The 211,466-nt window shown below is 39.8% G+C and overlaps 14 protein-coding genes and 1 pseudogene across 19 annotated transcripts; 5 read left to right on the top strand and 10 right to left on the bottom strand.

Annotated features, from left to right (window-relative positions):
- Nucleotides 1-4,020: 4,020 nt before the first annotated feature.
- LOC119893786 (mucin-2-like) lies at nucleotides 4,021-34,800 on the bottom strand. The gene is given in 50 exon segments (XM_038706121.1): nucleotides 4,021-4,367; nucleotides 4,502-4,625; nucleotides 4,709-4,748; nucleotides 4,883-5,011; nucleotides 5,146-5,244; nucleotides 5,370-5,492; nucleotides 5,599-5,639; nucleotides 5,733-5,837; nucleotides 5,947-6,124; nucleotides 6,222-6,253; nucleotides 8,024-8,124; nucleotides 11,326-11,395; nucleotides 11,541-11,716; nucleotides 11,869-12,061; nucleotides 12,151-12,334; nucleotides 12,517-12,764; nucleotides 12,848-13,022; nucleotides 14,864-15,169; nucleotides 16,328-17,200; nucleotides 17,258-18,266; nucleotides 18,302-21,313; nucleotides 21,316-21,689; nucleotides 21,692-22,494; nucleotides 22,651-22,719; nucleotides 22,722-22,778; nucleotides 24,923-25,079; nucleotides 25,183-25,325; nucleotides 25,328-25,426; nucleotides 25,715-25,944; nucleotides 26,027-26,133; nucleotides 26,304-26,442; nucleotides 26,568-26,719; nucleotides 28,760-28,863; nucleotides 28,960-29,012; nucleotides 29,163-29,418; nucleotides 29,551-29,677; nucleotides 29,763-29,857; nucleotides 29,997-30,161; nucleotides 30,651-30,788; nucleotides 30,895-30,964; nucleotides 31,397-31,510; nucleotides 31,618-31,768; nucleotides 31,858-31,972; nucleotides 32,078-32,203; nucleotides 32,782-32,998; nucleotides 33,098-33,231; nucleotides 33,343-33,433; nucleotides 33,938-34,052; nucleotides 34,174-34,429; nucleotides 34,702-34,800. Coding segments are annotated over 50 exon segments (12,159 nt in total). The 5' UTR covers nucleotides 34,775-34,800; the 3' UTR covers nucleotides 4,021-4,156.
- Nucleotides 34,801-37,068: 2,268 nt separating this feature from the next.
- Nucleotides 37,069-47,719, bottom strand: LOC119893879 (annotated as a pseudogene).
- A 376-nt stretch (nucleotides 47,720-48,095) lies between these two features.
- Nucleotides 48,096-49,272, bottom strand: LOC119893905 (cell wall protein DAN4-like). The gene has a single exon (XM_038706312.1). It carries the CDS (start codon nucleotides 49,189-49,191, stop codon nucleotides 48,271-48,273), a length of 921 nt encoding a protein of 306 aa, XP_038562240.1. The 5' UTR covers nucleotides 49,192-49,272; the 3' UTR covers nucleotides 48,096-48,270.
- A 38-nt stretch (nucleotides 49,273-49,310) lies between these two features.
- Nucleotides 49,311-50,725, bottom strand: LOC119893784 (mucin-2-like; the record flags this gene model as incomplete). The annotated part of the gene is made up of 2 exons (XM_038706119.1): nucleotides 50,462-50,725; nucleotides 49,311-50,402 (listed from the first exon to the last, which is right to left on the bottom strand). Coding segments are annotated over exons 1-2 (1,155 nt in total), but the record flags the coding sequence as incomplete, so codon positions are not given.
- A 393-nt stretch (nucleotides 50,726-51,118) lies between these two features.
- Nucleotides 51,119-52,603, bottom strand: LOC119893783 (mucin-2-like). The gene is made up of 2 exons (XM_038706118.1): nucleotides 51,557-52,603; nucleotides 51,119-51,201 (listed from the first exon to the last, which is right to left on the bottom strand). Exons 1-2 carry the CDS (start codon nucleotides 52,593-52,595, stop codon nucleotides 51,119-51,121), a joined length of 1,122 nt encoding a protein of 373 aa, XP_038562046.1. The 5' UTR covers nucleotides 52,596-52,603.
- Nucleotides 52,604-53,294: 691 nt separating this feature from the next.
- On the bottom strand, nucleotides 53,295-55,408 carry LOC119893782 (mucin-2-like; the record flags this gene model as incomplete). The annotated part of the gene is made up of 3 exons (XM_038706117.1): nucleotides 55,399-55,408; nucleotides 53,565-54,756; nucleotides 53,295-53,505 (listed from the first exon to the last, which is right to left on the bottom strand). Coding segments are annotated over exons 1-3 (1,413 nt in total), but the record flags the coding sequence as incomplete, so codon positions are not given.
- Nucleotides 55,409-56,064: 656 nt separating this feature from the next.
- LOC119893781 (mucin-2-like) lies at nucleotides 56,065-96,878 on the bottom strand. Its single transcript, XM_038706116.1, is given in 35 exon segments — nucleotides 56,065-57,620; nucleotides 57,845-57,973; nucleotides 58,481-58,637; nucleotides 58,740-58,985; nucleotides 59,345-59,524; nucleotides 59,654-59,764; nucleotides 59,933-60,071; nucleotides 60,176-60,327; nucleotides 61,099-61,546; nucleotides 61,901-62,003; nucleotides 62,861-62,913; nucleotides 63,064-63,319; nucleotides 63,451-63,519; nucleotides 63,522-63,576; nucleotides 63,662-63,756; nucleotides 63,896-64,060; nucleotides 64,454-64,591; nucleotides 64,704-64,773; nucleotides 64,865-64,978; nucleotides 65,086-65,236; nucleotides 65,327-65,441; nucleotides 65,546-65,671; nucleotides 70,169-70,385; nucleotides 70,485-70,618; nucleotides 70,741-70,831; nucleotides 71,240-71,354; nucleotides 71,469-71,644; nucleotides 71,646-71,725; nucleotides 71,989-72,034; nucleotides 72,036-72,084; nucleotides 94,645-94,833; nucleotides 94,956-95,079; nucleotides 96,413-96,590; nucleotides 96,682-96,713; nucleotides 96,794-96,878. Coding segments are annotated over 35 exon segments (6,144 nt in total).
- Nucleotides 96,799-112,147, bottom strand: LOC119893780 (mucin-2-like). The gene is made up of 37 exons (XM_038706114.1): nucleotides 112,053-112,147; nucleotides 111,625-111,880; nucleotides 111,412-111,526; nucleotides 110,997-111,087; nucleotides 110,770-110,903; nucleotides 110,463-110,679; nucleotides 109,649-109,774; nucleotides 109,411-109,525; nucleotides 109,159-109,309; nucleotides 108,959-109,072; nucleotides 108,809-108,878; nucleotides 108,556-108,693; nucleotides 107,905-108,069; nucleotides 107,690-107,784; nucleotides 107,481-107,607; nucleotides 107,097-107,352; nucleotides 106,893-106,945; nucleotides 106,700-106,803; nucleotides 106,330-106,481; nucleotides 106,049-106,187; nucleotides 105,269-105,379; nucleotides 104,960-105,139; nucleotides 104,376-104,621; nucleotides 104,128-104,284; nucleotides 103,455-103,583; nucleotides 103,062-103,330; nucleotides 101,173-102,950; nucleotides 101,104-101,111; nucleotides 99,213-99,494; nucleotides 98,941-99,113; nucleotides 98,622-98,796; nucleotides 98,289-98,536; nucleotides 97,933-98,122; nucleotides 97,636-97,840; nucleotides 97,344-97,518; nucleotides 97,105-97,174; nucleotides 96,799-96,894 (listed from the first exon to the last, which is right to left on the bottom strand). Exons 1-37 carry the CDS (start codon nucleotides 112,126-112,128, stop codon nucleotides 96,881-96,883), a joined length of 7,104 nt encoding a protein of 2,367 aa, XP_038562042.1. The 5' UTR covers nucleotides 112,129-112,147; the 3' UTR covers nucleotides 96,799-96,880.
- Nucleotides 112,148-120,119: 7,972 nt separating this feature from the next.
- On the top strand, nucleotides 120,120-126,428 carry saal1 (serum amyloid A-like 1). 2 transcript variants are annotated; one of them, XM_038706293.1, is made up of 13 exons: nucleotides 120,120-120,275; nucleotides 121,008-121,207; nucleotides 121,588-121,689; nucleotides 121,931-122,014; nucleotides 122,154-122,233; nucleotides 122,326-122,385; nucleotides 122,469-122,584; nucleotides 122,957-123,125; nucleotides 123,698-123,780; nucleotides 123,915-124,100; nucleotides 124,707-124,864; nucleotides 125,026-125,118; nucleotides 126,036-126,428. In XM_038706293.1, exons 1-13 carry the CDS (start codon nucleotides 120,272-120,274, stop codon nucleotides 126,366-126,368), a joined length of 1,668 nt encoding a protein of 555 aa, XP_038562221.1. In that variant the 5' UTR covers nucleotides 120,120-120,271; the 3' UTR covers nucleotides 126,369-126,428. The 2 variants fall into 2 exon arrangements, with proteins under 2 accessions (XP_038562221.1, XP_038562222.1); XM_038706294.1 differs by lacking the exon at nucleotides 120,120-120,275 and adding an exon at nucleotides 120,357-120,803.
- A 10,434-nt stretch (nucleotides 126,429-136,862) lies between these two features.
- Nucleotides 136,863-142,812, top strand: LOC119893900 (tryptophan 5-hydroxylase 1-like). Its single transcript, XM_038706304.1, is given in 12 exon segments — nucleotides 136,863-137,028; nucleotides 139,175-139,256; nucleotides 139,259-139,308; nucleotides 139,502-139,685; nucleotides 140,002-140,102; nucleotides 140,193-140,260; nucleotides 140,350-140,546; nucleotides 140,683-140,818; nucleotides 140,911-141,037; nucleotides 141,155-141,250; nucleotides 141,569-141,702; nucleotides 141,848-142,812. Coding segments are annotated over 12 exon segments (1,440 nt in total). The 5' UTR covers nucleotides 136,863-136,938; the 3' UTR covers nucleotides 142,023-142,812.
- A 1,748-nt stretch (nucleotides 142,813-144,560) lies between these two features.
- Nucleotides 144,561-153,908, top strand: sergef (secretion regulating guanine nucleotide exchange factor). Of its 2 annotated transcripts, XM_038706305.1 has the most exons (11): nucleotides 144,562-144,657; nucleotides 144,927-145,065; nucleotides 145,682-145,834; nucleotides 146,877-146,971; nucleotides 147,155-147,215; nucleotides 147,294-147,407; nucleotides 147,518-147,580; nucleotides 148,385-148,543; nucleotides 148,641-148,807; nucleotides 150,284-150,320; nucleotides 152,773-153,908. In XM_038706305.1, exons 1-11 carry the CDS (start codon nucleotides 144,616-144,618, stop codon nucleotides 152,964-152,966), a joined length of 1,224 nt encoding a protein of 407 aa, XP_038562233.1. In that variant the 5' UTR covers nucleotides 144,562-144,615; the 3' UTR covers nucleotides 152,967-153,908. The 2 variants fall into 2 exon arrangements, with proteins under 2 accessions (XP_038562234.1, XP_038562233.1); XM_038706306.1 differs by lacking the exons at nucleotides 150,284-150,320; nucleotides 152,773-153,908 and adding an exon at nucleotides 148,984-150,218 and having other exon boundaries at nucleotides 144,561-144,657.
- Nucleotides 153,900-166,189, bottom strand: kcnc1b (potassium voltage-gated channel, Shaw-related subfamily, member 1b). 2 transcript variants are annotated; one of them, XM_038706289.1, is made up of 4 exons: nucleotides 164,382-166,189; nucleotides 159,826-160,741; nucleotides 159,054-159,227; nucleotides 153,900-155,459 (listed from the first exon to the last, which is right to left on the bottom strand). In XM_038706289.1, the coding sequence occupies exons 1-4, from the start codon at nucleotides 164,943-164,945 to the stop codon at nucleotides 155,350-155,352; spliced, it is 1,764 nt and encodes a 587-aa protein (XP_038562217.1). In that variant the 5' UTR covers nucleotides 164,946-166,189; the 3' UTR covers nucleotides 153,900-155,349. The 2 variants fall into 2 exon arrangements, with proteins under 2 accessions (XP_038562217.1, XP_038562216.1); XM_038706288.1 differs by lacking the exon at nucleotides 153,900-155,459 and adding an exon at nucleotides 156,125-158,005.
- Nucleotides 166,190-166,874: 685 nt separating this feature from the next.
- Nucleotides 166,875-175,638, top strand: LOC119893908 (CD81 antigen-like). Its single transcript, XM_038706315.1, has 8 exons — nucleotides 166,875-167,027; nucleotides 168,715-168,829; nucleotides 172,632-172,729; nucleotides 172,845-172,919; nucleotides 173,065-173,178; nucleotides 173,306-173,404; nucleotides 174,450-174,533; nucleotides 174,701-175,638. Exons 1-8 carry the CDS (start codon nucleotides 166,962-166,964, stop codon nucleotides 174,764-174,766), a joined length of 717 nt encoding a protein of 238 aa, XP_038562243.1. The 5' UTR covers nucleotides 166,875-166,961; the 3' UTR covers nucleotides 174,767-175,638.
- Nucleotides 175,639-178,717: 3,079 nt separating this feature from the next.
- pkp3a (plakophilin 3a) lies at nucleotides 178,718-198,607 on the top strand. 3 transcript variants are annotated; one of them, XM_038706273.1, is made up of 14 exons: nucleotides 178,718-178,798; nucleotides 182,930-183,107; nucleotides 187,968-188,059; nucleotides 188,775-189,562; nucleotides 190,758-190,881; nucleotides 191,524-191,728; nucleotides 192,876-193,050; nucleotides 193,522-193,639; nucleotides 193,741-193,905; nucleotides 194,009-194,191; nucleotides 194,290-194,443; nucleotides 195,728-195,923; nucleotides 196,107-196,194; nucleotides 197,415-198,607. In XM_038706273.1, exons 1-14 carry the CDS (start codon nucleotides 178,796-178,798, stop codon nucleotides 197,454-197,456), a joined length of 2,511 nt encoding a protein of 836 aa, XP_038562201.1. In that variant the 5' UTR covers nucleotides 178,718-178,795; the 3' UTR covers nucleotides 197,457-198,607. The 3 variants fall into 3 exon arrangements, with proteins under 3 accessions (XP_038562201.1, XP_038562199.1, XP_038562200.1); XM_038706271.1 differs by lacking the exon at nucleotides 178,718-178,798 and having other exon boundaries at nucleotides 182,757-183,107; XM_038706272.1 differs by lacking the exon at nucleotides 178,718-178,798 and having other exon boundaries at nucleotides 182,885-183,107; nucleotides 196,110-196,194.
- A 244-nt stretch (nucleotides 198,608-198,851) lies between these two features.
- sigirr (single immunoglobulin and toll-interleukin 1 receptor (TIR) domain) lies at nucleotides 198,852-206,178 on the bottom strand. Its single transcript, XM_038706297.1, has 10 exons — nucleotides 206,109-206,178; nucleotides 204,771-205,049; nucleotides 204,278-204,485; nucleotides 204,067-204,191; nucleotides 203,301-203,441; nucleotides 203,066-203,209; nucleotides 202,568-202,670; nucleotides 202,219-202,369; nucleotides 201,013-201,190; nucleotides 198,852-199,646 (listed from the first exon to the last, which is right to left on the bottom strand). The coding sequence occupies exons 1-10, from the start codon at nucleotides 206,176-206,178 to the stop codon at nucleotides 199,474-199,476; spliced, it is 1,572 nt and encodes a 523-aa protein (XP_038562225.1). The 3' UTR covers nucleotides 198,852-199,473.
- Nucleotides 206,179-211,466: the final 5,288 nt, after the last annotated feature.

Here is a 211,466-nt window from a genome sequence, read left to right as displayed (position 1 = left end):
AACTACAACAAACAGGGAAAACAGACTGAAGCTGGGAGTCAACTGTAAAGTCTACTCCACCTCCAGGGGACCGACCACTGTCAGTATCCACAGCAGATGTGAGGAGAGTCCTGCTGAGAGTGAATATGAGTAAATCAGCTGGGCTTGATAATATCCTGGGCTGTGTGCTAAAGACCTCTGCCAATCAGCTAGTTGTTATTACTGACATTTTCAACATCTCACTGTCTCAAAAGGGGATTCCCACCTGCTTCAAGATAGCCACCATTGTTCCTGTAATTAAAAAGTCTGCAGTGTCTAGTCTGAATGACTACCGCCCTGTGGCACTCACCCCCCTTTTGATGAAGTGCTTTGAGAAAATGTTTCTTCAGCACATAAAAAACAACATCCCAGCCAGCCTGGACCCTCACCAGTTTCAATTCAGTTCAGTTAAATTTTATTTATATAGCACCAAATCACAACAACAGTTATCTCACAGCGCTGTTCATAAAAGAGCAGGTCTAGACCGTACTCTATGATGCTATTTACAGAAACCCCACAATTCCCACCAAGAGCAAGCACTAGACGACAGAAGCAAGGAAAAACGTCCTTTTAAGAGGCAGAAACCTCGAGCAGAACCATGGCTCAGGGTGGGTGGCCATCTGCCTTGACCGATTGGGGGTGAAGGAGAGAGAGGGAGAGAGAGAGAGAGAAGACAAGAGAGAGAGAGGGAGAGGGCGAGAGAGGAACAGAGAGAAAAAGAGAGGGATGGAAGGAGAGAGGGGAGGGAGGCAGCCTACACAATATACACACAGAGGTACAGACAGTAAAGGTGATGTTGCTATAAACTAAATGAAAAATGGTACAGATATTTATAGTAGTGTTAATGGTAACAATCGTAATGTTAATGATAATAACAATAATAATAATAGGACTAGTAACAATAGTTGTTGTAGCAGAGGGTGTCGAGCAGGAACACAGGGCAGCAGGTGACCCGCAGCCACAGATCCAGACTCCACAGCTCCAGAGCCAGAAAACCTGCAGGAAGAGAGGAGGAGAGAGGAGAGGGACGAGAAAGCACAAGACTACCGGAAAGGGGAGAAGTTGTGTTAACCCTGCATTCTGGGAGCGCAGTGCTCTGGTGGGGTAGTAAGGTACTATGAGCTCTTTAAGATAAGATGGTGCCTGACCATTAAGAGCTTTGTAGGTAAGAAGAATGATTTTAAATTCTATTCTGGATTTTACTGGAAGCCAATGCAAAGAAGTTAAAACACGAGAAATATGATCTCTCTTCCTGGTTCCTGTCAGGACACGTGCTGCAGCATTCTGGATCAGCTGAAGAGTCTTAATGGACTTTTTACCTGGCAGCCCATCAAGGGAAACTATATCTTTAGATAATGTGTCACAGAGGTGCTTAGGCCCCAGAACAATAACTTCAGTTTTATCTGAGTTTAACATTAGAAAATTACAGGTCATCTAGGTTTTAACATCCTGAAGGCACATTTGAAGTTTAGCTAACTGATGAGTTTCATCTGGCTTGATCGATAGATATAACTGAGTATCATCTGCATAACAATGAAAGCTTATGGAATATTTCCTGATAACATTGCCTAAAGGATATATAAAGTGAAGAGGATTGGTCTGAGGACAGATCCTTGTGGAACTCCATGACTAACTTTGGCATGCATGGAGGACTCATCGTTAACATGTACAGACTGAAATCGATCTGATAAATAGGACTTAAACCAGCTTAGAGCGGTTCCTTTAATGCCAGTGAAATGTTCCAGTCTCTGCAATAGGATCTGATGGTCAATGGTATCAAATGCAGCTCTAAGATCTAATAAAACTAGTACAGAGACAAGTCCTTTGTCTGATGCAATAAGGAGGTCATTAGTAATTTTCACCAGTGCTCTCTCTGTGCTATGATGAGCTCTAAATCCTGACTGAAAATCCTCAAATAAACTATTGCTCTGTACAAAGTCACACAGCTGTTTAGTGACTGCTTTCTCCAGAACCTTAGAGAGAAATGGAAGGTTAGATATAGGTCTATAGTTGGCTAAAACATCCGGATCAAGTTTGGGCTTTTTCAGAAGAGGTTTAATTACAGCTACTTTAAAGTACTGTGGTACATAGCCTGTTGATAAAGATAGATTAATCATATCTAGTATAGAACTGCTGACTAAGGATAAAACATCTTTAAGCAACCTAGTCGGGATGGGGTCTAAGAGGCAGGTTGATGGTTTAGATGAAGAAATTATTGAAGTTAGTTGGTAAAGATTGAGGTTTGGTTTCCTATAAGTTTTAAGACTATCTTGCCAAATTAAACGAGAATTTTCCAGTTTGGTAGAACGCCAATTCCTCTCAAGTTTCCGCGATATTTGCTTTAATTTGCGAGTTTCAGTATTATACCATGGAGCTAACCGTCTTTGTTTTATTATTTTCTTTTTTAGAGGGGCTACAGAGTCGTGTGTCATTCGCAGCGAGCCTGCAGCACTATCAACAAGATGATCGATTTGGGAGCGACGAGTCCTATACATAGGAGTCCTCTGTTACTTTGTGACTTGATAATGAATTTAGAGCTGATGGAATCGTATCCTTAAATTTAGCTACAGCACTATCAGACAGATATCTTGTATAGAAATTTTTGCCCAATGGCGTGTAGTTCAGCAATACAAACTCAGAAGTTATCAAACAGTGGTCGGACTAAGAGGGATTCTATGGGAACACTATTAAATGTTCAATTTCAATACCATACACCAAAACAAGGTCGAGGGTGTGGTTAAAACAGTGAGTCGGTTCGTGAACACTCTGAGAGAAGCCAATGGAATCTAACAGAGAGATAAACGCAGTACTGAAGCTGTCATTCTCAACGTCCACATGAATATTAAAATCCCCTACAATAATAACTTTGTCCGTTTTAAGGACTAAAGTTGACAAAAACTCTGCAAATTCACATAAGAATTCAGAGCAGGTGCTCGGTACACTATAATGAAAAGAATTGGTTGCAGTGATTTCCAACTTGGGTGCGAAAGACCAAGAACAAGGCTTTCAAATGGGTTATAATTTAGTTTAGATTTTTAATTTAGGTTTAGAGCTAGAGTCGAAGACAGCTGCAACTCCACATCCTCAGCCAGTGCCTCGAGGAATGTGAGTATTAATATGACTGGGAGGGGTGGATTCATTTAGGCTAACATATTCTCCATCACCCAGCCAGGTTTCAGTAAGACAAAATAAATCAATATCATAATCTGATATTAGTTCATTTACTAGTACACCTTTAGAAGAGAGAGATCTGATGTTTAAGAGTCCACATTTAATTTTCCTATTAGTTTGCACTATTGCTCTTGTGGTTTTAATTTTTATGAGGTTTTTATGTATAGCCTTTTTTAATAATTTCAATGGTCGGGGTGCAAACACAGTCACTATAGGATTTTCACTAAGTAACTCCTGAAATGGAGGAGCAGAGAAGTGTGTTAGACTGCGACTCTGCCTCCTGGTCTCCAGTTTGCTTTCAGAACCAACAGATCCAAAGAGGATGCCATCTCCACTGCCCCCCACTCAGCCCCTGAGAGAAACAACACCTACATCAGAATGCTGTTTGCGGATTTCAACTTCACTCTAGTGCTCAACACCGGAGGCCCCTCAGTGCTGTGTGCTCATTCCCCTTCTGTTCACACTGTACACCCACAACTGCATCTATTACTGTATTTCACTATGTGCATTATTCACTGTATACTACACTATGGAAGAGTCCGGATTAATTAGATAAATTATGTAATATCTTAACTTGTCCTATTCATTAAATACAAAATACTAGCACACTTTTGCATTGTGAGTAATAACAGAATAAAGAAAATGTATCCTTTTGCTTACATTGGTACATTGGTTCTATATGTTATCTTGTCAAAAAAATTATTAATAATCTGCACTGTTATTATTTATAATTATAACTATCAATTATAACAAAAGTAATATCACTAAAAACCCAAATGCTACAATACAAATTAAAATTGCAAAAACAAGACAATAGAAAAAATGAGACGTTGCATCTTTTTATTTGATCAATGGATATAATACTCTCTCTACAATGGCAATTATTTTGAAAGAGATAAATGATTGTGAAGACAATATGGGATTAAAATTTTTCATCATGGATACATTAATATGATGACATATTTTATTACACCAGTGTGAAGCGTCGCCTCCTGCGAGCAGGTTGTCCAGCAGCTGTGGTGCAGTCTGTGGGGCTACAGCTACAACCCTCCACATGGATGTATGTGTAGGGAACCACATCTCCATTCAGGCAGTGCAAGTCAATGGTGCGATTGCTGAAGAGTGTCTCCTTACAGCAGGAACAAGAATGCTGCAGAGTCGCTGCTTTTTCAGAGTACCTGAAGAAAGCAAAGGCAGGATTGATTAATACACTCAAAATCTGCAGAAACTATACCTACATTTTTAAAATGACCAAATTTAATAGGTTTGTGATATTCCAGAGGAATGAGAAATATTATAATATCATGGTTACTTGGTGAAAGTGTTGCAGGATCCTTCACAATAGGTCATATTTACTTCCTGGTATGACTGACAGTTCCCGAACATAATCTGAGTTGATTGTAATTGTAATTTGCAGGCCCTCTCCCTCTCCACACCTTTTCAAAAGAGACATACAATTTATTTTATTGTTTTCATTTAAGTACCTTCTATTTAAAAGTAAAGAAAATGTCATACTCACAAATTTTACAACAGCCATTTGCTGCAGTCTGAATTGTGTCCTAAGAAGGAAAATAAACAACATATCAAACTATTTTCAAAAGGGATGATGTTGTTTGCTTTCAGAAAATGATTTGGTAACATCAACAGCATTTATTTAGTCAATGGAGAATAATTTATTGAAAGTGATACTTACAGGTTGGCAGTTGCTTTGCTTGAATGGCGGGCAGACAATGTGTGATCTGGTCGTTGTTAAAGTCTCACCACTTTTATCACATGTGTAGTGCTCACACTTATTCTCAGGTGGTGACCAGGTTTGACCTTGCTGGAGAGCAGTGAGATGGAAGTACAGACAAACAAACACACACAAGCCAGAATCCACACAGATATCAAAATACTGAGGTACTTTAACCTATTAAACATGAACATGTGGAGTCATAGCCAACAGATCCAACTTACCATCAAGAGTTGCTTGGTACCATTAACGTTGACGACACATTGTGTCTGTACACACTTTCCACAGCATTCATCTGAATCAGTTCGCACATATTCATATCCCTGAAAGAAAGAGGGGAGGATTTAGTTACAAAGTCCATTTTTACAAATTCACGCTCCAAGTAAACACATTCTGAGAATAACAAGTTGCATTTTATGTTATGTGAATATGAGTACATCTTGCTCACCTTTTCACATTTTTGTTCACAATGCTGAAACTCACAAACTATTTTGAATAGTTTAGAATTTGAGTCCACCATATTGGTACAGGTGCAACTCTGACATGGAGGACCAGGAACGGAAGAATCAGGCTAGGAAATGCAAAGAGGAAATGTTCATGTTTGTATTTTAGCCATTCAGAAGGGCAGCATCAGTCATAAAATCATAAAGATAAGTGCAATCCCTTTTCTTGTTTACCTGGTATTCATTTTCTTCGTGGACACAAACTCTTTTAGGCTCTAGAAAAGAGCAAGACAATGGAAACTGTGTTAAAAGTATCACTGCCATCAATAGGTTTTATACAACTTCAAACTGTGAATAAATGAGCTCACCACATGTATGTTCTGGACAGCATTTCCCTTCAGGAACACTGACAACTAAAGTAAATCCAACCGGACAGTCCATTCTGGTGACTGGGCAACTGTTATATTGACATTCTGTAGAGATAATTAAACAGTAATTATTCAGAGTAATCTTCAGGAATCACCATCAGTAGTAATCTGAAAATTTTAAAACACAAATGTGCATTGAGGTAATGTGTCTTACGGCAAACATAGATAGAACAGCAGGGGTCTATGGGATCCGGTTGTTGGACAATGACGAACCCTGGACCAGTGCAGTTTATTAGAGGTGGTGGTGGGCACACCTTAGGCTTGCAAGACACAGTCTTGGTGGACTCCTCACAGATGCAGTTTTGGCATTTGTACTCAAACATCTCATTAAACTGAAGAAAAAAACAGAGTAGTGTCATCAGTGTCTCTTGCAAGTAATACAACAATGGTTAGGATTTTAACTGAACATGAGAAGAAGACTTGGCTGACCTTACGAGGAATGCCCTCAGGATCAAGACATCCTGTTGGAACACAGTTATTAGCAATTCAGGGCTTTATGACTGACATTATGTTGACCAATCTGCTGGCTGATTGATGTGGTACACTCGCTTTACAAAAGCCACCATAACTTCAGTGGCCTCGTCAAAGTGAAGATTTTCACTGACTGATAACAGTTGGTTATCACGCCATCAGATTGATGAATGTAGTCTGTGTAAGTGGGTATTTTTTATATGCAATACCAAAATTGGTTATGATGAAGGCTCATTTTCTGAGAGAAAAAACACCAACAACACACAACTCTTGACAGACCCACAGAATTGATGTTTAAGTGCTGACTTTGTTTAAAGGTTATTAAATCAAATATGCAATGATGTTTTATATTTAATCAGACAGAATAAACAATTTAATGAAAATCTGAAAACATTCTCTTGTTTGTGGCAAGAAAACATAAGCATGCAGAGAGTTTGGTTGGATGAAAATGAAGATGAAAATAACTTCATGGAGTAAATTATTTGTTGGAGCTGCTGACAACAGCACAGGCCAGTGCAAACACACGCAAATGTGAAATTGTGTTGAAAAGTCTTTTTAGAGGTCTAGATCATGTTTTAATGTGTAGGATATTTTACAGAAGGTGTGCAAAAAGCAGAACGGTTAACAATAGCACTATTATGTGGGTTTAAAAATTAGATCCCACCATAGTAATGGCTGCTGCATTATATTACATCAATAAGATAGACAGAAGGTGTTATGAGTTGTAGTTCCAGTCCTGTGCCTCGGTTATGTTTTAGTATTTACTTCTTGTTCCTCGTCTGCATTATTTTAGTTTAGTCTGCTCTGTATTCTGTGTCTTAGCTCCTCGTTCTGTGTCTCGGTTTATGTCTTAGTTTTTTGGGTTCTGTCCTGTGTCCAGTATCAGTTATATAGTCTGTTGTGTTTTGGGGTTCACTCATGTCCGTCTCTGTCTGTCACTCATGTCTGTCTTCTTGATGCCTTAGTTTCCAGTTCAGTGTTTTACTTCGCTTCGGTCTGTTTTCCTTGTTGGTGTTAGTTCAGTGGGGATGTGTCTGCTTGTGTCTTTATTCATTTATATTTATTTCTCTGATCTGTTATGTGTTCAGTAACTTGTGTCATGTCTATTCCCTCCAGTATCCCTCTGCCTGACTGTCTCTCTGTTCTCCCCTCTGCTCTCTCTCTGCCTGCCTCGTTAGCCTCATGTCTGTCACCTGTGTTGCTCCCGCCCTGCTCGTTATCCCTGGTATATATGTGTGGTCTTTCTGTTCAGCCCTTGTCTGGTCATTGTTCATGTTACCCCCCAGTCTGTCGTGTGTATACTCTCTATCTTCCTGTAACCAGCCTTGCTTGTCTTGTCACCCTGTCCCTCTGGATTTTGGATTTCTGTTAGGAACTACCTTTGTTTTGGACTCTATCAGCCACTCAGTCAGTAAGGGTGCTCGCCTTCTGTTTGTTCTAATAAATCACCTCGGTTCACCGCTCCTCCTCTGCCTTGCGTCCTGCATTTGGGTCCTCCAACCAGCTCAACCCTGCCTCACCCACACCAAACCGTAACAGAAGGGGAGGAGTAGTTTGCAGTAGCAGTCATTTGTCTGAAGCTTTTGTTCAAAGTGATTCATTCCCCCCCTATACACCACGCAATTTGGAGTCTTGCTCAAGGACACTTCAGCGTGTATGCAAGAGGAACCAAGGCTGTAACCACCAATTCTATAAGTTATTCTCTACCAACTTATTCTATACTCTGTAGATTGATCTGAACTTAAACACACTACACTTACCACAATTTTCAACACATTTGTCAGAGTATTTGCTGAATAGTGTCATTCCATCAGGACAAAAGCAACCCTCAGTAGTGAAGTTCTTGGTGAGTTTGTCAGGACTGGAATATGTAGTCATCAAGAAAGAACATTAATGTTTCTCCTTTCACATCTCAAAAACAGTTAATTCATAACAATAACAATAATATGTGAACATCCATTGCAGTGGACAGCATAAATCACACATGTGAAAACAACAGCAAAAAAACATAACATAATAACATAAAACATCTATAAGTTTAAAAGCAACACCAAGAGTGTGTGCTCTAGCTCTGAACGTTGCAAATTGTATTTTTGGCTGAAACCTTTGCTACCTGGCTGCCATCCTAACTTGTATCACCTCTGGACAACAACCATTCACACTGACCTGCCAGCCTGTTCAATCTACATTGCCCTTACTAGATTCAAGCCTGACTTACCAGCTACACTCTGGCCTGCCTTGCTTTTTTGCCTGCCTCCACTTATCTGCCTGCTACCATTTTCTAAGACTGCATTTGTAATAAATTACATTAACCGCCCCTGGTCTGTTTCCAGTCTGCTTCTGGGTTCCAAACTAGTTTTTGACAGAATTAAATTGGTGTCTGCATAACATGACCTAATTGCTGCATACATTGTGAAAACAAAATGCAAGTTCCATAACTAATCTTTGAGGTATACAGCATGTTATCTGTACAGTAGGAGCAGTGAATACATTAATTGAAAGATACAATTTTCGGTTTGACAGATATAAAGAGAATCAGTCCAGAACTATTATGGAAATACTCACCCACTATTTTAGCTCGTTCAGTAGGATAGCATGATCAATAGTGTTTAAAGCAGCACTTGTGTCAAACATCATCAATACAGAGTCATTATTAAGTGCTTAGTTCACTTTAGAAGAGCTGCTTCAAGTTTCAAGTTGTGTGATTGATGTGTTTTAAGGGTAATTCTGAGATTGTCCTGAAGTTTTTAAACCTGACAGATAAAGGCCAGGGGTCTCATTTATAAACAGTACAAAACAGGGCTGGAAGCTTGTCTAAGCCACTTCCCAAGCAAAGGTTGTGATCTATAAAAAACAAACTTGAGGGAAAATGTGCATCCCATAAGTAAACTCTGAACCATGCCTAAGCACATATAGAGGAGAAATGAGAAACGGCGACTCACGTGGCCGAAGGATGAAACAGTTTGGAATGAATTGGCCTACTACTGTGTAAAATATATCGAAATATTACCTCTGAGTAGTATAGGCTTAAAGCCTTTCCAAATAATCATACACTCCTTTGATTGATTTTCCCTGAAGTGGGATAATTTGTGACGCAAAACAAAAACCATGACTGAGGATAATAAACACAAACGGAGATATTTGTTTCTGCAAAAGAACACCTCAAATATGTTGGACAGTTTAATCAGGAATCATATTAATTAATAGGCCTACTTGCATGCATTGAAATTTATTCTCATAAATAAGTTTCATGTATTCTTATCACATGTTCGTTTCCTTATCGAGCCAAACGATGTGCGCCAGCGTGTGGATGTGATGCGCTGCTTGTAAAAACACATTATGGAAAAATAACACTAGGCTATTTTATTGTCATTTACAACAAGTCACAGGCTATTTCGTTAAGTGAGTGGAGTGTTTGTATAGCCTAAATAAATGTTTAAACACAGGTGGAATGCATTTGGTTTACTCTCTTTTCTTGACACACCTGACCGCGACACCAACACCTGTCGCTCTGTGTCCTGCTGTCTCTGTCCCACTCGCTCAGAGACACTTTGCTCTGTTTGACTGTCTCTCTGCTCCAGGATGCTTCATTCCCTCTAAAGCGACGTGATCTGCACTTTTTCAGAATTGCTGAAGGGAACATTAGAGTGAAATCGTTTTGATATTTCTGTCTGATCGCAACTGTTTTCAGTTTCGGTTTTCTTCCTCTGATGAAGAGCAGTGCTTTTGTCTCATTTAGTAGGCTACAAGTCAAATTATTTATTTATAAGGGCCTAACTGTTTTTTAAAAAATGGGCCAAGGATTGACCCATAAAGCATAGGCCTAAACTGGGCAGGCCCAATCACATCTCTTACAACACCCCCCCTGCTCAGCTGTTTCTTGTGTTGTGGGCCAAAAAAATAACAATTAGCCAAACGCGCGAAAACAACCGATATATAGTATATAATCTAAAAAACAAACAAGCTACTGATTACTGCATTACATTGTACTATATTTTTATATTCTGAATTATCACCTGCCACCTAAATTTTGTCCTTGTCCTTTATAAAATAAAGACATTTCCATCATAAATTGGTGCAGAAAATGTCTCCAGAATTCAGGAAATTAAGTGTTTAATGCTCAAAATCTTTCGTTAATTAAGCTAATTTAGCATTGAGGTGAAAAGGTGCCATATGCACATTTAAGAAGACTTTTGGGTACTTCGGGTATGCCTGCATGAATATAGACTCAGCTGGGATTAAACTGTATCAGAAAGATTGATCTACAGGAGAAACATATCTGACAGCAATACAGAATGCCTGACAGCCTTCCTGCATTATATTACAGTATATTCTTCTTATTTTTAATTGTCACCTCAGACATTTCCTCAATAAATTGGTGCAAAGAAATCACAGTGCAGAAAATTCAGTGTTAAAGCCCAAATCTTTCAGGGGGAGGACCCCCAGATCCCCCAATTTAATATTATCTGTGTTAATTATTATCAGTAGTAATTATAAAGTTCATAATAAATGTAGGCTATACATATATACATATATAATTTACTGTTGCTTTATAGAAGTACTTTGGGTAGGCGGCAATGGGGGGTGGGGGGGTTGAAACATGAAAGATTTCTGTGCTGGGCTAAGCCCCCAATGTTTCAAGAGCCTGGAAACGGCCCTGTTCAAGACCTATTAATATTAATGAGGGGCGTTTCACTGACCATTTATTGGCAACTATGGGCGTTTGAAGGGTCGGACATGGCGCTCCTTCACATGCGGCAAATTTCAAGTTGATTGTGATTTATAAAGGTAACTTGCTTACAAGTGTTACGCACGGTTTTATAAGTCTGAATATTTTTTGGCATATGCCATTTTTGGTTTTTGGGCGCATGTACATTTTTGTGAGGATTCTATTCACAGTTTTATAAATGAGACCCCAGGTCCAGCAAAGAAAACTGTTAAAATATGGCATAAACTAAACTAATACACTGTGTTCTTCAATAATTACTATTATCTAGTATGATATGTATGTATGATAAGAACACAAAAAAACTTAATAGGCTTCCTTTTCATTAAAACTTACTTGTCTTCACAGGTTCGCTGTTCTTCAGGACCACATGGCTTGTAAACTTTGCTTGATGGGCAGGCAATGGCTATTAGCAAAGAAAATATCTCAACATAGTTGTTAGAATCCCTTTACATACCGCTTACAAACTGTATATGACAAAATGTAAGTAGTAACCTTTCCAATACTAAAAGGAAAAATTATTTAACTTAAAATAATGACAGGTTGCTTACCACACAGTGTGGTGTGATTCCTCCAATGAATGCAAACCCCAGCCTGAGCACAGGCAGCAGCATAAGTCTGCAAACTTGAGCACTCCACATTTGGATTGGAAACATAGCAGCTATCAAAAACACAACCTTGGTAGAAATTGTCAGGAGAGACAAAGCTATGGCACTCTGCAAAGACACTGTGAAAAAATGAACATAAAACAAATATCTTAAATTTAGTTGAGGTTCAAAACACAAAACTTCCAAAATTATCAATTAATGTATTTTACTTGCTTTTAATAAAGTTATGGGGTTAAATGTGAACTACTACAATCGATTAGAGAACCTCTACCTGCTCTTCAGCAGTTCACACATAGAGTTTGGATTGCTCAGGCATGGACCGGGTGGCGGACGTGGCGATACAGGTGGGCAGTTAGGTTGAGAAATGTTTATTGCAACCCAATGGTCGGCCATCAAGGCACAACTTTTCTCCAGCCTGCCTCCAGGTAACATGCAGTCATCAGCCTGGTTGTTATTGCATGTTCCTGACAGTAGAATCACAACACAGTTAATATTGGAGTGTAAACACAAGAAAATGATTTAATAGGGCAACTGTGAAGAGAGATGTTCTTACCACAATGTCCCTGTGTGTTTCTGCCAAAAAATTTAAAGGGAAGGGCAACACTAAAGCCAGTTATTCCAAAACGAATTACCACTTTTATGTCAGGGATCTCCAACACCAGGTTAATGCCAGAATTTGAGATTTCAACATGTTCTAGTGAATAAGGTAGTTTCAGAGGTGCGTCATCTTTGAGCACCTACAGGGAAAATATAAATATACAATATATCAATATAATATTTTAAAACAACCTGTCTATATTACAATTATTCCATGGAAATGTGGCCTATACATTGACAGTAATAATCTACTCTAGTTTATGGCGTGCATTTAAAAAAATATATTTGATGATGATGAGGATTTCACACAGTCTTGTTTTACCTCCAACTTTGGTGCTCCAATGACGTTATGATTCTTCAGTTTGAAAAAATGTGATCCATAAAATACAATTATAGATCGAGGACAAGAAACATTGTCAGTGAGAGCACAAAAGACATTGTCAATATAAATCTTCAAGTTATATTTTGGTGAAATCTCTTCCATCAAGACATAAGTACAGTTTCCTTGATAAGTGTAGTAAAGTCCATCAAATGTGATGTAATGAGGATCTCCCCAGCCTTCACATACACCTGTACACAAACAAAAAGCTGTAAGTTCTACAAGTCAGTGATTATACGTTGTGAAGCATTCTTTTAAATACAAAAACACTTACAGTCACAAGCATAATGTTGGCAGCAGTGGTACTCATCGTACACAAGAACTGGTTTATTTCCATTGGTACAAGTGATCTTCTCCATGGGTGGACACTCAAGAGAAAATGTGTCAATCCTGTTGTTCTCAATGCATCTGGCCATGATACAGTTGTAAAGATGAAATGTCTCATTTTGCTGATGTAAAAAGAAAAATGGGAGATACGTTTTTTTGCACAAAATACTACCTGTTATATTTATGACAGCTCATCCAATCCTATCCAATCCAACATTATTTATAAAGCACATTTAAAAACAACCAGGTTGACCAAAGTGCTGCACGTTGAAATGAACAAATAAATTAATCAATAATAAAACAATAAACAAATATGACAACATACAAAATAGCAACATACAACTCCCAAACTGGGTTAAAAGCCAAGGAGCAAAGGTACGTTTTTGGTTGTGATTTAAAAACTGGAAGGCTGGTGGCTAGCGTTGTAGTCAAGACCGCCCAGACCAAAACCAAGTCGAGACCAAGACTGAGGGAGGGTGAGACCGAGTCAAGACCAAGAACAGTTCCCCACATTACAACTCTAAAATGTGGAACGAGATCATAGTTACTTCTCAAATTGATCTGAAAGATCCACATTCTCATTAAAACCCCCACATCCAAACATTAAGAATAACATAATTCAACATAAGCATCTTTATTCAACACTCCTTTCCATGCTTACTATCGCGGGTGGGGGTCAAAGTCGTTTACGGGAACAGAACATTTTTAATTAGCACCCAATAACTAAACTAATTAGTTATTGATTGCATTTGAAGCAATACATTTTACATCCAATCAAAGTAAGGATGTTAACAAATAGATCAGACAATGCAAAAACTATTTATTGATATTCCCAAAGTTATGGTCTTGACTGGTGTTGAAATAAAATTCTGAGTCCTCAAAGTCCGAGACTGAGACAAGACCGAGTACAAATGTGGTTGAGTCCGAAATGAGACCAAGACCATCAAAAAGTGGTCTTAAGACCGGTCTTGAGTACTACAACACAGACTTAACTGACGTCACCTAAGCGATTGAGTCCAAGAGGCTGTAAGGTCTCAAAATGCTATAAATAGCACTTTCCCACATTATCACATTAGCTTGACAACACTTTTTATTTTATGTTTTTGCCTGATTTTAAGTCTTGCAGGCTCTTGCCCTACATAGTGGAGGAGAGGTAAATAATCAATGCACTATTGTTAGTCAAAACAGCATCATTAAGCAAAAACTAAATAAAGTGTACAATGAGATGATTGCATTCCTCTGACTTCTGACTCCTATGAACCAAATATAAAAAGATTTTACAAATCATCCTGCAGATAAGAGGTAGAGTGCATTGCTTGATGACAGGGAAGTGAAACGTCAAATAAAAAGGCGCATGATCAGAGACATTGTACATTTCTACGTTAAAAATAGCCTCACAGCATAACAAAACAAGGTGTAATATATGTAAATGCTCTGTACTTGTATAGCGCCTTTCTAGTCTTTTCGACCACTCAAAGCGCTTTTACACTACATCTGCATTCACCTTAACTTTCACACTCACTCATACACTGGCGGAATAATTCGGGGTTCAGTATCGTGCCCAAGGACACTTTGACATGCAACCAGGGGGAGCCAGGGATTGAACCTCCAACCTTCCGATTAATGGCCAACCCGCGCTACCTCCTGAGCCACAGCCACCCCATATATGATGGTACACCTGTGTCGGATCAGATACAAACTGTGTGCGGTTCAAAGGATCGATAAAATTTAAAAAATCAATTGGTAGCGGATTTGTCGGACAACATACATGGATAATTATATCTCCTTCGATTAAATCCAATCATATTTCGGCATGATTTCAGACAGGAAAAAAGAAAAGTAACAGATGAAGTCCTTGTTTTTAGGAGGTCGATTTTTAACTGCACAGAGTACCAGCTGAGATTGACCCAGTTCAAACATATGTTTGTATGTATTGTATGTGCCTGATATGTCAGTGTCTTACCACTTTATTCCAGTTAGGGCAATTGGGCGAAGGAGTAGTGGTTGGGGTAGATGCAGATGTAGTTGTAGTTGTAGTTTGCCCTTGTGTTGTAGTTGGAGGTTCAGTTGGACCTTTTGTGGTTGTAGTTGGCACTGTGGTTGTAGTGGGAGGTTCAGTTGTAGCTTCTGTGGTTATAGTTGGCACTGTGGTTGTAGTTTGTGTGGTTGTAGTTGGCCCTGGTGTTGTAGTTGGAGGTTCAGTTGGACCTTTTGTGGTTGTAGTTGGCACTGTGGTTGTAGTGGGAGGTTCAGTTGTAGCTTCTGTGGTTGTAGTTGGCACTGTGGTTGTAGTTTGTGTGGTTGTAGTTGGCCCTGGTGTTGTAGTGGGAGGTTCAGTTGTTGTTTGTGTGGTTGTAGTTGGCACTGGTGTTGTAGTTGGAGGTTCAGTTGTAGCTTCTGTGGTTGTAGTTGGCACTGTGGTTGTAGTGGGAGGTTCAGTTGTTGTTTGTGTGGTTGTAGTTGGCACTGGTGTTGTAGTGGGAGGTTCCGTTGGACCTTTTGTGGTTGTAGTTGGCACTGTGGTTGTAGTTGGAGGTTCAGTTGTAGTTTGTGTGGTTGTAGTTGGCCCTGGTGTTGTAGTTGGAGGTTCAGTTGTAGATTGTGTGGTTGTAGTTGGCACTGGGGTTGTAGCTGGCACTGGGGTTGTAATAATACATATCTCTACCTCACAACATACTCTAATCTTATAGTTGAAGCATTTCCGTGGAGGTCTGACCTGATCCTCTTTTCGACATATCAGACCATATCCAACATCACAGGTAACAACTTGGCCAGTTTCACTCACAAAGTCATTGAAGTCTTTGTTAGGAGAAATTGTTGCTCTACAATCAATTTCTCTGGGTTTTCTGCATATTTGTAGACCACTATCTGTGATGTTCTTGTATGTTTCCCAGTCACTGTTGTCCTTTTGAGGGTTATGCACATCATACCAGTCTGACCACTCACAGGTTGTAATACACGGAGTAGTGGTAGGAGTTTTAGCTTCTGTGGTTGTAGTTGGCACTGGGGTTGTTGTGGGAGGTTCAGTTGTAGTTTGTGTGGTTGTAGTTGGCACTGGGGTTGTAGTTGGAGGTTCAGTTGTAGTTTGTGTGGTTGTAGTTGGCCCTGGTGTTGTGGTTGGAGGTTCAGTTGGACCTGTTGTGGTTGTAGTTGGCCCTGGTGTTGTAGTTGGAGGTACAATTGGAACTTTTGTGGTTGTAGTTGGCCCTGGTGTTGTAGTTGGAGGTTCAGTTGGAACTTTTGTGGTTGTAGTTGGCACTGTGGTTGTAGTGGGAGGTTCAGTTGTAGCTTCTGTGGTTGTAGTTGGCACTGGTGTTGTAGTTGGAGGTTCAGTTGTAGCTTCTGTGGTTGTAGTTGGCACTGTGATTGTAGTTTGTGTGGTTGTAGTTGGCCCTGGTGTTGTAGTGGGAGGTTCAGTTGTAGATTGTGTGGTTGTAGTTGGCACTGGTGTTGTAGTTGGAGGTTCAGTTGTAGCTTCTGTGGTTGTAGTTGGCCCTGGTGTTGTAGTTGGAGGTTCATTTGGACCTTTTGTGGTTGTAGTTGGCACTGGTGTTGTAGTGGGAGGTTCCGTTGGACCTTTTGTGGTTGTAGTTGGCACTGTGGTTGTAGTTGGAGGTTCAGTTGTAGTTTGTGTGGTTGTAGTTGGCCCTGGTGTTGTAGTTGGAGGTTCAGTTGTAGATTGTGTGGTTGTAGTTGGCACTGGGGTTGTAATAATACATATCTCTACCTCACAACATACTCTGATCTTATAGTTGAAGCATTTCCGTGGAGGTCTGACCTGATCCTCTTTTCGACATATCAGACCATATCCAACATCACAGGTAACAACTTGGCCAGTTTCACTCACAAAGTCATTGAAGTCTTTGTGAGGAGAAATTGTTGCTCTACAATCAATTTCTCTGGGTTTTCTGCATATTTGTAGACCACTATCTGTGATGTTCTTGTATGTTTCCCAGTCACTGTTGTCCTTTTGAGGGTTATGCACATCATACCAGTCTGACCACTCACAGGTTGTAATACACGGAGTAGTGGTAGGAGTTTTAGCTTCTGTGGTTGTAGTTGGCACTGGGGTTGTTGTGGGAGGTTCAGTTGTAGTTTGTGTGGTTGTAGTTGGCACTGGGGTTGTGGTTGGAGGTTGTGTGGTTGTAGTTGGCCCTGGTGTTGTAGTGGGAGGTTCAGTTATTGTTTGTGTGGTTGTAGTTGGCACTGGTGTTGTAGTTGGAGGTTCAGTTGTAGCTTCTGTGGTTGTAGTTGGCACTGTGATTGTAGTTTGTGTGGTTGTAGTTGGCCCTGGTGTTGTAGTGGGAGGTTCAGTTGTTGTTTGTGTGGTTGTAGTTGGCACTGGTGTTGTAGTTGGAGGTTCAGTTGTAGCTTCTGTGGTTGTAGTTGGCACTGTGGTTGTAGTTTGTGTGGTTGTAGTTGGCCCTGGTGTTGTAGTTGGAGGTTCAGTTGTAGATTGTGTGGTTGTAGTTGGCACTGGGGTTGTAATAATACATATCTCTACCTCACAACATACTCTGATCTTATAGTTGAAGCATTTCCGTGGAGGTCTGACCTGATCCTCTTTTTGACATATCAGACCATATCCAACATCACAGGTAACAACTTGGCCAGTTTCACTCACAAAGTCATTGAAGTCTTTGTTAGGAGAAATTGTTGCTCTACAATCAATTTCTCTGGGTTTTCTGCATATTTGTAGACCACTATCTGTGATGTTCTTGTATGTTTCCCAGTCACTGTTGTCCTTTTGAGGGTTATGCACATCATACCAGTCTGACCACTCACAGGTTGTAATACACGGAGTAGTGGTAGGAGTTTTAGCTTCTGTGGTTGTAGTTGGCACTGGGGTTGTTGTGGGAGGTTCAGTTGTAGTTTGTGTGGTTGTAGTTGGCACTGGGGTTGTAGTTGGAGGTTCAGTTGTAGTTTGTGTGGTTGTAGTTGGCCCTGGTGTTGTGGTTGGAGGTTCAGTTGGACCTGTTGTGGTTGTAGTTGGCCCTGGTGTTGTAGTTGGAGGTACAATTGGAACTTTTGTGGTTGTAGTTGGCCCTGGTGTTGTGGTTGGAGGTTCAGTTGGACCTGTTGTGGTTGTAGTTGGCCCTGGTGTTGTAGTTGGAGGTACAATTGGAACTTTTGTGGTTGTAGTTGGCCCTGGTGTTGTAGTTGGAGGTTCAGTTGGAACTTTTGTGGTTGTAGTTGGCACTGTGGTTGTAGTGGGAGGTTCAGTTGTAGCTTCTGTGGTTGTAGTTGGCACTGGTGTTGTAGTTGGAGGTTCAGTTGTAGCTTCTGTGGTTGTAGTTGGCACTGTGATTGTAGTTTGTGTGGTTGTAGTTGGCCCTGGTGTTGTAGTGGGAGGTTCAGTTGTTGTTTGTTGGTTGTAGTTGGCACTGTGGTTGTAGTTTGTGTGGTTGTAGTTGGCCCTGGTGTTGTAGTTGGAGGTTCAGTTGTAGATTGTGTGGTTGTAGTTGGCACTGGGGTTGTAATAATACATATCTCTACCTCACAACATACTCTGATCTTATAGTTGAAGCATTTCCGTGGAGGTCTGACCTGATCCTCTTTTCGACATATCAGACCATATCCAACATCACAGGTAACAACTTGGCCAGTTTCACTCACAAAGTCATTGAAGTCTTTGTGAGGAGAAATTGTTGCTCTACAATCAATTTCTCTGGGTTTTCTGCATATTTGTAGACCACTATCTGTGATGTTCTTGTATGTTTCCCAGTCACTGTTGTCCTTTTGAGGGTTATGCACATCATACCAGTCTGACCACTCACAGGTTGTAATACACGGAGTAGTGGTAGGAGTTTTAGCTTCTGTGGTTGTAGTTGGCACTGGGGTTGTTGTGGGAGGTTCAGTTGTAGTTTGTGTGGTTGTAGTTGGCCCTGGTGTTGTGGTTGGAGGTTGTGTGGTTGTAGTTGGCCCTGGTGTTGTAGTGGGAGGTTCAGTTGTTGTTTGTGTGGTTGTAGTTGGCACTGGTGTTGTAGTTGGAGGTTCAGTTGTAGCTTCTGTGGTTGTAGTTGGCACGGTGATTGTAGTTTGTGTGGTTGTAGTTGGCCCTGGTGTTGTAGTGGGAGGTTCAGTTGTTGTTTGTGTGGTTGTAGTTGGCACTGGTGTTGTAGTTGGAGGTTCAGTTGTAGCTTCTGTGGTTGTAGTTGGCACTGTGGTTGTAGTTTGTGTGGTTGTAGTTGGCCCTGGTGTTGTAGTTGGAGGTTCAGTTGTAGATTGTGTGGTTGTAGTTGGCACTGGGGTTGTAATAATACATATCTCTACCTCACAACATACTCTGATCTTATAGTTGAAGCATTTCCGTGGAGGTCTGACCTGATCCTCTTTTTGACATATCAGACCATATCCAACATCACAGGTAACAACTTGGCCAGTTTCACTCACAAAGTCATTGAAGTCTTTGTTAGGAGAAATTGTTGCTCTACAATCAATTTCTCTGGGTTTTCTGCATATTTGTAGACCACTATCTGTGATGTTCTTGTATGTTTCCCAGTCACTGTTGTCCTTTTGAGGGTTATGCACATCATACCAGTCTGACCACTCACAGGTTGTAATACACGGAGTAGTGGTAGGAGTTTTAGCTTCTGTGGTTGTAGTTGGCACTGGGGTTGTTGTGGGAGGTTCAGTTGTAGTTTGTGTGGTTGTAGTTGGCACTGGGGTTGTAGTTGGAGGTTCAGTTGTAGTTTGTGTGGTTGTAGTTGGCCCTGGTGTTGTGGTTGGAGGTTCAGTTGGACCTGTTGTGGTTGTAGTTGGCCCTGGTGTTGTAGTTGGAGGTACAATTGGAACTTTTGTGGTTGTAGTTGGCCCTGGTGTTGTAGTTGGAGGTTCAGTTGGAACTTTTGTGGTTGTAGTTGGCACTGTGGTTGTAGTGGGAGGTTCAGTTGTAGCTTCTGTGGTTGTAGTTGGCACTGGTGTTGTAGTTGGAGGTTCAGTTGTAGCTTCTGTGGTTGTAGTTGGCACTGTGATTGTAGTTTGTGTGGTTGTAGTTGGCCCTGGTGTTGTAGTGGGAGGTTCAGTTGTTGTTTGTGTGGTTGTAGTTGGCACTGGTGTTGTAGTTGGAGGTTCAGTTGTAGCTTCTGTGGTTGTAGTTGGCACTGTGGTTGTAGTTTGTGTGGTTGTAGTTGGCCCTGGTGTTGTAGTTGGAGGTTCAGTTGTAGATTGTGTGGTTGTAGTTGGCACTGGGGTTGTAATAATACATATCTCTACCTCACAACATACTCTGATCTTATAGTTGAAGCATTTCCGTGGAGGTCTGACCTGATCCTCTTTTTGACATATCAGACCATATCCAACATCACAGGTAACAACTTGGCCAGTTTCACTCACAAAGTCATTGAAGTCTTTGTTAGGAGAAATTGTTGCTCTACAATCAATTTCTCTGGGTTTTCTGCATATTTGTAGACCACTATCTGTGATGTTCTTGTATGTTTCCCAGTCACTGTTGTCCTTTTGAGGGTTATGCACATCATACCAGTCTGACCACTCACAGGTTGTAATACACGGAGTAGTGGTAGGAGTTTTAGCTTCTGTGGTTGTAGTTGGCACTGGGGTTGTTGTGGGAGGTTCAGTTGTAGTTTGTGTGGTTGTAGTTGGCACTGGGGTTGTAGTTGGAGGTTCAGTTGTAGTTTGTGTGGTTGTAGTTGGCCCTGGTGTTGTGGTTGGAGGTTCAGTTGGACCTGTTGTGGTTGTAGTTGGCCCTGGTGTTGTAGTTGGAGGTACAATTGGAACTTTTGTGGTTGTAGTTGGCCCTGGTGTTGTAGTTGGAGGTTCAGTTGGAACTTTTGTGGTTGTAGTTGGCACTGTGGTTGTAGTGGGAGGTTCAGTTGTAGCTTCTGTGGTTGTAGTTGGCACTGGTGTTGTAGTTGGAGGTTCAGTTGTAGCTTCTGTGGTTGTAGTTGGCACTGTGATTGTAGTTTGTGTGGTTGTAGTTGGCCCTGGTGTTGTAGTGGGAGGTTCAGTTGTTGTTTGTGTGGTTGTAGTTGGCACTGGTGTTGTAGTTGGAGGTTCAGTTGTAGCTTCTGTGGTTGTAGTTGGCACTGTGGTTGTAGTTTGTGTGGTTGTAGTTGGCCCTGGTGTTGTAGTTGGAGGTTCAGTTGTAGATTGTGTGGTTGTAGTTGGCACTGGGGTTGTAATAATACATATCTCTACCTCACAACATACTCTGATCTTATAGTTGAAGCATTTCCGTGGAGGTCTGACCTGATCCTCTTTTCGACATATCAGACCATATCCAACATCACAGGTAACAACTTGGCCAGTTTCACTCACAAAGTCATTGAAGTCTTTGTTAGGAGAAATTGTTGCTCTACAATCAATTTCTCTGGGTTTTCTGCATATTTGTAGACCACTATCTGTGATGTTCTTGTATGTTTCCCAGTCACTGTTGTCCTTTTGAGGGTTATGCACATCATACCAGTCTGACCACTCACAGGTTGTAATACACGAGTAGTGGTAGGAGTTTTAGCTTCTGTGGTTGTAGTTGGCACTGGGGTTGTTGTGGGAGGTTGTGTGGTTGTAGTTGGCCCTGGTGTTGTAGTGGGAGGTTCAGTTGTTGTTTGTGTGGTTGTAGTTGGCACTGGTGTTGTAGTTGGAGGTTCAGTTGTAGCTTCTGTGGTTGTAGTTGGCACTGTGATTGTAGTTTGTGTGGTTGTAGTTGGCCCTGGTGTTGTAGTGGGAGGTTCCGTTGGACCTTTTGTGGTTGTAGTTGGCACTGTGGTTGTAGTTGGAGGTTCAGTTGTAGTTTGTGTGGTTGTAGTTGGCCCTGGTGTTGTAGTTGGAGGTTCAGTGTAGATTGTGTGGTTGTAGTTGGCACTGTGGTTGTAGTTGGCACTGGGGTTGTAGTAATACATATCTCTACCTCACAACATACTCTGATCTTATAGTTGAAGCATTTCCGTGGAGGTCTGACCTGATCCTCTTTTCGACATATCAGACCATATCCAACATCACAGGTAACAACTTGGCCAGTTTCACTCACAAAGTCATTGAAGTCTTTGTTAGGAGAAATTGTTGCTCTACAATCAATTTCTCTGGGTTTTCTGCATATTTGTAGACCACTATCTGTGATGTTCTTGTATGTTTCCCAGTCACTGTTGTCCTTTTGAGGGTTATGCACATCATACCAGTCTGACCACTCACAGGTTGTAATACACGGAGTAGTGGTAGGAGTTTTAGCTTCTGTGGTTGTAGTTGGCATTGGGGTTGTAGTTGTAGTTTCAGTTGTAGTTTGTGTGGTTGTAGTTGGCCCTGGTGTTGTGGTTGGAGGTACAGTTGGAACTTTTGTGGTTGTAGTTGGCCCTGGTGTTGTAGTTGGAGGTTCAGTTGGACCTTCTGTGGTTGTAGTTGGCACTGGTGTTGTAGTGGGAGGTTCCGTTGGACCTTTTGTGGTTGTAGTTGGCACTGTGGTTGTAGTTTGAGATTCAGTTGTAGTTTGTGTGGTTGTAGTTGGCACTGGGGTTGTAGTTGGAGGTGCAGGTGTGCAGATTTCGTTAGTACCATTGTAAAAGCAACCTGGACATTCCTCCACACACATCTGGGTCTCCTCATTAAATATGGGCTTATCTTCTGGGCATACAGGGTAACAGCCTGCAAAAATCACAGAAGCTGAAGCTTGCCAGGTACTCTTTTCCAGAATCTATTTTCTTAATTTCTTCAAAGTTAAATAGAATCACTTCAACATTTACTATTTTAACAAGCTCATGAATGAGAGGTAAGGTGAGACATTGTGAGTTAACCTCTTACCTTCCAGGTGGGGTAAAGGGTTGCTACAAATTCCTTGTGGATTCAAGCAGGTCTTGTAGCAGGTGTGTGGCAAGGGTTGTAGTGCCATTTGCATTCACCTGGGCTGTTGTAGTAGTCACAAAAGACAGCTAAAAGAAAAGACACAATGGATGTTATGTTTTAAATAAAGGAAATGTTGATTTAAAACAGTAGATTCATCTCTGTCACTGAGAACTCAAACTTCAAACTCCACCTGGTTTATTCTTCCATTATATTTATTTTAGGCCTGAGGATGCACATCGTTATCACAAATGGCCAAAAACAATAAAAGATGATGATTAAAATAAAAATAACCTATTCAGTTATATTTAACTAGACATATCATTGCATTGTTTAAAAAGATACTTTTAACCAAGAATGCATTGCCCATAAAGTCTCTGTTATATATGTCAGCTTTAATTAGATTTAGTGTCCATTCACATATTAAATATATAATAAAAAATACACAGAGCAGAATAGTAGATGTCATTTTTGTAATGAAAGAACAGATTTACAGTGGGTACGGAAAGTATTCAGACCCCTTTAAATTTTTCACTCTTTGTTTCATTGCAGCCATTTTCCAAAAATCAAAAAAGTTCATTTTATTTCTCAGTAATGTACACTCAGCACCCCATCTTGACAGAAAATTTATTGCAAATTTATTAAAAAAGAAAAACTGAAATATCACATGGTCATAAGTATTCAGACCCTTTGCTCAGTATTTAGTAGAAGCACCCTTTTGATCTAATACAGCCATGAGTCGTTTTGGGAAAGATGCAACAAGTTTTTCACATCTGGATTTGGGTATCCTCTGACATTCCTCCTTGCAGATCCTCTCCAGTTCTGTCAGGTTGGATGGTAAACGTTAGTGGACAGCCATTTTCAGGTCTCTCCAGAGATGCTCAATTGGGTTTAAGTCAGGGCTCTGGCTGGGCCATTCAAGAACAGCCACGGAGTTGTTGTGAAGCCACTACTTCGTTATTTTAGCGGTGTGCTTAGGGTCATTGTCTTTTTGGAAGGGAAACCTTCGGCCCAGTCTGAGGTCCAGAGCAGAAAAGGTTTTCGTCCAGGATATCCCTGTACTTGGCCGCATTCATCTTTCCCTCAATTGCAACCAGTCATCCTGTCCCTGCAGCTGAAAAACACCCCCACAGCATGATGCTGCCACCACCATGCTTCACTGTTGAGACTGTATTGGACAGGTGATGAGCAGTGCCTGGTTTTCTCCACACATACCGCTTAGAATTAAGGCCAAAAAGTTCTATCTTGGTCTCATCAGACCAGAGGATCTTATTTATCACCATCTTGGAGTCCTTCAGGTGTTTTTTAGCAAACTCCATGCGGGCTTTCATGTGTCTTGCACTGAGGAGAGGCTTCTGTCGGGCCACTCTGCCATAAAGCCCCGACTGGTGGATTGCTGCAGTGATGGTTGACTTACTACAACTTTCTCCCATCTCCCGACTGCATCTCTGGAGCTCAGCCACAGTGACCTTTGGGTTCTTCTTTACCTCTCTCACCAAGGCTCTTCTCCCCCGATAGCTCAGTTTGGCCGGACGGCCAGCTCTAGGAAGGGTTCTGGTCGTCCCAAACGTCTTCCATTTGAGGATTATGGAGGCCACTGTGCTCTTAGGAACCTTAAGTGCAGCAGAAATTTTTTTGTAACCTTGGCCAGATCTGTGCCTTGCCACAATTCTGTCTCTGAGCTCTTCAGGCAGTTCCTTTGACCTCATGATTCTCATTTGCTCTGACATGCACTGTGAGCTGTAAGGTCTTATATAGACAGGTGTGTGGCTTTCCTAATCAAGTCCAATCAGTATAATCAAACACAGCTGGACTCAAATGAAGGTGTAGAACCATCTCAAGGATGATCAGAAGAAATAGACAGCACCTGAGTTAAATATGAGTGTCACGGCAAAGGGTCTGAATACTTATGACCATGTGATATTTCAGTTTTTCTTTTTTAATAAATTTGCAAAAATTTCTACATTTCTGTTTTTTTCTGTCAAGATGGGGTGCTGAGTGTACATTACTGAGAAATAAAATGAACTTTTTTGATTTTTGGAAAATGGCTGCAATGAAATAAAGAGTGAAAATTTAAAGGGGTCTGAATACTTTCCGTACCCACTGTATATAGATAGAGATATAGATATAGAGATAGAGATAGAGATAGAGATAGATAGATAGATAGATAGATAAAGATATAGAGATAGAGATAGATAGATATAGATATATATAAAGAGAGATAGATACTTACGACAGATTTCTGGAGTTCTCCATGCAACACAGACACCAGCCTCATTACAAGCTTGAGCATAAGCTGCAACTGCTGTGCAGAAACACTCACAGTCTCCTCCAGAGTCGCAGGCACATGAGTCTGTCACACAGTTTTCATAAAATGGATGGGGATCTACCTGTTTGGTTATCAAAATATTTGATGGATAAAAAAAAATCTGTTAAATGTTTTCAATCATGTAACTTTAAATCTTCATAAATTGGAAAGAAATATGTCATTACCTTATTGTGGCAGTCTTTGAAAGTACCATCCTTTTCAATCATAATGTTGCACATAACTCTTGCCCAGTGATGTCTATTAGGTCTTGCTCCACAAGGGTCAACATTCATTTTCAGATCTGGGCAGCTGCTTGAAACTTTCCACTGTTTGCAAACTCTAACGCATTGCTCACTGTCAGCTGACCCTGGGTGGTGAAGTCATTCTGTCCATCACCATCAAAATCTCCACACAGACCACATACCTCTCCTGTATGGCCGAACAAAAGGAATCAGTGGCCTCTTTAATAAGGACAAAATTCCATATCAATACAAGAAACAAATGTTATGAATAAGTCTCTCAAGGCCTTTTCAGCAATGTGTACATCTTTTACATCAATGCCGTTGTTGTCCCAAACTTTTTAAGTGAAGAAAATGATCAGCAAAGACAGATAAACTACAGATGAGAAAAAGATGGTCCATCATATCAAAACTCTTACTCAATCATCTTCACAGAAATTTCAATCATCATCACTGCAACAATGACTGTAACTCACACTGTGCTTTGGTTCCAGGAGGATGCGAACAGTTGTTTTGCGATCCCACATCACTGTCAGACCAATGGCAGATTCTATAACCAGATACAACCCAACCCTCCTTATTTTGTACTGAATCTGAGGGCCATCTCCAAGGTCCTCTTCCTTATAGTGACCCTTTGATAGTTTGACTTCCATTCGCTGCAATGTTAAAGAGATTTTGTTGCTTTCATTGTGATTGTAAAAACTGCAGCTTGACATATGACATAATTTACTGAATTATGTTCAAGATTTTAGGTAGAGAATACGTATCAGGTGCTGGTATTAGGTTTTACCCAAGTTGGATTCGAACAGTTTTGGAGCATGTGGTGCCTGTAGATCCACAGGGTACATTTTCTGTGATAACACCAAAGTTGTCCTGCACTGTTTTAGTCCCACAGTTCTTAAAAAAGATAGATTCATTAAACAACGTGCATGTTTGCTTCTTGGTAGACAGACCACTGCTCACGATTGAGTAAAATATTAAGTGTACATTATAGGGAGTAGAGAAAGAGTGAACAAGGGGTGTCAAGCACAGCCTGCCATATGGAAGATTTTGACATGCTTTGTTACCTTAACAGCAACATAGTCACAATGTCCTTGAAACTCATATGTTCGCTGATCAAATGTTTTGTAGTGACCACTCCCATAAATAATGCAAGTTCCTGGACATTTTTTCTCTGTGCACTCCCAGTTTCCACTTTTGCAGGTACTAGATGTATCAGAAATTGTTAAAAAATAATAGTGATACAAATAATGCAATTACGTAAAACATGCAGGCAAATATGATATTTGTTTACACTGTTACATTATACATCTGATTAAATAAGTTCATACCAGCTGTTGCATTGGTTAGGGATTTTTGTTCCAGGGGCATAAAGATGCCCATAATGCTGACATGGACATTGATGGACTTTTACACAGGAGCCTTTTCCATCATCAATAAGGCCACCTGGACACTGACAGCCAGATTTACACTCTGTGGAGTCCTGGGAAAATGGAAAGATCACAGTGATAGAAAACATTACTACTACTACTACTCAAAGCTCTTGCTCTAACTTTATTTAATTTTATTTTCAATACTTGTTCATGATGAAGTTGTAGAACATGCTGTTTCTATTTTCTGTTGTTTTTGTATCTTTTGTTCAGTTAGGACTTAAATCAGTTTAGTTAAGCTATATGTCGGTATGTGTCACAGCTTGACGACAACCAGGCAGAGAATGCTGCCCCTATTTCTTTCTCATATTGGGTACAAGCAAGGGCTCCGCCAACAGACATACCAGTGGAATGACAATGAGGACAACAGGGAAAGAAGAGGGGGAGTAAAGGCATGGGAGAAGCCGGAAAGAAAGTGGAGATTTAAACCTTGCTTTCCATCGGTAGTAATGGAGAACAAGAGATCGCTGGCAAACAAGATGGACGAAACACCTAAGCTCCTGCTGAAAGACTCCCTGGATACCTTGCAGTTTGCGTACCAGGCCCAAATCAGCATGGACAGTGCCATCATCTACAGTTCTTTGTCAGGCAGTCTGAGGACAAACACCTACAGCTCAACTTTTGCAAGACAAAGGAGTTGTTAATGGACTTCAGATGGAACAGGAAGCCCTCAAATCCCTTTAAAATCCAGTGGCAAGGAATAGAGGTGATGGATTACTACAAATTCCTGGGAGTACACAACAATGTGGACTGGTTGGATAACACAGAGGCTTTCTACAGGAAAGGACAGAGAAGACTTTTAGGAGTATCAGTTCTTCAATGTGTGCACCAGGCTACTACAAGTCTATACTAACCAACTCACTGTTCTTTGCAGTGGTGTGTTGGGGTGGTGGCAACACTGTCTAACCGAAACAGTTTAAAAAGCAAATGCATTTGCACCAATCTGTGTGCTCATTGGAGTGTTGATCTTAAATTGAGGTGTGGTCAGGTAAATTGTTGTCGCATTGCTAACTTGAGGTAGCAGTAAACCATTGAGCCATTGACCAAAAAACCCCCAAACATCATAAAGTCAATAGCAAATCATTTCACTGTTTTTTGATTTTATAGTAGGGGCGCATTATTCCAATAGTAACATGCTTTTAGGAGAGATGCTGTGCGGATTTACGTACAAGGCACAGCAGTGTAACTTCACTGATTATTAAAATCTCCTGTCACGTTGACAGGATCTAATGTTAATTGATGTTCTGTGTTCTTCCACACATCCAAAAGGTCACACACACAGTCCAGGTTCGTACAGTGAAACTGTTTGGAGTAAAGCAGCCTTCTTCCTGTTCAATTGTGAGCGCCATCAGAGCATCTAAATTATTTCAGAAGCTAGAAGTTGAATCTTATTTCCTATGGAGAGTTTCCTCTGTCCTGTTATGTCAAGTTTATAACCGCAGTTCTGTTGTTTCACTGCTTAAATGCCCCACAGCATTTGCCGTGACTTCACTGCAGACAGGAAAACGTTTAAACAGCAGCCTCTCAAATCATGAAAGTAAATTGTTAAAGAAAACACTCATACATTAATACAACGCATAATAAAGAACCTGAAAAAGAGAGATGTGACCCACGACCGGTTCATCATAGTTAATAATAATGCTGGGCAGTGAGGCTCCAGATGTTTCATACAGGAGACAAAGTGCAGTGTATTTCAGACACTTCACTGATAAACCAGCTGCAGAGTAACATTACGCTTCATGATCAGAGATAGTGTTTATTTCACATCCACACTTCTGTCCATATCCATCCTCTGCTGTGAATCTGAAGTGCAATCAATCAATTAATGTTTTTATAATACACCATTCTTTTGCCATTATAATGGCAACTGCACCTGGCTTTTAAAGGAAATGGGAGATGACACACCCATGACTAATTCACAGACTAAGTACAACCATTTTGAACCATGCGCCTGGTGCAATGACAATTGCACCGTGCGCATCAGGCCGTGCACTTATCGTAACATCCTGTTCACCATTAAATTCAGGAAATAACATTAGATCAGGTTATTTGAGAATAATATGTCAATTTAGACAGCAGCAAAAATTACTCACACAATCACTGTTGTCCAGATTTAAACAAGTTTGAGCACATTGCAGTCCAAGCTCTCCTGCGCCCGCAGTGGAGCAGTTGAAGAATACTTTTGGAAAAGGGCATGCTGTAAAAATAGACAAAGACAGACACACCAATTTAATATGATACAATATATGTAAATTGAAAACCTCAGTATAGAAAAATAAAATAAAAAGCATACTTGCTGAACGGACTCTTAGAGAATGGCAATGAAGTATTCCATTGGTGCACATACTAGAAATAGACCCAAAGAAATCAGATGCAACACAAAAATACAATTTAGTTTCTGTTAATCTCACATACAACACACACTACAATCATGCTAAAACCTTAGTCTAGAAAAACTGATATGAAGTCAAATGAAAGTGCAAACAGCTGACTCACCATTGGTCATCTTTCATGCTGATGGACTTTCCTGCCTGGATGTAGACTTCATTATAGTAGCAGGGGCATTTTGCCATGGGGACGCACAAGTCGTCTTCATTTAGGTAGAGACCCTCAGGGCAGGAGCAGCCATCCACAGGCAAGAAGTCAGAAGTGCAGCTTTGTTGCTTTTCGCCCAACGATCTGCAAGTCATCTGGCATCTCTGATTTTTGTAAGAGAAGATCTGAGATGCTGGACAGCTCCTTGTGTATTTATCTGTTTGTGCACAATGTGAAGTAGATTACTTCATAGTTTTATGTCTAACTGATGAAAGGGAAGATGTTTTCATCAAACTCCAGAAATCATCACTCAACTTTACCAAAACATAACAAAGAAATAAATACTTACCGCAAACATTCTGTCTCCAGTCTGTCAGGAACACTCCCTTTGATGCACAAGCTCTTGTGTAGGAGGAGAAGACGGCACAGAGGCAGGCCTCACTCTTCTCACAGTTACAGCTAGCATAAGTACATCGCTGCAGATGAGAGCAAACACGTTTACAAAATTACACTCATCAAAATGTAATTCAGTGAAAGAGAAATAGAAAGGTTTTGCTGTACCTTGTAGTACATCTCAGGATCCATCACTGAATGGCACTGTGCAAAGGTACTGTTTGGACTTAGTAGCAAGGCGCACCAGTGTTTGGCGTAATTCTCTAAAAGTGGAGAACAGTTAACTTTAAAATTTTTAATGAGTTCAAATGTGTTGCACTGTTCAATGGGTGTAAATATAACATTACATTACAGAAAAACAGTTTCAAGCAGAGAATAATAGTCAAAGAAATACACATTTACCATTTTCCACACTGAGGGCACAGGGGTCATCAAGTCTTTCCTCTCTGTCTCGGCACATGAAGTTAGCCTTCCAGGAGTTACTAAATGTTGCTGCTGTTCCCTCCACAATCCCCTGTGGAGTCTTCATGTCATCAGACAGGACCATGTTGTAGTTCCCACATAAACCTAAGGACACCAAATATTTTCATGGTCAAATGTGTTTTCAGTTTGGCGCTTCTTGGCCAACAAATATCGACTATATATGACTATGCTGTGATCCGCATTGTATTGTCATAAACTATTGATTTTATTGTAGTTTTGAGCATGTTTTTACAGTTAGACCCCAATTATAGTTGTGTTTTGTTGTCTTTACTGAACTAATAAATCAAGTAAGAATTGGGGTCATTCTGTCAGTGACTTCTGTCCAATTGAACTTTTTTTTGCCACCAGTGGAGTCACCCCTGCTGGCCAAATTGGCTTCACTACTCAGACCCCTCTCACTTGTTTAAAACAAACAAAAATAAAACATCATAATTACTCTAACCTCCTTATCAGATAGACTGTATAATTTAACACCTACAGTAGGTAATAACTTAATATACAGTATACATATTATCTTCTGACATAGGTTTTGATGATGCCAATATTTCGTTTTAAGACAAATGTAAAACTTACCGCGTGTCTTTGCTCTGTAGCCTGGTTCCAGGCTGACATAGACTTGCATGACGGGCACATGCTGGACCTGAATTTGCAACCCAAAGCTGGTCTGGAGCAAGATGTGAAAGGATGAAGCATGAAATATGTTGATGTCACCTTTGAATAAAGAGAAATACAAAAACACATAATTTGCTGATGTCGTAGCATAAATGAAAGAAGACAATAATATGTATAATTCAGAGTTTCTTATTGTGTGACCTACCTGAGTGGTGTGGCAAAGTGATAGTCTGCATATTCTGCTTTACTGTGCCATCGGAAGTGAACGTTAATACCTGAATAAAAATAGACTCAATCATTGGAGTGTTGAATCAGTTTGAATTAAAAAATGACTTGTCTTCTAAAAAGGGGCGACTGTGTTTAGATTAACGGGTTGCCCGTTAATCAGAAGGTTGGCGGTTCAATCCCTGGCTCCTCCAGGCTGCATGTCGAAGTATCCTTGGGCAAGATACTGAATCCCAAATTGCCTCTGGTGGCTGTTCTGCCAGTGTATGTGTGTGAATGTTAGTTTCTGTTTGATCACTTAGTATTTGACATGACACTTAGTATTTGACAAAAAGACATGATTAAGGAGTCCAAATACATTCAGTGAATGAATGTGTGTGAATGCAGATGTAGTGTAAAAGCGCTTTGAGTGGTCGAAAAGACTAGAAAGGCGCTATACAAGAATGGAGCATTTACATTTAAACTGACTTGACTTAACTTACGTTGTTTCTGTCATTGTTCAGCAGGAATTTAAGGTTCTTAAGACAAGTGTCAGACTCTAGGTGTCTACATGGCACCAACTGGGCCCGGATGGTAAAATTTGGACTTGCATCATCCTGAAATACACATAGTATGAGCAGATTTAAATACCTAGCAAAATATTTAATCATCAGCAGATTATATATGTGTCACATTTAATAGAAGAAAGCAATGACTCAGTTACCTTGCTTTCCACTTTGGCTAGGGTGTAGAAACAGTCTCCATGGAAAGTGTAAGTTTTCCCATCAAATGTAGTTACATGTGAACCCTCTTCAACTGCACATGTAGCAGGAGTCTGAAGGCTCTCACAAGCCCATCTACCCTCAAAACATGTACTGAAACAACCCAAATAATTTGAGTTTACAAAAGACATGATTAAGGAATCCAAATACATTTTGTTTACATTATTAAACGTGTAACATACCAATTTTTCCCGACCTGTTGATAAACCTCACCAGGGTTATAGATTTTGTCGTGCTTGCACTGACATTCAGATTGAGCAATGCACCCTCGCATGGAAATATCATCAAACACAGTTCCTGAGATAAACACATGTGACATGAGCAAGACAAAGTGCATATAACAGTAATAAAACAGGAAACAATGTAGTAAGAAACATGTGTGTACATGTAAACCCCACTAACCATTAGGACAGAAGCAGCCGTCCATTTTGTGGTCCTCACACAGTGAACTTGATTCCAGATGTGTGCATGTAACCATACAAGGGGAACCACTCTCTTCATAAACCATGTTGAATGGGCACTGTTTAGCTGGGAAGATACGGTTCAATTAAAATCAACAGAGGGACAAGAAGATATGCTACACAAAAAAGACTGAGAAAACTAAGACCAATAATGAATGTATCCAGTTAACAACTGCGTGTAGCCATAGCCTAATATCACCTATATATGTTTTGTAATTCTACTGCTGTCCAAAGAAATGCTAGATTAAGTAACATCGGTGTTATCCTTAATATAACATATACATATATGTACGTATTTTACGTCCATACTTATTTAATGCTGTACTTTGCTGAGTATTACCAATATGACGGATAAGGTTCATCAATTTGACAGCAAAATAAAGTTTTAATGTTTGTTTATTAGTTTGCAATAAAATATTTTGAATATATTTTGAATTATATCTTAACTCTTATTTCTTATCCTAGAATTGCATGAGAAACTTACTTTTAATACTGTAACTTGTAACTTCTATGTAGAATACATTTGTAATGATTGGTTTTCAATTGTAATTGTACTACATCTTTACACCAGTAAGTGTACTTCCTGATTTGTAAAATTTTAGCATGATAGCAGTACTTCTACTTCAGTAAAAATGTAAACGTTACCACAGAACTGAGGTGTTCTCCAGTTGGGAGGCTGCCCTCCTGCATGGGAACACTGCCGAGACAACTCCGAAAGTGTGCTGCAGATGCAGAAGTTATTTGTACTGTTGTTGCAGCCACACATGTCCTGCACACAGGCCTCTATGTAAGGTTCAGGGTTAATCAGTTTGGTGCAGGAGCTCCAGGACTCTGAACGAAGCATTCGTTCACAGGTGGTTTGCTAAAAGGTAAAAAGAGATGGGTAATAGAGACAAAGTTACTGTGTTGAAAATGCTACAAAATATCACTATTGCTAAAATTAGTTGGATAATAAACTCACAAACTCCTTGCATGAAACTGGCACAGTAAAAGTCTCCTTTGGCTCATTTTCCTTTTCATAAGGGTCTTCACAATCGTCATCTGGATGATGGACTTTCTGATTGTTGCCAAACTCAATGGGACTCATTTTGCGACCTGCAGTTGATTGTAATTACAGTGTGAAATGTCAAAGATACAACTGATGACTTATTGTAAAATAGTTTCCTAATGCTTTAAATACATTTATGTTTTCATTGAATAACAAACCATTAAGAATGAACTCATTGAAGACAGAAACACCATTGAAGTCTCCACATAGTCCACAGGTACGATTGACATAGTCATGATCGAGTTCCACCTACAACAGACATGACAAAGGGTTAAAACATTTTTCTCATACTGACTGTATTGTTATTTAATCATAAAATACCAAACAATTTAATTTCACACTGTCATAAAGTGACCTACTGAAGCTTCTGAAATCTGCAAGTAAGATATTACAGTGTATCATGAGTGAGAAAATCTTATTTTATAATCAGGTTTCATTGCAGAACCTCAGCTCACCCTACAGCACTCTATTGTCCTTGTTGCACTTCTTTCTCCATCCAGATCCATGCAGATTTGGTTTTATTTGTCTAGGTTTTGAAATACCCCATTTAGTTTTCATAAGGACTATTTATTGAGTGGATAGTAGTTCAAATTAATAATTGCTTTTGAATGTTTTAAATGTAATTTTGCAGTGAGTGCCACAGATCCCTCCAGCAATAATATTCTAAATCTATTGTTTAAGAGAGCAATGTGTTTACATGTTATATCTTGATTTGTTCTAATAGACAGCAGTATTGAAAGTTAAAACTTTTACCATGACTGCATCATCACCATTCCACATGACAGTGATGCCAACTTTGGATTGGAGCTTGATGTAAACCGCAATGTTTTCCACTTGTACCCCTGCCTCGTTGTAGGGCATTTTGACACTGGGAAAGAGAGAATGTTGTCTTAATTATAATGCAGAAATATAAAAAAGACTGAATTGTAGTTGTTTTCAGACATTTTTCCATTTTGGGGACAAAAAACATCTCTGCTGTTTTTACTTACGGCACGCTGTTCACAGTGACCTGGCTCTTAGTGAGGTGGAATAAAAGGTCATTGATGGTGACCACCACATAACTGACTGTAGGATTTCCATCATTCTCTTCCCTCTTCATGTGTACTGAGAACTCATGGTAGGACTCGTGGCAGTCTGAGGCCAGGTTGTATTCACACATACCAGGGAACTGGTACACATCACCATCAAATGTCTTGAAGTGCTCTCTTCCCCAAGTGCTGCAGATGCTGCTGACATGGTTGTGAACTGGAAAAATGAAAAAAGAAATGTTAGCAGCATTATTTTTACTGTTTTGAAAATAAAATATGTATTAAATGATACATGTCTTATTGCAATGAGATACATCTTCCAGGCTACACCTCCTTAGCATTCTTTAGAAGTGAAAAGTTTGAGCATAATAAATTACAGACAGTGGTGTACATTATACATGCATATGTGGTATGTGGCATAAAAATTTATTTATCATTTATCCAATCCTGAAAACTGTTCCACAGAATCTACAATATTTAGAGACTTACCCTGCCTGGCGGTGATATTAATGACACTGGCAGACAAAGTAAGGAAACACAACCACACAAATCTCCCCTTCATTGTTGCCACTGAGGGCTTTTGATCTTTTGACATGAAAGAAGGTAACAGTCAGTCTGTACCGGACAGCCCTTTATATTGAGGTTGCTCATCTTTTTTTGCTCCCACCCTCTTTGATCTTTGCCAGGATATGGTAAACACAGTTTTTCTTCATCTTCCATATCACATGATTAAACAAAGAGTTCTACAACACCCTTCCAGAGAAATTGATGTTGTTTGTTTTGCACTTTAAATGGTAAATGGACTGTACTTCTACAACCCTATTTCCAAACAAGTTGGCACATTGTGTAAAATGTAAATACATACACAATGTGATGATGGGCAAAACATTGAAACCCCATATTTATTGAAAACTGATGAATTATATTGTTTTTTGATGAATTTGATGCCAGCAACATGTTTCAGAAAAGTTGGGTAATGTTTATCACTCTGTTGCATCACCTCTTCTTTTTACAACACAAAGAGTCTGGGAACTGAGGAGTCCAACTGCTGTAATCTTGAAAGTGGAATGTTTTCCTATTTTTGCTTGATGTAGGATTTCAGCTGCAATAGTTCAAGGTCTCATTGGTCGTATTTTATGTTTCATAATGTGACAAGTCAACAACTGCAAGCAGTCCAGTAGCACCCAGCTATTGTAATACCTGCAGAATGTGGTTTGGCATTGTCTAGCTGAAATATGACTGCTGAAAAAGACGTCATCTACTTGGCAGCATATGTTGCTACAAAACCTGATGTCATTCAGTTAATGGTGCCTTCAAAAATGTGCCGTGTCCACTAATGCACCCCATACCATCACAGATATTGGCTTTTCAAACTGTGCGCTCATAACAAGCCGGATTGTCTTTCTCCCCTTTAGCCCGAGGACGCTGTGTACATGACTTCCAAACAGAATTTCAAATTTTGCGTTTGTTTGACCATGGTGCTTCACCTCAGTCCATCTTAAATGAGTCCAGGCCCCCAGAAGGTGGTGTTTCTGGATCTAGTTTATATACGGTTTTCTCTCTTGGTAGAGTTTCAACTTGCATTTATGTGTGTTAAGTGTTCCTAAGCCCATGTAATTTTTTTTCTGGTCGGACTTCCAGGATTATCTGTTGGTATTTTATTTCTAGTTTTCAAAGAATGATTAAATGCCCAACTTTGGCACCTAGGGTTCTTAATTCCGGTATTAACAGTTTAAAAATAAATCATTCTATGTTTTTGACCCTGGCCCTTACTTGTACAAAATACTTACTGTACAGAGGATATAGGACATGTTTTTCTCTTTCCTTTGTTTTCCTTTTTTGTTTTGGTTCATTGTTTTAATTATTCATTAATCATTTTTTTGTACCCATGAAGACATTTCTGCAGTTAGTTTATCATTTGATTTCTCAAAGATATGAGATTGTGTTTACCCTTTGTGTCAAAAGAAGGGAATGTGAAAAATAATTTTAAAAAAAACAATTATATTTTAGGGCGGTGCGGTGGTTAGCACTGTCGCCTCACAGCAAGAAGGTTGTGGGTTTGAACCTTAGTCGTCCCCGGCTTTTCTGTATGGCGTTTGCATGTTCTCCCCATGTCTGCATGGGCTCTCTCCAGGTGCTCTGGTTTCCTCCCACCGTCCAAAGACATGCGGACTAGGTTGATTGGTGACCCTAAATTGTTCTTAGGTGTGAGTTTTTGATATTTTAGATTGTTATACTATTAGAACTCATTTTATTGCAGTCAGTGTAGCGTAATCATGCAACGAGCATGGATGATAAAAATATTACTGTAACGTTGCAGTGGAAGTTTACATGAGTTTCCAGTATTTTGTGTGAAGCTCATGAGTTCGAGCACATGTATGGGCACATACCTGGTTGCAATCTAAAAACCACACCACAAGCGGCCGTTGAAAACTACATTATGCCCCTTTAAATGTCAGCCCTACCCTAAAAGGTCTTTGTATTTTAGAAAAATGATAATTCATGCCATTTAAGGCTGGGTACACCCTGGACAGGTCGCCAGTCCATCACAGGGCCACACATAGATAGACAACCACTCACAACCACACCTAAGGACACTTTTGGAGACACCACTTAACTCCACACAGAAAGGCCGGGGCAACCGGGGTTTGAACACACAACCTTCTTGAGGCGACTTTTGTAAGTCCACAAAAGATCTATCTTTTGGGTCTGTGTGAAATTGATAATAAAAATTCTTGTTAGTTTTGAAAATTGATAATCATGATTACAAATTTAAACAGTGAGCAAACAAAAGCTGGATTGGACAAACAACACAATAGATGAGATGGGACATAAACAGAGTTGCAATTTTTTTATTTGATCAACAGATAAATACTCTTTCTACAATGACAATTATTTTGTAGGAGATGCAATAATTGTGAAAACAATATGGGATTAAACTTCTACATCCCACATCCACTAATGTGATGACATATTTTTATTACACTAGTGTGAAGCGTCGCCTCCTGCGAGCAGGTTGTCCAGCAGCTGTGGTGCAGTCTGTGGGGCTACAGCTACACTCCTCCACATGGATGTATGTGTAGGGAACCACATCTCCATTCAGGCAGTGCAAGTCAATGGTGCGATTGCTGGAGCGTGTCTCCTTACAGCAGGAGCAAGAATGCTGCAGAGTCGCTGCTTTTTCAGAGTACCTGAAGAAAGCAGAGGCAGGATTGATTAATAAACTCAAAATCTGCAGAAACATATACCAAAAACATTTTTAATAGGTTTGTGATATTCCAGAGGAATGAGAAATATTAATAATATCATGGTTACTTGGTGAAAGTGTTGCAGGATCCTTCACAATAGGTCATATTTACTTCCTGGTATGACTGACAGTTCCCAAACATAATCTCAGTTTCCATGGATTGTAATTTGCAGGCTTTCTCCCTCTCCACACCTTTTTAAAAGAGACATACAATTGTTTTCATTTAAGTACCTTCTATTTAAAAGTAAAGAAAATGTCATACTCACAAATTTTACAACAGCCATTTGCTACAGTCTGTATTGTGTCCTAAGGAAAAAAATAAACAACATTTCAAACTATTTTCAAAAGGGATGATGTCGTTTGCTTTCAGAAAATGATTTGCTATACCATCTACAGCATTTATTAAGTCAATGCAGAATAATTTATTGAAAGTGATACTTACAGGTTGGCAGTTTCTCTGCTCAAATGGCGGGCAGACAATGTGTGATCTGGTCATTGTTAAAGTCTCACCACTCTTAACACATGTGTAGTGCTCACACTTATTCTCAGGTGGTGACCAGATTTGTCCTTGCTGGAGAGCAGTGAGATGGAAGTACAGACAAACATACACGTATGCACACACAGATATAAACAAACTGAGGTCCTGTAATCTATTAAACATGAACATCTGGAGTGATAGCCAACAGAGATGATCCAACTTACCATCAAGAGTTGCTTGGTACCATTAACATTGACGACACACTGTGTCTGTACACACTTTCCACAGCATTTGTCCGAATCAGTTCGCACATATTCATATCCCTGAAAGAAAGGGGGGAGGATTTAGTTGCCATGTCCATTTTTACAAATTCGTCCTCTCAGTAAACATATTCTGAGAAAAACAAACAATGTGTATATGGGAATAATGTGATCTTGCTCACCTTTTCACAATTTTTATCACATTGCTGAAACTCACAAACTATTTTGAATAGTTTAGAACTTGGGTCCACCTCATTGGTACAGGTGCAACTCTGACATGTAGCAACAGGAACCGAAGAACGAGGCTAGGAAATGCAAAGAGAAAATGTTCATGTTTGTATTTTAGTCATTCAGAAGGGCAGCAGCAGTCATAAAATCATAAAATGAATGTGTTGATGTTCTCAGTACAATCCATTTTCTTGTTTACCTGGTATTCACTTCCTTCGTGGACACAAACTCCTTTAGGCTCTAGAAAAGAGCAAGACAATGGAAACTGTGTTAAACGTGTCTCCGCCGTCAATAGGTTTTATACAACTTCAAACTGTGAATAAATGAGCTCACCAAATGTATGTTCTGGACAGCATTTCCCTTCAGGAACACTGACAACTGAAGTAAATCCAACCTGACAGTTCATGCTGGTGACTGGGCACGTGTTGCTGTGACATTCTGTGGAGATGATTAACAGTAATTATTCAGAGTAATCTTCAAGAATCACCATCAGCAGTAATTTGAAAATTTTAACCCTCAAATGTGCATTGAGGTAATGTGTCTTACGGCAAACATAGGTAGAACAGCAGGGGTCTATGGGATCCGGTTGTTGGACAATAACGAACCCTGGACCAGTGCAGTTTATTAGAGGTGGTGGTGGGCACACCTTAGGCTTGCAAGACACAGTCTTGGTGGACTCCTCACAGATGCAGTTTAGGCATTTGTACCCAAACATCTCATTCAACTGAATAAAAAACAGAGTAGTGACATCAGTGTCTCTTGCAAGTAATATAACAATGGTTAGGATTTTAACTGAACATGAGAAGAAGACTTGGCTGACCTTACGAGGAATGCCCTCAGGATCAAGACATCCTGTTGGAACACAGTTATTAGCAATTTAGGGCTTTATGACTGACATTATGTTGACCAATCTGCTGGCTGAGTGCACTCTCTACAAAAGCCACCATAACTTCAGTGGCCTTGTCAAAGTGAAGATTTTCACTGACTGATAACAGTTGGTTATCACGCCATCAGACTGATGAAAGTAGTCTGTGTAAGTGGGTATTTGTTATTCACAAAACCAAAATTGGTTATGATAAACGCTCACCTTCTCTGAGAGAAAAAACAATTCAAACACCACACAACTCTGGACAAACCCACAGAATGGATGTTTAAGTGCTGACTTTGTTTTTCAGAATTTGTTGGGTTTTAAAGGTTATTAAATCAAATCTGCAATGATCTTTTATATTGTATACAGATGGAATAGACGGGGAGTAGTAGTTTGTAGTAGCAGTCATTTGTCTGACGCTTTGTTTAAAGTGACTTACTTTCCCCCCATACACATACACCACAAGCAATTTTGAGTTGAATGTCTTGCTCAAGGATACTTTGACGTGCATACAAGAGGAACCAAGGATGTAACCACCAGTTCTATTAACCGGGCATCTTTACTAATTTATTCTATACTCTATAGATTAATCTGAAGTTAAACACACCCCACTTACCACAATTTTCAACACATTTGTCAGAGTATTTGCTGAAGAGTGTCATTCCATCAGGACAAAAGCAGCCCTCAGTAATGAACTTCTTGGTGAGTTTGTCAGGACTGTAATATTTAAGAAATACATTAATGTTTTTCCTTTCAGATACCAAAAATTTATTAATGTTATTTAATGATAATAACATGCCAACATCAATTGCACGGGACAGCATAAAAGATAATCACACACACACACACACACAAAAAAAACATAGTTACATATAAATCATTACAGACCTCTACTATGAAAATAAGTAAGTATATAGCTCAAGCTCTGAACTTGAATTATGTTTTTGGCTAAAACTTTTGCTGCCTGCCTGCCTTGCTAACTTGCATCACCTCTGGACAACAACCATTTACATGGACCTTCCAGCCTGCTCACTCTACATTGCCTTCACTGGATTCAAGCCGTAGTTACCAGCTACACTCTCTGGCCTGCCTCCACTCGTTTTCTGAGACTGCATTTGTTATAAATTATCTTAACCCCACCCCTTCTGGGTTCCAACCTAGTTTTCGACAGAATTAAATTGGTGTCTGCACAATATGACCTGCTGCATACAAAGTGAGAACAAAACTGGTCTCAGAACTGATCTTTGACGTATACAGCATGTCATCTCTACAGTAGGAGAAGGAAAAAAATTAATTGAAAGATAATATTTTCTGTTTGACGGATAGGAAGAGAACCAATCCAGTTCTATTATGGAAATACTCTAAATACCACTATTTTAGCTCGTTCACTAGCATAGGATGATCAATGGTGTTTAAAGCAGCACTAATGTCAAGCAGCACCAATACATATTATTATGTCCTTAGTAAACTTTAGAAGAGCTGTTTCAGAGTTGAAGTTGTGTGATTAATGTGTTTTAAGGGTAATTCTGAGACTGTTCTGAAGGTTTTTAAACTGACAGACAAAGGCCAGGTCCTATTAGCACTGACTGAATAGATTTGATTTTTAAATTGGGACACATATGGAACACAGAAACTGTTAAAATATGGTGCTAACTTAACTAATACACTGTTTTCTTTAATAATTACTATCCTATTATCCAGTATGATATGTATGTTTGATATGAACACAAAAAGACTTAATAGGCTTCCTTTTCATTAAAACTTACTTGTCTTCACAGGTTCGCTGTTCTGCAGGACCACATGGCTTGTAAACTTTGTTTGATGGGCAGTCACTGGCTGTTGGTAAAGAAAATATCTCAATATAATTGTTGAATTTATTTACATACCACTTACAAACTGTATGTGACAAAGTGTAAAGTAACCTTTGCAATGTGTACTAAAAAGAAAAGAATTTAACTTAAAATAATGAGTGGTTGCTTACCACACAGTGTGGTGTGATTCCTCCACTGAAGGCAAACCCCAGCCTGAGCACAGGCAGCAGCATAAGTCTGCAAACTTGAGCATTCCACATTTGGGTTGGAAACATAGCAGCTATCAAAAACACAGCCTTGGTAGAAATTGTCAGGAGAGACAAAGCGATGGCACTCTGCAAAGACACTGTGAAAAAATTAACATGTCAATTAATGTATTTTCATTGCTTACATTAAAGTTACGGGGATGAATGTGCACTACAACAATCGATTAGAGAACATGTACCTGCTCTTCAGCAGCTTACACATGGAGTCTGGCTTTCTCTGGCATGGACTGGATGACGGAGACGGCGGTACAGATGGGCAGTTGGGTTGGGAAATGTTTATTGCAACCCAATAGTTGGCCATCTCTGCACAGCTTTTCACAAACCTGCCTCCAGGCAACATGCAGTCATCAGTCTGGTTGTTATTGCATGTTCCTGTCAGTAGAATCACAACACAGTTAATATTGGAGTGTAAACTCAAGAAAATTATTTAATATGGCAACTGGAGAGAGAGAAATGTTCTTACCACAATGTCCCTGTGTGTTTCTGCCAAAAAATTGAAAGGGAAGGGCAACACTAAAGCCAGTTATTCCAAAACGAATTACCACTTTTATGTCAGGGATCTCCAACACCAGGTTAATGCCAGAATTCAAAATTGTAACACCTTGTTGTGAATAAGGTAGTTTCAGAGGTGCTTCATCTTTGAGCACCTACAGGGAAAATAAATATACAATATATCAATATAATACTTTAAAACAACTTGTTTATATTACAATTATTCCATGGAAATGTGGCCTATACATTGACAGTAATAATCTACTCTAGTTTATGGCGTGCATTTAAAAAAATATATTTGATGATGATGAGGATTTCACACAGTCTTGTTTTACCTCCAACTCTGGTGCTCCAATGACGTTATGATTCTTCAGTTTGAAAAAATGTGATCCATAAAATACAATTATAGATCGAGGACAAGAAACATTGTCAGTTAGAGCACAAAAGACATTGTCAATATAATCTTCAAGTTATATTTTGGTGAAATCTCTTCCATCAAGACATAAGTACAGTTTCCTTGATAAGTGTAGTAAAGTCCATCAAATGTGATGTAATGAGGATCTCCCCAGCCTGTACATACACCTGTACACAAACAAAAAGCTGTAAGTTCTATAGTGATCATACTTTTTGAAGCATTCTTTTAAATACAGAAAAACTTACAGTCACAAGCGTAATGTTGGCAGCAGTGGTACTCATCGTACACAAGAACTGGTTTATTTTTATTGGCACAAGTGATGTTCGCCATGGGTGGACATTCAAGAGGAATTATATCAATCCTGTTGTTCCCAATGCATCTGGCCATGGTGCAGTTGTCCAGACGAAATGTCTCATTTTGCTGATTTAAAAAGAAAAATGGGTGATATGTCTCTTGCACAAAACACTACCTGTTATATATATGACAGAACATCCAGTCCAATCCAATCCAATCCAACATTATTATAAAGCACATTTAAAAACAACCAGGTAGACCAAAGGGGCCTGACATGAAGAGGCAATTCTGATTCAAATCTTATTCTGATTCTGATTCTGAATTCATACCATTGTCTTGGGGCTGCAACTGAGAAAGCCCAATCCCCCCTGTTCTTGTGCCATGTTTTAGGGATAACAAAGAGAAACTGGTCAACAGACCTCAATGACCTTGAAGGAGCATACAGCTTCAATAGATCAACGATATAGGCTGGAGCTGGGCCATGAAGGGTTTTTAAAAAACAAGAAAAAAAGACAGAGTCATAAAATTGATCCTAAAATTAACTGTGAGGCATTGAAGAGAGTCAAGAACAGGGGAGATGTGGTGTTGCTGACAAATTTCAGTAAGGAGACGAGCAGCAGCATTTTGAGCCAGTTGTAGTTGAGAGAGGGAGGCCTAGCACCTACATATAAATCATTACAATAATAAAAGTGCCTTGTGAAAAATCTATAAATATATATATATACTATATCAGTGCAGGATAAAAGGGTTTTAGCATAGTCTTAAGTCTAATTTGAAAGAAACCAGCTTTCAAAACCGAATTTATCTGTTTCTCCAGTTTAGAATCGCAGTCCATTTTAGTGCCAACGTTTACTACACCAGACTTAACATAGGGTTCCAAACAGTGAGAGGCATTAGAAGCACCACTGGGTCAAAATACACGACCTTAGTTTTACGCTTGTTAAAAAGAAAAAATAATAAATGCCATCCAGGTGTTGATGTCGTGAAAACAGTCAAACAATCTGTTAAAGGAGCTACCACCATTCCTTTTAAAAGACAAGGAGATTTGCGAATCATCTATGTTAAAATGGAAACTGATGTTATGTCATTTTAAGATTGAGCCTAAGGGAAGCAAATAGAGGGAGAAAAGAATTGGCCCAAAACTCCACATGTGAGGGACAAAGGGTGAAGGAGAGTCACCAAAGCTGACTCTAAAATCTCTGTCTGACAAACATGACCTAAACAATTCTAAGGCAGTGTCTTTAATCCCCACGTTGTGCTCAAGGTGAGAAATAAGTATACTGTGGTCAGCTGTGTCAAACACTGCTGTAAGATCTAAAAGAAAAGAATCACAGAATCTTCAGAGTTTGATGAGACTAAAATATCCCCAAAAAACTCTTAAAATTGTAGATTCTGTGCTATAAAATGCCTTAAGACCACACTGGAACACGTCAAGAACACCTGGGATTGCAACTGTAAAAAACATCCTTCTCTAAAATCTTAAGAGACAAAGGGAAGTTTAGAGATAGGGCGATACTTCATGTCCAGATAATTTTTTTAATGAGTGGCTGCACCACTGCTTGTTTAAAATAGGGTGTTACAGAACCTGAAGTAAGGCTGCAATTTATGATTTCTTGGATATTAGGTCCAATAGTGTCCCATACCTCTTAAAAAGGCAAGTTGAGACAATGTCAATGGGACACACTCAGGGTTTCAAATGTGCGACAATATTTTTAAGAATAGAGACGATATAGGCTCAAACTGGGTAAAAACTGCTGCACACTCTATGGAAATGGAGGGGTCAAACACAGTTGGTGACTCTGAGAGTTAAAATATGTGCAATCAAGTGTTAAGAAATCTGAAGAAGCGCTCCACCCACCAGCATTCAGCCAGTCACATTCAGTCACAAATAAAGAAATCCAAGTCATGACAGGAGAACTCATTTAGGATAAAGGTCTCATTCATTAGCAATCTAACATTGACCAGGGCAGCTCTAAGAGGAGGGTAGGGACTTGCCGTCAGAGGTACTCAAATCAGGGGCTGAAGATATATGTGGTTAATGCAGGTGAAAATCGGCGAGGAAGCTGGGCCCCCACATCCAAGCTGACAATAGGTACTAACCAGGTGTCAGTAGGGTCCAGGGTGCACCAGGAAACATAGCAATAATGAAACAATCCATATTCAGCAAAGAAACAACGGGGATCTGACTAATTCCAGGATAGAGATAGGATTAACATGAATCTATGTGTTTCTATGTGCTTGTCTTACCACAATTTTCCAGCGAGGGCAAGAAGGTGGTGAAGGTTGAGGAGTAGTGGTTGGGGTGGATGCAGATTTAGATGTGTTGAATGTGGTTGTCCGGTTAGTAGGAGTTGTCAATATGCTTGTTGTGGTGGTAGTAGTAAGTTCAGTTGGTGGTGTTGTAGACATTGTGGTTGTAGTTGGCACTTCAGTTGTAGTAGTAGGTTCAGGTGGTGTTGTAGATTTAGATGTTGTTGTAGTTGGAACTTCAGTTGTAGCAGTAGGTTTAGTTAGTGGTGTTGTCGATCTTGTGGTTGTAGTTGTCACTTTAGTTGTAGTAGTAGGTTCAGGTGGTGTTGTAGATTTAGATGTTGTTGGGGTTGGAACTGGTGTTGTAGATTCTGTGGTTGTAATTGGAACTTCAGTTGTAGCAGTAGGTTTAGTTAGTGGTGTTGTCGATCTTGTGATTGTAGTTGTCACTTCAGTTGTAGTAGTAGGTTCAGTTGTAGTTGTAGATTTAGATGTTGTTGTGGTTGGAACTGGTGTTGTAGATTCTGTGGTTGTAGTTGGAACTTCAGTTGTAGTTGTAGGTACAGTATGTGGTGTTGTGGACATTGTGGTTGTAGTTGGCACTTCAGTTGTAGTAGTAGGTTCAGTTGGTGTTGTTGTAGGTTTAGTAGGTGGTGTTGTAGACATTGTGGATGTAGTTGGCGCTTCAGTTGTAGCAGTAGATTCAGTTGGGGTTGTTGTAGTCTTTGGTGTTGTTATCGTTGTCGCTTCAGTTGTAGCAGTAGGTTTAGTTAGTGGTGTTGTCGATCTTGTGGTTGTAGTTATCACTTCAGTTGTAGTAGTAGGTTCAGTTGGAGTTGTAGATTTAGATGTTGTTGTGGTTGGAACCGGTGTTGTAGATTCTGTGGTTGTAGTTGGAACTTCAGTTGTAGTACTAGGTTTAGTAGTGACGGGAGTAGTTGTACATGGTTCATCTACCATTTTACAACATTGTACTCTGATCCTATAGTTAAAGCACTTCAGTGGAGGACTTATCTGGTCCTTTTGTTGACATGTTAAACCATTTTTCAGATCACAAGTAACAACTTGGCCAGTTTCACTCACAAAGTCATTGAAGTTTTTCCTAGTGTCAACTGTCGATCCACATTCAATGTTGCTCGGATCTTGACATACCTGTTTACCGCTATTTCTGATGTTCTCATATGTTTCCAAGTCACTGTTGTCATTTTTTGGGTCATACACATCATACCACTCTGACCACTCACATCTATTCATTTTAGTATTACAGGGAGCAGGAGTAGTTGTTGAAGGAGTCGTAGATACTGTGACTGGTGTTGTTGTAGATTCTGTGGTTGTAGTTGTCGCTTCAGTTGTAGCAGTAGGTTTAGTTGGTGTTGTTGTAGGTTTAGTAGGTGGTGTTGTAGACATTGTGGATGTAGTTGGCACTTCAGTTGTAGTAGTAGGTTCAGTTGGTGTTGTTGTAGGTTTAGTAGGTGGTGTTGTAGACATTGTGGATGTAGTTGGCGCTTCAGTTGTAGCAGTAGATTCAGTTGGGGTTGTTGTAGTCTTTGGTGTTGTTATCGTTGTCGCTTCAGTTGTAGCAGTAGGTTTAGTTAGTGGTGTTGTCGATCTTGTGATTGTAGTTGTCACTTCAGTTGTAGTAGTAGGTTCAGTTGGAGTTGTAGATTTAGATGTTGTTGTGGTTGGAACCGGTGTTGTAGATTCTGTGGTTGTAGTTGGCACTTCAGTTGTAGTACTAGGTTTAGTAGTGACGTGAGTAGTTGTACATGGTTCATCTACCATTTTACAACATTGTACTCTGATCCTATAGTTAAAGCACTTCAGTGGAGGACTTATCTGGTCCTTTGTTGACATGTTAAACCATTTTTCAGATCACAAGTAACAACTTGGCCAGTTTCACTCACAAAGTCATTGAAGTTTTTCCTAGTGTCAACTGTCGATCCACATTCAATGTTGCTCGGATCTTGACATACCTGTTTACCGCTATTTCTGATGTTCTCATATGTTTCCAAGTCACTGTTGTCATTTTTTGGGTCATACACATCATACCACTCTGACCACTCACATCTATTCATTTTAGTATTACAGGGAGCAGGAGTAGTTGTTGAAGGAGTCGTAGATACTGTGACTGGTGTTGTTGTAGATTCTGTGGTTGTAGTTGGCACCTCAGTTGTAGTAGTAGATTCAGTTGGTGTTGTTGTGGTCTTTGGTGTTGTTGTAGTTGTCGCTTCAGTAGTAGTAGTAGGTTCAGTTGGTGTTGTAGATTTCGATGTTGTTGTGGTTGGAACTAGTGTTGTAGATTCTGTGGTTGTAGTTGGAACTTCAGTTGTAGTTGTAGGTACAGTATGTGGTGTTGTGGACATTGTGGTTGTAGTTGGCACTTCAGTTGTAGTAGTAGGTTCAGTTGGTGTTGTTGTAGGTTTAGTAGGTGGTGTTGTAGACATTGTGGATGTAGTTGGCGCTTCAGTTGTAGCAGTAGATTCAGTTGGGGTTGTTGTAGTCTTTGGTGTTGTTATCGTTGTCGCTTCAGTTGTAGCAGTAGGTTTAGTTAGTGGTGTTGTCGATCTTGTGATTGTAGTTATCACTTCAGTTGTAGTAGTAGATTCAGTTGGAGTTGTAGATTTAGATGTTGTTGTGGTTGGAACCGGTGTTGTAGATTCTGTGGTTGTAGTTGGCACCTCAGTTGTAGTAGTAGATTCAGTTGGTGTTGTTGTAGGTTTAGTAGGTGGTGTTGTAGACATTGTGGATGTTGTTGGCAATTCAGTTGTAGCAGTAGATTCAATTGGAGTTGTTGTAGTCTTTGGTGTTGTTGTAGTTGTCGCTTCAGTAGTAGTAGTAGGTTCAGTTGGTGTTGTAGATTTCGATGTTGTTGTGGTTGGAACTGGTGTTGTAGATTCTGTGGTTGTAGTTGGAACTTCAGTTGTAGTTGTAGGTACAGTATGTGGTTTGTGGACATTGTGGTTGTAGTTGGCACTTCAGTTGTAGTAGTAGGTTCAGTTGGTGTTGTTGTAGGTTTAGTAGGTGGTGTTGTAGACATTGTGGATGTAGTTGGCGCTTCAGTTGTAGCAGTAGATTCAGTTGGGGTTGTTGTAGTCTTTGGTGTTGTTATCGTTGTCGCTTCAGTTGTAGCAGTAGGTTTAGTTAGTGGTGTTGTCGATCTTGTGGTTGTAGTTGTCACTTCAGTTGTAGTAGTAGGTTCAGTTGGAGTTGTAGATTTAGATGTTGTTGTGGTTGGAACCGGTGTTGTAGATTCTGTGGTTGTAGTTGGAACTTCAGTTGTAGTACTAGGTTAGTAGTGACGGGAGTAGTTGTACATGGTTCATCTACCATTTTACAACATTGTACTCTGATCCTATAGTTAAAGCACTTCAGTGGAGGACTTATCTGGTCCTTTTGTTGACATGTTAAACCATTTTTCAGATCACAAGTAACAACTTGGCCAGTTTCACTCACAAAGTCATTGAAGTTTTTCCTAGTGTCAACTGTCGATCCACATTCAATGTTGCTCGGATCTTGACATACCTGTTTACCGCTATTTCTGATGTTCTCATATGTTTCCAAGTCACTGTTGTCATTTTTGGGTCATACACATCATACCACTCTGACCACTCACATCTATTCATTTTAGTATTACAGGGAGCAGGAGTAGTTGTTGAAGGAGTCGTAGATACTGTGACTGGTGTTGTTGTAGATTCTGTGGTTGTAGTTGGCACCTCAGTTGTAGTAGTAGATTCAGTTGGTGTTGTTGTAGGTTTAGTAGGTGGTGTTGTAGACATTGTGGATGTTGTTGGCAATTCAGTTGTAGCAGTAGATTCAATTGGAGTTGTTGTGGTCTTTGGTGTTGTTGTACTTGTCGCTTCAGTAGTAGTAGTAGGTTCAGTTGGTGTTGTAGATTTCGATGTTGTTGTGGTTGGAACTGGTGTTGTAGATTCTGTGGTTGTAGTTGGAACTTCAGTTGTAGTTGTAGGTACAGTATGTGGTGTTGTGGACATTGTGGTTGTAGTTGGCACTTCAGTTGTAGTAGTAGGTTCAGTTGGTGTTGTTGTAGGTTTAGTAGGTGGTGTTGTAGACATTGTGGATGTAGTTGGCGCTTCAGTTGTAGCAGTAGATTCAGTTGGGGTTGTTGTAGTCTTTGGTGTTGTTATCGTTGTCGCTTCAGTTGTAGCAGTAGGTTTAGTTAGTGGTGTTGTCGATCTTGTGATTGTAGTTATCACTTCAGTTGTAGTAGTAGGTTCAGTTGGAGTTGTAGATTTAGATGTTGTTGTGGTTGGAACCGGTGTTGTAGATTCTGTGGTTGTAGTTGGCACCTCAGTTGTAGTAGTAGATTCAGTTGGTGTTGTTGTAGGTTTAGTAGGTGGTGTTGTAGACATTGTGGATGTTGTTGGCAATTCAGTTGTAGCAGTAGATTCAATTGGAGTTGTTGTAGTCTTTGGTGTTGTTGTAGTTGTCGCTTCAGTAGTAGTAGTAGGTTCAGTTGTGTTGTAGATTTCGATGTTGTTGTGGTTGGAACTGGTGTTGTAGATTCTGTGGTTGTAGTTGGAACTTCAGTTGTAGTTGTAGGTACAGTATGTGGTGTTGTGGACATTGTGGTTGTAGTTGGCACTTCAGTTGTAGTAGTAGGTTCAGTTGGTGTTGTTGTAGGTTTAGTAGGTGGTGTTGTAGACATTGTGGATGTAGTTGGCGCTTCAGTTGTAGCAGTAGATTCAGTTGGGGTTGTTGTAGTCTTTGGTGTTGTTATCGTTGTCGCTTCAGTTGTAGCAGTAGGTTTAGTTAGTGGTGTTGTCGATCTTGTGGTTGTAGTTATCACTTCAGTTGTAGTAGTAGGTTCAGTTGGAGTTGTAGATTTAGATATTGTTGTGGTTGGAACCGGTGTTGTAGATTCTGTGGTTGTAGTTGGAACTTCAGTTGTAGTACTAGGTTTAGTAGTGACGGGAGTAGTTGTACATGGTTCATCTACCATTTTACAACATTGTACTCTGATCCTATAGTTAAAGCACTTCAGTGGAGGACTTATCTGGTCCTTTTGTTGACATGTTAAACCATTTTTCAGATCACAAGTAACAACTTGGCCAGTTTCACTCACAAAGTCATTGAAGTTTTTCCTAGTGTCAACTGTCGATCCACATTCAATGTTGCTCGGATCTTGACATACCTGTTTACCGCTATTTCTGATGTTCTCATATGTTTCCAAGTCACTGTTGTCATTTTTTGGGTCATACACATCATACCACTCTGACCACTCACATCTATTCATTTTAGTATTACAGGGAGCAGGAGTAGTTGTTGAAGGAGTCGTAGATACTGTGACTGGTGTTGTTGTAGATACTGTGGTTGTAGTTGGCACCTCAGTTGTAGTAGTAGATTCAGTTGGTGTTGTTGTAGGTTTAGTAGGTGGTGTTGTAGACATTGTGGATGTTGTTGGAACTTCAGTTGTAGCAGTAGATTCAATTGGAGTTGTTGTAGTCTTTGGTGTTGTTGTAGTTGTCGCTTCAGTAGTAGTAGTAGGTTCAGTTGGTGTTGTAGATTTCGATGTTGTTGTGGTTGGAACTGGTGTTGTAGATTCTGTGGTTGTAGTTGGAACTTCAGTTGTAGTTGTAGGTACAGTATGTGGTGTGTGGACATTGTGGTTGTAGTTGGCACTTCAGTTGTAGTAGTAGGTTCAGTTGGTGTTGTTGTAGGTTTAGTAGGTGGTGTTGTAGACATTGTGGATGTAGTTGGCGCTTCAGTTGTAGCAGTAGATTCAGTTGGGGTTGTTGTAGTCTTTGGTGTTGTTATTGTTGTCGCTTCAGTTGTAGCAGTAGGTTTAGTTAGTGGTGTTGTCGATCTTGTGGTTGTAGTTGTCACTTCAGTTGTAGTAGTAGGTTCAGTTGGAGTTGTAGATTTAGATGTTGTTGTGGTTGGAACCGGTGTTGTAGATTCTGTGTTGTAGTTGGAACTTCAGTTGTAGTACTAGGTTTAGTAGTGACGGGAGTAGTTGTACATGGTTCATCTACCATTTTACAACATTGTACTCTGATCCTATAGTTAAAGCACTTCAGTGGAGGACTTATCTGGTCCTTTTGTTGACATGTTAAACCATTTTTCAGATCACAAGTAACAACTTGGCCAGTTTCACTCACAAAGTCATTGAAGTTTTTCCTAGTGTCAACTGTCGATCCACATTCAATGTTGCTCGGATCTTGACATACCTGTTTACCGCTATTTCTGATGTTCTCATATGTTTCCAAGTCACTGTTGTCATTTTTTGGGTCATACACATCATACCACTCTGACCACTCACATCTATTCATTTTAGTATTACAGGGAGCAGGAGTAGTTGTTGAAGGAGTCGTAGATACTGTGACTGGTGTTGTTGTAGATTCTGTGGTTGTAGTTAGCACCTCAGTTGTAGTAGTAGATTCAGTTGGTGTTGTTGTAGGTTTAGTAGGTGGTATTGTAGACATTGTGGATGTAGTTGGCAATTCAGTTGTAGCAGTAGATTCAGTTGGTGTTGTTGTAGTCTTTGGTGTTGTTGTAGTTGTCGCTTCAGTAGTAGTAGTAGGTTCAGTTGGTGTTGTAGATTTCGATGTTGTTGTGGTTGGAACTGGTGTTGTAGATTCTGTGGTTGTAGTTGGAACTTCAGTTGTAGTTGTAGGTACAGTATGTGGTGTTGTGGACATTGTGGTTGTAGTTGGCACTTCAGTTGTAGTAGGTTCAGTTGGTGTTGTTGTAGGTTTAGTAGGTGGTGTTGTAGACATTGTGGATGTAGTTGGCGCTTCAGTTGTAGCAGTAGATTCGTTGGGGTTGTTGTAGTCTTTGGTGTTGTTATCGTTGTCGCTTCAGTTGTAGCAGTAGGTTTAGTTAGTGGTGTTGTCGATCTTGTGATTGTAGTTGTCACTTCAGTTGTAGTAGTAGGTTCAGTTGGAGTTGTAGATTTAGATGTTGTTGTGGTTGGAACCGGTGTTGTAGATTCTGTGGTTGTAGTTGGAACTTCAGTTGTAGTACTAGGTTTAGTAGTGACGGGAGTAGTTGTACATGGTTCATCTACCATTTTACAACATTGTACTCTGATCCTATAGTTAAAGCACTTCAGTGGAGGACTTATCTGGTCCTTTTGTTGACATGTTAAACCATTTTTCAGATCACAAGTAACAACTTGGCCAGTTTCACTCACAAAGTCATTGAAGTTTTTCCTAGTGTCAACTGTCGATCCACATTCAATGTTGCTCGGATCTTGACATACCTGTTTACCGCTATTTCTGATGTTCTCATATGTTTCCAAGTCACTGTTGTCATTTTTTGGGTCATACACATCATACCACTCTGACCACTCACATCTATTCATTTTAGTATTACAGGGAGCAGGAGTAGTTGTTGAAGGAGTCGTAGATACTGTGACTGGTGTTGTTGTAGATTCTGTGGTTGTAGTTGTCGCTTCAGTTGTAGCAGTAGGTTTAGTTGGTGTTGTTGTAGGTTTAGTAGGTGGTGTTGTAGACATTGTGGATGTTGTTGGCAATTCAGTTGTAGCAGTAGATTCAATTGGAGTTGTTGTAGTCTTTGGTGTTGTTGTAGTTGTCGCTTCAGTAGTAGTAGTAGGTTCAGTTGGTGTTGTAGATTTCGATGTTGTTGTGGTTGGAACTGGTGTTGTAGATTCTGTGGTTGTAGTTGGAACTTCAGTTGTAGTTGTAGGTACAGTATGTGGTGTTGTGGACATTGTGGTTGTAGTTGGCACTTCAGTTGTAGTAGTAGGTTCAGTTGGTGTTGTTGTAGGTTTAGTAGGTGGTGTTGTAGACATTGTGGATGTAGTTGGTGCTTCAGTTGTAGCAGTAGATTCACTTGGTTTGTTGTAGTCTTTGGTGTTGTTATCGTTGTCGCTTCAGTTGTAGCAGTAGGTTTAGTTAGTGGTGTTGTCGATCTTGTGATTGTAGTTGTCACTTCAGTTGTAGTAGTAGGTTCAGTTGGAGTTGTAGATTTAGATGTTGTTGTGGTTGGAACCGGTGTTGTAGATTCTGTGGTTGTAGTTGGAACTTCAGTTGTAGTACTAGGTTTAGTAGTGACGGGAGTAGTTGTACATGGTTCATCTACCATTTTACAACATTGTACTCTGATCCTATAGTTAAAGCACTTCAGTGGAGGACTTATCTGGTCCTTTGTTGACATGTTAAACCATTTTCAGATCACAAGTAACAACTTGGCCAGTTTCACTCACAAAGTCATTGAAGTTTTTCCTAGTGTCAACTGTCGATCCACATTCAATGTTGCTCGGATCTTGACATACCTGTTACCGCTATTTCTGATGTTCTCATATGTTTCCAAGTCACTGTTGTCATTTTTTGGGTCATACACATCATACCACTCTGACCACTCACATCTATTCATTTTAGTATTACAGGGAGCAGGAGTAGTTGTTGAAGGAGTCGTAGATACTGTGACTGGTGTTGTTGTAGATTCTGTGGTTGTAGTTGTCGCTTCAGTTGTAGCAGTAGGTTAGTTGGTGTTGTTGTAGGTTTAGTAGGTGGTGTTGTAGACATTGTGGATGTTGTTGGCAATTCAGTTGTAGCAGTAGATTCAATTGGAGTTGTTGTAGTCTTTGGTGTTGTTGTAGTTGTCGCTTCAGTAGTAGTAGTAGGTTCAGTTGGTGTTGTAGATTTCGATGTTGTTGTGGTTGGAACTGGTGTTGTAGATTCTGTGGTTGTAGTTGGAACTTCAGTTGTAGTTGTAGGTACAGTATGTGGTGTGTGGACATTGTGGTTGTAGTTGGCACTTCAGTTGTAGTAGTAGGTTCAGTTGGTGTTGTTGTAGGTTTAGTAGGTGGTGTTGTAGACATGTGGATGTAGTTGGCGCTTCAGTTGTAGCAGTAGATTCACTTGGTGTTGTTGTAGTCTTTGGTGTTGTTATCGTTGTCGCTTCAGTTGTAGCAGTAGGTTTAGTTAGTGGTGTTGTCGATCTTGTGATTGTAGTTGTCACTTCAGTTGTAGTAGTAGGTTCAGTTGGAGTTGTAGATTTAGATGTTGTTGTGGTTGGAACCGGTGTTGTAGATTCTGTGGTTGTAGTTGGAACTTCAGTTGTAGTACTAGGTTTAGTAGTGACGGGAGTAGTTGTACATGGTTCATCTACCATTTTACAACATTGTACTCTGATCCTATAGTTAAAGCACTTCAGTGGAGGACTTATCTGGTCCTTTTGTTGACATGTTAAACCATTTTTCAGATCACAAGTAACAACTTGGCCAGTTTCACTCACAAAGTCATTGAAGTTTTTCCTAGTGTCAACTGTCGATCCACATTCAATGTTGCTCGGATCTTGACATACCTGTTTACCGCTATTTCTGATGTTCTCATATGTTTCCAAGTCACTGTTGTCATTTTTTGGGTCATACACATCATACCACTCTGACCACTCACATCTATTCATTTTAGTATTACAGGGAGCAGGAGTAGTTGTTGAAGGAGTCGTAGATACTGTGACTGGTGTTGTTGTAGATACTGTGGTTGTAGTTGGCACCTCAGTTGTAGTAGTAGATTCAGTTGGTGTTGTTGTAGGTTTAGTAGGTGGTATTGTAGACATTGTGGATGTAGTTGGCACTTCAGTTGTAGCAGTAGATTCAGTTGGTGTTGTTGTAGTCTTTGGTGTTTTTGTAGTTGTCGCTTCAGTAGTAGTAGTAGGTTCAGTTGGTGTTGTAGATTTAGATGTTGTTGTGGTTGGAACTGGTGTTGTAGATTCTGTGGTTGTAGTTGGAACTTCAGTTGTAGTTGTAGGTTTAGTTGGTGTTGTGGACATTGTGGTTGTAGTTGGCACTTCAGTTGTAGTAGTAGATTCAGTTGTTGTTGTTGTAGGTTTAGTAGGTGGTGTTGTAGACATTGTGGATGTAGTTGGCGCTTCAGTTGTAGCAGTAGGTTCAGTTGGTGTTGTAGATTTAGATGTTGTTGTGGTTGGAACTGGTGTTGTAGATTCTGTGGTTGTAGTTGGAACTTCAGTTGTAGTAGTAGGTTCAGTATGTGGTGTTGTAGACATTGTGGTTGTAGTTGGCACTTCAGTTGTAGTAGTAGATTCAGTTGTTGTAGTAGTATGTTCAGTATGTGGTGTTGTAGACATTGTGGTTGTAGTTGGCACTTCAGTTGTAGCAGTAGATTCAGTTGGTGTTGTTGTAGGTTTAGTAGGTGGTGTTGTAGACATTGTGGTTGAAGTTGGAACTTCAGTTGTTGTAGTAGGTTCAGTATGTGGTGTTGTAGACATTGTGGTTGTAGTTGGAACTTCAGTTGTAGTACTAGGTTTAGTAGTGACGGGAGTAGTTGTACATGGTTCATCTACCATTTTACAACATTGTACTCTGATCCTATAGTTAAAGCACTTCAGTGGAGGACTTATCTGGTCCTTTTGTTGACATGTTAAACCATTTTTCAGATCACAAGTAACAACTTGGCCAGTTTCACTCACAAAGTCATTGAAGTTTTTCCTAGTGTCAACTGTCGATCCACATTCAATGTTGCTAGGATCTTGACATACCTGTTTACCGCTATTTCTGATGTTCTCATATGTTTCCAAGTCACTGTTGTCATTTTTTGGGTCATACACATCATACCACTCTGACCACTCACATCTATTCATTTTAGTATTACAGGGAGCAGGAGTAGTTGTTGAAGGAGTCGTAGATACTGTGACTGGTGTTGTTGTAGATTCTGTGGTTGTAGTTGGCACCTCAGTTGTAGTAGTAGATTCAGTTGGTGTTGTTGTAGGTTTAGTAGGTGGTGTTGAAGACATTGTGGATGTAGTTGGCACTTCAGTGGTAGCAGTAGATTCAGTTGGTGTTGTTGTAGTCTTTGGTGTTGTTGTAGTTGTCGCTTCAGTAGTAGTAGTAGGTTCAGTTGGTGTTGTAGATTTCGATGTTGTTGTGGTTGGAACTGGTGTTGTAGATTCTGTGGTTGTAGTTGGAACTTCAGTTGTAGTTGTAGGTTTAGTTGGTGTTGTGGACATTGTGGTTGTAGTTGGCACTTCAGTTGTAGTAGTAGATCAGTTGTTGTTGTTGTAGGTTTAGTAGGTGGTGTGTAGACATTGTGGATGTAGTTGGCGCTTCAGTTGTAGCAGTAGGTTCAGTTGGTGTTGTAGATTTAGATGTTGTTGTGGTTGGAACTGGTGTTGTAGATTCTGTGGTTGTAGTTGGAACTTCAGTTGTAGTTGTAGGTACAGTATGTGGTGTTGTGGACATTGTGGTTGTAGTTGGCACTTCAGTTGTAGTAGTAGATTCAGTTGTTGTAGTAGTATGTTCAGTATGTGGTGTTGTAGACATTGGTTGTAGTTGGCACTTCAGTTGTAGCAGTAGATTCAGTTGGTGTTGTTGTAGGTTTAGTAGGTGGTGTTGTAGACATTGTGGTTGAAGTTGGAACTTCAGTTGTTGTAGTAGGTTCAGTATGTGGTGTTGTAGACATTGTGGTTGTAGTTGGAACTTCAGTTGTAGTACTAGGTTTAGTAGTGACGGGAGTAGTTGTACATGGTTCATCTACCATTTTACAACATTGTACTCTGATCCTATAGTTAAAGCACTTCAGTGGAGGACTTATCTGGTCCTTTTGTTGACATGTTAAACCATTTTTCAGATCACAAGTAACAACTTGGCCAGTTTCACTCACAAAGTCATTGAAGTTTTTCCTAGTGTCAACTGTCGATCCACATTCAATGTTGCTAGGATCTTGACATACCTGTTTACCGCTATTTCTGATGTTCTCATATGTTTCCAAGTCACTGTTGTCATTTTTTGGGTCATACACATCATACCACTCTGACCACTCACATCTATTCATTTTAGTATTACAGGGAGCAGGAGTAGTTGTTGAAGGAGTCGTAGATACTGTGACTGGTGTTGTTGTAGATTCTGTGGTTGTAGTTGGCACCTCAGTTGTAGTAGTAGATTCAGTTGGTGTTGTTGTAGGTTTAGTAGGTGGTGTTGAAGACATTGTGGATGTAGTTGGCACTTCAGTGGTAGCAGTAGATTCAGTTGGTGTTGTTGTAGTCTTTGGTGTTGTTGTAGTTGTCGCTTCAGTAGTAGTAGTAGGTTCAGTTGGTGTTGTAGATTTCGATGTTGTTGTGGTTGGAACTGGTGTTGTAGATTCTGTGGTTGTAGTTGGAACTTCAGTTGTAGTTGTAGGTTTAGTTGGTGTTGTAGGTTTAGTAGGTGGTGTTGTAGACATTGTGGTTGTAGTTGTCGCTTCAGTTGTAGTAGTAGATTCAGTTGGTATTGTTGTAGGTTTAGTAGGTGGTGTTGTAGACATTGTGGTTGTAGTTGGCACTTCAGTTGTAGCAGTAGATTCAGTTGGTGTTGTTGTAGTCTTTGGTGTTGTTGTAGTTGTCGCTTCAGTTGTAGTTGTAGGTTTAGTTAGTGGTGTTGTAGATCTTGTGGTTGTAGTTGTCGCTTCAGTTGTAGTAGTCGGTTCTGTTGGTGTTGTAGATTTAGATGTTGTTGTGGTTGGAACTGGTGTTGTAGATTCTGTGGTTGTAGTTGGAACTTCAGTTGTAGTACTAGGTTCAGTAGGTGGTGTTGTAGACCTTGTGGTAGTAGTTGGCGCTTCATTTGTAGTAGTAGGTTCAGTAGTTGTAGTGATGACAATAATAGGCACCTTGGGTGGGCAGATTTCATTTTCAAATATCACTGTTTCATCTATGCACTTTGCAATGTTGCACATTCCCGAATGTTCAGTCACGTTGTAAATAACTTGACCTTCCTTATATCTAGTTCCATTGTAAAAGCAACCTTTACATCGGACCACGCATGTCCGGTTCTCCTCATCAAATATGGGCTTGTCTTCTGGGCATACAGGGTAACAACCTGCAAAAGCACAGTGGAAACATCACACATTATTTTCAGGCAGTAAAAGTTACTATTTAGATTGTATTTTAACGTTTGACAACTGGGACAGGCTGTTTGTAAACATAGTTTCTTAATGTGTCACAAGTTTGTCAAACAGGAGCAGTTCAACATAAGGAAATATTAAGATTTTTATTAGCAAATTAATCAGTGGTAAGGTGAGCCATTGTGAGTTAACCTTTTACCTTCCAGGTGGGGTAAAGAGTTGCTGCAATTTCCTTGTGGATTGAAGCAGGTCTTATAGCAAGGTGTGTGGCAAGCGTTGTAGTGCCACTTGCATTCACCTGGGCTGTTGTAGTAGTCACAAAAGACAGCTAGAATAGAAGATAGAATGGATGTTATGTTTTAAATAAAGGCCATGTTCATTTAAATTGTTAAATTAAAATAAGTAGATTAATGTCTTAATTGTCACTGAGAACACAAACTTCAAATTCCATCTGGTGTGTTCTTCCATTATATTTATTTTAGGCCATTAACAAATAAGATTTTATATTACAAAATTACATTTATATTTAACTACACAAATCACTGCGGTGTTTAAAATATACTTTTAACAAAGCATGCACAGATGCTCTCAGAGTTGCTGTCGTATATGTCAGCTTTCATTAGATTTGGTGTCCATTCACATTAAACAAATTTAAAAAAATTAACAGGGCAGAATATTAGATTTAGTCATTTTTATAAAGAAAAGAAGAGCAAACCATTCTCATATATACATCACATATCAAATCTCTAAATGCTGGTGTCATAAGAATTTGGGGATCTAAAAACTGGTCTTGGAAACCGCAGTTTAATCTGAGGGATAATAGTTGTTTACTTACGACAGATTTCTGGAGTTCTCCATGCAACACAGACACCGGCCTCATTACAAGCTTGAGCATAAGATGCAACTGCTGTGCAGAAACACTCACAGTCTCCTCCAGAGTCGCAGGCACATGAGTCTGTCACACAGTTTTCATAAAATGGATGGGAATCTACCTGTTCGGTTATCAAAATATTTGACAGATAAAAAAAATCTGTTTGATGTTTTCAATCATTTAACTTTATATTGTGATAAATTAGAAAGAAATCTGCCATTACCTTATTGTGGCAGTCTTTGAAAGTACCATCCTTTGCAATTATAATGTTGCACATCATTTTTGCCCAGTGATGTCTAGTGGGTCTTGCTCCACAAGGGTCAACATTCATTTCCACATCTGGGCAGCTGCTTGACACTTTCCAACTGTTTGCAAACTCTAATGGATTGCTCACTGCCAGCTGACCCTGGGTGGTGAAGTCATTCTGTCCATCACCATCAAAATCTCCACATAGGCCACATACCTCTCCCTGTATGGCCGAACAAACTTAATCAGTTATAAATAATAATAACAATATTCTATATCGATACAAGAAACAAGCATTTTTCAGGCATCAATAAACCTGTATTACGTTGACAAGCACAATATTCTATTGTATTTACATCATATGTAATAAATATTGGAATAAGTTCCTTAAGGACTTTTTCTGCAATGTGTACATGCTGTACATCAGTGCCATTGTTCTCCTAAAGCTTTTTAAGTGAAGAAAATGATCAGCAAAGACAGATAAACTACAGATGAGAAAAAGATGGTCCATCATATCAAAACTCTAAGCTCTTACTCTGAGAAATTTCAGTCATCATCACTGCAACAATGACTGTGACTCACTTTGTGCTGTGGTTCAAGGAGGATGCGAACAGTTGTTTTGCGATCCCACATCACTGTCAGACCAATGGCAGATTCTATAACCAGATACAACCCAACCCTCCTTATTTTGTACTGAATCTGAGGGCCATCTCCAAGGTCCTCTTCCTTATAGTGACCCTTTGATAGTTTGACTTCCATTCGCTGCAATGTTAAAGAGATTTTGTTGCTTTCATTGTGATTGTAAAAATGCAGCTTGATATATGACATAATTCGTTAAATTGTGCTCAATATGTTAGGCATAGAATATCAGGTGCTGGTATTTTGTCTTACCCCCAGATGGATTCTAACAGTTTTAGAGCATGTGGTGCCTGTAGTTCCACATGGTACATTTTCTGTGATAACACCAAACTTGCCTTGCACTGTTTTATTGCCACAGTTGTTCTTAAAAAAGAGATATTCATTAAACATTTTGCAAGTTCACTTCATAGTAGACATGAGACCATTGATCAAATCAAACTTCAGATTGGCCTTTACTAATCCAGAATACTAACATTATTAAAGAAAAGCTAGAACATAAAATCATGGAAGATTTTGACATGCTTTGTTTACCTTAACAGCAACAGAGTCACAATGTCCTTGAAACCCATATGATCGCTGATCAAATGTATTGTAGTGACCACTCCCATAAATAATGCAAGTTCCCGGACATCTTTTCTCTGTGCACTCCCAATTTCCACTTTTGCAGGTACTAGATGTATCAGAAATTGTTAAAAATAATAGTAAAACATGCAGGCAAATATGATATTTGTTTACACTGCTACATTGGACATGTGATTAAAAACAAGTTCATACCAGCTGTTGCACTGGTTACGGATTTGTGTTCCAGGGGCATAAAGATGCCCATCATGCTGACATGGACATTCATGGACTTTTACACAGGAGCCTTTTCCATCATCAATAAGGCCACCTGGACACTGACAGCCAGATGCACACTCTGGGGAGTCCTGGGTAGATGGAGAGATCACAGTGATAGAAAACAAGAAAACATTACTACTACTACTACTACTCAAAGCTCTAGCCCTAACATTATTTAACTTTATTTTCAACTTTTCAAACCTATTCACGCTGAAGTTGTAAAACATGTTACGATTTAAATCAGTTTAGTTAAGCTATACGTCGGCATGTGTCACAGCTCGACGACAACCAGGCAGAGAATGCTGCCCTATATGAGAGAATCACTTTATTCTCTCTCTCATATTGGGTACAAGCAAGGGCCCCGCCAACAGACATACCAGTGGAATGACAATGAAGACAACGCGGAAAGAGAGAGGGGGAATGAAGGCATGTGAGAAGCCGGAAAGGTAGGTGTGTTGTGGTGGCAGCCTGGCTGATGGTGAGTGTCCTGTTTATTTCTCCTTTTTTCTTGTGATTCTATTTTTTCCCTTGTGTTTTTGGCCTGCTGGTCTGTGTCTCCTCTGCTCTCCTTGCTTGTGTTCTCCCTCTCTCTCTCTGCTCCTGAGCCTAACTGACGATCCATACCTGCACCTCGTCAGCCACCTCCTCTGCCTGCCACACCTGCCAGCAATCAACTCCATCCCTGCCAGTATTTCAAACCCGGTTCTCCACACAATCGCTGCTTGATGGTCGTTGCTCCTGACCTGGTGCCACTGCTTGCCTCAAGCCTTTTGCCACATCTCTGTTACCGGTTTCCTGTTTTCCCTGTTACTAATCCTGTCTGTCTGTCTGTCTGTCTGTCTTTCCCCAGGTCCACTCACCTCCGTCCTTCGTCTAGTCAGCTGGGCTTGCCTGCCTGCCTGCCCTTTCCCCTCGGGCGTCTTCCACGGCACCCTCTCCGCTTCCCCTCGTGCCTCACAGTCAGCCTGCCACCACACTCCTCCACCAACCCCCCGGTCAGTCCTCCCGTGCCTCCTCTCTTCCTCTGTCCCCGGTGCCTCCCAGTTCCCTCGTCCAGCCTCCTTGGCCCCAACTGCTCCTCGGCTCCTCTGCCTCAGCCCCCTCTGTCCTACTTGCTCCTCGGTCCCCCGTGCCCGTGTTCCCCCCGGCATCCACCTCTCCCTCACCTCCACTTCCTCAACCCCCTTTTCCCTCAATAAATCCTCTTTCACCTGAGCGTGGCTTTTGGGTCCTCTCTGTCCAGCATCCATAAGAAGGTGGAGATTTAAACCTTGCTTTCCATCGTTAGTCATGGAGAACAAGAGATCGCTGGCAAACAAGATGGAAGAGCTCACGACCCAGTGAAAGTACAGACAGTGCAGTGTGGAGACCTAGCTGAGCGGGAACATTTAAGACTATTCGGTCAGGCTGACTGCCTTTTAAGGGATCGGGCACACTGGGGAAAACGGAACGGTAACAAGAAAGGAGGAGGTCTAGCCATCTTTGTGAACTCCAAATGGTGGAACCTGAGGAATATAACTGTGAAGAAGGTTATCTGCTGGCTGTGGGACTGAGACCTTACTATCTACCTGTGAGTTCTACAAGCAGTCGTGCCCAGGGGTGGAAGGGCACAAAAACCATTCAAATGAGGTGTTTTTCAACAGGTTTGTACTCAGCCCCTACCCCAATCCACACCTCAGGTAGATCTTTGAGAGGCTTGTGCCAAAGCACCTAAACCCCTGCTGAAAGACTCCCTGAATAAGAGTGGCTGATGCCATCAGGCAGTCTGAGGACAAACACCTAGAGCTCAACATATGCAAGACAATGGACCTGTTAATGGACTTCAGATGGAGCAGGAAGCCCTCAAAAATTCAGTGGCAAGGAATAGAGGTGGTGGATTACTACAAATTCCTGGGAGTACACAACAATGTGGACTGGTTGGATAAAACAAAGGCTTTCTACAGGAAAGGACAGAGAAGACCTTTAGGAGTATCAGTTCTTCAGTGTGTGCACCAGGCTACTACAAGTCTAGACTAGCCAACTCATTGTTCTTTGCAGTGGTTTGCTGGGGTTGTGGTGGCAGCACTGCCCACCCCCCACCAAACGTTTAAAATGACTGACAGCAGCCTCTCTAATAATGAAAGTAAATTGTAAAAGAAAACACTCATACATTAATACAACACATAATAAAGAACCTGGAAGAGAGAGATGTGACCCACAACTGGTTCATCATAGTTAATAATAATGCAGCGCAGTGAGGCTCCAGATGTTTCATACAGGAGACAGAGCGCAGTGTATTTCAGACACTTCACTGATAAACCACTTGTTAAAATTGGGACCCTTATTTTAACAAACTGTTCACCATTAAATTCAGGAAATAACAGTAGATGAGGTTATTTGAGAATAATATGTCAATTTAGACAGCAGAAAAAATAACTCACACAATCATTGTTCTTCAGATTTAAACAACTTTGAGCACATTGCAGTCCAAGCTCTCCTGCACCCGCAGTGGAGCAATTAAAGAATACTTTTGGAAAAGGGCATGCTGTAAAAATAGACAAAGAAGGACACACCAATTTAATGTGATATATATATATGTAAATTGAAAACATCAGCATAGAAAAATAAAAATCAAAAGCATACTTGCTGAACGGACTCTTAGAGAATGGCAATGAAGTATTCCATTGGTGCACATACTAGAAATAGACCCAAAGAAATCAGATGCAACACAAAGATACAATTTAGTTTCTGTTAATCTCACATACAACACACGCTACAATCATGCTAAAACCTTAGTCTAGAAAAACTGATATGAAGTCAAATGAAATTGCAAACAGCTGACTCACCATTGGTCATCTTTCATGCTGATGGACTTTCCTGCCTGGATGTAGACTTCATTATAGTAGCAGGGGCATTTTGCCATGGGGACGCACAAGTCATCTTCATTTAGGTAGAGACCCTCAGGGCAGGAGCAGCCATCCACAGGCAAGAAGTCAGAAGTGCAGCTTTGTTGCTTTTCGCCCAACGATCTACAAGTCAGCTGGCATCTCTGATTTTTGTAAGAGAAGATCTGAGATGCTGGACAGCTCCTTGTGTACTTATCTGTTTGTGCACAATGCAAAGTTGATTACTTAGATAGTTTTATGTCTAACTGATGAAAGGGAAGATGTTCATCAAACTCCAGAAATCATCTCTCAACTTTACCAAAACATAACAAAGAAATAAATACTTACCGCAAACATTCTGTCTCCAGTCTGTCAGGAACACTCCCTTTGATGCACAAGCTCTTGTGTAGGAGGAGAAGACGCACAGAGGCAGGCCTCACTCTTTTCACAGTTACAGCTAGCGTAAGTACATCGCTGCAGATGAGAGCAAACACGTTTACAAAATTATACTCATCAAAATGTAATTCAGTGAAAGATAAATAGAAAGGTTTTGCTGTACCTTGTAGTACATCTCAGGATCCATCACTGAATGGCACTGTGCAAAGGTACTGTTTGGACTTAGTAGCAAGGCGCACCAGTGTTTGGCGTAATTCTCTAAAAGTGGAGAACAGTTAACTTTAAAATTTTTAATGAGTTCAAATGTGTTGCACTGTTCAATGGGTGTAAATATAACATTACATTACAGAAAAACAGTTTCAAGCAGAGAATAATAGTCAAAGAAATACACATTTACCATTTTCCACACTGAGGGCACAGGGGTCATCAAGTCTTTCCTCTCTGTCTCGGCACATGAAGTTAGCCTTCCAGGAGTTACTAAAAGTTGCTGCTGTTCCCTCCACAATCCCCTGTGGAGTCTTCATGTCATCAGACAGGACCATGTTGTAGTTCCCACATAAACCTAAAGACACCAAATATTTCATGGTCAATCTTGTCTTTCAGTTTGGCATTTCTTGGCGAACATATATTGAGGATTTTTATTTTATAATGTGCATAACAGTATTGTCATTTTATTGTAGGTTCGTGCATGTTTTTCCAGTTGACCCATTTTCATTACAGTTGTATTTTGTTGTCTTCTGTCATTGACTTTTATCCCAGCGGAGTCAACCCTGCTGGCCAAATTAGTTTCACTTTCAAACAAACAACACAAAAATAAAACATCATAATTACTCTAACTTCCTTATCAGATAGACTGTATAATTGGACACCTACAGTCTGTAAGAACTAAATTTACAGTGTATGTCATATGTTATATGATACCAATATTTCGTTTTAAGACAAATGTAAAACTTACCGCGTGCCTTTGCTCTGTAGCTCTGTACCAAGCTGACATAGACTTGCATGACGGGCACATGCTGGACCTGAATTTGCAACCCAAAACTGGTCTGGAGCAAGATGTGAAAGGATGAAGCATGAAATATGTTGATGTCACCTTTGAATAAAGACAAATACCAAAAACAGTCAGATCATTTGCTGATTTTGTAGCATCAATGAAATAAGACAATAATATGTATAATTCAGGGTTTTGTTATTGTGTGACCCACCTGAGTGGTGTGGCAAAGTAAGATTTTGCATATTCTGCCTTACTGTGCCATCTGAAGTGAACGCTAATACCTGAATAAAAACAAAATACATCATTAGAGTGTAGTAGATATCAGTATGAATTTATAAATGACTACTTCTAAACTGACAGGATTTAACTCACGTTGTTTTTGTCATTGTTCAGCAGGATTTTAAGGTTCTTAAGACAAGTGTCAGACTCTAGGTGTCTACATGGCACCAACTGGGCCCGGATGGTAAAATTTGGACTTGCATCATCCTGAAATACACATAGTATGAGCAGAATTAAATACCTAGCAAAATATTTAATCATCAGCAGATTATATATGTGTCACATTTAATAGAAGAAAGCAATGACTGATTCACCTTGCTTTCCACCTTGGCTAGGGTGTAGAAACAGTCTCCATGGAAAGTGTAAGTTTTCCCATCAAATGTAGTTACATGTGAACCCTCTTCAACTGCACATGTAGCAGGAGTCTGAAGGCTCTCACAAGCCCATCTACCCTCAAAACATGTACTGAAACAACCCAAATAATATGAGTTTACAAAAAGACATGATTAGGGAGTCCAAATACATTTTGTTTACATTATTAAACGTGTAACATACCAATTTTTCCCGACCTGTTGATAAACCTCACCAGGGTTATAGATTTTGTCGTGCTTGCACTGACATTCAGATTGAGCAATGCACCCTCTCATGGAAATATCATCAAACACAGTTCCTGAGATAAACACATGTGACATGAGCAAGACAAAGTGCATATTACAGGTAATAAAACAGGAAACAATGTAGTAAGAAATGTGTGCACATGTAAACACCACTAACCATTAGGACAGAAGCAGCCGTCCATTTTGTGGTCCTCACACAGTGAACTTGTGTCTAGATATTTGCATGTATCCATACAAGGGGAACCACTCTCTTTATAAACCATGCTGAATGGGCACTGTTTAGCTGCGAAGATACGGTACAATTAAAATCCACAGAGAGGCAAAGGGATAGACTACAGAAAAAAAGACTGAGAAAACTAAGACCGATAATGAATGGATCCAGTTAACAGGTCTGTGTAGCTACAGCTTGATATCACCTACAGGCATGGACAAAATTGCTGGTATCCTTCGGTTAAAGAAAGAAAAAAACGCAATGGTCCTGAAATAACCGTTACTGAAAATTAACTGATGACATTGCTTTTGAATTGTGGTTCATCATTTTCAAAAACAAACTAATGAAACTGGCCAGGACAAAAATTATGGTACCCTAAACTTAAATGTTCAGTGTGTAAGATTTAGTTGCATCTAGTGGCAAGGGTTGTGAATTGCTACCATCTATCCAGTCTACCACTGCCCCCTAACCTTTCAAAGAGCAGAGGACAGCTACGGTGGCTGACAACAGCACAAAAGGTGTCTCTTCTGAGACAGCAGAGAATAGTTTATACAAACATTGACAAGAGAAACACATTAATTCTCTCAGTGATTATGGACCATCGCCAAAACTGCCCGCCAGCAATAATATCCGGCCTGCTGCCAGATTATGGTGCTTTGATGGCGGCAAAAAATATAAATAAATAAATGCTTTGATAGTGGTGCTGAAATAGATCTCAATCACGACAGCAACAGTTACTGACATGTTTTGCCTTGTTTACTGTAATGAGCTTTTACTTTGAAAAATTCTGAACGACATTAAAAGAGTCTGTAGCCTGCTTGACACACCTCTGAAAGAGCCATCAGAAAAGGGGATTCCCCAAAAACAGTGCAACACATGCCGTGATCTGAGAAATATTCGCTGCAGAATCCATTTGTTGAAGAGAGAAAACTTATATTCTCATCTGCCATCTAATGGTTGAAAAAATTGCTCTGACCCTTGGAGTCTACTACTACTTCTTCTTCTTTCTTCTTCTTCTTCTTCTAACATACATATTCATCATAGTGATGTGTTAGGAGTGTGGTTTGTGTTCATGTTTTCCTGTTTTGGTTCTGTGTTTCTCTGTGTAGCCTTGTTAATTATTTTATTTATTCCACATCTGTTTTCATGGGTTTGGTTTTGGATTCTGTGTTTCTATAGCTTTATTTGATCTTGTCATGTTTAGAGCTTTGCAGCTAAGTTTAGTCTTTTGTTCATTTGCATGTTTAAGTTTTCTTAGTATCTGTCTTGTCTCTTATTTTAGTTCTAAGCCTTGTAGTTAAGGAAAATCAGGCCCTACCTCACTCAGTATGCCACCCAGCTTCTGGTACAGGCCATGGTTATCTCTCGCCTCGACTATTGCAATGCCCTCCTAGCAGGTCTTCCAGCTTGTGCGGTGAAACCCTTACAAATGGTTCAGAACACAGCAGTGCGTCTGGTTTTTGATCTGCCCAAAAGGACTCATGTCACTCCATTACTCAGTGACCTCCACTGGCACCCCGTGACCTCCAGAATCAAATTTAAGTCACTAATGCTTGCATACAGAGTGACTACTGGGTCTGCACCCATCTACCTAAACTCCATAATACAAACTTACGTTCCTTCTTGGCCCCTATGCTCCTCCACTGGCTCTGCCATCCCCTTCACACAAAGCAATCCCAGTCCCGGCTATTCTCATCTGTGACACCACGATGGTGGAACGAGCTACCACACGCCATCAGAGCAGGGGCGTCCCTCTCTAACTCCAAGAAGCTCTTGAAAACTCATCTCTTTTGAGGAACACTTCCTCTTATAACACCTCTAACTCCTAACCTCTAACATGCACTTCCTGTGCTCTTCTTCTTCTATCCCCTACAATTATCTTGTATTGATGCACTTTTTGATTACTCTTACTTCCTTCCCTAGGTATTTACCCCATTGATGTGAGATGTACTATGAGCTCTTACTAGTATTTATTGCTGCTCTTACTAGTATGTATTGTCAGTTCTAGATCTGTTTTTGATGCTCTGTTGATGCTTGTATGTTGTTACTAAAATGTAAGTCGCTTTGGATAAAAGCGTCTGCCAAATGACTAAATGTAAATGTATTTTAGTTCTTAGCCTCAGTTCTTAGTCCAGTGCCTTAGTTCTGTGCTTTAGTTCATGTTTAGTGTCACTCCTGGTCTGTGTACTTCTGTGTTTTATTATTTTGATCTGTGTCCTTGGGTGTTTCCGTGTACTTTGCTTCCTGTTTTTATTTTGTAATCTTCTGTGCCTAGTGTTCTTGTTAGTTTGTGTATTGTTGTCTTGCTTATTAGTTTGTTACCTCTGCCTTTGTTTTTGTACTTGTGTTTATGGATCTGTGTCGGCTTATGTGTCGGTTTATTCTTTATTACTGTATGTTCTGTATTTGTTTCCTGCCTGGTTGCCTTGCTGTTTCACTGTGTGTCTGTTGTGCCTGATTAGCTCATGTCATTCACCTGAGTTGTCGTCTATGTTGAGTGTTCTTACATGCTCCCCCTGGATGTCTGGTTTATTCCCTTGTTCTGGATTTCTCTGTCAGTGCTTCTTGGATTCCCTGTGGATTATGTTCAGTTTGGATCCCCCTTTGTTTGGACATTTGCCTTGAGCTCCATGTAAGCCTGTTTCAGTTTAAGTTTTGCTTTAATACATTTTTGAACTGCATCCTCGCCTTTTGGTCTGCATTTGGGTCCACACCTCAGTCTTCACTCAGCCTACCCATGACATGATGAGTGTCTGCACTGCCTGAATTCTACAAGAAGTAGAACAAGAAACGTGCTCTGTAGCACTGTTTGTCCGTTTTCAGCTACTGTAGAAACATGACGATGCAAAGTGGTGACGTCCATGGAAGGGCGGTTATGGAGATGTAAATGACTCATTCAAGGTAATAAAAACATAATGGTCTATCGTGTAAGGTGTTTACAAACCACTGAAAACATAGTTATGGATCTTATATTGCATTTGTTGATAGATTCTGAGAAATATTACACACTGAACCTTTAATATTTTGTTGCACAACCTTTTGAGGCAGTCACTGCAATCAAGCAATTAATCAAGAAATTTCTGTAACTCTAAATGAGCGTTCTGCACTTGTCAACAGGTATTTTAGTCAACTCCTTATAAGCAACTGCTCCAGGTGTTTCAGGTTTGAAGAGTGCCTTCTCCAGAATGTTTCAGCTCCTTCCACAGATGTTCAATAGGATTGAGATCAGGGCTCATAGAAGGCCACCTCAGAATAGTCCAATGTTTTGCTCTTAGCCATGCCATTAGCTATGTGTTTTGGGTCATTATCCTGTTGGAGGACCCATGACCTGTGTCTGAGACCGAGCTTCCTGACGCTGGGCAGCGCATTTCTCTCCAGAATGGCTTAATCTTGAGATTTCATTGTATCCTGTACTGATGCAGCAAAGCAGCCATAAAACATAACCCAGCCTCCTCCATGCTTCAAAGTAGCTACAGTGTTTTTATTATTATTATTTTTTTCCTTTTATATGGTTCATTTCAGAGCTGATGAGACTTGCCAAACAGCTCCAGTTTTGTCTCATCTGTCCAAAAGACATTCTCCCACAAGCTTTGTGGCTTGTCAAGTTGCATTTCAAATCTGTGGTGTCCTCCTCAGTCGTCTTCTATTACGTCCACTTTGGCTCAAACAGTCACGGATGGTGTGATCTGACCCTGATGTACCTTGACCTTGGAGTTCACCTCTAACATCTGTAGAAGCTGTTCTGGGCTCTTTTGATACCATTCCTATTATACAGTACGTCTTACCGATTTGTCATCAATTTTCCTCTTGCAGCCACATTCAGGGAGGTTGGCTACAGTCCCGTGGACCTTAAACATCTGAATAATATGTACAACTGTAGTCACAGGAACATCAAGGTGCTTGGAGATTGATCTCCTGAGACCGCTCTCTCCTTAGTTTTCTGTGGTCCATGTTCAGTGTGGTACACACCATGACACATGATGCTAATGCTAATGCAGAACACACCTTAGTTTAACATGTCCCTATGGTCAAATTATTTCCTTTTTTCCAGGGTAACATAATTCTTTTTTCAGTTAATTTTCCATAAATTTTAATTTATCACTACTTTTCTCAGTTTCAAGTTATTTCAGGGACCACTGTGGATTCTTCTTTCTTTAATGGAAGAGTACCAACAATTTTGTCCACATCTGTATATATGTTATGTAATTCCACTGATGTCCAAAAATGCTAGATTAAGTAACATCAGTGTTTTGCTTAATATACCAATTTTCTAATGTGCATATTTTACATAAATACTAGTTTAGTGTTGAGCTTTGCTGAGTCTTCATTTTCAGCTTACTAATATGACCAATAAGGGTCATCAATATGGCACCAAAAACACAGAATTGCATGAGAAAACTCACCTGTAATACTGCTCTAACAACAGTTACTCCTAACTTTTATTCAGAATACATTTGTAATGATTGGTTTTCAATTCTACTTGTACTTGTACTATATCTTTACACCAGTAAGTGTACTTAGTTCTTTAGTATTCTTTCCACCCCATACTGTATAAAATGTAAATATTACCACAGAACTGAGGTGTCCTCCAGTTGGGAGGCTGCCCTCCTGCATGGGAGCACTGTCGAGACAACTCCGAAAGCGTGCTGCAGACACAGAAGTCACTTGTACTGTTGTTGCAGCCACACATGTCCTGCACACAGGCCTGGATGTAAGGTTCAGGGTTAATCAGTTTGGTGCAGGAGCTCCAGGACTCTGAATGCAGCATCTTGTCACATGTGGTTTGCTAAAAGGTAAAAATAGATGGGTAATAGAGACAAAGTTACTGTGTTGAAAATGCTACTAAATGTCACCATTGCCAAAACTAGTTGGATAATAAACTCACAAACTCCTTGCATGAATCTGGCACAGTAAAAACCTCCTTTGACTCATCTTCCTCTTCATAAAGGTCTTCACAATCGTCATCTGGATGATGGACTTTCTGATTGTTGCCAAACTCAATGGGGCTCATTTTGCGACCTGCAGTTGATTGTAATTTCAGTGTGAAATGTCAAAGATACAACTGATGACTTATTGTAAAATAGTCTTGAAGTTTAGGTTTCCTAATACTTTAAATACATTGTTTTCAGTGAATAACAAACCATTAAGAATAAACTCATTGAAGACAGAAACACCATTGAAGTCTCCACATAGTCCACAGGTACGATTAACATAGTCACGATCGAGTTCCACCTACAACAGACACAACAAAGGGTTAAAACAAGTTTTCTTGTTTTATTATTATTTAGTGTTTATTTTATTGTTAGTTAATCATAAAATACCAAACAATGTAATTTGATACTGTCATAACGTGAGCTACTGTAATCTAAGTAAGATACTACAGCACTGATGATTGCAGATTTGGTTTTATTTGTCTAGGTTTTGAAATACCCCATTTAGTTCTCAGGCCTATTTATTGAGTGGAAAGTAGTTCAAATTAATAATTGCTTTTGATTTTTTAAAAATGTAATGTTGCACTGAATGCCACAGATCCCTCCAGCAATAATATTCTAAATCTATTGTTTAAGAGAGCAATGTGTTTACATGTTATATCTTGATTTGTTCTAATAGACAGCAGTATTGAAAGTTAAAAACTTTTACCATGACTGCATCATCACCATTCCACATGACAGTGATGCCGACTTTGGATTGGAGCTTGATGTAAACCGCATTATTTTCCACTTGTACCCCTGCCTCGTTGTAGGGCATTTTGACACTGGGAAAGAGAGAATGTTGTCTTAATTATAATGCAGAAATATAAAAAAGACGGAATTGTAATTGCTTTCAGACATTTTTCCATTTTGGGGACAAAAAACATGTTTTTACTTACGGCACGCTGTTCACAGTGACCTGGCTCTTAGTGAGGTGGAATAAAAGGTCATTGATGGTGACCACCACATAACTGACTGTAGGATTTCCATCATTCTCTTTCCTCTTCATGTGTACTGAGAACTCATGGTAGGACTCGTGGCAGTCTGAGGCCAGGTTGTATTCACACAAACCGGGGGAACTGGTACACATCACCATCAAATGTCTTGAAGTGCTCTCTTCCCCAAGTGCTGCAGATGCTGCTGACATGGTTGTGAACTGAAAAATGAAAAAAGAAATGTTAGCAGCATTATTGTTACTGTTTTGAAAATAAAATATGTATTAAATGATACATGTCTTATTGCAATGAGATATCTTCCAGGCTACACCTCCTAAGCATTATTTAGAAGTGAAAAGTAATAAATATTACAGACAGTGGTGTACATTATACATGCATATGTGGTATGTGGCATAAAAATGTATTTATCATTTATCCAATCCTGAAAACTGTTCCACAGAATCTACAATATTTAGAGACCTACCCTGCCTGGCGGCGATATTGATGACACTGGCAGACAAAGTAAGGAAACACAACCACACAAATCTCCCCTTCATTGTTGCCACTGAGGGCTTTTGATCTTTTGACATGAAAGAAGGTAACAGTCAGTCTTTATATTGAGGTTGCTCATCTTTTTTTGCTCCCACCCTCTTTGAGTAGTAATTTAAGATATTTACCAAGATATGGCAAACACAGCTATTGATATTATTTCTGTCTTAAATATCTCTTGATTAAACACGCAGTATTACAACACCCTTCTAGAGAGATTGAAATTGTTTGTTTTGTTATCTTACACTTTTAATGGTAAATGGACTGTCCTTCTACCCCATTTCTAAAAAAAAGTTGATACGTAAAATGTAAATGCAAAGAAAACGTGATGATGGGCATGACAATGAACGCCTTTGTAGCTCGATCACTCAAATCACTTTGACACTGCATGCCACATTCATCCCATTCATACATTGATGGCAGACGCTACCATGCACGGTGCCAACTGCTCATCAGAATGAAACTAATCATTCACACACATGTGGCACAGTCATCTGGAGCAATTTTGTGTTCAGTATCTTGCCCAAAGACACTTCAACATACAGACTGGAGGAGCCCAGGATCGAACCGCCAAACTTCTTTGCTGAAGTTTTAAAAAACACCACAATACAAGTTACATACATACATACACTACACTGAATTACAAGACCAATGATATAAACATAAAATAGAATTATCACAGTGTCTGACAGTGTGAACAAAAACTTAAATTGTATAAGCTTTGTAAAAGTATAATTTATGGCACTTCTGTTGTATTGGATTGCATTAGATTATACAGGTGTACCTAATAAAGTGGCCAGTGTGTGCACAGTATCTAATCATACTGGTTATGATTTGCGGAGAATGGCCTTCACAGTTCAAATTACTTGTTCTAAGAACAATCCTCAGGACTTAGTGGTACTATACAAAAATCTCTTATAGAAAAAGACATCTGAATAATTTAACAGACATAGAAGCCATATCCATTTCGTGCACAGTGTTTTTTGTTTCACTAGATTTACTAAAATAAAATAAAAACAATCCTACAGGTATATTTTGGACAATGTCTTTACATGATATTTTTGTTAAAATTAGGGCTGGGCACGTTAACGCATTAATTAATTAATTAACACAGTTTTTATTTATTATTATTAGTTTGAAAGTCCCTTGCTCACTGGCTCTGAATAGTCAAACCATGGGTCACAAGAGGGGCGGGATGTTGATCAGCCTGCAAATCACCCACCCAAACAAGCAGTGGAGGGAGGCTTCGGCAGACTACGCTGTCATCTTTTTCCATATTTTTCCACCCACGATCCGTTATCATGGCAGCAGATGAGCCGCTTGCTTGTTAATGATCCAGCCTATCAAACAACTAAAACAGCCGAAACCAACATCTGCACCCTGTGTTCAATGTTACCTGGTCTGTGCTTGTAAAATATCCACCGCGACTGGTAACGTAATTTCAAGTTTTTAACGGATTGAAGTCTGCGCGAGTGAACACGCACACGCTCATTGGTAGAGGGCTCTGCCCTCTACTGGACTCTATGGATACAGTGGGTGTAGCCCGATGACTGTCTGCCCAGTAAGGGCCAAGATGCCATTGTGCAGATCTCTTCGACACACACCCCACTGAAAAAGGGTCGTAGACACTTCCATACTTCTGAGTGGCAGGCTCTTCTTGGACAGGGTTTTACTGACTGCACTATCACTGAAACAGACGAACAGCTGACCAGCACATCGAATGGGGGCTGTGTGCTCTACATAGGACGTTAGCCTAGCACACATGGACAACAGATGCACTCTCACCTCCCTGCTCCCTAAGTGGGGTAGAGGGGTAGAAAGCATCCAGATTTATTGTCCTGGACCTGAACATGCTCCTTACGTTCTTAAGAACAAAGGAGGTGTGTTGTCTCAATCTGGCTGCACTGTGGACACCAAGAACCAGCATGCAGCTAGGGTGAACCGACAGGCACACAGCTCACTCACCTTCTTAGCAGAGGCGAGAGTAAGGTGCAGGGCTATTCAAGAGAAGGTGCAGATATTAGAGCCACCAACACAAGCAGCAAGTCCTACTGAGGACCGAGAGACACGACACCGATCGCTGTCTTCTCACACCCTGCAGAAAGCATATCACGAGGGAGTGGGTGAAGACTGTTCTGTCACCAAATCCCCTGTGACAGGAGAGATAGCTGCAGCGCGACTGCCCCTTCTCCATCAGACCATGCAGGAAAGAGAAAACGCATCCCACCGAACAGGTAGGCAGATCCGTCTCCCTCTCAATGCATCAACGCTGAAAGCCCAACCACTTAGCTTTACAGCGAAACTGCCCGCCGTTTGGATGGTCTGTGCAACCTCAGCGGATAGACCAGCCTTAGTCTGTGTCTCCACAATTTTATGAGAAAAACCTGGAGAGGCTGGTCCAACACCAGCATTGTGCATATGAGCCCCCCAGACCATAGGTACAGGCCAGGGCTCTGTCACTGTAGGCTGCGTCACTTCTACCAGAATAATGAACGACCGTTCCCGCCTCACCTAACTGGAGGGATGAGATGGGGTGGGGGGGACGCAAACAACAGCCCTTCTGGCAATGGCGCGTGTCTAACGCGTCCATCCCCAAGGGTGGGCTGTCCTGCGGCTGAATTGAGAACCACAGCGGGCAGTGGGTGTTGGCAAACAGATCCACCTCCACTCTCCCGAATCGAGCTCAGATCTGCTGAACCACATTGTTGTGCGGTCTCCACCCGCTCGGTTGGGGGCCAGCCCTCGACAAGAGGTCCACCTGATGGACTACTGCCCTGAGGCCCAACAGCAGCATCACTGACAGCTGTCCCCTGCTGCAGCCTGTGGACCACCAAGTGACGTGCACAAGCGATGCTGTCCACCCAGCTTGTTAGCATGCAGCGGCGTCGCCATTCTGCATGAAAATGTGTACATGTGAACAACGCATCTTTGGTACTCTCCACCGCCAAACTTTCCATAAATGGAAGTTTAGCCCAAGGGGGGGCCGACGTCGAACGGGCCATAGTGTCCCTGAACGCACCAGGGACGGTTGCTCCCTGGTGTCTTTGAACGCACCACAGCTTGCTGCTCTGTGGTGTCCTGGAATACTTCACAGTCTGTTGATCCGTGGTGTCCTTGAATGCACCAATGATGGCTCAACATGCAACAGTGTCACTGTGAGCACGTCGTCAGTGGAGCAGCCAAGTGAAGCCGAGACAGGATAGGGCATCCTCCTCTCCACTGCAGCGAGCTGCTGCTGGGAGAATGAGCCGCTGTTCACTGTGATAAAGTGCCACGGGCGCACTGCTGGAAGATTTTGAACAATTTGGTTGTGTGTTTCAGGAACACACACACTGTCAGTGAGCTAGCAGTGTTCCTGTGGACACTTCGTAAGTGCACGGGGAACGCAGAGTTAGCTTGCATTGCTGCATTGTGTCACTGTCATGGCAGCAGCCCTTCATTCGGCTGCCAGGCAATGTAGGCGACCCGTTGCACGGGCCGGGCAGCCGGCTAGCAAGGAGGAAGCCCAGGTCCTACTACCATCTCGCTCGGATGCCACCAGGAGAGCGGCATGGAACATGGGCTTCTGTCCCAGTGGTTTGACTGGCGCAGCAAAGACCCGGGCCCTCCCCCTGTCTCTCTCATACTTAGTAAGGCGAGCAGTGTGAGCTGTAGGTCGGATCATTAGCTTAGCATCGGTGACCCTGAAGTTTTGTGGAGACTGAAGCTGGATGGATGGAGGGGGTTCGGTAGGGAGGAGAATGCTCTTTAGGAATGTACTGTATTTAATCAGTTGAACATTCACAGCATTTTCAGTGTGTACACAGCAGCACATGAAACACAAATAAATGCTGGACACATAACGGAGGGAGGAGGTCTGGTGGTGTGCATCAGCCTCTGTCCCGTCACCCTTTTATTTGTTTTTGTTTTTTTAATAAATAATAAGGCTTAGACTTCAAGAATGTAATGTGTTTCTAATAAACAGTTTAACATTCACAATTATCACCACAGTGTACACACAAGCAGCACGTTAGAACAGTGGCTTCGTGAACACAAGGCTGCAGGGCGAACCCTTAGCCTCACCCCAGGAGTTAACGTTAGCTCTTTGATGAGAGAAGTTAACATAGCTCTTTGAGGAATGTAATTAACATGTTTTACTCAAAAAACGGTTCCCACATTCTCAAAAGCCTTACCATAGTTTTACACAAGCTGCACATGTAAAACAATGGCGTCTTGAATACCAGACAGGGGATTGTGGCAGCCTCAGCAGGCCTTTCTCGCTCCCTAACGGTCATCGATAAAATCGATTCATAAAATGCTTCGACACAAATTCTTTGCATCGATGCTTCATTTAATCCATGTAACTAGCACAGTGTTTCGCAGGGACATTTATTACTGTCGCACATCACGTTTACGCTATGAACACGACGTGATTATGATGGAGCTGTTAATAGCTGGGGGAAGAGAGAGAAAACAGTGAGGGACAAAAAAGAAAGTGTCGAAAGTATGGGATTATTTCAAGCTAAAGAAAAAAACAACTCTGTAATGTTACCGTCTGTCCATTGTAAGACAAAACTTTTGTTGCCTTGGCAACAGCACGACGGCGCCTTATCAGAAAGCAGCCAGTGTTCTGCCAGCGGACTACAGACAAGGTAACAGTAACAGCAACTTTAGCATTTAAACTGAAATCATGATTGATTGTTGAAGGCTAACCAAAGTAAGCTGCAGTCCTCAGGTGAAAATGTGCCCACGCGTTTGTTCTCCTTTTTGGGCCATGAGTTGTAACCTCACAGTCAAGAGTTAACTGAGTGTTGGGGAGCCGCACCTTTTAACTCCCCTGCAGCTCTCTCTGTAGCTCAGACAATCCCTGCTACCTGCGTGTAGCCCCCCACGCCCAAGCAAAAGTGCTTCTTAAACGACGCATCGATGAATCATTGAAATAAACTATAGACGCTTTGAATACTAAAATCATCATTAGCTGCAGCCCTACAAGCTATAATGATAAATTAGGGACCTATTTTGCAAAGCCAATACCTCATAAAATAAATAATAAGGCCCATATTAAGGAAAATTACATTATACTGTGTTTCACATTACTGTTGGTTTGCGTGTGCTGGAAAATGTTGCATGAACTGGATTGTGAATAGCACAATGTGCAAGTAATTCTACATCCTTGATTACTGTCATGCTCTACCTGCAGTGTCAACTTGAAATACATGAGCTACTATCACATTGACAGAATGATAATATTGTTTATGCTACTCGTACTGTAACACAAAGCAATTCACAATGACTCTAATTCACCAATTCTCTCTCTCTCTCGCTTACACACACACACACACACACACAGAGGTCCTGGCCTGGTAATCAGGAGCCACTCCTAAGCCATACTGTAGGCGGAAGAAACTATTTGTTGTTGTCATTCTTCTGATAATGAGTATCAAATTAAAGAGTATCAAATTTAATGGCTTGCAGCTGAGTGGTATTAAAAGTAAATCAATTAAACCTACCTAATTTGTCATTTGACACTTTTAAGTAGAAAATAAAGTAAAATTCCTAAGACTTCCTAAGAAAAATTTTTCCTAAACTCTCCACACAAATCCCGTCATTTCTCATTGCCTACACCATGTGGTCATTGAGAAAGCACTGACATTCAATATTGTTCACTCAATCAGCACAGGTTGAGCTCAATTAGCACACAACTACCCAGGTGGAAACAAACAGTCAAAATTGATGGCACACCAATTAGAAGCTTCATTAGATGTATAAAAGGGCCAGAGTCAGTTAATTCAGTTTTGGAACAATAGATCCAGAGAAATCTGAAGGAAAAGGTAGAGGACACCAGAGAGGAGGAAGAGTAAGAGGAGGAGGAAACGCAGTATGAAGAACTAGACATGATAAAAACTCTGCAAATTCAAGTAGAAATTCAGAATATCAACCGGGTGCGCGATACAAATAAAATTGGCTGCAGAGTTTTCCAGGTAGGATGTGAAAGAGTAAGCATAAGACTTTCAAATGATTTAAAATTTTGTTTAGGTTTAGGATTGATCAACAGGCTTGTGTCGAAGATAGCTGCAACTCCACCACCCCGTCCAGTACCTCGAGGAATATGAGTATTGGTGTGACTGGGAGGAGTAGATTCATTAAGACTAACATATTCATCATGATACAAACAAGTTTCTGTAAGACAAAACAGATCTATAAAATATTCCGATATTATTTTGTTAACCAGTACTGCTTTGGAAGCAAGGTTATGTTCAAAATTCCACACTTGACTTGAGCTTAATTTTGACCTGAAAATAGGATGTTTGAGGAATTGGGTAAGAGGCTGTTTGTATGTGGTCTACCCTTCTTCCAAAAGAGCAGTAGCAAATGGTATAGACTGAAATAACAAAAAGTATCGGTTTCTGTCAGAACATATTTCTGTAAAGATAAAATCCATCCAAAAATTAAGGTTCTATTACCTGGCTATTCTGTCTGTTATCTTCAGTTTTGTCACTTTGTCATTCGGTTATACAATAGTCCAGATGTTCTGGTTGTCATAATGTGCGGAATCTGAAAAAGAAAGGCCACAATTGAAATGATATTTTATGATTAAAACATCATATAATATATTTTTATTAGGATGAACATTTTATCTAAAAGCAATGAAACACTGTTGAATTGTAGCATTTACCACACATACGGTACATATGAACTTCATGGGCAACAATGACAAACATATCGTCAGTTTCCCAAATAAAATGGGACATCAATTTGTAGCTCTATTTGCTCTAGGTATTTACAGAATGATACACGCTCTAAAGAGGGTACACATGTATAGCTACTGTGTATATACACGTTTGTACATACCTTACAGCACAGTATACAGTATATGATTCTCAGTGTGGCTTAACATTTGAAGGGCCTATGGTGAAGCACTTAATGTCAATCAAAGGTCTATACAAGAAAGCTACTTTTATGTAGTAGCTGTAAAATGTTAACACTAGCATAAGAAACTTTTCATGACAAAGGCACCATGTCACACACCAACAAGACTCTTCAGCAAGCCAACATTAGCTATAAGCATCAGCTAGTTCAATATTCTCAGTATGAATATCGTGGCAGAAGCTGGATCGATGGAGTGCAGAGCAGGTGGCCAGAGTCTAAAGAGCAGAGCAGTAGGCCAGCGACAGGAGGACCACAGAGCTGGCCAACAGAAGACCCAGCTGGGCGCTGGCCGAGACGGTCCACTGATGACCTGGGAGGTCTGGCTTGATGTCAGTGGAGAGGGCCGACTGGAGGTCTGACTAGACGTCGGCAGGCACAGCCAACTGGGGATCAGGCTCTTTGATGAGAGAAGTTAACATAGCTCTTTGAGGAATGTAATTAACATGTTTTACTCAAAAAACGGTTCCCACATTCTCAAAAGCCTTACCATAGTTTTACACAAGCTGCACATGTAAAACAATGGCGTCTTGAATACCAGACAGGGGATTGTGGCAGCCTCAGCAGGCCTTTCTCGCTCCCTAACGGTCATCGATAAAATCGATTCATAAAATGCTTCGACACAAATTCTTTGCATCGATGCTTCATTTAATCCATGTAACTAGCACAGTGTTTCGCAGGGACATTTATTACTGTCGCACATCACGTTTACGCTATGAACACGACGTGATTATGATGGAGCTGTTAATAGCTGGGGGAAGAGAGAGAAAACAGTGAGGGACAAAAAAGAAAGTGTCGAAAGTATGGGATTATTTCAAGCTAAAGAAAAAAACAACTCTGTAATGTTACCGTCTGTCCATTGTAAGACAAAACTTTTGTTGCCTTGGCAACAGCACGACGGCGCCTTATCAGAAAGCAGCCAGTGTTCTGCCAGCGGACTACAGACAAGGTAACAGTAACAGCAACTTTAGCATTTAAACTGAAATCATGATTGATTGTTGAAGGCTAACCAAAGTAAGCTGCAGTCCTCAGGTGAAAATGTGCCCACGCGTTTGTTCTCCTTTTTGGGCCATGAGTTGTAACCTCACAGTCAAGAGTTAACTGAGTGTTGGGGAGCCGCACCTTTTAACTCCCCTGCAGCTCTCTCTGTAGCTCAGACAATCCCTGCTACCTGCGTGTAGCCCCCCACGCCCAAGCAAAAGTGCTTCTTAAACGACGCATCGATGAATCATTGAAATAAACTATAGACGCTTTGAATACTAAAATCATCATTAGCTGCAGCCCTACAAGCTATAATGATAAATTAGGGACCTATTTTGCAAAGCCAATACCTCATAAAATAAATAATAAGGCCCATATTAACGAAAATTACATTATACTGTGTTTCACATTACTGTTGGTTTGCGTGTGCTGGAAAATGTTGCATGAACTGGATTGTGAATAGCACAATGTGCAAGTAATTCTACATCCTTGATTACTGTCATGCTCTACCTGCAGTGTCAACTTGAAATACATGAGCTACTATCACATTGACAGAATGATAATATTGTTTATGCTACTCGTACTGTAACACAAAGCAATTCACAGTGACTCTAATTCACAATTCTCTCTCTCTCGCTTACACACACACACACACATACACAGAGGTCCTGGCCTGGTAATCAGGAGCCACTCCTAAGCCATACTGTAGGCGGAAGAAACTATTTGTTGTTGTCGACATTCTTCTGATAATGAGTATCAAATTAAAGAGTATCAAATTTAATGGCTTGCAGCTGAGTGGTATTAAAAGTAAATCAATTTAACCTACCTAATTTGTCATTTGACACTTTTAAGTAGAAAATAAAGTAAAATTCCTAAGACTTCCTAAGAAAATTTTTCCTAAACTCTCCACACAAATCCCGTCATTTCTCATTGCCTACACCATGTGGTCATTGAGAAAGCACTGACATTCAATATTGTTCACTCAATCAGCACAGGTTGAGCTCAATTAGCACACAACTACCCAGGTGGAAACAAACAGTCAAAATTGATGGCACACCAATTAGAAGCTTCATTAGATGTATAAAAGGGCCAGAGTCAGTTAATTCAGTTTTGGAACAATAGATCCAGAGAAATCTGAAGGAAAAGGTAGAGGACACCAGAGAGGAGGAAGAGTAAGAGGAGGAGGAAACGCAGTATGAAGAACTAGACATGATAAAAACTCTGCAAATTCAAGTAGAAATTCAGAATATCAACCGGGTGCGCGATACAAATAAAATTGGCTGCAGAGTTTTCCAGTAGGATGTGAAAGAGTAAGCAGAAGACTTTCAAATGATTTAAAATTTTGTTTAGGTTTAGGATTGATCAACAGGCTTGTGTCGAAGATAGCTGCAACTCCACCACCTCGTCCAGTACCTCGAGGAATATGAGTATTGGTGTGACTGGGAGGAGTAGATTCATTAAGACTAACATATTCATCATGATACAAACAAGTTTCTGTAAGACAAAACAGATCTATAAAATATTCCGATATTATTTTGTTAACCAGTACTGCTTTGGAAGCAAGGTTATGTTCAAAATTCCACACTTGACTTGAGCTTAATTTTGACCTGAAAATAGGATGTTTGAGGAATTGGGTAAGAGGCTGTTTGTATGTGGTCTACCCTTCTTCCAAAAGAGCAGTAGCAAATGGTATAGACTGAAATAACAAAAAGTATCGGTTTCTGTCAGAACATATTTCTGTAAAGATAAAATCCATCCAAAAATTAAGGTTCTATTACCTGGCTATTCTGTCTGTTATCTTCAGTTTTGTCACTTTGTCATTTGGTTATACAATAGTCCAGATGTTCTGGTTGTCATAATGTGCGGAATCTGAAAAAGAAAGGCCACAATTGAAATGATATTTTATGATTAAAACATCATATAATATATATTTTATTAGGATGAACATTTTATCTAAAAGCAATGAAACACTGTTGAATTGTAGCATTTACCACACATACGGTACATATGAACTTCATGGGCAACAATGACAAACATATCGTCAGTTTCCCAAATAAAATGGGACATCAATTTGTAGCTCTATTTGCTCTAGGTATTTACAGAATGATACACGCTCTAAAGAGGGTACACATGTATAGCTACTGTGTATATACACGTTTGTACATACCTTACAGCACAGTATACAGTATATGATTCTCAGTGTGGCTTAACATTTGAAGGGCCTATGGTGAAGCACTTAATGTCAATCAAAGGTCTATACAAGAAAGCTACTTTTATGTAGTAGCTGTAAAATGTTAACACTAGCATAAGAAACTTTTCATGACAAAGGCACCATGTCACACACCAACAAGACTCTTCAGCAAGCCAACATTAGCTATAAGCATCAGCTAGTTCAATATTCTCAGTATGAATATCGTGGCAGAAGCTGGATCGATGGAGTGCAGAGCAGGTGGCCAGAGTCTAAAGAGCAGAGCAGTAGGCCAGCGACAGGAGGACCACAGAGCTGGCCAACAGAAGACCCAGCTGGGCGCTGGCCGAGACGGTCCACTGATGACCTGGGAGGTCTGGCTTGATGTCAGTGGAGAGGGCCGACTGGAGGTCTGACTAGACGTCGGCAGGCACAGCCAACTGGGGATCAGGCTCTTTGATGAGAGAAGTTAACATAGCTCTTTGAGGAATGTAATTAACATGTTTTACTCAAAAAACGGTTCCCACATTCTCAAAAGCCTTACCATAGTTTTACACAAGCTGCACATGTAAAACAATGGCATCTTGAATACCAGACAGGGGATTGTGGCAGCCTCAGCAGGCCTTTCTCGCTCCCTAACGGTCATCGATAAAATCGATTCATAAAATGCTTCGACACAAATTCTTTGCATCGATGCTTCATTTAATCCATGTAACTAGCACAGTGTTTCGCAGGGACATTTATTACTGTCGCACATCACGTTTACGCTATGAACACGACGTGATTATGATGGAGCTGTTAATAGCTGGGGGAAGAGAGAGAAAACAGTGAGGGACAAAAAAGAAAGTGTCCAAAGTATGGGATTATTTCAAGCTAAAGAAAAAAACAACTCTGTAATGTTACCGTCTGTCCATCGTAAGACGAAACTTTTGTTGCCTTGGCAACAGCACGACGGCGTCTTATCAGAAAGCAGCCAGTGTTCTGCCAGCGGACTACAGACAAGGTAACAGTAACAGCAACTTTAGCATTTAAACTGAAATCATGATTGATTGTTGAAGGCTAACCAAAGTAAGCTGCAGTCCTCAGGTGAAAATGTGCCCACGCGTTTGTTCTCCTTTTTGGGCCATGAGTTGTAACCTCACAGTCAAGAGTTAACTGAGTGTTGGGGAGCCGCACCTTTTAACTCCCCTGCAGCTCTCTCTGTAGCTCAGACAATCCCTGCTACCTGCGTGTAGCCCCCCACGCCCAAGCAAAAGTGCTTCTTAAACGACGCATCGATGAATCATTGAAATAAACTATAGACGCTTTGAATACTAAAATCATCATTAGCTGCAGCCCTACAAGCTATAATGATAAATTAGGGACCTATTTTGCAAAGCCAATACCTCATAAAATAAATAATAAGGCCCATATTAACGAAAATTACATTATACTGTGTTTCACATTACTGTTGGTTTGCGTGTGCTGGAAAATGTTGCATGAACTGGATTGTGAATAGCACAATGTGCAAGTAATTCTACATCCTTGATTACTGTCATGCTCTACCTGCAGTGTCAACTTGAAATACATGAGCTACTATCACATTGACAGAATGATAATATTGTTTATGCTACTCGTACTGTAACACAAAGCAATTCACAGTGACTCTAATTCACCAATTCTCTCTCTCTCTCGCTTACACACACACACACACACACAGAGGTCCTGGCCTGGTAATCAGGAGCCACTCCTAAGCCATACTGTAGGCGGAAGAAACTATTTGTTGTTGTCGACATTCTTCTGATAATGAGTATCAAATTAAAGAGTATCAAATTTAATGGCTTGCAGCTGAGTGGTATTAAAAGTAAATCAATTTAACCTACCTAATTTGTCATTTGACACTTTTAAGTAGAAAATAAAGTAAAATTCCTAAGACTTCCTAAGAAAAATTTTTCCTAAACTCTCCACAAAATCCCGTCATTTCTCATTGCCTACACCATGTGGTCATTGAGAAAGCACTGACATTCAATATTGTTCACTCAATCAGCACAGGTTGAGCTCAATTAGCACACAACTACCCAGGTGGAAACAAACAGTCAAAATTGATGGCACACCAATTAGAAGCTTCATTAGATGTATAAAAGGGCCAGAGTCAGTTAATTCAGTTTTGGAACAATAGATCCAGAGAAATCTGAAGGAAAAGGTAGAGGACACCAGAGAGGAGGAAGAGTAAGAGGAGGAGGAAACGCAGTATGAAGAACTAGACATGATAAAAACTCTGCAAATTCAAGTAGAAATTCAGAATATCAACCGGGTGCGCGATACAAATAAAATTGGCTGCAGAGTTTTCCAGGTAGGATGTGAAAGAGTAAGCATAAGACTTTCAAATGATTTAAAATTTTGTTTAGGTTTAGGATTGATCAACAGGCTTGTGTCGAAGATAGCTGCAACTCCACCACCTCGTCCAGTACCTCGAGGAATATGAGTATTGGTGTGACTGGGAGGAGTAGATTCATTAAGACTAACATATTCATCATGATACAAACAAGTTTCTGTAAGACAAAACAGATCTATAAAATATTCCGATATTATTTTGTTAACCAGTACTGCTTTGGAAGCAAGGTTATGTTCAAAATTCCACACTTGACTTGAGCTTAATTTTGACCTGAAAATAGGATGTTTGAGGAATTGGGTAAGAGGCTGTTTGTATGTGGTCTACCCTTCTTCCAAAAGAGCAGTAGCAAATGGTATAGACTGAAATAACAAAAAGTATCGGTTTCTGTCAGAACATATTTCTGTAAAGATAAAATCCATCCAAAAATTAAGGTTCTATTACCTGGCTATTCTGTCTGTTATCTTCAGTTTTGTCACTTTGTCATTCGGTTATACAATAGTCCAGATGTTCTGGTTGTCATAATGTGCGGAATCTGAAAAAGAAAGGCCACAATTGAAATGATATTTTATGATTAAAACATCATATAATATATATTTTATTAGGATGAACATTTTATCTAAAAGCAATGAAACACTGTTGAATTGTAGCATTTACCACACATACGGTACATATGAACTTCATGGGCAACAATGACAAACATATCGTCAGTTTCCCAAATAAAATGGGACATCAATTTGTAGCTCTATTTGCTCTAGGTATTTACAGAATGATACACGCTCTAAAGAGGGTACACATGTATAGCTACTGTGTATATACACGTTTGTACATACCTTACAGCACAGTATACAGTATATGATTCTCAGTGTGGCTTAACATTTGAAGGGCCTATGGTGAAGCACTTAATGTCAATCAAAGGTCTATACAAGAAAGCTACTTTTATGTAGTAGCTGTAAAATGTTAACATTAGCATAAGAAACTTTTCATGACAAAGGCACCATGTCACACACCAACAAGACTCTTCAGCAAGCCAACATTAGCTATAAGCATCAGCTAGTTCAATATTCTCAGTATGAATATCGTGGCAGAAGCTGGATCGATGGAGTGCAGAGCAGGTGGCCAGAGTCTAAAGAGCAGAGCAGTAGGCCAGCGACAGGAGGACCACAGAGCTGGCCAACAGAAGACCCAGCTGGGCGCTGGCCGAGACGGTCCACTGATGACCTGGGAGGTCTGGCTTGATGTCAGTGGAGAGGGCCGACTGGAGGTCTGACTAGACGTCGGCAGGCACAGCCAACTGGGGATCAGGCTCTTTGATGAGAGAAGTTAACATAGCTCTTTGAGGAATGTAATTAACATGTTTTACTCAAAAAACGGTTCCCACATTCTCAAAAGCCTTACCATAGTTTTACACAAGCTGCACATGTAAAACAATGGCGTCTTGAATACCAGACAGGGGATTGTGGCAGCCTCAGCAGGCCTTTCTCGCTCCCTAACGGTCATCGATAAAATCGATTCATAAAATGCTTCGACACAAATTCTTTGCATCGATGCTTCATTTAATCCATGTAACTAGCACAGTGTTTCGCAGGGACATTTATTACTGTCGCACATCACGTTTACGCTATGAACACGACGTGATTATGATGGAGCTGTTAATAGCTGGGGGAAGAGAGAGAAAACAGTGAGGGACAAAAAAGAAAGTGTCGAAAGTATGGGATTATTTCAAGCTAAAGAAAAAAACAACTCTGTAATGTTACCGTCTGTCCATCGTAAGACGAAACTTTTGTTGCCTTGGCAACAGCACGACGGCGTCTTATCAGAAAGCAGCCAGTGTTCTGCCAGCGGACTACAGACAAGGTAACAGTAACAGCAACTTTAGCATTTAAACTGAAATCATGATTGATTGTTGAAGGCTAACCAAAGTAAGCTGCAGTCCTCAGGTGAAAATGTGCCCACGCGTTTGTTCTCCTTTTTGGGCCATGAGTTGTAACCTCACAGTCAAGAGTTAACTGAGTGTTGGGGAGCCGCACCTTTTAACTCCCCTGCAGCTCTCTCTGTAGCTCAGACAATCCCTGCTACCTGCGTGTAGCCCCCCACGCCCAAGCAAAAGTGCTTCTTAAACGACGCATCGATGAATCATTGAAATAAACTATAGACGCTTTGAATACTAAAATCATCATTAGCTGCAGCCCTACAAGCTATAATGATAAATTAGGGACCTATTTTGCAAAGCCAATACCTCATAAAATAAATAATAAGGCCCATATTAAGAAAATTACATTATACTGTGTTTCACATTACTGTTGGTTTGCGTGTGCTGGAAAATGTTGCATGAACTGGATTGTGAATAGCACAATGTGCAAGTAATTCTACATCCTTGATTACTGTCATGCTCTACCTGCAGTGTCAACTTGAAATACATGAGCTACTATCACATTGACAGAATGATAATATTGTTTATGCTACTCGTACTGTAACACAAAGCAATTCACAGTGACTCTAATTCACCAATTCTCTCTCTCTCTCGCTTACACACACACACACACACACAGAGGTCCTGGCCTGGTAATCAGGAGCCACTCCTAAGCCATACTGTAGGCGGAAGAAACTATTTGTTGTTGTCGACATTCTTCTGATAATGAGTATCAAATTAAAGAGTATCAAATTTAATGGCTTGCAGCTGAGTGGTATTAAAAGTAAATCAATTAACCTACCTAATTTGTCATTTGACACTTTTAAGTAGAAAATAAAGTAAAATTCCTAAGACTTCCTAAGAAAAATTTTTCCTAAACTCTCCACACAAATCCCGTCATTTCTCATTGCCTACACCATGTGGTCATTGAGAAAGCACTGACATTCAATATTGTTCACTCAATCAGCACAGGTTGAGCTCAATTAGCACACAACTACCCAGGTGGAAACAAACAGTCAAAATTGATGGCACACCAATTAGAAGCTTCATTAGATGTATAAAAGGGCCAGAGTCAGTTAATTCAGTTTTGGAACAATAGATCCAGAGAAATCTGAAGGAAAAGGTAGAGGACACCAGAGAGGAGGAAGAGTAAGAGGAGGAGGAAACGCAGTATGAAGAACTAGACATGATAAAAACTCTGCAAATTCAAGTAGAAATTCAGAATATCAACCGGGTGCGCGATACAAATAAAATTGGCTGCAGAGTTTTCCAGGTAGGATGTGAAAGAGTAAGCAGAAGACTTTCAAATGATTTAAAATTTTGTTTAGGTTTAGGATTGATCAACAGGCTTGTGTCGAAGATAGCTGCAACTCCACCACCCCGTCCAGTACCTCGAGGAATATGAGTATTGGTGTGACTGGGAGGAGTAGATTCATTAAGACTAACATATTCATCATGATACAAACAAGTTTCTGTAAGACAAAACAGATCTATAAAATATTCCGATATTATTTTGTTAACCAGTACTGCTTTGGAAGCAAGGTTATGTTCAAAATTCCACACTTGACTTGAGCTTAATTTTGACCTGAAAATAGGATGTTTGAGGAATTGGGTAAGAGGCTGTTTGTATGTGGTCTACCCTTCTTCCAAAAGAGCAGTAGCAAATGGTATAGACTGAAATAACAAAAAGTATCGGTTTCTGTCAGAACATATTTCTGTAAAGATAAAATCCATCCAAAAATTAAGGTTCTATTACCTGGCTATTCTGTCTGTTATCTTCAGTTTTGTCACTTTGTCATTCGGTTATACAATAGTCCAGATGTTCTGGTTGTCATAATGTGCGGAATCTGAAAAAGAAAGGCCACAATTGAAATGATATTTTATGATTAAAACATCATATAATATATATTTTATTAGGATGAACATTTTATCTAAAAGCAATGAAACACTGTTGAATTGTAGCATTTACCACACATACGGTACATATGAACTTCATGGGCAACAATGACAAACATATCGTCAGTTTCCCAAATAAAATGGGACATCAATTTGTAGCTCTATTTGCTCTAGGTATTTACAGAATGATACACGCTCTAAAGAGGGTACACATGTATAGCTACTGTGTATATACACGTTTGTACATACCTTACAGCACAGTATACAGTATATGATTCTCAGTGTGGCTTAACATTTGAAGGGCCTATGGTGAAGCACTTAATGTCAATCAAAGGTCTATACAAGAAAGCTACTTTTATGTAGTAGCTGTAAAATGTTAACATAGCATAAGAAACTTTTCATGACAAAGGCACCATGTCACACACCAACAAGACTCTTCAGCAAGCCAACATTAGCTATAAGCATCAGCTAGTTCATATTCTCAGTATGAATATCGTGGCAGAAGCTGGATCGATGGAGTGCAGAGCAGGTGGCCAGAGTCTAAAGAGCAGAGCAGTAGGCCAGCGACAGGAGGACCACAGAGCTGGCCAACAGAAGACCCAGCTGGGCGCTGGCCGAGACGGTCCACTGATGACCTGGGAGGTCTGGCTTGATGTCAGTGGAGAGGGCCGACTGGAGGTCTGACTAGACGTCGGCAGGCACAGCCAACCGGGGATCAGGCAGGACGTCTGTAGGCAGAGCTGACTGGGATTCAGGTTGGACATCGTCAGGGATGACTGGAGACAGCCAACTGGTGATCTGGATGTTGTGGCTGCTGGTCAGTCATGTAGCTGGACAGCCAGGTCTCGGTGGTGGTGGACAGCTGAGACTCTGTTGCACTGGAAATAGCAAACAATATTGGCTGGATGTCAGCTTGTTAACTCAACTTCTTATAGAATTAAGGGGATACAGCATCAGGACAGACAGGCGGTGGCCTAGCTAGTTCAGGACGGGCACACTGCAGGCTAACAATCCCAATGGCAATCAACTAAAGTGCAGGCTGGTGGCTAGCAGGCCAGGGTGAAGGCTGGAGGATAGCAGACTGGGATGCAGGAGGACTAATAAAGTCCTTTTCATACCAAGGTAGCAATTTCTCCAACCAAGGCTTGGAAGATACTGCCCGGCGTGCCAGTGACAAGGCTGCTTACTAGTGCTCAACACTGGAGGTGTTTTACCACTCATTATGTCACCGTATGTTGTTCTTTTGAAATTGATCTACCGTCTGAGTATATAATGGGTGAGTTTGTTTTGTAATGGCTGGTGAGTGCGGTGCAACAGCGGAAGGATCCAAATACAGATCATCCAGACTGAAGAAATCAACTGACAGGCAGGTACTGGGTGGCAGGTCCAGGTGGCCAGAAAACAGAATTCTTTACAGTAACTTTGACAGTCAGGTGGAAATGAAAACATATATACAACTGGGCTGAGAAGGGGGAAATAGGTGAGTGTGTAGGCAGGAAAAGCTGGGCAACTGCAGGGATGATGAGGGAAAGTGGTTAAGGCAGAGCAGGAGGGAGTGGCTGGAGTCAGAGATATGGTTTGGGCAGGTGGAAAAGTCAAAAGACATTTGTTGGAAAGGCAGAGAAGTGCAGTGGGATTGCGGCTATTTGTTGCTCCACCTGTCAGACTGCTTGAGCCTCCCTTCCTGCTTGGTCTCCTCTCATTGTAAATGATTAACTAGGCGCTTGTCACTTCCCATCTGAAAAGGACTTTAGTGCTGGCTAGCTTTGAAAACTGACAGACCACTGAATCGTTGACCCATGTGTCTTCCAGTTAAGAAACATTAGGTAAACTCAGGTCTGTTGTATCACAACCTGAGCTAGAGATGACCTTCAACCTTTTATATCATCCCAGCTAGAGCACTGACTTTGCCGTTTCACCTGCAGCAAGTCTTCTCTGGACCAACTACAAATGGTCCAGAACACTACTGGAAGGCAGTGGTCCAGGTCCAGCAGGATGACTCACATCTCACTTATCTAATTTTCTTTACATTGACTTCCCATCAGGTCTTCTGACCAGGGCTTATTGGTTTTCCCTCACGGTCTAATGAAAACAAAAAGTGGTTTCTGTTGACGCCTTCAAAAAGCAGAAGACTCATTTCGTGCTGTCTAGTGTTTGTCATTTTCTGTTTTAAGGTCTTTGTTGCTTATATTTGTTTTTACCTTTTATGGTCTTATTTTTATAATTTTACTTTTGTGAAGCACTCTGCTCTCTGAAGGTGCTATATTAAATAAACTAACTTAATTGTACTTACTTACTTTTAAACCACCTCAGTGACAGTCATTTCAGTTTGTTTGTGGAATGATGAAACAAGATGGAAATTAAACAGTATTATGTCAACATATGTAAACAGTCCAACCTCTTATTAAAACTGGTTCAGGGTAATTTGGCGAATCGACTGTCCTCCTTGAATCAACACAATACATCCTCACAATGCAGCTGTCTACCTATGGGAGTGGTCCAAAGCCATGTTTGCCCTTGGAGGAGAACCTATGTGAGCAACTATTTGAGTACATGAGTACATTAGAGTAGCAAAATAACTTTATATTCCGCTTTCGTTTCCAAGAACCCCAGATAAAACAATGTGTGCACACAGTTCAGCAAACAGCATATTATACATGTCTATAATACTAAACATGCTGCGATGGGAGCCATGCCACCAGCTTGCGATTACAGTTTTTCTCAATTGCTTAAACACATTTCTTGAAATTATGCCTCTTTTTCTCGAAACTCTAAACACAAATCCACAACATCTCTCCCAATTCCCCAAACATCCTATTTTCAGGTCAAAATGAATCTCTTCACTCAAAACCCTTCAATCTTGCTGAAAAACTAAACTTTGCCCTCAGACATGACACACAAGCCCTCAAAAACACACACACACTGCAACACAGTTTAACACACTGGTGAGATAAATTTAAAACAATACTACAAAAACTGGTTATAAGTCAGTAAAAGAAAAGAGAAAAAAAGGTATAACAAATGTAACCATTTGCACAGTTTTTATTTCCTAGTGTACTTTACAGTACAACACACCAAACAACTAATTTTTCTGCCCCATTGTCTAGTCTTTGGTCTGGGACAGGACAGAGATTCTCATACTCTACGTCCTCCTCCTCCTCCTCCTCCTCATCTTCCTCCTATCCCATCTCCTCCTCTAACTCCTACTGTTCCTCTTCCTTCACCTCTTCCTCCTCTCCATACTGCTCTTTCTCCTCCTCCTCCTCCTCCACCTCTTTTTCCAAATATCTCTGGATCCATTGGTCCAAAACTAAATAAACTGACTCTGGCCCTTTTCTATTGAAGGTTCTGGTTGGTGTGTTATCATTTATGACTGTTTGTGTTTCCACCTGGGTAGTTGTGTGCTAACTGAGCTCAACCTATGCTGACTTGAGTGAACAATATTGAATGTTAGTGTTTTATTTAAAAAAAATTGATAGTTAAAATATAATAGTTTAAAAGCCTGGTTATAGCGTTTAAGCAATTAAGAGAAACTGTAATAACCTTATTATATCTGTATTAGATATGTTGTAATATTGTAAAATAATAGCTTGAGATGAAGCTTTGGAAGTGACTCGCGTTGTGAGCAGCAGAGATGAAAGTCTTAGGTATGTAGAGTAATGAAATGTTTTCCGGAATTAATTATTGACAACTGGAATATTTTTCTCTGCTTCCATCTGTATACTGTATAGTCAGCAGTACCACTTGATATTTACCTTATACTATGTGTATATAAGTTCTAATAGACTGTACTGTTTAGATTATTTGATGTCTTCTCATAATTTATCTATTGTTTTAGTTTTCTTGTTAAGATGTAAAATGTAATAATATGTAATATAGTAGGGGTGTGGAGAAAAATCGATACAGCATATTATTATCCATGGCAATATTGTTTCAATACACAGAGGTCAAGTATCAATCTTTTATTATTTAGATTGTACATTTCCACAGAATTTTTCTTTTTGGTACTATAATAATAAAATCAATTGCTTTTTCAGTCCACAAGAAAAAGAGTTTTCTTTTGGGGACACAATTTGAAGTTGGAAAAAAGGTAATAAATTGCAATATATTGCAATATGTTTAAAATCGCAATATCGTATCGTGACATAAGTATCGTGATAATATCTGATGATTCCCACCCCTATAATAGAGCCATGGCATTATGGTTTTTTACAACTGCTTACACAGAAAAACTTTACATGTCACACAATTTTTGAAACCTCTCACTCAAAGAGCAAAACCTCATCTCAAATCTCAATAAAACATTAGCTATTTCTCAGCCTTTCGCTCAGTTTTCAATTGCATCAAAATACTATACACAATTCTCTACCTAAGACACAAAAATCAAACAGGAAGTGACCCGCTTTCCTTTTCAAAACACTACCAATGAAAATGCTACACTTACTGACCAGGTCTCACACCCACTCCTCACATGTGCAAACACAAACTGCTTTACTGATCACTTACCAATCACTGCTTTAGTATAAAGTAAACCTATATTTATAGGTCTACTGTATACTACTGTTTTGAACAATGGATGCCAACAATGGACAGAGAGCAAGGGGAGTAGGAGGGAGAGGCAAGGGACAACAATGAGGACAAGTTCAAGGAGGAAGTGTTAGAAAAGGAGGAGGACGACCAGGAGGACGAGGGCAAAGAAGTGAGAGCCATCACTGATGAGTTCAGGGCCACACTTATTGATCATGTGATCAACCATAGGTTGACAATGAATGAAGCTGGGCTGAAGGTGATGACACACAGAGTAACTTTTAGAGCAATCGTGCAGGGCAATGTTGCCGTCAGTGGTAATGAGTAAAGATTACTACCGTAATCCATTTCCCCCACCACTCCGCCACCCGCCCCGCACTATCCGTTCAAAACATAGTCGGACTTGCAACTAGCAAGATTGCCCAGCAACATTGCTCAAAAAGTTGCCCCGTGTATCATCAGCTTGAGATTCCAACCCCAGTTGAGTTGCTTTACATTGGCATCCATAATTTGATTCTTCAGAAATTAGAACAGGAATGCAACAATGTAATCTAGTGCACTTTTCAGCACGATGAATAAAAATACAAACAAGCATTAATGTTGCCCCAAAACACTCCTTTCTAACTTTAAAATTTTCAAGTTATCGCAGCCCACATGGAATAAATTCTTTCAGTCAGCCTCAGCATGTTAAACCTGACGATCACAGTAACCTAAATGTGGATTTCTATCAGCTAAAATGGCCTCTATTTGTGCCTCTCATTGCAGTCACAGATTTATTTCAAAAACAGGTGGTCATTAAAGCTGTCATTAAAGCACTTTCTTGAAGGTAATGTATAAACACAGTACAATATAGTATAAAATACTTTTTTAAGCTAAAGATCGTAGGTGTAGATTCCTGCAAAAAATCACACCATAATTAAATTTTATTTGTTTTTCAATAAAAATGAGAATAATGATGAATGCCCCCAGCATCACAAATCACAATTGCAATGTCAGTCAAATAATTGCAAATAGATATTTTTTCAAATCATTCAGTTCTATTGATAATAAACATTTTTATTTTTGTTGATGCATTGTACAAATCGTTTGGGGGATAATGCAGGTGATAATATTAATTTAATTATTATTAAATAATAATATTAATTCCTGTTGCCCTCTGACCACAATGCTGTTGTTAAAGAGAATGTAAAATCACACCCCCTACTGTTATAGGTCTGGACGGTGGGACTGCAGCTGGGAAAGTTTACACAAGTTTTCTTGTTTCCTGGTATCATTACCTTCTTTCTTACACGTAGTAGTAAGATCATATTTAGATAAGATAAGAGTAAGATAAGATACATTTGCCTGAGTATTGTTGTCGCTCACTGCCACAGAGAAAAGTATATACACTGCATACCAGCTGTTCTCACACCACAGCAATACATAGCCTGTTAAAATGTTCACTGTTGACCCCACTGATCTGAGAACTTTAAATTTTAGTGGAGACCCCAGAGCTTCCAAAGATACCAAATGTCAGATACAAAAGATATATCTTTTGGGTCTGTGTGAAATTGATAATAACTATTCTTGTTAGTTTTGAAAATTGATAATCATGATTACAAATTTAAACAATGAACAAACAAAAGCTGGATTGGCACAAAGACACAAGATAATATATGAGATGGGACATAAATAGAGTTGCAATTTTTTTATTTAATCAACAGATAAATACTCTCTCTACAATGACAATTATTTTGTAGGAGATGCAATGATTGTTAAGACAATATGGGAAAAAACTTTCACATCCCACATCCACTAATGTGATGATCGCCTCCTGCGAGCAGGTTGTCCAGCAGCTGTGTTGCAGTCTGTGGGGCTACAGCTACACTCCTCCACATGGATGTATGTGTAGGGAACCACATCTCCATTCAGGCAGTGCAAGTCAATGGTGCGATTGCTGAAGCGTGTCTCCTTACAGCAGGAGCAAGAATAATGCAGAGCTGCTGCTGCTTCAGAGTACCTGAAGAAAGCAGAGGCAGGATTGATTAATAAACTTAAAATCTGCAGAAACTATATCAAAAATCTTAATTTACCAAATGTAATAGGTTGTGATATGAGAAATATTAATAATATCATGCTTACTTGGCAAAAGTGTTGCAGGATCCTTCACAATAGGGCATATCCACCTCCTGGTATGACTGACAATCCCTGAGCATAATCTGGGTTTTCATGGATTCTAATTTGCAGGCCTTCTCCCGCTCCACACCTTTTCAAAAGAGACACACCCTTTATTTTACTGTTTTCATTTAAGTACCTTCTATCTAAAAGTAAAGAAAATGTCATACTCACAAATTTTACAACAGCCATTTGCTGCAGTCTGAATTGTGTCCTAAGAAGGAAAATAAACAACATTTCAAACTATTTTCAAAAGGGATGATGTCGTTTGCTTTCAGAAAAGGATTTAGTATAAAATCAACAGCATTTATTAAGTCAATGGAAAATAATTTATTGAAAGTGATACTTACAGGTTGGCAGTTGCTTTCTTTGAATGGTGGGCAGACAGTGTGTGAACTTATCGTTGTTAAAGTTTCACCACTCTTCACACAGGTGTAGTACTCGCACTTATTCTCAGGTGGTGACCAGGTTTGTCCTGGCTGGAGAGCAGTGAGATGTACACACACACACACACACACACACACACACACACACACACAGATATCAAAATACTGAGGTACTTTAACCTATTAAATATGACCATGTGGAGTCATTACCAACAGACCCAACTTACCATCAAGAGTTGCTTGGTGCTATTGACACTGACGACACACTGTGTCTGTACACACTTTCCACAGCATTCATCTGAATCAGTTTCCACATATTCATATCCCTGAAAGAAAGAGGGGATTTAGTTGCCAAGTCCAGATTTTCACCCTCCCAGTAAACATGTTCTGAGGAAAAAAATGTGTATATGGTAATAATGGGTCATTTCTCTTACCATTTCACAGTTTTCTTGACAATGCTGGAACTCACAAGTTATCTTGAATAGACGAGTACTTGGGTCCACTTCATTGGTACAGAGACACTTCTGACATTCTATTACAGGAACCAAAGTACCAGGCTAGCAAATAAAGAAGAAATTTATTCTTACTTGTGTTTCTAACCATACAGAAAGCAATAGATCCTATTAAATGACAAAGGTGATATATTAACAAATTACAAATCTTTCTCACATTTCCATTTCTTATTTACCTGGTATTCACTTCCTTTGTGGACACAAACTCTTTTAGGCTCTAAAAAAGAGCAAGACAATGGAAACTGTGTTAAAAGTGTCACTTCTGTCACTAGGTTCTTTATAACGTCAAACTTAATAAGCTCACCACATATATGTTCTTGACAGCATTTTCCTTCAGGAACACTGACAACTGACGTGTATCCAACTGGACAGTTCATGCTGGTGACTGGGCAAGTGTTGCTGTGACATTCTATGGTGATGATCAGACAATGATAGTAAATAGTTAAGATCCATCCTCCAGAGCTGTTGATGAATAGGATTCTGAAATCTGTGGAAGTCAAATGTGCATTGAGGCTAGGTAACTTACGGCAAACATCAGCAGAACAGCAGGGGTCTGAGGGATCTGGTTGTTTGACAAGGACAAACCCTGGACCAGTGCAGTTTGTTAGAGGGGGTGTTGGGCACACCTTAGGCTTACAAGACACAGTCTTGGAGGACTCGTTGCAGATGCAGTTTTGGCATTTGTACTCAAACCTCTCATTAAACTGAAAGAACAAACCACAGTAATGACATAATTATCTCTTGCAAGTAAATAACACTAGTTAGGATTTTAACATTATAGAAGACTTGGCTCACCTCACGCGGAATACCCTCAGGATCAAGACATCCTGTTGGAAAAATAGCAATCCTGTAGAACTTCAAGATTGATGAAATATATTCAACTCAATGATAAGACTTGAGGACTTACCACACTTATTAACACATAGGCCAGACTCTTTGTTGAAGAGTTTCATTCCCTCAGGACAAAAGCAGCCCTCAGTGGTGAAGTTCATGGTTAGTTCATTAGGGCTGTAATATTGAATCATCAGGAAAGAACAGATAGTACTTATTTGAGATCTCAACACAGTAACACAGTTACTTTACTGTTTTCTAATATGCTTATTACTATGTTGTTAACAAGAAATATGTACTGTCAGTTCAGTTAGATCCTTGTTGTAGGAAATGCCAATATGCAAATAAACTGTAAAATGAGCACAGTTCATTTTTGTTGAAACTTACTTGTCTTCACAGGTTGGCTGTTCTGCAGGACCACATGGCTTGTACACTTTGTTTGATGGGCAGGCACTTGCTGTTAGTAATTAAAATAACTCAATTGGTTATTTTTAAAAGGCATACAGCGTACATACTGTATACAAAAAAAGCCTGTTCAATGCGTGCTAGATACAACAAAAGTAAAATAAATGAGTTTCCCCTCCTTATTATACTGATCCTAGAATTTAACATAAGTGGTTGCCTACCACACAGTTTGTATGATTCCTCCAGTGAATGCAAACCCCTGCCTGAGCACAGACAGCAGCGTAAGTCTGCAAACTTGTGCACTCCACTACTGGGTTGGAAACATGGCAGCTATCAAAAACACAACCTCGGTGGAAATTGTCAGGTGAGACAAAGGGATGGCATTCTGCAAAGACACTGTGAAAGTAAAACATATATTAAAACCCAAATAAAAAAGCTATTATAATTTAACTGCAATATGTCAAAGTTAAGGGGGTGAATGTGAACTACTACGATAGATTTGAGAATGTCTACCTGCTCTTCAGCAGATCACACATGGAGTCTGGCCTGCAAGGAGTTGGTGGAGGTTCAGGTTTACTGGTGGGCAGTACAGATGGTATCTGGCAGTTAGGTTGAGATATGTCCTTGGTAAGCCAATAGTCAGCCATTACGGCACAACTTTCCACTAGCTGGCCTCCAGGCAACATGCAGTCATCAGTCTGGTTGTTATTGCATGTTCCTGACAGCAGAGTCACAAAACAGTTAATATTACGGTCTAAACTCAAGCAAATGATTGACCAATATGGCAGCTGAAGAGAGAGATGTTCTTACCACAATGACCCTGTGTGTTATTGCCAAAGTTTTTAAATGGAAGATTGACACTAAAGCCAGTGATTCCAAATGTAATGACCACATTTAGACGAAGGATCTCCAAAATCAAGTTAATGCCAGAATTCAAGATCTTAACACCTGTTTGTGTGGGTAAATAAGGTAGCTTCAGAGATGCTCCATCTTTGAGTGCCTATAGGAAAAACAATAAATACACTATATGACAAGAAAAAATATAATATACTATGACATGACTGCTGTTTCCCTTACATTAACAGTATTAATCTCCATGAAGTTAGTCTGGTGAGCTTTTCAAAATGTATAATGTAACTATAAAGCCTTCATGTCACCCTATTTACCTCTAACCGTGCTGCTCCAACAAGGTTATGATTTATGAGCGTGAAAACATGTCCATTGTATGATATAATTATCGATCTCGGACAAGAAACATCTTCAGTGGGATCACAAAAGACATTGTCAATATAAATCTTCAAGTTGTGTTTTGGAAAAATCTCTTCCATCAAGACATAAGTACAATTTCCTTGATAACTGTAATAAAGTCCATCAAATGTGTTGTAATGAGGATCTCCCCAGCCTTCACATACACCTGAAAAGAAAAACAAAAAAGTTTAAAATCTAAAATGTATTTAAAAGAGAAACATATGAGTTATTTTAACCATAGAAAAACGTACAGTCACAAGCGTAATGTCGGCAGCAGAAGTACTCATCATACACAAGAACTGGTTTCTTTCCATTGGCACAAGTGATGTTCTCAATAGGTGGACATTCATATGGAATTATTTCAATTGTATTGTTCTCAATGCATCTGGCCATGGTGCAGTTGCACAGATAAAAAGTATCATTTTGCTGATGTAAAGAGAAAAAAGGGGGTAAAATCACTGCAAGAAACCTGTTTTTCTTTTCATTTGCAAATGTGCAGTGTTATGAAATATATGAGTATAACATAAATTAGTACATGTTTTAATGTGCTAGGTATATTAAGATTCTTACTCCTACATCCCATTCAGGGCAGGTAGGTACAGAAGGAGTGGTTGAAGGAGTGGTTGAAGGCATAGCCGTAGTCGTGCAAATTTCAGTCTTGTTGTGAATCTCACAAATAGCAGAACATGTCATTGTGAGACATACACCTGATCCAATGTGTTCCATGTCAAATATTACATCCCCTAATGGTGAGAAAACACAGCGGTAAATCTTTTGAATTTGAAAGAATTTGAGACTGCATATAGCTTGCCACTGTCAAATATTTAAATGTATTTCCTTACCTGGACTATAATGCTTGCCATTAACTATACAGAAGCATTCTGTAGTTGGTGTTGTAGATGGAGGCTCAGTTGGACCTTTTGTGGTTGTAGTTGGCACTGTGGTAGTAGTGGGAGTTTCAGTTGTAGATTGTGTGGTTGTAGTTAGAACTGGTGTTGTAGTTGGAGGTTCAGTTGTAGTTTGTGTGGTTGTAGTTGGCCCTGGTGTTGTAGTTGGAGGTTCAGTTGGACCTTTTGTGGTTGTAGTTGGAGGTACAGTTGGACCTTTTGTGGTTGTAGTTGGCACTGGTGTTGTAGTTGGAGGTTCAGTTGTAGTTTGTGTGGTTGTGGTTGGCCCTGGTGTTGTAGTGGGAGGTTCAGTTGGACCTTTTGTGGTTGTAGTTGGCACTGTGGTTGTAGTGGGAGTTTCAGTTGTAGTTTGTGTGGTTGTAGTTGGCACTGTGGTTGTAGTTGGAGGTTCAGTTGTAGATTGTGTGGTTGTAGTTGGCCCTGGTGTTGTAGTTGGAGGTTCAGTTGGACCTTTTGTGGTTGTAGTTGGCACTGTGGTTGTAGTGGGAGGTTCAGTTGTAGTTTGTGTGGTTGTAGTTGGCACTGTGGTTGTAGTTGGAGTTTCAGTTGTAGTTTGTGTGGTTGTAGTTGGCACTGTGGTTGTAGTGGGAGTTTCAGTTGTAGTTTGTGTGGTTGTAGTTGGCACTGTGGTTGTAGTGGGAGGTTCACTTGTTTTTTGTGTGGTTGTAGTTGGCACTGGTGTTGTAGTTGGAGGTTCAGTTGTAGCTTCTGTGGTTGTAGTTGGCACTGTGGTTGTAGTTTGTGTGGTTGTAGTTGGCCCTGGTGTTGTAGTTGGAGGTTCAGTTGGACCTTTTGTGGTTGTAGTTGGCCCTGGTGTTGTAGTTGGAGGTTCAGTTGGACCTTTTGTGGTTGTAGTTGGCACTGTGGTAGTAGTGGGAGGTTCAGTTGTAGATTGTGTGGTTGTAGTTAGAACTGGTGTTGTAGTTGGAGTTTCAATTGTAGTTTGTGTGGTTGTAGTTGTCACTGGTGTTGTAGTTGGAGGTTCAGTTGTAGTTTGTGTGGTTGTAGTTGGCCCTGGTGTTGTAGTTGGAGGTTCAGTTGGACCTTTTGTGGTTGTAGTTGGCACTGTGGTAGTAGTGGGAGGTTCAGTTGTAGATTGTGTGGTTGTAGTTGGAACTGGTGTTGTAGTTGGAGGTTCAGTTGGAGTTTGTGTGGTTGTAGTTGGCACTGGGGTTGTAGTTGGAGGTTCAGTTGGACCTTTTGTGGTTGTAGTTGGCCCTGGTGTTGTAGTTGGAGGTACAGTTGTAGTTTGTGTGGTTGTAGTTGGCACTGTGGTTGTAGTTGGAGTTTCAGTTGTAGTTTGTGTGGTTGTAGTTGGCACTGTGGTTGTAGTGGGAGTTTCAGTTGTAGTTTGTGTGGTTGTAGTTGGCACTGTGGTTGTAGTTGGAGGTTCAGTTGTAGATTGTGTGGTTGTAGTTGGCACTGTGGTTGTAGTTGGAGTTTCAGTTGTAGTTTGTGTGGTTGTAGTTGTCACTGGTGTTGTAGTTGGAGTTTCAGTTGTAGTTTGTGTGGTTGTAGTTGGCCCTGGTGTTGTAGTTGGAGGTTCAGTTGGACCTTTTGTGGTTGTAGTTGGCACTGTGGTTGTAGTGGGAGGTTCAGTTGTAGTTTGTGTGGTTGTGGTTGGCCCTGGTGTTGTAGTTGGAGGTTCAGTTGGACCTTTTGTGGTTGTAGTTGGCACTGTGGTTGTAGTTGGAGTTTCAGTTGTAGTTTGTGTGGTTGTAGTTGGCCCTGTGGTTGTAGTTGGCACTGTGGTTGTAGTAATACATATCTCTACCTCACAACATACTCTGATCTTATAGTTGAAGCATTTCCGTGGAGGTCTGACCTGATCCTCTTTTCGACATATCAGGCCATATCCAACATCACAGGTAACAACTTGGCCAGTTTCACTCACAAAGTCATTGAAGTCTTTGTTAGGAGAAATTGTTGCTCTACAATCAATTTCTGTGGGTTTTTTGCATATTTGTATACCACTATCTGTGATGTTCTTGTATGTTTCCCAGTCACTTTTGTCCTTTTGAGGGTTATGCACATCATACCAGTCTGACCACTCACAGGTTGTAATACACGGAGTAGTGGTAGGAGTTGTAGCTTCTGTGGTTGTAGTTGGCACTGGGGTTGTAGTTGGAGGTTCAGTTGGACCTTTTGTGGTTGTAGTTGGCCCTGGTGTTGTAGTTGGAGGTACAGTTGGACCTTTTGTGGTTGTAGTTGGCCTGGTGTTGTGGTGGGAGGTTCAGTTGTAGTTTGTGTGGTTGTAGTTGGCACTGTGGTTGTAGTGGGAGGTTCAGTTGTAGTTTGTGTGGTTGTAGTTGGCACTGTGGTTGTAGTTGGAGTTTCAGTTGTAGTTTGTGTGGTTGTAGTTGGCCCTGGTGTTGTAGTTGGAGGTACAGTTGGACCTTTTGTGGTTGTAGTTGGCACTGTGGTTGTAGTTGGAGTTTCAGTTGTAGTTTGTGTGGTTGTAGTTGGCACTGTGGTTGTAGTGGGAGGTTCAGTTGTAGTTTGTGTGGTTGTAGTTGGCACTGTGGTTGTAGTTGGAGTTTCAGTTGTAGTTTGTGTGGTTGTAGTTGGCACTGTGGTTGTAGTTGGAGGTTCAGTTGTAGATTGTGTGGTTATAGTTGGCACTGTGGTTGTAGTTGGAGTTTCAGTTGTAGTTTGTGTGGTTGTAGTTGTCACTGGTGTTGTAGTTGGAGGTTCAGTTGTAGTTTGTGTGGTTGTAGTTGGCCCTGGTGTTGTAGTTGGAGGTTCAGTTGGACCTTTTGTGGTTGTAGTTGGCACTGTGGTTGTAGTGGGAGGTTCAGTTGTAGTTTGTGTGGTTGTGGTTGGCCCTGGTGTTGTAGTGGGAGGTTCAGTTGGAACTTTTGTGGTTGTAGTTGGCACTGTGGTTGTAGTTGGAGTTTCAGTTGTAGTTTGTGTGGTTGTAGTTGGCCCTAGTGTTGTAGTTGGAGGTTCAGTTGGACCTTTTGTGGTTGTAGTTGGCACTGTGGTTGTAGTGGGAGGTTCAGTTGTTGTTTGTGTGGTTGTAGTTGGCACTGTGGTTGTAGTTGGCACTGTGGTTGTAGTTGTAGTTTCAGTTGTAGTTTGTGTGGTTGTAGTTGGCCCTGGTGTTGTAGTTGGAGGTTCAGTTGGAACTTTTGTGGTTGTAGTTGGCACTGTGGTTGTAGTTGGAGTTTCAGTTGTAGTTTGTGTGGTTGTAGTTGGAGTTTCAGTTGTAGTTTGTGTGGTTGTAGTTGGCCCTGTGGTTGTAGTTGGCACTGTGGTTGTAGTAATACATATCTCTACCTCACAACATACTCTGATCTTATAGTTGAAGCATTTCCGTGGAGGTCTGACCTGATCCTCTTTTCGACATATCAGACCATATCCAACATCACAGGTAACAACTTGGCCAGTTTCACTCACAAAGTCATTGAAGTCTTTGTTAGGAGAAATTGTTGCTCTACAATCAATTTCTGTGGGTTTTTTGCATATTTGTAGACCACTATCTGTGATGTTCTTGTATGTTTCCCAGTCACTTTTGTCCTTTTGAGGGTTATGCACATCATACCAGTCTGACCACTCGCAGGTTGTAATACACGGAGTAGTGGTAGGAGTTGTAGCTTCTGTGGTTGTAGTTGGCACTGGGGTTGTTGTGGGAGGTTCAGTTGTAGTTTGTGTGGTTGTAGTTGGCACTGGTGTTGTAGTTGGAGGTTCAGTTGTAGTTTGTGTGGTTGTAGTTGGCCCTGGTGTTGTGGTTGGAGGTTCAGTTGGACCTTTTGTGGTTGTAGTTGGCACTGTGGTTGTAGTGGGAGGTTCAGTTGTAGTTTGTGTGGTTATAGTTGACACTGGTGTTGTAGTTGGAGGTTCAGGTGTTGTGCAGATTTCATTTCCAAATATCACTGTTGCATTAAAGCATATTGCATGGTAGCACGTTCCCAAATTGTCAGTCACGTTGTAAATAACATCATTTTCCTCATATCTAGTTCCATTGTAAAAGCAACCTGGACATTCCTCCACACACATCTGGGTCTTCTCATCAAATATGGGCTTATCTTCTGGGCATACAGGGTAACAGCCTGCAAAAATCACAGAAGCTGAAGCTGACCAGGTACTCTTTCAAATAGAATCACTTCAACATTTACTATTTTAACAAGCACATGAATGAGAGGTAAGGTGAGACATCGTGAGTTAACCTCTTACCTTCCAGGTGGGGTATAGGGTTGCTACAAATTCCTTGTGGATTCAAGCAGGTCTTGTAGCAAGGTGTGTGGCAAGGGTTGTAGTGCCATTTGCATTCACCTGGGCTGTTGTAGTAGTCACAAAAGACAGCTAAAAGAAAAGACACAATGGATGTTATGTTTTAAATAAAGGAAATGTTGATTTAAAACAGTAGATTCATCTCTGTATAAAGTGTCACTGAGAACTCAAACTTCAAACCACCTGTTATATTCTTGCATTCGATTTTAGTTAACAAAGGAAGTTGTCACTCACACCAAATGTCAGAAAAAAGAATAGTATAGATAATGATAAAAACAACCTTCATGCCAACAAAATAAATTCAATAACATTTTATAACACAAAATCACACTTCATTTAAGCATAAATTGAAGTATACAAATCAGGGAAGTCTTTAAAAACATACTTTTCATGAAGCATGCACTGATACCCATAGAGTCTCTGTAATATATGTCAGCTTTAATTAGATTTGGTGCCCATTCACACATTTTATATATAATAAAAAATAAACAGGGCAGAATATAATATCTTAGCAAAGAATTCCCATACATACATCACACATATCAAATCTCAAATGCTGGGGTCATAAGGATTTGGGGATCTAAAAACATGGTCTTGGAAATTGTTGTTTACTTACGACAGATCTCTGGAGTTCTCCATGCAACACAGACACCGGCCTCATTACAAGCTTGAGCATAAGATGCAACTGCTGTGCAGAAACACTCACAGTCTCCTCCAGAGTCACAAGCACATGAGTCTGTCACACAGTTTTCATAAAATGGATGGGGATCTACCTGTTTAGTTATAAAAACATATGATCGATTTTTATAATGTGTTTAACATTAAATCATGTTACTTTAAATGATGATAATTAGCAAACATTACCTTATAGTGGCAGTCTTTGAAAGTACCATCCTTTGCAATTATAATGCTGCACATCATTTTTGCCCAGTGATGTCTATTAGGTCTTGCTCCACAAGGGTCAACATTCATTTCCACATCTGCGCAGCTGCTTGACACTTTCCAACTGTTTGCAAACTCTAATGGATTGCTCACTGCCAGCTGACCCTGGGTGGTGAAGTCATTCTGTCCATCACCGTCAAAATCTCCACACAGGCCACATACCTCTCCCTGTATGGCCGAACAAAAGGAGTCAGTTCCTTACTTTATAAGAGGACAATATTCTATATAGATACAAGAAACAAGCATTTTCCAGGCGTCACTACACCTGTATTATGTTGACAAACAGAATATTCAATTGTATTTACTTCATATGTTATGAATATTGGAAGTGTTGCCATTTTTGTCAGAAAGCTTATAAAGGGCAAAACAAAATGATCAGCCAAGATAGAAAAACTACAGATGAGAAAAAAATGGTCCATCATATCAAAACTCTAAAACTCTGACACTGAAAGAGATTTCAGTCATCATCACAAACAATGACTCCATCAACAACCACAGTGACTCACGCTGTGCCGTGGTTCTAGGAGGACGCGAACAGTTGTTTTGCGATCCCACATCACTGTCAGACCAATGGCAGATTCTATAACCAGATACAACCCAACCCTCCTTATTTTGTACTGAATCTGAGGGCCATCTCCAAGGTCCTCTTCCTTATAGTGACCCTTTGATAGTTTGACTTCCATTCGCTGCAATGTTAAGGAGATTTCAGTTGTTTTCATTGTAAAGTAAAAACTGCAGCTTGATATATGACATAATGTATTGAGTTATGTTCAGAATTTTAGGCACAGAAAGCAGGTGCTGGTATTTTGTCTTACCCCCAGTTGGATTCGGACAATTTTGGAGCATGTAGTACCTGTAGTTCCACATGGTACATTTTCTGTGATAACACCAAAGTTGTCCTGTACTGTTTTAGTCCCACAGTTGTTCTTAAAAGAGAGATATTCATTATTATTATTATCAACATTTTGCATGTTTGCTTCACAGTACACAGAGACCATTGATCAAATCAAACTTCAGCTTGGCCTTTACTAGCCCACAATATTAATATTTTTCCAGAAAAGCTAGGACATAAAATCAAGTGTAATTGATCCCCAGGAGAGCACAATCACATTAGTTATATGCAATTTTCATTCATGTTTCTCATTATGACAAGCACTTATTTTAAAGTGAATGTCAGTAAATATACCATAGTTGAGGCAATCATCAAAAATTGACTGTCTCTTAACTCTGGTGTTCAAGATTAGCAATAGGTTTTATAAACGTCATCCATGAATTAATGAGATGGAGACTGAGAGGATATAATATTAAGTATAACTTTTGGCTGTGTCTTAAATCACTCCCTACTTACCATATAGTGCAGTACATTTACTGTATATATTTTATTAGATTGTTAAATTGTACAAAAGATCCATGGCATGGACACTACTTTTTACTGACAATCCCACCATGCAATGTGCTGCATTTTGAATTCTCAATTAACTGCTCACGATTAAGTAAAATATTAAGTGTACAAGATAGTGAGTAGTGAAAGAGCGAAAATGGGGTGATTTCAGACACAGCCTGTCATTTAGAAGATTTTGACATGCTTTGTTTACCTTAACAGCAACATATTCGCAATGTCCTTGAAACCCATATGTTCGCTGATCAAATGTATTGTAGTGACCACTCCCATAAATAATGCAAGTTCCAGGACATTTTTTCTCTGTGCACTCCCAGTTTCCATTTTTGCAGGTACTAGATGTATCGGAAATTGGGAAAAAAAAAAAATAATAATATAGTGATTTGAATACTGCAATTAAAAAAAAAACATGCAGGCAAACATGATAATATTTGTTTACCATGCTACATCATACATCTGATTAAAACAAGTTCGTACCAGCTGTTGCACTGGTTAGGGATTTTTGTTCCAGCACTATAAAGACGCCCATCATGCTGACATGGACATTCATTTTCTTTCACACAGGAGCCTTTGCCATCATCAATAAGGCCACCTGGACACTGACAGCCAGATTCACACTCTGTGGAGTCCTGGGAAAATGGAAAGATCACAGGGATAGAAAATGAGAAAACACTACTGATACTTGTTAAGAATTACGTGTGCAAAATTCTCCAGAAAATGCTACAGAAACTAATTAAGGTGTAACACACTGTATTGTTACATTACACCTTTAAATTCAGGAAATATATATTAGATCCAGTGATTTGAGACCAAGACGTCAATTTGGACTCATGCATAAATAGCTCACACAATCATTGCTGTCCAGATTTAAACAAGTTCGAGCACACTGCAGTCCAAGCTCTCCTGTGCCTGCAGTGGAGCAGTTGTAGAATACTTTTGGAAAAGGGCATACTGTAAAAGAAGCAGAAACTAATTTAATATACATTTATCAACCAAAAAGTTGTGTTGTGCTTAAAAAACAAACAAAAAGTGAAACATACTTGATGAGCGGGATCTCATAGAATGGCAATGAAGTATTCCATTAGTGCACACACTAGAAAAAGACATTTTAAATTAAAAATAAAAGTACAACACTAACAATTTAGTTTCTCACATACAACAGACATTGCATTCATGCTAAAAACCTTAGTCCAGGATAAATTATTTTAAGTCCATTGACACCAAATTGCAAACAACTTACTCACCAGTGCTCGTCTTTCATGCTGATGGACTTTCCTGCCTGGATGTAGACTTCATTATGGTAGCAGGAGCATTTTGCCATGGGGACGCACAAACCGTTTTCATTTAGGTAGAGACCCTCTGAGCAGGAGCAGCCATCCACAGGCAAGAAGTCAGAAGTGCAGCTTTTCTGCTTTGCGCCCAACGATCTGCAAGTCAGCTGGCATCTCTGATTCTTGTAAGAGAAGGTCTGAGATGCTGGACAGCTCCTTGTGTATTTATCTGTTTTGTGCACAATGTAAAGTTGATTACTTCATAGTTTTATGTCTAACAAACGAAAGGGAAGATGTTCATCAAACTCACTCACTCACTCAACTTTACCAAAACATAACAATGAAATAAATACTTACCGCAAACATTCTGTCTCCAGTCTGTCAGGAACACTCCCTTTGATGCACAAGCTCTGGCATAGGAGGAGAAGACAGCACAGAGGCAGGCCTCACTCTTCTCACAGTTACAGCTAGCATAAGTACATCGCTGCAGAAGAGAGCAAACACTTAACACAAAATTATACTCATCAAAATGTAAGTCAGTCAAAGATGAGAATTTTTTGCTGTACCTTGTAGTACATCTCAGGATCCGTCACTGAATGGCACTGTGCAAAGGTACTGTTTGGACTTAGTAGCAAGGTGCACCAGTGTTTTGCGTAATTCTCTAAAAGTGGAGAACAATTAACTTTTAACTTTTACTGTCCACTATTCTGTTGAACTGTCTAAATGTCTAATAAACAAACAAACAGTAGTATAATCAGTGAGTGTATTTTTTTTTTTTTACCATTTTCCACACTGAAGGCACAGGGGTCATCAAGTCTTTCCTCTCTGTCTCGGCACATGAAGTTAGCCTTCCAGGAGTTACTAAAAGTTGCTGCTGTTCCCTCCACGATCCCCTGTGGAGTCTTCATGTCATCAGACAGGACCATGTTGTAGTTCCCACATAAACCTAAAGACACGGGATTAGGAATATGGTTCATTTATTGTAATTAAGATAAAATTGTATACAATTGATGTATATTTGAAAGCCACCCCTATTTCATTTACTCATGTATTTATATACCTTATATTGTTTTTTTGTTTGGAGGGATTCAGGGATGGGTGGAACATGATGGGGTGACAACCAGGGATTTCGAAATTTTCTGTGTGATTACTGACTATTAAACTATTACCAAATATTATAATACACATTTGTGTCCAACTGTTTAGCACTACTTAGCCAATAAATATTGTGGGTTTTTAACTGATAAATTTATAAGACTGTATTGTTTTGTTTCATAATACCCTAATAAATCAACATTACTGTTGTCATCATTGCCAGACTGTAGTATGCAATATCTACGGCAACTAATAATGCATTAATGTACTGTATTCTAATGTTACAAAATAATTTGATGATGCCAATATTTCATGTGAAGACAAAGGTAAAACGTACCACGTGTCTTTGCTCTGTAGCTCTGTTCCAGGCTGACATAGACTTGCATGACAGGCACATGCTGGATCTGAATTTGCAACCCAAAGCTGGTCTGGAGCAAGATGTGAAAGGATGAAGCATGGAATATGTTGATGTCACCTTTGAATAAAGACAAATTCCCAAAAAAAGTCAGATCATTTGCTGATGCATAAATGAAAGAAGACAATAATATGTATAATTCATACATACAAGAGTTTCATATTGTGTGACCCACCTGAGTGGTGTGGCAAAGTGATAGTCTGCATATTCTGCTTTACTGTACCATCGGAAGTGAACGTCAACACCTGAATAAAAATACAATTGATCATTGGAGAGTTGCAGATATCAGTATGAATTAATAAATAACTACTCTTCTTTAACTCACGTTGTTTTTGTCATTGTTCAGCAGGATTTTAAGGGTCTTAAGACAAGTGTCAGACTCTAGATGTCTACATGGCACCAACTGAACCAGGATGGTAAACTTTGGACTTGAATCAGTCTGAAATACACATTGTATGGGCAAAATTAAATAGCAAATTTCTTTCATCAGCAAATTATATATTTTTAAAGCAACAGTTGATTCACCTTGCTTTCCACCTTGGCTAGGGTGTAGAAACAGTCTCCATGAAAGGTGTAAGTTTTCCCATCAAATGTAGTTACATGTGAACCCTCTTCCACTGCACATGTAGCAGGAGTCTGAAGGCTCTCACAAGCCCATCTACCCTCAAAACATGTGCTAGAACAATTCAAATAATTAAAGTTAGCAAAAAAATATAAATGTTTAAGGAGACCAGTATGAAATATTATGTTACTGACATTATGAAATACGTGACATACCATTCCTCTCTGTCCTGTCGGTAAACTTCACCAGGGTTATAGATTTTGTCGTGCTTGCACTGACATTCAGATTGAGCAATGCACCCTCTCAAGGAAATATCATCAAACACAGTTCCTGACATAAACACATGTGACATGAACATGAATATTCACAGAATAGGAAGATGAAGTCTAAAAGAAACTTTAAGGGTAACAAAAACTGAAACATGAAAAATGTGCATATGTAAAGAGTACCAACCAGGAGGACAGAAGCAGCCATCCATTTTGTGGCCTTCACACAGTGAACTTGTGTCCAGATGTGTGCATGTGTCTATACAAGGGGAACCACTCTCTTCATAAACCATGTTGAATGGGCACTGTTTAGCTGCGAAGATAAGGTGCAATTGACAAAAAAACTGAGGCAGGTGTGAATTATTCAATAGTATATCAAAGGTGGATGAAACTAATTTTATTTAGTGTAACAAAAGTAGATTTGTTGTGTAATTATTTCACTTGCACTTGTGTAGTTTGAAACTGTTTTTGCTAAATTGTAAAATAGACACCCTAGAGCTACATGAGAAAATGTAATAATATTCATACAGTAATATCCATCCATCGTCAACCACTTATCCTGTGTACAGGCAGGAGCCAATCCCAGCTGACATCAGGCGAAAGGCGGGGTACACCCTGGACTGGCCAGTCCATCGCAGGGCCACACATAGACAAACAACCACTCATGCTCACACCTAAGGACAATTTAGGGTCACCAATTAATTACCTAGTCCGCATGTCTTTGGACAGTGGGAGGAAGCTGGAGCACCCGGAGATGCAAACTCCACACAGAAAGGCCAGGGCAACGGGGTTTGAACCCGCGTTGCTGTGAGGCGACAGTGCTAACCACTGCAACACCGTGCCACCGTATACAGTACCATAGTACCTTTAATTCAAAGAACTATTAAAATATTTAAAAACCTTTCACTGAGCTTTTTTCAGTGCTTTAGTAACCTCTCCATCCTGTACTGTATAAATTATTAAGATGTTAACAAAACAAAAATAGAGGACACAAACATTACCACAGAACTGAGGTGTCCTCCAGTTGGGAGGCTGCCCTCCTGCGTGGGAGCACTGTCGAGACAACTCCGAAAGCGTGCTGCAGACACAGAAGTCATTTGTTCTGTTGTTGCAGCCACACATGTCCTGCACACAGGCCTGGATGTAAGGTTCAGGGTTAATCAGTTTGGTGCAGGAGCTCCAGGACTCTGAACGAAGCATTCGTTCACAGGTGGTTTGCTAAAAGGTAAAAAGAGATGGGTAAAAGAGACAAAGTTACTGTGTTGAAAATGCTACAAAATGCCAAAATTAGTTGGATAATAAACTCACAAACTCCTTGCATGAATCCGGCACAGTAACAGCCTCCAGTGATTCATCTTCCTCTTCAAAAGGGTCCTCGCAATTGTCGTTTGGACGATGGACTTTCTGATTGTTGCCAAACTCAATGGGGCTCATTTTGCGACCTGCAGTTGATTGTAATAATAGTGTGAAATATCAAAGATACAGTGGATGATTGTTTGAATGCATAAATACCCAAAGTGAATAACCACACATACCATTATGAATGAACTCATTGTAGACAGAAACACCATTGAAGTCTCCACAAAGTCCACAAGTTCGATTAGCATAATCAGGATCCAGTTCCACCTACAACACAGCAAGGGGTTTGTACTATCATACTTCAAACTTATGTACTCTCATTACCACTGTTTTATTTCTTATTTGTCAAGTATAACTCAATCAAGAGAGAGAAGTGACTGAAAGAATCCACATGAATAAAAGACTCTCAACTTTTTTAAATCTTTTTTTTTACAATGCACTTGTGCCTCATACGATATACTTTAAGGAGAGCTGTGTAGATATATTTTTGCCTGGGGTATCACACCATAGGTGCTCTGATGTTCTTAACAAGATACAGTTTTTAGCAGAGTAGGAATATAGACGATGAAAATCTTTATTTTAACTTTTTACCATGACTGCATCATCACCATTCCACGTGACAATGAGGCCGACTTTAGATTGGAGCTTGATGTAAACAGCATTTCTTTCCACTTGGACCCCTGCGTTGTAGTATGGCATTTTGATACTGGGAACAAGAAAAATGTTTTTTTATTAAATAATTAATAAATGTCATAGAAAAGAGGATTACACTTGTTTTCACAGGCAATACAGCTTTTTACTTACGGAAGACTATTCACAGTGACCTGGCTCTTAGTGAGGTGGAATAAATGGTCATTGATGGTGACCACCACATAACTGACTGTAGGGTTTCCATCATTCTCTTTCCTCTTCATGTGCACTGAGAACTCCTGGTAGGACTCATGGCAGTCTGAGGCCAGGTTGTATTCACACATACCAGGGAACTGGTACACATCACCATCAAATGTCTTGAAGTGCTCTCTTCCCCAAGTGCTGCAGATGCTGCTGACATGGTTGCGAACTGGGGATGATTTTAAAGTGTAGAAAACAATTTTGAGTTAGTAAATGCTCTACATTACTGATATTGGAGACAGTGCTATACATAATTCACTTGTATGTATAAATAAAGCAGAATAATCAATTCACACAGTCTTGAAAATGTTCAACAGTATCCAAAACCATTTGAACCTTACCCAGTCTAGCTTGGACATCAATGACACTGGCAACAGACAAAGAAAGGAAACACAACCACACACATCTCCACCTCATCCTTGTCACCCTGGGCTTGCTGTCTCCTGAGCAGGTAATAATCAGACTGCACTTAAAAGCCCTTTATATTGAGACTGCACATTTTTTGCTCCCACCTTCTTTGGAATGGGAACTGATGTTTTATTGCCAAACATGTGCTGAATGGATGTCTGACGCCTTTCAAAAGTCCAATATAATAATTCCTACATCCTCCTTATCTGTTGATTGAACAAATATGTTTGCACTTTAATTCAGAATTTGTATTCCAGAAGGAATGAGCAGCAATAAAATAGTTTTGTTGACAGTGCGCTCCTCTGTTCTACACTTATTCTGTAAGTAGTAGTAAGTCATTATGAAATAATTAATCAGTGTCACAGACTGATCAGGACTTGAGAATTCTATGCTGTGACATATTTCTATAAAATTCCATGTTACATTTATATATAGATATACAAATTGTGTTATTAATTACAAAAATAGTATTATTACTGGATTATTGTCCAATCCCATCATGCCCAGTGTCAGCTAGGATACACTTGATTCCACAGCCCTGCACCGGAAAAGCAGCTATAGATTACTGATATGTGTATGAACATGTGTCAACTATGCCCTAAAGTGTATATTTTATTATTAATGATAACAAGTTACATCAGTGTAAAATACAAACTAAATAAAATCAAATCATAACGTAGCGTAAATAAATCCACTGAGGCACTGGGAGCACTGGGAGCACCATGTCACCATGTCAAACTACTTTCTCAGTATGATCCTCAGGAAACACTGGAGCTGGTGTTACACTGAAATCTGTGACATGTACGGTAGTTCTACGGAAGCATATTGCTGACACGAAAAACAGATCAGTGTGACATTATACCACCAAAAGTTTACTGGCATAAGTGGAGGTTTTTTATGTTATAATAATGGCATTTTATGCCTTTATATGAAAGTAGTAGAGCACACATTAGAGATGACAGGAGATGAGGGAAGAGATGCATGGGGAACGACATGCAACAAATGTCCTCTGCCAGACACGTTGCTGTCCAGGGTGCCAATGGTTTTTGTTTTGTTTTGTTTGTCGGTTGTGGTTGTCTTTGTTAGGATTGTGTGTTTTTGTTTCATTGATTTGTGAAGTGTCTGTGTGGGTTGATACATATTCAAAAAAATTAAATAAAAACTTGTTAAAAGAAAAAAAATATTTATTCACTATTACACTACTTGAAGTTAATGTATGTTTTAAAGTGGTAAGAGAGCACACTGCATTTTTTAAATGTCATCTCGTTCATGAATAGCACAGGATGTCCAAGTGAACTCATTGTATTACATCCTTGATTACAGTCATCCTCTACCTGCAGTGTCACGCTAACACACACACAAGTCTTGGCATCGTATCAAACTGCAGCCTTATTCAACTCTCAGTCAACGTCATGACAATAATTTTGTCTAGTGGCTAAAGTAACTATGTGTTTAAACCCCATTTAATGGTCGAAAACTCTGTAACAGACCAAGAAAAGTTCACTAAACAGTTAATTAAACACCAAAGTAATAGCCTACCCAAATTTCTTTGATAAACAGATGCTTCAACCGAGTACTTTACAACAAGGGAGGCTATTAATTACTCCAGCTGGTAGGCTGATCTTTTACATCTCATCACACACGTTCGGCCTTAAGAAAGCTGTTTACCCATTTGTTTTATCTATGGTTACATCTTGGAAACAAACATAAAGTTATTTAGCATGTTCTCAAATACATGTTCAGTGGGAGCTCCTCCAAGTGCAAACAGAGCTTTTTGACCACTCCTACAGAGGGACAGCTGCATCATGAGGAAGGTGCATAGATATTTATGCCTGACAGCATATCCTGTGTTGATTCAGGGAGGACAGTACACTCCCAAATTACGTAAAGACAGTTTTGATTAGAGGCAGGACCATTCAAGATTTTGTAATCCAATCCATGTTGACATAATAGGTCTTTAACATCCTTACAGTCAGGCTTGTCATAATTTCCCATACAACAGACTGAAATGATGCTTTAAATGAGGCAGTGTGTGAGAATTCACAGGCTTTAAAGAAGAATAAACAAATGTAAACAAGAAATTCTCAAATACATGAATTTGCTGCAGTATGTTTTCTACATTCATTTACATTTTAGAATATATTTTACTTTAAATTTAAGCAGGGTTAATAGTGTTTTTTTTTTAAATCTTATATGCTACAATATACTCAAGAGTGTAATTTAAAATGACTTTGGAAAGTTTTCCACAGGTTATATTATGGGAAATATCAATCATTATTTATGATTAGGTTTAGGTAGTCTGATGTGATTATTTGACCACCAGACCAGATCGCTATGCTGGCTCCAATTAGTTGGAGGGAAAGGTGTGATCAGAATAAGATTTCTCAGGAAGTTCTCCATTAAATCAAATGATAAAATTTAAGATTTATGTACCTTTGACCAACAAGGGATTTTTATTTAGTTTGTTTAATTTTTCTATAACTCACTCAACCTCAATCACATTTGGCCTGCAGGTTATCCAAAACAGAGAATAAATTTATTTATTTATTATTATTATTGTTGTTATTATTATTATTATTATATAAATGTTTAGAAGTAATGAAGTAGATGCAACAGAGACATGTTTTATGTTTTCAGCTAGAAAGGTGAAATGACAACACCATATGTGCTGTTTCAAAAACACACAGAAACCATGTCTACTTAGATGTGCTCCTTGGGAACACTGCCAGTCATTAGCAGCTGATGCTAATGCTGAAGTAATGGCTGTGATCAAAAGTTATGAGCTGCAAGTAGCAATTATTTTTTATTATCAAATTGATTATTTTCTCATTTAATCAGTAAATCACTTGACCTATATTAAATGTCACATAATTGTGAAAAACTGTTAGCAGGAAATTTATTATATAAAATTTTTCACTTTAAAAATTGTCTTTGATTGTAATGTTTTTATTGACTGATCGATTATTAGACTAATCATTTCAGTACTAGTAATTATTACATGGCCACTTAACACTACTATTATTAGTCTAGATGAAGGTGAACATTTTTATTTGTATAATGTTTAAGATTGTTGGGTAAAACAGCCAAACAATCCTGGGACGGTGGTAGCTAACAAACAAATAAATATAATCTAGCTGCTTAATTTTTTCCCCCACCTATTTGTCTCAAAATCCACCCTGTTGTGCTGTGATTGGTTAGCACTGACATTTAGAAATTTGTAGTAAACATAGTGCTGTGTTATTCACCAAATTATATTTACGTATGTGCATCATGGCCCTAAATTTCTTTAGCAGAAAATAAAAACTCACCAGCGGAAGGCGGAGTGAATGACAATGGGTCCATCAATAAATAAATAAATAAAGTATATCTTCTTCAATTAGATCATGTGCCCATGTCCTCTGTTAGCTAGCTAATTTCTGCCACCGCCCCAATACTATGGATGCGAATTGAATTGTTAGGGCTGGTCAAAACACTGAAAAGGGTCATTAAAAAACACCACATCCCTGTGTTTTTTAAACCCAAGGACACACTAAGACAGACATTGGTGGTACGCCCCAAAGACCGCACACCCAAACACAAGAAAAGCAATCTAGTGTATGCAATCCAATGCAGTGAGGAATGCACAGACCTGTACATTGGGGAAACTAAGCAACCACTACACAAACGCATGGTTCAACACAGAAGGGCTAACTCCTCAGGTCAAGACTCAGCAGTTTACTTACATCTGAAGGACAAGGGGCACTCGTTTGAGGATCACGAGGTGCACATTTTAGACAGAGAAGATAGATGGTTTGAAAGAGGTATCAAGGAAGCCATCTACACCCAGGTTGAGAAGCCGTCGTTGAACAGAGGAGGGTGTCTACGCCACCATTCATCCCCCACTTACAATGCTGTCCTTTCATAACTTCCCAGGAAACTGAACAAGCATTTCCACTTGGCCTCAGGTGACAATGGTCGTTCAGACTTGGCCACTGGTGGTTCTGACAACCATGACGACTGTCGTTACTACAGCCAAGAGCACTAACGAACCAGCAGGATCGACGATCCTAGCTAACAATCCCACAGAGGTTAAATAGCTGAGTTTCCATACCAGTCAGTCAGAACTGAAGAAGTCTCTTGGATAAGGGAGGAAACGTCTTCCAGTTTTTCTTTTACAAATTCCAGTTGCCCTTGACCTCAACCTTTGTTGGATAACAATGACCTGTAGGACTGAGAACCTTTACAGACAACCATAGCCTACAATTTCATTAGTAGTAGTTATTGTTGTTATAGGCTACAGTTTGAATAGTTTTTCTTCTTGGCATATCCTACTTTTTTCTTACAAGTTGCTAAACTTCATCATCACTTTGGTGTAGTTTTTTTTAACTGAATGTCCCATAGGTCACTCAGATAGCACTGGTGGCCCTTATTTAAGGTTAGTAAAACATCTAACTGTACCTTATAATGCACTTCACATGTGGCTGGTATTAGACAAGGTTGTTCAATATCTCTATGTTAGTCACCCACATAATGTCTACTCATGTCAAAAAATCTGATTTTTTAGGAATAAGGGCTGTAGATTTTGGAGATTTTAAAATTTTTCAATTAACGGATGATACTGCATTTTTTTTTGAAAAACCACAACCAAGTCACCTAAGCAATATTCTTTATTGATGAGTTACTAAAGTCTCAGATTTAAAGATGAATCTAGATAAATCTGTTTTGTTTCCAATCAAAAGCTGTAATCTATGGGATTGTTATGGAATCAAGATAAGGTAAGCTACTTGGGCTCTATCTGTAAAAGTGTAGAGCAACGATATAAATCCAATTTTGACCCCATTATTGAAAAATTAAAATTAAAACTGAACTCATGGTTAATGAGATATTTCTATGGTAGGGTCCTTTTATCCAAAGCAGAGGGGCAAGCACGTGCAAACATAGACATCAAAAGGGGCTTCAGCACCTGCCCTTTTTCTTCTTCAAGAGAAACTTTTTTTCTGGGATGCTTTTTTTTTTAAATAAATGAATATACAGTATTTTTATTCCTGTTTGCAACAGATTCCCTGTCAAACAAATAAATTTAAGGAAAAAAAAGGAAGGAAAAGGAAAAAAATCAAATAGGCTATCAGGTCGGAAGATGAGACTTTGGAGTTCAGATGCCCTCTCTCTCTCTCTCTCTCTCTCTCTCTCTCTCTCCCTCTCTCTCTCTCCCTCTCGCTCCGCATCTCACTGCGTAACCAGTGTGCAGCATACAGACAGACAGACAGCAGCCCCTCCAGCTTCTCTCCCAGCAGTATTTTTCTTGGCTTGCGTGGAGGTGCGTGGTGATTAATAAAATACTAAACTACCAGTGCCTCGAGTTTACCGCTAATTAAACAGATGACAATATTGGCTTAGGCCTGTGTCTTACTAATGCATGACTTATGAGCTGAGCAAATGTAATAAGTTAGCTGAAGTTTAGCTAAGGCAATATCTCATGGCCATACAACCTAATGTACTGATGGAGACACTACAGGTGAACACAGTAACATTTGTGTCTAATAACGTCATCACAATCGCCACATTGATATGCAAATTAGGCGTTAACTAATTAAAATACGCCAATTTGCACACATACCACAGAACTTCCCCAGTTAATGACTTAAATCAAGAGTATTTTCCTCTGAAATGTGCTTTGCTGATTAGCTTGTTTTGGTTGATATAGAATAAAACTACAGATGCAAATAGATCGAGGGTATTAGGCTTAAAACCAACACCATCTAAAGGTGTATTCTTGAAGTTTTATTTCCATTACAGTAAAAGAAGACATGGAAGCAAAATAAACCAAATTCTCAAAATTGACCACTCCATGAAAAAGCGCCTTAAAGAGTAACTTCATAGTTTTGATGGTAGGCTCCTCATCTAATAACGCTCCATTCTATTAGTTTGTTGTATGCTGATAGATCCTTATATAATACAGACAGCCCTCCCTCAAATGTGAAACTAAGTCCATGTCACCATCAGTAAGTGTGCGTGTGCGTGTGTGTGTGTGCATGTGTGTGTGTGTGCATGTGCATGGTAAATGTAATATAATAGCAACAATAATAAAGTATTTGATCGATACATTAATGTATTCAGGCAATTCAGTATTCTGTTGCTCACCTGTGTGAAGCTACTCATTTGGCATCTTGCTTGTGAAAAAAAAAGTAAAAGTATTTAAATAACATTTATTTTAATTATTCCTGCAGCGCAATGCCACAGTTTAGTATGAAGATTTGTGTGAAGTGTTATGTATTCCAATAACACCTAAATAATTGAAACGATTTATTGCCTTGTGAAAAATAAACAAATTATTAATGAAACTAAGTCCTAAATATATACTTGAAACCAGTAGCATAGAAAACATGAACATTGTGGCATAGTTTGCTTTGCTGTCGTCTGCTCCTGTGATAAACCTAGTGAATACTAAAGAAGACCGTGGTCTCTGTGTGAATTGATTATTTTGTAGAAAAGTAAAAATGTTGTTGAGTTAACATATTTGTCTTGTTTTAAAAAAATGCCCTTTTTTTCATTAGAGTCCCTGCCCACCAAAATGTCTGTGCACGTCCCTGCAGAGGAGATATCTAGGTCTGTTTATGTGGCTTTATCACTTATCGTCCCAACCAATGTTATTAATGAGCTAGATAAAATACTTTACGATTATATCTGGAGAAAAAAGTACCATTATCTAAGAAAAGAAGTTATTAGAGGTAGTTTAAAACAAGGCGGTCTGGAGGTCCTGGATTTCAGTATACTGAATAATACCTTTAAAGTTAAATGGATTATAGAATTTCTGAAGAATCCCAAAAGTATCTGGAATGCTTCTCCTGCATACTTGTTTAAATTTACTGGTGGTATAGATTTCTTTCTAAAATGTAACTTTTCTGTTGACAAAATCCCGATTAGATTAGTTAACTTCCACAAGCAGGCCCTTTTAGCCTGGACACTATTACACAATCATAACTTCAGTCCTCATAGATACTTTATTTGGAATAATAAAGACATCTTGTACAAAAATAAATCACTGTTTTATCGCTCATGGTTTGACAATGGAAGTTGGACAACTCTTAAACAAGAATGGTTTGTTACTCTCATATTCAGAATTCCTTGAAAAGTTCAAGATTCCAATCACACCCAAAGAATATGCCATTGTTTTTGACACTATTCCAGCAGGTCCTCTTAAATTTTTGAGAAATGTTTATTTCACAGAAAAAAACATTGTTTCTAATATTTTTTTTATAGACGGAATTAATATTGAGAAAATGTCATGCAGTAACAAACATATAAGAAATGTTTTGGATTATACCACACTCTCTGCAGCAAAGTTCTTTTGGTCATCTATTGTGAGTGACAGTGGGAAAAGGCATGCACTATTCTTAATAAATATTGTATTAATAATAAGGTAAAAGAACTAAACTTAAAGATTTTGCACCGTATTTACCCCGCCAAAGAAGTGTTGCAAAGATTTAAACTTACGATTTTTGCAGTTTAAAAACAGAAACTATTTCATCTTTTTTACCACTGTGAACATACATTTTGGAAAAATTTTGAACATTTTTTTTTTTAACAGAAAAACGGGTAAAAGTATACTGATTAATGTATTTGATGTCATGTTATATTTTGTACTACATGGTCTCGACAATATTAACTATATTGTGCAACTCCTCATCATACTTGGAAAATTCCATATCCACAAATCAAAATGGACTGGATGCAAACCCTGCATCAATCGGTTTACAGTTGAACTGTAACACTACTGAAACACTACTGCACCTCAATAGAACTCTTAAAAAATAAAAAAGCAATAAAGTGTCTTAATATTATAGAAGAACTGGATTTAATTTGAGCTTCTGGCAATGTAAAATGTAACTGGATGTCTGTATATTTGTTACTGTATTGATTTTTTGGTGGCTCCCTTATTTGCCTGTCATTTCCACTGCGCACTGCAGGTGGCGGCACTCTGAACTTCAGCTGGTCTACCACAAGAAGAAGACTGTATACACCGTCTGCGCATGCGCATCCTATTGCTTGGTCTAAATGGAGGCTCTTTGAAATGTCGTCGGGAGACTTATCATTTAAAAGTGTGCGATGATATCCATGGAAGATATTGCATTTATTATTTACCAGCTAGTTTCGTCTGTAGAGAGCGGTCACTATGGGTGAGTTGACATGCTAGAAGTACTGTACGACAGCTACGTCAGATAGCAACTTGCCGTTAATAATAGCGACATTTGAATCTGCTAACGTTAGCAACAATTGTTAAACGGAGGGTGTTAAATGGTCTGCAGAAATCCTACAGTCGAGTCTGTTTAAAACTGTTGGGAGCCAAAATCGATCTCTTCTGACATGAACTTCTATGTCATGATTAAGCTTTTCATTTTGTGAAAAGTTGCCATTTTATCGGGGACGTTACACCTACACCACCACAAACTACAGCCTCGAAAATAACAATAAGGATGAACAGCTGCAGCAAAACATAACATTATAACCTTCACAAAGAGCTGTTCTATTGGGCTGCAATTGTTTTAGCTTGGTGTAACGTTAACGTTGCATAATAAACTGGCAACTGCGTGTAAACCGAGACATAGAAGATTTTCTGGGCTGTAATTTAAACCGCTAGAGGTACAAGGACAAAATGGGATGTCTGTTTTTGCAAGCCCAGTGAATTAAAGATCTGTCAAATCAAGGTATGTCATGACAATAATGCCCAAATCCTGTACATCCAATATTTCATAAAGCAGTGCTGCTCATTGTAGTCTAATACTACCTAAGATATTCGCTACCTTAGTGCAAGCAATATAACAAAATCTCGTCAGGGTATAATCATATCACCCAATTGTAATGCCTGCCACTGTTTTTCATCCTTTACTCTGTTACCCCCCCTCCCCAAGACTATAATGTTGATGGTGCTGAGGAAGAGGGGGCTGAGAGATCCTCCTCTCCAACTGGAATACAGTCTCCAGTAATGGACCGTAACCCATCACCACCCCCAGTCACAGCCGATGGACAGGAGTGCGAAGATTTGGACGCCATTGGCGACACCATTTACAGCAAGCACTGGCTTTTCAGCACCCTGACTCATCTCATCCATGTAGGCAAATTTAATTAAGCTCTTGAAAATGAAAGTGAGATATCATGTTGTAGTAGTTTATGGGTTCTGGGGAAAATTGCAACGAAATATAATCTGAACTTGTTTCCATCAAACCTCACTACAGTAATGTAAACCGTTTCAAGCACAGGTGTACTGGAGACCAGGCTGTGACAACATGTTGCGTTTATTTTCTTCACATATTTAACAATACCCTTTTCCAATCAGCCAATTTTCCAACTACACATCAAGTCAGTTGATATCAAATTAATAGGAACATCATTATGTATAACAAATTGTCCCTCTGTGCTGTCAATATCTGCTGCACACTATTTGATGCAGCTGACATTTCTTCGTGTTTGTAAAATGGCCATGTCTTGCAGATGGTCACAGAGCATTCGGAGGTGGACTCAGAAGGTCAGATGCAGCTCTCTGATGATGATGAGGAAGATCTATGTAGAGTCTGGGATATGGCCATGGATAAGGTAGAAATGTTTTTTTGTGTCCCATACACTATGCATTCTTTGACCTCATCATCAAGTTGAATCAACACCTTTAAAACGGTTTCAAATAAAACTGAACAACATAAACTTCATAAAGGTAGGATTTATTGCAGGGCCGACGTGTCCCTAATAAATTGGCAACTGAGTGTATGTTGCAGTTAGAAGTCAATCATATGAAGGTTTACATATTCACTAATGGCTTTTTATTACCAACTATATCTAGGACGTGGCTGGTTTTCTGCAGGAATTCAAAGCTACAGATATCCTTCTTGGGGTGATAGCCAAATCTCGTTGTCCACGTCTCACTGTGAGTGAAATCCTTGACAGCTTATGCATTCTCTGTCAAAATATAATCCTATGTAATGATTACATTTTTTTTTGGTTCTGTATTTGTGGGCTTTGAGAATCACCATGACAGTTAAGAGATTTTACCTTTGCTTCTCAAGGAAATTTGTGTGGGAATCCTCGGGAACATTGCTTGTTTTCCTGACACTTGTCTGACTCTCAGCCAAAATGAAGACTTAGGGTGAGTAGAAGTCATCTGTAATTGTCCTTTTTATGTAATTTGTATACTATTGTGATTCATTCTAATCAATGCAACTCCCTCTTTGTCCACAGCACTGTGCTGTTGCTTCTTCTTGGAGATACAGATCCTCCGACCCTTCTGGAAACATGCAGGTGACATTTGCATTTTCTGTAAACATGATGTGTGACTGAGAGGCTGCGAGAGAAGTATTCATCTTTTGTGATGATGTTTGTAGACTGCTGCTGACCTGCGTCTCTCAAAAAGATGTCTTTTCCCTGTGGCTTCTGCGAATACAACAGCAGACATCTGTGCGCACCAACCTCTGTTTCATCATGTGCAGTTCTACCAACAGTACGGTGCTTTTACTCATTCCTTCCCTTATAATAATCTGATGAAATGTGTATGAAAAAGTAAATATCTGTTTGACATACCAAGATGATTTACATCAAGTCCCAGTAAGCTGTTTATCGGAAATGATCCCTGTGGATTCTGACCTCTAGTAGCACTATGAAGCTGTTTGTCTAGGAGGAGGTCTGTTTATCTTGTGCATATGAACAAGGATACACATGTACGTGTGGTGACACGATATACAGCCTTGGCAACAGTTGATTAACATTGATTACACATTGATTAACAGGTGGTAGTAACTTGCATAGAGGTGCAACAATCTTTTGTCTGTTTTCTAAAATGGTTATAATAAATAGTTACTCTCTGTGTTTAAAGCTGACCTGCTTGAGAAGGTTGGAGAGCTGGTTGACAAACTCTTTGACCTTGACGAAGAGCTGATGAAGAGTTGGATCACAGCTCAGCCAAGTGAAGAGGAGGACGATGATGATGGCCAAAGCCGTCTGGATGTGGCCTCATGTCTTCTTGAGGCAGCCAAACAGCTTCGGTGGGAATATGAAATTAAAAATGTTACGGAGAATATTATAGAGGTTTTAGCGTTTGTGTGATTTATATTTACTTTCAATGGGAAAAGTTTTCCACAGAAAGCAACTTGAGAACTGGTTTAGTCAGTTTCCACAGATGAGAGATTATAAACTGCTGGTAATTTGTGAATACGAAAGCCAGTTACACAGTTTACATACTGAAGACATTTGCTGTCTTAACTTAATATTGACATTTTTTAATTCAAGGCACCCAGTGTGCAAGTGCTGAGTACATATGTTAAGTGATCATAGTGTCAGTGTTGAGGAGGATTTGCAGGCCTAAATTATGGCCATAACTAAATGAACAATTACTTTTGTCTTGATGAAATGCCTTCAGTCACTCTCTTTCATATTTGTATATCTATATTTAGTTAGATGCTATGCAGTGGTATACTAGTTAAAATGATTAGCATCTTATAAAAATATATCTTTTTATCGTGGGTCTGATACAGCAGAGGTCAAACTAAATATGTGGTACTTGTGATGTTGATGATGTTGGTAACCCTGGTTGAACAGAATTAAATTGTTTTCACAGATCAGAGTGTCCGAATGGCTTAGAGGTTTACCTTCACGCCCTCCAACTCCTCACCACCGTTGATGAGGGCATTCAGGCGTTTGGTAAGTGTGATCAGGACAGTTTATATTTAATTCAGCTGCTGGCACGTCATTACAGAAGTTAAACACGTTAACCATCATTTAACACAAGACTGAAGTGACCTCTCAGCAGACAAGACTTTGTTTAATTCTTCCAGCTGCCCCTGATGGACCTGGCAAAGCAGTTTGGGACTTTTTCTGTGATGTTGTGTGCGAGGACCTCTGCCAGCCTAATGATCTCCCAGTTGTCCTGCAAGAGCAGAAGAGCATTTTGGTTCAGGCATTTTCTGTGCTGCTGGCTCTTCACAGATGCCAAGATCAGTGGCGCAGCAGAAGTGACACAAGTAAGCTTTGTATTGTGGTGTCCAAACAATAATGCTGCGATGATGTGTTGAGAAGAAACCCGCTTGACACTGTTCTTGAGGGGTTAGAGGTCAAATTCTATAGAAGGGTTCAGTCCCTACATAACCACCAATCACTGCTCTCCCCGTAGAAGGTCACTGACCCTCTGTCCTGCTGCTACAGTGCTATTTTGAACTGTTATGAGTCAAATGCACAAATATTGGATACTACAGTATCAACTCCACACCAACATCAGCCCTGAGATTGTCCTTTTTAATGCATGTAGTACATTGAATGTTGATTAAGTGTTAACTGTATGGTTTCTGGTATTAGAAATATATTTAATGGTAAATTTGGAATTTTCATAGCTGACACACTATTTATTTTTATTTTTTTTTACATAGATCGGCAATTTAAGACCTTACTCATTTCTTGTTTATGTTTATTGTAACTCTTTGTGCGCTCTAATTACACCATAAATCAAATACGTCCCACTGTACATCATCCCTGGAATCTTAAAGCAATTAAACAGCAGCCACATCTTTCATCTGTAGTGTCGATAATATTATAGAAAACCATTAAAGGAAATCTGTGTCTTTTGCCTCCAGGTCTTCCTCTTATTGGAACCATTTTGCAGGTGCTTCAGAACCTCAGTCAGGGCAAAGACGACGGTACCAGCAAAGAAGAGACAAAAGATGAACAGCTCCAGACTTTAGCAGAGATCACAGCCGAGTTTCTAGCTGACATCTGCATTCACATTCCAAAGGTAATACCAAAAGAATGCTTGGCTAACTTTCCTGTTGGATCAGATTGTTCACTAAGATACTTGTATGCAACTTTTAAATGAAAACAAAAAGGGTGATCCAGAGCTTTTTCTCTTTGAAAGGCCACCAAAGTTTCTCTTAATTCTGTTTTTCCTCTTTGTAGGGCACTGTGGCAGAGTTGGTGAAGAAAGGATACCTTACAGAGAAGACCTCTCTAACAGCAGCGGGCAGTTTAGTTACCAACTTTAAAACTTCAGTAAGCGGCGTCTCCAAAATGGTTTATATATAATTAGATATGTATATCTTTTAATATAAGCACGAGGAGTGAGGCTTTATTCCTTTTCCTGGTATGTACCACCCACACAATAAGCCACACAAACAGAGAAGATTCACAGACCCCAAGGTTGTCAAAAAGAGGAATAATATAAGACAATATTAAAAGCCTTCAGTGTTTAGGAAGCCCAGTTTAAACTAAAGGAGTGTCTGACGGTCGAAAGCATCTCCCGACATCATCACTGCAGGGATGGACAAAATCATATGCTAACTTGCCATGAATAACTGATGTAACTGAATTTCATAAGGCTTCAAAGATGAGGTTAAGATTCCCAATAGGATTATTTGAACTTATTGTGTGTCTTCAAAAGTATTATATATATAATATTCAGGCCACTGTGGTACAAGAACACTCTAAATGACATATTAAAGACTTATAATAGATGTATAAACTTATAAAGACGTAGTAGAAGAGTTATTATAAATCATCCTGTCTGGTTTTTACTGTAAAATAAAAGTTAATTGTAATATTTATAAGATATAAATATCACTAGTTGGTTAAATGTTCTACATTTTGCAGCTTTTCTGAGTTTCAAATATTTGTATAATGGGAAAACTTTTGGTGTTTGTGACAAAATGCGCTATTTTAAAATGTTACATAGCTTTTCAACATTTCATAGACTCAAACAGATTTATTGATTTAAGCTCATTACAGTTGAGTTATCACTACATTCTCTGCATAGTCTCGTGTTCTCTAATCATCCTGTGTGCAATCTGCTGCCCATGATGCCATTGTTTAACAAAAATGTTTGGGGTTAATTTTAGAGCTTGAGTCAAATTAAGATGTGTGTGGAAAATAAACATTGTGTTTCCACCCCGCTCCTTCTTCCTCTTGTGCAGTTTCAGCACCTGCACTCCATGCTGTCAGAGACTGATCCCCAGTTGGCAGACATGGTGAGAAACAGTTTCCTGTCTGAGTCATCCAGTGGATCAGTGCCATCACCCAGACTCTCATCACTGCTTTTTATAGTGGCCTTAGTTTCCCTCCAAAGTTCCTGCTTTAAGTCATGCTATTTGGATTTCCATTGGAGAGACTTAATGAGGATGTCGCACCATCACAAGTGGCAGACAAAAGAGTGGACAGTCTTTTTCTTGTTTCAATATTTTGATGAAATTCAACTGTTTTATGTTTGTTATTGTTCCATGAATGCTATTTTTGTATTAAATAATTGACAGTGACCTTGACTTTTATTAAAGAGTTTGAGCTTGAAAGCTTTTACCAAATCATCATTATCATCTTGTCAAACTCCAGTGATTTTTATATAGGCCAAATAAAAATCCTTAAAGTCCCATCTTCCAAACTATCTTTTAATCTGCTGAGTGTTGACTCACAGGATGCAATCTCTTCCATTGGAGTTTTATCTGTTTTAAAATTAAATAATTCTGGAGGCTATAATCATACCTACCATAATAACTGAAAATGCACATTTTGATATTTTTGATACTTCTGTCCGTTAATAAACAACGGGAATTGCTGAACCAGACCAACCCCCCAGATCTTTGAATCAGAATGGTCTCACTGTACATTTCCATTTACAGTGTAGGAAGATTCTCCTTTAAATTCTGCATTTTAAACTCAAATCCTTCGACAGTTTTGTTTTGTGGAGTATGATCATATTTAGGTAATATATTGTGTTAACGTACCTTTTGCCGCCAACAAAAAGCATTTAAAAAATCTGGACTCCAAAAATATACTAATTCGCATAACATGGAACTTTATTCATGAAAGTCAGCGAACGTTTTCTGAGCATTTTGTCTGAAGAATGCAAGTTGGCACCCAAAGATAATTTCTGAATTTAAAAATTTTACTGCAGTATAATTGTACATATTACAATTGTAAACGTTATTAACAGTTATACCATTTTTGATGATTGCATTTTGTTTAATGGGATAAAACAATGAAGTGATGACATTTTTTACCCAAAAGTTTATAGGTCAACTTCATTGTGACATGTCCTGAAAAAAACAGTTCTTTGGCCATTATTCAACACCATAACTCAAGACATCAACATCATGTTATATATACCTTGATGATTCCAAGAACTTGTGTACAATTGTGAGTTAGGGAATTTTCAGTTTACTTTATTTTTAACTTTCTTCATGGCCAAGGCACATGGCACTTTCCAAGGCTCTTTCCTTACGGAGTCAATGAGAGGTCATTTTTAAATAATCAATTTACTTATTTTTATCAAAACAGAATCATACACTTACATGTAAATTCCGCTTGTCACTAGTCCCTCCTTCCACGTTTGTTTACCTTTGTTTAACGCCTCCGGGCTTCCCCTGGTAACCCCATGTTTAACGTCACAACACTATGAACTGTGGGTTATTCCCCCAGGCAAAGTCTGCAGAGAACAGGACGTAGCGGAAAATGTGCATAAAGGGGTTTGACAATTTGACAGTGGGTCAGCCTTATGCATTCATGGACTTAACCTGGAACGAGACTCTGAGTCTGTGAGTGTAGAGATTGGGAGAGTCTTTACATAGTAATCAAGTACATGTGTATCTGTTAATCAGTTCAACAATGGATATTGACTGGAATCGTATGTAGCATCAATATAGTGACAACTTCCATTTAGCCAAAAAATACACTTTATACAATTAAAAAAAAAAATTCTTTCAGGTATTCACTACATATACACTCACCTAAAGGATTATTAGGAACACCTGTTTAATTTCTCATTAATGCAATTATCTAATCAACCAATCACATGGCAGTTGCTTCAATGCATTTAGGGGTGTGGTCCTGGTCAAGACAATCTCCTGAACTCCAAACTGAATGTCAGAATGGGAAAGAAAGGTAATTTAAGCAATTTTTAGCGTGGCATGGTTGTTGGTGCCAGACGGGCCGGTCTGAGTATTTCACAATCTGCTCAGTTACTGGGATTTTCACGCACAACTGTTTCTAGGGTTTACAAAGAATGGTGTGAAAAGGGAAAAACCAGTATGCGGCAGTCATGTGGGCGAAAATGCCTTGTTGATGCTAGAGGTCAGAGGAGAATGGGCCGACTGATTCAAGCTGATAGAAGAGCAACTTTGACTGAAATAACCACTCGTTACAACCGAGGTATGCAGCAAAGCATTTGTGAAGCCACAACACGCACAACCTTGAGGCGGATGGGCTACAACAGCAGAAGACCCACCGGGTACCACTCATCTCCACTACAAATAGGAAAAAGAGGCTACAATTTGCAAGAGCTCTGGACTAATCTTGAACTGGAAAAATGTTGCCTGGTCTGATGAGTCTCGATTTCTGTTGAGACATTCAGATGGTAGAGTCAGAATTTGGCGTAAACAGAATGAGAACATGGATCCATCATGCCTTGTTACCACTGTGCAGACTGGTGGTGGTGGTGTAATGGTGTGGGGGATGTTTTCTTGGCACACTTTAGGCCCCTTAGTGCCAATTGGGCATCGTTTAAATGCCACAGCCTATCTGAGCATTGTTTCTGACCATGTCCATCCCTTTATGGCCACCATGTACCCATCCTCTGATGGCTACTTCCAGCAGGATAATGCACCATGTCACAAAGCTCGAATCATTTCAAATTGGTTTCTTGAACATGACAATGAGTTCACTGTACTAAAATGGCCCCCACAGTCACCAGATCTCAAACCCAATAGAGTATCTTTGGGATGTGGTGGAACGGGAGCTTCGTGCCCTGGATGTGCATCCCACAAATCTCCATCAACTGCAAGATGCTATCCTATGAATATGGGCCAACATTTCTAAAGAATGCTTTCAGCACCTTGTTGAATCAATGCCACGTAGAATGAAGGCAGTTCTGAAGGCGAAAGGGGGTCAAACACAGTATTAGTATGGTGTTCCTAATAATCCTTTAGGTGAGTGTACAGTATGAGTCTGAACAGAGATGGATGTAAAATGTAACTTGACTGGTTGGTGGTAAATCTTGTTTATATGAAGAAATTATACATTTTTTATCTAAGATGAAACGTGTGTGTATTGAGTCACCTTTCCACAAGCATATGAGTAATGGTACTAATGCTGATGACAACATCAAGTGTTTACCAGAGGGTGACAGTCACTCAGTAACGACAATAAAATTAGATGAAAGGCTTGAGCCTGGCAACAATGAACTAATTTGGTTTCCAAATGCACCATTTCGCCCACTCACGGAGAAGAGCAGGACAACCTGCGCATTTCCAGCAAGCTTACGAAGCCTCTGTGAATATAGCAGCTTTTTAATTAAAGCTTGGATTGATATGTAGAACACTCTTTCTAATGGAAATCCCAAGATGGCCAGAGCGTATGCGAGACAGATATCACGCTATGGGGGAAAAAAACCTCTTTTAATGCAACTATCTCTTGACACAATCTGAACCTTGACTAGACTTGTGATGCACATACAGTAGGTGGCCTGTTCCTTGATCTGCGAGTCATGCTCTGTTTGTGTTGTAAATGGCTAGAATGATGTTAGATGCTATCATGCCTGGCCTTTCAAAATCGCTCATGGACAGTGACTTGCACTTTTTGCTGGGTGTTCTGTCTTCAGGCCTCACTCCCAGGCGTTTCATGTCACACAGATCATGGTGAAGCCCAGATGTTTCCTGCTGCCCTGCCAAACTTCATTGTCAGTCTGCTAATCTTCACAACAGCTTGATATGATCTGACTCCATTCGCAAAACACAGCAGGCCGTTCTTCATGTGGCTGGTGCTTTATACACATCAGTGATGCTGAGGCATGTCAGGCCTGCCTGATGCTGATGCTGGATGACAGTTACTTCCTTTTTTATGTTTACCTCTGCCCACACAAACCGCTGTTCTTTTAAATGACCTGACATTTTGCTTTACAGTGAACTGTGTTCTATTTTTGTCTCACATTTGTGTGAAAATTCACATGTGACTTATGTAAGCTAATAAGAATATAACAGTACTGTTTATATGGTATACCCATGAAGTTAATACATATGTGATGTTATTAAGGTTCATCCAGGCTGTTACAGGCTTTAACCTGTGATAAAGTGGGATCAAAATGTATGTTCTGTGGTTACTCCAGTGAAAGGGTTAGCAGATTGAGTTGAACTCTCTTACGACGGAAGACAGTCTGTCATTCAACATAGACAGATTTGTTTTCTAGAGGACGACACATGTTTTGGTACTGTTACGTCATGCCCCAAGATGTGGATTGACCTGTCCAGGATGATAAAAATAACAATATAATGTTGCATAATGTATAATGTTGTCAAGGCTGGATTATCTAAATGAAGCCCTCTTGAGTGTGTAAAATGGCTCTGACACTACATGCTGGGCGAGCAGGAGGGATAATGAAGGGATGAAGAATGCGTGTGCAGTGTCACGTTCCCTCTCCTTTGATTCCAAGGCCCGGCCTATTCACAACCACCTGGTCAAGGCGTGTTAATAAAGACACATGATGCTTTTGGGTGCAATCAAAGGCCCCTTCAGCTCATTTCCTGAGTTCCCTGGCTTTCTATCTCTTGTCAACAGAATCACAATGAAACTTTCCCCTTCGTAATACCTGAATATCAAAGACACTGACGTTTCCTGCTCACAAAAAGTGATGCAGTGACGTTGATGTTTGCCTTTACTGCCTGTTCTGCTTCTTCAACCAGCTTATCTGTTATCGTAATGGTAAACTACACAGCAAGGATGCTATACAGTGTGCAACCTTTGCAATGGTTTTATTCACATTGTCACCAACACAGTCTCTTGTTTATCACAAAGGACCATCTATAAGGCATGTTTAGTGTCATTTCCAAAAGAGAGACTGAACATCCTAAAATCAATAAAAATGTTGATTAAAAACTGAATACTCAACTTTATTTTTGTCTAAACAGTGAGATGTGTGTGTGTGTTTGTGTGTGTGTGTGTGTGTGTGTGTGTGTGTGTGATGAAGGCTGCTTAACTGAATATAGTATTAGTTTGAGTAAATATAAGATTAATGGATGTGATAATATTGTGTGTATGTGCATGTCTTGTCTATGCATGTTTCATGTCAGCCAGACATCAACCTAAAAAATGTATTATTTATTATCTTTTATGCAAAGGCATTAAATAGCTTATAGATTGTAAGCAAAACTCTGTTGTGACAGGTATGGCACTTGATAAAACTATTATAGTGAATAAATAACTAAAAGTTTTTTTTTTTTTTTTAAAGAACTGCTGTTCAAAATAACTGCCTTTGTTTTTTTGTATTTTTTAATTGCTTGGTTCTGAGAGATGTGTTTCAACGGCAAGTGTAATATACACACTTTTAAATGATTAATAACATAATCATTTATAATCAAAACACATTCAAAAAGCTTTGCAGATTAATTGATACTTTCAGTGACCCTTTCTAATCTCTCTTCTTTTTTTTTGCATTAGGTATAATGTTTCTATTTTGAATGTGGCAGGTGTTTATGGGTGCAGCTCTGTCCTGTGCTGTCCTTGTGTGCGCTGACGCCTGTCACCAAGTGGCATATGCTGCTGTTTGTTCTGCAATGAGAGAATTGGAGCTAATTAAAGAGACATAGTCCTGTCACAGGAAGTGTACGTAAGCAGACCATTCACTGTTCTGATTAGTTAGTTGTTCAAACAAGGCTCAGGATCAGGCGAAAGACTGGAATTCTATTGATGAAGTGTCATTAGAAGACCTTGAATTCTCTGGAAATTCAAATAACAGCGCTGTTATAATCAGGAGGGGAAAGGGAGACTGAACATGCCACTCAAGTACAACCACTGAGACTTTGCAGGGTTTTTTTTCTTTCTTCTTAGAAATAAAATCTGTTAAAAAACAGACTGAATCCAAAACAGATACCACTATACTCTCGTTTTTTTTAGCTTCTATTGCAAGACCAATTACAAACCAATTTAGCTGGACAGATGCAGTCTAAATTACTATTATAGATAAATTTTTACATTAATGTTACAGTATGTTAATCTTAATGCTTGCATGGGTTTGATGCTGAAAATTTTGCCGTGTTTTCTGTTTTAATTTCCAACTCTACAAAATCTGTACTCTGCAACAGATGAGACTGTATTAAAGTAATACACTCAAATCAGTGTTTATATATTTATAGTTTCATGTTATCTTATTTTAGTTTTGGCTAATTTAAATGTTTCGCATGTGAACGGCCAACTCAGTCTTTGTGCGTTATCCATATTTACAAACTCACTTTCACTGTTAATCAAACCAAACAAAGTATTCCCTGTAAAAAGCTTTGTAACTTTTTAATTTGGATTTATTTAAGCGTTTATTTCCTGTTAATGCTGTTAATAAGTTGCATTGTACGCAACCTCTCTCCTCTGCTGCTGTTACACATGTGTTAGGATGTGTAACTGTTACCTTAGTGAGTTACCGTGGTGATAAAAGTGAAATTACTGAGTGGAAAATATTTGAAAAAGTATACGATTACAGTTGCGAATGTGAATGTAATTCAACCCTAGATTTCTAAACTAATGGTGGTGTGACTTCAACCAAACAACACATGTTTGAAACCTGCACGCATGTGGCATCTACCCTGCAGTATCTTTGAATCCCTGTCAAACACACTGTGACCTCTGTGTGGAGGATACAATAAGAACATAAATTATTATTGTAGTATTTTAGTATTACCCATCTTCCAAATGTCCAGTGAGATGTATTGCAGTTCTACTACATTGTAATACTCCTGCTGGGCAGTTTCTTAGTACCATGGGTGAGATTAGCCAGAGAGATCTCTTGCAGCTTGATGCTCAGACACTGAGTAAATCCCCTCTGATTGAAGTGAACAGAACTGGGACAGACTGGCCCTGGTACAGCTTTCACACGCTCAGACATGTCTGTACTGCAGGATCTCCCCCTTTCACAAACCTCCAGGGAGTGTTCAGGAGTAAGAGCTTGAACAATAGTTTTTAGAATTATAAACTTTCTGAATTATGAATGAATATCATTTATTCCTTCAAAAATGTAATTTGAGCAGTAAAAAGCATTAAAGTTTGGTTGCCTCAATAACCAGCCAGTCCTTCAGTAGCCTTTCCGAGGCGGGTTTCTTCAAAAGTAGTCATGAATGCCACAAAATGAGATGTGTGAATGTATTGAGTGCTCTTATTATCTGACTGCAGGAGTGCATAAAGAGCTTCATCAGGACCGCAAGCAATCAATATTGAGTACAATTGTGGTCATGGAAGAATATTTCTGTCATAGTTTGGGTGGACTACTGGTGGTGGGAAATACTGAATTGTTGGGTCATGTTAGTTTATCCTTGAAGCTAATTATCCGGAGACCACTATCCACATAAGTTAAGTGGGTCACCAGGAGAGAGAACAACAACGAGCCATCTTATTCATGCTGACCTCTCTGACCCTTGTTGAAGTACTTGTTGGCTTAAAGCATCTCAAAGCGCCTGTGTCAATGACCCTCTGAATGGCACAGCACAGCAGAGATGGTGCATTATTAATAAGCGTTATTACACACTGTTTAAATATACTTTAATATAATAAAATGATTATATTGACTTAGTGTGCTCATGTTTACTGCAGAAAACATCAGTTAGCAGAAAAAATGCATAATTTGCAAACTGGATTCAGCTTGAAATCTGACATCAAATGACTCTGACATTAAACAAAGGAGATTGATCCAGGGGCTGTCAAGACACACGAGGAGATCAAAGACATGGCCAGAGCATCTGCAGCTTAAAGGTGTTGTCTGTTAAAAATGTATTTCTAAGTAGATTTGGATGTGCTTGACCCTGCTGTGTAGAAACCTACCTCAATGTTTGTGAAAGGAACAGTTCATTACTTAATCATGAAGAATACCATGGCCACACCATTCAGTAAGCTTTGTACTTTCCCCTGTCTTTTCTCTCCAGACAGCAAGCTACAATACCTTTTCTAGGAAAAAGAAATTCTATGTATTAGTCATAGGGTGAACACGGTTCATTGTATTGCTTTAGGCAGCAGCTATTTGTGACGTTCACGGACGTATTCTGGTCTGATTTGAATGGACAGCCGCAGGACTACGTGGAGAGTTTCTCTGAAAGAAGTCTTATTTCTTTTCCTGTCAGAGGTGTGAACTACATTTGGGTTACGCTCTACAGGCAGAGGACAACATGAAATAGCTACTTTAAATTTTATAGCACGTTGTCGGAATCAAAGCAGATCTGTTTTATCCACTGCAGAGAAAACTGGGACACAGAGGATCAGACGTTTAGACTACGGCTGATTTTGTCAAGCTAGCAGGTAGCACCGGAGCTGCTAGAAGCCATCTGGTAGTAGTTTGTGCTCCAGATGCCCTCCAGTGCCATTCAAAACAATTAAGACTACACTGAATTTCACTATTACTGTAGGTGTTGCCACAGAGAAAGCACAGGTGTGTGATGGTGGGCAGTGTAAAACTTTCTTCAAAGACAGTATAATTTAATATAAAAGTATAAATTAAGCTTTTTTTATATACAAATACTAATAATACTGTGAATGTGTTCTTGTCCATATAGTGCTGGGCTGCAGCAATTATTGAAGGTGTGCTCACAGTACTGCAAAGATTATGACATTATTTTTAATGCCAAAAAGGATAATATCATGATTGTGAGTTGTGATTTGTTTTTCACTTTATTCCTCTCATGACATACGAGGAAATAAAATACCTTGACCATTTTCTCAGTGATGATGATCTCAGTATGTTGCTTTGCAAGTTTACTATGTTTTCTGACAATGTAAAATATTCATAACAATTTCTGCACAACTATTTATACAGCTCATCTTTGGTGTAGCTACAGGAAAAGTAGAATGTGAGCTCTGCCACTATGAATAGTGGCTTACAATGATGCAATGACTTTGATGTTTCTGCTCTCTGATGTTCCACACATGAGGTACTTCTAAGACATCTGATGTACACTTTTATGTGTTGCTTGGATGACTCAGAGAACATCATTATAGAGGTGTTAACCAGCCCTAGGAAGGTGCTCTTGGTACTCATCCAGGCTCAGAACACTGGCCAGTTTTTTGTAGACTGAACGATGAATTGTTGTGGTTTTATCATGTATGTCTTATTTTTTTTCTTGTTTATTGCTATGGACCCTCTTGTGAGTTGAATTAAATGTTTTTTAGCATTTTGTTAGAGCTGTTATATTATGTGCTAAATAAATAAAGTGTTTGTTTATCCATCCATCCATCCATCGTCAACAGCTTATCCTGCGTACAGGGTTGCGGGGGGCTGGAGACACCCCAGCTTACATTGGGTGAAAGGCGGGGTACACCCTGGACAGGTCACCAGTCCATTGCAGGAGTGTTTTTATCATTATTATTATTATTAGGGCTGCTATTATGAATTATTTTCAGTGTCGATCAATATATCGATTTTCTACTGTTCTTTTTGTAATTTACAGATTGTCTATAAAAAGTAGAAAATGTACATCCCAAAATCTCTGAGTGGTGGTGTCTTCAAACTGCTTGATTTGTCTGACCATCAGTCCAAAATATAATATTTAATTTACAATATATAGCAAATAGAAGTTGTCGCATTTGAGAAGCTAAAACCAGACAATGTTTGGAATTTTTGCTTTAGTTCAAATTATTAATTTACATGAATCTTAATGGGGGTTCTGTTGTTGCAGCCTTTATGAGCAATGCATACTGGTACTTTTACTTGGAGTTGGAGAGGCTCTTTGTACAGGAGAAGATAGATTCCTCTGTTAATGTTGTCAAAGTGGTGAATTGTACCTTTAAGTTGCTCTTATCTGATCTGAGAGCAGATCCTGTAAAGAGGAAGTTCCCTTCACTGCCTCCATTGTGTGTAAAGCATCTGTCCATGTCACGAGTGACACAGGCCAGGACCACATGAGACAAACAGCATGTGCATCAGCCACATGTATCACTGCATTTGTGTTGTGTGATGCTGAAAGTGCTGGCTGACACACAAAGACATCTCGCCTGTCCTATTTGTCAGGTGACTAAAGCTTAAGAGAACAGCGGTTTTATCTGTATAAAGTAATGAGGTCTCTTAAGACCAGTGCTCCCTCATCTTGATTCTGCTTGCAGGGCCTCTGAAGCCTCCTCAAATGATTGTCTTGATCTTATTAAAAGGCTCATGGTGTTAAAGACATGGAAACATCCAGATTATTAATGTTATGTGCAGGAGAACACAGAGGTGCTTACAGTGCAGGGGAATGGATTTTGAAAGAGGGGCGTGTTTGGATCACAGTACAATGAAGGCAGGTGGGCTACTCTTGAATCCTCTTAACCTCTTCTTAGTCTAGGGTGTTAACAAACAAGAAGAACTGACTGTTTGTGTTAACATGAGGAGTCCACCGTGAATTATCAGGCCTGCATCCAAACTAGATGTGTTCAGTCTCAATATGAAGGCTCATCTTCCATATTTGGTTTTAATCTAATTGTTAATTGCTTGCAGATGATAATACCATAACAAAAATATAACAGTAAGTCCTGTTTTATATCTTTTTAACCACTGCTGCACTTTCCCCCCTCAAACACAATAAAACATCCAATAAAAATGGTTTAATTGGTATTTTTATTATCTGGTAAAATCAGAATTTGTGATTGATCTCACTAAAGCTGTTTCAGGCATTTAGGCCTACGTGAAAATAAAAGATTCCCTAACGGCGTGGGCGGTGCTGCTCTTTTTCCATTTGCTGCTGTGGGTGAGATTATTGCCCCCTCCTCTTTCTCTCTGTGGTTAAATAGCAAAGCGGGCTGCTTCTGGTTTAGACAGCCCACTTTACATAGCGGAGGTTATTTAGATAATCCCCCTGTAAGAACCAGCCTTCATAAAAAGGCAATTTTAACATGTACTCAAACAAAAACGAAGGACCACGTAGAGGAAGATCTTTTGACTCCATGAACATTGGCTTCGACGAAAAACTGCTGAACAATGAGGTAAGTAGCGTTTAATAATTTGAAGCATATATTTTCCAGCAGCGCTGATGATTTTTTAAAGTGTTTTAGTCCTGTAATAAGGCTTCGGCGAGGCTTTACAACCAAGAAGGTAAAGAGGTTTTCTTGTATGTGATATTTTAAGACTTACTTTTTTGACAGTGGTGAAGAGGTCGGTCCGGGTCCTCTTAACAAGTAAGCCTTCATTTGGCGTCAGCGCAGATTAATTTAAGCCGTTTTGTTATAATGTAATTTACGTCAAAGTGTTAAGAGGGTTAAAGTTAGATGCCTCCGAATTTCATGTCATAAAAGACTCAATCTTATTCAATCTGTACATCATTCTCTGATTTCCGTAGATAAAGACGGAAGAAATAAATGATAAACTTGTCCTGTTTGTGATGTCTCCATTAAGGACATGGGAAAGGAGACAGACGGGGGGCAGGGAGAAACCACTTTCTAAGTTTTGAATGCACTTTTATCTGCAGCGTCGATGTGCGTCACTTTCCTTTTTCAAGGTTGCAAAAGGCTCAACAATCAGGCGGATACCCCCCCCCCCCCAAAAAAAAAAAAACCCCACCAAATTATGACGTTATTGAACAAATCGAAGACAAAGTGTTCTCTAAACTGTGACTACACTTCTGTAGCTTAAGCAGGCAATCTGATTGTGTGTCTGTGACCTTCACCTGAAACTTCTGTCTTTTTGTCTCACCACAGGGTTCTTTATGCATTTCAGGCCTTCTCTGACGAACACAAATGTTGGCCGCAAACGAAATGTATTTCTAAAAGTGAATTCATGTGAAATAACAATCTTCTGTCTCTCACCGTGAGACAACCTTTTGAAAAAATCAAATTGGTACAATTGGTACAAACAAAAAAAAGCAGCTGTAATCAGGCCCAACTGTAAATTAAAATAATCACATGGACGTGAGGAACAGGTGTAAGTAAAGTCATTTAACTTTGCAGCCTAAAACCTGCACGCTACAGTGATTAAAGGCTGCCTAATGTCTGGTGAGATTCTAACATGCAGGGTAGCTAATAATAGGCTTCCCCGTTGTCTAAATGAGATTGCAGTAAGGCGATTCTTTGAGACAGAGACAAGTTCATCTTCGTTAAACCGAGTCGCAAAGAGTTGACCCCGGGGAGCGTCCTGAGCCAGTCTCCGTATACTAATGCTTTCCGGGATGCTACCGACAAGGGTCCACCGAAAACTATTCTGCCGCGCTGTCTACACAATGCTCGAGGGGCTAAATATGGTAGGCAGAAACTGTACTGAATTTAACTGATTCTTGTGGCCCGCTCCTGTACTCTTGATTTCCACAAATCAGCTTTATCCATTAGACTGTGTAGATATTATCTCGAAATCAAACAAATAATGTCAGATGTATGTTACAACTAAAATGAACTTTGCAGTCAATCAAAACAGATTCGTGTTTCTGTGCTGTTGCCAAGCCCTGCTTCGTGCTTCTAAAACCTGATACAGGATTAAATTAATTTAATTTTCCCCTTGCGTGTGCAGCGCGCACGGCCACGCCTCAACGTGAGAGCGCTGTCCGAGGTGCTGAAATGGACAGGAGGGTTGGTTAGCCTCCCGCGCTCACTAATTTAAACCCTGTCTCTGCATGTATCTCATGCATCTGCATTAATACTACTTGTTTTATGTAAAGAAACAACCCGTGTTTCTTTTTCAGGGTTACAGAAATGTTTAGCTACATATGCAGCTTGGCAGGTCTCTGTGACTCTCACTACTTGTTGTGAGTGCATGTTCATCAGAGAAGAACATGTAATTTTGCTCTCAAGTGATTAGAAGTTGTGCGTTCACATAATTACCTGCCCTGAGCTATGTTAGTAAACCATGTCAGCATATATCACTAGTGCTGAAGGGTTACTGAAACTATGTAGCACAGAACCAGCAGGTGCTGTTTTCACACTACTATTCATGTTGGTGCCACAGTTCTAAAGTGAGTTTATTTCTCTGTTTGAATTTAGTCCTTTACTGTTAGGGTTGAATACTAACACAACAGGGGGGATTTCCATACATTAAAAAAAAAGTTGATAAAATCTTTCCTCACAAGATCATCAGAGAAGAGCCCCAGTCAGGTGTTGAATGATGTTTATATATCTTGCATTATTTTGTTATTGCTGTTTTCAGATAAACAAATCAACCTTTACCAAAATTGAAGAAAACACTGAAAAGAAGAATACTTCAGAGAAAGGGAGAGCCACAATCATCTTTCCCTCAAGAATGAAGTGGGAGGACTGGTAAAGGCACTCAAACTCTTCCAAGTATGGACAAAGATATTACACTTATGGTTACTGTTCCTGTCTATTAATGATTTAATTTGGTATATGGTGACTACATGAGTATAGTATAATATTTTTACATCATATATTCATTATATGTGTACATGTTTATTTATAATACCAATGATAAAGCCAATGTAGGTAACATAAAAATGTTTCTTAATGTTTCTTGCAGGAAAACCATGTTAACCTTGTACACATAGAGTCCAGAAAATCCAAAAGACGCAACTCTGAGTTTGAAATCTTTGTGGACTGCGACAGCAACCACGAACAACTGAATGAAATAATCCAGCTGCTACGAAAGCATGTGAACGTGGTGGATATGGAGCCTCCAGATAACTCCTGTCTACACGAGGAAGGTAAATGAAATCCTGCAAATACAGGATTGAGGTTTTTAAACCAAAGCTTAAGACCTACTTATTCACTGCGCCGTATGAGTCCTAAATGTTCGTAAATCTCTGATGTCTTTGTATAAGTGATATTTACTTTTTAGAGTTTAAAGTTAAAATTTTAGTGTACTGTTTGTATTTTTATTGTATTATTTTTGTAAAGCACTTTGATTAAAAGCCCTCTATAAATAAATGTATTTAAATATTATTATTATTACATTATTAGCCATGTGTTATATTAGATCATGCTAACAATAAATAACAAATTTTTCTTCTCTCTTCTCAGATATGTCTAATGTACCTTGGTTCCCAAAGAAGATCTCAGACTTGGACAAGTGTGCTAACCGTGTCCTGATGTATGGCTCTGAGTTGGATGCAGATCATCCGGTATGTAGGTTCAAACCAGCCTAATGGTTGACTTAAAAAAGTCTTAAAATTTGAATTATTCTCATAACCTTCTATGTTCCTCTACATCAGGGTTTCAAGGACAATGTCTACCGGAAAAGGCGAAAGTACTTTGCTGATCTTGCCATGGCGTACAAACAGTGAGTTTTTGTTGCACGGTTTCATGGTTATTTTGGAAATCTGTGAAGTTTTTACTTGATACTTAAAGAATTATTCTCTCTCGTTCCAGTGGGGATCCCATTCCTCGTATTGAGTTCACAGAGGAAGAAGTGAAGACTTGGGGGGTTGTGTTCAGGGAGCTCAACAAGCTGTACCCTACCCACGCCTGCCGGGAATACTTGAAGAACCTGCCTCTGCTGTCCAAATACTGTGAATTTCGGGAGGACAACATCCCTCAGCTGGAAGATGTCTCACGCTTCCTCAGGGGTAGTTCTAGATTCCTTCATAAAACATGTATCTTTAGCTTCAAACACAAACTTGGACATGTATTTTTTATAAATTCTTTCAGCTTGTTAAATGTAGTCACTCACTTATCTGTGTTGCAAACGTCTTATCTTCTCAGAACGGACTGGATTTACCATCAGGCCTGTAGCAGGCTATTTGTCCCCGCGTGACTTCCTTGCTGGTTTGGCCTTCCGTGTTTTCCATTGTACCCAGTATGTGCGGCACAGCTCTGAACCCTTATACACCCCAGAGCCGTGAGTAATATACAGCACTATATTTAGAAAAGGGATGTCAGTGTTCACACAAAGCTATTGGTCCTAACATTCTGTCATCTTTCATTATCAAGGGACACCTGCCATGAGCTGCTGGGTCACGTCCCGCTGCTGGCAGAGCCCAGCTTCGCCCAGTTTTCTCAGGAAATTGGACTTGCTTCACTCGGGGCCTCAGACGACTCAGTTCAGAAACTGGCCACAGTGAGTGATACTGACCCAGGAACATTTGATCAAATCAAATTCAACAAATATATTCTCAAATGTAAAAATCTAGAATAATTGTCGTACTAACAGTTTCCTAATTGTATTGTGTTACAGTGCTATTTCTTTACAGTGGAGTTTGGCCTATGCAAACAAGAAGGGCAGCTGCGAGCATATGGAGCAGGACTACTGTCATCTATCAGTGAGCTTAAGGTAAAAACATTTGAACAGGAATATACTGTACAGTGGATATGTCTTCCTATTGGCTCATCATATATCAAAAAGTGCCTAAACAGCTGTATATTAAGCTTGCTTCTAACCAGCCAAACCCATTAAAATAATTTAAAATTTTGAACATTATAATCCTAAAGAAAATGTCAATAAAATTTATGTTAAAGATGTTTGATAAAACCATTGTTTCATTTGAAATGGCAAAATACAGGTTGATTTGTGTTTAATCAATCAAATGACTCATGTGCTGGTGTTTACATACAATGGTGGCAACATGTGTTCTATTTTTCTCTCTTCCAGCATGCACTCTCTGGCAACGCAAGGATAATGCCTTTTGACCCCAAAGTTACATCCAAACAAGAATGCATCATCACAACATTTCAGGATATCTACTTTGTGTCAGACAGCTTTGAGGAGGCCAAAGTCAAGATGAGGTGAGCTTGGTTGCAGTAATTAAACAAGATATTATTAATTATAGATCTTGAATCAATAGATGAAAACAATCTACACACTGCACATTTTATATATGATTAAATAAAAAGAACATATTCTTCAGTCATAATATTATGCTCATTTCAGGGAGTTTGCTAAGACCATCAAGCGTCCCTTCACAGTTCGATACAACCCTTACACCCAGAGTGTGGATGTGCTTAAAGACACTCCCAGCATCAACAGTGTGGTGGAGGAGCTTCGGCATGAGCTTGACATCGTCGGTGATGCCCTCAGCCGGCTGAACAAGCACCTGGGGGTCTGACGGCCCTGGTTCCAGCTGAAGTTATCCACCTACAGTCCATTAACGCTCGCCGTGTCATCCCCAAGCAACGATGTTGAGATACTGCTTGTGTCGCCCTGCGTCAGTACAATGAATGTGCACTGCTTTTGGCAAAATGCTTTGTTGTCCCCATTGCATGGTATATGGCTTATACAATTTACAGAGGCACATTAGGTATGTTTATGCCTCTGACGTCAGTAAAATGCACAAACCCAAAGAGCTGCTTAACCTGAGATGCTGTGTTGCTTCAGCATCAGCATGTTGTACTTCAAACAGTCAATGCGCTTTAATGGTACTTTAGTACCCGTTTAAAACAACCCAAACTGTTACAAACACAGGCGTGGTTTCCTCATCCTATTGTTAACTCTGCTGTTGTACATTATTGTGTGATTTTTTTTTTTTGTATTTCATTTCACTCTTATTCTTCACATTTAAACTTCCTCACTTCAGTAATATGTATAAAATGTACCTTGTGTGTATTTTTGGGTGTATGTATCGTGTTCCTTTTTGGGTGAGGTTGAAGGGAATTAGGAAAGTGAAAACGTGTGTTGTTAAGAATGTTTTCATGACTGATTATGTCAGACTTGGCCCATGTACCCTGACCTACTTTATTTTACAGTGATGATTTTGAATACCTCCTCTTGAAATGAAAATAACTGTAGTACTCCTGAAATCAAAACGTTATTTTTCTACTGTAAAGAAATATAGATATTATGAGTAGGCTATGTATCAAACGATTGAAAACAATAAAAATAAAATGTTCATGTCTTCACATTGTGTCAAATGGTTTGTTACCTGTTGACATAATTATTTTTGATGTCCTCATGATGGTGATTCGTTCATGGACACTGAATGTGAAGGAAGATGCTAACGTAATGACCATGGAGATGCAGAATTATGACAGCAAGAACCCTGAAAGGGATGATAATAGTTGTGTTCAGGTTGGGGTTTTTGTAATCTCAATTCAAAGTTGTCTGAATAACGATCCTTTTGACCTGAGGGCCAAATCACCTCATTGTCTAATCAAAAACTCCATTATGAAATAGAACTGACATGAACAAGTGTCCACCTTTATGATGGAAACCAGACCCTATGTGACATTTGGAGTTGGTTTTTGACAGTGAATTGGTGACTGGCTCTATGGCCTTGTTCAGTTTTTATTTGGAATATAAATAATGTCCCAAAGAAATCAGAAAAATCTGATCAAATTAACACAATAAAACATGTTAGTTATGTTGCAGATATAACTTTAATTAATTCTACACACACAGCAACCAGTTTATATGGAACTGTTACACCTAGCTAAAACTAATGCAGTCTACATGAATCCTAATACCATGGTGTTTATAAAGTTCAGATTCTCTCACATTTGTTAGAAAGTTATTAATTTAACATCATGGTCATTTTGAAGACTGTTAGTGGTGTTATTCAAATGTGTTGTGTTATACTGAGAAGTTTCAATTGTTTTGTCCACGGTCCACTCCATTTATATAAATGAGAATATATATAAGAAAACGTTTTAGCAAGGGCGTAACTTTGTGTGGAAAAGTGGTGGGTGGGGTGTGCCATACACTTAGCTCAAAATACATGATGAAACACAATATTGGGTTCACAAAAACAAGACAAGACAATAATTGCACACTGTTTTGAAGAAATCATCAGTGTAGAAATATATGATTGGGGAAGTTTTGAGCATTAAACATTTCATCTCCTGCATTCTGGTGAAATTTATTTGTACCCCTTTTCTCTCTTTTCTGTATTTTAAAGTGGAAATTTTAAAGTATTCATGTAAAGGGAAACATAAAATCCAGGTGGCAGATGACAATTCAAAATATAAAAATTTAATGGAATTCAGTAAGGCTCTAAGTTATTCAGTAATTGCTTTCAGATATGTTTCTTTTGTAAATCAACGTTTCAGTTTTATTTAACATCATCCCTGCGGAGTGCAGGCATAATATAGTCTTCCCTATTTGTTTTGTAAATAGGGAGAGAACGAAAACTTGCCAAAAAGAAACAATTTCAAGAAGTCATTGTGCATATTTTGGGGTCATTTTATAATCATAAGCTTATTTTTCTAGGTTATTTTTTGGATAATACTCATTTGTTTCTTCTATATTTTAATTGCATTGTAGGCAAAATTTTCTCAAAGCATTTTCATTTGTTATTTAACATTTCTTGTTGCTATTTTTCCAGAACATTTTCAACAAGTGCTTCCAAAAAGTGATGGGGACAAAACCAGCCGTTTCAAAAAGTGGTGGATCTATGTCCCCAGGGTAAATGACACCTATGGGTTTTGGTTTTAGACAGGTGATTGTACTAAACTGAGTTTATTTACATATGCCATGTCTATGGTAAAAAGTTATCGGTAAAAAAAGAGAGAGAGAGAGAGAATGAAAGAAAAGGCTTCGCACAACACTGCGGAAACGTAGCCATTAGAAAATATCATAAACTACTTTTTGTTCCAACATACTTCTCACAAAATCCGTCCTTCAACTAATGAGATGCAAAAGCAGCCAAACATCACTTCACGACAGTGTCGCAAATAGTGCTGTACTCATTTGTAGCTAGGTACTCCATGGAAACGAGCTCGCGGCCGGAGTTTTGTTTACACTCATGGGTAAGTTCGTTATCTTCACCGTTAAAGTGATAAAGTCGCGTATGTCTTACCGTTTAGTTTAATTATTTCCAATACTCACCACCAGCAAATGGGCAGCGTTGAACACAACATGTTTGCTAACGTTAGCTCAACAGTCAGCGAACTATGTCGCTCCAACGTACATTACGTTACCAGTAGGGCGAAAACAAACCCCAGTTAAGATGTAGTTAACGGTTAATTCAGCATTACTAGTTCTGTACACTGTTAGTGATTAATATCGTGTCTGTCAGGGAGCCAACAGCTACGGGCAGCTGGGACTGGGGCATGTGGAGGACGAGTCAGATCCCCGGCTCTCCGACATCGCTGCTCTACAAAACAAGGCAGTGCGAGCTCTCAACGGCGGCGGGGGTCACTCCGTGGTTAACACCGGTAAGTTAGTGTTTGTCATAAACTGCATTCTTCCTTTTTAAATCCAAGTCTCTCTTGGTCGTCAAAAGTTTATAACACGTGTTTTCCTCAATGTGAACCAAGTCTGAAAAAGACACTGATCACGTGTCGCCGCTCATGGCCAAATAATGTTTTCGGTTTTAACGTTAGTTCGTTTAGTTTATTGGGATTATAAGACACCACAAGACACACACACACACACACACACACACACACACACACACACACACACACACACACACACACACACACACACACACACACACACACACGCATGGAAAACCAGCCAAACAGAAAAACATAAGTGATAACCTACATCTATAGTTACGTAATTACTCTGCCCTTTTCCCCATTTCTACATCTTTATTGTAAGAAAGGGAATATAATGTATATGAAAAAAACACAAGTACAGAACAGTATACAGTTATATAAAAAGACACAAATAACAATAACATTGCCTGGGGTATTCTTTATTATATAAATCCTGATAAAATTATTTTCCCCTAATCTTAGAAGGAGCGATAATATATACTATAACATGTAGGTGCAAGGCTACAAGTAGCTGTCTAACCTTTGTGGTGTGTTTTGTGTTGGACAGAGAATGGAGAGGTTTTTGTGTGCGGACAGAATCACAGAGGCCAGCTGGGACTTGGCCACAATGAAGACATCTCAATTCTTCAACTCTGCCCCAGTCTAAGTCAGAGGGTCACAAACGTAGCCTGTGGTTGGGATTTTACTCTTTTTCTCACTGGTGAGCATCATTTCACATCAGGATGTGAAGCTCTTTTTTTACACGTGCACTAGGTTCAGAAGGATTTGATAGTTTCATGAGAGACAAAGCATTTTCTCCACGTGTTCTTTTTGGACAGCGGCAATGGATAGGATAGGATGTTGTTTTATTCATCCTTAAGGGGAAGTCCGGATATCACAGCAGCCATAAGTTAGACCGGATAAAAATTGGAAGAACAAATAAATTATATGTAAGAATATACATCCTATACAGTCACTTAGTAATGGAGAATTTGTGCAGTAGAGCATGATCAGTGGCTAAAATGGCTGTAACAATTTCATAGATTCAAGAATACAACTACATTACAGTAGATAGCAGTAAGTGGACAATAGGAGCACAGACCCAAAGACTCACTAATGTAATATGGAAGTTAGTGCAATGACCAGTTTCGAACTTAAACACACGTAAACACCATTCTTGTCAACATCCAGTTTTTAATTACGACTGGGAGACTGGGAGCTTTTTCTGAAAGCGTTGTTATATCTGTCTTGGCGAGTAATTATACAGAAGTCCCAGAAAAAGCAAAAAATGTGGACTCTCACGTCAGCCAGTTCCTCCATTCAAGGTAATAAAACCCACATTTTATGCATGATGTGTTTTGCATGAGTTTTTTTTTTTTTAACCCCTCATGCAACCAACTCTGCAATCGCCAAATTATGTTGAGTTATCTTATGACACAAATGCTTGTATATTATAATAATGGGAATCTTTCCCTTGTCTGCCAAGGTTATCACACATAACGCAAATGCAGCATTAGACTCACGTTCCAGGGCATCTGGGTTGTACTAAAACGGGTAACAGGCGGATGAGACTTGTTTTAGGCCACATCTTCTATAAGTCTGCAATCATACAGACATGAGGGTTACCCAAAATTCATAGCACTGTAATGTTAAAATAGGGTTGACATAGGAAGCCGAAACTACCTTCCACTCATTCAAAATTTGAATATTTAGTGTGTTTTATTCATGGAGATATTTCTCTTCTTTTTATGTCACACTGACAGATTGTGGTCGAGTACTGGCGTGTGGCTCCAATGCATTTGGACAACTTGGTGTTAGACAGAGAGTCACACACTCTGCAAATCCACTGGTGATTGAGGTGAGCACATGGGTGGCGTGTATTTTACTTTCTTTAAGGAACATAATATAGCCATTGTACTGTTTGCCATACCTTTTATTTAATGAATCCTGAGTGATCAGAGCTGCTGCAAACCAACTTCACCTCAGAAATCAGTTAGATCAGTTTCTTTGAAGCAGATGTCATCGTGCAGTTTGTTCTCAGAGTCTGAAGGAGCCAATGGTGAGTGTAGCAGCAGGACTCAGACATTCACTAGCTGTTGCTGGTAAGTTTGCACCAAAAATGTCGTCAGTGTGTTTTCATTTAGCAAATCACAAATCCTGATGATCTGTTCTTCCTTCAGACTCAGGCTGTGTTTATCAGTGGGGAAGGGGTCTTTTCAGTCACGCTAAGAGAGTTCTCAGTCCACGCCCTGTCCCATCACACCTGAGCTCTACAGTGCCCTCTCTGGTACCAGGTATGTGAAACTCTGTACACTTACGGAAAACAAAGTTTATAGGCTTTATGTGATTTACAATGCCTCTGATGATTGATAAATGTGACCAGATGCTTTTGTCTATGTTGCAGGTCTGGATCAGAAGACCTCTCACATGGTGACTGCTGGCTTAGCGCACTGTGTGTGCCTTACAGGTAGGACATCGGCATATATGAAACCTTCTTTCTAACTAACAGTTCAACTTTAGATGGAAAGGGGTTCTCCGTACATCTTCCAGCAGTATGCAGCAGAATCAGGTTCTTCTCGGATCAAGGACCAGAATCAGAATCAGAAGGAGCTTTACTGCCAAGTTGTGTTTTACACATACGAGGAATTTGCTGTGGTGACAAGGTGCTTCACGTAGACAAACATACAGTTGACATAAATAAATGTTTAGAAATATATAAATATGGAATAGAAGAACAACGTTGCAGATATATACATGTGCATTATTCTGGGTCTGTGTCATGCAGAAGTAACATAACAGAAGAGAATATTGTGTACATATAAATATATAAACTGACAACATAAAAATATACAACAGCAAACTTCCAAAAGGAAAAGGGGACTGGAACACACTGACTGATTTGTAGCTTTTAATAGTGCAAGCAGACCTACATTTTGCAATAGTGTGGTCCAGTCCCTTTTCCTCCTAAACAGTTGAAGTTCTTTTATTGATGCTGTAGAAGTCATTTCATTTAGTTGCTTAAAGAGTAGCAGACAAACATGAGAGAAGTGGTAACTTAATCGTAATGCATTTTGTGCTGCTCTTGTTTAGAGAGGATTTACACTTTCAGCTTGTACTAGTGAGTTGTTTTCCAGTTCATGTTCATAGATCATGTCTGGCCTCCCTTCTGTCCTGTAACGAAGTTGACCAGCACTACTCAATTACTGCACTGCCCTTCTGTTGCTGCCTCTGCTGGATGAAGAGTAATGTCGCTCCTGTCTTGTGTGTGCAGGAGACGGTGATTTGTTCCTGTGGGGAAGCAACAAGCATGGCCAGCTGACCACCACAGAGCCCTTCCTGTCGTCCCCCACCATTGTGAAGCGCTCACTGCTGGGTGGAGAGAAAGTTATCCATGTGTGGAGCGGCTGGACGCACATTATTGCTCAAACAGGTGACACATAATAACACATATTATGTCTGTGATGCTCACCTGTTTTAACATGATTTAAAGGACAGTTGTCATATCTAAAGATTATCATCAATTTCAGAGACTGGGAGAGTGTTGACATGGGGCAGAGGAGATTATGGACAGCTGGGCCGACAAGCATCGACCAGTCAGAACCCAGATCGGCAGTCAGCTGGGCCTTCAGCAGAAGGTGGAAACCAGATGGCTTGCCTCCCTGAAGAGGTCAAAGTCCTCTGTGGAGCGACACAGGTAAGGCTTCATAGTGTTTAAAACCTCTACAGACTGAAAAAAATTAGAAGGCATATGACAAATGCTTATACATGTAGTGTATTTTAGATGAAGCGTTATTAGTATCAATGATTTACTATATTGAATTTCTGTTGTGGCCATCGTCCTCATGTTTTAGCAGAAAATGTCTGTGTCAGCCAGCAGGGGGCAGCAGACAGCCATAAATAAAACAAGTAGCCTGAGGGTTTTGTATGATGCGAAACACATTGCTGCTGAATGAGAGCCAGGACCACTAAGGGTAGGTTCATAATGATTTGCATCACTATATCTAGCTTTTAGATGCACACACACACTCCCAGAGGACCACTTACCGTCAGGAAAGGCGGCGGTCTCATCTCCCACAAGGGCAATTATGTGTGAGCGTCACGGGACTGCAGCAGTTAACCTGTAGTCTAAATGGCAGCTGTGTGGTAGGAGATCGTTGACGATAAAGTGTATGTCAGGGACAGGCAGAGGCAAGCTCTGGATCATTCTTCCACTGTGCACATATTTGCAGCGCTCGCGTATGTCAAGGCTTTGTCACCTTGTGTGTGTGTGTGTGTGTGTAAAGCTAAAGGCAAGATGGATCAGCTGAGTGAGCAATGAATCTCAAGGCTCACCCTACCATGTTAGTCCTCCTAACACTGTTCAGACACAACCACAGAGTCAATATTAAGTAAAATGTCACATTTTTTGAGGTCTTAAAAATATTACTGCAGTAACAAATGTCAGGGGTTCAGGAATCAGTGGGTGTTTTTATATTCATGGCTTGCCACAGCTGTATGCTTTATCAAAAACATTGCTTTATCAAAGCAGTTCAAACTGTATTAGCAAGGATATGAATACAGTTCAATGACTTTTATTGCTGGTAATAAAGCTTTAACAAACTAAACTGGTATCTAGAGAGCTCTGCCTCATGTTTTTACTCATATTGAGCTTTGTGGATTTCAGGATCAGAATTAAAAATGGTCCCCTCAATTCCTGTAGCAGTTAAGAAGGGGAAAGACTGCAAAAACAAGGCCATTAAACTGTAAAAGGTTTTGGTCAGCAAAAGCAGGAGAACACAGTTGTCTGAGACAGTTGCATTAACTCCTCCAGGCAGCCCAGCATGTTTTAGCTTTTATGAAAGAGTTGGATTTTCTGTTACAGTTTTCTGCTCAGCTTTCTGGTGATGCACTGTGGAGTGATGGGTTTTAGATTGGAGCATGTAATGTGTTCACAGACAACATCACTAATGTTCTTTTTGCGTTTGATGCACTCCTGCTGTATGCAGTTTTTAATAAATGTTGGATGACTTCATCTTGACACATGGAATTTTTATTTCATTTTCAGAGCAAGTTTGGTTACAAAGTATCTCAGCATCTATGTCGGGAAAACAATTCTTGGATATTACAGTTTTAAAATTGTCTGCTTCCAACATGCAATTTTAAACACTTTTAAAAATATTTTTCTCTACAGATTGCATGTGGATCTGAACATAACCTTGCCATTGTAGGTGAGTGTATTCAATCAGAAGTTTCCATCCATTTTCTTGGCATTCCTCATTTTCTTTTTGTATGTTATTTTTAAAAAACTGCTATATTTGCAGACATCAGAACTTTTAATGTTGCAGCAAAATAAATCCATCTAACATCATAATGCATTACTGCATTGGAAAAGTACATTAAGGAAGAGAGGTTTCTGAGAAATTATGCAAAGCTAGTTTGAATTTATTGGTTTCAGTACGTGCAAGTGGCTGAAATAAGAGATTTCACTGTTGGCCTGACATGAAACTGGCTCCAAATACATAAAAGAATAGGGAATACACATTTGTATTATCATGGCTATTTTTAAGCCTTCCTCCACTCTGAACCAAAGAATTAGTAAGGGAACTGTCTCATACATTACAGTTAAACATCAGTTTGAAATATTAATCCTTCTGGTAATGCTGCAGAGGATTTCTGAGTTCGTTGCTCGTTGCTCTGTGGCCTTTGCATCAGGAAGTAATTACAGCATGAATAGATGGGTATCATTGACAGAAGCAATTACCCGAACAGGCCTGTAAAAGAGCTGAATTAGCCACACACACATTTGGAGACATGCTTTTCTGGTTCCAGTGTTTGGAGAGCAGTCTCCTTTTTTTATCCACGTAAGAACAGAACATAAACACTGCAGTCACACATCCCTTAAAAAGTACTGAACAAACAGACAGTGTGTTTGCGATTCCTCATCAGGTTTACAAAGAGATCAAATATGCTTTTATTCTTTCCAGGCTTGTCTAGAGAGTCTCCTTCTTTCCTTTAGTCACCAGCTAGCACTATGAAACATTTTAAAAGTAAAATTGTTCCCATTAAATTTTGAGCACTGACCCAGTTTTTTTTACATCAGCATGATGATAAATAGCACAGATGAACATTGAAACACAAGCACAGGGTTCCATTAGAGAGGAAACGCTGGACATCGCTGGTATTTCAACAAGCAAATGGCCATCCACTTTTAATGTTCTGACCAATTTGAAGAGTTAACTGGATATGCCATTATAATTAGGAAATTGTTAATGCAGACCGTCCGTCATCTCACAAAGCACTACTCTGTGCTTTCAAAAGTTCAGTTATGTGATGAGAAAGCAGAAGCAGCAAAGGGAGAGCTCATGTGAACCCCGCGCATCTCCCTCCTGTGCCATGCTCTCCTCTTTTCTTCCTCCTGTCTGGAGCACGGTGGCAGGAGCAATGAAATAGCAAAACCGGATTGGAAGCAGAGACCTGAGTGCTGCTATTTCTGGTGCCGAAGTAGGTCAGGCAGAAAGGAACGGGGAGCATTGCATGCTGCTTATGATATCTGTTGCCTGCTCAGCCCTTGCCCATTTGCACCTGAGCAAGTGCTCCTCATGTATGAAATTCATCGTCAGTGGTCAGAGGTGGGAGATAGGCACAGCTCATCCAATCTGAGGAAAGAATGTTGTTAATATGAACATTTTGAACGTATAAGGACAAACACCTTTGGTCAGAACCTGTTCTAACTTGAACCTGTAGTATGACGTAAGTCATACTAAAAAAAGGCGCCTGCTGCAGATGGTGTCTCTGTGGTATTCTTAATTAGGTGTGAGAGTTTAAACTGTCTAATGTAAAATTGAATGACAGCATTTGTTTACAAGGAAATGGCTTTTGGTTTGAGTGTCTTGATTTTTATCCTTTTGTTGTGCAGAATATTGTACTGGCACTTTGTTTCCATGGAAACACTGATGTGCTGTACTCCAGACAGTGAGTCCATGAATTAAGCACAGCGCCAAAATAAGGCTTAAGAACGAAACATTTCAACACATTAAGCTCACTAAAAAATGAGAACCGTATGTTTACTGAATAACCTTAATCAAGTATGGAGAAAAATGCAGTCCAGTTATGAATACATGCAGTACTGTAAAGACGGGGCTACATGTGTGTTTGTAAGCCATATCTGGCAGGCTGTCACGTCGACATAAGCTGCTGGCATGATATCTCGGTCTGTTAAGTGGCGAAAGCATATGTGTCACTTGGCGAATCCACGTCTTTGATGCCACCGAGACGAGCTAGAAATGCAGAAAGACAAAGAAACCCCACAATGAAATAAATGAAAAGACGGCATGAAAGACACACAGCTGCTAGATGGTGAAAGCTTGAAGACGTGTTACCCTTGAGAAAGCAAGCTCGCTTTTGTTGCCATGGCGATGGAGCCTATTAGGTAACTGTGTTGCCATGGCACGTGTCTCCTCTGTGATGCAGACCTGACCACACCCACCAACAAGCTCACCAGCTGTGAAGAGCAGGGAGACTTTATTACTTGCTGAGTGTCAGTGTGTGTGATTGTGTGCGTTCTGTATATAGAAAATTGAATTTTTTTTGGATTTTCTGCTAATTTTAGTCTACATGGCACAGTGCTGTAGGCCCTCTCCTCTCAGCTCCACTGACCCATGACCCCCTCTGCTTTTTCAGGTGGGTGTCTCGTCTCCTGGGGCTGGAACGAACATGGAATGTGTGGAGATGGTTCACAGACCGACGTCGTTCAGCCACAGCGCATTTCTGGTCTCAGACCTCTTCTCATTGGCTGTGGAGCCGGACACTCTATGGCAGTGTGTGCTGCGACGACTGACTCACGACAAAACTCAGCACCTACTCCACTTCAGTAACATCGGAGCAGGGGCGTTTATTCAGCATGTGGCAATCAGAGGCTAGAAAAACACAATGACTATGTATGTGAATTAACATATTTCTACGGTGGCTTATTGGTGCTCAGAAAAGCCCACATATGATTATTTTAAGTGCCTTTAAATACACAGTAACTTTCACCTTATAATAGGCTACCTGAGCTCCCCAGACATCATAAATACTGTTGTGTGGTTGGACACAAGCTGAGTTATGTAGTTATGTTACATGTGGCCATCATTTCTCTGACCAGCCCATCATACTGATGGACATGTTTGGGGTCTGCAGGACATAGCCACGCATGGTCCACCTGCCATGTTTGTCTTCCTAAATGACGCTGTTATGGATCATGTGAGGGATGGGCCAGACTGATGCTATAGCTCCATCTTCCCATGTCAGCGGTTTTATTGCAGTGATCCCGAGTGTCAGGAGGCAGTCAATCTCTGCATTTCACACTGAAAATCTCTCAGCCATCTCATGATTTACCACTTAACACATACAGTACAATATTTTTTTCTCTGGCAACTGTCACTTATTTATATTCTTGTCGGTCTATGTCATATACTTTTGACGTGCTTGTCTGCAGCACTTTCATACTGTATACTTCATTAATCTCTGTTGGAGGAAATTTGTCTGCTGCATTTGGCCAACTTACATATTTATAAGCTGTGTGCGCCCGCAGTGCAGCACCCGGGGACTAACTGCAGGTCTGTGGTAAATGACAAGACTCAGAATGGCTCCTGGATGATGTTTTTGCAATTTATTTCATTATTTTTATTTAAAAACTTTTTTTTACTCATGGTTTATGCAAGTCAAATATGTATATCTGTATCACTGGAATTATGCATTAATGAAAGTTAAATTTATGTGCTTTTACCTGGAATTATTTTGAAAAAAATAAATCAACACTCCTTGAAAAATGGTCATTTCTGTGTTTTGTTTTTATTTATCTCTATTTATTGTACAAGCCTGAACTGTATTGGTCAAAAAAGACACCAAAAAAAAACCTAAACAACAAACCAAATCAAAACGATCACTGACCATCTTATTGAGATAACTAACCACAAAATGCACTGTGTTCAAAACACACACTCTGAAGTCTCACTAAATGGCACACACTTGTTGCCTTTTCATTATTGATTCCGTTTGAACAGCTGCTGTTTTTGTTTTTTATTCCGTGTCGAACAATGACCAGCACACTGTCCCCCCCCATTTTTGCTCAGCTCTGTTGGCAGATTGAGATCTGCTGTAGGTTGTTGGCAGTGTGTATGCAGATGTTTGTTAAAAAGTTGGTCCCTTTACACAAACTTTTCCACACTAACAGTGAAGCTCTACATTGTACTCAATGGCTGTCCTTTTTGTTTTTAATTAGGTATGCGCATTGCTTGCCTATAGAAGCTGATCGGTATGGGGATCCTTATTGTTTCTGTGTGCTGATGGCTGGTGAATGATGACTAATTAAAAAAAACTTAAATGTACATTTATTCATCATTTTGGTTAAGCTGTACCAGCATGATGAATGTTAAGACGAATTTGCATAACAGAGGCACTTGTCCAGTATGATGTGTGTAATGTTTTGGCATAGGCTAGTATTACATACTATTACACCAATTTGCACAGAAAGAATAATAATCCAATTCTACATGATTGTCAATTGAAATGTAATACAGAATAATTATCAAGGTCAGAGCTGTGATATGAGTTCATGTCTTTGTTAATCAAAGCGTGGCTACATATGAAGATATATTCAATTAATGTTCAATCTCTATAAGTCCTAACCGCACACGTTACCATTTTAATGTCTAATTAAAACTAGGTAAGTAGTGTTTTTTTTGTTTTGTTTTTTTGTTTGTTTTTTTAAATATGACCTTTTTTATTATTATTTGTGGATGTCTGGAAACATACAAAGGAATGTTAAAAAGTTCACTGGTGCAAAACAGTGCAAAAGTCTACAAAGATGTGACCATGATAGTGCACGTTGCAAGTGCAAGTTTAACGATTTGTTTTCAACTGTTTAGTCTGGCTGACACGACAAGTGACAGGTTTTCGCTGAGGGGGGGTGATTGAAATCGGAGCAACATTTTTTTTTCTTTCAACAGAAAAAGCACACAGATATTTGATGATCACTCAAAAACATTGGTACACACAACTTCAGCACACAAAAAAGCGTATTTACAGCACTGGCACACACCAAAAATAGGCACACAAATTACAACACAGTAACCAGTCACAGATACTGAGCTACATAAGGCTTGACAACAAAACTTCCTCAGAGCTACATCTATGCTGAGTTTGTGATGCACAGGTTGTCACTGTCACACCCATTTAAAAATACTAAGTAATACACACAACAATGCTACAGCACTATCAGGTGGGTGATGGGCCGTTATGGGTCATACACATAGTGGTTGGTACACCATGGTTCATAACACAAACTGACTCTGTTGGTTGTCTGCTCCGGTGCTGTCGCTGGGTCTCTATAAACATATAAAAAAACAATAACAAAAATAAATTATTACACAAAGTATGTATAATGGTGGAAATGATGGTGATCATGGATACCTCTGAGGTGTGGGGAGAGGTGAAAAATGACACTAGCTTGGAGAGTAAAGAAAATGTGCTCCGTTAGTTCCTCATGGTAAATGACAAGTTTACCATGTATTTCCCATGCTTAGCCAAGGCATTAGACGACGGTGTACTGTCTGTGTTCAGAGGTTGGACTCTGAGTTGGTTAATAAACATGCCCGATCATGCTGCGCTTTACAGTTAATGTACAGGAGTTCGGTCATTGTCATGCGGTTGTATACTTTGCATCATGCTCTCACAGTCACCTCGTTATTTATGCTCTCTTTGACCCGGACAAAGGTAGACAGAGGGTCAAACAGCAGTTTAAAGCACTAGCTGGGAAAGGAAAGATGTATGTATGCAAGTGCTGTTGAATAAAAACGGAGTCTAAACACTCATGGTGTATAAAATTTATTTCATGCAAGGACTTATATTTACATATTTTATTTGAATACTTTTCTGTTGCATAAATGTAAAATACATGCATTTACCTTTCCCCAAGTAGACCCACATCCCATACTGTGTCCTACTGACCCCCCTGCACCCCCCACCCCCCACCCCCACCCCCCCACTTGAATTGCATGAGCATATAATTCACCTGCATCTTTTCACATCAAATCTTCACAAGTTTTTTTTCTAAATATATAACGTCCATTAATTACCACAGGAGACAAGACTCAAAATGTAGAACTCTGCTCATTAAGAATAAAAACAAAACGTAGATGAGTTGATATCTTCTTCTAGAAATTAACATTTCTGATTGGTCAACATAAAATCTGTTAAAGTGCCCTGAAAAAATTGTGCATAATTCTTGGGACAGGATCAATACATTTAACAGTAACTGTATTGATGTTTTAAATCAACAGACATACATATTGTAGGAGTCATCATGACACCTCTGGCTGATCATAACTCAACATATTTTGGCTCTGTAAAGTTGCCTGGTCCCCGTTAATAATATTTTGTGCTTTATCATACAAAACTTTAATTGAGATGGGACTACTGTATAAAGTCAATATTTCAGCTGTGGGGGAAATCCTAGAATGTGTTGGATGGTGTAACAATAGTAACCAAGAAGGTATTTTTACTATGAGTGCGGGTACTAGGGTGGTGCACAAGGTACAAGGTGCACCTTTATAAATAAAGCTTTCGTTACACTGTTATGAGCATGATATAAAGTGTACTGATGCTACACTGGGAGCACTTGCGTAATATGTCAATTTATTACTCACTTTTACTTTGCCTCACCAGGTATGAAGGCACCGTTGTTTTATAATTCATGAGTCTTGCCTTAATTTAGGCATCGCAGCAGTAATAACAGTTGCTGCAGACTACAGATACGGTTTAAAAACTCACAACTACCAGTAAATATATTTGTATAAAAACTATTTATGCTCATAACAGCATTAGTTGGCTTTATGACAATTTGTTCAAGTTAAATCACACTATTTTAGTTGGAGGCCCCAGTCAAATAAATACAACAAAATAAATATAAGAATTTGGGGAAAGGCAAAGAATGGCAGCTACATAAAAACCTCTGCTATGACTGAGTCTCTTGTAAAGCTGTCTGAAAATGCATAAAAAATGACAAAGCTTTAAAGCTTTTGAAAGAAAAATGTTTTTTTCTTACATGTACTGCAATACAATTAGCTTCTTGTTGAACTTAATGTTTTCTCATGCAGTTCATGCAAATGAAAAAGTTCCGTTGACATTAGATGTATTCATCACTAGTATCATAGGAATTGTCATCATCTCCATATTGCACTGGACAATCATGAACATAATGTTCAATTTTTTCTTGTTTGTTTTTTTTTTTTTGATGGCCACTCAGATTACATTGAGTCTGGTCTGGACTGCACTTCAGAATGATAACGTCTCTACTTTGCAACGTACAAAGCACTTAAGAGGAGTTCCCTTAACAGCTGGTAATGATACCTTTTGGATATGTTTAAAAAATGAAAATGTCTTTCACAAAATTGTAAAAAGCAGATGAGATAAAAGTTATTGGCAGAATAGTATGCGAGATCAAAAGCAACAGAGCAACAGGCAATGATGTAAACACAGGGAAAGAGTGGGGTTAGCCTGTAGTACAAGTAGAACAGTGCTTTGTCTGCAACTGAGGTGACCCATGCAGAGTGGCATGTGCCAATGGTTTCTAGTCTAGGATATGATGACACACCCAAGGAGAACACTTGGGAGGCTTGAGTATTAGCACAGTTAAAATACAGTTTTCCAGAAAAATAAACAAATAAAAATGAACAAAAGCAGGAGTGTGAGGACTGGCCTTCCAATGGCATTGTGTCTGCTACTCAACCATGCTACATAATGGATGGGATGGGAGAATGTGAGTGCTGCATTAGACAGGGTGGGCTGCAGGGCAGGGCGGACACTGAGGACACTCCAGAGGCATCCCCGCTCATGCCAGACATGCTGTTAAGGCTCCAAGGCTTTTCATAACCTTCAGTTGAAAAACAGAGAACGTTCTGAGTACACTGCAGCACTAAATCCATGACAAAATGTTTTGGTGTTCCTCACTGGTAATACTACACCTGTTGCTTTCTTGTTTTTGTCTCCAAAGAAACAGGTCAACACAGACGTGAGACAGATTCTTATTCTCCATGCATTGAGTGCATCAGGAGTACAACAGCATGCACCGGGTGGTACTGGAATGGTTTGGAGTATAACACTAGAAAAGACTCGAAAAGGTAGGCACCTCAGGCAGGGAATGTGTTCTCCGCTACAGGTAGAATTTCATACTGTATGCCATTTGCTGTTGATGTGCTGGCTGCTCACACAGCTTAATATGACTTTCTCAGTGGAATGTTTTTTTTTAGATTACTAAATAAATAAAATAAAAAGGAATTAACCCTCGTGTAAAAATCTGTAACTTAGAAATTGTCTCAATAATAATAATATTTGCCTTCGTCCATTTGTGTTGTGCTCCTTCACCATACTGATAGCACCCATCAGCAAGACACTTCATGCACCGTTAAGGTCAAGAGCAATGTTCTCTTAAGTCAGGACCCTGCATGGCATTTATCATTAAAACACATATACATACATGGTACACGCATAGCACATAAATACTTTCCTAAGACAACACATTCTAGATCATATAAATCTCGAAAATAGCTTTCTTACTCATAAATAAATAAGGGTATTACATTATGCATGGTATCAAAAAAATATAGTATGTAGATGTGGACAATTATTGACATTCGTGGTGATTGTGCTTGGCCTTAACAGATGTTACTGTGACTTGGAATATATACAATTCCCAAAAAGATGATTGAGGAGAAGCAGCTGCTGTGAAAGTGTGTAAAAGTTGTAATAAGAGGTTTGTAGTTGTGTGTTTTGTGTGTGTGTGTGTGTGTGTGTGTGTGTGCCTGTAAAAGACTGAGGTATAACACTCAGCAAAGAGAGGGGGAAAAGGATCATGTCCTGTCTACGGTCTACAGGGTGTCAGTGTCTTACAGGGGCCTGTGATTGGCTGTTACTGTACGTACCCCTCCTCACTCTGCCCCCTGTGTGGTTAGGGCGTTCAGCAGTGGTGACCAGGAAGCAGGGCCGCTCTCTCTCGCTAGGGCTGAAGATTTCCTCTGGAGATATGGCCTGGTCTATATGAGGGCAATCTTCGTTGGCCAGAGCTGCGTTAGCTGCCTCACCGTTCAGCTTGGAATCTTATAAGAAAAGAAAAACAAACAGAACAATCTGGTTTCATATACCAGCTTTTGTCAGAATTGAAGTGCTACATTTTTTAATAAATCTTTTTTACACTCTGCTACCTCAATGCACGTTGGGATTAAGTAGTACAATAATACTGCGTGTATAGCTTCTTTCTAATGTTTGCCTTGCACTCTGTTGTTCTATATGTTTTTGAGCACAAACTGCATCAAAGGTCAATATGTCTTTGTACTTAAGTCACGAGAGGAATTCAAGAGGAAGTTGAGTGACTCCGGTGTCTACTTACATGTTCTTAATGTCTTGAGAGAGGAGGAGTGAATCACTGCATTAAGAAGTGCACAATCAATAGCAAGATTACTAACTGTCTGCCTCAATCTCTATTCTCCCTTCCAGACTAAAATATGCTTTTCATCACATATTTTATTGTTTTCGGTGGAAACCCATTTGTTTAATCTCATACCTGAATCGTCAGCTGATGGAAGTGTGGGAACAGACAAACAATGAAACAGCTGAATAGTGATATGGCTGCTTCAGGAGGACAGAGAAGTGACGAGACAACAATAAATCAGACTGGATTTCATCTTTGTTTCTTACCTTGAAACTTTATCTCGAAAACGTCGTCATGGGGGATGGGGCTCTGAGGTTGGGAGCTGATGCTTGACTTACAGAAGTTTGGAGAACCTGGTTGGGGTGCCCGAGGGATATGCCTATTTTTTTTCTTTGGTAGTTTCTGTTTTGCCATGGCCAGGGAGTAATACATTCCAAAGTTGTTGACAATCACAGGGACAGGCATGGCAATGGTCAGCACACCTGCCAGAGCGCACAGGGCTCCGACAAGCATACCGGAGATCGTCTTGGGGTACATGTCTCCATAGCCGAGGGTCGTCATGGTCACCACGGCCCACCAGAATCCAATCGGGATGTTCTTGAAGTGTGTGTGCTCGCTGGCTCGAGGGTCGTTGGGGTTAGCTCCAATCCGTTCTGCGTAGTAGATCATAGTAGCAAAGATGAGGACACCGAGAGCAAGGAAGATGATGAGGAGCAGGAACTCATTGGTGCTGGCCCTCAACGTGTGGCCCAGCACCCTCAGTCCCACAAAGTGACGGGTCAGCTTGAAGATACGTAGGATCCGCACGAAGCGGACAACTCGGAGGAAACCCAGCACGTCCTTAGCTGCCTTTGAAGAGAGCCCACTGAGGCCAACCTCCAGGTAGAAGGGCAGGATGGCCACAAAGTCGATGATGTTTAGGGCGTTTCGAATGAAGTCAAATTTATTCGGGCAGAAAGTTATTCGCATTAGAAATTCAAAAGTGAACCACACCACACAAACCCCTTCAATGTAGGTGAGGTAGAGCGCAGTCTCAGTCTCCTGGTAGGTGTGCTCCACTGTGACGTTGTCCACCACCTCCAGCTCAGTTCGGTTGATGATGGGGTTGAAGGCCTCGTGGGTCTCCAGACAGAAGGTGGTGATGGACACCAGAATAAAGAACAGCGAGGCCAGAGCCACCCACTGTGCAGGAAATATATACAGGGTGCAGAAAAAGAAGTAGAGGGGAGAGAGGAGAGAGGGGGAAGAAGGACAGAGAGAAGAATGGGTACAGTAATTCATGCAATGTAATCAAGCTTGACGGCCCAGCTGCAATTCTTAGCACGACACAATGCAATTCAATCTATTGTCTGAAACCGAGGCATCTGGTCTGAAAGTTACAGTGGCACTGACACTCTCTCACTTCCCCTTTTCTCTCTCTCTGCTCTCTAGGTGTCTTGAGTCAGAACTGTCATTGTAAAAGGGACAATCAATGCGAGCTCGCCATTCTTGCTTCTCTTCCCTGTGCTGTATCTCAAGGTCATGGCATTTTCATGGGTATGTTACATGCAGTGTTGCAAAGAGTGAGAAGCAGCAGACAGGACATTAGTCTCAACCCCCATGACTAAATTTAGCTGGGACTCTTCCCTTCGGCACCATCACTACAGTAGGTCTTCCCTACACAAGGTTATACAGTCCAGATGATCAAGTCTTAGGAATCGTAAAGAGCTGAGAGACTTGCAGAGCTGAGGACAGAGTTTTATGAGAAACCTATATTTCCCTTAATGGCCCAAGTGTAGCCTTCATTATGTATTGATTAGATAATCATATTTCATCACTTTTAGGCTCTGATATTTCTGATGTATACAACATTTGCGTAACAGATACAGTTTTCTGTCATGGGTATTGAACGCAACCATCTGGTCATACTGCACTGGTTTACAGTGTGTTACAGCTCACAGACTTTATTTTAGATTGAATCGTAAAAAAAACAGCTTTATCTTCAATGGAAATCGGAAGTCAATAGATCAAAGTTGGTGGACAAAGAGGTAGACAGGAAGAGTGGATAGCTACTTAATCATCCAAAGTTGGGTCAATAGCAGTGTGTTCATGCATGGAGATGTCTTTACGGGAGTGAGTGATGCTCTGTAGTGCTTGTAAAAACTAATGCACAGCATTTTTAAGCAGCTGGGATGAGCAGTGAAAGGCATCAAGGAGGTTAGTCGGAGTGGGGCATGTCTGGACACAATGTAGTCCAACATATAGTATTCCACTGAGCAAAGGAAACACAGCGCCTTAGTCAGTCCGTTCACAGTGTGTCACTAAGGCACGGATGCAGCACGAGATGGAAAACAGGCCCTCATCATATCATTTCATCACTGGCGATTCATCACATTGTGCTGAGGAAATCGCTGCTGCTTATGAATGTCTGCTTCCCAACCATGTTAGTGTGATGGTCCGGAGGGAAACTGTGTGTTCTGTCAGCAGGGCTGTCGTCTTTGTTGTTCAACTACATCACTGTTCATCACTGCATATTTAATATAGCACGTGACTGTGGATTTTTTAATTCTCTTTAAATTCAAAAGAAAATGTCCTTCAATTAAACATACAAATAGAGTGTGGACAAAAGGAGCACTTGACATTTTAATGCAATTGAATGCAAAATTGCTTTAAAATGTAGCGTTGCCGAGCTATTAATGTTGGTGCATTGTTGTTTGTACAGTGTAAGAGAGAAGAGAAGTTTTGAGGCATTAGGACAGTGTATGTGGTGTTGTTGTATTGGATTGCATAATATTGTTTTGTCCACCCCCTCTACAGTATGTACTGCACAAAATAACAAGTAGTCCCTATAATATAATACCATCCAATTCAACCACAACCTAAAAAATATAATAGATTGGTATCCACAGCAAGGCTGGAGTACCAACTGGGCAAAGCAGGCAGCTGTCCTGGAGGCCCCGGAGCTTCAGGGATCCCAAAAGCCACAGATTTATTGTCAGCTGTTTTGTGCTAATTTAGTTAATTGATTTGTTTGGGAATGTCTTGTCTACATGCAACTAATTGTACATGGTGCATATTACTGAATAAATTTAACTGAATCACCTCAAACAGGGCGAATTCATCCGGTTTATTGACAGTAGAACTCAAACAATTAGCCAATAGATTAGTTCAACAAAAACATTATTGGCAACAATTTTGTCTAGTAAGTTTTATGTTGTTTTTTCCCCCAAAATGCCACAAAATTAACTCGTTCTATAGCTTCCAAAATGAGAATGATTGCTGATCTTTCTATCATTGTAAACTAAATCCTTGGGTTTTGGACGGTTGGTTGGAAAAAATAATCTGTTTGAATATGTCAACCTGGGCTTTAGAAAGTTGTGATGGCCATTTTTGTATTATTCAGTTGATGGTGACAGATACCTTGATGATGAAAATAATACTTGCTGCCTTAATTGACAGATGCTCATGATATTTTGTACAATTAGCAAACGAGTTGGAAAAATACAATCACTGCCAGCATATTTCAGTGTGTTGAAAGCCTCATTCTTGTGCACCACACTGGCTTGCTGAGCCCTCTGAACATTCCACCCTTCAAACTGTTAAACAAACGCTGCATCTCATCAGACCGCCTCTTACAGTAAATGAAGTGTCTTTGTGACAGTTAGGAACAGTGTGGCCTGAAGGGAGGGTGACAGGCGATGATTGTTTGCTCCTTCTTGGCTAATTCTCACTGTTGCTAGCATACCACAGGCCTACAGTGAAATGCAGTGACAAGGGTTGTCCACTGATCCAGCGTGAATAGAGACTGTAATTAACTCTAAGGCTCAGTGCTAATTAATCTTCTTGCCAGTCTTGGTGGAGCTCTGTCAATCCTCGCTCTCTGCTTTGTCTTGCTCACTGTTAAAAGTAGGACACATCTGAGAAGTTTTCTGCTTTGGGAAATGTCCCTGGTGAAATCTGAAAGAAGTGTGTGTGTGTGTGTGTGTGTGTGTGTGTGTGTGTGTGTGTGTGTGTGTGTGTGTGTGGTTAAACCGCTTTCACTACGCTTTCACCACTTACTATGAGAGTGAGAACATGTCTATACAGTTTACACTTGCTGGATGGGGCCTGATAACTAATTCCTCCAATCAGTCTGCTACAGCTGCTAAACCAGCATGCAGCACAGTGGTTTTTGTAGGGGGCAGTGGTCAAAAAACACCAAAACCTGAAGGTGTAAAGTCATTTCATTGTCACTATCTAGAGGCATTGCGCCCAGATGGAAATGTGCCCATAACAAAGCCCAAAAATGTCACCCCTAACAGCAACCTCGTTTTTGTCTGGAGGTCTGCCACTGAAATGCTAGTGGTGCCAAAGATCTGGTTTCCTAATGTGTAGCTGACCCGTTTAACCAAAGAGCCAGCCTGCCCAGGGATCCTTGTGTCCTGGAAATATCAGTCCAAAGACCTGTGAGAGTCACGATGAGTTTCTCTATCTTGCGCTGTGAGAGTGATGATTTGCATGTAAATGATTTTGACAGGTGAGGCCTGTTTGGTTAACCCCCCCACCCCCACCCCTTTTCTGTACAGTCACATCCCTGCTGTGGAGACCCCTGGGAGGGCAATTTCAAGGTCAAATCATAGCCTCTCTAACTCTCCCAGACCCATCGGCCTTTGTTTCACCATCAAGGGACAAAAGCAAACAAATCCACAACTAAATTCATGCAGATTTGACAGTTTCAAACCAGCAATGAAACATTTTTGCACCTCATAATGTGCCTATGATAACTCCAACTGACGTTTCACATCTTAAGTTCAACAGGAAGAACAAAGCCATTGCAAACATCTCAGACTTACAAGCAACTCACCCTTGCATATTTAGAGGAGTAAGGGTCCTCAAACAGAGCCCAAACATGTTTCTGCCACCGGCTCCACAGGCTTCCACTCCTGGTATCATGAGTGTCTCCTTGCGCCAGCCTCCTTGTCATTTCATCCACATCATCCTCAGCGTGCTCTTGCTCTGGCTCCGGATCATCGCTCGCCAGGTCTAACAACCCCCCCCCGCCGAAACTATCAAGGGCCTCCTCTGCCTCCCGGTGCTGCCGATAAGTCATCCAGCAGCATGGCTCCACGTCTGTCTCATCAATGCCCCAGAAGGCCAGTTCCTCCTCATAGAGGGGCCCGCAGACATCAGCAGGGCAGTGCAGCTTACCTGTTCTGTAGTAATTAAGGATGTGTGCAAAAACGCCAGGGTGGCGGTCGAAGAAAAATTCCTCGATCTTGGCATCATAGTCAAAGTGGTTAGGTGCGTCAGGCTCGGCCAGCCAGGACAAGCGAGTGCCAGGTAGGGTGCGCAGGGTGCTGCGGTATGTCTGATGTCTGATCCCTCCCACGTTTATCACAATGCGATCCTTGTCGTCGCTCAGGCCCATTGCGTCCCTTAGGCATTTCTCCAATAAGTTCCCTTCATCGCAAAGGTAAGTCTAGGCGCCCCGTGCAACCATACACAGCGGTGATAAACAATTACTTGAGGGAAAGCAGCGCACACAGCAACCTGTCGTTTCTCAGCAACTACGAAAGAAATGCTTGACACGCATCAGGCTGCATCCCCTCTAAACCCTGTTTTTTCTACGATCACCTGCCATGCAACTGGAGGATGAAAAACGCTGATAGCTGCTAGACTCAATGGGGGGTATTGAATCGAAGTCTAAAATAATTGCAACCAATCATATTAAGAATAGACGTCACATCGTCAGAAAATCCAAGATGTCGAGATAAAAGGACAGACGCTGGTAAATGTCCCCCCGCCAGCAGAAAACCCCCAGCTCATTGGACTCCCCAAGTTGCGGTAATTGATCAGATCAGTCCTGAGCAGGTTTATGACTTTCACAGCAAGGTGACTGCGGTGGTGCTGAGCGGACAGCGCCTGTCCGTCAGCTCCCGATGGAGACTTCAGTCCCTCCTCTGTTGCTGCCTACAGACTCGCCTCCTTCACACCGACGCTCCTTCTCTGCGTTTAACGACACACCACCACTGTACAGCAGGTCTTTGTCTCAGCGGAGAGATGCTCTCCTGCTCCCAGACTTTCTCTTTCAGTCATGCATTGCTCATAAGAAGTCAGTCTATTTGAAGGGAGCTTTTCTCTTTTCTGTGCTGCGTGGTTAAACAGAAATAAATATATAAAAATCAGAGATAAGAGGGCGACAAAAACCTCCTCAAAAACGCCCAAACTGCCGGTTATTCACACGGCGCTCAGCTCCTCTCTCAGATCAGATGGAGCATGCCCAGTGGAGGACCCTGCATTTGTTAAAAGGCGCTGTCAAGTTCTCCAATTAAAGCTGTTTAAATTGCCCAATTTTTCTTCTTCTCCCTCACTTAACGTCGTCGCTGGGAGGGTTACTGTCGGTCAGCGGCTGTTAACAGTCAGCGGAGACCCGTCGTGTTCATACACAGCTGGCTGGAGAAGGTGTGACCCTGGAGCCATGAACGCGCAGATCCGCCCATAACATCAAAAAAATCATATATCTTCTAATAGCTTCGTGAATTATGGATGTAAGATTGCAGGCTGTAGTCGCATTGATGACAGTCTGCAAGTGCGTGCCACTGCCCTGACGGTGGAGATAGCCTTATCTGAAACACAGAAGAGAGAATAATTTTTTTTGCGCAACTCTGTGAGGCAACTTGGTCTGTAATGATCAGCCCACTAGAGCCTGAACCTGTCGACAGAGGGCGCCATTACTCACAACAAAGAAGGTAGACCTATATTTCTGGTGCCCTTTATTTTGAATGAATTGTTAATTAACGTGAGACCTCAAAACGTGTCAGCAGATTAAACAAATGGAAAATTAGGCCATAATCTAAAGAACGACTGTTTAGTGTTGGAGGACAGATCCGGATCCAGGATGAAGGCTTTCTTTCATTTTTACACAGTTGTCTCATGAAATGGGCCTACTTCATTTATTTAACAATGTTGAAAGAAACAATGTTGCATAGACCTACACCTTGATTTCGTAGCCTATGTGTAGCCCATTTTTGATGCTTTCATTTAAAAACACATTTCATCATTAAAAGAGTAAGAATTGCACTTTCTTTCGACTCCCTTTTCCCAGGCAAAAAACATCGGGATGGTCCCAAGTTTGCCCTACATTTCGTCTGACCATGGCATATTTTTAAACTTGCAGAGGAACAAAGTAGGGCTCCCTGTTCGCTCTTGCGGATGGGGAGCTTGTTATTCCCTCAGCCTTCTTCTCCTCTGCTTCACTTGGTGGGCAGTTCTCCGTCTCGGTTTTCACTCTTGATTATAAAGGAGGAGTTTCCAGCACAGAAGCGCTTATACCCCAACTGGCCCGAATAAAGTGAGTAGTAGGCTACCCTGGCAGAGACTGTGTGATCCGGGACAATAGACTTGTTGATTTGGGCTAAAGGACGAGCTGATAAATACTGGCAAGATGGCTGTGGCGGGCTGCACGAAATGCATTAAATATATGTTATTTTTCTTTAATTTTATTTTCTGGGTGAGTTGAACACATCTTTCTCTGAATTTGCTTTTTGAATGTGATCTTTTGGTGTTTGAGTAACATACTTTTGCTTTTTTTTAAACGGTCTCTTCCTGTTGTTTGATTAAGCAGCTGCACAGTTTATAGTCTACATGTGCAGCTCAGAGCTTAAAACTTAAAACTGATAGATGGTAAATCTTACAGGAGATGCACAGAGTTTCCCGCCCTGCTGTGTTAATTATACTGCTCTGTCTTTGAGAGGAGAGCAGCATCAATAGATGAGGCACTGCACACAAAACCAGGCCAGGCAGGGGTTGAAATGCCCTCAGCCTTCATCAACAGTTATTTTCTGCATGGCGGAGCACCAGTGCAAGGTGGCTGAAGGAGAAGGAAAGAGGAGCACCTGGGACTGTCCCCTCAGTCTTCTCACTGGGATAATACAGTTTTATTCCCTCCAGCATGTCTCACATTCACTCTACTTTAGATCCACCGTTTCATTTAATTAACTCATGTTCAAATTATTTAAATACCCCAGAGAGGAAGGTCTGATTTCTGAAACTATGGATGAAAAACCAAACACGACTTACCTCAGTATTGTATGATTTCTTATTTTGAGGAGCCTGGTTCTCCCAAATGAAACAGGGAAGTTGTACAGGGCTAATAGATTTACTGGGGGAGGGGAAACTGTTTGTTGGTCTCCAGACTGTTGCGTATTTGCTGCCTTTGAACCTTTAAAGAGCTCAGGAAACACCTCACCTGCAATGGTGCAGTTTTATTATTCAGTTATTGTACATTCATATTTTCAAATTGAACTCTCCTTGAGTCCATCTTGTTTTCTGACAAAATGATTTCGGTAATAAGGGACTTGCCACAGTAGTTCTGTAGTCCCATCCACTTTATGCATTAACTTGTGGCCTTGCACAGTCTGGTGACTTGTTTGTGAATTTCCATTTTGGTTTGTCTGTACAGAACCGTCGTCTTTTTTTAGATATGTATCACCATATCCTGGACACGACGCACTTGATGGAATGTTTCCTCTGTTGGTTTTGCTGCTGTGCCTATCATTGTGAAAACCTCTCTCCCTCGTTCTGCTATTTTTCATGTCAAGGATTTAGTTTCCTGTTTCTTGGAGAACAATAGAGTGCACTCATGGCGTTAAATGTGCCCATTCCTTGATATAAACATGGGCATGAAGAAAAAGAGCGTCAGCAGCGTCATTCTGCTCCATCAGCTTTCATATGGTAACATGCTTATCAGGATGTTTTTCCTTTATTAGATCCAGAAAAGAGGAGAGATCAAGGGAGATAAAGCTGAACAACAAAGTTCTTGAGTTGGCTTGGGCAGGGTCTGTGCCGTAGGTGACTGCTGTGTCAGGATGTCCTCTCATCACTTCCCTTAAAGTCAGCGAACAGTTCACTGCCTCACAGCAGAGCTGCACATGCACTCAAAGAAACATTAGCAGAAAGGTTTGGACACCGATTTGATCTTAGGAGAGTCAGGCTTTGTGTCGTCCCTAATGTCACGGCACTCTCTCTTGCCATCACATAAAAAAAACATAATGGGTCTTTTTTTAAAGTCTTAAAAATTGATAGCTACAGGTTTGTTTTAATATTCATGCTAACATTTTAAATGGCTCTGATCCTCCCCAAGGTTTCACCAAAGTAAAGAAACATGAAACAAATTTATTCAAACCTTTCTCTCACAGCTGGCCGGAGGTGTGATCTTAGGAGTGGCCCTGTGGCTTCGCCATGACAGTCAAACCAGCAACCTCCTCATACTTCAGTTTGAAGGCCAACAGGCACCAGGCACCTTCTATATCAGTGAGTATACACCTTCAACAGTAGAGCTTCACAGTCACTTTGATGTTTAAATAGCATAAAATGTGATCTTTTTACCCCACACACATTTTGTTTTAATCTTTAGATATTCATTATTTTAAAGTGGAAAACTAGTTTTCCCTATTTTCATCATTCCTGGATTCATTCATTCATTCAAGGTAGGTAAAGCTGTTAATATTTCACGCTTCAATGGTGAATGTCCACTGAGTAGTAGTGGCCTCACTTTGGGCATACACAGGGTGGAAAAACATTGAGTACATCGTATAATATAATACGGTCAACTTCAACAAAGCAACAAACTATGTGCTCAAAAAAACCCCACCATAAATGTCAACTTCTCTCTGTCAGAGTCTCAGTGGAGATTAGTCTTCACAAAACTACCTCCTGTAAACGGCTTGATCATCATCTTGAGTCCGATCTATTTCCTCATAAGCATGCATCCTTTTTTCAGGCACTACTTCCTCTCGTACTCTGTGGTGTTTCTGTCCTCATTCCTTGTACTCCCCACGACAGGAAGCTGATTGTTAACATAGTGATGAAAGTTAACTAATTCACATTCACTATTTCACACTCCGCCATGGGATCATGTGAGTAGTGTCCAGAAATAGTGGGAGTGGTGTGACATCTGAGGAAAGACCAGGAAACAGGATTTGCGTAAATCCGCAGCATGACTACACCTCAGTGTTTTTACTCAGCTGTCATTCATACACTGATGACTGAATGCTTGTGGTGTTCTCTAACTCAGATTTATAAATGTTTAGATTGCAATAGGTCCCAGCATCATGGTTCTTTCAAGAGAGAGGCGAGACGCTTCAGACAGATGTTGAGACATATGTGGCCTCTGAGAGGATGGTCCACAAATAAACCACAAATGTACCTTCTGTCTCTCGCAGGATTTTTCAGGAGTTTTGTGTTAGTGCAATACAGCATGCTGTCTGTATATCTTTGTTAAAGTATTGTAGGTTCAGCCAAATCACAGAATAGAGAATAAGTGCCTCAGCGTGCGCTCCCTGCATGAACTAAAGTCATAAATCATCATCATGTCTCCTTCACTGACCTCAGCAATCCACAAATTGGCCCTAAAACCTACAATACATGATATGATTTAAACATTTCAAAGGTCCATCGTCTCGGTTTGTTGTGGTCGTGAACTCTAGTGAGCCCACTAATTTACATTTGGGCTCCTGCTGCTCTCCCATACTTACTGCTCAGTAAGTATACAGAGCGAATACAAACCCGTGCTTTTTATAGAGGGAAGGCACAGTCGTGATTTTAAAGGCAGGGCGGCAAGAGAGGCCCACCCAAGCGAGATCAAGGGAATGTTTCTTTTTTTTGTCCCTCACTTGAACATACGCCCTTGCATAATTCAAATAGCCTCGTACATCTGCACATTACCCCTCAAATTAGAGTTTGGAGTGGAAGCTGGCGTAGCAAAGTGGTATTTATGTTAGGCTGAAAATACACATGCTCCTACCTCTTATCCAGTGCCTGAAATCGTTATTGGTGGCAGTTGTCAGTAGTCTGGTCTGGTTAGTGCTACAGCCTCTCATTCTGTAGGAGGTACAGTGAGTGTTACAGATTTTGTTACACAAGATGTTTCAGTTGCTTTACACTGTATGTATAATGCAGAGCATTGGCCTGAAAAGCTTTTCTGCATTATTTCATAACTCATCATAAAAAAGAAGGTTGCATTGTAGGTGAGCAGGCTGTGAAGGAAGGCAAAATTCCTCTGAAGTCTCACAGCTACTGAAAACTTAAAAATTAAGCTTAAAAATTGTTGTATTTACACTTTGGCTTTTGTACAAAATAATAATAATATAGAACATGCTAACTAACGTTAGAGATGCTGGTAGGCAGATTTTGTTACCTTTAGACAGAGCCAGGCTAGCTGTTTCCCTTGTGCTAATGCTAATCTAAGCTAGCCGGCTACTGGCTGCAGCTTACGTGAGAGTGGTATCGATCTTCTCATCTAACCTTTGGCAAGAAAATTAATATTTTCAAAAAAATCCTATTCTTGTATGCTGCTGTCACTGCTTACAGACCAAACATGTCATCTATTTACAGTACACACACCTGAATTATCTCTAAATTGTAAATCATTTTGAAGCTACTTTCATGTGAGCAACAAACATATTAAGGTCAGGTCAATTGTTAAAGATCGTCTGCTCTGCCCCTTTTGTTCCAACCCTTTTTGTTAACAAGATAACAGGCAGAAATGTTTATATATACCTCATCATTTATCTATTGACATACAGTATATTTGGCTTCATCTTTGTGTATTGGTGTCAACCATAGAACATGGCTTAACAGCTCTTTCTTAAAGATACCAGATAAGAAAAGACAAGAGAGGTCTAAGTGGGGCTTTTACTTGGTCTTCATCTCCCTTTTCTCGCCTCTGGAGATAACACTGGGAACTAAATGAACTTCCCCGGTGGTATAAAATTGCCTGTCTGCCTCTCAATGGCCTTCAAACCTCAAAGGGTGTTGTCATAGTAATGGAAAGCAGTGGAAATAATGCCTGCTTTGCCGCATTGCAAACATCAAGTCCTGAGAGCCGGGGAGTGGGGGGTGGGGGGGTAGTAAAGAAGGAGGGTTTTGAGTTGAGGCAAAGAGGGTGTAGATGTAAGTATGTGGGAAGGTTGTGTGTGATATGTAAGGTACAGTGTGAGTCTAGGTATTTTACTGCGTCTGTCTGTCCCTATGGGACCGCTCTGTCAGGTTACATTTGAGGCTGTGTGTATGTTTTGTTGGCATGTTCAAACCATACTCTGAAACAGACTGCTCCCAGACCCAAAATAACTACATTACTTCATAAACTATAAGGTAGTTTATTTAGCCTTTTAAAGCTCCAGAGGGGCTGGATAAGTTTGATAAATTGTTGCTCGGGGCTGAAGAGTTACTTACTTGCTTAATCCTCTTCTTCCCGGGTGGGATGTAAGGCCACAACAATTTTCTTCTAATGAAGTTGTTGCAGTTTCTGTAGCACAAGATTTTTTTTTACCGTGTGGGGAGTCCCGTGCCCAACATCAACCATATCTGGCTTCTGGGTTTTTTTCTGGGTTGATTTGTTAGTCCTAGTACAATTTAACCTTTACTCTGTTTTCAGAACATTTTCTTAATTCTGCATAAAACATAAGCCAGAGCTCTTTAACTGCAGCTTTATTGCTATTCATTGACTTTTTCCTGTAACAAGACTGATACTGGGGCCTTATTCTGGTTGCCATTAAAAGTATTGGAAATTGTGTATTTGTTTCATCACCATGGATTATGGCCATAAATTGATTTATTTTATTGGTTAATACTGTGCTCAAGCGCTCAGTATAAATGCATTTTAGACTCCTCATTATATCAGTTTAATTGCACAAAGACGTGTGTGCATATGTGGGTGGTTGTCTTTGTATTCACATGATTCACCCTGTTTCCTAGGGAAGGATAATGGTTGGGGTCGGGGCTCAGCGCAGTGGGAGTTTGTCGGGGGTTGGGGTTGTCTGGAAGGCATTTCCTGGCCTAGCAGCTGAACAGAGTCAGCTCCTGCTTGTCTCTCTTGGGATCTGGGAGCTCCGGGATGTCAATAATGTCATGTTACTCTACAGGAAAGGCAAGAGAATCATCCAGGAAGTCCATTACTGAACAATGTGTGGATCAATGAATGGGCAGCATGCACACGGTGCTCTGACACTGCCGTCCCCTAGTGGTGCTGAGGACACAATGCCGCCATGATGAACTACACTTCTTTAAACCTGCATGTATGATTGTCAGTTTCCTGTTGTCTCTGTGTTTGCAGGTGTGTACATACTGATAGCTGTTGGGGCTGTGATGATGCTCGTGGGCTTCCTCGGTTGTTATGGTGCCATTCAGGAATCTCAGTGCCTGTTGGGGACAGTGAGTATCTCTCTTTTTGACTTTCAGCTCCCGCACCTGTGAGTTATCTCTTTTCCTGTTCAAATTAATTAAAGACTTTGAGACTCAAATCATTTTGCTTATTTTCTTTCTTTAGTTCTTCTTCTTTTTGGTGATCCTCTTTGCCTGTGAAGTGGCTGCAGCAATGTGGGGTTTCATGAACAGGGACACAGTAAGAAACACACACACAAGTCTGCATTTCACTGCAGCTCTGAATGTTTGACGTTTGCTTTAATTTTACACCTCTTCTGCAGTGAACCTGCTGTATTTGTTGTTGTGTTTTTAAAACATCTTGCCTGACTCCCGACTGCCCACAGATCTCCAAGGAACTGATCAACTTCTACGACTCTGCGTACATCAAGGCAGTGGACGTCTCAGGGTCTCCCAGTAAAGACTCTGCCATCAAAGTGCTGGATGTTTTCCACACTACGGTACGTCATGAAGGATGTTCTAATGTGGCCTAAGCCAGTTGTTCTGCTATGTGTATAAACCATAGAAATCTATTTTGATCATGTATTTTGTTGAGGGAGTGAACTCTTGTTTCTGCGTCCCCTTCAGCTCGACTGCTGTGGTAAAGGAGATGACACTACTCTCTTCAAACAAGTTGTCGGCACCTTGTGTCCCAGAAAGTCTCCAGAAGATTTTCTGAAATCTCAGGTATATAAAAATTCTTTCTAAAATTCACAACGATCATAACACTTGGTATAAATATATTTTTATTGGCTTTGTCCTTAGAATATATTTAAGTGGCTGCAGAACAGACACGGAAAAGACCATTTATTTGCATCTTTAGAAAGAGGGACAAATATAAATGTTAGGATTATGAAATTGCAACTTGATTGATTGATTAATTAGAGCATCTCACCAGTTGCTATATAAATACAGCTGAATGTAAAACTGTAACCTGTAACCGATAAAACTGTGGTTAAGAAATGGATGGATATCAAGGAGAAAAATGTAAATCATTTCCCATATCTTATTAATTGACTGATTGATTTTAGTTAAAGTAAAGTAAAGTAAAGTAAAAGAAACTTTACTTTACACCACAACTCACTCTAAATGTACCCAGTTTGCATCAATATCGCAGAGATCCAATGCTGGCTTAACTTTAGTCAGTATCAATGAGTTGTTTTGACCCACTGCTGTTTTCTATATAACCGTTAAACTTAAATATCCTTATTTTGACCCATTGTTAAAAAGCAAAAAGGCTGCAAAGGATACATATATTATTACCAATCATAACATAGTGACATGTAAGTTTAAAAGAGCTACAGTACATTAGAACAGTTCACAACCATACCATATTTACTTTGGGCAAATAACCCAACAGTAAAAAAAAACAAAAACCCATCAACCTAAAACTGGGTCAGAACAACACATTGTCTTGGGTGGTTTTATCAGTTCCCAGTTACCCAGTATTGTACTGGTGCTATATTGACCCAAATTACTTATACCAGTGATAAATACTTGTATCCTTTTTAGTTCCTTGTTAGTATTTATGTTGCTAATAGATAACATATTACACACTCAATTATTCAGAATTGTGAGGTCAGACGCAGCTGATATTCAGCGCCTTGTTTTGACTACTGACCCAGTTCTCCTTTACATATAATCCATCACAATGTGTGTACAGTGTGAGGGGTAATAAATCTCTCATTTATCACAGTGGCTTGGTCTCTATTCTGCCTCTGTCTCTTCCCAGAGCTGTCATGATAAGCTGACCGAGCTGTTTTCAGAGAAGCTCTACCTGATTGGTCTGGCTGCCTTGGTGGTTGCTGTCATCATGGTGAGTATCAGATTGAAAATGTAGATGGATATTTCACACGGCTGTGGTGTGAAAAGTCTCACAGCATGCCTAACATTTCCCTGAAACCCTTTTATCAGCTGTGATAAGAGGGGAACTTGAATAGAGACTTATTGAATTACACTGTTCTGTCCTCTTTCCACATTTAGATCTTCGAGATGATTTTCACCATGGTGCTCTGTTGTGGGATCCGTAACAGCCCTGGAGTATACTAGGAATCACATCAATCCACATGAGTCTATAATGGAATTATTTTATTATGTGTTTCTGTGTGTCAGCTCCTCTTCCTTATGATTAAAACACAGCAAGATGGATATATATCATTTTATTTTAGATTAGAAAATACTTGTTTTTAATATTGCTATTCCATCAACACTAATTTTTCTTACACAATAATTTAGCTTCTATCAGTCAGATGTTCTTTATTTATCATACATACAACACTTTACATGAATCTTTTATACATACACTATGTTGTGAACTATTTCTCTGACATCATTGAACATATTGCTGTTTTGTGGATGTATAAATTGTAAATATTAACCTGTCATATGTTAATTACTCTTAGGAGAGTCCATGTTTTCCCTGATTGATTTTTTGTGATGCATACAGTGTTATAATATAATTTAAGCAGCAGGGTTTCAGTGGTCTATGGTAATGTGCCGTCTTACTCAATTATCAGAATGGCGAGTTAGCCTGTGTGTTAGTTGACTGTGTGTCTCTTCTTTGTGCCTAATGAAACATGCTGTCTTTACTTTATTAACTTTGGAAACACCGATCCTTGAATAATGACCAAAAACAGTTCTGTCTTACTCAACCTGTTTTAATAATGTTAATAAATGATGCCACCTTCATTTTTATTGGTGGAGCAAACACTACAGCTGCTTGCTTGTGACTCCTTAAGATGAAGCAATATTCGTTTCACGTCTACAACGTGTGCACAGTTCAATCAGAGAGGGATTTTTTTACTTCTCGGATTATTTCATTTTACTACTTTTTTGAGGACTCAAGAGGTAAAATTACAATGTTTTGCTAAAAGATTTTTAACGAATAGAAAAAAATAGGGAAAATAAATATATTTTGTGTATCCAAATGAGTTGAGTGAGTTTGAGTTTTTTCCTATTTCCTACTTCCTTATAAGACATCTGAAATTCTCCACAGTTTCATGCTTGGATCCTAGTCCTTTCAGGGTATGACTAGGCTCAGTAATTTGATTGTGACCTTGTGACACTCATACTGTTTGATCTCTTATTGATCTTTGCAACAATCTCTTTCTCACCCCCTGTTAGTTCACTTATTTCAAACCTACACACAGGCCTACAGTATTTGCTGTGTGTCACCACAGGGGGGCAGTGGGATATCAACACCCTTTTTGCTCAATCAGCACAATCTTTCCCACAGTAGCACAGCTGGGTCCATTAAAACTCATCTGACTTGTATTTCTGGCACTATGGCAACAGACACACCCAGTACACACAGTATGTGTCCTGCCAACATGTTTACGTTTTCATCAGAGGACATTGATGACGTCATGTGTGACAAAGTTTCATTCAGTATGCCCCCCGAGGTCAAACATGTTTATGAGTCATGATTGGTGGAAAGATATTTTGAGGACGAAACTTTATAGAATCAAACTACAACACAGTGGTTACATTGGTTCCGTGACAAGATAAGCAAAGCAAATGCAGCACAATGCATACAAGGAGACCTTGTCTCGTTTTCTCACAGACTTCTGTTTCGTCTGTTTATTCTCTGATAGACTTAATATTAAAAAACACCTCTCAGTATAACACAATGCAAGTCAACAGTATTAACAGAAACTACAGCCTCCAAAATTAGCATAAAGTCGCATGAACCCATCTCTAAAATGTTTCAACAAAACTTAACATAATAAACTTTACGAAGGCAGGAATTATTGCAAAACTGTACACTGCTTTTACTTAATAAACTGGCATACCATATTTGATGTTTAATGACAGTTGTATTTTGCGCTCAACTTTGTGGCAACAGTTTCGGGAAGCCCCTTTCCTGTTTCAACATGACTCTGCCTCCAAGCACTAAGCCAGATCCATAGAGAAGTGGTTTACTCAGATCAATGCAAAATAACTTAACTGGCCTACACGGAGCCCTGACTACAACACCATCCAACACCTTTAGGATGAACTGGAATGCAAACTGAGAAATTGTCAGTGCCTGACCTCACTCATGATCTTGTGGCTGAATGGGAATGAACCCCAGCAACCAGAGTGGTAGCTGTTATAGCAGCACATTAATGCCAAAGGCTATGTAATGAGATGTTCAACAATCACATATATGTGTGATCAACAATTGTCAATCATATACGGGCTGTAAAGTATGTTTGATATAGCATTTAGGTTTGGCAAACAAAGATTCTGTCAGATTAGTTCTCTGCACCTCTGAGCCAGAGAAATTTTATTGCTGCAACTTTTATCTGTTTTCATGACTCATATCTTCTCCAACATTGTTTTATCAGCTTGATTATTCACTTTCCCAAAAATTATGAGAAACTCTTACACACGCTTTTTACACTGATGACATGTTTCTTGTCAGTATTTTTTTATGACGCACTACCTTAAGCCCAAATCCCAAATAATTCGGCATGGAGGTCTAACAAGGAGACAGACCTCTTTGGGGTCTGACTACAAACATAAGTAACGTCACTATATAGATAACATACTGTATAATTGCTTTTTGGCAAACAAAATGACTAGATGTTTGTTCATGTTTAGTCCATTAAACATATAAAAAAAAAAATATATCCTTACTGGGTTTAATAATGCTGCTTTATGGTCAGTTCTGGATATTGTCGCCTTCATTAAATGTGCAAGCTCACTTTGTGGCAGAGGTAAGGGTTGCCACTTTAATGTTTTTCTACATTTCTAAAAGGTCAAAAGAAAAAGAAAATTTTTTAATTGATTGAATGTATCAGGACCACATTTGTCCCATTTTCACCTGCCAACTCCATCTCCTGCTAACTAAAGACTTAAGTTTATAATCCTGTGTTTGTTTACAGTGTTAAATGATCTTGCCTCCTGCTTCCATTATAGAACTCCTGTCCTCATATCGACCTGAGATCCTCTAACCAAAGCCTCCAGTCTGTCCAGAGATCCAGGGCTAGGTGGAATCGTAAGGGGACTTTCTGAAAGTGGCTATAATCAATATTCTTTGCCATAACGACATATCAAATGACAATGTGAAAACAAGGTGAAAGAGGCTGCTCGTGTTTATTTCACATTACTCATGCACAGTGACATTAAAACACAGTAACATTAGTAAAGCAACGTAAATTGTTTTAAACGCAGAATAGGTGCATCCCATATCTCAAGCTTACTTTGATGGTTACATATACAATATAGTTCATACAGTGTCCTGTTGTATTTATCTGAGTGTCAGTGTGGATCTGCTGAAGCAGGAAGCTTTGGACAGGAGTATGAACAAAATACTGAAGTTCAGGTTCAGTTTTTAAACCAACATCAGCAAAATGTCTCTTTCAGTGTGGGGTGTGGGGGGCCGTTAACATGTCTGTGTCCTTTTGGCTATGTAGTGTAGTTTCAGAGATTACCACAGACAGACAGTTAGCTCCTGACGCATGAGACAGAAGGCAGGACAAGATTGTCACTCTTGCTCCCTCACGCAGTCACTCTCTCTGACGCACACACACACACATACACATTGCCCCGAGTCAATAACCTTAAGAGTGATTTTAGTCACTCTGTGCCTCTGAACTGGGCTGGCAATTCAGTAATACAGCTGCTCCGCTGCTCTACTGTGAGTCATGAAGAAAATGTTGCAACATCCCAAAAAAATCAGCACTGATGTCAAATCACACACCACAAATAAATTGTAGGCTACTGAACAAATTTATCATACAAAACCACCCGTCACATCTCATGAAGACCTTCCTCAGCAGAAAAGTAAAAGCACAACTAAATGGCTAAATGTATGTTGTCTTTTCTCACTCAGATGTACTATGTGTGTCAGAGACAGACTGTCTGCGCCCCTCTTCTGTACACACCCTGTATTGTGACTCATCTCTCTGTTTTGTTTTGTGTATGCTCTGCATTTACCTGCGATGGAAAGAGGAATTGCAATTTTCTGGGCGGCGACTGTGGCTATAACTTTAATACTTTCTAATGTCCCACCAGATCAGATCACTTGGTAAGACGAGCAGGTGAACTGCAGCAGTGAGGAGAACATTTACAGTCAACACAGCTTCAGTGGTAATGGTGAGTCCAAATGTATGATACTTATTCCAGATTCATCTATTTTCTCCCTGTTTGGATTATAAATTAATTCCATGTTTGACTTGTCACAGAGCGGCATTAAGTACCTGGATGTAAAGCTATGATTGATTGTTTAGACATGCCTGACAATGAATGTGAAGTCAGCATGAACAGAAAGTCGAAGGAAAGTAACGTGTGAAAGGTGATTTCTCAGGTAATGACTGTAGGCAGAGGGAGGAGGAGGCAGTCGGTCATGCTTCAATAGGTCTCCTTATGCATCCGGGCCAGTGTAAAACCATTGACTTTGGTCTGCTTTGGGGAAATTAAATCCTCTGCTAACCTTGAGGGGAATAATTGACTGAGAGATGCTGCGATTCATCTCTTGTTTTTCTGTTCAAATGCATCTAAACAAAGGAATGCAGTCAGGAACCCAGGAAATAAAGCAATGAGAGCGGAGTTGTTAATTTATATTATTATAATATAATATAAAAATTACATTTGTTTATTCTGCACCAATAGTGAGTTTTTCTGACCTTTTAGCCTGTATCCAGACAGATAGATATCTCTCAGATTGGCTGCAGTGACTCATGGTTGCTAAGCTCAAATAAAACAAAGCAGATAAAACTTAGGTGTGGCTCCAGCATAATAATATAGTGAGACTGTGCCACACCTGGTGACAGTCCTCCATTCATACTTAAATTCATTTGATAGATTTAACTTAATATCATGCCAATTTGTGAAAACATTACAGACAAAGATATTTAACTAATCAGAGCTCAAAGGCCTTTACTGCTACATACTGAAGGATACAGTTTAAGGGGTATACATATAGTAACCTAATAATTACAGATTGCAAAAGAACAGCAATTGTAAACGTACATTTGGCAGACGCTTTTGTCCAAACCGACTTACAATAACTACATTTGTCAGAACAAAATGAAAATGCAATAGATCTCTGTCAGCAGAGGATGTCAATAGAACAAGTGAAGGACGGAGGTTATACAGCGTGCAGGTGAACTCTGTACAAGTGAGTCTTGAATCTCTTGCGGAATCAAGTAATAGTCACCACATACAAAAAGTACAATGTGCATAAGATATGTTTCAAAATCTACAAAAAAAATGACAAAAGAGATGTTAATACATGTGAATAAGATATGTTATCCCTTTGTTTTGTTGGAGAAAGAACCATTTATATTTATCTCCAATGCAGGATAAATCAGACATTAACTTTATGAAGCTTTTAGTGGTCAGTGTGTCACAGACTCAACATCAGTTAGTAATTTAGTGGATGATATTTTTTTTAACCGTGGATTGCGGTGTGGATTGTATGGTGGGACAAAATAACATGAACACCTCACATTGTTTTATTGGTAGAGTGGATTTTTTTTTGCATCATCTCTGCTGCACAAAACTCAACAATGAGAAACGGGGGATGAGCGCTGCAAATTAGCTTCAGCTAGACGTCCTGTATACATTACATCTGTTGCATTGCTTTACAGACAAGCAAAGACCCTGATGAATACACAATAAATAAAACAACCAGTGGTGGAAATAGTACTCATACTAAATAAACTTTACTTAAAAGTAGCAATACCAGAGTGTAGAAATACTCTGTTACAAGTAAAAGTAAATAGATGTTACCATCAGAATATGTTGAAAGTACCAAAATAAAAGTACTCATTATACAAAATGGGCCATTTCATCATAATAATATCATATCATTGGATTATAATTATTGATGCATTAATGTGTAAGCATCACTTTAATGTTGCAGCTGTTAAAGGTGGAGATAATTTTAACTACTTTCTATACTGCCGGGAAGCTTATATATACATCATATCATTTATTAGTTGATTAATTAGTAACCAGTAACAAACGTAAAACAAATAGCAAAAAAGTACAATATTGGGTTGCAAAATGAAGTGGAATGTAAAGTAGCATAAAAAACACTCAAGTAAAGTAGAAGCACCTGAAAATTGTATTTAAGTAAAGTACTTGAGTAAATGTACTTAGTTATGTTCCACCACTGTCAGTGTTGTAAAATAATTCTAGCTTTATGACTAACATTAGACACAGAGATTAGGTCTAACACATTTATCTTCATTATTAATTTGAATATGACTCCATTGAATATAATCAGGGCTTGTTAGACGTTGCTGAATGACGGACTGTTTAACTTGGTTTGTCTGCCACTTTCACTGTTGAACCCTGTTACAAGAAGGATCTTTGTTTGTATTTTAAGATTGATAACACGTGTAATGTAATAAACTTTAAAAAGTGTAAAATTTCAACTTATTGTTACATTAAAGTATAGTTAAAATTTTTTAAAAGCCTACAGGGTCCAAGAAGAAACATCAAACCTGCCTTTTTGTACTCAATAAAAACAAATACACAACACAGAGGAATAGGATCATTTAAAATGAAATACTTAAAATAATCTATTTAATACACAGCAATAAATAAACCAAATCAATGTGCCTCCACCTTGTCTTATCCTTATACATTTATAAATTTAGAAAAGCATTGCATGCATATACAGAGATAGATATAGATATATACAAAAAGTATACACACACAGATGTGGGATAAATTAAACAAAAAACCTGAATAAAAGAGTGGAGAAACATATTAAATGCAGATGCTTCCATGCACCAGGGCTTACTGAATGGTTTAGTGAGTACAAAAATTATATAAATAAAATGGTACGGTCTTTACAGTCAGCAGTTCTCAACCCAGTTTCACACATATGGAAGATTTTTACAACATAAGATCATACTCTCCGCCACCATCAACATAACTCCAAATTATATAATATAAACTTTCATCTTCAAATCTTTTTAGCGATATCTGTGCCCGTATTTGATGCTATATGTCCTTTTTTCTGGCTAAGTTTATTTTTCTTTCTGCCAACATGTCTACGTTTTCATCAGAGGACATCATCTGCTGTACTCAGGTCTCTCTTTCAAAGCAGATTTTGATCTCAATGATAGTACCTGATTATATAAAGGTTTACATTGAAGCTGCACTCAGATCTCAGATGACCGACAGACAATACCTAAATATCTCCTCTAGGCTATATGATGTTTTGGATAGCAGGTGTTGTAAAGCGGTGATCTCAAACACTCTACATCTGAAGAGATATAACAAACAATCGCTTTTGTAAATGTTTCAGATAACATCCACATAATCTTCAAGTAGCTATGGAGGAAAATTTCAAATAAGTAGCAAGTTTATTTTGCTAATAATACTATGTAATTATCATAAAAAATAACTAAATTTGCCCTATTACTGTTATACTATTATTTATTACATTATTGGAATAACAATATCATTGCTGATGCAATAACGTGTAAGTAGTTGCTGTTGGGTATTTTTAATCTATCACAGTATCATATCATATTTTATAAGCTTATTATGTGGAGTGGAATAATATAATATAATATAATATATATAATATATATATAATCCCTCTGACCCGCGACCCTGTACTCAGGATAAGCGGTTGACGATGGATGGATGGATGGATTTCCCTCTGAATTGTAGTGGAGTAAGTATAAAGTAACATGAAATAAAACACTCAAGTACAGTCCTATTCTCTATTCTAAAAAGTACAGTACTTGAGTAAATGTAGTTAATTAGTTTTTTAAATACTTTGTAAGAATATTCAGATATTGAGCTTTATGCCATGTTCAGATCTTTTCCAATAAAATAAAACCTCACAAACAAAACAAACAAAATTTCGTAACCAGTTCTGACTTGCGCTCTGTCTGAGACTGAATTATACTAAACTGTTTTAAACAATTTAGCTGACAGAAATCTGAAAGACGACCAGCTCACCGGTGGGTCAATTACGGAAACGAGTAACGTCAAGGGTGCCAAATGCCGTAAAACCGGATGAAAGGAGAACAAGAGCACCTGTGTGTCAGGTAATGTGGTGTACTCCGTGTGGCTCCTCCTCCTGCTGATGTGCAACTCCGCTCGCAGTGAGCTCCTCTCGTACCTCTCTCCGCACACTTTCGGCTGCGCGAACACAAGTGTTGTGTGTGGTCCTGGCGCCCTACTTGCGTCTCGCTTCTTGAAATTCTCACCATGAATGTCACGGCCTCAGAGAGCGTGTTTTTGTCCGCTTTACAGCCCAACACCTCGGTCACCACCTACGGGCTCCCGTCTGACATCCAGCTCGGGAATGGGAGCTCCTCGTCGGACGAGATAGCCAGAGCGCGGCGCGTCCAGCAGCAGGTCCAGATGAGGCTGGCGCAGAAGCCCACACTTCCGCGTCAGAATGGGTCGGCCTCGCAGTATGCCATGTCAGGTAAACATCAATTCTCTTAACTCACTTTCATAAGGATCTACAGCGGATTTATGTTCTGCTCCAAGACAGTAGTTCCGTGTGACGAGTGTACAGTGAGCAGACAAATGATTCGGGCTCAGTGAGGGACTTCTAAATGTAAAACCAATAAGTCTCCACACAGGTAAAGAGGGTATTATCTGATTTTAGTTCTGAGTTTATAGGCTAAAAACAGACCACATATCTGTGCTATAGACGGGGAATTGAGGCTTTTATCTGACCAGTCAGTCCTGTAACCTCATTTTCTTTGGCCTTACTCAAGATAACTGAAATTAAATTGAAATATTATGAGCTTCGTTTATTTTGATGGGTCTATGGTAAGGAGTTTTGATATTGAATCAAATATTGGACATCTCATATAACAAAACTGTCATGCCCCTGATTATATTATTTAAAAATATTCACATTTAAGTGGATGGAACCAGTGAATTGTTAAAATAGTCAAAATAGATTACAGTTAGTTTTTTTGTTGATCGACTTATTGATTATTCAACTAATGGTGTCAGCTATTGAGGTTACTTTCTCTTTTATTTATTTAACTGGAACTCAATTCATAGTTCCCCAAAGTGACTCATGTCAGTGGAGCAGCTACTACTTTCATGTGCAATAGTGTGCATGAATTATTACATCTGGTGTGTGTGTGTGTGTGTGTGTGTGTGTGTGTGTGTGTGTGTATTTTTGTGCATGCTTGGCCCTTGTCTCGTGGACTTACTTTTCGTCAGCGCACCAGGGAATCTGGCCATTTAGGTGCTCTGCAGGTGCGTAGCAGATCAGAACCTGAGCTGAAGCTTCATGCAGCAGCGGCCTTACAGCACTGTGTGTCGCGTACCTGCCCAAGAGAAAGGGTTAATCTGTAACAGGCCCAAACAAGTGCTGCTTTCATGATTCGCTGATAGTGGATGCAGGTGAAAGCCTCCCTCTGTGGGATTGGGTTTCAGCTCTTACTCAGCTTTAAGAGGTGAGGGTTCAAGAGATACCTGGGAGATGACTGTGCCTTGAGAACCGGCTATTGTTTTTATCTGTTCAAAGACTCTGACTCGTCAAATGGTGTCTGAGCCGTGTTGGCACACAGACAAAGTCAGTGAAAGTGCAGTGGTGAGACTCCCACAGCAGAAATGAATGGTTTCCAGGAGAGTTGGGAATTAGTTCACTTGATTGTTACGACTTGTGTTATTGCTCTCCCAACTCAGCAAAGCCATTGCATACAGAGCACACACTATAGTGCATGACCCCATGCACCACCTCAACCTATTCTTCATGCTGCTTCCATCAGATATCTGGCCTGGAAATGGGTTTTTCTTCCCTTCTGCCATAGCATCACTCAACAAAACACACCAGTAACTGTCGTGTGTGTAGGGGGTATCTGTGTTGTTTCTGAAATCTGGTCACTAAAAGTAGCATCTGCTCGCACCTCCCATAATTCATTGTGTTCCCCCAAACTTCAGGGAGCAGGTGGAGCAGCATTTCTTGTATGACCTCTAAATTCTGGGCTGTATGGTGACAGAGGAAGAATCTTTTTCTCACTCTTCTAGTTTCAGCATTTGCCTGAGGCGGCAACAATACCGTTCTCGACAGAAAACATGGTGTTCATGACTTTTTTAATGGCTGGAATGTAGAGGGACCTACAACACGTCTGTCTACTAAATAGGTCACTGTTAATTTCTACTTCCATTATACTTGTCATACCGTTTAGTCAAACATGGCCACATCGACCGAAAAACTAGGCTGAGCGAGATGTTTTATGCTGTTGTTATCTCTGTCCTTTGCCCTGGGCTTTGTCGGGAGGAAAACATACAGTCGTAAAATGTCATTGTGTCATATCCACCCACTTTTGAAACCTGTACAAGAGGGAGAGAATAATTCTTAATGAAACAAAAGTGAAGACTGTCATTTCAGTGGTTTGTGGCTTTAGAGAAGCTCATTATGAATGCATGAGTGTTCACACTTGAGAAAAAACCCCAGAGGATTCTGTGAGTAACGCGTCCTCTTTTGTATCTTAATCCTGCAACAACTGCTGTGCATTTAAGGGAATGACTAATTGGTGCTCACAGGTGAACACAAGACTCTGCAGAGAGTGAGAGCTGAAAAAAGAGAGAGTGTGTGAAGTATTTGACATCATGACCAAGGTGTATTTTTCAAAAGACAACAGAGGAAGAAAAAAAAGTTCAGGTTCCTTTCAGAAGGCGTTTTCAAGGTGTGTTTTCACTGTGTTGCAAAGGTTTGTTGGGCGTTGCCAGGGTTGGGCTGGGGCCGGGCCAAGGGACGTATCAGCCATTCTCTATACTAACTGGTTTGTTCTGTGCGTGTTCTATATAGCAACTGAGCATGAAGGAAGTTCACCCCCCTCTGGTAGTGTAAAAGCTACTGTGCCAAGTGGTCAGGCTCAAGTCAACATACAGACACACTAGAACACTACACTCGTGTACAATCACACATAAACATTAGTTGCAGCCTGAGATCATTAAGTGCTTCGGCTCCCTCAAGGCAAAGAGATTAGTTTGTTTTGAAACAGGATTAGTGTGGCCTGGATCTGATCATTGGCTTGGACCTCGTCTCTGAACATTCAAGGTGCTTGAAGATGTTGCAGATCTTCAAACACTGACTGCTGGTAACCTTTTTATCTATGCTAGCAATGTCATCCAGTCTACCACCTTGATCCTGACTAAAATATCTACAAATGTTCATGGATCTCACAGGGTGAATCCTACTGACTGTGGTGATCCCTGGACTTTTCCTTTATACTAACTAACTATACAATTAATCAACTCTTTGTCTTCTTTGTACATTTTCTTTTGCATTTTGCATCGAGCACTTTTATTGTTGATATTTTTGTTCTCTTGTATAGCGTACCCTAGACATTTATTGTCCCAATACTTTATGAACGAATATGGCTAAATTAAGAGCTGCTAAACCTAGCATTTCATTGTGAGCATCATGGATGTATTATAAGAAACCAAGCAAAGAAAAACTAATGACTTTCTCAGCTGGAGTTTGAGTTTAGTCCTAATTATCAAATGTTAGCTAACATGCTAAACTAAGACATGTTATCATTTAGCTTAAAGCTGTAAGTGCAGCCTCACAGAGCCGCTAGCATGGCTGTAACTTTAGACTCTTAATCTTTTTTATTGTTAGTTTGTATTGCTCCATCGTACCTAGAACAACAAAAGAATTATCTTAAAGTCTTTTTTTGTAGTCACACTCTCTGAACTGAAAGCGCCAAGGGAGTGTCTTTGTGTGTCAGATGTGAACTAGGGTAACAAGAGACGTCAGACCCAGTGACTGTTCAGGTCCAGCTGTCACAGACTGTGTGTGCAATCGAATCTTCAATTTTCAATGCAACAGGACACTTGCTCTGTATGGCTCGCAAGTAATTGTTGAGTCATGGTGTCTCGTCATGCTGTGATTGTGCCATTTGTTAGCAGGAATGTTCTTGATCATTTTACTTATTTTCTTCTCATACTTTTTATTTCAAATGAATTTATATGAGTATTAATATATTAAAAAAACAGTACCCCAAAGAAATGTATGTTTAAATTTCTAAACATGAGTGTGTGAAAGTAAACAGATTACATATTCATTGTGTGTATAGTTACGTGCATTAACACCAGCAAAAGTCAGAGTTGACTTGATGCCATATTATTTATATATGTGGCAGAAACTGATCATGTAAATAACTATACATTGCACAGTATATTTTCTTCTTTTTTTTTTAACTTAACTTGTACAGCTCGTTTTATTCCATATTTTAATAGCTATATATATATGTGTGTTAATGTCTGGCACCTACTCACCAAAGCAAATGCCTTGTACATGAAAAAACTACTTGGCAGTAAAGCTGTTTCTGATTCTGATTCTGAGCTCAATGATCAGTTGACAAAACAAAAACCATTCATTGTGTTCATGTTTAAGACTCTTAAGCTCTTCTCTTGGCCAAGGTATTTCCAGGATAGCCAGCATTGTTCTGCTTCTACATGATATCAAAACGAGATTAATCAGTGATTAATCAAAATCCCGACATTTGTCATTGCTGAAAGGTGACCTCACAACAACCCAGAAGCCCCCCCCCTCCCTCCCCCAAAAAGGCATTTGTCGCATTTTCTGTCCACTCTTGACCTCTCAGTAGTTAGTTCAGGAACACAGTCAGCAGCTGAGTCAAGCAGAATCTACTTTCAGAATAAAAAACTCCCTGCTTACAAAATGTAAACCATTTATTAACACTTCTGATGCCTACATATCATAGACTGTATAAAATGGGTACATATAAACAAAAGTGCAAATAGAAGAAATTAATATAGTAGCGCTAACATAACATGCGGATATGTGGATAACACATTTCAAGCACAAGCAGAACAGCATTTTTTAAAATCAAATACCTTGCATTTGTCTTTGTATTGTCCCCCAGTGTATTTGATGTTATTGCTTACAGAATAAATGCAAAATATCAAGTCATGTTTTTTATTTTATGTCATAAAATTCCTATATATTTCTACATTCAGAATTATTTTTTTCCACATTCAGTTTGGCACAATCAAGTTTTGCTGTAAATTTTAAGATTTTTTAACATGGAAGTCAATTGGCCTTGAAAAATTTAAAGAAAAGGTTTTCCACATTTTCCAGTCTGTCCTAAAACAATAGCCAGGTGTCCATATGTACAGTGAAACAGGTGTGGTTTGCTGTAATAATTTCTTCTGTTCATACATAACAGGTTTCCAGTGTAAGTGATGGGGGACAAAATCCACAGTAAAGCTTAATTTTATTACAGTTGTATCACTGATATCAATGTGATAATATGTGGTATTCATTTGTCTCTCTGCTTACTTTCAGACTACGGTGGTTCTTCATCAATAAAGTATCAGACCTATAACCCAAGTTTCAGCTCTAAATCATCCTACATGTACTCAGGCAGCAAAACAATGGTAAGTACTGCAGCATTATCTCACTGTTTCAGCATGTATTCACACATACCATGGATTAATTCAGCTGATCATGTAATGTGTCATTTAATGGATGTTCTAAAAAAAACAAACATACAACATCACTGACCATCTGGTTACCCAGGACACAGCAGGTGTGGTATTTCACAGTAGTCTGTAATAAGATCAGCTCAGGGTTTTCAAGTCCACCCTCAAGATTCCTCCATTTTAGTGATTCAACAGGAAGATGCTGGCTTTGTGCCACAGATGTTTGAACTTTGAGCTTAGGAGAGACCTGAAGTTAAATTTCATATTTGAGTTAATAATAAAGCCCTCCTGTCCTAAATTAATTGTTTGTACGAGAAATGGATATTACATTACATTTATTTATTTAGCCGACGCTTTTATCCAAAGCAACTTGCAAGTGATATATATGTCAAAGGTCGCACGCCTCTGGAGCAACTCAAAGTTACGTGCCTTGCTCAGGGACACAGTGGTGTCTCACAGTAGATTTAAACCCCGGTCTCTCACACGAAAGGCACGTTTCTTATCCACTGTGCCATCAACCCCCCCACCCAAATTAATATGATAAAAACTACTAAGTGCATGACCTTTGTTTCCCAAATGATAGTCACATCCCTGTTACCCACACATACAGTTAACGAGTAACTCTGGTTACACATTTGATTGTAACAGTTTCTCTTCTCTTCATCTTCAGGGTCCACTTGTATCCCAGAGGTCGGGCTTCAGCAGCCAGTCTTCTGGCCCAGAAATGGCCCAGTTTCACAAGATCAGTGTTGGGGCTGGAGGGATTGCTGGTGGAGGGGTTGGTGGGATTTGTGGTGGTGGCGGTTTTTACAGAGAAGACATACGCATGGGCGGCTACCAAGGAAACACCAGGCCTCAGAGCAGAATGGAACCAGAGACCCTCTCCATGCACGCAGTGCAGCAGCACACAGCCCAGGTGAATCCCTGGATGGTTGATGGCAGCGATGCTGGCAGCTTCGTCTCCGAACGTGTCAGCACCGTCGGTCGCCAGTACGCTCAGAGTGCAGTCAATGGGTACACCACCCAGGTGAGGCAGGGAGGAGGCGCCATGACCTTACCACCCATGCGGCGATCTCTTAGTGGTACTCTTTCCCGTGGCGGAGGAATGACAGGAGGAGAGGCGGAAATCATCCAACAGCAACATTCCTACAAAGGGCCAGCCCACCGCACCATCAGCAGGATTACAAACCGAAACCGGATGAGTATGGGCTCCATGTCTGGGACCCTGCAGCACCAGATGTCCTCAGGTGGCAGCACTTATGGTGGAGGGGGTGACAGAGTAGACACAGGGTTCATCGTATCCGGATTGTCTTCTGGTTCCCAGGGAAACCTATTAATGCAACGTCAGGGCACCCTGTCTCGTGCCATGTCAATAAAAAGCATGCACAGTGTGGGCAGGGGCATGGACATCTACGATGGACAGATGGAAATGGGAGCCAGCATGGGCAACCTCAGCGGGTGAGAAGCTCACATCAGTAACAAACTGCTCATATTTGCAACAGTGATGTTTCTCATTCTCATGCTAATACTGACAGATCTACAGTGTATAATGGTAGGCTATACTAATCAGTTGCTGCAAAAGGTCTGTGTTCACATTTGACTGGTTAGATTTTCTAATCTCAAGAAGCCTCAAGAACCAACCTGAGTACATGCTGATGTTGACTGAAATGAGTAGAGGAAGTTTGGTGATATTTGGTAACTTTTCTGGTGTCAACAAATCCTAAGAAAAGACAAAAACCAACAGGTAACTGGTTCTACTAGCAAAGCCAGATATACATTAGCTTATTAACACTTTAATGAGCAACACTTTAGTGTTCCTTTGTTGTGGTGCACTGCATGTGCACTGTAGTTTATTTTGATTCAAACTCATGTACACTGTCCTGCTTCCATAAATACTCACTAGTGCAACAAATGTGTATTAATCAACTGCTGAAAATGGTCCCCAACAAATTCTCAGTTTCAGTAACTTCTGCTAAAAAAACATAGTGCCCAGCTGTTTTAAGAAAATTTGCCTATTTTAAAAGTTAAACTTGATATTTGTGAACGTTTTTAATCTTTATGTCTTCAGTAGGAACAAATGGGTTTGGGGCTGAGACCCACAGATGCATTATTTTGGTCTTTTCATTGGGTTTGTTGACAATAACAAAAATACAGAATAATGTGTGCCTTGACCTTTTAATTGGGTTATTATACTCAATGACAGAGATGACAGCTTTAGTCATTCTGGTAACTCAGTGTGTTGAATTTGTTCTAACGTCAGTGATATTCTAGTGAATGCGATGCACTAGTAGGATTGTGTTACAACTTTCATGTGTCAGAAAGGCTTTAGTGTATTTTGCAAGAGCTGTGGATTGGGAGGTGGCTCCATAGTGGCAGGACTGGTTTTGGGTGTGGCAGCTCAGTCTTAGGCCTTGCATTTCACACATCCCACAGCATGTGGTTTCCAGACCACTGTGTGATTTGGAAGAATTTCAACAAGCTGAATTTTGCAGACAAGAAACAAATCATTGAATAATTACTTTGGTTACTCTGTCGCTTTTCATTCAAACATCCAAAAGACATATTTTGTGCTACCATACACAACAGCAGGATAATGACCTAATTAAATATTTTAGATTCTTTGGTTGAATTTGTTAATTTGCTCCTTCGGCAGGATCAACTCTTTGGACATGCCCACAGCAGTGCAAAACTTGAGAGAGCCCGACCCTGAGCTACAGGTCCTGGGTGCCGCCTACATTCAGCATGAGTGTTACAATGACAGCAACGCCAAAAATGAGGTGCTTAAAAGTGATTAAACTTGTGGTTAGAATTCCTATCTCTGCAATCCCTTATTGAGAATCTCAGTCATGAAAATTGTTTTCCATCAATTGTAGGCGTCCACTGATGGAGGTCTATCTATTTCTGGTGATTATAAAGTACAGTTTATGTAACTCCTTCTGGTGTGCTCCAGTTGTTTCACATGTTGCTAAACATTTACCATGTTAACGTATTTGGACTCTTTCCTTTACGGATATTGAATGACAGACATACAGATATGTGACACACTGTTATGATGGCTGTTGATTAGTTGGACTGTGTGCTTTTAAGTTATTTTAAACTCTGAGGATATGGCCTCTTGTAAGATGGTTCAGAGTCTGTCTTTAATGAGCCTTCTGAAAAGAGATCCAGGTGATTTTAAAATAAAGGGAATTAGTCGACATTTTAGGAAATAAACATATTCACTTTCTTGCTGAAGTTAGGGTAAATATGAAGTTACAGCCTACAGATGGTTAGCTTAGCTTAGTATAAAGACTAGAAACAGGGAGAAACCGCTAGCCTGGTTCTGTCCAAAGGTAACAAAATCATCTCAGCACCTCAGGAAAAAAAGAACAAAGACACAAATCCTATGCTGACATTTTTTCCTGCCACCTCGTCTCTAGGTGCGTCGTCTGAAAGGCATTGGTGAGCTGGTGAAATTGTTCAACTCCGGCAACGAGGAAGTGCAGCGTTATGCAACTGGTGCCACACGCAACCTCATCTATGAGAATATGGACAACAAGGTGGCCCTGATCGAGGAGGGCGGCATCCCACAGCTGGTCGAGGCACTTAAGGAGCCCGACGATGAGCTCTGCAAAAATGTCACCGGTAGGAATCTCAGTCATTAACAGAAAACATGACACAACAGGCTGAGTTGATCTCAGACTGCTTACTTTGGACTTCTGCAGAAATTAATTTAAACTTGGCATTTGTGTCCTTGAAATTCTTCGAGCCAACAGTAGCTTTTGAAATGGATATTATTACATAGCAAACAAATAGGAGGAGGGTGGCAAGCTGTATCACTCACAAAAATCCACTTCTACTGTGACAAAATCATAGTTTGAATTTTTTCTCAGGCTTCAGCGGTCATATATTCTTTTCAATTCATCTGCTGTCATCATTCATAATTGTCTGCTGTCAGCAGAACAGACAGTCATACTTTCTCATAAAATTAACTCAGGCTGAACATGACTGGTACTGAAATGTATTTGCAGCAACAACTCCATAGTGTGGAGATTTCCAAGGCATGTAGTGTGTCTGAGTATATCAAGAGAAGAGGTGGAGCTTCTGTATTTTTTAAAGGAGTGAATGGGAGTTGTCTGCACCTGTGGACCAGCAGTATATCTGCCATTTTCTTTAATGAGTGAAGGCTTTGTCATTTTTTTCTTTGAGCCGTTACATTTTGAATTATATCTGTTAGATCATTCAAAAAACTCTCACTCACTAACAAATGTTGGTAAAGTGCCTGTTAGCTTAGCACAAAGACTGTAGACAGGGAAATGGCTTGCCTGGCTGTGTCCAGTAGTACCAAATCCACCCTGCCAGCACATGAAAAACTACAGGAAGTCACTGCGCCTGGCCTAGAAATCATTTGGTAAATAGCTGTTTGTACAGTTTAAACTAGTATTTAATTAGTGAGCTTTAGATGTTTTTTTGTTACCTTTGGACAGAGCCGTTTCCCCCCATTTCCAGGTGTTATACTAAGCTAAGCAACCAAGCTGCTGGTTGTAGCTTCATATTGAACGAACAGACATAAGAGTGGTATTGATCTTCTTCTAATCTAACTAAAAACTCTAATATTTCTCAAAACTATTTTTTAAAAACTGAACTGAGAGTAAAACATCTTCAAGACTGAAGTTAAAAATGTCCAAAAGTGCTGACTTCCATTTTGAGAAATTAATCTTTAAAGAAGCTACAGTAAAAGCAAAATGAAGCACTATGCATGACATTATTCCCCTGGTGTGTATGTGTGCAGGTATCTTTTGGAACCTTTCATCCAAAGACAACTTGAAGGAGAAATTGGCCAAGGAGACACTTACTGAGCTAACTGAGAGGATCCTCATCCGTCTGTCAGGTGATGAAGACTCTGAGGGCATCCACCAGTCCCCCTCAGAGGCAGAAATCTTCTATAACACCACAGGATGCCTCAGGTGCACCTCAGTTGTTTGTGTCTTCTCTCTGTGCAGCATTTTCTTCTATCGTTTTAGTATTTCTTTCTGGTTCATCTGTGTTTACTTTTTCTCTCATGACCATATTTTGCATTTTGGGAACTTGTTCTGGCAGGACACTAACTTGTGTGTCAGGTGACAGCTACTATAGCTTTTACCACACCTCTCTCTTTTCACTGCTGTTTGCAAAAGCCTGTGTCACTGCAGCCACCAGCTTTGGTTTTGCTCTGTTTTTGTGCACCCTGGAGGGAACCATTTGGGGAATATTTGCAAAGCTCACTGCATCATATTTATCACAGGACTGTGAAGTGAATGCTTCAGTGGTGTATTTCTGCGACACAGTGTCAGGAGTGGAAACACACTCCCACACTCCTCTCTATTTGCAACATCTGGCAAAGTAATGACATGCGTGATTCTGGACTGAATTTGACCTCTCGTTCTGTGTGTGCTTAGGAATCTGAGCTCTGTGAACGAAAAAACCCGTCAGCAGATGAGAGAAACACACGGACTGGTTGACTCTTTGGTGTCCTACATCAAGAACTCCCTTGAAGGGAACAAGGCTGAAGACAAGGTGAGACAATAAGAGATGGAGCTGAGTTTAAGCTGCTGTTTCTGTTCAACCCAAGTCTTGTGTATTAATGTGTCTCTGTGTATGTGCGTGTCTATTCTTAGGGGGTGGAAAATTCAGTGTGTGTCTTGAGGAACCTCTCCTACCAGCTCTACAGTGAGATGCCTCCATCTGCTCTAATCCGCCTCGAAGGACCAACTAGAGCTCAGAACTCTGGAAAGGGTGATGCCATTGGTTGCTTTACGCCTCAGAGCAGGAAAGCAAAAAATGTACGCACACGTGAGATTTACCCATCATCAGTTTGACTACATGGACCAGACTATCCATCTCAACACCTTTTTTTTTTTTTTGTATTCTTCCTTCCCTTGACAGACCCAGAACCAGGATCTCTCCACTTTCACCGAGGTTGCTCGAGTGCCAAAGAGTGTGGAGTGGCTGTGGCACCCGCAGATAGTGGGGTTGTACAACAGTGTGCTGCGTCAGTGTGAGATCAACTCCACCACCCGGGAGGCAGCTGCTGGAGCGCTGCAGAACATCACAGCTGGAGACAAGAGGGTAAGCAGCACATTCATCGAGTTCTCCTGTAAAACATTGAAACGCAACAATCTAAGTTTATCCCATTTTTTGTTTGTCTCTGTTTCTTTGTCCTGCAGTGGGCTTCAGTGCTGAGCAGGGTGGCTCTGGAGCAGGAGCGCATGCTGCCAGTGCTGCTGGACCTCCTGCGTACAAGCAATGACCTGGAGCTGCGTTCTCTCACAGGCTTTCTCCGAAATCTTTCCCGCCATGCCAGGGATAAGAATGACATGGGTCAGTCTTTCTTTTTTTATGCTCGTTAGGTATAAATAATTTGTTGCCTTTGAATTACCTATTTATCTGCTATACCGGTAACCTATTCAGTACAATTTCTTGTTTTATCACTTTAGAGACAAACTCCAGTAAATGGTGCATTGTGAGATGACTCTCTTCTCACCAGTGCTAAATGTTTGAAAAAACATAAGTCACACATTCTCTGATTCCAGCTTATGTGAATATTCTCAGGAGACTATGACAGTAAACTGAATATCTTTAAATTGTGGAAAAAACAAGACATTTAAGGTTGTCATCTTGGGCTTTGGGAAACACTGATCAACAGTTTTCACCATTTCCTGACATTTTATATACCAAACAACTAATCGATTCATCGAGAAAATAATTGACAGATTAATAGACAATAAAAATAATCATTATTTGCTTTTCTAAAATATTTATCTGAATTGGTGTGTCAAAGAGGGGTCTGAATTCCCCTCTTTGAAATTCTCAGGAAGTTGTTTTAAGTTATTCAAATAAACAAAAACTTGAATGTAGTTAAATATCTGGTTGCTCAAACTGGATTGGTTAAATTCAGACACCAACATTTTAGATGAGATTTAAGATGAAATACAAACTTGAACATCCAATATACCGAGGATAGCCAAAGCCTGAGTGGAATCAATCAATGGTCTGTCGATGACATTAGATATGAATTACCAAAAGTACAACAATGATAGTTTAAATTTGGAAACAACATTTATTATTTATTAAAAATTATTAAGAGTGGCCTGATAACATAAACATTTGCAAACGCCACAACTATCATTAGATCTTGATTCAAAAGTGCTAAATCCTGATTGGTGCACAGAGATCTGTGACATCACCCTTCACACCAGTGAGAGGCCGTAGACAACAAAAACCCACATGAAACAACCTTGGCAGAAATTTGTGTGTTCATGCTAACAGGAATTATTGTGTAGAGGGTATGCGCATGATGTCACAGAACGCAGTTACGCTCGCTGAGTGGCAGAAAGACAAGCAGCAGTGTTAGCTTGAATCAGCTAAAACACAAACAACACTGGTTCTTTGGTAAGCAGTAAGGATCACTGTTGAGTCCGACTGCATTTAATTTGAGCAAATAATCACTTGTTTTACTCCCGGTTTGCTAAACGCAGCCATGGTAAGAGATGTTTTGCTACTCAGTCCAGCGTGTTCCGGAAGGGGAAGTGACATCAACGCATACCCTCTATTGTGAAGATAAGTTTTACTTTAACATTGTATAACGATACTTGGTTTATCCAGCCACAAAGGTGGTGAACCACCTGGTGGCCAAGCTGCCTGACAATGGAAAACAGAAGGAGCCCTCTAGCGAGGTGGTGGTCAACATCTGTGGTGTTCTCAATAACTTGGTGACCAGCAGCTCTTTGGCTGCCAGAGACATCGCTTTCTTTGATGGCCTGCCAAAACTCATCGGCATCAAGAACTCACATGACAGCAGGTAAAGTGGAAAATAGCTAAACATACTATGCTAGTTATATGTGAACCTACCTGAGCCCTGACACAGACATTTTTAACATTTGCATAACATTTGATGTTGAATGTTGTACAAAGTATTGCACCTTATCTTTGCACACAAGGTTATTTGTACAAAGTGTTAACCTTGGAAAAATATTTTTTCCAGCAGTGCGAAGATAAAAGCAGCCAAAGCAGCAGCCACAGTTCTCAGCAACATGTTCCAGTACAAGAAACTGCATAAAACATACAAATCGGTAAGAGACTGTTATAATAATGTGTATAGTAAACTATATAGGAGCTCTGCATAATTGTGTTAAAGTAGCCAAAAAAAACCAATAATATATCAAAGAAACTGCCTTAGATTTGAAAATTGTTCATCCTAATTTTCATTTTAACAGAGTATTCTTTTAACTCTCTTATGAATTTAGGAATGTTTAAAGTTAATTGTAATTGTATATTATCTAACCATCAAATCACATAGTAGAACGTTTGAAACATGAATAGGTGAGAAAAACTTTGTGAAAGCACAGCTAGCACTTGATGAATAAAAATGTCATTAAACATTAACAACGTATATTAATGTAAGTATACTGCACTATAGGATATCTTATAAAGGAACATCAATTGTTTGTAAACTTCCTACTGACTTTCAACTTTGTTTCTCAATACTCACAAATTATAGTCATAATCAATTTAGTATAAAGATATAAAAGATACACCAAAATGGAACATTTAAAACTTAATTTTTGCACATTGGCTAAATGACAGTGCCCGCAGTTCAGTACAAAACACTTAAACACACTAAAAATCTATTTTTCAAGAGTCTCTTGCCTTTAACACAGACATGAACAGCAAGTTAGATTCTGTATGTTGACTGCTACACAAAAGTCAAAGCTCAGAAAAGCTTTCTTTTTATGGTGCCCCACCCTCATTCCCATATGTGCATGCGTCTGTGCATATATATATATATATATATATATATATATATATATATAAAATCTGTTCACACTGCTGATCTTTCCGCACATAACACACCCAGTCCTGTATGTTCATGTCTTGGGCCGGTCCAGGTAAGTTTACTGCATTTTGCAGATTAGGACTTGCCCCTCCCAAGGGTGCGGTGTTAATCATATTTCCTATTGAACAAGTCCCAACAGAGCAAAAAATGTGTTAATGCTTGTCTTACATACAGTTTTAAATTGAATAATCAGATACCTGCACCACCTTGGGACATGTTACAAAAAATACGTACACACAGCTAAAATTAACAGTGAATTGCATAACTCTGAAATGGATTGCGTTACATTGTGAGCTCAGAGGTCATTCAGTTTCTTAATTGAGGGAGCTGTCATTGACTGGTGTGTAGTATAATTAATATTAGAATAAGTACTTACATAAATTCTACACTGTCATTTTTCTGTGTTTCATATGCAAACAAAAGTCAAAACACCATCTTTGTTTCTTTGTGTTACAGAAAGGATATACTAGAATGGATTTTGCAGATGATCAAATATAGTTGTAGGGATCAGTCCTGCACTCTACCAGTCACCCTTTTGGAAGAAATCTTTTTAGATGTGTGGGAGTAAATAAACTCTTTATGCCATTCAAAGATAACATATGTTCAGTTGTTATCTGCCTTTGTTATAAGAACATGAACACACAAGTGACAGAGGATGGAAAAGGACTTCCTGTGTATTTTTAAAACTCAATGGACGTCAGCACAGTTCAAGAAATGGGGATCCAGTATGATGTATTATTGATGGACTAATGTGTGCACCTTAACCATTTACTCTCTTTGTTTGAACACTGTATGTTTTAATGTGGAATCAGGGATTTATTTTCTGCAACTTGTATTCACATGAATCTGCAGCTGTTTGTGTTTCTGCCGTTCGAAAATAGATCATGACTGTTGATGGATGATTTGATGGACGCTTGCATGGATGCAAACAAATGTGGTACTGACATAGCATGTTTGTAGATATTGCTTTCTCTTTTACACAGAAATGAAATGCTTTTTATATTGTAGCTTTGGACTTTGTATTTGTAGTCTTTGGATAAATATGTGTTGAGAACATATAGTTATAATTGAATGGAAACCACAGTATTTCTGACATTTTAAAATTCGATTCAGAAATCTGGGAATAATGATTGTTGTTTCAAAGTTTTGTATTTAGTTATACATATTTTGTTTAGTTCTGCGAAATCCCACTCTTTGCATACAAAATGGTGGAGTCTGACATTCGTAATCACTTTGTCATACTGAACTCATACAGTACTATGATGTCTGTTTATTTTTCTTTAACATGGTGTTATAATTGCTGTTTGTCTATTTTAATAAATGGTGTGTGAGTGAGAAACACAGGGGTGACAGGATACAGTCCTTACCTCCCTTTTTTTTAATTTTTTTTTTTAGAACAAATACTTAATATTTGTTCAGTTTTGAGGTCTGTGTTCAGAAATGACCAACTGCAAAATGTAACACTTTTCAGATTCAGACCTTATTGAAACTTATTTTGATTAGATTTGATTTTGTAACTTGTAATGTTTTCATACAAACTCTTGGTATGTATTGTTACTGTGTTTTAATATTTGCTTTTGTGTTGTATGCCGGCAGATGTATCATCTGAATATTTTTCAGCTAATAAAGAGACAGATTTGGAAGTGAAATGTCATTTTGTAAGCGTTTCTCATGTGCGTGTGTGTGCTGCAGCATTTGCTTTGACTGTAGCTGGTTGACACTAACATGATGAAATGTCGGCCACTCCCTGTTTACATATTTGCTCCTGCTCAGACAGGAACAACACCAGACCTTCCCTGCTGCACCCTTATTCAGTCTCTTATTTCCCTGTAGGTAATCATTACTCCATGAGTACAGAGATCATCAGCCGGTACAGAGAGAAATAGCCAGGTATTTCATCATACTGCTTTATTAGCGTGGCTGCCATGTTGTTATCTGAGGCGGTTTACATCACTCACAAAGCCCCAACCGCAGAAATGTCAAGAACTGAGTTCTTTAGTCACCAGTTGATGGTGTACAAACAGATACAGGGTGTTGTGGGTCCAAATCTGACTTTAGTACACTACATGTACTTTCTCTGTCTTTCCCAACCATCTGTGTACTGTCAGCTGTCAAATTAAGAAAAACTGCTTAAAAAGCAGAATTCCTATAGCTTATCACTATCACTTATAGTTATCACTCTGCCCTCTGCTGGTGACACAATTACACTTCTTGGCTGTGAAATGACAATCACTTAAAAGGTCTATTCAGTCTTTCCCAGATTGACACAACTATTTCAGATATTTCCTTGGACAATTTCTCATAAAATATTTAACCCAGTAAAAAATATAAAACATTAAATCTCAGTCTTTGGTAAGTGCAAATAGAAAAAAGTAACTGTTTGATTTTTACAACTGTACAGAAAAGAAACAAAAGCATATTTACCATATACATGGATAAATAAAAAGCATAGCTAATGAGGATCTCAAGGTAGGTGTTCATTTTTATAAATCAGCAGAAGTGAGGGGAGTGTGGATCAAATTTCCTCCTCAGTGACCAGGCAGTAGAAGTCTGAGCGGGCTCCATAGTTACGTGATCCCAGGTCCGAAACGTCGATGTCCAAGGATTTGGGCTCAGCCGAAGTGATGGGAGAAGCAGGGAGGACGGGAGCTTTACAGGCCAGAGTCTTGTACACAGGGAGACGAAGCCCTGCAACAGAAAGATAAAAGATGAAAAATGTATCCCAAATCAATGCATTTAATTTTTCACTGCTGTAGTGTTTATTGTATCATGATTTTTTATGTAAAGCATTATCTCCCCTGAATTTCAAATTAAATTCTGGTTTTGGTGATACATTATTTTTGCTCCAACAAGAAGAGATTCATTCAGAAGTTTAAGGTTTAATATTTTCTTACTATACAGTGACGCTCCTCAATACAAAGATGGACACATTAAAGGAGTAGTATGACGTATATGACTTATTTACATACTTATACTTATTTACATTATATACTTATTTGCTTTCTTGCCAAGAGTTAGATGAAATGGTTGATACCACTCTCATTCATTATGAAGCTACAGCCGTTAGCCCATTAGCTTAACTTAGCATAAAAACTGGAAACACAGGGAAACAGCTAGCCTGGCTCTGTCCAGAGATAACAAAATCCATCTACCAGCATCTCACCTGTTTCCAAGTCTTTATGCTAAGTAAAGCTAACCGGCTGTAGCTTCATATTTACGGAAATATTATAAATCAAGTCAAGTAAATTTTATTCATGTAGGCCAGTATCATAAATCACAAATGTTCGTCAGGGGGTTGTCCATAATACAACAACCTTGATTCGAATGAGGAAAAATCATCCCCCCCCCCGAAAAACCATTTTAACAGAGAAAAAACTGAGAAACCTCAGGAAGAGCAGCAGACCTGAGATCCATCTCCCAGGACAGACAGACATGATAGAATTTAATTTAATTTAAGTTAATAGATGTCATGTGTACAGAATAGACAGACATGATGCAATTACTGTATGGACAATTATTTAAGAGTGGTCTTGACCTATTCATCTAACTCTCTGCAAGTAAGCAAAAGCTGAGCTATTCCTTTACCATGAAAGCAGTTGCCTCTCATGTCTGCTTCTATCCCACACAAGCTGGTATAGAAAATATCTGCAAGCTCATCATGAGATATGACGTCCTAGTATTGAAGTTAAAGATTAACTGTAGTTGAGTCCATGTTTGTTGATACAAACTGGGTCAAGTGCAATGTGTTTCAGTTACACAATGTGTGTTGAAAAGGGAAAATAGCCTTTATCAGGTTGAGACTTGCATATAGGCTATATTTTTTTATATTCTAATTCTAATGACAAAAAGTTCAAGAAATGGCAAACAGTTGACAAGCATTTACATCTCAGGATCATTCAGTTCCAGACGGTTATTAAAACGTGCCTCAGTATGTTGTCTAGGTATTGAATTACAAATTTTCAAATACATTCCTTACATTTATGCAAATATTTTTTCATATGTTTCTTTATGTGAAGAGTGAACCTAACATTATCACAGTGACTGTTGCTCTTACCCAGATCTCCAGTAGGGTCAGTGTCTGAGCGGCAGTCCAGGTAGTCGGTGTCGATGGTCAGCATGGGGTCTTTGTCATCTTGTAACACAGTCTGGGGGTCGCCTGCAGACTCACTGAGGAAGACAACTCTGCGAGGCATCGCTAGAGACAGCTCCTTCCAGAAGACTGACGCGGGAGTCTGTGCACACAGAACATGCAGAAACCAAACACGACACGTTACACAACGCTGTTAAGAGTCAAATTGAACTGTAGTTTTTAAACTGCAGAAGCCCTAATTGGGTATCATAATATATAACATATGCATTTCTCATTTATTTCATATGTATATGTATTTAATTACATTGAAACACATTTATACACTGAGAAATATCTAGTCAAGTCAATTTATTTTATCCATCCCATTATCACAAATCTGCCAAATTTTCCTTAGGGGGCTTTAAAATCTGTACATCATACAACACCCTCTATCCTATAATTTCATTATTTGTTGTTGCCAGTTACATACACTTATTTATTAGTAAGTAAGAGATTATTTTTCTTCTAAACTACTGGAAAAGTATTTCTACTGCTTTAAGATTTGACACTAGGTTTACCAAATGTCAATCAATCTTTTTACATGAGCAATGTAGTCATACATGAGCATAAACCTTTCCACTTAAATTTGAACTTCACAGATTTCTGCCCATGCTGTTTTTTCAGAGCTCCTCTCACTGGTTTTCCATGGGACTGGTTTCATTTGACACATAGTTTTATACACCAATCAGAATTTAGCAACATTTTGTAATCATTCAGAACTGTACAAAAAAAATCTTTTCTGAACTTGGACTCTGATTGTTGCTTATTTAGTCATGAATATTTACTGTTTTAGAAAAATACTTAAACTTTAAAGCTGAAACAAATGTTGTGTAAGACACAGTCTCTTAACATGATGATTTCACTCTGTAATAGTGGCTTCAAGGGAAATGCAACATTATCCCAGAGCACAGACAGTAACTATACGTTAGATACTTTGCAAATACGTATATATGTATTTACATAACAATATACTTTTTCCATGTGAGTGCCTAAATCCTATTTATCTTCCTTTTTTGTCGAAACAGAAACTTATTACTTTATTTTATTATACATTTGCTCAGAAAGCTTTTGCTTTATCATATACATGTCCTACTTTATATTATAAGAGCAAGGTATTATTGTGGATCTTACCACAGAGTTGTGCCTCCAGGTGAGTATGGTGAGGCGGTGCTGGTGCTCACTGAGCTGCTGCTTGATCTCAGCACTCATGCGTTTGGACTGACCCTCCAACATGATGAGAATGGGCCGCTGACATATCTCCAATATGTGCAGAAGGCCCTGTCTGAAAACACACACAGCTACAGTCATGTCTCATGATAGCACATAATGTAGACACTTCAGTATATAGCAGCAACACTGACCTCATGTGGTATATTGTAAGGATGCCACAGTAATTTTACACTTTTTTTTGTTATACAACATAGAAAGTGCTGTTTGAATAGTGTTGTTAATACATTAAATTTCCCTGTGTGAGTCTGACCTGAAGTTATTGGAGCACCAGTCCTGCTCAAGGTAAGCATAAGAGAGCAACACGATCAGACGCCGAGAGCGACTCATGTTCATGAGTAGCTCTGCAGAAGGTTCTGGAGGAAAAATAATATTGTTGTGCTTTGTTAAAAATTCACAGTTTTACATTACAATTTGTTACCCAGGGGTAAGTTTTACATAAAAAAAAAAGATTTGCGAAGATTGCTTATACACGCAAAACACAAATGGTGGCAACATCACATCACACAAGTGATTGCAAATCCAGCACGGCTCTTACCTTTTCTCAGTGTAAGTAAGAGCTAGCATATGTATGAGTCTCAAGTATGGTTTTTGTTTTGATTTGTGAAACGCAATTTTGTTTGTAATAGGTAATGATTGCGACAGCAGAATCTGAAAATCCAGGATTGTGAAGATTAAAACCAACCAACACTGTATTAACAATGAATTCAATAGATCCCGTATTCCCTTTAAAAACCAACAGACAGCTTACCTGAGCCAGGTAGGATATCATTGTCATTGAGGTGCACTTTGTATGCATTTTTATTCTCCAGGTGAGGTTTGAGAATAAAGTTGACAAACTTCCTGTCATGATCATTGTTCACATAGGAGATATAGGCATCATATAATTTGCCATCTGAAAACATGGAGACACAAATAAGCGGTGTTAATACTACAGTCTTGTACCCGAGTATAGCAACCTCATATCACTTCAACGGAAGCCTCACCATTGAGTTCATAGTCTCCGTAGGAGTTCCTGTACCAGAGTCTGATGTTCAGGTGGCACCTGGAGTACACAACAGCAGCTACAGTGAGGAAGAGGAGGAGGATGACGGCTGCAATAACAGCCGCTGTGTGGCTGGGGCCGTCTGTGCACACACACAGAAAATATAAAAAAAGAAGCATTTAATAAACTACCAATACCTTTATTACAATTGATCATCACAAACTACAGATTCTGAGACCTTGCAACAAAAACAACTAAGAGAAGAGAAAATTGTACACATTTGCAATGCACAGTTAATTCAGGGATAACATAACATCTTATGAATCACAAGGATTATCTGGTGCTCACATATCACATGCTGGTTCAGGCTCCCTGCCAAGATACTGTACATTATGCAGACTGGATGTATCAGTGTCTGTGGCATAAACATTCCCTGCATCACACAAGTTAAAATGTACTTATTTTAAAGTTGTAAACTCCCTAGACAGTTGACACAGTTTGTGTAGCTGGCCGACTTCCTTATAATAGTTTTTATTTACACTGATCATGTCTACGATATAATTTCATATGATTTTCAATGTAGATACAGGACAAAATTGGCTCTCCAGTTTATTTATGGGGTCTTGCCTTACACTGTTTTTCCCAATCTAAATTGTTATGTTTGTGTGCATGTGTCTTTTTCATTTTTCGGTGGGTAATCTTTTTAAAAATATAATAAAAGATGCAGGACAGAATAAAAGAGAGGTTGGGATCTTTAATTGTCTTACTTGAATTCTGTAGGCTGAAGTCAGAGGAAACGTTTCTCACTGTGCAGCTGTAGAGCCCAAAATCCAACTCTCTGAGGGTGATCCCCAGCAGACTGTTTACCATCAGCTGGCCGGCAACAGGAGACCTGGTAAGTAGGACAGAAAATTTGATCTTACTTCCAATGTAAATACTTACATGTGATTAATAAATGCAAGTTTTAAACCAACTCACCATGAGGAGATATTCTGCGTGTGAAGAGTGTGATTGGTGAGGGGTTGGCCATCTTTACTCCACTGCAGCGTGGTGTCACATTGCTCCTCTCTTGGATCCCAGGGGAGGACAACAGTGCAGTTCAGTTTGACAGAGGATCCCACATTCCTCCAGAGGCTGATCAGGCCTCTATTAGGTCTAAATTCTGGTGCTTTGGCGCATTGGGACTCTGTGTAAAGACATACCACTGTTATCTGTGTTCAAGGAGCACCAGACAATAGAGGCCTTCATGTGCACTGCCAGGTACAGCCTGAGACTGCTGCTGGAAGGCACTCTGAAACAAAATGCCCCCTTGCAGGTGAAGCCAATCCGTTAAACTAGCCCCTTCAACCCCTCCCCATACAAATTGTACGTTTGCTGCAGAGACAAATAATAGCTTACAGCGAGAGCGACACAATTACAGTATCAGGTTTGGGATGACTTGGTTACACTTTGGAAATAATAGTGACTGTACCTTTAACTATGAGACGCACAGTGAATGAGGCTGTGCTGTTGCTTTGTAGCACACAGGTATAATTCCCTTGGTCTTCCAAGCTGAGGCTGGTAAACTCCAGGTAGGCCTTCCCATCCTGGGCGAGGAGCTGCTGACAGTCCTTCTGCCAGGTCAGGTTGAACTGGGGGGAGCTCTGTTGCTGAGCAAGCTCCAGAGAGCAGTTCAGTCGATATGGAGGCTCCTGCTGCCCCACATAGAGCACCTGCTCCTTAAACCTGCTCTCATCCACACAATTCTGAGCTACAAATAGAGACAGAGGAAGTTTACACACTGTTCTTGACCATCTAGCTTTTTTTTGTCCCAAAATTGATTCTGATCCCTCAGCTCAGGGACACAGGATTATCAATCCCACAGCAAGGCTCTCTTCTTCCTAAAATAACATCTAATGGCAACAGGAACAGCACTAAAGATTGAGTTGCAACATGGTGTGACATGGCCTGAACGTATAATAATGACATAAATGAAGAAACTGTATTTAATGTGTCTGTAAGGTGCATCTCTACTTTATGTTCAAGCAAATGTCTACAGTAGAAAATGGCTTTGCTTCATTTTGAGGGAACACTTTGCATACAGTCTGTGGATGCAAATAGTTTGTAGCGTCAGAAGACTGTGTTCAGCTTTAGTGTAGCTTTTGGCAAAGAACAAGTGTCTAATGGTGCATGGCAAGGTGAACTTGTTCACTCTTTCAACCTGGCAGACGCTGAGCAAAGTGTTTTTTGCTGACTTACATTAAAAAAAACACTGACTCTTCTTTTCTATTTGAGGACATGTTCAGTGCAAGCAACAGAGCACCTATGTAAAATACATCTCAGACAAATTAACTAAAGAGCACATGCCCTATTGAACTTGGACCTGTTCTTCAACATATTTAGCGCATGCGCTCATCTTGACTGCGACCAAAACCACAAATAACCCGCACAACTGCCCGCTCTGGTTCCCCCTTGACTTCCTCTTGTTTCCTGAAGAAGAAAAAAATCGCAAATAAAGCAACAGGCATCCGGGTCCAAAGTCCGGGTCTAGTCCCCATGTTGCCAAGCAACCTATGCATGTGACTGCGTGACAGATACTGTGACCTTATACACACTGACAACATGCATTGACCTGGTATTTATACCTGTCCAGCATCCCGTAGGCTACATCTGACTAATAGCTCAATGGACAAATATTGCCCATACAATAAGGTGGATTCTACAATATTCATTGTATTTAATGGAGTTAACAATAAAGTGTAGGCCTATTCCTATCGTATCTGAGTAAAATCAAGAAGCCCAAATAAAGTTCGATTTGATACATCCTTACCGGCTGCGAGGAAAGTCTTGTCCCATTCAAAACAACACACCAATATTAAAGCGACTAAAATCACAGCCATGAGCCGCAGTCTTCCTCCGTCCTCAGGTGAGAAATGAAGCGAGTGAAGGTTGTTTTTTACACCTACATCACCACGAGGCAACGTGTTAGTTCATTACAGTTTAGTTGTTGTGTGGAGCCGTAGAGGTGACTACGCAGACGTCAACCTTCTGGTTCCTCAACTGCACCTGGACGGGACCTGAAACTCTTCTGGCTATTGGTTCCCTGGGGTCACGTGACGTCTGCTTTCACCTGCGTTACAGTGAAACACACTAAAATACATCTACACCTGATCGAGTGCGGAACTAATGTATCTTTAGTCAGTGGAGACTGTTTAAAGGCACCACTTTCTAATAAGGCACCTTTTATACAGGATTTACAAGTTGTAATGGCTTTGATAATGTAAAGTAAAAAAGTAGGACACAGATAGTCTTAGATAGATAGGCTAAATATTACTCCTCTAAATGTAAAAGACTTCAATTTAAATTTATACTTGAGTCAAAGTACAAAACAATACTTGAGTATGTTTTTAGTCAAGAGTTAATGACAGGACATGAAGAATTTAAATGTACAGTATGCAATTCTTAATAAAATGTTATTAATGTTATACAATTCGTATAAAATGTTGGGAAGTTTAATTTATAACAGTGTATTTTATTAAGTCTTTATATGTTTTGTGTGTAAAAATCTTAATTTGTAAAGTAACTAATAACTAAAGCTGTCAGATAAATGTAGTAAAGTAAAAAGCACAATATCTCCCTCTTAGATGTAGTGGAGTAGAAGTAGAAAATGGCATGAAAAGAACTAACATTTGTACGTAAGTACAGTACTTGAATAAATGTACTTAATTAATTAATTAAATAAGTGTTGAAAATTGATTTGGTCCAGATTCTCAGCAGCCCATTTGTAACAGCCAAACCAGTCAAAGGGATGTGTCACAACCTGGCAACCCAAAGGTGCCCTTAGTAATAGCTATGATCGCTATCTACTGGTCATATAATTAGAATATCATCAAAAAGTTGATTTATTTCAGTAATTCCATTCAAAAAGTGAAACTTGGATATTATATTCATTCATCACACACAGACTCAAATGTTTATTTCATTTAATTGAGATGATTAAAACTGACAACTAATGAAAATCCCAAATTCAGTATCTCTGAAAATTAGAATATTACTTAAGACCAATACAAAAAAATGATTTTTAGAAATGTTGGCCAACTGAAAAGTATGAACATGAAAAGTATGAGCATGTACAGCACTCAATACTTAGTTGGGGATCCTTTTGTCTGAAGTATTGCAGCAATGCGGCGTGGCATGGAGTCGATCAGTCTGTGGCACTGCTCAGGTGTTATGAGAGCCCAGGTTGCTCTGATAGTGGCCTTCAGCTCTTCTGCATTGTTGTGTCTGGTGTATCGCATCTTCCTCTTCACAATACCCCATAGATTTTCTATAGGGTTAAGGTCAGGCGAGTTTGCTGGCCAATTAACCCAGGTCAAAAAGAAGTGCTCTTAAAGGCACTGAAAATATACTTGAAATTCACATAGTATTCTTATAGTACATTCATACTTCTAAAATGCTTACTACAAGTATATTAAAGATATAGTCTCCTGAGCTTTAACATACTTCTCAAAATACTTTGAATAAATTGGTAATAAATACATACTTAATTAAACTTTTAATAAATATGCTTAAATAAAAGTATTTTTTTTTTACAACATTTTAGTCTATTTATTAAAACTATATTTATTTAACTCTTAGTAAATACTATTTAGGTGTACTTTGTGGAAGGACATTGTTAAACAATTACACTTTTAGTGGGTTAAAAATACATTTATGCCAAACATGCTTCATTGTGTAGGCTACTGCAAAATATTGTAATTATTTATGTAATTGCCACATGTTTCAGCCTGATTTACAGAAGTATGATTTTTAAAACATAGTTTTTTAACATTAAAATTATAACATATATTTCAAAAGCATATTATTTCTTTTTTTAAATTTCTTTTCTTTCTTTTAATTTTTTTTAATCAGGTAAATAGCTAGTTGAGATCAGAGACCTCTTTCATAAGGGTAACCTGTCTTAGAAGGAAGCAGCACATGTTGTTAACTTAACAAACAACAACATATAGAAATAAGCATACTTTAACCACCGCCTAACTGGCACCTATTTCTAGGAAGAAACGCCTAAAATAACATATCCAAAATAAATCAGTAATATCTCCTCAACCATTAGGCCTAGATGCATAATTCTGATCTCCTTTGAAAGGTCAGAAGCTAAGGAATATAAATCCATTGTAGAATAACATATTTATTTTACCATTACAGACTACATGGATATGAAATACAGAAAAAAAAAAATAATATTTTCATCCTCGCCTGGTAAAAAAAGCTTTATTTTGATGCAATAAACCATCAAAACCATCCTAAGGTAGACTATAATGGACCTGAATATCTTCTAATACACCTACAATACAACTGTATACGTCTTTCTTGGTAAGTTTATTATTGTTAGCAAGACAACAAAATTGTGTAAGTTAACTAAAGTTGAGTTCACTCTGGCTTTGGAAATATTTTACTTGGTGGATAGCTCTGGTGTGCATTAGCTAACGCTAGCACGTGGATTAATGTATTTGTTAGCTAACGTTAGTTAGCATTTTAAAGGCAGGGTAGGCAAGTTGCTTCTGAAACACTTTGTCATATGTGTTGAAACTGTCTTTATACACCAATGCATATTAAAAAGTTAGGTGCTCTGAAAAAGAGAGTATAAAAATCGGCTGTCTGTAGTCCGCTGAGGGCTGCAGTAAACACAGCCACTCGTTTCATTCAGACCGAATGCAATGATTGGCTGTCACTCTCCCTCGATGACATGGCTACCAGCCGTGCTGCTACCGGCTGCTGCAGGAGCTGCCCCCGTGCACGCAACCAGTCAGCTCTCTCAGACCTTACCAGCGAAGCGGTCAGACCGGAGGTAATAACTGCGTGGCTTTTCAACGATAGTGACTGACAACTGAGGAACACCAAGGGGCTGAAAAGTTACACCGTGGTGGCTTTATTTCTGCTGGACAGGTAATCTGGCTTTCATCATTTTGATAGTAATTTGTTACTTTCATCGCTAGCAAACGTAGCTACCTACTAGCATACAGCTAACGGTTGCTACGAGTGCAGGCTGGTGTAGAAGCCAGAGTAAAGACAATGAATTAGATCTAGCTGTAAAACAGCAGCGCAAGCTGTGTTTTCCAATGCTAATATTAGGTAAGACTATGTAGGTGTAGACAACACGTTTAATTATTTACCATCTAGGTTTATTATATTATGTTTATGTCACCGCCGCCGCGCCGCTGTTCGCTCTCGGGTCAGCTAGTTAAAAGAAACAATTAAAACTTAATTTGGGTAAGGTTCTGCTGGGGAACGGGCTGCACCGAAACAACACGAGGCTCAGACCAGTACAGTTTATAAAACCAATGCCAGTGTCTTTATTAAAAAAAAAAAAATAGAAAACAAAGCACAAATCCCTTAATCAAAAGGCCTAAAAATAATAAAAAGAGTTCATAATAAAAACTGGTAATAAAAGTCACTGGGCAAGTCTTGATCTGTCCGGTCCTCAGTAGTTGGTCTTTAAAATCCCAGTTTCCAGTCCGTCAGCCCACCAATTCCCTTCCTCTGCTCTCGCTGCTCGTTCCTGCTCTCAGTAGTGGTCAGAAGTAACAGGGAAGGAGGGGGGAACGAATTCCGACCCCTCCTCGTGTCTCTGATGGCGTCCTCCCCCACGCACTTCCACAAAGGCCACTCCTCACTCCAGTTACTCCGAGGCGTCTCGTCTTGACTCCGGGCTGCTGCGTCTACCCAAAGGGTTGCTCGGCAGTGTGATTGACTCGCTTCCGACGTCCACCTCGGTCCCGGTCTCGTCTCCGCCTCACGTCGTGCGTGGTGACCACCGCGTCTCTCTAGCTTGCCGCCTTGGGTGCAGCTGTCGTCCTGCCGTCGGCTCTACTCTTCCCTGCTCCTGTGTTCTCCCCCTTCCGGGTTTCTCCTGTCTCCTTATAAAGGAGCACCTGCCCCCCAGACTTCCCACACCAGTAGCCATTCACCACTAACAAGGGGGCGTGACCATATGCAGCTCCAATCTCGCGCGCGCGCGCGCACACACATACACACACACACGTCACCCCGGTGACCCCATCTATTGCTCAGCTTCCCTCAGCTCCGCAACCTATGATCCCAAACTAGGACCCGTTCCCCCTCCAACAATGATGCATCTCTTGCAGTTCTATCATATAGTCTTTTGTTCTTTTCTGCAACTCTTGAGATTTTCATTCACCTTAGCATAGGCATATGCTAGCTGTCCCTCATGTCAGATAACCCAATCAGCTGTGCCCCGGGATGTCATTGTCCCCCCCTGTGCCACTCACCATGTCAACAGGTGACGGCCAAACATCAAGTACGCCGGTGCATACCCTGTAGAGCTATGGACGCTGTTGTTGTATGCATGGGCTAATGTAGCACAGTGTCCTGGCCACTGAACCTTTTTGTCTGCCTCTAGAGTGCTTAGCAAGTTCAATAGAGTCTGGTTAAATCTTTCACACCACCCATTCCCTTGCGGGTGATAGGGGGTGGTGTGGCTCTTTCTGCACCCATATATATCACACAGTTCTCTAATCAAGTGGGACTCAAAATTTGCACCTTGATCTGAGTGAATAGTCTCTGGGCAACCAAAAGGCTGTATCACATGGTCCCACAGGGCCCGGGCTGTCGTCAGTGCAGTCTGGTCAGGGGTAGGAATGGCCCACGCATACTTGGTGAATAAGTCTGTTGCAACCAGCACTTGTTGGTACCGTTCAGTTGGGAAGTTCACTGCTAAAAAGTCTAGGGCCAGGATATGCATTGGGGCCTTAGGAACAATCGGGACCAGTGGGGCTTTACCTTCAGGCCGAGTCTTGTGAAGTACACACTGGGAGCATGTTCTTGTCCAGGCCAGGACAGTTTCCTCCATGCGGGGCCAAAATAATCTTCTACGCAAGAGGTTCAGGGTCTTTTCCACCCCCTGGTAGCCAGTCTTGCCATGGTAGGCCTCCCAAAGAGGCCTGGTCTGTCCTTCAGGTACCACAATCTGTTGGAGAGTCTCAGAAGTTAGTGGGTCTTTCACACTACGACACACAACACCGTCTCTTAAGTTCAACTTTTTTGACTGCTGCAATATCTTCCTCTCTGGTTCTGGCAGGGGGGCCCTGGGTAACCCACCTCCATCCAGGTAGTTTCTCACCCGTCTCAGCACACCGTCCTCAGCTTGCATCTTTTTCCAGTGTGTGGG

Source organism: Micropterus salmoides, unplaced genomic scaffold (genome assembly GCF_014851395.1).
Source record: "Micropterus salmoides isolate LMB-PRFRI ecotype aquatic unplaced genomic scaffold, ASM1485139v1 Ms_hic_scaffold_8, whole genome shotgun sequence".
NCBI lineage: Eukaryota > Metazoa > Chordata > Actinopteri > Centrarchiformes > Centrarchidae > Micropterus > Micropterus salmoides.
The sequence above is the reverse complement of the archived record's forward strand: the minus strand, read 5'-3'. Positions and strand labels throughout refer to the sequence as shown.

Excerpts from the sequence above, each read along its gene's own strand:
- kcnc1b (XM_038706288.1), bottom strand. The coding sequence starts at position 164,945 with ATGGGCCTGAGCGACGACAAGGATCGCATTGTGATAAACGTGGGAGGG. Across the intron at positions 159,228-159,825 it reads TTTCGAGATAAAGTTTCAAG|ATTCCAAGCTGAACGGTGAG; the intron begins GTAAGAAACAAA and ends TTTTCTTATAAG. Across the intron at positions 158,006-159,053 it reads AGGGGGCAGAGTGAGGAGGG|GTTATGAAAAGCCTTGGAGC; the intron begins GTACGTACAGTA and ends TTTCAACTGAAG.
- sigirr (XM_038706297.1), bottom strand. The coding sequence starts at position 206,178 with ATGGCTGTGATTTTAGTCGCTTTAATATTGGTGTGTTGTTTTGAATGG. Across the intron at positions 204,192-204,277 it reads ACGCAGAATATCTCCTCATG|GTCTCCTGTTGCCGGCCAGC; the intron begins GTGAGTTGGTTT and ends CCTACTTACCAG. Across the intron at positions 202,671-203,065 it reads TGATATCCTACCTGGCTCAG|AACCTTCTGCAGAGCTACTC; the intron begins GTAAGCTGTCTG and ends TTTTTCCTCCAG.
- saal1 (XM_038706293.1), top strand. Across the intron at positions 121,208-121,587 it reads CCCTGACTCATCTCATCCAT|ATGGTCACAGAGCATTCGGA; the intron begins GTAGGCAAATTT and ends CATGTCTTGCAG. Across the intron at positions 121,690-121,930 it reads GGGATATGGCCATGGATAAG|GACGTGGCTGGTTTTCTGCA; the intron begins GTAGAAATGTTT and ends AACTATATCTAG.
- LOC119893783 (XM_038706118.1), bottom strand. The coding sequence starts at position 52,595 with ATGTCTACAACACCACCTACTAAACCTACAACAACACCAACTGAACCT. Across the intron at positions 51,202-51,556 it reads GCGCCAACTACATCCACAAT|GTGCTAACTACAACCACAGA; the intron begins GTCTACAACACC and ends ACTACAACTGAG.
- pkp3a (XM_038706271.1), top strand. The coding sequence starts at position 182,885 with ATGAATGTCACGGCCTCAGAGAGCGTGTTTTTGTCCGCTTTACAGCCC. Across the intron at positions 189,563-190,757 it reads AGCATGGGCAACCTCAGCGG|GATCAACTCTTTGGACATGC; the intron begins GTGAGAAGCTCA and ends CTCCTTCGGCAG. Across the intron at positions 193,051-193,521 it reads AACACCACAGGATGCCTCAG|GAATCTGAGCTCTGTGAACG; the intron begins GTGCACCTCAGT and ends GTGTGTGCTTAG.
- LOC119893905 (XM_038706312.1), bottom strand. The coding sequence starts at position 49,191 with ATGTCTACAACACCACCTACTAAACCTACAACAACACCAACTGAATCT.
- sergef (XM_038706305.1), top strand. The coding sequence starts at position 144,616 with ATGGAAACGAGCTCGCGGCCGGAGTTTTGTTTACACTCATGG. Across the intron at positions 145,835-146,876 it reads TTTTACTCTTTTTCTCACTG|ATTGTGGTCGAGTACTGGCG; the intron begins GTGAGCATCATT and ends TCACACTGACAG. Across the intron at positions 147,408-147,517 it reads AGTGCCCTCTCTGGTACCAG|GTCTGGATCAGAAGACCTCT; the intron begins GTATGTGAAACT and ends TCTATGTTGCAG.
- LOC119893780 (XM_038706114.1), bottom strand. The coding sequence starts at position 112,128 with ATGAGGTGGAGATGTGTGTGGTTGTGTTTCCTTTCTTTGTCTGTTGCC. Across the intron at positions 107,785-107,904 it reads TGCCTTCAGTGTGGAAAATG|AGAATTACGCAAAACACTGG; the intron begins GTAAAAAAAAAA and ends CTCCACTTTTAG. Across the intron at positions 104,285-104,375 it reads TCAAAGACTGCCACTATAAG|GTAGATCCCCATCCATTTTA; the intron begins GTAATGTTTGCT and ends ATAACTAAACAG.
- LOC119893908 (XM_038706315.1), top strand. The coding sequence starts at position 166,962 with ATGGCTGTGGCGGGCTGCACGAAATGCATTAAATATATGTTATTTTTC. Across the intron at positions 168,830-172,631 it reads ACCAGGCACCTTCTATATCA|GTGTGTACATACTGATAGCT; the intron begins GTGAGTATACAC and ends CTGTGTTTGCAG. Across the intron at positions 172,920-173,064 it reads GTTTCATGAACAGGGACACA|ATCTCCAAGGAACTGATCAA; the intron begins GTAAGAAACACA and ends GACTGCCCACAG.